The sequence below is a fragment of the Epargyreus clarus genome, unplaced genomic scaffold (genome assembly GCF_041222505.1).
Source record: "Epargyreus clarus isolate Ecla_fem2 unplaced genomic scaffold, WU_Ecla_fem_2.2 ptg000034l, whole genome shotgun sequence".
Classification (NCBI taxonomy): domain Eukaryota; kingdom Metazoa; phylum Arthropoda; class Insecta; order Lepidoptera; family Hesperiidae; genus Epargyreus; species Epargyreus clarus.
In genome coordinates this window covers 10,291,769-10,530,198 of record NW_027332239.1, presented here as the reverse complement: position 1 = coordinate 10,530,198, position 238,430 = coordinate 10,291,769, and the positions used below count along the sequence as shown (strand labels likewise).

General features: G+C 34.1%; 12 protein-coding genes and 1 pseudogene across 13 annotated transcripts; 5 read left to right on the top strand and 8 right to left on the bottom strand.

Moving 5' to 3' along the window:
• The first annotated feature begins 4,723 nt into the window (after positions 1-4,723).
• LOC140756039 (uncharacterized) lies at positions 4,724-9,625 on the top strand. Its single transcript, XM_073091435.1, has 6 exons — positions 4,724-4,903; positions 5,301-5,466; positions 6,013-6,125; positions 6,616-6,708; positions 6,945-7,075; positions 9,102-9,625. The coding sequence occupies exons 1-6, from the start codon at positions 4,799-4,801 to the stop codon at positions 9,301-9,303; spliced, it is 810 nt and encodes a 269-aa protein (XP_072947536.1). The 5' UTR covers positions 4,724-4,798; the 3' UTR covers positions 9,304-9,625.
• A 383-nt stretch (positions 9,626-10,008) lies between these two features.
• Ppt1 (Palmitoyl-protein thioesterase 1) lies at positions 10,009-17,316 on the bottom strand. The gene is made up of 5 exons (XM_073091314.1): positions 17,121-17,316; positions 14,970-15,207; positions 14,313-14,477; positions 11,498-11,774; positions 10,009-10,940 (listed from the first exon to the last, which is right to left on the bottom strand). Exons 1-5 carry the CDS (start codon positions 17,200-17,202, stop codon positions 10,809-10,811), a joined length of 894 nt encoding a protein of 297 aa, XP_072947415.1. The 5' UTR covers positions 17,203-17,316; the 3' UTR covers positions 10,009-10,808.
• A 1,180-nt stretch (positions 17,317-18,496) lies between these two features.
• On the bottom strand, positions 18,497-40,128 carry LOC140755912 (uncharacterized). The gene is made up of 2 exons (XM_073091266.1): positions 39,695-40,128; positions 18,497-20,509 (listed from the first exon to the last, which is right to left on the bottom strand). The coding sequence occupies exons 1-2, from the start codon at positions 39,853-39,855 to the stop codon at positions 20,188-20,190; spliced, it is 483 nt and encodes a 160-aa protein (XP_072947367.1). The 5' UTR covers positions 39,856-40,128; the 3' UTR covers positions 18,497-20,187.
• Positions 40,129-58,463: 18,335 nt separating this feature from the next.
• On the bottom strand, positions 58,464-72,024 carry MsrA (methionine sulfoxide reductase A). The gene is made up of 5 exons (XM_073091440.1): positions 71,796-72,024; positions 68,000-68,160; positions 64,503-64,623; positions 62,374-62,510; positions 58,464-59,955 (listed from the first exon to the last, which is right to left on the bottom strand). Exons 1-5 carry the CDS (start codon positions 71,841-71,843, stop codon positions 59,721-59,723), a joined length of 702 nt encoding a protein of 233 aa, XP_072947541.1. The 5' UTR covers positions 71,844-72,024; the 3' UTR covers positions 58,464-59,720.
• A 7,276-nt stretch (positions 72,025-79,300) lies between these two features.
• On the bottom strand, positions 79,301-122,837 carry MYPT-75D (Myosin phosphatase targeting subunit 75D). 2 transcript variants are annotated; one of them, XM_073091089.1, is made up of 11 exons: positions 122,598-122,837; positions 119,791-119,880; positions 100,944-101,095; positions 97,510-97,726; positions 96,711-96,942; positions 96,089-96,214; positions 94,024-94,099; positions 93,371-93,512; positions 92,759-92,876; positions 82,718-83,222; positions 79,301-81,380 (listed from the first exon to the last, which is right to left on the bottom strand). In XM_073091089.1, exons 2-11 carry the CDS (start codon positions 119,868-119,870, stop codon positions 81,160-81,162), a joined length of 1,869 nt encoding a protein of 622 aa, XP_072947190.1. In that variant the 5' UTR covers positions 119,871-119,880; positions 122,598-122,837; the 3' UTR covers positions 79,301-81,159. The 2 variants fall into 2 exon arrangements, with proteins under 2 accessions (XP_072947190.1, XP_072947191.1); XM_073091090.1 differs by having other exon boundaries at positions 82,757-83,222.
• Positions 122,838-124,478: 1,641 nt separating this feature from the next.
• Positions 124,479-175,894, bottom strand: Nhe2 (Na[+]/H[+] hydrogen exchanger 2). Its single transcript, XM_073091099.1, has 20 exons — positions 175,766-175,894; positions 158,134-158,357; positions 150,429-150,699; positions 138,810-139,073; positions 138,494-138,719; positions 137,903-138,130; positions 137,102-137,319; positions 136,935-137,018; positions 136,644-136,852; positions 136,420-136,545; positions 136,183-136,340; positions 135,958-136,096; positions 135,318-135,458; positions 134,872-134,938; positions 134,002-134,094; positions 132,778-132,978; positions 131,957-132,010; positions 131,424-131,603; positions 130,160-130,511; positions 124,479-129,779 (listed from the first exon to the last, which is right to left on the bottom strand). Exons 2-20 carry the CDS (start codon positions 158,242-158,244, stop codon positions 129,587-129,589), a joined length of 3,315 nt encoding a protein of 1,104 aa, XP_072947200.1. The 5' UTR covers positions 158,245-158,357; positions 175,766-175,894; the 3' UTR covers positions 124,479-129,586.
• On the top strand, positions 139,124-141,840 carry LOC140756022 (uncharacterized). Its single transcript, XM_073091418.1, has one exon. It carries the CDS (start codon positions 139,327-139,329, stop codon positions 141,757-141,759), a length of 2,433 nt encoding a protein of 810 aa, XP_072947519.1. The 5' UTR covers positions 139,124-139,326; the 3' UTR covers positions 141,760-141,840.
• Positions 175,895-182,178: 6,284 nt separating the features above from the next.
• On the top strand, positions 182,179-187,818 carry LOC140756177 (uncharacterized). Its single transcript, XM_073091614.1, has 10 exons — positions 182,179-182,430; positions 183,132-183,304; positions 183,610-183,675; positions 183,905-184,045; positions 184,433-184,696; positions 185,044-185,188; positions 185,545-185,686; positions 186,072-186,270; positions 186,915-187,053; positions 187,441-187,818. The coding sequence occupies exons 1-10, from the start codon at positions 182,179-182,181 to the stop codon at positions 187,816-187,818; spliced, it is 1,899 nt and encodes a 632-aa protein (XP_072947715.1).
• A 1,178-nt stretch (positions 187,819-188,996) lies between these two features.
• LOC140756023 (mpv17-like protein 2 pseudogene) lies at positions 188,997-191,424 on the bottom strand (annotated as a pseudogene).
• On the bottom strand, positions 190,350-191,420 carry LOC140756024 (mpv17-like protein 2). Its single transcript, XM_073091419.1, has 2 exons — positions 191,283-191,420; positions 190,350-191,112 (listed from the first exon to the last, which is right to left on the bottom strand). The coding sequence occupies exon 2, from the start codon at positions 191,086-191,088 to the stop codon at positions 190,483-190,485; it is 606 nt and encodes a 201-aa protein (XP_072947520.1). The 5' UTR covers positions 191,089-191,112; positions 191,283-191,420; the 3' UTR covers positions 190,350-190,482.
• A 699-nt stretch (positions 191,425-192,123) lies between the features above and the next one.
• Neos (nuclear receptor coactivator protein neosin) lies at positions 192,124-197,679 on the top strand. Its single transcript, XM_073091348.1, has 8 exons — positions 192,124-192,281; positions 192,619-192,898; positions 193,360-193,493; positions 194,104-194,232; positions 194,791-194,905; positions 195,389-195,588; positions 196,058-196,230; positions 197,134-197,679. Exons 1-8 carry the CDS (start codon positions 192,275-192,277, stop codon positions 197,377-197,379), a joined length of 1,284 nt encoding a protein of 427 aa, XP_072947449.1. The 5' UTR covers positions 192,124-192,274; the 3' UTR covers positions 197,380-197,679.
• Positions 197,680-198,287: 608 nt separating this feature from the next.
• Positions 198,288-203,693, bottom strand: Cdc27 (cell division cycle protein 27). The gene is made up of 4 exons (XM_073091165.1): positions 203,495-203,693; positions 203,328-203,403; positions 202,689-202,836; positions 198,288-201,082 (listed from the first exon to the last, which is right to left on the bottom strand). Exons 1-4 carry the CDS (start codon positions 203,516-203,518, stop codon positions 199,207-199,209), a joined length of 2,124 nt encoding a protein of 707 aa, XP_072947266.1. The 5' UTR covers positions 203,519-203,693; the 3' UTR covers positions 198,288-199,206.
• An 811-nt stretch (positions 203,694-204,504) lies between these two features.
• Positions 204,505-226,879, top strand: Tmep (Transmembrane endosomal protein). Its single transcript, XM_073091093.1, has 8 exons — positions 204,505-204,826; positions 208,096-208,255; positions 217,024-217,189; positions 217,780-218,006; positions 220,731-220,932; positions 222,558-222,793; positions 224,015-224,099; positions 224,696-226,879. Exons 2-8 carry the CDS (start codon positions 208,097-208,099, stop codon positions 224,728-224,730), a joined length of 1,110 nt encoding a protein of 369 aa, XP_072947194.1. The 5' UTR covers positions 204,505-204,826; position 208,096; the 3' UTR covers positions 224,731-226,879.
• Positions 226,880-238,430: the final 11,551 nt, after the last annotated feature.

The window sequence follows — 238,430 nt, the reverse complement described above, 5'->3', positions numbered from 1 at the left end:
CATAGATGTACTCTAATATAATTCCTTAAGTTATTATTTACATTATGCTGCAGATATACCTACTTATATTTACATAACAGAATGCTAATTTCCATGAATTAATTGTTAAAGCTAATCAACATAAAAAAATAATTTTAGCACATTTATCTCAAAGATTATTTTATCAATCTATTAACGCCTGTTCTCGGGTCATGATAGCTCGTAATTGAGTACTGATAGTAGATCAAAGATAACCACTTCAGTCAAGTTCAGATCGGTAAGTTCGACACTGTTTAAGAAACATTATGAAGAGAGCTCACATTGTCTGTAACAATTAATTTTGAATATTTATTTATTCGCTGCGATAATGTATATTTGCCATATCCCAACATCGACAAGATTACAAATTTGTAGCTTGTAAACTCTTTTTATTTATTTAACAGACTTGGGAAGGTTTCCAGCCCAGTGTGATAGATTATGATAGTCCCTTCACATTCGTACAAAGACCTGCGATCAGTAGTAGCAGAATAATCAATCAATATAATGGTTTTACCGTGGCCGTATCATTAAGAAAGTAAAAATTAGAACATGACTGTTAGTTTCAATAAGAAATATGAAAACCTGCGTCACGGCACCCCTACTTCCAAAAATATGTCTATTTCACGTTCACCTAGACTCTATTGTTCATTAAGCCAAAAAAGTTTCCATTTTTCCATTGTTATGCTCTTTTGTTTTATGGAATGCAAAGCTTTGGACTCGGTTGTTATTTAAATTGGGGAAGAGTTTCATTGACGTTATGTAAAATGTATTCTAAACAATAGTTCCTGTTATGTATTGTATCTATGCTACACTGTTATATAAGTTTGATGTAGGTTGATCGATGTTTAGAAATATTCTGGTTTGAACTTTCAGGTATTTTGGGTTTGTTGTTTTTGCAACTGTAACTGTTATAAAAATGTGTATATTCTAAATTTGCATTGCTATCCTGGGAAAACACCATCATAACTTAGGTTAATAAATCAATATGAATAATTTATATAAAACATATCTAATATTTTTAACGGAAGAGGTAAAAAATAATCCATGTACATTTAACTTTTTTGTACATCCTAAAGGTTTATTGGTAGAAACTTTTATAGAGAATTAAGTACGCATTATTTATTGATTAATAAAAAGTTAATAAGTAAATACATTGGAACATAGTATGTTACATAAAGAACAAAGACTTGTTTTAGTAACTTATATACATTACTATACATTATGAACCTTTCATAAAAACTAACATATTCCACATAACCAAAATAGAAACAAAAGCACACATACAAACACCTCGCGAGTGTAGGTGTCGCACACTGAGTAGTGACGTCATCAACTAATGCACTATCCGACCTCATCAACCTCTGCAGGTGTTCTCGGTTCGCGCCAGAGAAATAATTACCGGCGAAAAGATGAGATGCGCCTCCTCATTATTTAAGATGGTAGACGATGTGTTTCAAATACACGTATTATGTGCACGTGCCTACATGTAACCCGCGGCACAATGAATTATTCTTTTCTTTACCGCACTCTGCGAAGTACACATTGTCTATTTACATGAGCAACGCTGTTTCTTTTATCGAGAACTTTTGCGCTAGTGGCATGTAGTGTGAGGTGTTGAAATTATTCAAGATTACGAAAATAACTTAAATTAAATATTTTTCTTTTCTTGTATGCTGTTGTTTAGATTCTTGAGACATCACCGCCACACTGATACTGCTGAATAACAACAGTGTTAAGCGCTGCTGTGATTCTGTTTGAACGGAGTGGAAAGGTAGAAATACTTTCCGAGGCGTTCTAACTTAGTCCTTAGTTGTAGCAACGCATCTGTGACCGATCTTAGATAGCATTCTAATCTTATTTAGAGTTGATTACAGGTATCCATGGGTGGCAGTGATAGCCTAGTGGTTAAGAAACTCGGCCTCTCGATGAAGGGGTCCGAGGTTCAAATCCCAGGTTCAACGCACCTTTGATTTTTTAAAGTTATGTGCGTATTAGAAATTAATTATCACTTGCTAAACGGTGAAGGAAAACATCGTAAGGAAACCTGCATATATAAGAGACTTATAAAAAAAAATTCAAATGTATGTGAAGTCTACCAATACGCACTTGGCCAGCGCGGTGGACTATGGCCTAATCCTTCTCATTATGAGAGGAGACTCGTGCCCATCAGTAGGCCAGTAATGGGTTGATGATGATGATGATGATGATCCATAGGTGGCATTAGCCACATATCATCAGGTGTTCAATGGTCACCTTTCCTGCTCGTGTTTCCGTTCCATCTGATGTTAAGTGATGATGGTCTTCTGCCAGTCCGAAACAATGTCACCAAAATCCTAACCGACCAGTACCCCTACCATGAGTTTATACGTTTTGACAAATATGATTGTTTTGGTATTTGTTTACGTATTTGTCCATACAATTTCCAATCAGCGCCCCTAGCGGATTGTGTCAAAACTAGGATATCGTATGGGCCAATACGTAAACAAATACCAAAACAGTCATATTTGTCGAAACGTAAAATCTCATGGTAAGGGTACAGTTCTGTCTTACGTGGGCACTTTCAGAAAGTTAAACGCCTTCAAAAAAGGTGTTAATTAAATATTTTCAAATTTACAATCATTTAATACTTAATATTATCATTTGTTGTTAGGTTTAGGTTAGGTTATAGGTAGTATAAGATTTAATTTAATTTTAGGTCCATAAATTTTTAATTATACATATAGATACTACAGTTATTATTATTAAACATTATTTAAGTAAAACTACACGGTTCCTTCTATGTTGTCCCATATTAGTAGAGTTGACATGCATAATATGTATTTCGACCATTTGTCTCACTAAATTAGTCGTATCAACATTTGTGTGTACCATAAATTCGAACATTTTTAACTGCTCTAGAGCCTTCCAATCATCTCTGTGTTTCACTGCAACGTTAAACAGTTCATTTATAACATCCTTAGACTTTTTAACCAGACTTAAAATGAAGCCAACCTTATATGGTGCTTCATCACTATGTCTTTCTTTTAGTTTTTGAACAAATCGTAATTTTCTCTCAGTATCATGAATTGTTTGTTGGACTAATGTTGTAATTTTGTTTTTTAGGTGCGCGTCCTTGTCGTTCTCATCTTTATCTGAGGGTATTTCGTGAGCTGCTGGTACATCGAACTTTGACGTCACTAGCCAGTACCGTCTCTGCGCATTTGGTGATGTACTTATGGTAGTCTGTTCCTCAGTTGTAGTTATTTCTGATTCTTCTGATTTATCTACCTCTTTATACTGATTATGGTCTTCTTTATCTGAATCGTATTGTTTTTCCATTGAATTCATATCGTCGCATTTCAATATGTGTATAATACCTAAAAGATTGTATGACTATAAGGTCTCGGAAGATTTATAGGTACTTGCATATATGTATAAAATACCTGTATGTATAAAATAACTTGAGCGAATCAAATCTAAACTTAATATCAACCGGTTAAATTGTATTCTTCGGTTTAAATTATTACTTTCCACAATTTATAACATCTATTTTTGACACATATAGGTATTACAAGAAATATAGACACTGCAATTAAATTTACATAACCACTGGATATGTTTCTAAAAATGTCAGTATGTCCGTCTTAATGCTCAGGATTACAAACACACCTGCACTTGACCTCAGGTGAACCTTCTACGTGGAGTTAGTTACAAAATCTATGAGATACAATAACCACTTATTATCAGACAGACTGCAAGCTCGTCTGTTACTTAAAAATACTAGAAACCTTTGAAAGTGGTAGAACTCTTTATGGTTCGGCTCCGGTGGCGCCGCCGCCACACCTATTTCTGCCTAATAACAGCAGTGTGAGGTGCTGCTGCGTTCCGTTTCGAGGGGTGTGGTAAGGGAGACATAATTTTCCGAGGCCTTCCAGCTTCGTTCTCCGGTGTAGCGGCGCATCTGTGACCGACCTCAGGTCTATCTAATCCTATCTGGGATTGATTACAGATGTCCATGGGCGGCAGTAACCACTTACCATCAGGTGGACTGCATGCTCGTCTGCTACTCTTATATTATAAAAAAAAACTAGAAAGAACAACTTACCTAAAGAAATAACTAAAAACATCCACATGTTACCAGCGCATTAAAACATGATGAATGAGATTTATGTTGATTGAGTAATTATAATTATCAAGTACCTACATTCGGATTAATGAATGATATTACATAACGTGATATAATAGTGTTTCTAATTAAAATGCAATGCAAGCAAATAATCCCAAAATACCTATAAATTAACACCAAAACATAATGATATATTGGCGTTATTAAATAACATTTTGGTTATGTTCAGTTTTAATCACGAATATGTTACTACAAGGTTATTTTAATAACACTTTTACGTTCAAAATTAATTTAATTTATCGTTGCAGCTCAGATTTAAAGGGTTAAGAAACAGAGCTACGAGATTCCAATTTAGTCTTCAGGGGTAGCAACGCACCAAGGACTTACTCAGGTAGTAATCTAATACTATCTAGGGTTGATTATAGATGCCTAAGGCCATGAGCGGCAATTGCCACTTAGGATCAGGTGGACCACAGTAAATATACTGAATAAAACTTTTCTTTATTTATTTCAAAACCTTTTTTAAGTTTAATTTTAAATATTTTGTAATCCTCAAACTCTTTCGGTGTTCCGTAATTATTTTGATTTGTCTTTTTGCCTACTTTTGACTTTGAATATGACAACTTAATTGACAAAATCAGAAAGTAGTTTTAAATTCGTAGTTTTACTTTCAAAATGGTATTTAATTTAACTAAACTGTTGCGGTTGACTTCCAACAAAGTGGTTTTAAGAGAATGTCATAGTATTTTCGGTTTAAAGGATTTAATTCAACAAGAAAAGGTACCATAATTATGTGTAATGAATGTAGCAAATGATCCCATAGTGTATCCGATGTTTAGTGTCCAGTGTAGTGTGTGTCACCTATATTAAATTCTACTTCACACAGAACAATGACGTGAAGTGATAGTAATAGAGCCCTTTGTGGTTTGACGATGGCAGTACCAACCAACGCCATGCTTATCCACCTTACAACGTCACCGTTAACACCGTTAAGTGCTGCTGTATTCTGAAGGGTGTGGTGGAATAGAGATACTAAATTGTGGTGGTCATAATCAAATCCTTAATCCTCAGGTTAATAACACCCCCATAATCGACATAAGTTAGGACGCTTACTTAGGGCCTTTTTGCGGTTAGTCTCACATCGTCATATTCACATAAAAGCTATATAAATTTGCAGTTAGTCAAAGTATCAGTAGTGCCTGTCCACAAAGACAAGCATGCGCTGGCAATAGACATTATCAAGGAGTACTTCCTAACAGAGCATGCTCTGGTCTGCGACCGCCGGATGAACGTCCACGACGACAGAGCCTTGGACGAATACCTCGGAACTTTGCTCAAACAAGGTTGGTATTTTATTATCATCATCAGCATCAATCCCATTATGCCCCACTGCTGGGTACATGTCCCTTTCTACGGACAAGTGCTATTAGCGTACCGTGGCCCCGACAAAGGGCGTCCAGAGGAACGCCATAGGGTTTCAGCCGGTAGAAATCCGGCATATCCTATCCACGGAGAGGATATGTTATTTCTCGGTAAAATGACAAGAAATAAGTTATAAATTTGTTCCCAAATTTTAATAATAATTGTTATTAACTTTATTCTGGGTTTTACGACAAAAAGTCATAGAACCAAAGTTGTAGACATGTAGATAATTCAATTTGGTACCACAATTGTTCTTACAAATTTTCTGTGCGATAAATAGTTTCCCTGGTAGAGCGTGAAAACTCTTTTTCAAGATGGCGGCCGATTGACAAGAGTTGTGGCCCCACAAACGTGGATTTAGCTTCAGACTAACACCCCGTTGCCATCCAAAAAATAAAAATGTATTATCTGACTTTTGCACACTGACCAAAATTTATAACATATCAATGGATTATATATATTTCCAGGCAATTCGTTATTTGCAAAGACACGTGATGGCACAATCGCTGGCCTATGTGTTAATTTCGCCTCAAGTCCAGTTGACCCAAAAAATCTCCGTAACTATGCCTTTTATAGACAAGTGAGTAATTTTTAAACTATTTTACAACAGTTAATTTTATCTATATATTTTTTGAAAGATTGAAGTAAGAAACAAGCTTGCAGCCCACCTGATGGTAAGTGGCTACTGCCGCCCATGGACATCTGTAATCAACCCCAGATAGGATGCGATATTCCTACCTGAGGTCGGCCACAGATGCGCCGCTACCCCTGAGGACTAAGCTGGAACGCCTCGGAAAAGTCTGTCACCCTTACCATACCCTTCAAACCGGAACACAGCAGCGCCTAACACTGCTGTTATAAGGTAGAAATAGGTGTGGCGGTGGTGCCGCCGGAGTCGAACCACAAAGGGTTCTACCACCTTGACTCCATATAGAGTAGTCTATACTCCGTATAGAATCTGATCACAGATGCGTTGACCAACTCTGAGAACTGAGAAGATCGCCTCATATGTAAGGTAGCTAGCACCCATAAACATACTTAATAATAAATTGAAGCATTTTATTCAACAGGATCCGAACACAAAAGATTTTTTGTATTTCACCGCTAAGTTACAAGAAACCCCGAATCTTTGGAGCATGTTTAAGGAACCCAAAATCTTTCAGGTATTAACACTAAATAACATTTGGATGTAGATAAATAGACACTTAGGTGTAGTCAGTGCAAGGGTATCTGCGTAAGGTCGGACATTGACACGTTGTTATCTAAAATTTGTACCTACTTAATTTAATTCTACCACCTTCACAATCATATTATAATGATTTTCATTAATACTTCATTCGCCTCTATAACGTAGACCTCTTCAATACTTAAAATCTCAAAAATCAATATATTATTTCAGATAAACATGTTGACGGTGTTGCCTGATTACCGTAGGCAAGGCTTGGCCACGATGCTGGTGGAGAAGTCCCAGGCATTAGCGCAGAGCCAAGGCTACAAGGTTATACGTATGGACTGCATCAACCCTTACGAGTATGTTTCTTTTTTAACCATCCATTAGTCCATCAAGCCTTGTAAAGACAACCGCCGATTGTCGGCGCCTTTTCATCAACGACTGTTGCTGTAGTAACTCACTGTCGCTCGTGTGTTTCCACCCTTAGAAATTAATCTGCCTTAGAAAATAAATATAGTTCAAAAAACTAAAAAACACGCTTTTATGATAAAATCAACTAAAAAGTAGAAAATAATTTTCAATCTAGGAATCAATTAAGGAACAGTAAATTCTTCAAAATTTTGAATTAAACTGAACGTTCAAAGTGGATAGAAATCGGGCTCAAAGATTCCGTTACTGTTACGTACATACATAATTACATACATACAAACGTACAACCCAAGCTAATAAAAGCGTGTTAAAAAAAAGATATAACCGGAGTAAACGCACATGGCTATGTATTGCAGAAGATGTTTGATTTAAAAAATACACGCTAATTCCTTATTTACCCTTAACGATACCCATAGGAAAGAGAATTCTTCAAAATTCTTATTCACTTCATTTTGTCCATTGGCTGAGTGCTATTTATTTACATTTTTCAAAAATATTACAAGTTCATTACTACGTTTAATAGTCATTTCTATCAATTGATGCCTATTTAAAAATCGACACGAACATAAAAATAAATAAATCTAAGACATACCTAGCAGGTGTAGATATAGATTATTTAAAAGAAATCAGTATTTGCTTATCGCTTAATTAGATTTACTATCACTTATGTAGGTATATACCATGAGTCTAGGATATATATCCTAGACTCATGGTCGTGACCATGATAACGCAAGATACTCATCTGAAGTACACCTAGACTTGAATACTAAAGAGCTTTGTATGTTAGGTTAGGAAATGTGGGTTAGGTATATTTGCCAATCATGTGGCAAAATCAACACGAGTGAACAAGCAAACACTTGCATTACCGCCGACGAAGATTGTTAAAAATATAGATAGAACACAAAAACTTAGCTGTTGTAATAAAGAAAAAATATGACAAAAAGTGTTCTTGATATAAAATACATACCTACATACATATAATTGTGCATATTGGCCAAAAACATTCAGTTACAGAGATTACACTGTTTATTTTATATTATGTATACGCTCGAAAACAGGTGTAAGCAAATGTTTTCAATATTTGGAAAGTGCTAGAGCTCTTCACATTTCGATGACCGCGTCAACAGTGTCGCAGTCTTCTTCATGTATAGGCACCAAAGTAACAGTAGTGGAAAGTGGTTGTATTATAATTTAAAGAGCTTTGTAAAGCAAATATCCTTATATACTTAAATTTAGTGCCAGTACACGAAACGCATCTATGGCTTACAGGGCACAAAACCAACCATAGGTAGAATTTTGTATTCTATTTCTATTTAAGGCTGAATATTGTGACGTGTACGCTCAATGGATTCTTAAATTAACATAATCATATTTATTACATTACAAACATTGAGCTATATATTAGCTTGTAATTTAAAGGTCAATGAACAGGACAAATAAATTACTATTATCACATCGCAAAGTTGCGTTTCGTTTAGATAACAAACCCAAAGGTCATGACATTGTTTGTTAAAACTTAAATTAAATTTGGTTCATTTATAATGTTACTATTGGATTTTTACCAAATCTAAAAAATAGCAAGTGATGCTATTCCACTATTTGATGACATTAATCATCGTGGACATCATCATTGCTGGGCGCGAATTTCATTCCTAGAACAATTATTTAGGGTATAGTCGATTGAACGTTGACCATATGCAGTTTCGTAAACTTCGCGTCTTTTAACTGTTTTTACGTACGTTTCTTCACGATGTTTTCTTCGCGGTTAGGTAATAGTCGGCGCTAATATTAGACACGCGGTTATCCAACAATATATTGAGCGCCGATTTCAAAAACATGTAGTACTAAACCAACATTTATTTCAATTATTTTTTACTTTGTAGTGACATAGAAGTTGGTTATATTCTTATGTTCATTTTTTTTATCCATATTACACGAGGTATTTTTTTCTTATAGCTACAAACTGGCAGAGCGTTGCATGCTGAAGTGTTTGACGAAATTCCCACTACATAAGCTGCGCGGAGCAAACGCACCGTTCATAAAACGGAGTTCCGAATACAACCGATGCATTCGTGTCTACGTAAACGCAAGACCCCAGATTGACTCTGACAAGGAGATAAAGCAACAACTGAGTGAATTGGAGGACATTTTGGGTTAAAAAGTACCTAAAGATAGATATAATTGTTTATGTACCTACTTGTGGATGTCAATGTATAAATTTGCCTTCCTAAGCAAGGTACAAAGTTAGGTATGTCTGTCATTAAAAATCAATCTATGCAATTTTTACCGACAAAAGATAGAAATTGACAATTTCAAAGTACTAAGACAAAAAAAAAATAAGTCGATCTTTAGGTAAAACATTAAATAGATTGATTATTATAACGGGCGTTAAGGGTTCCACTAATGGTACAACTGCTACACATATTTCAGCAAATAACGGTGATATAAAGTAGCTGTGTTCTAGATTATGATAAGGAAATAAGCAAGAGTTGTCTGGTTTAACACCAGTAAGAAGTCTTCCATCCATCAGACATAGATAGGCTTCCTAATTTGCAACACCATAACCTGTCCTGTGCCTACTAAATTCAATGGTTTCCTGCTGACCTTTCAAGACATCTGTACGCAGTCGCCTCTTGAGAACCAAGGGACGTAAAAAAACAATAAAAAATGTCTATATTTTCATCAGATCTAAAAAATCTATAAAAATCTATCTATAAAATGCTCTGATGTAATTCTATAAACTTACATAAGCCACATGCATTCATTTATAGATAAATTACTGTATTGTAAGATACCCTTGTCGTTTTAGCTTTATTATAATTTATTTTGTTGTATATTGGTTTTGAAGAAATAATAAAAACCGTGGGTATAAAATAGTTTTATTTGTAATAAATGAACATTTATTAGCCTCCACATGATGAGAATTCCATTTTGATTAAAGCATTGATTAAATCATATTATTCTTAAATATCACATAGCAGATCATAAATATTTAATTATACCTATAAAGGTGAGTTTAGACTAGGGCATTAACTTGTAACAAAACATCTAGCTTTAAAGGAGGCGATTGATTTGTAATGTTTGGTTGCAATGTGTCGCGTTACAACTCTACCATCGCTATGGTTAATACAGCATGCAGAATAAAAAAAATATATATACAAAAAAATGAATGTTTGTCTATATGTCCTTTATAGGATCGTAAACTTTGCATTTGGTCATGTGATCTTTAGCAAAAGGTTTCGCAGTCAGCACGACAAATTTTCGACAGATGGCATGTCATTCCATTGAAGGTACAAAAATTCAGTTATATGTATGTCATGTAATTTTTTAAAACGCCGCGTCACTATTAGTATATTAAATAAATAAACGTTTAATTTACATAAAACGCAAACGCCTTAATCCTCAGGAGTGGCAACTTCAGATTAGACCCCTTTTCTATATGAAGTTAGTTACAAATGTCAATAATGATCACTAATCAGACCGAATGAGTGCTCATTTGCAATTTGAATCTTAAAAAAAATCTCAAGAAAATGTCCTAGTCTATACTCAAAATTGTAATCTCATCTTAAATTATTGCATACATACATTCTATTCGTTAATGAGTATGATAACACAAATGAAATCGTTAATAAGTATATCAGTCTGTAATGAAAGCAAAGTTAATTAATGGTTAATTAGATAAGGTTTAATTATGTTCCTCTGAAACCATTCTTCTGAAAAGCTCAGGTGCTGACCAGGAGTTGACAGAAATACTAGCTTGCCGGCTTCGTTCATCCATTTCAGCCCTAATCGATCCTGAAAATAATAATTTGACACTTATATAACATGTCTTCTTTATATTTGAAAGTGTGTACTGTGCACGCACCTCTGATTTTTAAGTTATATAGGAATTTGAAATTAATTATTACGTGCTATACTGGTGAAGTAAAACATTGCGAGAAGCCTTCATACCTGAGAATTCTGTAAAAGAATGTTCTCAAATGTCTGGCAGTTTACACATGGCCAGCGTGGTGGGCTATGGCCTAAATCCCAATTTAAGTGCCCAGAAGTGGGATAGTAAGGAGTTAATGGCATGTAATATTGTTTGATGTTGGCTTGTCTAGATTTTAACGGTGGTAGAATCCTCTGTGGTTCGACACCGGCGGCACCAAAAGGTCACCATACTTCCGAGGAAATCCAGTTTAGTCCCCAAGGACAGCGGCAGCCGACCTCAGGTAGGAATCCGATCTTATTTGGGGTTGATTACAGATGGCCATGGGCAGTAGCCACTTACCATCAGGTGAACAGTATGCTCATCGCCTGCTCTTATATATCTAATAAAAAACTGGCTACTAAGCTATTACAATACATACCTGAACATAAAGATCGGATTCTTGCAACGTGATAATCTTGTTCGCTTGACCGGGAGCGTAGAAACCGAACCATTCGGTCTCTTTCGGCTGCACTATGGTGTCATTATCGAATTTGACCAACACGAAGTGTTCCAAACTATTCAGATTGTCCACATATGTTTTGTTTATACGCATTTCATTGTTGATATCCGCTAGGAACTCGCTGCGTGTTTTATATGTCTCTTCGTCGAGTGGGTCGTGCCAGTACGTAGCTTGGACGAGGGATTTTTGCACCCAACTGCAATAAGGAAGATACTTGATCAGAATGCACGTAATCGTTATATCTTCAATTATATTTGAAGGTGGTGGAATTTTTTGTGGTTCGACTCTAAAGGCGCCCCGACATACCTGTTTCTATTTTATAACAAAAGTGTTTTGCGCTGCTGTGTTTGATTTTAAAAGCTACTTGCAGAGATAATACGATATCTTTAAACAACTGTTTTAAGCTTAGAAAACTTTTTTTAATCACAGAGATTTTATATTATGTACAACTTTTTAACACAATACTTTTTAAATGTAGGCGATATATAAGAGAACGGAAATGTTGGCATATAACACATACCAGTATCTAATTCACATTTACTACAGGTAAACACTTTAAGGCCTTTTATAAATGACGAAGGAAAACATCGTGAGGAAATGTTATTTAAATAATTTCCAATCTACATTCAGATAATGTTACGTCTCTTACTAAGCCTAAAAGAATCTAAGCTAAACAACAAAGCTAGAAACAAGCCTAGAAATATTTGGCCAAGCTACACTTGGCCAGCGACACGGATTAAGGCTTAGTCCTTATTATGGGAAAAATATATGTTCTGCTGTAGACACATGGGACTATCTATTAAAAATCACAATATAGTTCAACGTAGGTATTTCTAGGGTTCTGTACCCAATGGGTAAAAACGGAACCCTGTTAAGCCTCCGCTATCTGTCCGTCTGTCACAGAGCTCTATCTCTGGAATCGTAATAGATAGGCACTTAAAATGATCACAGAATATGTATAATGGTGGACGCTATAACAAATACTTACTAAAGATAAAAAAGTCTTCGAATTAAATGGGGGTCGCAATACAAGAAACCGATATTTTTTGGCGTTTTTCGCTTTATCTATTGAACCTTAGTAGGAATTTGTTATACCTGTTGTTATTTGAATTAACGACCTCAAGGTCATTATGGATTTATAAGCATATCCGTGAATGCCTTGTAAAGTATTACGCATTACTTACATATTACATTTTAATCCAACTTCTTGTTAGTGTAACAGTGACGCAACATGACGGACGCCTCTCTCTACAATTTAAACGATTATCTTAAGCCTGTCAATACGGAAATATGTTTCTACAATAATGTATTGCTTTGTGCAATTTAATCTTCATATCATACAAGCTTACTTTCATATATCTCGACTGCCTTATGCCAGTCATTAATTATTAATTTATGTTATGTTTTGCTATTTTCCCACTCTTGCCGCCCGCCACCCCGGAAGCTCCCTTTTAATCGCCTCTTACGACAGGCAGGGATACCGTAGCCTATTCTAGTCCCGGGACTACAGGACCAATGTAATGTTATGCTATGTAATGTTATGTTATGTTATGTAATGTTATTTAACAAATTCTATCTACTAAAGTTCCATGGCATTAACTTCTATGTCTAAATATTAATGAAATTTTGGTGGCACGGAACCCTCCGTGCGCCAGTTCGAATCGCACTTGGCTAATTATTCGTAATTTTTTACCGATTTACGTGTAAACATTTAAAATATTTGCGCAGAGTAAGGCTTCTTAATTTAGTAACATTAGGTACAAGTTCTCTGAACTAATTAAAAGTAACCTATTATAACATTACACATTTACTTGTGTAGAAATTGATAACCTTTACTCTGATACTGAGATATCGGCGTACTGAATACAATTTTAAACTTGGCTATTTTATTACAAATTAAATAAAAGGTAATTTGCTTTGTTAGTCTGTATGTAAAGGTCAAATCTTGTAACTGAATTTCGAACCAGCAGTTGATGTAGCTGAAATTTTACATAAATGTTTGCTTTGGATGATATTGTATGATTATTGAATTAATTAGATTCAGGTCGACATTCTGGCGAACCAATTATTTTTATGCACCCACAATCCACATGATATAAGTTTAAAAAGTTTGCATCAGAAAGCACGAAATACAAAATAGTTACTGAAAAATGTGTTTTAAAAAACTTTTTTACTAAGTATAGGCATCTCTTGATTTATATTTGTTTCCGTATTCTACTCATATACTCACTTCTTATTTTAGTCAATAGCCAAAGTACTTCTGTATTATGGCGTAATTCGCATAATAGGTAGGTATATAGACCATAGATAAGTAGTAAACTTTGTTGACGTATTGTACCGCAATTTCCATATTCTGGATTTTTACGTTATTATAACTCGAATAATATTTGTATCACCTAGGTATATTTTTCAAGGATACCACGTCGATCAAGTGAGGTACGTAAAAGTGGATAAGAATAATAAATCGGCCAGAATGGACTCCTATTAAATCATCGGTAATATGTAACAAACATTTTGAGGAAAAACGTGTTATAGTTACCAAGAAGTTGTCGTATTAATTTATATTTCATAATACTTGTTTCATAATATTAATGAATAATCATCTATAGTATTTTATTAATTTGATAATTTGCATACGAAAGCTATTGGTAATGCGTTTAAACTGACATTGTGTATCTTTGACATCCTATATCTATGGGTAGGTATATAAAAAAATCTCAAGATATTTTGTTACCTGTAATAAGCCGCGTAGTTGAGGAGTTTGCGGACATAGTCACAAGTCTCATGCTGTAGGGCTCCACAGTTGGGCAGCCCATACACACCCTGATGCTGTCCACCCAAAGATATCAGATTCTTCACTGGTCCCACTCGATTACCACACCGCTGAACTACAGCTCGTCTAAAATAAGAATTTATAATTAATTTATCCACACACAAACTAAAAAATATGTCAAAGCCAAAAGGCACAAACACAAATGTATTTTCAAGAAATGTTGTACCTCAAAAAGTAGTTGAAAACAGCACCCCAAGGGAATGACACCCTATAAAGTGAGCCATTTTTACAGTAAAATTTGAGATTTTAACATTGTATTTATTTTTCTTGTGCCATAAATGTAAATATATAGTAATTATTTGAGGCTGAATTACCTTCCACATAATTACTTACTTTTGTTCCATTTATCATGACATAAATTTAATAAAAAATAATATTTATTTATACATAAGTACTGAAAATAAAATCTCAATTATTATACATAATATAGGACTTAAAATGTCATATTTAAATTTGAATCACCGTCACATCAGCACCATGCAGCACATTTACAAAATAAATATGTACAAAATAAATCTCCTAGTCATATTACATTCAAATAATTAAATAGGAACTCACAAAAACTGACTCCCTTGTGAGAAACCAATAGCATTAAATCCATTATGCAGTTTTGGGTCTAACGCCAGTTTATCACACACATAATCAATCTGTTTGTTTGGGTGCATGAAGTAGCCATTCTCAAAGTCTTCGATAGCCGAGTTACCAATTCTGAGTGATGTCACGTACACACCAGGTATTGATCTCTCCAAGTACTGCTTGAAGTAACCCAGGCTGAATGATACACAACATGTATCACCTAAAATATACAAATTATATAAGATATCTTACATATGCACACATAACATTCTAATCTTAAAGGTAGAACCTTTTGTGGTTCGACTCCGGCTATTTCTGCCTCATAACAGCAGTGTTAAGTGCTGCTGTGTTTGACGGATGTGGTAATTGAGTCATTTCAGAGGCTTTCCAGCTTAGTTCTTAGGGGTAGCAGCACGTTTGTAGCCAACCTCATGTAGGAGTCTAATCCTATCTGGGGTTGATTACAGATGTATGGGCAGCAGTAGCCACTTACAATCAGTTGGACTGCATGCTTGTCTGCTTCTCCTATATTATGAATCAAAAAAAAATCACATCCACCCCAAAGAAATTAAATATTAGGGTTATTGAGTGGGTGTTAACAAGATTTTATCCAAAAGTAATGTAACATATCGACGGGTGAAAGGCTATTTGCTTTAAGCGACATTTTGGCAACTTTACAGGAGAGCCATTTAAAGTTGAAAATTTTCGAAAAAAAATCATAACAAAAAAACTACTAAAGCTATTTGAATGAAATAAACTACATTGAAATTAATTTAAAATTATCAAGTTATTGATGTTAGTACGTAATGAATTGGCCTTTAAATTACAAAGATAATTGTCGCTTAATGTAAATTGTCCTGAAATACCTATTTTCCAGAGTAAGGAAAAATGCCTTAAGTGACTTCTTAGACCACAATCAGTGACTGGTGAAACCATTTAAGCGACTCTGTAATACATTTATAGAGCAAGCCAAAACGCCTTATGTCATGAAGTCCAACATAAATAGGAGGAAGCTATTTATCACAACAGCCAATTGAGATTAAAATGACGTGCAGGCTAAAATACTTATATGACATGTAATAGTGAAAAAGTAATGTATGATGTCACATGTTTTACTGATAATATGATCAGTGGCTGTTGAAAGTGCAAACTAGATCTGTAGTAATCACTGAAAATATTAGGAGCTTATAATGAATAATCTAAGAAACATAAACAACAGAACATCAGTAACAGAATTATTTTTGGTATAATAATAGTCACCAATTTTGTATAATAATAGTTATGTTTTTGATTGAAACATTTTGTTCAAATGAATCACGGCAATATACAGTTTCTGATAAACCCTGCGCTTTAAAAAAAATAGGATAACACTGTTCAAACGACATTGAAAAATATCTAAATCAAAATGACTATTTGGTTAAAGTACCACACTGAGTAAAAAATAGATGCAGCCGAAAGAACTTAACCGACATTCCATGTCATATTTAGGTAAAGGAAAAATAATATAAGCGACATCACACCGTGTAAACGGTGGAAGTCAAAACGCTTTATGTTACATCTCAATAAAAAATAGGAATATGAAAAATGCTTTAAGCGTTATTGAGTTATTTATTTGCAAATGGAAAATTGGTTTATATCTCGGATCTTTATATTATTGTTCAGTTCAAATGTCCTACTTAAAAAAAAATACGTATTTAACGTCGGTTAAATACTACTATATTGCTAAACTTCCCTAAAATAGGGCCCTTTTAAGCGCCAAAAAAATGCTTGGATTTTAACGAAACCGGGCTCATTCGACGCAGAAAAATTTGCTGATTCCGAATATGTATATAACTCAATATCGGCCAAAATGTCGCTTAAAGCAAATAGCCTTTCACCCCTCGATATATTAAAGAACAACATATTACAAAATGACTCAAATTCAGGGACGTTTCCTCCACAACACCATAGTTTTCTAAATCCTTTGACCATGCTCCCCAAGATCGTATCACTCATGTTATAACGCGTTAAATTTGTGGGAAAATAAAAAATTAATGTGCTTAGTGGTTTTTAGAAATAAGACCCATGACGGAGTCGCGGGCGAGAGATAGTATTAATATAGGATGATATTCATAGTAAAAATATAACACTCACCCATCCCATGCCACAAGACTATAGGCGTTGGAGTTGCCGCACAAAATTTGAACAGAAATAAGAGTATCCACAACGACTTCATATTTTCTATGCCACTTACTAAAATCACAATAAATGTCGTTAATTTAAGAAAATATTTAAACTTTATAGTTTACTTAGTAATGATAGTAAAATGTGAAGTCTATCTTTATTTTTTTAAGTATTTTTATATTACAGTGCAAACACTATGTAAGACCTCCTTATTCGTCTGTCCTGTACTGGCGTAAATATACTTCTATTGTATGGAAACTGATACGGCAATGGCGCGCTGTGCCTCGCAATTCAATTACGCTTGGTATATACTTATCGAACAAGCACTATAAGCAATCAAAGTAGTTATAGTTTTGTTTTCCTTCCTGTCTTGTTTGTATATGTTTGTATGCCATTTTGACGGTTTTGACAATTTCATTACGTTATGACAAATGATATTGACATTTATATTGACAGTGACAGTTTAAAATCCGTTTTTTAACAACCTTCCAGCCTAAGATTCTGTATTTCAGAAGATTTCAGACTATTATTCTTTTTTCATACATTTTTATCCTAATAAAAGTGGACTTACCTGTACATGGACAATTCAGTAGCTGCTTTTTAATAAGAAGATTTTACCATTTATTTTTAGTTCTTTAGTTACAATGCGCTATTACATTTAACTTATTTTTTGACACATTAGTATTTTTTTGTTACAATGAACCGCCTTCGTTATTAAAATTTGTACCACAGTAATAACAGTTGTAATATAATTCGTACTTAGCGACATCTAAGATCCTCATCCATTCCTCATCGGTTTCAGTTTTGAAGTTCCTAGAAGCTTCACAAAATGGTCTTTGGGTAAGCGAACATGTGTTGTTAGTTTTGAAATCATTTTGTAGATGTCGCTAAAACCAACGTTAAGTTCGTCCAATTTAATATCCCGTAATTATTCGCATTTTTTTCTTTATTTACTTTATTTTAATACGAATTCGTAGTCATGAATTAACCAAAGATACTACCTATTGATTAACTAGTTGACTAGACGTAGGTAGGCATTAGGTTGGCCGCAAATGTTCCGTTAATATTAAACCCACAAAGGATTACGTTAGATCACTTTGAAACAGTCCGCAAAGCATTTTAATATTGCTGAAATTATGTTGCTACGAAAGGTTTGGCACCTACTGCTACTAAAATAGAATTTAAATCAAAACCACTACAGTATCCAACATTAAGAAAGTTGATGCTGTTGGATCGTGTCAACATCACAGAACACCTATACTCCTAACGGAGGTCAACATTGTGTACGAGTCTTCTATCCTAAATAGGTCAAGGCTAATCACAAGAGAGTAAGTAAAACGAATGGAATTAATAATTTATTTTTTATTTGTGCCAGTTGGTAACATTAACACGCTGTATTATTTATATAAAGGATGATAATTGTATAATGTAATTACATTTTTTGTTTCAACATTTACATTATTTGGGCTCTTCGTTTGCATTTTACATATAAAATATAATTAGATATATTATTTATACGATATCTATATGATACATACAAAATATAGATACATAATTGATAAATTTGAACTTCAGTTTCTTAAATGCAAAGTTGGAAGATTTTTTTTTCCGATAAAATACAAATATTTTTTTATTTAAGATGTTTATTAACGTTTTTCGTTTTGAACACTATTCTGTTTGGGGTTTAGTAATCTTACATAAGTTATCGAAATATGAATTGTATTATTAAAATAAATAATACATTATTATATAATTATATTAAACAAACAGGAACATCTTCGCACAAAATTTGTATTAATTAATCTCCGTTTTGTAATTGTTATGTTTAATTATTGATTCTTGTTTCACAAAGGATTATATTGTAATTGGTGAGTAATAATAAACATATAAATAACGTATACAGATCAACTTATGCGTATATATATTTGGAAACGTTTGCTATTTTAGTAATTTAAAATGTTATAACGATCTCTGATGACAAATAACAGTTTTTGGGGTTGATATAAAATAGGATAAAAATGATTTGTAATCCTTTACTAGCGTGAATGATTTATGCAGAAGTAATAAGCTTGAAAAAGATTCAACATCGCTTACGATAGACATTATAGTAAGTAAAACATTACAGTAAGGTAAGAGTTCAAAATATATTTTTCAATTCTTAAGGACGATTGTTAGCTCTCTCGTATACCGGCATGGCTACTACTCTGCATGATGCAATGATACATTTTTTAAGATATACCTACAACATAGGTACATTATATGTATTCTATACATCCATCCAGATTTCCATAACACACTCTAGTCTTCACGGATTGTTACAAAATAATTTTATCCTAATATTATCACAAATTTTATAATGTGCCTTTGCAAAGAAATATATGCAACTGTAGCTATTGTTTATTGATTCAAGATTTTGTTTTACTAATCTGAGTCAAATTCTATTAATAGTAGAACTTACATACGTATAAAGTCAAGACAAAACAAAAATTTCTTTGTAAATATTATCTGGTCTTAGTAAAATGTTATATTTCCATGCTAATGCTAGCTAGTAACATCCTAAAAGTTAAATTAGTCTTGAAATTCAGCAAAATCTAGCATAGATCAGCAAAATCCCCCATAAATAAGAAGTGTTTATCAACATTTAATCCAAATGTTTTCGTCATACGTCACAAAATCGCAAGTCAACCTAAAATCAGACTAGCTTATAAATATGCCACTTGATCAGAATTCATATTTTCAATATTTTCAGAACTTACAATCTAGATCACGTTTGTTTTATTTCTGTTAGAATAACTTACATTTAGATTAAAATACATACATACTTATTAATATTATTCTAACACGATCACAGTCTCGTAAGGTAAATCACTAGTGGTCCGCACTGACCACATTGTATCACTACTTTTGTAATACAAATATCTATGCTTCACATCGCCGACAAGAACTCGTCCTGTCGCGTTCGTAATTCACGAAATATGTCTAAAAGACAACTAGATTGTTCAGCCTCCTGAAGTAGGTATAACTTAGATGATTACAATTATAGTATCCTCATTGAATCCGAGTGTTTGATGATGTTGCACTCTATACTTCTTAGTTTCCGCGGCGCTTCGAAGAAATCGCTTGAATCCGAAGAGTCGGCGAGTCTATTTCTGCTGTAAGACATTATCCGTCTTGTCCTGGTGTCAGAATCGTAAGTGAGCATGAAGTTGCTTCCTTTTCTTGATCTAAAGGGGACGCGGTAGGGCGTACTGCTTTGCACGTCGGACATGGATCTGATGTGCCTTCTCATCTTGGACTCCTTTGTGAGAGGTGCGAACAGCAACGCTCCTTGTATGTTACGTCCCTTATCTTCTACAGACCTGGAATTAGAAATAACAACACAAATTAGTTTCGCTCATAAAAAATCAATTCTGCGACTGTATTATAGACAGATTGAAATATGTCCCTTGAGACAAAATTTAAATATGACAATTTAGTTATCAGAAGTATAAATAGGTAGTCAAATATAGACATTATGGTAACGTCTCTTCTATATCTTTTATCTGATATGAGATACGTAAATAATCACGCAATTACAAGGCGCCGGCAAGATTAATTACCACACCCGCTAAGTATTGAACAATGTACCTAATATGGAATATTCCATCATTTCGCTAATTAATTCACGAATTTGTAATTGAATTATATAACTTTTATGCAGATATTTTGAAAGTAGAATAGTTAGTTTTTATTATGATCTATATCTAGATACCTAATTGGTATTTTTAGCTGACTTAGATAACTGTCTTATTTTCAATAACAAACGTGAAATCTGGTTCTGTTCTGATAAAATCAGGTTTTTTATCTTTTTCTCTGTGTCTGGACTTATTTTGACGATGAGCTTATAGGTACTTAACAAAACGGTTTTTTTGTATACTATAATTTAACTTTTACTTCGCATTCACACCTAAGGTTCTTTTATAAAAGGTGAAGAACTTAACAGGACAATATCCGGCACTGCGAGTAGAACAAAATTGAAAATAATTTACAATCATAAAAGGAAGTCAATATCTACGGAAGACAAGAAGAATAATTTATTGCTGTACACAATTAACATTAAAGGAACAGGTGTTACAATAAGTAACACGTTTAAAACAAGAAGTGCAATAAATTAAACGTTACTGCGATTAGATTGAAGATGACGGTCATCTTAGCAATTAATTCACGCAAGAACGCGTACTAGAATATTTATCGTTTGTATAAATAGATCTAGACTTCTTTTATCTTCTAGGCACTTCTTGGGTTCTAAAACTAGTATTTAGGTAAATGTTACTTTTTTTTATAATATAGGAGTAGCAGACGAGCATGCAGTCCACCTGATTGTAAGTGGCTACTGCCGCCCATGGACATCTGTAATCAACCCCAGATAGGATTAGATATTCCTACCTGAGGTCGGCCACAGATGCGCCGCTACCCCTGAGGACTAAGCTGGAACGCCTCGGAAAAGTCTGTCTCCCTTACCACACCCTTCAAACCGGAACACAGCAGCGCCTAACACTGCTGTTATTAGGGAGAAATAGATGTGGCGGTGGTTCCGCCGGAGTCGAACCACAAAGGGTTCTACCACTTTAAAAACCTCTGTGCTAAGAGTAGCATGGTCATAAACACATATATAAACGATATTACATACAAAGATAAAGAAATAGATAACTAATTATATTATTAAATCCTGACTGCGGGGAATCAAATGGGTTTGGGAATTTTACATAACATTTCACAATCATTACTTATAAACAATATACATGTAAAGAACGATAAATTATTCTTATCGCTAAAACAGTATAGCAATCGCATGAACTTTGGTATTTTGTATCGAATTGTCCTTCAAAATACATATCCGACTAATGTTGCCAAAACAACTCCACCGTCTACTTTAACTAAGGAAGAGGAAGTTACTTTATAGCAAATTCTTAAGCGCAAAAAGTATAAAGTCGCTACTTTTGGTCCAATTTTATTTACCCATCTGTCATAGGAAGAAGGTACCTAATGTATTGAGGTTATGTATGGTTTGAAAAAATGTGAATTTTGGGTGATTTTGTGTAACCAAATTGACGTATTTTTGAAGTATGAGGTAAGTGGATTTATCCTAATTTCTGGACTGCCATAACCGCAGTGGCGGATTTACTAATAGTTTAGTAACTGTGTTCGGCTGGAGTGTACGAATACATAGATTTTAAGGGCGGCAAGATTATCTTGAATGGTATTGAGCTAATTATAAGGGGCGGCAACAAATAGTGATTTATATTGACCTGTGATCTCATGTGGATGTGTGTCTGGACAGCCCTGAATAGGGATGTAGAATTATAGAGGTTAGTTAGGTGCGGCAAAATTTAAAAAGTGCCCATCGTTTCCCACGATTAATCATATAGACAAACAGGCAAAAGAGCAACAACGTGTTTACATGTTTTGGTACGTTGCAAATGATCTCATAACAGACACGTCATTTTATTTATATAGATAGTTAAAGATATTTACTTGAGTGGGCACTTGGATGCGTTTTTATAAAGGTGCGGCCATTAACGTTGCCGAGTTCCGCTCCGGATATCTGTTTTATGTTACACTACGCATTCTTAACAGGTTTTAAAATCTTTACTACTCAGGCTGATGTATAATATCTTGGTACTCACTTTATCATATCGGTAATGTGTATACCAATTTGCACTTAGCCAGCGTAGTGGATTATGGCCTGAACTCCTATCACTCATACCCAGCGATGGGACAATAATAGGCTGACGACTATGATGAAGCTACCTATTTACTTAGATTTAATTTATTTTTACGAAATGCATTTATGTATAAACATTATACATACTTTGTTTTTAACACAGTTTAAAATAACGCTTTCTACACTCACAGCCCCACACTAGGATTCCCTGTGTCGTGGGTGCCATGGACACACACATAGACAAATACACAAACACCCAGACCCAGAAACAGAAATCTAAATTCATCATTTAGATATCTGTCTGGCCGGGAATCGAACCCTAATAAGAAAATAAAATAGGATGTATGATTATTTTTATTCCATTTTACACATGTTTTTGTTGTTTTTATACATGTGTTTGTTCTTTTGTGTATGTTATGTAGTATTTTTAATCATTATTAGGCGGGTTACATCTCGAGAGGGGAGTATTAGTAATAAAAAATCCACCCTCACGAAAAGTCATGCACAATTCTGCAACCATTTTATCTCATCTTTAAGGTTTATTATTTTTTTATCAGCAGAAAAAATAATTCTATAACAAAAATAAAATAATAATTTATATTAAACTGACTGTCAAAATTATTAAACTGACTGTCAGAATTTAATTGAATATTTTCATAAACATTTCTGTGAATTAGTAAGTGTCTCATTTCAGTCAACATATACCAAGTGTACAGTAATCAAGTACTTGGAAATTACTCTTCGGTTACAAATATGAGTTGTTTCTGTTTATAAATATGCCTAATTTTGATGACAACATGTAAATAGAGCTACCTATATATAAATGGACAAAGACAAAACATTTCATTCATTTATCTTGTTTTGTATTTGAAAAAAAAAATGATATAGGTAATACATGTAATTATGACCCTTTTCCTTTAGTTTGTCATTTATTTATTTTTTAAATTTAATGTGACTGTTTTATTATACTGAATAATGTATATAATAATAATAAAAATATGATACTAATTAAATTAAAAATTAACTAATATTAAAATAGTACATTACGATACGCGTGGCCAAAGTAGCCTATTTTTGCACGGCGTGAAGTTAGCGCCCGAGCGCAGCGAGGGTGCTAAACGCCGTGCAGATAATAGGCTACTTTTGTCACAAGTATCGTATACTATTTTATAGCTCGTGTGACATAAACCCGCTTATACTTGTGAAGAAATATGAAAAAATATGATAATTATTTTGAAACTTATAAATGATTGAAACTAAAAATTATGAACTAAAAAAGCAATAAAAATGTGACACAATCAAAACCATTGAAATTTAGAAAATTTAGTAATTAGTCTGCTCTTGTGATAAAGACAAATCTTACACCATACATTCGACGTATGCGTCGAAATCTGTCAAGCCATTTAGGCTACATACAGGCGTATTAAAGAAACATATGATAAGCAATCACATAATGTACTAATACATAACTAATACTAGTGATACAGTAGAAAATCGATTATCCGGACCTCAGTTATAAATATTCGCGATTGTTTGGATTGTGAAACGTGAACAAGTAACTTTGTAATAACCCTTACAGATCAGCCACATTTTGTGTGACATGTGCATTTAAATTCCGGAAAGTCGCCAAATCGCAACAAAATAGTTACTATAAAAAACAAAAACCCGATTGCTAAAAATATAACCTATGTTATCGCCACAATTTAGACGAATCCAACGACACATCATGTATCAAAATTAATGAAGTCGCTTGAGTTTGCCAAAGAATGAAAAATACATACGTAACAAACATATAGTCGAAAAACATAACCTTCCTAAATCGGTTTAAATAGCTTTTCTTCATAAACTCAATTATCCAAATATTCGATAATCCGAATGCCACAAATACGACAACAAATAGGTCGCTTAGTCGAGATTCTACTGGAGTAGTATTATGGCTAATTTTGATAATGATTCCTAATTTAAATATCTCCTACTATGGTGTGTAGCGAAAATACACAGTCAAAACAAACAATAAAATTCGATAAAGCCCAATAGTTAGTCTTATTAGTGATGCTATTGCTTAGTATGTACACAATGGCAAAAACATTTATAAATACGTCCAAAATAAAATATTAAAATAATTATAGCTTTAAACAAAATACTCATTACTCACTTTTAATTTTTAAATGGCATTTAAAAGTATGAAACGTTCATAGCTATGTTTATTTTTTACAACTGTGAGGGTAGTGTATTAATATTCGTACGGTGTAAAAATCGGCTACTTTGGACACAGAAATGCGTGGCTAAAATGCGGGTTTAGGTCACAGAGTGCTATAAAATAATAGTACATTACAATACGAGGACGAAAAATTTTTTTCTGACAAGTGTGAGTTTGCAGGCCGAGCCGCAGGCGAGGACTGCAATCACACGAGTCAGAAAAACATTTTTCGTCCGCGTGTTGTATAAAATTTTATATTACGGGGTCGGAAATGGGGGTTTTGCGCACGCGAAGCGTGCGTAAAACGTCAATTTACGCACGCCGTGATATAAATTAAATTAAATTATGTAATTATGCTTTTTCTCAAATTTTCAAATATTTTGATGGATTGCCGATAACTGGGTGAACACTAGTATAATATGGTAAAATTCGTCTAGTATTTCAATCGAGCAATAAAATAAAATAAGAAGGTTGTGCTACATCAAGTGAATGATGATAAATGATGAATAATGCAGACGATCTGTCGAATTGAAGCTATTTATTATTAGCCCAGAGCAGAGCAGCCAGCAATTCCTGGTTTAGTGAGACAATCACGGAAATTAACATAGCATTCTGTTTTTTTGCTTTATTTCATTTTGCACTCGTGCATTATTTTTTAAATGTTGATTTCGTCCAAGTCACCTAAGTATATTAAAAATTATTTTTTGTTGGAAACTTTTCACAAGTGTTCCGCATTTTTACATAGGAAGAGGAACCTTATACATTGAAATAAAAATATTCATACATAGCATCCAGTAATGTTTCTTTTTGTACTCCGAAATCGCCGTAGAAATCAGTATCAAAGATAAGGCAAACAAAGCGATCTGAGAAATTTATTTATTTGGATTTTTTTAGTAAAATTGAAGTCGTAAACGAATAAGCAGTCCACCAACCATGTAACTAGCTCCATATAGACAGAGGTTCTACCTGAAGCCAATCACAGACACGTTGACAATTATGAGAACTAAGATAGTCACAATATTATATTATGTAAATGGGGCAGACGGCAGTATACACACGCTTCCAAAAATACAAGAACTACGTCACGATAGAAACAGGTGCGGCGGTCTTTCTATCACTTTAAAAGTCATATATTACTTAAGCCTTTATTCTATGCTATAGACCCATTTCTATCTATTCAGCTTAATAAGCCTAATTTTCATCGATAGATTATATCAATTTATCCTAATGGTTAATAATGTCCCGTATATTCTTTTCAAATTGCTGGTTGCTTTTATGTAGAGTCCATAGAGCCACATTAGCGTCCAATTGATCGCTATCGGGTAGAGTATGGTGAAACGGTCATTCAACTAGTAAATTACGGTCGTGGCGAGCCCTGTACTACTTTCCACAGGGGACTATACTTTATGTGTGCTCGCCTACTAACTTCAATTTAATTAATAAAACTTTTATACATAAAAGTACCGTTCACTAAGTTTAATTTGTAAATGTATGCTTTCAATATTCATTAAATAAATAACGTGACCTTTTAAAGCATGTGTAACCGATTTTTTAAGTTAAATCTTCTTTAGCGGCGTTCTGCACTTTTTATGATGACTAAAAGGTCTTGACGCGAATTTAAGATTAATTCGCGTCAAGACCATGTGTCCTGATCGGAAATTCGTAAGACGGCAAAGCAATTTAACATTAAATTCGCGTCAAGACCACGTGTCCTGATCGAAAATTCGTAAGACGGCAAAGCAAACTGCAAAAGTCCAGATCCGGTATCAGCAAAGAAAAAATATGTCAATGGGTGTCAGTTTCATTTTTTATTTATTATATTTTATTTAGGTTAGGTTTAGAAAGTTTTCACTTGCTGGCATACCCGGTGTGCAACCCCTTGATTTTTTGTTTGGTAGCTGTCTAAGAACTTCATATTCAAATTCAAATTCAATTTTTTATTGCTCATGCATACAGTACATAATTATGGTGTCACAAGTAGGGTATTCGAACATGCATGTACCCTGCTAGGGCATTGCAATGAAATACATTCACATTAGCTCATATTTATCTTAACTTAGAATCGTCATTGTTTACATAAAATGGAAAATACATTATTATTACATTTTAATAAGTTCATATCAATAAAATACTTTACTTAATGTTGTCATTAATGAAACATTTATTACGAATATGATCGACTTCAGACCATTGGGCGTGCGTGACAAATACACAGTACCTATACGTATAGGAAGGTAGGTACCTACTCACTGTAACTGCCTTTATCGTCAGCCAAATATGATTCAATGCGTTACTGTAAATAATTACACAATTACCTATAATTGTAAGACTCAATATCCGTGACGTAAGTAATACGTACAAGTGTGTTTTAAAATTGCAGTAAAGTTTGATCTGTCATTGAAGTTCCGGGACCAGAACAGGGCTACGGTATCCCATGCCTGCCTTTGGAGATCCCGGAGTCCTTTACGCAGTACCGAGGATGGTCACCGGCTAAGAATCCCACATAACTCTGTGTCGCTTTCCACGGTACCTTTTAAAGGTTTCCCATTTATTAACAAAAAAGTTCAACTAGAACTTGCACTACGCCTATTCAATTATTTATAATATGTAGTTTTGATCCGATAAAATGAAATACAATAATGAATGGTATAGTGTCTCCGTTACAACTATAATGATACCCATTTTCCGTAATAGTCAACAATATTTTGTCTACCAAAACTCGTCATTTGTCATTTATTCATTGATAGATCGATTATTAATAACGGCGTATAGGTTTGTGAGATCTACCAATTCACTCTTAGACAATCTAGTTAAAGGTAAGGCCCTAATCTACATTCTAAAAGGAGACCCGCCCACTAGAACAGTAATAGAATGCTGATGATGGAAAAGTAAAATAAATTTTCTACAGCAGTCCAAATCACGGAATAAACCCGAACATAATCCAAACCAAAATGCAATTGGATGCAGTCCAAATAACCGAAGCTTATTATGAAGCTTTTTAAGTATTTGGAGCATCTACATTTATATGTTTACATTTAACTGTAGCTGTAAATACATTTAGTGTTATGATTCCATTCTATTGCTTACTATGTTCGAAATTATGGGTATTCCTTACAGGCGTTAAGTGATTTTTAGGGAAAGTAGAGATCTCTCTTGAAAGCGAAGGTTAAGTAAAGTAGACCCTTAATTGAGTCTTATATTTATTTATTGTATATTTATTATTGCGTCACCTCTAAAAATAAATGTACAAAAGGGCAAACATAATGCCTGATGGCATTCTCTACCAGTCAACCCTGGGTAGATGTAGAGAATTTGCAGCAGGTGTTACAAAGCAACAAAAAACGACAAACAATAATGAAAACAGCGGATATTATAAATATGTATTAGGAGTAAAAAAATACATATTAAAATGATTTAATAAATATATATTATAAAATATATATGGATATATACCTATATATAAATACATATAAATAAAGTCATACATAAAATTTATTATATATATTATTAAATAAATACACACAAATAGTAACAACAGGTGATTAAGAGATCGATGAGGAATTTAGATAATGTTCTCGGACAAGCTTTTATATACCAAATTACCAAATTTATATGCTAAAACTCTACATATATTTTGTGGTACAAACGATTGCTTTGATTATAAACTTAGATTGAAAGCTATACTTCGCAGTATATATTTCTTGATACAAATAAATTTTAAACTAAAAGCACATGAGCATATTAGTATCTACTAATACGATAAAATATCTCAAATGCAACAATTGAAACGCTCTATGTAATACATAATGTAATTAGTGTCAGTGAGTTAATTTAGAGCGGAAGCTAGACTTTCTAATCGGATACGCATCGCAACACACTACCTTACTGCTGTCAACTTCCTTAAGTTTCTTAGCACCATAAGTTAAATCACATCGTTAAATAATTAAAAATGTTAAGCTAAGGTTAAGCAATCGTTGGTTGAGTGATCGATGTTCGTACAAGACTTTTTGGGTTTCAGGAGTAGTTAATATGTCCTGTCAACATTTACTGAATCTGTCTCTGATCGGATTGTTATCGTTAAGTAACAGTCATAAAACTGTGTAAGCTTTTTAGTGGTTAAAAATATGGGGTCGACTTTAAAGGTGACACAACTCCGTGATTCATACGTGGCGGCACCATCATCACATTTATTTCTTATTTCTGATTTGTTACCCAGTATACGCGCTGCTGTAGCTCATTTTGTAGTGTGTGGAAAATCGATACTTTTATTAATTAAAGTTCAATTTCTCCCTTCCTAGATAGACACTTAATTATACCGTTAGTTACATTAATAACTACAAAGGACTTCTTTTAGTTTTACTCGCTTTTTGTATCTATAACATCGAGTAAAATGACCAAGTAACTCATATACTAAAGTCTGAGACACAGGTACAAGTAGATACCAACTTTAGAGTACATTTTTAACCGACTTTATATTTTAATGTAAGTTCGATTACATTTATTCAATGTTCAAGAACTCGGAAGTTGTTTAACACGTGAAAGAGACCTTCGACTTGTTACACATGGACTGAGTCAACCCACGACTGGTTTAAATGGTTTATCTGCGCTGCCGAGCGCTGCTCTGAATCATTCACACGTATAAAGACTAATTGTATCCAAGTAACGGTGTTGATTCGTAATTTATAGTGGTAGCTTAGTGGTTGGGAATATCGCTTCACACTCCTGGGGTCTAAGATTCGAATCCCAAGGAAATTATTTTGATTTTCGAAGGGATGCGCGTATTAAAATTGTTTATCACTTGTTTTAATGATGAGAAAAACATCATGATACATATATACGCGAGACTTTGAAAAAAAGGCGTGTGATGTCTATGCTAGTGTCAATCTGCACTGTGCCAACGCGTTAATGACCTAAACTCATTTGTTTACGGAGACCTGTCCCCAGATGTTGGCCAATAATGAGTTGATAATTATCTACTCGTATCTACAAACACGTGAAATTATATTTGTAAGTTCTAAATACTAAATTATAACAGGGCGCCTTTTTAACCGACTTCCCAGAGAAGAGAGGTTCTTAATGATTCACTTTTAGTCACAGGTTTCTTTCCCAAATATGGAGCTGACCACGCTGGTCCAATGCGTATTTTCGGAAGAAGGTATGGATTATTGACCGACCCCTGTCAGACGTTATCAAGCCGTAGCGACCTTCAACAAGGCTTAGGGAAGGCTACCCAAATAACGGGAACTGATGACTATAAATGCCCTCTGAAGCTCCGAAGCACGGGAGCGCCAATCAAATTTTGTTACTAGTGGACTTCTTTCGAATTTGTAGCCTCGTTTTACTTTTAACATTGTAGATCTACATAACCTGCTCGGCTATTTGGTAGTAGGCGGCTCAATTCACGCCAAAGAGGCCACAGCAATCAGTATTGATTTATTGTATTGTATTGAGGAGTCAAGAGCGTTACAAAAACGAAAATATTATATTATGGTTTCATAAGTAACTTTTCATTTCACCTTTACTGCTACAGTTAACTAATCAGTGTGATTGTTGTAGATTTTAAAGTATGTTTTATAGAAGTGTAGTCCACGTAAAACCGCTCTGAAATTTCAATGAATCACGTCGCCGTAGCAAATTTATTACAATACTACACCTGCTCGCAACAACTTCAGAGCGGACTAGTAGTTTGGCGCGGACTATAAGAATCATTACGATATTATAAGCTTTCCAAAAAGGTTAACAATAAATAGCGTAGAAAAACGTCTCTACACTCAAGATTATAATGTTTGTAAGACAGTTTTATCCTCCTATATCTATACAAGTCCTATAAGTTTAATTTTATTTATTAACCTGTTTATATCCTCAGTTTAACAGATAACGCGAAGTTTCTGTTTAATCCCTTATCAAATGAGAAATACTTGGAAAATGAGTCATCCAAACATTTCAATCAGTGTCAATGTAACAACATTATCGATATATTATAAAGTTATTATGCTGTAAGTTATTTATTTGAAGTCATTTGCTTTCAGCGCGTAAGAATCTCCTTTTAAGGCGCAAAGCGCGCGAAAAGATTTTCCAATGTTTTGGTGTTGCTATTTAATTGCAATAAATGGGGATCAAGGACTTGATAATTGTAATTAATGATTTTGTCGTTTAGAACAATTTGCACTTTAATGCTATTTTAAAGTATATCAAATTAGTATATCCTGTAAAAAAGTTCATAAGATGAACAATATAAATGATGAACAGCATCGTTTTCCCACTAAGTTCTTGACTTTTTTCCGGGGAGATCCATATCCAGCAGTGCACAAAGTATTTAACGAATTGATAGACATAAAAGTAAATATTTTGAGGAAAGTTACACATGTGAGAGTTCTTCACAATGTTCTAAGGTGAACGAAGAAGCAACCCGCATTAAGCGTCATGAAGAAAAGAGTTGTCCAGCAGAGACATTAAAATATTTACGACGATAGCGTGATGTTTGTTCATTTCGTTGAATATAAAATTGAGGGCGATCCGATAGCCGTACATAAATTTTACAGTAACCATTAAACCAGAGCGACATCGATCCAAATGGCCATAAACATTTGAATTAATAATTAGAGGTTTCGTTATATCAACCGGTTCGTCAGCCAACGTCATCAATTATTACGTACAGTCTAAAAATATCGTGAGAGTTCGACCGCGAACGAAGTGATAATGGACTTCGATACTTGCACCACGCCAGCTGATGCATTACTTGGCAGTGTAGAACACATTGTTTTGCTAATAAATACAAATGCAATTGTTGCTATGATTCCTAAATATGTGCCTTGCGGAATAACGTATTATTTTGTCCTAAGATGGAAAGAAAACATTGTGAGAAAACCAATACGCCTCAGAGATTATTAACTAGAGTTTTCGAAAGTGTGTGAAATCATCTGGGAAGGGCTAAAGCCCAAACTTTCTGTCTATTAGAGACCTGTGCCCAGCAAACATAGATTAGTAAAGATACTTCGCCGCCTTAAAATTGAATGAAGCCACAAACGGGTTATTAGTAAGTTATTTTTTTGAATTCTTGACAAATAAAACATTTTTAGAGAAAATTTACGAATAAATACCTAATACTGCGTTACATAATAAATAAATAATCATTTCAAATATTTTAGGGTCATTTTAGCACGGAGACGTGGCAAAACTTTTTTACGCAACTATTTCAATTCTCAAAACTGGTTACATTTTCTTGTTAGGAGTGAGTAATCTTTACTTATCTATGCCAGCAAAGGGATAGTAATAGGTTAACGATGAAAAAGTATTAGTAAAAATTACTGAACAGATTTGGATGTGACTTTTAGCAAGGAGAGCTTTGCATATATACATTTATTACTTACTTTCGATAAATAATACTAACAATAATTAGTAAACTTGATCGAAGCTTATTACTATTATGTTAAAGAAATTTTGGGTACGTGAAAATATAAAGGTGTCCATAGTCCACACGTGGCTCAAAACGTGTGTAGTGTTAGTGTAACACAAAGTGGCCGTGGTTATGGCACTGGTGACCGAACAAACTAATTTGAAACACATCAATCTAATTATCAACAATCATAAAGAAATTGACGTCACGTTTTCGTGCACGATACACAAATTATACGCTTATAAATACGGTTGTAGAATCTTTATTTCGAGTTGTTAATAATACTTATGAGGAGTTCTATTTTATTCAAATTCAATTTAAAATGGTTTCATATAAGAATATTCACTAGCTACCTCTTCGCAAGGTGTTTCGCTGTAAGGAAAGAACTTGCAATCCACTTGATGCTAAGCGTCTACTGTTATCTGTCCCAATAGGATTGAAGTGCTATCTTAGATCATAGTTAATAGATGCGTTGCTACCCCCTGGGGGCCTACCACCATCTTTTTAAAACCACCATAGTTCAGGAAACTTTGTAATGTTATGAAAACAATCTTACTTTAACGAGGTCGTGGTACGAAATTTCAATGTACTTATGATTAAAATAATATTGTTTTAAGAGATGTTAGTAACCCCCCAGATTTTAAATTAGAACACCACGTTTATGTTTCTCTTATAAGTACCAACAGACATTGCCCTTCCCACTTACATAAGTTGTAGATTTATTTAATAGTCCTAAATATAAAATAGTTACGACCATACGACTATCTATAAGTTACAACATTACACAAATCATAAAAATAAGTCGTGTTTTTATTACGAGTTTGTTATTCATTTTAAGTTATTTTTAGTATTCTTAGGAATCTATTTGCATTTTGAAGCACTAAAGAATAATAATGATTGCAAATGGAATTATTAAATATCATAGCCATGGACCTAATATTATACAAGGAATTTAATAATTATTGTAACATAATGCTACACGAATATATTCCCCGTTATTTAATAATACGGTGATAAACACCGAAATTTGCCAAACAATATAATTAACGACTGAATACATTTAACTTCCTAACTAATACTATAAATGTGTATGTGAGTTTGTTTGTTTCTTTCAATACAGTGACACGCCTCAAACTTATAACCGATTGTCATGAAATTTTGTACACAAAGACATAGTACATCTTTTATCCCGGATATAACTCCCGAAAACACAAATCCTCTGACCGCGAGCGAAGCGACGAGTAAAAGCTAGTACCTAATCTTTATATATAGATATTTCTTATGTGCGTGTGTACGTCACTGAACTCCTCCTAAACGACTGGATTGATTTTGATGAAATTTGTTGTGTGTGTGAACACACTTGAGGGGACTTGAGAATGGTTTAGATTCACAATTTAGTCCGTGGGAAAAGGTTTTTTTAATTAATTTTTAATTCGTAAGTAGTTATAGAATCGGAAACTATGCATTTGATCAAGTGATGATCTTTAGCAAAGTTGTTGTCCAAGAGCCCACGAGGGTTTGGGAGTTGGTAAGACCAATTTTCGACAGATGGCACCACTGTCATTCCAATGCAGGTACAAAATTTCCGTTTTATGTATGTGTTTAAAATGCGGGCGAAGCCGCGGGCACCACTAGTAATAATATAAAATTTACTTGTTATTTTCCTTATAATGATGAATCAGGTGAGCGTTACTTTTGATAAGCCATATTTAGACATTTTGCAATATGGTTTCCTAATTATATAATAATTAAATTATTATATAATAATTAACGTAATATGTACCTATGTACGTAAGATGCTGTATCATCCATCACTTTCACAACAAAAGTCAAGGCAGGAAAAAACTTTATTCTTAATACTTGTAATGTGGTGCAAAGGTTATTTCATTGCAATTTGATTGATTGCACAGAGATAGAGACGTATTGTTAAATAAGTACTAATAAATCTCGCAAAGATGGTTCTAGGTAAATTATGAGGGTTCTGTACTCAAAGGGAACAAGCAGGACTCTATTACTAAGCCTCTGGTGTCTGTACATTTGCCACAGGGCTGTTTCTGAACCGTAATAGATTGACATTTTTTTACAGAAGTGTGTTTTAATAATAAATAAAAAAAGTTAAAAATAAAGGGGCATCTATGTACAGACAGCAATATTTTGTGGAGCTTTTTCATTTATCTATTGAACCGTAATAGGTTTACATTTTCACAATGCATCATCTGTTCTAGCTGCATTGCTAATGGTGGTACGGAACACTCTGTGTGCGAGTGCCAAGTACAAGCGATTACTTTACAACAACTCTTGAAGGTGGTCGAACCTTTGTGGTTCGACTCAGCGACATCACCGCCAAACCTATTTCTGTCTAATAACAGCAGTGTTAGCCTCTGCTGTGTTCCGTTGTGAAGGGTGTGGTAAGGGAGACATATTTTTCCTAGGCGTTCCAGCTTAGTCCTCAGGGGTAGCGGCGCATCTGTGGCCGACCTCAGGTAGGAATATCTAATCCTGGGGTTGATTGCAGATGTCCATGGGCGGCAGTGGCCACTTACCATCAGGTAGACTGCATGCTCGTCTGCCATTCCATATTATAAAAAAAAAACAACAAGCTACAAGTTATTACTTTAAGCAACCTTCCTCAATTCACGTGTGATCAGGTAAAAGCAATAATATGACGTCAGTCGTCAGACGTCAAAATAATTAAAAAGTAATCGTTTGTTTAATTAACCGCAATCATTCAACCTCGTTCCTAACCAGCCACGTTTAAAACAATAAGCACGTACTTTTATACCTGTCCTTATATGTCTAACTATCTAGACGTGTATTTCAAACTTAAACAGCAATAATGATTTAATTCAAGCAATAATATAATGGTTTAAAACGTAATAAAGACGTCTTAACAAAATTATCTAAGGTATAATATTGAGGCCATACAAACGGCCGCGCACGATGCTCACCTACTCCAATCAAGCACACACACTCGTTTATACAATGCAATGACACAGAGAGAGAAAGAGAGAAAATTACATGGTGAGATGATAACACTTATTCCTTATGTTACTATTTTTAACAACTCTACTCCTACCTCAAGCCAATAAAGGAACTTCGTCCCAAAATCCTATAAGTTGTTTCTTTTCGTCCTTTCTTTTTCTACCTCGCTAGCAGTAATCTTTCAACCTTGCTTCCAACTAGCTTCTAAAACAGCACGTATTATAATCCTTATATAAATCTAACTATCCTAACGCATTAACCTCGTGTATTCCGGACTTAAGTAACAATAATGAGGCAATAGCCGACGTATGAGGTAGTAGAGAATCCGCACGCGTTGCGTATTGCATACTAAATCGCAGTCCTTCAGAGTATTAACCCTCGTTTATAGTTAGCGATGAAGACAGCGAAGGGACAAGGGCACTGTTTTCATTTAATAACTATTTGCACAGACAAATATGATTACTGATGATCGTTATCCCAGTGAGATACACAGGCATCACGTGTGGATTGCGCAGAAAAATAGAATTTTACGTTTGCTCTTATATGTCCCGGGAAATGCAAGATCACATTTACATAGGATTTTTGATGCAATAGCCTTATCTTTTTTCGGTACTATAGTGCACTAATCCACATGACGTTAAAAAACCCGATGGTTGCTCTAGTATTTTTTATTACAGAAGCAGCAAACAGCCATGCAATTTGTCTGATGCCACTTCCGACCTTATAGACTTAGGCACCTAATATATTGAAATTCGTCAATCAGTTTGGAATCCAGGGCGTACCAAAGAATGAGACGTACACTACACGACTCTACAAAAAAAATTTCGTTCTTTGTCCTAAAGTTAATACTATTATTTTCCAGTTAGTTATGCACAAAAACGAAAAGAAAATACCTTTTTTCGGTATAAAGTTTGCTTTTGTGACATCATGAATTTTGAACAACGCTATCAAGGCCAATACAATGAAAACATGATCGGCGACTATATTTGGGGTTTATTGAGAGAAAGTAGCTATGAACATAAAAGAAAAAGTATTTTCCACTTTTCTGTAAGCTAATTTGATAGTAAAACTTAATAAAAATAATAAACATTTTTATTTCAATAGTTTTATTTTCAATCAAAAATTAAAATCCGAGATTTTTTAAAATTTCGTTCAATCAGTCTTCTAAGCACAAAAGCAAAGTTTTTCATGCCATATATTTTTTTTCCGTCTTATTACGACCTTAACTACCGAAATTTAATGCTTTGCAATCAAAGTCAAATTTCATGTTGACCCGTGCTATACATACGCTAGAAGAACTTTACCTACCCTCCAATCGGGGAAAACCTTTGTACAGAAATTCCGATTACAACAACACAAAGTTTATCGATCCAGTGAAACTTCAAATGAAATAGCCATCATTCTTAGAAATAACATATATCAAAACATGTTATCAGTGTTTTGTAATTGTTTGTAATAAATGTTATTATTTATTAATAAGGGTGATCTCACGAAGATACGTGTGATGATCTCATCTTCCAAAGATCTAAGAAGCTCTTTACTTGACAATATTAGAAAATTACCATTCAGGGTAGTATCATCAGTACATACTTTCCCACTACTGGATCTGAATTCCCTCCCAGAATGGAAAAGTTTATGGTCATAATATCCCAAGACCTTCACCCATAAATCAATATCCGTACGCAGAATGATAGAACTTTAGATAGATAGATAGATAGATAGATTTTTATTTCAAGAACTTAAGCAACAACAACAAATTATAACACACAATAAACAATGAAATCCAAAAATACACATATGGAAACACAAACTTATTGACTAAATTTTCTTAAGAAATAAAATTACACAAAATATATAAAAAAAAACTGAAAATAATAAAGTAAATTAAAAAATAAAAACAAACAAAATACATAATCGAGTGTTGCAGCTAAAGTCTGTGAAAAAGGTTCCGGAGCTCAGAAAAAAACCGAGATTGGATCTCGGCAACTGATTTTCAGCCCGGACCGTATGCGAACGTTGCTCGGAAGGCTGTGCAGTATACATCGTGCCAAGTGTTGTAAACGGGAGAAAAAAAGAAAAAAATCTTCTACCCTTTTTTTATTAATTTTATATTAACCTCCTATAAACATTGTGATGCTCAATAAGTGCCGTTTTGTGTTACAAAAGTGAACTAATATTAAGAAAATTACGATTACGTGTAAGAACGAGTATGTTACTCATTTAAGGACTCATAGCGAACTTTTAAACATGCATTAAATTTCTTCCTACTATAGTCCATCATCAGAACCTCTAATAGTTCAATAAGCAGTCAAGATCTCCAAGAAAAAATGCCTAGAGACATTTGAAGTAACTTCTTACCATCGTCATGGGGAGTCAATACTAATCCCATGTTATTGGACTACCTCTTTGGAGCAAGTATTATGACATAGTTTGTTTAACTAATCCTTCCTTTCATCAGCTCGTAGAATTTACTGTTGATGTGCATAGGATGCAGGTCCGATATAGATAGAGCATATAATAATAGTGTGTTTTGGTAGAATCACCGAGATTAGTAGTACGTGTTAGAGATAGAAGTAAAGTATATCTTCACAGAAAAAATACGATAGTTCCTCTTCAGGATTTCATTCCTTAGTTTCCTCCTACGATATTCACGGGAAGAGGGGAATGATACTATTCGATACATATGTCAAAAATTCAACAATTTTGAGTACTTCCAGATTTCGACTACTATTCGATTATTAGATTTCTGAATGTTTAATGAAATGGTACTCATTTTTACTCACACTTCTTTATAAACCAAATGATCTGCATGTTAAAATCGATATCAGTCATTAAAAAGCAATTTATGAATGTAAATTCAAATTCTTAATGTTATGTTTTAGTACAAATTCGTATACTCACATATCTTTGACTTGTACTACAACACGACATTATGTCGTTAGAGTTGTTATAGATTATATTCTAGGTGTTGAACTAACTTAATTCAGTAGTATTATATGTAATGAAGCTAGTATATATTTGTTGTGAAGAAAATGTGTAGTGAAATATTACTTTCGTCTAAGAATATACCAGACACGTAAATAAAGATTATAGGTACTTAAAGCATCAAATTTATGTCGCGACACAGGCAGCCTAATTTTGTCTTGAACGAGTTGTCATTCAGTCGGAATAACCTTTACGGGGTCAACAAACTGACTAACAACCAATTGATAACAGTGGAAACCCTGAAACTAAGATAAAAGATGAATTTGTTTAACATTCTATATTTCTGATCCTTTAGAGAACTACTGAGATATTTTAAATTCTTTTAAAACTCTATTTGGTTTGAGATAAGACCTGTACCAAGTAGTAAGGTAGTTAAGAGTTGATGATGATGATAACCAATAAGGAGGAAAGGTCATCGACTGACAACCACGTGTAGGCAAAAGGAGCTTACGTCGCCCCCCGACCAGGTGTACCGACGACCTGAAGAACGGCAGGAAACCGCGGGATTCCAAGGGCACGGGACTGGCTGGAGTGGTGCTAATTAGGGGAGGCCTATGTCCAACAGTGAACCTTAAAAGGGTGATGGATGGATAGATAGATGGATGGATGATGAGAAGCCTTTGTATTGTAGCTAGGTGGTAAACCTATTTGAAAGTTATATTAAAAAATATATTTAAATTAGTATAATATAACAACTTAGAATACATATAGGATTAGCATGTACTGTTGAAAGAATAGATATAGTTTACGAAATAGACATATTGAGATATTGGGAAAGAACAACAAAACAATATTATTATTTATCTTTGTTATCGTGCTTATTATCTATCACTAAATGTCAATCGATATTTTATCGAAGATACGAAATTACGTAAAAGCGACATAAACGTACTTGGTACAAAATGGGCAGTATTGAGAGATCGTGGCGAAATACTTACTTACATAAGTATTGAATGACTTCCACGAAATTAATTCCGACACATTTTATTCTAGACAGAAGGAACGTATTCCAAACATTCTCTATTTCAACGCACTTAATTATTAGGTACAACTGTCAACACTAAAAATAACTCAATTAACTTATAATAGAACTCTTATTACAGTTACCAATTTATCAAGGAATTCCCCTCTTACTATCATTGTACCAACAGAAGGTTAAGATGACAAATAGGCGGAGTGGAACATAAAATCGTGCTGACATTTATCTTGGTAGGTAGTTGCATTTATAAACGAGTTGAAAATGTCACCTTATCCAGCGATAAGAAAACGTTACTCACTTTCCCTTAAAGTAGTCCGATATCTGGCTCATTTTCCAGAAGATTTGTAGGAGCAGCATCAGCAGCGTGTGGTTAATCCAGGTGTATAGCTTGTAGCAGCTATCCATCGCGCCTTCTCCCTCGCGGTCGCACACAATCCTCAAAAACGAAACCTCAGTCATCCGTCACTCGTGTATTAGCAAGTGAAATTCGAAAATATCCACGTTTATTTAAATGCGCGTCGGAATTTAAATACGGCAAAAGTTATCAGCGACGGAGTAGAGAAACCGAGTGTCGAGAAACGTGCGACGTGCCGCCAGTGCAAGGGTAGTTTGCCGGCTTATCAATTGACTAGAGTGCCTTGAACGAAAATAGCGATAGTCGAAGCACCCAACGACGAGTTTGACCGCGCTCGATCACCGGTGCACGCGAACTGGCGGCCATGAGAATTCCACCAAGCCGCGGCAACTGATGACGACAGATGACTCAGTAGTCTCAGTACCTATCGAATGTTTGTTTCATATCGCGGCTAGCGCGGCATTCAGCTCCCAATCCATCAATTAAAAGTCAAAACAATAAACAAAGACGAAATTCTTAATGAAAGGCGTTAGTGTGTTTTTAAACATTCATTTGTGACTATCAACACGCAGTATACAATAAAATTTGTGACTCGAACATTCCAAATTTTAATGAATCCTCAACTAACAATATGTAGTTCTAGAACATTTCCATTATTATTCTTTTGTATCCAATAAAGCATGCGAGACACATTGGTTTTAATTGACGTAATTATATTTTTGTACTGACTTATGTAAATTAGTACTAGCTTACTTAATTAACTAAATGTAAAATTCCTTGAACAATACTGAAGACTATTATGAAATTGGTATTCAGCTAATGTTAATTGGAATTCACAAAACTGAGTTCATTACACAATGTACGAAAAAGAAAATAATTTAGTAAAGTTTTGTTAAGTACGAGTAAATGTAAAAATACTTTGCTTTTAGTACAACCAATAATCTTTGTACTGAGTGTAATATCACCTCTTAAAATAATATTATCTTTTTATAAAACTTCTTTGTCACGTTTTTAAATATCTCATCCCAAGTTTTTTGTTTTGGTTCCAGTTCGTGTATTTTTATCGTTTAAAAATTGTTTTTTGGCATACATTCAACTTTTTTGATTAAATTTTATATAAAAGTAAGATTAAATTTGAAATGAATACAATAAAAATTATGCTGAAATTTAATATGAGTGAACAAGAACGTTATTTTTGGTACGAAATTTCTTAATGTGACTTGTAAAACTTGAATGTAGTCGTCACGTAAGGAAGAAATGTTTTGTCCTCTCCATAGCACTTGCTTTAATCATCTTTATCGTCATATATTAATACGCGTGTGTGGGTGAGTGTCAAAATTCGACCAGAGAGCGTCATGCGCGACCGTTTGTATAAACTCAATATTAAACGTGTGGAATTTTTATTAAACATTTTAGCAATTTTAGCAATCTTCGTAGGTACTTTTATTTATAGGATCACACTTTCAGTATTGGTTTAATACTCACAGGTAACCCAGATACTGTATTATCTCTGATTACTCAATAGTTTACACAAACAAAAGCATAATTATGAAACAAACATTTTCTTTTGAAGGATTTGACCCATTTCGATTAAAAGATGTTTTAAGTCAAAATATGTGCAAAATTAGATATATTTTATACTCTTATGCCTGTTTGGTTCTGAATTATCTGAATATTTGTCTGATGGGTACTAGAATATGTTCATCAAATAAAGAAATTTTAATGTAAATAGACATACTTAATGAGATTTTATGGCCAGAAATGAATACGGTTATGAGAGTGTAATTACAACACACGTCATATCATTTCCTAATTTTAATCTCTTAACGACATGGATGGAGTTAATTTACTATTGAAAGATAAACTCATAGATAACTGTAATCACCTCAAATGTAGTTATGTTCATATATTATTCATATTTACCACAAGTTTCTTCAATATGTTTTTTTAAATTGAAATAATTATTTTTGTTATAAAAAATAACGCTGCCAGTGTTCTGGGCACTATGCCACAAGAAAGGGTTTTGGACGACATTTTTATTTTATAAGTCTAATTTTGTTATTATTTATATTTTAATTTAAAATGGTTATGTTTAGGTAATTTAATTATTTGTATACAGTTTAATTTATTTTAATTAGTATTTAATATAGTCATAGTTAGGTACTAATATTTTGGTAGGAACAATATTTTATTCCAGAAGTTAGTCTCCAAGTGTTGTTAAATAATTACTTCTGTCTACAAAACTGCTTGTACTTATTTAACATAAGTGAGGACTCCTACCTTAGGAGTACTTCTAATTTAGAAATTACTTCTAACTTAGGAGTAAGTAATACTTAGAACCATAAACGAACTTTAGTATAAATATTAAAGTGTTAATCTTTATATCAAATCATTTTATTTCCATAAAATTGATTAATTATCTGTAATATGATTAGCCTAAAAAATAAGCGTACATTCAGTAATCGTACAATCATTTGCTAGTAATAAAATTAGGCCAGGGCTTACGAACAAGTACATGATAAAGGAGGCTGTCGTAAAAATATTTAGTGTTTGCATAGCTCAATTACGTATGATTTCCTTGCATGACAGGCAATGATCTCAGCTAGAAGGCTGAAGTGGTCACGGCATGAGATAATGTAGCAACAGACTAGCTTTGCAAGGGCACTACATAAATTGATTTACTTTGAGGCTTCTTATATTAAAGTAATTAAAAATTTTGGTGCATTGGTGAAACATGATTATGAAGGTGGTGGAACCCTTTGTTGTTTGAATCCGGCGGTACCGCCACACCTATTTTTACTTAATAACAGCAGTGTTAAGCGCTGCTGTGTTCTGGTTCTGAAGGGTGTAGTAATGGAAACATACTTTTCTGAGGCGTTTCAGCTTAGTCTGTAATATCAGATGGACTGTATGCTCGTCTGCTCACACAGATACAGATCAAAGTATATTTTCAACATGGGATAGAATGTTTCCATCGGTGTAACACGTAATTTATTCGTAGTAATTACTTTAGAGTATTCATATTTTGCTCAGTTTAAATTTATTTTAGTGTGTTAAACTAATTTTATAATGAACGCCAAATATAATGTATATAATTATCTACTATGCGCGTATACAAATTCTTTAATGTTCAGTCTTCTGTCAGTTAAATGTCGATATCACCAGTGTTAATTATCATCAGCTATTTTTAGCACACAAGTATATTTGGGTGTAAGATCGTAGCTCGAAGCGATAATAGTGTTGCTATTTTTAAAAGGATAAATTCTTAAACCCCGTTAACTTTTGTTTACATTGTTGCAATTTGTTTACGTTCATTGCTCGGCATTGGAGCGTACTCTACCAGGCTACCCAATCGCTATAAATGCTCGAGAAATCATGTTTTCTACTTTATTAACCGACTTCAGGAGGAAGTTCTCATACGGCTGTATGTATTTTTCAAAATTGTAATTTAGTTATGTATTATCTACGAAATTTAGATGTGTCTGGTACTTACATGCAATACTAGGGTTCTGGGGTTCTAGGTGTCTTTATATTCCGTCTTTATCTGTATGTTTAGGTATGTAGTATGTAAAGTCTAGTATTTTTTAAGGAACACTCTCTTCAAACTTTTGCAAGATATTTTATAAGTCGGTATCTTGCTAATTATTCCGAACTAAATGAAAAACACATTTTTGTGAAATATATAACACAAGTACTCGTATATAAGACATGAAATGGAAACCTGGAATCAAGTGAACCAGTGCAATGTGTCAAAGATAAAACTAAAGGATCAAAAAAAATATATACCTAATGGCCAATGCAATATTTATATTGTATATTCTACAATTTTAAAGTAGTAGGTAATGCGTGTCCGATTACTTCAATTCCTTTACACCTATGACAAAGCAATACATCAAAGCCATCCCATAAATATAATAATGTTTATTGTTGTCTTCCTCCATAATTTCAGTGAGGGATTTGTTTCCACGCCACATTTCTTTGCGAAGGTGAGCACTATGTAAATACTGTGTACTCTGTTATTCTTGACACGCTATTGCAAGTGCGCAATGTAAACATCAATCTTCAAATTAACTTTAAATTCTGCTCACGTTCTTGGAGAATCCATAGCTGAGACTTTTTGCGCAATCACTATCATAAATGTATTGGAAATATTTAAGAGTTAGCTCTCTGGTATTCTACACACGGAAATACGTGTCTGAAATTAATTGTAAAATAAATATTTTGAACGTCAAGATAGCATTTAATATTAGAAACCTTAGAAATTCATTAGATTTGCTCTTTTCGGCAGATAGACGTATTTCGGTCTCTCTGTTTGTCCACGTCCATATCTTCAAAGAGAAGACTCAATTTTAAAAAGGTACTTATGGAAAGGTTACCTTTTTATGTAAGAGGTATTTTAACCCGCGACTAGAGTCGCCTTACAGTATTACAGGTAAATACAATGTAAAACTGATTAAAATCGAACTGTTGCCTACAATGATTACTTTACTTGACTTACATGATGGTAAGCGGTCAGTGTCACCCATGAACATGTGTAACCGTATAAAACAGAGGTTGTACTTGAAGCTAATTACTTCAAGTACTTATTTTCAAGTTTTCATTATCGCTGATAGACCTAATTATGTAATGAACTCAAAATAGGAAAGGAGCTTTGTGGCCAACCACAAGCACTGCTGCTTTTGATAACTAAGTTGAAACATCTATATCTTTGTTTTACCACAATCTTAAACATAATGCACTCGTGATACTAAAAAAGCTAAAAACAATTATTACTAATGATAAAGGTACAAACATGTTTGTAGAGCCAACCTTGGTATTATAGAGGGGCATATCAAGGCTACAGATCTATCTTGTTAGTAAAGTTTATAAAATACTGGACTAATAAGAAATCATCTTCATTTGAACTTATTTTAATGGTTTTAATGAGTCCAATTTTAATATATACTTTAGGTGATTAGTGGCTGAATGATGGAGAGTGGAACTCTAAATACCTACTATATTTTGTTGATTTTTAAAACTACAGCAACATATTTTTTTTACTCAGCATTTATTTGAATTAAACAGAGTAGTGTATTATTTGTGTAATATTTTAAGCGTTTAGTCATTAGTGTAATCTATTATATGCCGAGATTAAACACATACTTTTAGAATACAAATGTACTAATCAATTGCCACCGAATTCGTATAAACAGAAATAGATATGGTATAAAATAAATGGAACATAATAAAAAAAATCTCAAAGGTATCTGAAGTCTACCAATACGCCAGCGCGGTGGACTAAGGCCTAATCCTTCTCACTTTGAGAGGAGACCCGTGCCCAGCAGTGGGACAATAATGGGTTGATGATAATGATGATGATGATTACATACCATTTTCGCTCTGATATCTTCAATTGTAAACGATTAATTTAGATAAATCGAGCAACAGTATATCAACTAATTAAAACATTGTTCTAGAATAATACATAAGAATAAAAATATTAATATTATTGTCGGTGGCTTCAAATTTATTAACCGCGTACCCAAACGAGGAAGCAATTTATTGACTCTCGCTGTTGGTGACCTCACAAATTGATGTGATTCAACCGGCGATTCATGTGGCTTATATCAATCTTTATTTATTTTTCACTTGTCCGACTAAAACACAGGCATAATATGTTCAGATCATGTATCTTTACATACATATAAATAAATTTGAATTGTCTGTTTGTAATGTCAAAATAACTTTTCACTAAATGCATACTATATACGGTGCTTATAACAAATTATAATTATTTTTTACTTTCTGTCTGTGTATCTGGTTGTTTGTTCTAGGTATTCTCCCAAACGACTTGACGGATTTTGACGGGCCCTACACTGGCAGTTACTGATGGTTTAAGGCAGCGTCTCCCAGCCTTTTTCAGTCCACGGACCCTTAGGAAATCAAGCACAGTTTTCACGGACCCCCTTAATAAAATAAACAGCAAAAAAAAACGGATTAGGTATTTATTTTAGTTATCACAGATACAAAAAAAAACAAATACAGAAAGTAATTATAACTGTTTATTACGAAAAATATGAAAAAAAAATAATGTGAAGGTTGGTGTTGCTTTTTTGCAACTAAAGCAGGGATTGATGTTGCTACTAAGCTGTAATCTCAAATCAGATTCTACTTGTAATCTGTTTCTGTATTTGTTTTTTGTATAAACAAGAGAATGCCTTTCACATAGGTATGTGGTTAAAAAAGCAGTAAAGCGGCCCTTTTGCATTTAATGAGCGATTTATGTATGGTCCGCTGAGATGACACCGCGGACCCCCATACATATACTCGCGGACGCCAAGGGGTCCGCGGACCACAGGTTGGGGAAAGCGGGTATAAGGGATAATTTTATTTTTAGAAAAATAATTAGGGTTGCGTAACAAAAATATCAAACCCTCGAAATGTCCAGAGTATCTATTTAAAACGCGGGGCACAGCTCGACTTTCTTAAATTCAAATTCCGTTATCATTACGATACAATATAATGTGGCAGTTTGAATAGATATGTGCAGGAAACAGTTGCTGCATAACCTTGTACTTTAATCTTATGAGATTAACGGTGTTATCTAATTTAAATTTAACATTGAATGTTCTAATTTTAATAGTTTAGCTACATATAATTTAAATCCTTTATGTTTTCTTATAATATCAGAGAAACAGACGGGCACGCAGTCCACCCAATGGTAAGTGGCTACTACCGCCCATGCACATCTGTGATCTACTCCAGATAAGTTTAGATTCCTACCTGAGGTCAATCACAGGTGTGCCACTGCCCTTGAGGACTAAGCTGGAACGCTTCGGAAAAATATGTCCCCTTACCACACCTATCAAATCAGGACATAGCAGCGCTTAACACTGATTCTACAATACATTCCTGATATAGAGGATTCTGCCACCTTTAAAATAACAAAATATATACATATCGTTTCAGATTTGAAGCTGTCAAGTAATTTATCACGTTATATCATGTCATGATGATGATAAAATATGATTATTGCAATTATCCGATAATGTGATCGGAACATACGAGTAGTATCAACAAAGCTAGCATTATGCACACGCGAAGAGTAATATTTACTCGATTTATACTTGATAACAATATAATTTATAACTTTCAATTCCTTTACGTGACATCATCATAGAAGTCATTAATGAGTTCTACTTATTATTTTCTACTCGTAAAACTTACAACTACAACTGCGCAGTTGTTTGTTTACATAGACACTACACATAGTAGGTTTTCCATATTGATTTTATTATACCGACATATAAGTACCACATAACCTGTTTACATATTGGGGCCTTTTTTAGGGTTACTTAACTACTAATATTGCTATGCGAATAATTTACGTACAATAGAATAACGTAGGGTATTACAAATTTAATAATTTCCTCTTTTCCCTGTGGTTTAGCTTATGGTCAGAGGTTGATAACAATAGTTATTTTATGTACTCTCCGGAAACAATACTTTTTCCGAATAAAAGGTATCCTATGTCCTTTTCTAGACCCCTGACAAGGTGTTTACAAAATTTTATGACAATCTGTTACACACTGTCACATAGACGATATGATTTTGTTTTGCCACGAACGGTGGCCAACTGTACGATGATAGATATTCTTTTTTTTTTATAATATAGGAGTAGCAGACGAGCATACAGTCCACCTGAGGGTAAGTGGCTACTGCCGCCCATGGACATCTGTAATCAACCCCAGATAGGATTAGATATTACTACCTGAGGTCGGCCACAGATGCGCCGCTACTCCTGAGGACTAAGCTGGAACGCCTCGGAAAAGTCTCTCTCCCTTACCACACCCTTCAAACCGGAACACAGCAGCGTCTAACACTGCTGTTATTAGGTAGAAATAGGTGTGGCAGTGGTGCTGCCGGAGTCGAACCACAAAGGGTTCTACCACCTTCAATAGGGAATATGCACATTCTTATTTTATTATTTTAAACCACTTATTACATCGTTTTAACATAGTAAAAAATATAAACAATTTTATTAGTGTTTGAAATATTTTTTTAAAAATTATTTAAAGTATCAATAAAATTTGACACATTTGAACGCCGCCATTTTACGCGCTCTTTGAATGACGTCACGTAGCGTGATTTGTATTGATAATGATGATAACTGTATGCACATAAAGGTATTATTAAACGTTTTCAGGTTTCATCGCTATTTACATGGGAAAGGCTAAATAACCACTTTATAAATATTTCCTAGAGTTATTGTGCAAAACCACTACTATAAATACATTATATAGTGTTTTTTCCTTTGCAAAAGATGCGAAAATACGAAAAATGTGGTGCAAGATTATAGGAAACAGATAAAGTATCTCCAAAATCGCATTAACATTTGATTTACTGTAACAAACAATAATTTTAGGTAAATAATTTTAAAATATTGCATTGATCATCTACTTCGTTAGGTGTACTTATCGACTTCTACATCAAAGGCTATCATTTGAAACACACAAAATACATTATAATCTATTATAATTTACAATATTATAAAGATAGGTGAAGATAGGTGATAGTCAGTAGCCACTTACCATCAGGTGGACTGTATGCTCGTCTGCTACTCCTATATTATAAATATTAACAAAATAAGTTATGATCAATTAAATATTTCTGAATTAAATAATACCAGTTTATTCATTTTCTTATTCATAAAACCAGTTTGTTCATTTTGCATATTTTAGGTAAATAGTCCGATTGTGCTTTGACAAAACTACTTTCAATCATTGTTCTTGATTATTTCTAATAATACTATGTAGAAAAATCGCACTAGGTAATAAATAACACTGTAGGAATATAGATAAAAATAATTTTTCTCTCAAACAGTTTGAATATTGACGCCGATAAACATCGTAACACGCTACGTGACGTCATTTTTCGATTCGACCAATGGGAATGCGTTTTGCAAATTTGAATTTCGCGCGCACAATTTACGATTTTTGATTAAAGTTTTAAACAATTTAATACGAAATAAAGAAGAAATAATGGTTTAGATGTAATTTCAGGACCGTAATGTACCAAAGAAAAAAATAACAAGCAAATCTAAATCACAGCATATTCCCTATTCATGCACAAAGCGTAGATTTCCAAAATTTGGCCAGCAAAATATAACGATGTTATTTTCGTGCTCAAACGATTAGCGACTATTATCGTAGTTAAAACTTCCGTAGCATACAGTCGAGATATTTCACAGATGGCGTCATACTACGTGGTAGAGGAATCGTACAAACTCAGAATGACCCTAGCCGAGTGCAAGTCTAGTACACCTGTACCAAGTGATTCATCTGGCCGCTTATTATCAACGCAATAACAGAGTTTTTCATTGTTTTATATCGTAATTAAATCTGAATAGAGTTAAGATAACTTAGGTACTTAATTCAGTTTTTACTGTTTGATTAAACCTTGGCATTTATGTTTTATTTTTACACCCGACGCAAAAACAGTGGTGTTATAAATCCGACACTTATGTCTGTTTGTTGGTATAACATGTAAATAGGTATACTAATTAGAATGCGGTCTTTTAAATACTAAAACAGGTTTTTTGTAATGGTTCTTCGTCAGGATTAATGATACATTATTTTGTCATCAGCTCTATTACATGGTGGCATAGAAATTTCATAGGTTTTTCATTGCATACGGAGATTTCATTGAAATATTAGTAAACACATTACGCATGTATAGAATCTTAATAATCAATGTAACAAAAATAATAAGTAATGAACATAGCCTATTTTATATAACTAAGCATTCGTTTTAACTAAGATAGTCCCTTGGGTACTATCTAACTGTTATCAAAGCATTAGCAATTTCTTTACTGGGTATGAGTGTCTTCTAGCAATAAGCAGTCTTCAGCTCATCTGACCCAGTAGGACTAGTACACACCTTTAGATCATTATGGGAAGGCTACAGGCATAGGCATTCGTATTACGTAAGCAGAAAAGAGTGCCACGTAGCTTTGGTGTTTACGTAATTCTTGAACCCATTACCCTACCCAACCGCTCTGTTTTGACACGAATTGGTGCAGAAAGAAACCTTCAGTTTAAAATAAGTATACGGATAAACTAGCTATAACTATAAAATCAAGAACCCAACTGCTTGAACAAGGTAAGTGACATTTAGACGAATCCAACGACTTTATGTTAAATCCCTCAAGCCTTTTGAGCTGCAGGGCGTCCTAAAGAATAAGACTCACATACCTATCGAGCTTATCTCGAAAAACATTCAAGTCGGGTAAAAACTTAGAATACCTAAATAATATTAAAATTCCAAATAACTATACCTCGTTCACCTTTAGAACGTAAAACACGTTCGTATCGTTACGAGCAGCTTAAAAAAGAATTTATTGTTTTTTGTTGTTGCCAAAACATAAAACAGCGTCTGGGAAATGAAATATTAAGAAAAAAACTGTAAAACGGACAACAGACACCGAAACGTGTTCGTTTATGACGTTTATTTTAAACGTAAAGTGATCTGTTAATTGCGGCGTAAATCATTAAAATGGCAACATAATTTTAGTATTTAAGTTCTTTTTATAATATTGAAGTGACGAGTATGCCTACTGTTGGCAAGTGGCTACTGCCAATCTCAGATAAAATTAGAGTCGTACCTGAAGCCGGTTGTAGATGCGTTGCTCACTTGAGAAAAAAGTTGGAATGCCTCGAAAAGTATATTTCCCTTAACATACCTTTCAAATCGGAACATAGCAGCGCTTAACATTGCTGTTGTTAGGCAGAAATAGGTGATGCCTCCGGAGTCAAACCACAAAGGGTTCAACCACTTCAAAAATTCAGCTATATTTACGATAAAAATGTGTTTATTATATTCAACATTATTATTGGTTATAGAAGGTAGATAATAATATACAATAAGTAAACAAGTGCTAGTTCTTTGTAAAGTTAATTATGCTAATGATGCTGTCACGTGTTCTGGAGACTGGTCTACCTTATGTTTGGTTTCTCATTACGAATAACAGAATTTAATGATGATAGAGTAGACGAATAAAATACAATATAGCTCTGGTGTCGCCAGGACTATTGAAGATGGACAATTTGTATTTACAAGGGTTTCAAACAATCCATAGCATTAAAATCTCACTGATACCTAATTGGATTTGGAGAGTAAGAAATTAATTTAAATCCGTTGACAGTTAAAGATTGGTTGTCTTACAACATATTATTTCTAATCAAGAAAAGGTAGTAGAACTCTTTGTGGTTCGACTCCGGCGGCACCACCACCTCATAACAGCAGTGTTAAATGCTGCTGTGTTTTCGTTTGATGGGTGTGGTAAGGGAGACATACTTTTTCGAGGCGTTCCAGCTTAGTCCTCAGGGCTAGCGGCGCATCTGTGACCGACTTCAGGTAGGAATATCTAATCCTATCTGGGGTTGATTACAGATGTCCGTGGGCGGCAGTAGCCACTTACCAGCAGATGGACTGCATGCTCGTCTGCTACTCCTATATTATATAAAAAAAACCTTTTATCCGAAAGATACGAGTATTATACGTTATTACACAATAGTTTAAAATCGGTCTTAAAATGTAGTGGAAAATTATTGAAATGGAACTTTATCGAAACGAGAATTCGCTAATTGAGATAATTGCTGTTGAGTAGTATCTAACTACTTTAATCTGGTTAGAACAATAATAGCATTAGTTTACTATGACTAACTCAGTAGTAGCTACAGATTGCACAGGACGTCATTGTTAGCAAATATAATAATATTTGCATATCACCTAGGCATATGCCTATACGCATATTATATCATTATGTACCTACTTCACTGATGTAATGTGTTTTAGCAAAATAGCTTGAAGTCCATCTGATGATAAGTAGACACTGACGCATAAGGACATTTATAAATAACTCCATGTATAACAGGGGTTCTACCTAAGGTCAATCACAGATGTGTTGCCACTCCTTAGGGCTAAGATGGTTTCATACCTATATAAAACAGACGACATCCATACCTTCCTACCGGAAAGCATCGATTAGTAAAGATACTTCGCCGCCTTGAAATTGAATGAAGTCACAAATGGCTTATTATAGTAAGTTCTTTTTTTGAATTCTTGACAAATAAAAAACATTTTTAGAGTAAATTTACGAATAAATAACTAATACTGCGTAATTTACATGAATTTACATAATAAATAAATAATTACTTCAAATATTTTAGGGACATTTTAGCACGGAGACGTGGCAAAACTTTTTTACGCAAGTATTTCAATTCTCAAAACTGGGCACATTTTCTAGTTAGGAGTGAGTAATCTTTACTAATCTATGCCGGAAAGTAAGCACTACTTAAGGCTACTAAATAGCTGTGGCGGTAGAACCTCCCCGGTCGAACGGTACTGGTTCTACCACCTTTTAAATAAGGTATTTAAGCAATATCTACTCTCACTCTCTCAATGGTACTTCATCAATAAATACAGGAGTTTTAACTTGCATGGAATGCCCGGCTACAACAGCAAATTTCTTTATTTATTCTTTTAGGAATTTTAGGGAGCCTATTTAGGTATTTTTTATATTAATTTTCTAAGGATTGAGAGTCGATATAAATGACACATAATACAAATTATCAAATCAGTAAAGCCGCATGCAATTAGTCAGCAATTCACGAATTACGCAGCGATCGCGATACGCGTGTGAAATATTTGACTCGCGTTTATGATACATGCACACACGTTATTGTGTGCGAACCATGAACTCATTATTATTATAATTTTATTCATTGCCCGTAATTCACACGGCTCGTTTGTGTAAATCGAGCCGTGAGACCAATCAAAACAATCACAAACGTGGTTCGTATTGGAACAAATATGAATTTCCGAGCGCAAATCGGGTTTTTCTTTTGATTTATGATTTATACTCGTATTCACGGTCGGGGAAACTTTCCTTGACACTAATTTTCCGTATTTAATTAACGATACGCTTTATGTCTCTTTTATAGTAAATATTAGAAATCTAACAGAAACTTATCCAGAATGGTTCATAGTGAATTGTGATATGAGAGAGCCATTTGTGTGTAATTGTGCAAATAATAATTAAAATACTTAATTCTGATGAAGTATATAGGTAATAGATTCGATATACCTATTTATAATGATAACGCAATATTATAAAGAGCCTACTTAGAGATAAATTCCAATTAACTAATATAATTAACATATTTTGGATCTTTGAATTCATGCTTCTTCAACTACAATGGTCGCTAACCATTTGTTACAAAGTTTTACTATAGTTACGTTGCAACAACAAATAAATCACTAAACTTAGTCTCCAGAGCTTAAACACATATGTGGTCAAATTTAAATAAGACTCTTGTTCCATATCGGCTTACTTATTAACTTTCAAATGCCGAAGTGACTTCCTAACAAAACAATTCCTTTATAACTTCAATGAGCCATAAATCTACAGTTTAACTTAACAAGTTTTCGTCACCAGATTTCATTGCCTTATAACAGTAGTGACTTGCTCACATTAGATTTCGTAATAGGGCCTCAAATTCTCGCATAAACAACGGCTAGAGATGTGCCGAGTCAGGTCGACTCGAGTCAGTACTCGACATAAACTCGCATACTCGAGTACCAATAGTGATACTCGAGTACCAGTGATACTCGAATACGGACGATACTCGTACACTACAACTACTACTCGTACAACTAAAAACTTGTTTAATTCTGTGTAGTGAGTGGCGTTTTTTTTTTTGCTCTGCCGTGCTATTGGACTGTATGTTGCAAAGTACTCGAGTACTTTGTGAATACTTTGGACTCGAGTACTGACTCGATTCTTTTTTATATGAGTACTAAAGTACTCGAATACCAAAAATGGCCGACTCGGCACATCATTAACAACGGCTGACCCCACCTGTCACCTCAAGTGGACGTATCCAATTATCTCGTTGGTTGAAATGGATCCATCCGGTGCAAGTCCAGTGTATAAGCACTGGTAACAATGCTTTTACTGACCTTATCTTTGATATTTATCATTGAAACCACACATTGTATCTACTATTTAGATATGTGTATTGTGTACTACATGTAAATATCATGTGGACATTGTTTTTCTTTCGATGTATGCGTGATATTGTTGTAAACAGCAAGGCCAATTGAATTCATTTTACTAGCAGAAAATAACATTCATTATAAATTTTCATACTATGAAAAAGGCAAACTTAATTTGAAATAGGTAGAGCCAGTGTGGTTCGACTTCGACTGGTTATACCTAACCTTCACGCCTATTTTGATGGAAGGGTGTGGATTTCAGGGGTACCTAGTTAAGTAGTAACCAGTCCTCAAGACACATCTATATATAGTATATAACATTACATCGCTTGAATGTCGAAAATCAACACAAAATGAGGGCAAGAGCTCGAGGTCAACACTACTCACTAATTTAACATTTTCAATACATGTTTTGTAGGTAAAAAGAATTATGAAAATTACCAAAATAAGGATCTACCATTTCAAACAAATCCAAATTACAACGAATATGTAGAATACCAATATTACCAATATGTACCTTTTTATTATAATAATATCTTAGTCATAATATTGTTATGCTTTGTTCAAATACTTAAATATGGAATATTCATTCATGTTAATGTAATGTTACATGGAAAACGTTGGAAGTAGTAGATGAATCATTATACCAACCAAACCTTATACCAAAAGGAACCGAAAACATACATCATCTTATCGTGAGGTCAAAGTTTGTTCTTCATGTCTTAAATAAGATCTTGCGTAGTTCAGATATTTGAGGTAAAAAATATTATTTGGTACATGCTCCACACGTCTCCATTATGTCTCTTAAATTAATATTTTAACATTTGACTAAGTACCTACCAGCACATTTATTATTCTAAGTATTTGCTTAAAAGTGAACTCTACAAATCGTAATGTTAAATATTATTGTTTAAAACGACTATACAATTTGAATGACGTTGTAGATAACATATTATAACGTCATTGAATAATGTAATATTGAAAATATATTGCGAGAAAAACATTTTCTTTTATTTCTTATCGCTGTGACGTCATCATCTCAGATGTTTATATTATCAGAATTATTGCTGGTTGTTGTTCGGATATATTTCTTATTGTTTTTAATATGGCTTATATAGACATTGTTACTTCTTACTTCTTCCAAAGAATTACGTTAATGATAAGGGAAGAGCATAAAATCAATTTATCTACTTTAAAGATCATTGACTCCTCCTAACTGCCTAATACTGCTTTGGGACCTGTCCCGTAGCTAGGGCTGACCTAAAAAGAGGATTGCTTCCCCCAGTCCCGAATCCCGCGCGTTTTCTGTTGTACAAATAAATAAACGCCTTCTTTTTCGCTTGGTATTTTAGTTTGTTCTTTTGTAAAGTTGGTGTAAACGAGCAGTCCACGGTAAGTGGTCATTACCGCCCATTGAAATCTGTAATCATATAAATAAAAGTTTGTAAGAACAGGCATTCTACCAGAAACCGATGCGTCAACCATCCTAAGGACTAAGAGAGCCGCTACAGATGTAATAATTAATTAATCATTTTCGACTTAATTGTTAACATCTTCTGTTGATAATGTCTTCTATGCTACACGCCCCTCCGTCACTCATAATACTTTAAGGACAAGCAAGAGGGCGCCATAATTGAATCCGTTCTAATTTTAAGTACTTATATATTTTCAATATTCTAAGTGATTCTTTTGCTCAATCTTGATGACTACCCAAATACAAAGGGTATTTGAGTAGTAAGTAGTTTGTAGTTTGATTTGAGTAGTAGTAGTTCCTCAACGATGATCGGTGGTTTTTAAAATGCTCTATTATTCAAAGTGATTCTTTGCATAATTTCTGCTGAAATACCTTTTTCCTCAACGATGATCGGTACTTTTTAAAATGTGGTCAGCTCATCGCCAATTCAGCTCAATAATTCTAAGAACCACGGTTCTTATGTAAGGTCACCGTTAAAAATATATTGTCATAAGTAGACCCTAAATCACAGCCTAAGATTCCACACACAAATAGATATGTATAATAAGAATAATTAGCACATACCACGTACGCGCATACATTAGAACGTACAATATAATTATTACGTAAGTATGATGGAATTTAAAAATTATTATGCTTTTCTTAATACAATTTGCAAGCTGGCTGATTCATAATGTTACTATTGTTTTATACTTCAAACCACTGAATCATCTCAGCTTTATTATTTACTAGTTTTTGCCCGCGGCTTCGCCCGCGTTTATAAATATAACATACTAACGTACATAAAACTGAAAATTCGTACCTTCAACTTTGCTAAAGATTTACGATTAACTTGATCAAATGCATAATTTACGATTCAATCCTTACTAATATCGATTAAAATAATCGATGTTTTGTTTCCAAAAGATAGATTCTCCGATTAATCGATCTTAGATCGCCGTCCCTAGTTCCCGTGGGATTTCCGGGATAAAAACTATCCTATGTCCTTTCTCGGGTCTCAGACTATCTTTGTACAAAATTTCATTAAAATCGGTTCAGTGGTTTAGGCGTGAAGAAGAGACAACCAGACAGACAGACAGACAGACAGAGTTACTTTCGGATTTATAATATTAGTAAGGATTTTATTGTAAATTATAGTACATAGGTATATAGGTACTTATCGACATTAACGCAATGTCCAAGAGTGGTTTGAGGGTGGTTAAAATTTTTGTGTTTCGACCATAGATTAGTAAAGATTACTCACTCCTAACATGAAAATGTACCCAGTTTTGAGAATTGAAATAGTTGCGTGAAAAAGTTTTGCCGTCTCCGTGCTAAAATGTCCCTAAAATATTTGAAATATTTATTTATTTATTATGTAAATTACGCAGTATTAGTTATTTATTCGTAAATTTTCTCTAAAAATTGGTTTATTAGTCAAGAATTCAAAAAAAGAACTTACTATAATAAGCCGTTTGTGGCTTCAATCAATTTCAAGGCGGCGAAGTATCTTTACTAATCTATGGTTTCGACATAGGGGGCACACCTATTTTTGTCTATTAACAATAGTATTAAGCGTTACAATGTTCTGGTTTGAAGGATGTGGTGAGGAATAGACACTGATAAAGAATTAAATCCTCAGGTAGTAGCAACACATCTGTGGCCGACCTCAATACTCTAATCCTAACTGAGGTTCATTACAGATGTCGGAGGACGGCTGTTATAGTCCGCTCCAAACTGCTAGTCCCCTTTGAAGTTGTTGCGAGCAAGTATAGTAATACAATTTGTTATGGCGACGCGATTCATTTTTATATTCAGAGCGGACTAGTAGTTTTACGCGGACTATACCATTTAAAATTAGCTGAACTACATGCTCCTTTTTTTTCTAGTCTTATAAAAGAAATGTGTGTATGTCTGTATGTTTAATCAAATATTGTGTTAATCTAAAACACCGAACTGCACTAAGTCCTCAGTGTACCTACTCAGTATAAATTCGTTCGCTTGAGTGTTCAAGCGCTTTACTTCCGCTTCCCTATTCATTACTCTGGCATTGGCAGCACTAGTTTAAGATTATCTTTACATCTGTTTAAACTCAATAAACCGCAACAATTAATATTAAAAGACGTAAACTATTTCATGTATCCGTGATTGATTAATAACTGTTATTTTATTTATAATAACTATTATTATTTGGTTCGACTCCGGCGGCACCACCGCCACACCTATTTCTACCTAATAACAGCAGTGTTAGGCGCTGCTGTGTTCCGGTTTGAAGGGTGTGGTAAGGGAGACAGACTTTTTCGAGGCATTCCAGCTTAGTCCTCAGGAGTAGCGGCGCATCTGTGGCCGACCTCAGGTAGGAATATCTAATTCTATCTGGGGTAGATTACAGATGTCCATGGGCGGCAGTAGCCACTTACCATCAGGTGGACTGCATGCTCGTCTGCTACTCTTATATTATAAAAATATGCAATATAGGTAGGTATATTGCATAATTGATGGATATACTGGATTGCCTGTTAAACTAGTCTGAAATGTGTAGTTAATGGTATGTTTAAAAAATAGTGTTATCCAATAACCTCGGTGGTTTAAAACAAATCAGAAAATTTTAAAGCAATTAATTTTACGTATTTATCCTATTTATGCACTGAATATTGAACACGTGTACATGAGTATATGCAGGTGTTATTAGGTAGGTAGTATCATCACGTTCAGACATATTTTTAATCATACACGTGATATAGGCATATCAAACTGATAAACATAATAGCATTCATTCGATTCTGACTTATAATATTCATAGTGGAAATATTTACATAGACACAGTTGGTATGCACTTTTTAAAAACTACGTGAGATTTTACTGTGATAAGTTGGTAGAATAAGTATGCATAACATTAATACAGCTAGCGCCACCTGTAGACGAATTGTAGAACTTACGATTTAAAATAACCAACTTATATAATGTAGATATAAAAGTTACAATAATTACAGGAAATAGATTTAGCTTTAAAATAAATAAACAATATTACTTTACTACTAATACTTTAATACTAGCTTTACTATTAAGAATTAAATCAATTTTTATCTTGGAAGGTGAAGACAAACGTACTTTAACAACAATAACGTATTCATTAAAATAATTCATGAATCGCCTTTCGTCATTTAAGAAATATAAATAAAAGTGTGTTTTTGAATCAATAATTTCAAATAAAAACAAATGTTCTTACCTAAAATATTTATTTATCTTTTACATGTTTTACATGAAGGCACAACATTATAATTTTTTCTCATAAAACATTTGCTAACATTTTAATTTGAAATACACGTTTTGCTTTATTTATCTTAAATTTAATACTGGAAATCTAAATTTTATCTACTTTTCTAGTCAAACAGTTAAGTATAATTCTATTCATAGTAAAACATAGATTTTTATTAAATGATATGAGAATATTTTGTTATTTCCATTAATCAATGGAATGAGATGAAATAATAAATGTAAAATAAAAAATTACCTACTTAGTAAATATTCAAATGCATAACTGCTGATATTCTGTTTATTAAATTTTGCAATTATGAAAAAAATATATAACACGCACCCACCCATAAAAATAGAAGTGACGCCTGCTAATATATTCATAACTCCAATATTATGTTTGTATATTTGCAGCTTTGTGTAAAAGCTAATAATTTGATAAGGTTCCTTTAAAATATCTATTATTTTTATGTAATAGAGGAATTAAAGCACTAAAGCATGGAAAACTTGCCATACTTTGAACTAGTCTAGTATCCACAAAATCACCCCAAGTCGGATAACGATAAATTCTACCAATTTCAAATACGCACAATATAACATAAGTACAAAATTTTTCAAATGTATAACGCAAAGTACTTACAAATTATTTGTTTATATTTTATACATAATTTAGGCAAAGTGCTAATTGCATTGTAATAATGAATTGGCTACTAAAAACTGGAAAGTAATGAACTGGAATGACAGTGAGCTATGTTAACAATTTCAAGATGGTATATTGCTTTGTTTTTGGCTGCCGCTGCTGAGCGATGAAAGACACGTTGGCGTGCTGTGGTACCGGACTTCGACTGCCAATTTAACGACCTTAACCCATTAGTACTGTACTTTATTCAACGAACAATTTGGTGAATTAGCAGTAGTTGTACTGATGCATTAACTGATGCCAGTCAAAGATGTTATTCACTTGCTATTCTCACATTATTATCATTATGAAGTCCTGTGTAGTGGCTACATGGGTGCAGGGCTATTTTCCGCCAGAGATAATTAAACGATCAATCTAGATTTCTATTCTAGACCTGGGTATTAATGTATTGGTCTGTGTGTGTATCCATGTCACTCAAAACATAGTATAATCGTGGAAAGGAGCTACAAATTGCGAATTAAACTCAAATGGTCAAATCGTTTAAAACTACAGAATGATCAGCAGTAAAATAGTCCTTATAATAACTAGCACGCAAGACCGCCGCCCTCGTTGCGTTCGAGCTCACGTCTCACGTAGTCCGCCTGTTTCTCACTAAGCCCTAGGCGAGAGACCTCCTGTTCGAACTGTGTTCTTCCCCCCACACCCACGAGGTAACCGTTCAATCTCGCCGCCAGATGGGAGGTCTGCAGCTTCGACGAGTCCAAATTCAAACTCCGGCAAAGGTCCTTGTGGCCTTGCAATCTGTACTTCTGGTGGTAACTGAAATGTTATAAATATACGGTAAATTAGTCATATAATTCAATTCAATTCAATTTATTTATTTATCAGATTACAGAGATCCATATTTGTTAGTAAGAGATCCACTTAATTGTAATATTAATAAAAACATATTATTATAATATTCATAAAAAAGGAATTATAATTATTTTTAAAATTACATTAATTCCGCTTGAGTAGAGTTCCACTTTATGTTCTTATTACTATTAATAATGAAAATATGTATACTAAATAAAAAAAACACTTAACTAACATTAAAAATCTTGTAAAATATGTTAGTAATTAATTAAATTGAGTTATAAAATAAAACATTAAATTATTACTGATTTAAAAAAAAAATTAATTAGGGATTAAAAACCTTGCTTGCATTCGGGTTTCAATGCTGGTCGTATTTATGGCACTAAAATAAAAAAAAATCTGAATGGAAGCTTGGGCGGCTTGGCGCGCAAAAATGGAGGAAAAGATAATATAAAAGTTATAGTTCTTATTCATAGATAAGTATATATATCTCACCTCCTTGTAATAGAAGGAAGCCATTAAATGGCTTAAACGACTGACAATTCTATCAGACATTTATTGACTGTCATGGTGTAATTTACGCGGAACAATGCCGACATGCGCAGTTAAGACAGAATCTATACTAACCTATGTTCTTACTCTTATTATGTGATGTTGATATTTAAGTTTGAAGAACAAAAAAAATGTGTTTAACTATATTAAAGCAATATTAAGGTAATTTGGTAAAATATCTAGACCACCAATTGGTGTACCACAAATAATAAAGCATTGGTCTCAATCAGAATGTCCAGACAATTGATTGAATATCACATCAATCGAAGTACTTTGTAACGAGACGGCGTCGTTTGTAAATTTATTAGCCTTTATTCTGGTCTTCACGTGCCGTGTGACGTAAATCTATTGATGGATATGATCCCGAGATCAAATCTATTGTACTTAATATTGGAGTCTTATTGATGATCATGTCTATTGCAAGGTCACTGACCTTCAAAAACCCTGATTGCTTGTAAAAATTAATTAGATAGACAATTCATTTGTAACTTTAAAGACATTTAATATTGAATGACATAATTATTGTGATTCCATTAATAGCTTTTCAGTTTTTTCTTATTATACAACATGATTCACAGTTTTTTAGGTTCCATCTAAAATCTAAAATAATTTTGAGCTTAAATGTAACGTAACGTTTCGTGACGCTTAAAAAAAGTTTAAAGTGGATTGAACCCGTAAATAAAACAATTAGTAATAAAAACCAAAAATAAAACAATTACTTATATGTTTCATATTGGTTTTGTAAAAAAATACAAAAGCAAAGAAAAGAGCAAGATATGTTATAACCACAGAACTTTAAAGCAATGTAGAGTCGATGGTAAATAAAACTTAATAAACAATATTTTTCTCGAAGAATCTAAATTAGGTATCCAGGTAGTAGATACGTAAACATTCATTATAGGAATATTTAAAACAAAACGGGAAGGTCACATTAATTAGTTACCACGACCTCCAAATGTATTTCGTTTTAGTATGATACCTACACTAGATAAGAAGGAAAATCATGTGTGACATTCAAAGTGGAGGTTATACAGGACAAGTGTCACTATTATTCTTATGGATTAGCCCTTGACATGATTTTTGCAACAGTTAATGGGAAGCTTATATTTATGTATATCACATACACGCTTCCTAAAAGGACCTGGGGGCCATCTCTTAAAACAATATTAGTTTAATCATACATTGAAATTTCGTACCACGACCTCGTTAAAGTAGAATTATTTTAATAATATTACAATACGCAGTTTTGTATGATGTCGGTCGAAATTATTCATTCTTTTTTTGCACGATTTTTTTTTTAAGCAAAATATGACAATTTCAGTTGGTTTTATACAATTAATAAGCGAAAAATGAATAAAGATTTAAGTTTACATCGCTCGGCAGGAATAAAACAAAACTGTTTTAAGGAGGTCGTGGTACGTGGTTTCTGAGTGTTTTTAAAAGATTGCGTTGGCTGTGAACTAATAATGTTAAATTGAAATGATTAATGGCGTATTTTTTGTGGAACATCAATAAACTAAGGGATCCAAATTAAAAATTTGAAGATCATGGAACCCTTTGTAGTTCGTCTTTGGGGTGACCAACGCCTTTTTTCTACCTATAACAGCAGTACAGTACCTACTACGTTTCGGTTTGAAAGGAAGGGATCTTTTTTTTAATTAACTTCAAAAAGGAGGTTCTGAGTCGTTAAGCAGGTCCGCGATTTTCTTAAAAACTACTGATCCAATTTGGATTGGGCTTTGGTTATTATAAAACATATATTTTAACGCTTACTCAATTGATCTCTATTTATTCGTAACTAATTTAACATTAAAATATGAAGCGGCTTACTCTTCAGCTGGGTAGAAGGGTCCCGCGGGAGCGATCTCTGTTCGAAGCTGTCCGTTGCACTGAACCTGCATCTTCTTGTGGGACGCCTCGGCCGCCTCGCGCTGCTCCTCATCGTGGTACAAGATCATAGATTGGTACTAGAAAATAATAAAAAAGTTTCATGTTAGATATCGTTAAAGATTCAACAAAAATAAGTAAATATGATTAATGTATTTTATGAAACTGGTGATTAGCGCTTTACGCCTCTTTGAGGTAATATTTAGACATATGACAGGTAGGTTTAGTCCGCGCCAAACTGCTAGTCCGCTCTGAAGTTGTTGCGAGCAGGTGTAGTCATACAATTTGCTATAGCGACGCGATTCGTTTCTATATTCAGAGCGGACTAGCACCTTTGCGCGGACTACATGATATTCATTAATCAATATTTTATAAATCTAGGAACATTTACTTCTATTAAATCTTAGATATATAGAAAAACGCTCTAGCTACCACAGAGGACGAATATTCTACCTTTCATAAACCAAATTCCATAACACAACTTGTCCCAATAAATACCTAAAATAATTCTCATGGCTCAAATTCTTCACTGTAGGTACTCATAAAACGAAACGCCTTGAGAAGCTAAGTATACATGTTGACGGTCAAAAAAATTGTGTAATAAATCTACTCTGCATAAAGATGTTGATTTTAATTCTCCGAAATTTTAATTTAATCCTAGGCATAATAGAGTCAAGGCAAAAAATGGACAATAGTTAAAGTTTGGTTACTATAATATTAAAAATACCTAAATAATATACCAAAGGCTTTAGTTATTCGTCTCGAATTTTTTAAATTAAAATTTACTTGTTTTTGTTTATAAAATTGTTAATAGTTTGGTATACAATTAATGACATTTATATAGCATAACATTATAACATTAGATATTATTTTATTTATCTTATCGAATTAGATATTTAATGAAACTAGTAGTTTTGTAAAAAACCTATATTTCACGTTTAACAAGTGCGCGTTGGTCAAAGTCAATGTCACTACCTCGTAATAGCTGAACGATAAGAATATATATTTTAGTAAATTCGTTAAAATTATATAAATAGTACATGTTTTTTATAAAAATGGAATAGGTAGGTATAAATCTTTCATGAATTTTTCGTCTGGGGTATTTAAGAACCTTAATAAGTACACACATGTTGATTGTGTGATTAAATAAGCTCCAGCTCCACATGTACCATTACGTTAAGTTAACATTGTAAAAAACATTTTTTTTTAAAGATGTGTGTTATTTAGTTTCTTTCGCCGCTTCTTCTCCATAACGAAACACCTTGTGAAGTGGTGGTAGTTGTATTGACATTCAAAAAGTGTTCTATAAAGAACCTATTTTGAATTTAAAAAAATGATTTGATTTGATATGATTAGATTCTAACGACATACCAGCCATAGTGTTAGAATTTATTTGCTACGCTAATATGTATGATACCAGCTTATCTGCATAGTAGTGCCACATTATGTACCTATCTAGTTTCAATCCGTTATTTTACAAATTACTGTAACGGTATTCTCGTATGTCTATGTTCTATTACACTTTTTGTCGTAAGTAGTTCGTAGTAACTTTTTATACTACCTACTGATTACAAGAAATATGCGATGTGTCATGAAGTAAATTCGCAATACAATGATATAATAATTATATCTATAAATATTAAAAATTTCGCAGGTAAGTATGTAATGCATTTTAAAATATTCACGTTAAGAAATATTTTAGAATATTGGACGTCAAATCTCCACCACTATTTAATTTAGTTAAAAGAACAGTTTATTTAAAGGTCTACCACCCTTCGGAGTTCGACTCCGAAGGCACCACTGCTACATCTATTTTTGCCTAATACCAAAAGTGTTTTAAGCAGTTGTATATTCTTGATTGAAGAGTGTGCGAAAAAGAGTCACTTATACCAATCAGGTATATACTTAGTCCTCATTATGATGATCATGGAGCTCATAAAGATTTCTAATTCATTCTGAGATTGATTACAAGAACGGGCAGGAGTAGCCCCTTACTACGTGGTTTGCATCTTCTATATAACACGTCCAACAAACTATCACTAATTAACTTAGTTAATATTCAACTTTATTACCTGTCTCTTTAACTTAGTAGTGAGTCCATATTCATGGTTCGCCCAAAACATATCGAGCAAATCTTCATACGTAACAGTCTTTGGATCGTAGTCTAGCTCTATCACTTCTGTGTGGTCGCCTCTGTGAATAACGTAGTAAGTAAATGATTATTCACCATTCTTAATTACGCAAACAATTAAAACAAAACAGTTTTACGTCGTTTGATTATTATACTAATTACGAAGAATACAATGTACGTAAACGATAAAAATGTTTTTCTTATACATAATACGCAAATGCCACAACTCTACATTTTAAAAATCGTGTATTTTTAGCACAGACCTATATCTAAATAGATCTGTGATTTTTAGCATCTGCCTTAAGGCCATTAAGTATTTAAATTATCTTATAACTTCTTATTTATATTTTATATTTATAAGTGTTAAGTTAATAGATTTTTACCAAAATGTTTTAAAATTCTTTAATAGAAAAAGTCTGTCTACTCCTCTACCATAGAGCCATGTTCTCAATAATTATAGACACTTGGCGCTTTGTTTTATACTTCGTGTTTATTCCTGATTGATAGCAAATTACATAAATTACAGAAATATACACAATCTATACTTTATTGCGAAATATGAGATTTTGTGAGGAATTTCATAAACCTTCAGCGATGCATGTAAACCCCTCTTAAGTACCACACATATAAAAACGCCTCACAAACAAGACTTAAGGGTAGAGTTACATAACCGCAGCACGTTTCCGTTATAAATAGACAACGTTCGTACGAGTGCGTGCCACAATAGATGTGATCTTGGCCTTCGGGCGTAGACAACCTTGCCTTCCGCAATACGCAATGCCCAAATAGCTGATAGCGATTAGCTATATTTCCCCCTTTTATTTATAGCTGTTATAAGTTAATGCGTGACTTATCTTTGTTTTATTGTTTGATACACGTGCGAGGTAACGCGCGTTCTAATTAACATGTTGTAAACAAACAAAATTAGAAAAATAAAAATCGAACTGCTTAATTATATAGCCTATGTTACTCCCGAATTAAACGAATTCAACACATCATAATGTGTTAGAATCCAGCCAGCCGTTTCGACTGGTTTGTCAAAGAATGAGATATACTTATATACACTCGAAAAACTTTACCCTCCGCTGTTTGGTAATTATAAAAATTCATGTACCTATAGATAAATCTTGTAATCATAGGACATCCATCTAAAGATAAGTTTGACAACCTGATCGATTATTTTTTAATTAAGTAATTTATATCAATTAATGTTACAATTAGATGGTCGATGTCCTTGAATAATAAAATACAAATTGCTTTTTAGTTCCGATCAATTTGCTTAGATAACTAGAAATATTTTATGTTTACCTACGTTTAAAACTAGAAACGACGTCATTAAAATAATAATTACGCAAATTCAACCCGTAAAATTAGTTACACGTGCTACGAATCGTGAACTTAACTACAAATTATATTCTGCAAGTCGTTATACAATCTTTTATAGATTTAATTGAAAACAATGCAGGTAAACGGCTTCATTCGCCAGCGGTTACATAAATTCCAAGTAAACGTGTGATGATGGACGTCATCGAAACGTGTATAACTTGTCTCATTAAAATGTAGTTCAAAATAGTGGCTTTAGTAGTACCTTATTTATACATTATGGAAAATGCGAACAGCGAGCATGATTTCGTCATTTTGGATTACAAAGTTTATTCACACAAGTAATATATTGCGAACAACTCGAGTTATGATCATTTTATTAAAATAATTTATTTTTATTATTTTCATCTATTGATCAAATAATATAACATAGTTGATAAACAAATTGATTAGTCTGATAATTAATAAATAAATTAGAAATTATAATATTTAAGACTTTTGCAAAATTTAATTGTATACAAACAATATAATTATCGTTTTAAAATTTAAAGTAACGACGGTAGAACAATGAAAATATAGGTAGCCCTAGGAGAAATAAGCGAATTGCACAATATTTTGCAACGAAGGCTAGAAAAAAGAGAAACACATACATTAGATATTTTTTGCAAATCATTGCTATTGTTGCAAATTCCGAGCCAGGCACGTGTAGATAAGGAGTATTTCGTACATAAATAAATTTATCATCATTTATATTTGAATAGGAATTCTAATCTAAGTGCAAAGGCGTAGTATTCCTTGACCGACATTGTATCTCGTAATATTCTAATTAAACTACAATTTTGTATTAGGTCAAGTGCTCGTATAATTTTATAATACAGCTTCATCGTTAATGGCCCACTGCTGGGCACCGGTTTCCTAAAAATGTTAAGGCCCCAATGTTTTCGCGCTGGCCAAGCGCCAATTTTTTTTTTTTTTATAATATAAGATGGTAAGTGGCTACTGCCGCCCATGGACATCTGTAATCCACCCCAGATAGGATTAGATATTCCTACCTGAAGTCGGCCACAGATGCGCCGCTACCCCTGAGGACTAAGCTGGAACGCCTCGGAAGTCTGTCTCCCTTACCACACCCTTCAAACCGGAACTCAGCAGCGCCTAACACTGCTGTTATTAGGTAGAAATAGGTGTGGCGGTGGTGCCGCCGGAGTCGAACCACAAAGGATTCTACCACCTTACCACAAAGGGTTCTACCACCTTAACCACAAAGGGTTCTACCACCTTAACCACAAAGGGTTCTACCACCTTAACCACAAAGGATTCTACCACCTTAGAATTAGTAACTTTCCTTCACCGTCATCGCAAATGATAATTAAATTCCAATTCGCATGTAACTAAGAAAATCAGATGCCGGAATTCGAACGTAATACCCCTCGATGCCCAGCTTTCACTGCACTAGGGCAATATCAATAATTAACAATTGCTTATCACTTTATCAGATGATCTCGCGATGAACAATCCTGCCCGCAAGGCATGATGAGCCCATTTTCTTGGTTTCTTAGTAAGTATGACATGCTATCATTCGTTAATCCTTACTAGACGGATTACTAAGGCAAGTAAAGTGATTTTGCTATATTTCAAGTATTAACTACGTCTTTCTGCTGATATATTGCAGTAGGTAGGTACTTGATTTTATTAGACAAATTATGTTTCTTTTGATATGTAATTTTCAAAGAATTTTAAGATAATAGTTTTTTACTGCTGTAAATATACGATAAGTGTACCTCTAAGATAGCAATTTGTGAATAACTGTTCTTGGTTTGTTGAACCTCCTCGATTAGCCAAGAAAAATGTAGAGTCGATTGTGATGCATATCTACTATTTCATTTTAATTTAACGTTACATTTTTTGTCATATTTCTACTACATAATATGTTTTTGATTATTTTACTGTAGCTATAATATATTTAAATGTAAAGTCAATGTTATTTTAATCGTGATAATATGTACAAGGAATATCACTGTATAAAACATTTCATTACTCAACAATTAATCATAATACTCGTACAAATCATAAAAATAAAATACTTTGTAGTGTTAGGAGTATGAAAAAACTTACAAGTTCCTGTAATATGGGTTCTTTGTGGTACCGCCGGCGTATCCCACCCGCGTGCGAATGACACCGAGAGTGGCGCCGAAGAGAGAGTCGTTTGACCAGAAGCATCCCATGCCAAAAGTAGCCTTTTTTGTTGGAATGTCCACATCGTGAAGTAGGATGGTCTGGGAAAATAAAAATAATATTTAAATAAAATATACTATGTTTTATTTTAGAACTGAAATGCACGTGAACTCTGCAAAGAAAAAAATATTGCAGCTTTTATCATAAAATTTTGTAAATAACCTTTACATAATTTATTACAGTTAGACAAATGTGAAATCAAATTGATTTTGAAGGTCGTTAACATAGACTTTTGTTTATATTTTATTTAACGCTATCTTGTTGTACAGACTACAGAGCCCTTATCAAAGTCATAATTATTATTGTTTACCTTTACTTAATATTAAACAATCTTTACGATAAGTACCTTATTATTTAATCGCCTAGGTAATTAATTTAAGAACACGACCTAGCAATTTTTATTTACGTGAATACTCACATATGCTCATGCGCATAAGCGCGCGGCGTGCATTTGCTACGGGTCAATATTTTAAACTAGGTACAATTGAATTTTGACTTTATTTTCAAGAACTTTCAAGGATAGATTGAGGATTTTCGTTGAAGTAAAAATTATGGATTTACGTCCGACATAAATTATTATTATAATATAGAAACAGAAAACTTTTTACAAGCTACATACCTATGTAGAGTTCTTGGGGAAATAAAGAAACTGAAACGGTGGGACGCGGGTAATCAAACACATGAAAGAATCATCTAAAAGAAAATTCTGTCAAAATCTATGAATATAAATTTAATGTTAACGACAAAGACCCAACCAAATAATTACTTTGTTTGTTTAAAAGAGCTTATTTTTATTTCCTAGAGATACCTTATTATCTATATATTTTACAATACATGTAACAAAATTAAAAAAATAGTACTTATGGATGGGGTTGTATATAGGTCGAATGCTTCAGTTATGCGTCGTATTCCAATAAACTATATCACAGTACCTGCGTACCAAAACATCATCCTCACTGGACAGCTAAAATTGACCTTGCATTCCCACCAAAGTCATATCAAACAGGTTCGTAAGCAAAAAAGAAAGTCTTGTACTTTTTGTCCCTTTTTACTGGCCAATTGAAGGGTTCCCGAAATCCTACTGCTTAGAAATTAATTGTTCAACTTTTTTATTGACTATAAGTTCAAAATTTGAACGAAGTCCTGATAGTCTTATAACTACTAAGTTGAAATTAATTGTTCCACTATTTCACTGGCTAATCTTTGTTTAATTCTTAATAAATTTATATGATACCTTTATACTGGTGTAATATATAGGTACAAAATGTACAAATAGATATTCAAATAGAAAAGTTAAATCAATTTTAGATATTCAAAAAAACTCCAAATCAGTATAAATGAAAAATTACAATGTCAACATCCTTACTCTCTAGTTAAGATAATGTGGTCTATGTCCAACATTTATTACTGTTCAATGTAAAACAGCACTAGCAGAGTAATTGCAACAATCAACAATAGCAAATTGTTCATTAGTTCATCTAATCGAATAAACTACAATGAGTCCGTCTTCAACTATCTTAAGGTCAGACCTTTCATTACAGTGATCCTTCAGAAATATAGGTTAATGCGTTTTAGTATTATCAGACCCCTCCTAATACTAATCAAGCATATGAACGCGGACAATTAGCGATCTTTACACTGAAATAATTTAATTTGCGCGTAATGACTGTCTCTTTATGTTAAAAGGCCTGACAGGACCTAAGACTGGGCTTCTTTACACGGGCGAAGCTTTGTTAAGAGGGATCTGAAAAGTTTAGTAGGTAGATGTTAGCGAAAAAAGAAACGTTGTCTAGTGTGATTTTCTCTCATTCGAACTAATGTTCGATTCCGGACTTCCCCTAATGGGGGAGTCCGGAATAAATTATCTCTTAAATTTGTCTGCCAAAAACAAAGTCGTCTTTATTAAATAATTTATTTACTCGCCTAAGCTATGGGATTCTGCAACGCCCTCCTCCTCTCCCATATACGCTAATGCCCAGCCAGCCGCAAATATTCCTCGGATAAGGTATTATTACATTATGTTAGTGTAGAAATTGTAAAAAATTATAAAAATATTTCTTTTCTTTTTTCAAATAATAAAAAATAATTTTATTGAGAGGATAGCTTCAGAATAAATATTAATGACAAACGGGAAACTAGTTACTACATCTAGGCGTCTTTACGTATGGTACTATTTACGGCGTCTTTACGTATGGTGACGTTATAATTTCAAGCATAATAAAATTAAGTCATCAATTATAATATACAGGGGTATTAACGATTGTTCTGAATAAGGATTTTAAAGTTACTTAGACGTTATTCTTCCGTACTTTAAGTTTAAATAACTAGACACACGGCCGTGCGTCCACCAAATTTATGGAATGCACGCAATTCCAGGGGGCCTGCTACCATCTTCTACATTCTGCTACATTCTGCTAAAAACCATCATAGTTCAGGAAAGTTTTATTTCAATATTGCATTAACATTATTTTGTTTCGTATCACGACCTCCTTAAAACAGTAAAATATTCAGTCATACGCAGTTGAACAAACTTAAGCCCTATTCATTTTTCGCTTATCCACTATACTATTTAGTATACAACCAACTGAAATTGTCATATATTGGTTAAATTTCCTGTTAAATTTGTTAGTTAAATTTCCTGCAAAAAAGAATTAATAATTTCGACCGACATAATACAAAACTGCTTATTGTAATGTTATAAAAACATTCTTACTTTAGGGAGGTCGTGGTACGAAATTTCAATGTATGACTAAAATAATATTGTTTTAAAAGATGGCAGTAACCCCCCAGGGCACACGTTGTGTATACTACACTAATGGTGTTAGCGTGTTTTTACCCCTATCATATTTTCGTTATCTTTCCACTTATGAGAGGTACCCGTGAGACTTGAAATTTTATTTAACATTTACATTTTACAACTTAAAATAAAGTTCGCTCTTTTACAATGAGAGTAAAATATGCGAACTACATTGTTCTATTCAAGGTCATCTATTTTCTTCTGGCAACCCTTGTAAAGGTGGATTAACCCAGAAAAAACGGTAGGTACTTAAGAGGAAAAGAAAGTTTAAACAATAATATAAACAACAAAAACACTTGGATTTTTATGCGCAGTTTGCATACAATATTTGCAATAAGTAATAAACATTAAGGTAAATAAACAATACTTTAGCCTACTTTTAATTGTTTCGCAATATTTAAATAGGACTAAAATTTATAGTAGGTATTTACTTTTATATTACTGCAACGCACCAAAATATTGTAGCTATAAATAAAGTTACAAGAAACTGAAACGAAAGCTTATTTAAATAGTAGATAAATTAAAACCGTAACTTTTTTATTTTTTTATACTCATCAATTTCTAAGTTTCTTTTTATTAAAATAAAAATAGTACATTACAATACGAGGACGAAAAATTTTTTTCTGACAAGTGTGAGTTTGCAGGCCGAGCCGCAGGCGAGGACTGCAATCACACGAGTCAGAAAAACATTTTTCGTCCGCGTGTTGTATAAAATTTTATATTACGGGGTCGGAAATGGGGGTTTTGCGCACGCGAAGCGTGCGTAAAACGTCCATTTACGCACGCCGTGATATAAAATATATTTGAGCGTATTTAAACAATACTAGTGCAATAAAAACATTAAATTATGTAAAACGTAGATGGCGAAAAAAAACTTACATTAGTCGGCGGTTTCATTGTACAAAGGGCTCTTATAAATTTCAGCATACACGGAAAGCTGCGCAGATACTTTCCGATGTAAGTTCTAGTGGTGTTACCCGCCGCACGTTAATGGTTGGTTCTGCGGGAAACACCGCGTGATATCGATCGACCGCGTGTGGAGTGAGGCCGCGACACGTTATTCCCCAGTAGCGGTCCGGCGAACACTGCTCGGAAAACCGTAGTCATAGCGCACTCTCTGGCCGTTATCCACTATACATTGCGTAGTAAATACCATGATTTGACGAACTAATGTGTGTATTAGAAGTTAATATGTTATACACTTGTTTTAACGGTAAGGTGAAACGACATCGTAGGGAACTCTACATAAATCTATTTAAAAGTTCCCCATGACATTCTTAAAAATGTGCGAAGATTCAGGAAGGTGGATTACCTATGGCTTAATTGCGGTTTTATTAACTAGGACCCTCATGCCCAGAAATATTGAGATTGATTTAAAGATAACGAAAATTTTAAGAAAATATAAGTTATAATCAATACAATACAAGTATGTTTTAACCTAGATATATTTAACTGTAATTTCTTGAATAGCACCTTCGTAAATGTGTAAAATGTATATTAATTTCAAGACATTATGTTTGGTACCTTCAATTAGCTCAATTTGTAGGCTCCGCAATACAAAAATCTGGTATGGCCTATCTGATATAATATTTATCACTTAAAAAAAAAACATGGTACGGACTCGGTATTTAAGGATCCATAGTGAATCGCCGAATATCATTACACAAAGGTTAACAAAAGTTAAACCTACTTTGTAGTAACATTGATGTGCTACAAATGAACGCATGCGGAATGATGCAATATACTTCTGCCTTGCATGTGTGTTATAGTGAGCTGATGGTATTTATGACTTTCACCTCAACACCATTAAAAGTTAAAAGTTATAAAACATTTTTATTATTACACTTATAACTGTAAATAACTTGTAGCACGATATTTGTGTAACGTTACTCAACCTTACGTCATAACCAATTTTGCTTACTATTAAGTTTGAAATTTATTTTCTCAATGCAATAATAAATTCGGGAAGAAAAATTGGCGATGATTTATTATTACCTACTACTTAGTCTTAAAAATGGATCACGGACATAATCGACATTGGAGCAACATGTGGTAGAATATGCCCAGGACCATTCCCATTGTTGGACGTTAAGAATTGCAGCCAGCTTGAAGTTGGTCTGAACCCTTCCCTTTGTAAATAAAAAATATTAATGTTATTGCTAAATAACCAATAAATATAGTATGATCGTTATAATGGAACCTTTACATATCTAAGCGCAGAAAAGAAGTAAAGTAAAGGTAGAAGGTAAATAATAGTATCAATAGATAATAGTTCGAAGAGAAAAGTAATAAAAATAAACGTCTAACACGTTTGTTTACAATTGCGCCTCGTGCGATGTGTAATATACTAATAATAGATCAAAAATAAAACATTCCTAAAAATAACAGTCTTTTCTCTATCTATTTTCGTTAATGCGAATTGGATTCGTTGACTGACACTCACCGCTAATGACGCGTACGGAGGGTACGTACTTCAGGCCGTGCATTCTTCAAGTGTTTGGCAGTTGGTATTTGTAACCTAGGCCGAGACGGACAGAGTTAATTAAAACTTAAAAATGAAATAATTATGTGTACTTGTTCTTTTATTAATTTCCGTTTACTGCACAAGCTATCTTCAACCAATATTGACAGGTCTTGAATTTAAAATTTTACCTACTTCACGGAGAATAACTAGGCTTTGTTAACAAAAAAGTATTTTGGTTTTTTACCTAAAAAAAGATAGCGTGAAAACGCACGTTTGCTCTCTTTAAATTATTTTTGTATGATATTCTTTCGTATTTTAGGGAAAACAAATAATAGAAGGAACATTTTTATAACAGATTTATTTATAATAATTTTCAAGGAATAGGAATCTCCAAACTACTGTTAACTTTACTGCTTAAACGTCGGAAAATTATAACCAACACAGATTTATAGAGTTTTAGAACGAACACCTACTCAAATTATTTTCAATTGAAACATATCGTATACATAATATTTTATTGCATTGATATTGCATATAAATATTATTAAATTTGTACCTCGCGTGACATTTAAGCAGTGAAGGAAACGTTATATTATTAATAATAATTATACTCATCATGTATATATTATATTAAATAAAGTATTACAATGGTATACAGACAATTCCACAACTTATTTAACAACAATATCCAGTGTAGGAGTATAAATCACAATTAAATTAGTCTCAGTTTAAAGTGATATAATATAATAGTCTAGTTTTGAACATAGTAGCGCATATGTACGAAAACTATAAGATCAAAATATAAGTTTTTCTAATTGTAATAATAAACAAGTGCTTACCATTTAAGAGCCGTTTTATATTTTTTAAGCCGGGTCATAAACACATTTTTTTAATCAAAAAAATCGAAACTACTTTATCATAATATTTTGATATAATTTATAACTCTACTAGGTGTTAAACTTGATTTAAAAAGTTTTTGATACAAACTTATCCGAAAAATAAATTACCCGCGCAAAAAATATATATTTTAAAGATTATGGCAGTTTCCACCAGCTTTCATTTAATACATTTTAACAAAACGCCAGACTATAAAAATAATTGCGTAAAAAATGGCCAAATAGTTTTCGCACTCACGGCCCAAGTCTACATGCACACGTATGTTAGAAATGCTTTCCTGGGGTTTATTATCCAAATCGTACTTATGAAATACTTTAATAATAAAAAATACTATGAGCTGTAAGACAGTAAAACGTATACCAAACGTAGGCAATTTTCATAAGTAAATCACACTATTGTAATTTAAATCAAGACGTATTTTTGTAACAATACTGAACTGAAACACTATCACGTATACATAACATAGACAAATTACATAGATTTTCACATTCTAATAGTTTTGTTCCTTATATGTATAAAAATAAATAAATTGTGCTGAAAATACTGTATCATTTTTGTAAAATACTCTTTATTGTGGTCCAATACGAGGCAAGAGTGGCAAGGTTAGATATGTCCGATAACAAATCAACTAATATTTGTAATAGATACTAAGATAATCAATTTAGGAATCATTTTATTTCGCTATCGAATACGACCTTTAAAGATATTTATAAACATCACATAGTGTGATATAGATTTAAGATTTGAAACGTTTTAAGGAGTGTTCATATATTACTACGTATTTTCTGTTACTGTATTAATATTCCTTATTTAAGTTGAAGTATAACATTTAAAAAGTCGATTATTTCTATTTATTCAAAATAATGTTTTAAAATTTCGCTACAACATATTAATTTTTTCAGTATTTAAATATATTCTACGAAGTTTTTTTACAACACATTTACTGTTCCAAAGGTAAATTATCCGAAAGGCAAGACTCAATAAGGGCACTATGTTTTTTAATAATTATCGTCTTGTTGATCGAATAAATTAATGTGTTACATTTTTATAAGTACATACGGATCAGACCATATTTTAAGATATTTTCTAATCTTATGACATAATGACTTTTATATCTAGACAATATTTAGAATTGATACTTTAAGCACACACAATATATAATTTAATCTTAATAAAATAATAAAAAAACATGCTTTAAAACAAAACTTTTGTAACACAGAATAATATTTAATAATATTTATTATAGTTTTTTGTTATAAATGCTGATTTGAAACTTGTTATATAAAACGATTTGATACGATGCCAAATGATCACCAAATGCTTTCATCTATTTAATACTGTAAAATTAAAGAATAAAATAAACAACCAAAACGACTTGTGCTTCTTAAATGTTTACAAGGCCATTCAATATTGCTGTATGCATCGTGTACATCGTAGACGAAGTAACGAAATCAACTCTTATCTGTCTTTAACTTTCTTGATTAAAATATTGTTTTTTTCGTTCATTTTATTATCATACATATGACGTGTGCGTATTTTTACGTATGTGTGCAATTGTATCCTTCTCTTTCACATAATCATAGTTCTCTGTCTGATGGTTGTTGAGAAGATACAGCTCTTAGGCAAAGTCTGTGTGTTGTTAGCCCTGTTTTTGTTTCTTTTAATCAATGGACTGTGTGTAACATCTCCTATCACAGAAGTGTTACCACTTGTGTAGACTATAATGGTCGCCTCACAAAAACATTGAAGTTATTGGAATTAATGGGATTTATTACATATTTAGATGTCACAAATGTACGAACGAAAGATAAATGAATTTGACAGACTAAATGTTACCAAAATCATATGATTTATATTAGAAGTCTACGTGGTTACTTCGTCTACGATGTACACTAACAATGTACATATTAATTATATTCAAGTGATTATATACATAGTTGAGACATTTATAATTTAAGTTTTTTTTTTTATATAATACACATTGATTAAGTACTTTTTAAGTACTAAGATTATAACCGATCTAATGAAATAACTATCGACTAAACTAGTGACTACGATATGGACGAATGGATTACTACCGGATGGGAACTAATGACATGGCGTTTTCAAATTAGACGATTTGTCGACTGCTCCCGTACGACAGTAGGACGGTTGTCTGTATGCGCTCGGATGGTTATGACATGATTCTTTGTACGAAACGGACTGTACTTTTTGGTCTAGAAGGGTAACATAATTGCCATTCATAGAATTATTTTATACTCGTATGGTGATCAATTTTAATTTAAATGTTTAAAAACAAGGTCTTTTCATATTCTTCTTAGAAAACCCTTTCATTAGATACCCATATCATGTGTATTTAAAATGACGTCAATAAGCGAGTTATAATGACGTCGCTGCTAAACAATCAATGTCGTCCAAACCAACCGTGTATGCAGAACTTCAGCTTAATCTGTTGGGATTAACTGGTTTAAAATTCAGTTACATCTTAGGTAAGTTAAAATCTTAACATTTTTTTTATAATATAGAAGTAGCAGACGAGAATGCAGTCCACCTGATGGTAAGTGGCTACTGCCGCCCATGGACATCAGTAATCAATCCCAGATAGGATTAGATATTCCTATCTGAGGTCGGCCAGAGATGCGCCGCTACCCCTGAGGACTAATCTGGAACGCCTCGGAAGTCTATCTCCCCTACCACACCCTTCAAACCTTAGGTGTGGCGGTGGTGCCGCCGGAATCGGACCACAAAGGGTTCTACCACCTTCAACATAACATAACCACCCTTGTGCAGTACAACAATCAGAACTATCTTACGACAGGAGTCCAACTCAAATCGTTCATTGTGAAAGCGCCCTATATGATAAATACATCTCCAAAAGCTTATTTACATAAAAAATATATAATTTTTGTTAACATGAAGATATACAAAGGAATGTAAACTGGCGAATATCAAGTTAAATTACCACAGACAGTGAACACTGGACTTTTATTGTTATTCAAAATGACCACCTACTATATCTACAAGCGATCTCATTTTTTTCTAAAAACAAATCGATTATACTCCGAATACAATACAAGAACGCAAGTTGAACTTTTGAAGTGAAAACATTATCAGCGTTGTGCACTTTTTATAATTTGTAAAAAATGTCAAGTTCGCGTCAGGACACGTGGCCTGATCGAAAATTCGTAAGACTGTCATGTTTGTGTACGATAGCGCTATAAATGAATATTGTATTTTACCACATAAATTATAGTTCTTTTATCTATACTAATATTATAAAGAGGAAAACTTTGTTTGTTTGTGTGATTGTAATGAATAGGGTCAAAAACTACTGGACCGATTTTAAAAATTCTTTCACCATTCGAAAGCTACATTATCCACGAGTAACATAGGCTATATTTTATATGAAATATATTTGATAAATAGATTTTGAGGCGGTACAAAGTTTGCCAGGTCAGCTAGTACCATATATATTGATTTGAGTAGTGTACTAAGTAGGGAATAATTTTGCGTTACCATTATTCCCTAACCATTCCAAAATATCAAAAATGCACACCGTTAATATTAAAGTTTTCACTTCCGCCGACACTCCACGAATTGCAACCCGTTGATTTTTTTCATTTGACAAGAGTTTAATCGCTGTGTTTTCAAATATATTCTATAAGAAGTCTCGCGTAAGAAAATCGCGTATTTTTTTCGAACTACGCTAGTAATTTTATTCTAAAAGGGGTTTCTATTCAAAAAAATGTTACCATTACAAAAGTGACATCAATTCCGTACATTTCAGTTCGTATGATCCTCGCACAATTATATATAGCAATTGAACGATTTGATAAATATTGGCACGAATAGAGTATTTAGCAGTAATAATATGGGAAAATACGAATGATACGAGCTTACTACAGATAGGAAATAGATAAATGGTAGTGTAATTTGGTATGCTAATGATTAAATATAAATTTAGTCACAATTTTTGAAACGTGCAACACAAAAGCATTGAAAAACATGTTCGCTTAACATATACTTAGCTAAATATTCAACCAAAAATAACCAAATGAATGTATGACGATAATATTTTTAGGTTATTTACAATTGTTTCATAATTAGTATGCCTACGGGACCCCGCATACCTTAAAACGACCCTGAATGTACCAAGATTACCAGATTTTAATTCACTTGTACCTAAAAATATATAATATAAATATAATATGCCAAGATTATCACTGAAAACTATGTAATATAAAGGCCTAGTACAAACTGTAATTAGCTGCCTGCATTACATTGAAATACTTAAATTATTGCGGTTTCAAAATTTTAGTTGCAATCATGCTGTAATGATAATTAATAAACAGTTATATACATACATATATTCAGATAGGAAAAACTACTAGAATCATATCCATCTATCGTATGTATTTTTAATAGGTATGTTTATGTAACATTTATGTAACAAAAAGATAACTGCAAATTTGAACTCTTTTTAACCGACTTCAAAAAGGAGGTGGTTATATAAATACAGCTTAATATGCCATTGAAATCTAAGTACTTTAATTTTACGATAATATATTAATTATTTTGTAAGTTTCCCCAATTTTTATTTTGAATATGGTTTTAGGAACCTTGTTTATAGACTATAGGACCGGAATAATTCAAACGAATTTTTAATGAAAAAATCTGTCGAACGAGTACAGATTTCTCATAAATACCCAAATATTCATTATAAGAAGCATAAAGAAAGGTCACAGACTAATGTAGATGGCGGACGTTTTTTTTCATCTTTTCTAATAAGGCAATTATTGTTATTGTATTGAATAAACACTCTGATCGCTACACAACATACTTCCTTAGGATAAAGTAGTGTTATTAAAGTATAATTTTATGAAAATATGAACGATATTTTTAACATGATCTACATGATCCGATTTTCATAGAGAAAGAACGAAAGATATGTTTTATTTTCGTACATAAATTGATTAATATATTAAATTAGAGAATAAAAATAAAAGCGTATTAATATGATTGAAACTGTAATTATTTTTTTAAACTTTGAAAGTTGCAAGAGATATATTAAGACCATAGAGTTAGGCCAGCCTGGTATACTACAGTAAAATTTTGAACAAGTATAACAATTATAATCCGACAAGACGACTCGCAAGTTAGAAGAAAATATAAAAATATATTTTTTACGTTCCTATTAAGAACATTGCGTGCTGAAACGTAATTACTATGTAATTATTCAGTAGGTTTAATATTGGAATGTTCAAATTATTCAATAACTTAACTTTAATTAAATAATTATATATAGATGCCTTTAAAAAGAAAACACACGATACCGATTTTTTTTTTTTATAAAGAAACGCAAAAAATAACATTCCATTTACTTTATTATTTGTCTTGTCGGATTATATTTCTGCACTTTTTAAAAAATAAGAAAATATATCACATATTGTTTTTTCATCTGAAACACTAAATGCTTTTAATACCTATATTTTATTTTAGAACTTTCCATCACAATAACGCAGGCACTTTCCGATATTGTACGTATTCTTATCAATCAGTTATTTTTTTTAATTCTTTCATGTTTAACAAACAGAATATTATTCACAATACAGCTGATAATAACATAAGCATTAACATCACTAAAACAATCAAATAATGGAATGTTCAACTAGGAAATGGTAAGGCGAAACGATTCCTAACAATATTACAATACTTAAATACACTACGCAAAATTACTCCAACAATAATATTAACTTTCACACTATTTAAAATAATAGCAACCATATATTTTCCTTACCCCTACGAAATAATCATTGAGCTCTTACAAGACTATCACACGTTACCCAGCACATTGGCAAGCCCTTGCTTCTCGAGCAAAAATGGCAATATCCGTTCTAAATCACCAGTAAGGGTGCCCACACGTCAAATGATCGATCGTTGGTCGATGCTCTCAGTCTATGTCGATCGACATATTATTGGGCTATTCGACGAATACTCTTCGATAAAGATTGCCGATTCATCGCCGATCGATGATTCTACCAACGTCGATCGATGAATAACTTGGACAAATATCGTTATCTACAAGAGTGGTCTTTTAAAATATTTACGTTTGATCCATTCTATCATCGATCGATGGGAAAGATAGATTAGAGGCGTAATAACTACGATCGTAGTCGAATAAACGATTATACTACGATCGACGTTTGATGATTGGCGTGTGGGCAGTCGAATAAATATTTACGTGGCGGGTCGCCACACTTGCTAATCATATACAAGGATCGCAACCCGATTTTTAAAAACACTATTACCAAATCAATACCAGTCTATCGGCGAGTTCTAAGGCCGCATTTATATGTACAGACACTGAACGTATTGTGTCAGACAAATTCATATTTTCTATACAATAATTAGACAGGCACAGCCCGTCAGCACATTTGTGTTACGGAAGAAATAAATACGTTTTTACACATTGTATTGAATATTATTTTGTTATTCCACGGCTCATGTCTGACACGTTACACGCCTGTACATATCATTGCAGCTTTAGACCGACCGTACTACGCCCACTATGTTATTTGCTGTAAGATATTTGTTAATCTATCTAGCTTTGTATCCTTTATTAAAAAATAAATAGAATTTTCGAATAGACATTCAGTGCCACAGGAAAAAAATATTAATTAAATCGATTTTTAACAATATATTGAACTGTCTCGATAATCGACTCGTTCCATTTCGATTAGCGATTCGACTTACATTCACATTAATGCTCATCTAGTAGTAAACAACATAGTGAACGGCACACAACAAAAACCATTCTGGAATGACAATCAGACTTGTAAGCTCGCTTTGTTCCATCTACCTTCCGACTTCAAACTCCAATCCCTACATGACAACACAGCACCTGTGCGACTTAGTGTCTCCGACCACATCGCTGGTATGACCAGAGAAGCGGGGAACAGCGGGCGTGCTGACTGGAACGTCTTGTTTCATACCCTCCGGTAGCGAGCTTAAACTGTGGTTGTTCGTGGAGTTCAGGCTGTTCTCCACGGGGCTGCCGTTCGTTCTGATCTGCGCACGTTGCTTCTTCAAGTCTGCGAGGGTGCCTGGAAAATTCGCACAAGCTTTGAAGCGCAAGGTTTGAATGACGTTTTAGTTGTATTTTTAGATGATACATAAATTATGTCACATTTTTCTTTGAGTCCCTTCCCCTCCTGGTGTGATACATTTGCAAATTTACTAGTATATACACATTGACCTAGTAACAATGTTACCCATGTAAGAACAAGTTTGTAAGTCAATGTAGAATATACAATTTTACTTTTACTGAAAATATTTATAATTACTTTATGTAATGTAGATTCTTATGTCCCCTTGTGTTCTTAAAACTTGTGACATAATTCATAGGTGATTATTAGACCAAACGGTGCAACTAACATCAGTGTAAGAAATTATTTTGACAATTGCTTTAAAATTCATTAGGTTTAACTAAGTTTTATAAAAATTAAGAAACAAACAACCAGTTAGACACAGCCCCCATTTGATCTAATAGCACTTGCGTTATTAGCAAAAGAAATTGATAAAGCCAAAAAGTACTCTTGCAACGAGATAGGCATAACAGTTCCAGTTATTTCACAAAACAACTTTCACGTTATACGTTTATTGTTATTTAACGTTATGTTTACCTCTGTTGGAGTTATTTTAAGATATTTTACAAAAACATAACAAGCTAAAATAAAAACATGTGTAACGAAAACATTTAAGATTGCTATATCACATAACTAGAAGAAAACATTAAATAATAATAGAGTGAGTATAAGAAATGGTGTAAAATAAGAAAAAGAAAAATTAATAGATTAAAATACAAATTAAGAAAAGAAAACATAAATATAAAATTGATAATATTTAGTGATGTCGACGCTTTAAATAGGTACATTTCAATGTGTATATATTTCTTAAAAGCTTATCTGAATCAGTACAAATATTTATTTATCAGATCAAAACAAATATTTGCCAATTTTCATAAAATATTAATTTGCCAATATTTTACTTTAAAAGAACAACTCGCTTACGATTACTTATACTAATATAGGAAATTGATTTTCTAAAGAAATGTACCTAAATTATAGTCCTACTATATCACAAGCTAATCTATGTGTATCGAGTGAAGAAAGAAAATAGAGTGAGGAACATCGGACACAACAAACATGCAACTACAACCAGAGACCGCTTGCCTCAATATGCATCCTCGAGAGCTATCCTGGACGTTCCCAGTCCCCACTTGCAACCTCCGTTACATATAAACCATCACTGTGCAGAACTGTTAGAACTTTACTCATGAAATGTTAAGACACTGTGCTATAATATATTATTATTATATAGAAACGTATTATGTGCTTTATTACAAGTGAAATGGAATGTTCGTAAGGATGCATATAATTACCTGCGTTAATCATGACGGTGACATGAACATTGATTTTACCATTATTGTCGGTGGAGTATGTCGCCGTGCCGGCCTCAGTGAGCGCGATCTGATTGGGACTCACTATCACGTCTTTCCTACCGTCTATTGCGTCCTCGGTTTTGAGCGTTTCGTTGTCTTGCCCCTCGGGCGCTTTCCGGACGCCGTTGGGCAGATTCGTTCGCTCGTACAGTTTCTCGTTCTCGGCGTGGATCGCTCCGGGAGCGTAGTGGGAGGCGGCGTTCACACCGAACAGCGGGTTCGTGATCTTCGGTTGGTTGTAGGTTAGGTTCTTGTCGGAGTCTGTGGATTCGTTCGTCCGGTGCGAGGTGCGTTGGTTGAACGCGTGCTTGGGCACCGCGTAGTCGACGTTCCCCGAGTCGTAGCTCTGGTTGGACGTCGTGGAGCTGATGGACAGCCGGTTGTGGGCCAGCTCGCCCGGCAGATTCGCCGTGTTCTGGTCGTTCTCAACGCCATTCGTTAAGCCCTGCAAATTATATAAACACGATGTTTAGGAACTTTAGGTCATTTTCAAGATATTATTATTTTATTTATTCAGTACTATCTGTAGGAGGAAAAAAGAAATTGACACGTATATTTACTATATTCTCCAAAAATATTTCGTTTATAATTTTATAATATTTAAGAGATCAATATTTTACGCGTCTCGCGAATTCCCACGAGCGGAAGTTCGTAGATACAAGAACTAATAAATTTACAATGTTTACATCCTCTGGCATTTTATCTTGAAAACTTTAAAATGATCTCATTACGGTGACATCATCGTAAACAATTACACTAAATTCCAATCACCATGTAAATATATCCACGTTAAGAAAAAAAATTATAAAAGATGAGGATGTTACGATACCACAAACTAAATAAACCTAAAAATGCATAAATAAACAAAAATATGAATATAAGAAGAACCTATTTATTTAGATTAGCCGTATTAAAGAGATATTTTCAATATGGTAGGAAACATTTAAAGGTGAACTTATTAAAATACAGCTAGGTAAAATATAAGGATTTAACAACATGATATTATTGATAGAATGAACAAACAAGCTCACAATCTGTTAGATAAAGAAATAATTTGGAACGCCTCGTGTAATTCTGCTTCATACCAGATCACACCCTTCAAACCGAAACAGAGATAGGGTGGTGATATGTTGTGACGGTGATCACGCCGTAAACAAACTTAAAAAGTTTAATGTTACCATTACAAGGTATGATGCACTGAAAGTAACAATATCACTCACTGGAAGTGATGAAAGAAATCACTTAAAGTTTTATAACTTTTGCAATATATAGCTATAAAAACGTAATAATATAACAGAAATGTTCAATAGTGCTGTTATTTTAATAAAAAATCGTAAATATTTCAATGATAACAAGTCTATATACAAATAAATTGTATAGAAACACAATTATAGAAATACTGAAGTACAAATATGAATACAAATACAGAACTATAGTAATTCAAAATAACTTATTTCATATATTATCTGTACGACGAGAAGACACAAAGGTACTTGTGTGTACGTAGAAATTTACTTATGAAGTGAAGTGAAAAATTACGAGGGGATGTGCTTAACAATTTTAAAAGTGTCTTAAAGCTAAGTAAAAAATATGAATTCGCATTAACCAGAGAATACGATTACCATAAGGGAAACCCGTGCAAATCGCATTTACCCAGCGAATTAGACTATGACCATAAAGGAAAACTGTGCAGACAAACAGCGCCCAATACGTACCCTGTATCGAAGGCCTAGCACCTGCGGCTCCTTGCGCATCCGGTTCAAATTGTCATTAGTCAAAAACATAATATCCAGCGACATCGTGTACCGTTTACGTTGCGAACAAACCATGGAACATCGTCACTGAATCACATAAACAAATTTTTGTCGTACAAAAATCGTCAAGCCGAGTTCGGCGCGTAGGATATTTTGGGTGTATTTTCTTTTTCTAACATCGTAATGCATTATCGGTGTGCGGTTGTTAATTAGCGAGCGGTGCGTGCGCGACGGCCGCGCGCGGACTGAGCGGCCGCGCTGCGTGACAAATGCGATGCGAGGGAAATCGCGGGAAAACTCCGCGGCGGGCCGTCGTCAATCAGACCCACCACCGGAACGACATGCCAGGGATAGGGTTGCAGTCGAAGTAATTATCGATACGAATGACAATGTTATCGAAGGCCTAGAAATATCGATAAACGATATCGAAAATTTCAACGCGAATCATCGATAATCAGATCTTTATAACACAAAATGTACATACTGGCCTCCAATTTTTCGCAGAGTAAATTTAGAGACTACTGACTTATTACATCGATGTGGATTTTGCAATTCGAATGATTGTACATGGATAAAAACATTGATATTTTAGAGTCGATACCAAACTTTCGATACAACGTACGTCGCTAGCCAGTAGTAAGGACGCTCGTTCACGTTTGGATCACAACCAATATCCTCTCTACGAAACAACGCTACTGTTTTTATTTTTCCTCTACCCCCAATTATTTTTAGGGTACTTTCGATACAACGGACATCGCTAGCCAGTAGCCAGGACACTCGTTCTCATTTCGATCTCCACCAATCGCCCCACTACATAAAAACGCTACCGTTATTTTTCCTCTATCCCCAATTATTTTTCACTCGTCACTGTCTCTCACCTAACTTACGATCCGTTTACCACTTTCGTTTCATACTGACTGCTCATTCTAAATTCTTTAAGAGTGAAAAAATATAGGCATATCCGTAGTATCCGTAACAAGATGAGTTACGTGCGAAATGATTATTTATTTATTACTGCCACCGAATTATTGGTATAAAATTGTCACGCGAACTAGTTAGGAAAGCTAAGTGGATATTGAAAACAGCAAAAGAGACGTGATTTCATTTATATCGGATATAAAATATATAACGATTTCAGTTATAATTTAGTATCACATTATGTAGGTAACGTAACATTAATATCGTTGTCGGTGCCGTATTCCGGATAAGCGACATCTTTAAGATAAACGTTGTAAAAGAGGTTGCAGTTCACCTAATGATAAATGATCTCTCCCTATCATGGACCTACCACCACCTCATAGAAAATCGGTTCTACCTAAAATAATTAATAGATGCGTTGTCACTCCTGAAGACTGGCATCCACATCCTACCACCAAAACGCATCAACTTCTTCACGATATAATTAGTTGCTGCGGTGTTACTTCTCGGGAAGAACCATTCTAGTTCTTAATTCCATATATTTATACATTTAGCCAAACTTCTTTCAAAGATATAAGTAATAGAAGTAAGTAGTAAGTAAGAAGAAAAGGTTAAGTAAAAATGGTTGGCATAGCGGTTAAGAAACTCGGCCTTTTGATCGATGGGTCCGAGGACAACCATCGAATTGTTATAATTCCACGCAGCTCTGATTTTTCAGTTATGTGCCTTTAGAAATTTATTATCACTTGCTTAAATGGCGAAGGAAAACATCATGATGAAACCTGCATACCTGATAAATCTTAACAAAAAAAATCAAAGGTATGTAAAGTCTACGTCCTCTTTCTGAGAGGAGACCCATGTCCAGCAGTGGAACAGTAATGGGTTGATGATGACTAAAAATATATTTTACATAAGAAAGAAACTACTACTTTACCTATTACCAACATCAGTGTACCTAATATACTCGTACAATAACGGGCGCATTGAAACTCAAACGGAGCAACGATCTAACTCCACAACGCTAATAGGCATAGACGGTTCCATAACATGGGAGAACACTGTACAATTAATTATCTAAGTCCGGCTAATGACTATCGGTCTCGCGTCGAAAGCAGAGAAAGTACGGCCGCCACGTAAAAACGGCACCCGTTTAAATTATTCACTCTGAAAATACCAATGTTATGCGGGGCGTTCACGTTATACGTAATTAAAGTGAAATGAGATCGAATGCATATGATTATTATTATTTTTAAGGACCATTGTTTACTTCACTAATCGGTTTGTCGTTCGGCACTACGTGTATTGCGATAGAATTATAAAAACAAAAACTTCACTCCTTAAAAATACAAATTTTGTCACTACCATTATTCAGATGAATCTAATGACGCTGCATATACTAAAATCCGTGCGGAAGCTTGGGCTGGGCTTGGCTTGAGCGTTCTAAAAATGTGACACAAAAAATATCAAAAATCAAAAATAGCATGTAAACGGCAGAACATAAATTTATCTTAATACCAAGATACGAGGGTAAAATGGAGTTGACTTTTACGAGTCGAAATAGTTTTTCACGAAGTAATTTAGATACGGTTACGCTCAAAAAATATAGACCTTTAGTACACAGGAACGTACCTACGGATAGATAGACGACGTACACTTTAATCACAATGTTTACCGTGCAATTTCAACAGTATGCGGATTAGAACAAAATTGTGCGTATAAAAAGTAAATCTCTTATTGCAATTGCAATTAGGCGCGGCGCCGGGGCGCGGCACATACTTTCAGCCAATTATTTCTATGCTCGATCTCGATACTTGCTGGCGCATACAACTCATGAGTTATATCCACTAGCTGTACTATGAAAAATGTTACAGACACTACCGGTACTTTAGATTTTCTAGTATGATGGATTTGTTTTTGTTAGCCGATCTATTAATTATAATTGAAGTTATTCTATGTATGTATGTGACAGGAAGTAACGTCAAATTGTAAATTTTGAATTTACCACTTTATTCATATTAGTGTTTCGGCCAATACTGTATGTATATGTATGTGTGAATGTATGTATCTACTATACATGTTTCTGTGGTAATTCACTATTACACGAGCATAACAAAAACTTGACGAGACACAGACATGCCAATGTAAATAACGATCCGATTAGAATAAATCAAGTAATAAGAAACTGAATCACAAATAGGCAATTTAACGTAATGTCTTCTTTTATCAGTTGACCACACGTCAAGTATATTTACACAACACACGTTAAGTATATAGTAACGATTTGTACCTATATTAAATAAAAAATAAAAAAAGTGATTCGAACTACCTTATACAAGTTGAATTAAGTTGAATTAAGTATATACCAGTTAAATATTCAGTAATAATTATTTTACACAGAAAAATCGCCAGTTCCAATAATCCAATACATGAATTTAACCGAAAAAAACTGTCTTATTAAAATAACCGCTACCTTCGAAACAATAAAATATTATCCCAATAGAAAAAAAAAAATAGATTTTTAAATATTTGTTTGTTCGTCTGCATATCTATTACTTAGAGCGTACAAACAGAGCCGCGAAGGAAATTCCGTATATACCAATATTATACCTATAAAAATATTGCTTAACAATTTTATCCTAAACCTGTTTGCTACGTTTAAAAGTTGGTAGCAACGAAAGCAAAATAAATTATACTGCATATACAAAATTATAAGTCACATTTCAAGTTCTACTTTCGTCTAATGTCACACGCAGCAATCGTCATCTTGTAGCAACGATGAAGCACACACAACACACATTTGTCATGCGCATATGAGTGAATTAACGTAAAAATGTATCTCCAACTGTATGAAGTATGAGTAATATCGAGAAAGTACTACTTCGTTCGTAAATAATACGTGTGGTGTCTAAAAATATACAAAGTCATATAGTGAAGTATCTATGGGTGACTTTTAAAAGCAACTATTCTCCAATGTATTCATAAATAAGTATAAAAGTAGTGTGTTTGGTTTCCAATTATTTGTTTAAATTCTTTATTCGAGTAGTCAGTACAATCTATTTAATTTAAATACCAACTGATCTCTAGTAGAAAGTTTATATCGTACGTATGTATTAATTTTTACTAATCACCCATACTTGTAAAAGGCCGTGGATAACATGTTTGTTTGTTACATGTCTATACTAATATTATAAAGAGGAAAACTTTGTTTGTTTGATTGTAATGAATAGGCTCAAAAACTACTGGACCGATTTTAAAAATTCTTTCACTATTCGAAAGCTATTTTATCCACGAGTAACATAGGTTATATTTTATATGAAACATCTACACTAATATTATAAAGAGGAAAACTTTGTTTGTTTGTTTGGTTGTTATGAATAGTCTCAAAAACTACTGGACCGATTTAAAAAATTCTTTCACTATTCGAAAGCTATTTTATCCACGAGTAACATAGGTTATATTTTATATGAAACATCTACACTAATATTATAAAGAGGAAAACTTTGTTTGTTTGTTTGGTTGTTATGAATAGTCTCAAAAACTACTGGACCGATTTAAAAAATTCTTTCACCATTCGAAAGCTACAATATCTACGAGTAACATAGGCTTTATTTTATATGGAATATATTTGATAAATAGATTTTGAGGCGGTACAAAGTTTTCCGGGTCAGCTAGTATTACATAAAACTACTTAAGCTCATACATTATAGTACATGTACCCATATGTACATTAACAATGTTTCTTACACAACTACATCAAGATCATATCGGATGGCCGCAAAATTCATCCGCGTACTACTAACCGGCGCGGTAATTATCATTTCATTGTTATGTGCAATCTTGTAGCTACTGCATCCCTGCTTATAGCGAGAGCAACATTGTGAGAATGTAATGTAAATTATACATGCGTCTACATGTGTAACATTTGTTAGCTTTTTAGATGATGTATTTTTTATAATATAGAAGTAGCAGACGAGCATGCGGGCCATCTGATGGTAAGTGGCTACTGCCGCCCATGGACATCTATAATCAACCCCAGATACGATTACATATTCCTACCTGAGGTCGGACTCAGATGCACCGCAACCCCTGAGGACTAAGCTGGAACGCCTCGGTAAAGTATGTTGTATGTAAAGGCGTTCCAGCTTAGTCCTCAGGGGTAACAGCGCATCTGTGGCCGACCTCAAGTAGGAATATCTAATCCAATCGGGGGTTGATTACAGACGTCCATGGGCGGCAGTAGCCACTTACCATCAGGTGGACTGTATGCTCGTCTGCTACTCCTATATTATAAAAAAAATCTCCATAAACTTGAATAAGCAAAACATCACCTATATAGAAACTAATTTAATACGCATTACTACTACTTTATTTGCATAAAACTTTCAATGCCAATTACGGCACAGCGATGCTATAATAATATGCTTATTACTTTTGCTTAAGTTTTAATGTTAACATTGAACTTTAGTTTTGTAACATGAACCACTCAAATGAATTATATAAAACAGCAAATCATTTACCGCGGATTCGTGACCGAATGATATGGTTCTTTTCTTACTATTATTGGTTAAAAACTTCAGTTTGGTGTTAAGTTAAGACTTTATACTAAGTTATTAAGATATTTTATCAATTTATTTATTTCATTCAATGTTCAATATTTTCTTTAAGAATTATAACGGAAAAACAATAAAAAAGCAGCTTTTTTCTGGCTTATAATTTTTTTTTTGTATGCCAGTGTATTTAAATTACATAGCCTTCCAATCAGTACGTAAATTCGAGATATTTATTTTTGCTGTTGACACAATGGTATTAAATTAGAGGTCCAAATGACATATGCACGTTTTCTAATATTTCGAAGGTTTTCCCCCTTTTATGGTGCGCATAAAGAAAAATAACTTCAATAAGTTATCACCAGTTAGGCTCCGAAGGAAAACCTCATTACCTCTGAAATATACGCTAAGATAGAGAGTACGCTAATTTGCCACATTAATTAGATACAAAAGGATATTTGCAATATAATTAAATTTATTGTATTATGGCCATAATCATGATACAATTCTTTCGCAAGTTTCGTCTAATGAGTTTCCAGTATATCGTTACAAAATAGCAATAATTGTTACTCGAGAAGCATCGACGATGCATACAATTTCCCAATAGTGTTGTTGCAAGGTATCTATGGTAGCTTAAGCATCAAACAAGCATGAAGTGCAATGGATGTTATGATACAGTTTGCTAATCATCTTTGGCTAATTAATAAAAACTGCGTTGAAACCATCTTGATAGATACTACTAATTATCCGCTATGATCCGATATCAAATGTATGCCGCTTCATAAATATAAAGCAGTTATAGCAGCAGTATATACGTTTCAATATATCGATTAGAAAATTTAATTCTGTTCGTTTTAGGGAAATACTTAGGTGGAAGAGTTGTAGATGATATGTGGAAATGTATTTATTAATATTGACACGATAGTTTCCTTTAAATCGGTCGAATCCTAAAGGTCTCAAAACTAAATATATTATGACTTAACAGACTCAAAAAATAAGGTTATATATCTAACCATTATATACGTTTGTATATCCGCGATTTTTTCAAAAACTACTCATCCGATTTGGATGGGGTTTTTGTTGTTTTAACCCAAGTATAGTAAGTACAATTACACTTGTAAATTTTATCCAATCGTATTATTTGGGTAAAAAGTGTATTTTCCGCAAGAAAGCAGAAAGAAAGGAGATTTGCATCAAAATATCATGTGTATAGCGTATTCGTTTTAAGATGCACAAGATTAAACACAATTATGATAATTTTAATTAGGCGTCTTAAGTATGACGGAATGCGAATAAATGATTGTACAACCGATTATTTCCGCATTATCTTTCAATTTATTGAAACATAATATTAATCTGTCAGTTTGTATCTGTTAATAAATGTACATATTTTGTACATTTGCATATGGTTTTGCAAGTGTATAGTTTTGTGTAGTAGTTGTATGTATAATTTTGATGTTTTCCATAAAGAATGATACATTGTATAATTTTAAATTCACTCAAGAATTGCACTCAACAAATAATGCACCTACGCACTATTTGCTCAAAAAATAAAATATTGTTATAATTAATTTCTCAGTGTGTATTTAATATTTTTGAGAAAAAACAGAATCTTAAGATATAATAGATATGATAGATAATAGGCCTAAGCAACGAACATAAACATATAAAACCTATGGCGCTATCTAACGCCGTGTTCATTAGCATAACTAAGTGCCTGTAGAAAGTTTAACTTTATATTGCCTCAATAATTTCACCTCTACACGCAAGAGAAGCCGCTGACAACAAGCCTGTATCACAAATAAGAGATTTTTTTCACCTGGGATTGATTTTTTAAGGGCCAGTCACCGTGTGACATTGACGCAATTTGGGAGGGAAAAAACCCTCCGTCAAGGGTCAAAAATGTATAAAATAAATACAAAAGGACAACGGGCAGTGCGCTGAGAGGACTCAAGTTGCGTTCCTTTAGATACCCCGGAGTCCTCTACGCAGCGCCGAGGACAGCCACCGAGGGGGTTTTAGTGCGGTAAAAATCCCACATAACCCTGTGTCACTCCCACGGCACCTTTTGAAGGATTCTCCCTCAAAAAAAAAATGCCAAGAAAACTGTTGCAACTCAATTTGGGAGCGAAAAATCCTCAGTCGAGGTCCAAAATGTATATTATAAATGCTAGGACAAGTCAGAAAAAGCCGGCCCGAATTTTATGAAAAGTAACAAAAGTAAAGACATTTCGTCTGTACTTCATCCGTTGTACTTAATCTGTTTCTCGAAAATGGTATTTGATTTAAATTTTGTATTCCAGTAAAGTTTTCCTTTTCAAGTTTCACTACACAAACCATTTAAATATTAATTTGACGTTTGTACCGCCATCTATCGCGCGAAAGCTGAAATACTTATGCACTAACATTTTTGCAATAAATTGTGCAAAATTGGTAAAAAACATACATATGTCTGTATCTATTGTCTGTGCGATGGTTGCGTAGATTTCCACCTCGTCGCTTCAGCTGCTGACTGGCTCAAATCGCGACCGCATTAGTTGTTTGAGCGACTCCAAAAATTATCAATAACAGAGTCTACGAGTGTCTACAGATGGGTAAGCGAGTAATAAATCGCCGAGCGACTTTTGACACGCTAGTTTTGTCTTTCACGTTAAATACTAGCTCCCAGTTGCTCAAGCGACAGTTCTCAATGGGCAGCTTTAAGGGTGGCCGTCAGTGTACAAAGGCTATTAAGCTACATTTAAATAAGATATGATCCTGACCTGGTACTCATCATCGACAGCAGAGTCGAAGGTCTCGCGAAGTCGTGCTTCGCCTCTCGCGTCCGCTTTCGCCGCCATTTGCTTCTCACGCAGCGACGTCCGCCGGACTGACCGCACCCTGCGAAGTAAGAATTATTTGTATTCATACTGTTTGAAATAGTAGATTTGAAATATAGGTACTAATAAAAATTAGATTTGTATAAATTTTACACCATAATAGCCCTTTGACAGAAGAAAGTCTTAGACAGAGTTTTTAGCCTTTGGGTATGAAATCCTAAAAGAGAATTAATTAGCAGTTATGCTTAGCGTAACGCTAGAGTACGTGTTCTATTGAAAGATAAGGGGTGTCGACGATGTGGGGCCAGGATAGAGGAGAGGAGGATGGTGCATACCTTTGAAGATGGTAGAATCCTCTGTAGTTCGACTCCGACGGCACTTTCACCACACATTTCTGCCTAATAACAACAATGTTAAGCGGTGCTGTGTGCTGATGTGAAGGGTGTGGTAAAGAAGATATACTTATCCGGGGCATTCCAGCTTAGTCCCCAGGGGTAGTAGCGCATCTGTGGGCGCCGCCGCACGTGCCCTGCGCGGCGGGGCGGGGGGGGGTACCTGCTGGTGCTGGCGGTGGAGGAGGAGCGGCGCGCGGTGCGCAGGCGCTCGCCGGCCGCCAGCGCCGCGCGCCGCCGCACGTCCTCCTGCTCGGCCGCCAGCCGCGCGATGCGAGCGCGCATCTCGCCCTCCTCGCAGATATCTGCGTGGAACACGTACGTTACTCTGTGATATTGTCTGACTTAACTTATGTATACATTAACAGGCACTATATAAACATGCATAAAGTAGGAGGATACGCCCATGGATAAGTCCGAAATAAATGATAATGGACGATTTGACGTCCGGAGGTGCCATCGCCACACCCGATTTTCGCCCAATAACAACAAATACATATTGCTATGTTTTACTTTGCACAGTGTAGCAAGAATGACATATTAATCCGAGGCATTCCAACTTAGTTCTCAGAGGTAGCAACACATCTGAAGCCAATCTAACAAAAGATTACAGATATCCAAGAGCAGCAATTGCCACATAATCCTTACATGCCAGATACTCCTTAAATGCTCGTTTTATGCCCACATTATCAAGTCAGGCTGCTTGCTATAAAAATATACTCATATAAGACAAATATCAAAAAAACTATTAAATGAGAACATGCTCTGTTACAATGATTGTAATGTAGTTAAATTATTATTATGAAAAAATATTACCTGCTGGTGTTTCATCGTGCTTGTTTCTCACGTTGAGATCAGCCCCATATTGTACTAATAGTTCTAATACTTCTAACTGCAACAAACAACATAATTTTTATTATAATATATTTTTTTTACTATACAAGTAATTTTAAATGATTAGTATACCTCAAATTTAAAAACACATTTTTATTTATAAAAAAATGTGTCTGATATAAAAACGAATGGATAGTGTTATTGATGATGATGATGGTGATGATCATGGAACAGAAAAAACAAGTGGAAGTGCAAAGTAGGCGTGGCGCGGCTTCCACTACTAGGCGTTGTTACTCTCACTTGCCTTCAAACGAGTCTACTCATGTTTGAGCGTCGGTCCGAGACAGATGTTTGTCAAATTCTATAAAATAAATTATTAAGACATATTATGCTATTTTGGAATGTAAAAATGATAGCAGAAAGAAGACAATTAAAAATGGAGGTGTTTCGTACCATCACTGAGTACAATTTTATTTTATATTTCCTAAAATCTTAAAAATATCAAATTTAAAAATGATTTCCACATAGTCACGCTAAAATCAACCTTAATGCTTTCAAATAAAGTTAATTTTTTAATTGATTCCACCATACCAAAACGTCTAGAAGAATCCACGCTACTCAATAAGTGATGGGGGCAAGTATAATTTTTCTTATCGATATTTTATAATATACATTATTATAAAGGTAAAATATTATATTTAGAAAATAAAATTATATAAATCTAAAATTAGGTTCTTGCGGCAAAAAGTATCGTAATAGCTACTGAGGTGTACTCACATATCATATCTCTCATGACATATCTCATTATTTTTCGATGGCTTGGATTCATGAGTGCTACTAGTAAGGAGAAATAGACCGATGCTATATAATTGTTAAGGATGCGAACAATTACTAAATGTTTAACATTTATATATTTACTTCATATCATTTACAAAATATATCTATGTACAAAAATACGTTAACTATGTAGTACGTAGTATTTAGAGTCTTGAACATTTTAACCTAACTATTTTTTTATAATATATTTTTAAAACAAATTTAAAATCTGCGGCAGCTTAAATAGCTAAAAACTTCATCTGTTACTCTATATATGTAACAAAATCTTAAGCTTCCCTTTTCAACAGCATCGGTCTGCTTTCGGTAACATTTTCGTTTCGTGCATTCATTTTTAGGACTTTTATTTACGTAACCTACGTTCATGACACATAACCTACCTATGTAATACTTATATTTTTTTTATTTTACTTTTTAATAATTAATCCTCGCTTAATTTTAATTCTACATTTATAGCTCACAGTAAATCGATGAGTATCGATAGTTTTATCGTAAATAAACTCTTTTCTGCTCTATTCCAGTAGGAGAAATATTACGCAAGTTTGGTCCGTAAGTTTAAGGTGCTTAGGGCTATAATCGCATTAAGCCCAATCACTGCCATAGATGGCAGTGATTGGGCTTAATGCGATCATGAGTCAAGTAGCGGAACTACATTTTCAAATACTAAATGACGTAAATTCTTTTATGTGTTGTAGCAAAATAAACCTTAATATTATATGCGCCTAAGTTGTTTTTACATATTCATTCCGTATATTTTAGAATACTTTTGAGTTAACTATAAACGACCAATAAAATGATATTTACTTTAGTAGTGTTATATGTAACAAGAAAAACGCAAGTGTGAGTTTGGGGACAACGGTTCCGATACATTCGCTCGTACTTACCACTTCTACTTGATTTTCTTTTCTATGGTAATGATAATGATAATTAATAATTGTAAAGTAACGTGTCCCCAGCAGGCGGCGGCATGCACCGGCTGCCACATGTGGGAAGAGACCCATGCCTAATAGTGGGACGGTAATGGGTTGTTGTTATTGATGACGATGATGATGATGATGATGATGATGATATATTGTTAACTAACGTGTCCCCAGCAGGCGGCGGCGTGCACCGGCTGTCACATATGGGAAGAGACCCGTGTCTAACAGTGGAATGGTAATGGATTGACGATGATTATGATGATGGTGATGATGATGATGAATAGTTAACTAACGTGTCCCCAGCAGGCGGCGGCGTGCACCGGCTGCCACATGTCGTGGTCCACCACGTCGCTGGACGCGCGGTGCTCCAGCAGGAACTCAACCACCTTCAGGTAGCCGTTCGCAGACGCGATGTGCAACTGGTGAACACATCACATCATTAGTATATTGTAGTGTTAGTAGACTGCATACAACAATAATAGAACATTTAAGGTATCAATAATGCAAATTGAGAAAATAAATAAAAGTTTCTATGTCCGTCATATTAACTGATGTTGTAAGATGTTGGGTTCTAAGGACATACTCCTAGAAGAAAGACATAATAACCATCTAGATTTTTAAATTTGGAACCTTCTACACGGATATCATTTGGTATAGTAACTAGTGTCACCATGTTGCCGCGCGAAACGTCATATAATGCGATAATTGGTCATCCACCCATGCAGCACAAAGGCCATGTACACAAATGTTTAATCTACCCACCCACTAGATCAAAAAAAAAATATCGCTAACGCATATTATAGGTATTAATATAATATTTTTGATACAATTTAGCGAAAATTTTACCCATAGGAAATTAGCGACATCTACACGGACATTTGATCTACCAGCCATTACAACATAAAACACACTCACCAACGTAGCTCCCTGGCTGTCCCGCGGCTCGTCCAGGTCCATCCCGTCCTTGACGAGCTCCGCGACGTCCAGCAGCATCCTCATCTCGGTCGCTGCTCTCGTCTCGTCTATCAGCCGCTGAGTCACCCCCCGCGCGGCCATCTCGCTCTCTATAGCGTCCAACGTCCTCTCCTCCTCGCATATATCGTATGGCATGTTTCCGTCTCCGTTCACTGCTAGTAGGTTGGCGCCTCTGCAAGTAAAAAATATTGTTATGAAACAAATATATGTTGCCTATGATAGAAATGGAAGTCTAAATACAGGTTTGGTAACGCTTCAAAAGGTTAAAAATGGTATTTTTTTAAAGAAATAGCAAACAAGCATGCCGTCCACCTGATGTTAAGTGTCACTGCTGTCATTAAACATATAAATTAAACTCCATATACAACAGCGGTTTTACCTAAAGCCAGTCACAGATGTGTTACCACTCCTGAAGACATGGCTAACAAACGAGCACTCAATACATCTAATGATAAATGACTGAATAAATGATCCATGAATGTCTGCAATCAACCCCAGAACGGATTAGAATCGTAAAAAATCCTCTTACCACGCCTTTTAAACTAGGTACAATACAACGACGATTAACATTGCTGTTATAGTGTAATAGGCGTGGCGGTGATGCCTCCAAATCCAGAGTCGAACCGCAAAGGTTTCTACCATCTTTCCATTCCAATCAGTTCTATTAGCCACGTTAATACCAACATTACGAGCCGATACCAAGATTACTATCTAGACAACCAAGTAAGGTTTAATTCACCTCTGTATAAGTATCCGCACCAGGTTAAGGTTCCCACAGGTGGCCGCCGCGTGCAACGGCGTCCACTTCTCGCTGTCCTCAGCGTTGACGTTCGCGCCGTGGTCGAGCAGCAGGCGCATCATCGCCTCGTTGTTGTCTATACAACACTGGTGTAGCGCTGTTAAACCGTCCTCGTTCGTCGCGTCCGGTGTTACCCCGCGCGCGAGTAAACGGCGCACTGCAATTGAAATAGTATAACAATTTATTAATTATCATTTTTAGAATCAGTAAATCCTTAAAAATTAAATTCCTACGCCTACCGCCTTACGTCTTATTTGAATATGATTTTTCAAATGGGCCTTCAGGACCAAATCCGAATCAATTAGGAGTAGCGAAAAAATCTGAAAGGAGTTACGAGGCCGATTTTGATAAAAACTAAAACTGCATCATTAGATTTTTAAAATACTTTTTGGCCAGCCGGGAATCGAACATGTCATTTGAAAAAAAAAATACACTTGTGTTACTTATAAGGATCAAATTCTGGGAAGTAATGATAAATGACAAACTAAAGGAAAAGGCTCATTTTGAAATTCACCCTATGTACTTTTCCTATAACACAAATATAAATGACACAAACGTACATATTTTTTAATTTTTCTTTTCTGTATGTACGGTGTACATGATTTATTTATACATTATATTCATTCATAACAAGGTAGTGGAATTTCTGAGAGTGGTACAGGTAAATCCCCGAATATATATCATTTTCAAAACGAAGTCACTCAAAGATCAGTGATCGGTCTAGCCATCAGGAAATCGGGGCAAGTGGATCTCAAGCAGGCAAATTTGATAAAGTGATGATTATTATTTATAAGAAGTTCAATAACTTGTATCATCTATGAGTAGACATATTATTTATAATATTATTTATATTGATTCAATATACATTTAAGAGAAGGATTAAAATCTAATTTAAAAACTTGTTTATCCGACACTTAGGCGTTGACAAAAATGACGATCGAGGGGCGTTTGCTTCCTACGCTGTTTAAGAGCCAAGGTCCCTTATCCAGCTACACCAAACTGAGTTACCATTAAGAAATTCTAATATTATGTATCTGATGTCATCTCTATGTGCTCGTGAGTGATTTCATTATGTGATCATTATCCGCCTAAATAAATGAATACTGAATACGTATAGGATTAATTAAATTATCTATGTACATTAAGATTATCGAAGCGATGAAAATTTAGATAAAAATATGTGTTTTCCTTCAACTTCCCTGGCGTATTTAAGTTTTTGCAACATACTTAATGAGTTTTTAAAATCAAGTAATTCTTGAGATTTTGTACATGTAAATCAACTAATTTAGATTTATTTAAATATAGAAAAATAGTAAATAGGAAACAGTCCGCCTGATGGTACTTGAGTTCGGCCACTGATGCATTACTACCCCTGAACCTAAGTTGGAACGCTGGGGATAAGTATATCTTCCTTGCCGCATCCTTCAAACCAGGCCACAGCGGCGGTTAACACTACTGTTATAAGGCGGAAATAAAGAACATAGTACTGAAAGTTATCTATATCGGTGTAAAATCGGTTTGTCCCTACATATACTACTTTCTAGCCATAATCGACGGCGCATGATGTCAAATATTCTACATGTGTTCCAATATACGTATAAAATATTAGTGGAAATGGGATCGAACAGGAAAACAAAGACTCAAAAGCAACACGCACTGTAGAACGTATAAAATATCACTCGATGGCATGGGAATGGTCGCGTCGCCAGATGAGATCATGTTTACATGTACTGTAAACATGTAATCGACGATCTAATCTGCACCGCGAGCATAAGCCGATTCCGTCTAGGACAGGGGTAACCAACTTATGGTTACTTTTACTATTTACTGATTAAACTCTGTCCGTTCTATCGATCGCAAATTGTTTCCTTGCTCCCCTTAGGAAATTTAGTTGGCGAAGAGGGCAACGGCGTTAACCTCAAATTCTGTTTTAAAATTTGATTCTCTGGCAATTATTGACGAAAAAAATCGCCAAATTTTTCTTTATCTTGCCACAATAGACTGAACTTATCATCGCGATTGACCGGTCGATTGCGATCAACGGGTTGATCACCCCTGGTCTAGGAGAACACGCGAGAACGGCGCTTCGGCTCACGCTTCGTGTAATATATAGATCGCGGATAAACATTTGTCGATAAGCGTATTAAATGCTTCTAGTGATTAAAACCATATTGGATTAAAAGATTACGAGCTAAATTTCTCACATAGGAACCTTCAAAAATTTAATTTAATTTCATAATGTCTATCTATGAAACTACTTGTAATGGCCTTACATCCTGTCAATATCAAATATTTTTGGGTTACGCACAGAAAGGAATCCTATCACTTAGCCTATGCCGTCTACACGGGTTATATAGTCTGCACACATCATGGACAAAATACAGATTTGACCCAGAATATACGATACACATCAAATTAAAAAAATCATTAAATTTAGTATCCCACTTCTGAACACGAATCCCCTCTCAGAATCAGAAAGATTAGCCCAAAGTCTACCGCGCTAGCCAAGTGTAAATTGGTAGAAAGTTCAAAAAATAATAAATTATATTTTACTATTACAACCATTAAATCGAATATACCTGAGTGTTACAATAAATTCTTGTACAATATTCTAATGTCACCCACGGAAGTGCTCTTATCAAATGTAATCAAATTACAGGAAGCTTACAAAACGATAAATACGAGCGATACCGATTAACGACAATTACGAAATGGTTATGTAAGGGCTAATACGGCGCTTGACATTAATTATTTATTTACTACCCACAAATAATTCACTTACTTAATTATTTCACAATTATTAACGGAATTACTCGTATATAAAGATTGACATCTGGCCTATAGTTGTTGTATGTTTTTAACCCACTGCTACGCACGGGTCTCCTGTCAGAGTGAGAGGTTAACGCCATATTCCTCAGCGCTGACCAAGTGCAAATTGGTAGACTTCACACACCGTTGTAACTCTTTTGTTGAGATTTTATCCTTCATTGTTTAAACAACTGATAATTGATATCTAATACGCTAACTTTAAAAAATCTAATCTAAGGTATCGCGCATCTGAATTCGAACCTCGGACGTCCCGATCGAATGACCTAGTGTCTAACTACTGGACTATCACTGCAGTTCCATATTTAAATACCCGTGTTTATTTTCATGATACCAAAACATAATGTTGTTTACACTGGAAACAGTCTTCCTGTTGCCAGAAAACATTCGAACCCATTCGACTAAACTTTCACGTAAGGAACACCATAACAGGAAGCGCTATACCGTACTTTTACCTTGAAAACTATAGATATATGTGCAAATAGAACACATGCATGCACTAGAATAAACGTCGCATTTAAAATAAGCATGTTGTTTCAATAAATTACCTTCTTCAACGTCATTGCGGGCCGCGGCTTCTAGTAACATCACGCTGTCGCTGAAATATATGTTTCGCTTGTTGCTCTTCTCGCGTTTCGCCCGCGACCTCGCCCACTCCTTCTCTCTTTGCTGCCATAGTTTCAGCTGCTGCATGCGACGCCTGGAAAATGACGCACATTTTTAAGGGTGAAACTTTGCAGAAATTCACTAACCTACATTTTGTGTAACGGTGGCATAATATGAAAGAGAACGTTGGAAGATACCAATGCGTTACTTATTTGTATCTTATAGGATATATGATCGCAGTATCATTGGAATGATAAGGTAAAGCAAATGAGTAATTAAGGTGTTCCAGCAACCCTAAATTAAATAGAAAATTATCGTAATTAGAAGGTTCAATAAGGAGAAGAAAAACTGTTGATTTACCAGCACTTAAAACACGTCTAAAGTAGAAATATATTTACAAACAATAACAAAACTACTTCTGAACCTTAAAACTTATATTTCACTGTAAATAGGAATCACCCACGCATAGCAACTTAACATTTAAAATCGCACTCGCATCAACAACTCACACACATTTGCAATCACAATAACAAATACTAAACACACATACACACCCCCAGTAATCAGAAATCTTGAGAAGAACGATTCCCGAGGCAGCGATTGGAATTTTACCCATCCGGCAATATGTAAACGGAATTCCTTTCCAGGCAAGATGTGCGCTTCAACTCGAACTAACGACGATTGTCACACCTTATATATTTTCTATGGTAACACGATATTTGCAGGACATTTAACATGCTAGATGTTGACATCGCACTTTAAGTACGACATAATAATATAGCACACTAAGCATTCTAATACTTTATTTTGATAATACCACTAAAGTGCCCGTCCACGTGTATTGCAGTTTTAGGCCTTAACCTTAGAAATATTGAACATTTAAGATTTTTAGGTTCTTCAAGTATTTCAGAACAAATCAAATAGAACATGTTTGTAATGAAGAATTATTTTATTAGGGTTGACATATAAACAAAGGATCTCTTGGTGATCGTAGTATCGTCGGATCAGATCTATTTTTAAAATAAATATACGTAGTGTGTACATTACTATTTACGTCGTATTAGTAGTCTGGTATTACACGTAAAAATAACATTAATAACATTGATTAAAGACGTGCATATCCCATGTTAATTCAACCGATAATAAAGTAGTCTTAGGCGTTCAAAAGTAAGAGTTTTCATACGAGTTTAAATACTAGATTTAAATCAAACTTAAAATAGTTGTGCAACCGTATGAGAAGCTATTTTATGACAATGTTATCAAACTTTCGGTGTAACCTTCCCGCAAGAACGCAAACTGGTCCAATGAGTAATTTTTCCCCACGCTCAATAAAACGAAATTTATTGCATTTATAATTGTGCAGTTTATTTCGTGTACTCGATGTCGGCTGTTCAGAGCAAAGCTTATGTGTAACACCGGCGGAGCGAACCGGTTGTAGAGCCCGCGTGTGCGTTACCTCAGAGTAATGATTCGCATAGAGTACGCCCATGCCACAAACACTTTGTACGAATCCTATAGTCGTCACAATTTAATAGGCCCAATTTGACACATGCCATCCCCAATGTCATTTCTTAAACTCAATGTCAATGTCTTAAACTAACTTTTTAGTAGGGAAATTACGACCACGTGACGGTTAGAGCTTGCAGATTCAAAGAATTCGGAAGAAACCATAATCGATTAACTTTCAAATAATCGAAACTTATAATTAGCAATAACTAATTATTTTTCCCTTTTTCATTATAACAACAATAAAATAATCAAAACTTTGTTTCTTAGTGAATGACAAAACGAAAAAAAAATACAGTTTTATCGATGCTTTATTTAACCTTCTAAAAAGGATTAAATTTTTAAATTACACTAGAATTTATTTTCTTTTCTTCTTTTTATTGAATATTTAAATGATTTAGAAAAATATAGAATAAATATTCTATTTACAAAATATTAAGTAATTTATACAATACGACGTGTGGTTGTAATCGATTTGTCGTAAAAATTGGTTTCTTTGGTTATCGATTTGTATGTCACATGCTTAGAGCCTAGCGATGGCATGTGTCAAAATGGGCCTATTAAATTATGACGACTATAGGTACACATGTTATTGTCCCTGTAGTACCGGGACCAGAATAGGGCTACGGTATCCTATGCCTGTCGTAAGAGGCGATTAAAAGGGGCTTCTGGGGTTGCGGGCGGCAAGAGTGGGAGCTCAAACCGTCCAGCAAGCGACCCCGGGAAGGACAGCGGTTTGTGTGGTCGCATATCGCTGTAATCACCAGGGGATGTGAGAGGAGCGTAAATTGCTCCCCCCAGGGCAGAGCTCGACAGAAGGGCATCGCGTTAGGAGGACTCCAGTTGTGTTCTGTTGGAGATCCCGGAGTTCTCCACCAAACGCTGAGGACGGCCACCGGGGGGTTTTAGTGCGGTAAAAATCCCACATAACCCGGGGTCACTACCATGGCGTCGGGTACCTTTTGAAGGTTTCCTCTCGTCAACAAAAAAAAAGGTACATATGTTATAGAAGCGGTAGAATCCTTCGTGGTTCGACTCCGGCGGCAGCAGTTTTACGTGCTGCTGTGTCATGGTTTGAAGGGTGTGTTGGAAGAGACATACTTTTGCGAGGCGTTCCAGATTAGTTCTCAGGGTTGCAATAGCAACCCATCTATGGCCGACCTCAAGTAGGAACTAAATCTAATCTTGATTGCAGATTTCCGTAAGCGGCATTATCCACTTACCATAAGGTGGATTGCATGCTCGTCTTCTACGTCCATATAATATTATTAAAGATTAAAACAAATAAATTAACAAACTCTCTCCACTTCAATGTAATGACTGTGCGTTCTACACCGAGCATAGTATAGGTGTTCTGACGTGTGCCTACTGTTCCTACCTGAGTAGGCTCGATCTAAACTGAATTACTCTGAGGCCACAACACACCGTCACGAGTGTGTTCGGGACAAATAAGTGTGTCATTAAATCTTATATCGACGTAACTAGGACGCTTACAAAACTCTGATCAAATGCTATATAATAAAATCCACGTGAACGTTACTAAAAATTCGAATAAACTGATTGCAACCTATGATTATTTTAATAAATACATTATGACCGTACTATTAAGAGAACATATCATAGGAATGCAAACATTGATAGCAACTTCTATAGAAAACTTTATCAAGTCTGAGAAGTGTTTAAAGAAAAAAATAATTCAAGTTTGAAAACTAGTTTAAGTAAAATTTGATGGTGACTCATCGTTATATTTGATTGTCCGGTTGGTTAAGTCAGTCTGTAGCACTATATTATACTTTTATGTTTTACCACGCCCTTTCAATCAAAACAGGTGATGCGTGTGGCGACTGGCGACGCACATTCAAATAACAAATTTAACCATCGATATAAATAGGTATAAATAATACATAAGTTACAAATGCGGTCTGAGGTTCCTAGTCAGAAAAGATCCTTAATCGTCATTGCAAAAAGACAGTCTTATGGTGGGGACATGGGCGCTCTTTCTTTACGTGACGATATCTACAATTCAACTCTTCGTTCTAATATGTCAAACTACATCACCAATTTCCGATCTCTAGACATAATCACGAAAGAAACTGTAAAACATTTACAAAAAATATTATTAAATTTATTCGTGTACAATCCATTAGCGCAAAATTGAAGGGTACTTGAATAGATAGCGCACACACATAGATGTGAAGTTGTGATTGTTACTATTCATATATAATTGACACTGTGTTAATGACCAAGACTTACATTAAGTGTACGTATCTGTAATACATACGTTAGTGATAACAGTAAGCGTTTACTTACAAAATATAAAAAGAACTCTGCATATGGATAGAATTTTCACGTTCTATTAATGTACGAGAACGAGTTTACATTTAGCAAACACTTATCACCTGTACTATTTTTATTTATTTTCGTTATTTTCGTATCGATTTTGATGGTCACATAAAGATAGTATACATAACAGGAAATGGCTTATGTATGTGATATATTTACCAAAAATCAAAGATCAATTAACAAATAAAGGTTACAAATAACAAAAATATTTCGTTAAAAAATCTGAAAAAATCGCTTTTATTACTAATCTGTTGGATTCGTCAAAACGAAATATATGAGCCCAAACACGAGGGGCTTACTAGTATCCACTGAAGAGTTCCCACATCCACCTTCCAGCTCCATCATCAGATCAGCTTGGTGATACCAAATTATTTTCAATCAAACCATTTCACAATCAGACCTTTTAAAAATATTTTATTGTAACGAGCCGTATTCCAAGAAAAAATGATAACCCGACTTATTAAACTTATCTCATGTGATTAACTATTTCTTATCGGTCCTTAATTTTGCGGTCCGATGCAAATTGGTCAGGTTGTCAATTAGACGAACTAGGTCCACTTGACGTATTGCAAAGCAACTTGCACGTTCACATTTACATAAATTAAACATACCTACTGCATTTACTAAGTTACTCACATAGGTAAGTATTTCTAAATGTCATTCACTTATTTAAAATATACAAATAGAAAATATTTAATAGATTTAAAACCCCGACAAAGTAACTAGATTAATGATACATAGACACCTACTTATTTTCAGATAAAGGACAGGTCATTATGAGTTAGAGTTATAGTTACTATAAATCAATCTAATGGACCAAAATGAAAAGCTAAATCAAAATCCTTGCGTACTACTTGTATATTAAAATCCTTCGGATTAAGAGACAGTATGTTACTCCCTTAAAACTCCACACATTTGTCGAAAGTTCAATTTAAATGAACTCAGTAGACTCTTATCGTTATTGCAATGATTTCCATAACTTAACAATCAATGGCTATTGGAAAGTCTCAAACAAACACTTCAACTTTATCTATTAGTATACATGTAGATATCATATCCGTGATGCAGTGCTAGGAAGAAACCGAGCGTATTTCCGACTGCAAAAGATTGCATGTCCGTTTTCCCGTCACCAATAAAAGCCATAATAAGACTGGCAGCGTCACCATATCACCTTGATCTATATCTATGTATTATAAAACTATAGCTTGTTTGTTTGTTCAAACATCTCGTACAATTTCTAGATAGGTTTTAAAAACGTTTTGTGTTCGAACACACACTTTTAGTGTTTTCAACACCTAAGAAAAATATACTTATGTTAAGGTCTAAGATCTTATTCTGTACCTATTTTTTCATGCATCCCTCACCATGAAAATTTAAAACATAATAAAGCCTTTAATGTGAATAAATTCCCCATTCTCAATTCTCCCATATTCTAATTTCGTGTTAGCCGTACGATGACAGTATTTATATGCTCCATAAACTTCATACTAGCAACAAAAACAAAATGTGTATATACAAAAATATGTATAACATAAGGCAATACACGAAGAATACAAACATGCGATACAGGTATCACCTTTATCTAATGTTTTCAGATAGTGATGTCGTTCTAGCCGATATTTGTCTAAAAGTTTAGTGGAGTTAAAATAATCTTGTGTAAGCAAAATGATGCATGCCTTCATTGTTTTTAAATGAAATAATAGGGGCTAAGGACCTTTTTCTTATCACGCGAGTTTGTCTCATTGCATGCGTGATTAAGGTGCAGTCTCTTTGTGTCATGCGTGCGTGTGGCCTATTGGACAAGAAAAGTATGATTACTTGTTATGATAGGGTACGTGTGGCATGTATTCGATCCAAATCGTGACAGGAAGAGGGTCAGCGACTGGTGATCAGCGACCTTTAATCTGTGTTACTAATTTACTATAACTTCTGACTTACAGCAACAGTTAGCCAATTAAAGTTTTTCGAACACTTTCCTATTTTCCGTTGATGATTATGCACGCCTAGTCACATTGAATAATTACTTTAATATTATTATACACGGAAAGGTAATAGATCGCATACAATCAAATTATAAGGAATAAATCATTACAGATTATTTTAAAATTAATTAATTGAATAAGAAAAATGTCCAACTTGTCTATTCGTGTAATTTGAATGCAAATGGTATTGTCTTATTATGACTAAAGAAAATGTAAATCCTGAATCCTCACTGTAGAAAACTTGTGGAAGCACTCAAGAATATTAAAATTTTATTTTCTTGACAAGAATAAATGAATTTTTAAGGTTTGTACAATAATATAATTAATACTGTACTTCTAAATTAGCAAGTAAGTACCAATGAAGTTCGAAAGTGCTTACACTTATTGAATTAACATAGAGATATGTTGTTGAATGTCACATAGATTGAGAGATTTGTACATAACTACATACTATATGAAGAAGCTTATCTTTAACTAACCAAAGGGACAAGCACAAACAATTTGGCCGTCATCCACAAGTACCCCAAAACTGAGTTTTATTTTTAACTTCATTGTATGATAGGTGTAATTTACTTTATTTTTAGGTCAATGTGTTAAATTAAATCTACAAACATTTCACATCATGAGTTTGTCTGTCCGTTTATCCTATAAGCATTACTACACCCTTCCGACCACTATGAAACATTAGGGTATGTTAAGTATAATCAAGTGATTTCTATGAATTATTTATTTTTGTGGCAGAGCACATCTGTCCGGGTCCACTAGTACTCACATAAAACATAAAAGACCTCAAACATAATAACTTCACTGTCTCCTTGCGACAAGATTGATAACTCAGGACGTTTCCGCGTCATTGAGTAACGTGTTTACCTTTTTCTACACTTTAAAAGTCATATAGTCTCGCCTATCTGTAACACGATCGACAATTACGCCCATTTCAATTTTCGTAACACCATTTTGTGCGACACGCCTAATCCCACATGGGTTTTTTATTAGAGTTGTCATGCGATCATAAAAAGTGAAACCGTTTTCACTTCGTATCATACGGTTAACTGTTGCAAAAAAATTAAATATAAAGTATGCAAGTATTTAACCTGACCTCGACTGATCAATTAAATTTTATACAGTAGTGTTGTATAACTTTTTTTGGTAACTTCAGTTAGAATCTCGTTACTTACTATAATTAGCTAGATGTAAACACAATGAGGAACTAACTGTTCAATGATTTATTTTTCTCGAGGGTTAAAGCATGCACAATAACAAAAGTCTCAATCAGTATTAGTCTTTTCCCGCGACTTTACTCGCTTGGTCTTTATTTTTATATGTACATTGTTCATTTCAAGTAAAATTTTTCAAGTAATTTCTATGCTGCCTTCGAATACATTGATTTATTTTCTATTATGTCATCGGTGAAGTCATAATTATATTTTCTGATCATCTGATAGTAGCGTACGTGACCTATTAAAAGAGACCCTTAAATATGAAAGTTAAAATGAAATTGAGATAAAATATATTACTTCTGCCCTATAAACAGCAGTTATAAGCTTTAAGTACTGTGTTCCGCTTTGAAGGGTGTTGAAGGGTGTCATGCTCATACTTATCCGAGGTGTTCCAACTTAGTCCTCGATTCAATCGTCTTTGCATGATGCTCGAATTAATAAACATACAAAATACAGTTGTTTTATACTCAGTATCAGCTTACAGGGACAATTAATGATTGACCACTACATTAAGCACATTTATAAATAGGACAGCAAAAATAAACTGCGACCTACTCATTTTAAGTACTCCAAACCACGGAATGAAGGTCATAGGACGTTGGAACACGATAACGTGGGCATTCAGCTGATGTTATATCATATTAATAATAAAATTGGCCAAGTGCGAGTAGAATTCGTATATGGAACATTCTGTACCAGGTACCTATATAAAACGCACCCTCGTATTGTTTATATTTTTAGCATTTTTTGTGTTAGCAGCTATGGTCATGCATTTCGAAAATTTAAAGTGTCTACTTATTACGGTTCAATAGATAAACCGAAATATCCCTCCTTCTTTAAACTTTCTATACAAATTTAAATATTACAATCAGAGCCCCTAGCGGATTGTGTCAGAACTAGGAAATCGTATGGGCCAATACGTAAACAAATACCAAAACAGGCATATTTGTCGAAATGTAAAAACTCCTGGCAACGGTACAGGTCCCGATTTACTCTTCTTTTGGACACGGAACCCTAAAAACGACGTTGCCAGAACAAACATGTGAAATTACACCGATAGTCGGAGAGTAGCCATTATTACGTGGCTTATTGCGCTTATCGCACAGCAAGCAGGCTCATCCGGACAAAGGATTAGCTGGCTATATTTGGAGTAGGTACGAAACATACGATTGTGTACTTCTGATAAATCTCGTGTTGACATTGGCACAACTACTTATCGGACAGCCGCTCCGTAGAGCCTTCGCACACACATCTGTTTACCTATTATGGTAGGTTTTCGTGATAGTGCATAATACCCAATATATAATTGCGATTGTGAATAAAAGTATGAATGCGTTTCGTAATAAACTTTTTATTTATGGCAATTTATTCGGATTACGTCATCACGTGATATTAACGACAAAATATATAGTTAGTTGCGTAAGAAGAGGAAGAAATGGAATTAAAATTTAACGTAAATATATTTTTGCTACACTCTGGTGGACAGTTACTAGATAGAAATCATTCAGCTAAAAAAACAAAGACAAACAGTGAATAAGAACCGACAACAGATATTTCAGATATTTCACAAGCTGATATATCACAAGGAGATAATCTGTATCAAAATAATCTGTACGAAGACACGTTTTAGAGACGACATGTTTAAATCCTTCAATATATCAACTTTATCTTTTGACATCGTTGATAAAGGCGCAGACTTTAGGTAATATCTCATAGGGACATCGTCACTGAAGGGTGAATTTGGAGAAGCAAATATAAACCGTATTAGTATGTATGAAAGGGCTACACGAGTTGGTCGTACAGAGCGATTAGTGGATTACTATTTCTACCTAATAACAACAGTGTTAGGCGCTGCTGTGTTCCGGTTTGAAGGGCGTGGTAAAGGGAGACAGACTTTTCCGAGGCGTTCCAGCTTAGTACTCAGGGGTGGCGGCGTATCTGTGGCCGACCTCAGGTAGGAATATCTAATCCTATCTGGGGTTGATTACAGATGTCCATGGGCGGCAGTAGCCACTTACCATCAGGTGGACTGCATGCTCGTCTGCTACTCTTATATTATAAAAAAAAAAAAGATTAGTGGACCTTCTATCAGTTAAAGACTAAACCGTCCTTTCAATCAAACAAGAGGTTTACAGACACGGAAACATTGTGTAAATGGCCTATTAGCGATTAGCTACTGATGACTGATCGCGTTGATACATATCATTTCCGTTATACTAGTATCACTTGTAAGCTTAATCTTTATCTGTATCGATAAAAAGATTTTTACTTGTCTGACATTGATACACTTTTTCATGCTCTACTATTTAATTATGAAATGTCAAATTCATGATATCAAGATTTGACAGTTTCATATAAAGAAATGTTAAATAGAAATTATATTGGGTTATGGAACAAATAACCGATTATTATAAATATTTATAAACTTAAAGCAACCGTTACGGTATTACGTATTATTATGCAATTAAATATCTTGTGAAAAGTCCGCTTATGACCTAAAAAAAAAAAGCCAATGACACTCACAAGTTGACTACAAATATAAAAACGCTTCATACTTCAAAACCCGAATCCACAAACCTACATTCCACCGAAAATCATTACCCTCCTTCTGGCGCAGTCGGGTAAAAATGGTACCACATTTGTAGATGACAAAGGCATAAAAAGTCTGTAAAATATACGTTCACATTTTCACTCTGTGGTCAACTTGGACCTGTGGTCGAGCAACGAAGACTACAAGCGGGTTGCATAAAAAGCCTGTTTAAGGTTTGCGTTAAAGTTAAATTTTACAAGAACTTTGACGACACCGATGGAATGTAACCAATCTGTGTTGCACCAATTTATTTGTCATAAATGTCGTTTGTATCGCTGTCACCACAGTTTTTAGTCGACGTTGACAGAAACGGAAGTTCACAAATACAATAACTTTAACCGATCGAAATCGAACGGTTAATGTTAAGTGTTAATTTTGACGTAATTTCAACCTCAACTAGAATGGTGACACAAATTATTTTTTAATCGTGGACGTTTGAAGCTCGATTTAGGCTTTTGTAAATGTTAAAGTTACACGGTGCAACCCACCCTAAGTATCCATACTTTTACAAACTGGCAGTCATGATCGCAAATCGATTTCCAAGCTCGAGTAAAAGCGTTACTAACCGAACACGGAATAGCAAGTGACATCTTTAGCACAGACACTGTCACTTTAGAAGAGGGAAGTGATGGTAATACCAACTATGAATTGCAGTAAAATATGTTAGACAGAAATTAACATTTATCACTATAATTATATTTCTTGTTAATCGTGGGAACGAAACGTGGAAAATAATAATCGTAACGCTAAGGATGGACAATTTTTCTCATTAAATATTTCTAGAGTGAGACTAATATTATAATATCTTTAGCTGCAGCCAATTTCATATCCTACTGCCGGGCACGGGTCTCTCACGACGACGGCTTTGGAATTTAGCAACATAGTCAGTTAAAAGAAGAAGGATAAGAAATTATACTGCTTAGGTTTAATAAATAAAATAATATTGTATCATATTAATGTATGCGACTTCGTCCCAAGCTAAAATACAATATATTTTTTTATTTTTTTTATAATGTAAGAGTAGCAGACGAGCATGCAGTCCACCTGAAGGTAAGTGGCTACTGCCGCCCATGGACATCTGTAATCAACCCCAGATAAGATAAGATATTCCTACCTGAGGTCGGCCACAGATGCGCCGCTACCCCTGAGGACTAAGCTGGAACGCCTCAGAAAAGTCTGTCTCCCTTACCACACCCTTTAAACCGGAATACAGCAGCGCCTAACACTGCTGTTATGAGGTAGAAATAGGTGTGGCGGTAGTGCCGCCGGAGTCGAACCACAAAGGGTTCTACCACCTTCATAATCTATTTTTCCTGGTACGTTTGGCGTTGAGTACAGACTTATTGTATCGTCTTTATTTGTCGTTTTGAAAAAAACACTTACCATTTATTCAAACGCCCTAAAAGAAGTATAATTTCAAAAATCCCTTGCTATTTGGCTAAATCGCGTCTTTAATAACTTTACCACATCTAAACGAAACCCATTAGTAATCTGAAGCGTAAATAATCAAGAATATGGCTCATTAAGTAATTTTACTGTAAAGTGTTCTGAATTTGCCATAGCTATAACTCAAAGAGTTCTCTGCATTATTCATAGCCCGCACATGCACAACAATTATAGGAATTGCGTGAATTACAACAAATAAAACGTGGCATACTTATTTATTTAGAAAATTGCAAGGCAATGTAATGTAATATAGTTTTTGAACAGTTTAATCTAATTAGCTACATAAATAAATAGAAATCAGCTTTTAGTTTTAGTAGCTGAAGAGTGTGGATGCCGGCTACTTTTATAGCAGGCAATCATCTTAGTCCTCGGCAATGACAACACAACTAGCTTCAAATAGAAGACTCTACGTGGTATAGATGTCTATGGGCAGCAAAATTGAAAAGTAATGTTACAAAACTTCTAGCGGTAAAATTGAACCTGACTTCGGCACGTGTAATCATTATTTTATTCCAAAAGTAATTTTTATTTATAGTCAAAATCTAAACCCTATCTCTAAGGATAAACATAACTTAAACACACATGAAGTTATCCCTAATATAATTATATTTTTAGAGTAACATGTAAAAATACACGAGCGGGACCGCGCGCGGAGCCTAGTTCTGTACAGAATCGATAGAGCTAATCAGTGCTTTACATAAGTACGCACTCAATAACTGAAAGCGTAGGCGTTTATACCAGCTATAAATTTTTCACTTGTGTATATAAACGAAATCACACTTCAAAGGCGTGGAGTGTGCGCAAGAAGGCTACTGTATCATTATTTACGAGCCAAAGATTTTTCATTTGTTACGCAAGAGGCTTTTTTAGACGAACGGGAATCCTTCAAAAGTGCTATGGAATAGACATGGTTATGTGGGATGTTAAAGACGCCCGATGGCCGTCCTGAGCGCTGTTATATACAAGCTGCTATATAATGTAGTAGTAATAGTAACAGATAAACATACAGTCCACCCAATGATACCTAAGTGGCTACTGCCGCCCACTGAAATCCGTAATCAACCCAGGTAGATTAGATTCCTACCTGAGGTCGGCCACAAATGCGCGGCAACCCCGGAAGACTAAACTGGAACACCTCGGAAAAGTATGCTTCACTTACCACACCCTTCAAGCCAGAACACAGTAGCGCTAAACACTGTTGTTATTAGGCAGTAATCATTGCGGTGGTGTTGCCGTCAGAATCGAACCAATGTGTAAGAAGACTCCGGGATCACTAATGGAACGCAATCGTAAGCGTGGAGCCCTTAACGGGTTTTGCTTAAGAAAAACACGTTTCACTCTTTCCATATCTTCGGGTGTGTAGGACTGTACCCTTACCATGAATTCTTACGTTTTGACAAATATAACTGTTTTGGTATTTGTTTAGGTATTTGCCCATACAATTTCCAATCAGCCCTAGTGAATTGTGTCGGAACTTGGAAATAGTATGGGCCAATACGTAAACAAATACCAAAACAGTCACATTTGTCAAAACGTAAAAACTCATGGTAAGGGTACTGTTTACGACTACGTATGTAGTCGGAACGTTGGAAAACTAATGTAACAATTGTGTTATATAATATGCAGTCAATTGATGAGTATCATAAAAAGATAAATAAATTAACATTTTACAACTTATTGCACGTCGTATTTTAATAACTATTAACTATTAAGTACTTAACTGTATATTAATTGCATGTTAATAAATCTCTTTAGAGATGTTGTAATAATCCAAGTACTATTTATTCATAATTATTATTATTTCTAAAAAATAAACCTATTTAGGTTAATTGATAATCCTTTTTTTTTTTGTTCACGAGGGGGAAACCTTCAAAAGGTACCCGGCGCCGTGGGAGCGACGCAGGGTTATGTGGGATTTTTACCGCACTAGAACCCCCCCGATGGCCGTCCTCAGCGCTGCGTAGAGGGCTCCGGGATCTCCAAAGGAACGCAACCGGAGTCCTCTTAGCGCGTTGCCCCGTCGGGCTTGGCCAGGTGAGCTTGACGCTCGCCACACCATCTGGTGTGTACGACGGCATGCGACCACACATTCCGCCGCCCTTCCCGGGGTCGCTTACCGAGCGGTTCGAGCTCCCACACTTACCGCCCGCAACCCCGGATTGATAATTGATAATCCTACCCATTCGAATCGAGTACTTAAATTCTTTATGTCATTTGAAACGACAAATCCAAAACATACAATTGTAAGATCATTCAGACGTACACAATTACACACATAACACGCAATTTCAGGATTAAATCTAGAAGCTGACAACAATAGAAACTTGATATTGGGCTAATTTATACAAATTGTACACTGTGACATATAAAGTGGTCGTAACATATCACACGTTACAAAACAATTACATCTCCTTGATCTTGTTGCACTCGCCAATTGAAATGTAAATCAGAGAGGGAAATAAGTTATGTAATCAGTAACCATTTGCACTCGTATATCAAGTAGTGATAGGTTTGTGGTTGAAACTCGGACTCTTAATATGGGGGAAGGGGCAAGGTTCATATCCCAATCATTTCCTCAGACCTCCAGACCTTATGATTATTTAAAAATTTGGTACCCCTAAACCTATTACTGTCCCCCTGTTGGTCACTAGTCACCTCTCAAGATCAGTCTAACGCGCTGGCCAAGTGCGAATTGGGAGACTCCTCAAACTTTTGGGAGTTTTATTGTAAGAGCCTCTCAAGCGTATAGGTTCAAAATTTAGTCCGTGTTAGAAATTCATGATCCCTTGGTTAACCAGTGAAGAAAATCATGGTGAGTCCAGATAGGAGACCCGTACCCAGCTGTGGGACAGTAATGGGTTGATGACAAATCATTTGCGGTTATGTCCATGCGCAATATAAATTTATTTCACGAATGTCACCTTGTACGTATACATAATCTGGTGAAAGTTCACAAGCAGGCCTGTTTTATTTGTTTTACACCTATAGAATGTTTATCCCAATGCAAGGAAGGTTTATCTTTTTCGCGGTTACCGTTGTATATTTGTAATATTCTTTACTAAATCATATCTTTCAAACTAGGAGACGGATTTCTATAATTAAGGTATTGATAACCTAAGTGACCTTTGAGATACCATTCTTAAAAGTACCTTTTCTTTTCAAACACTGCAATAAGCAATAAGAGTGTCAAATTATAGGGGTCTTTATAAAGATCCCCCTAATACGAAAGAAATGAGAAGTACACTTTATAATCTAAATATATATAACTCAAAGGGACTGACTAACATAGTGATCTATCAACGCACAGCCCAAACCACTGGACGGATCAGGCTGAAATTTGGCATGCGGGTAGATGTTATGACGTAGGCATCCGCTAAGAAAGGATTTTGATCAATTCTACCCCCAAGGGCATAAAATAGGGGATGAAAATATTACTTCGTAACGCGAGCGCAGCCGCGGGCAAAAGCTCGTACTACATAATATTATTATTTTAGCGACCCAACACCATGTAGATATTATGCAGTTTTTTAGTTTTTAATAAATACTGGTTATTTAACGATAAGTTAAGCGGCAAATGCATAAGATATTCGATTTGTGTGGAAGCGAAGCGGTTAATCTCGCTGAATTACTTTTGCGGACAAATCCTTGAAAAACCAATAACCCTATTCGGTATTCTTAAATGTCAAGTGTCTTGATCACTTTTTAATTTGGTTAGACCTACACATAAAGTTAGTCGTGTTTATCGATAAATAATTGCCCAAGTGCAAGTCAAGCTCGCACCCGGAAGGTTCCGTAACACCAAAATTTTCATTTTTTTAAGTTTTTCAACTTTTTGAAGTGAAAACATCTTTAGCGGCGTTGTGCACTTTTTGTGATGGGTAAAAAATGTCAAACTTGTGTCTGGACACGTGGCCTGATTGAAAATTCGTAAGACAGCAAAGCAAACTGCAAAAGTCATGATGTCATCCGGTGTCAGCATAGAAAAAATATTCAGGCCACCTTAAGATTTTTAATCAGCTACTTATTCCTTTGCGGCTTTAGTTACATAAGAAAATAATGTAAGCGTAGCCGCTAAAGTAAATTACTCAATAAATGCCTTTAAAAATTTTGCTAACCAAAACAAAGTAACGGTAGTATCAAAACCCACGCATCATACCCATAACTTTTGTTTTCATCATAACAGCTTATAAAGATTAGATTATATAGTTTCGACCTTCCTTAAAAATTACTTTCTTTATTGTTGAACGAACATTTATATACATTTGGCCTTTACCCAATATGCCCTCAACCGGGCCCTTAATACATGATACTTTCCGCATGAATGAAATTCGCTGTTATGTTACCTTATGAACCTTTTCACACAGTCATAACTACCACCAAAACATACAGGACGACACGAAAGAGATATATATTTTCGATAAAATGTTGACTATTACAAAAAATACTATTGTGAAACGCACATAAAAATTGGCCGATAAAATACGTAGCCTATAATTATAAACATAGTTTTTTTTATAATGTTAGAGTAGCAGACGAGCATGCAGTCCACCTGAAGGTAAGTGGCTACTGCCGCCCATGGACATCTGTAATCAACCCCAGATAGGATTAGATATTCCTACCTGAGGTCGGCCACAGATGCGCCGCTACCCCTAAGGACTAAGCTGGAACGTCACGGAAAAGTCTGTCTCCCATACCACACCCTTCAAACCGGAACACAGCAGCTCCTAACGCTGCTGTTATTAGTTAGAAATAGGTGTGGCGGTGGTGCCTCCGTAGTCGAACCACAAAGGGTTCTACCACCTACAAATAGTAAAACAACTCAATCATAAGTTTTTGAAAAAGAAACTGCGTAATTAAGTATGTATATTAATAAGAATATTTTTAAATCACTCGGATTGCCAGTTGAATCTAACCACACCCTCTTATGTTTTAACTCATCTTTTCGACTACTTCAATACGACACACGCCTTAAAACCTCAACGATGGTGTTGCAGCGAGTTTGTGGAGATACGGTTTAGTACCGACGACCTCCAACAAGGTTTTATGAGTTTTACAACTTAACTAATCACACCAACTAGTATAAACGACTATTTTTAAACGTTGAAGCAAGGAAGGTATTATATTCTTGGTAATAAACATGTGGCATACACAAATTTCCCGAAGAAAAAGACATGCATTTAGACCTTATACATAAAGGTGTCTATCTCAATTATTGCAAACAGCTGTAACGAAATATGATACGCCTGTAATTTATCAACACATTTAAAGTAATTGAAGTTGATTTTTCTAATCAGCGTTGATTTTCAATGCTACAATTATTTTCTAGAACGTAAAATCAAGCAATTTATACACTAGGTTCCAAACGTTAAAATGGGCTTATAATTTGTAATTCATTGTAACTACGCCTCTTACTGTTGTCAGTACGTAATCGATGACGTTCGTTTTGAGTTTTATACAACTACGGAGGGTAATGTTTTTCGACCTTATGTATAAGTCTCATTCTTTAACACGTTTTACAGCCTAAACGGCTTGATGGATTTTAATTTATAAGCAGTCGTTTACACGTACAATTATCCTCAGAAGAAGAGTAAATTTTAAGAACGTACCCTTAGTAACTGTTATGTATAATACATTTGGACATACGACCTGTCCAAATTGGTATTTAGTTCATAACAGTCAGAAATAATACGCGTAATACGATTAGACTTACTTAAATACGTCTAATCGCCTTACAATACCATAATTAACACAAAAACAATTCTAGTTCATTTGAATACGCTTTCTTACGTATTGGCTTTTGTAAATATCGAAATTCTTCGAACCATATTGAATTAACAGCGGAGCCGAAGCGAAATGTACACTTTTAGGGTTCCGTAACCAAAGGGTAAAAACGGAACCCTATTACTAAGACTTCGCTGTCTGTCCGTCTGTCACAGGGCTCTATTTTTGAACCATAATAAACACTTGAATTTTTTACAGAGAATGCATAACAGTGGCCGCTATAACAACAAATACTAAAAATAAAATAAAGTTGAATATTAAAGGGGGTCTCCTTACAACAAACCGGTATTTTTCGGCATTTTTCGATTTAACTTTTAAAGTGATTTAGGAAGACAGTTGAAATTTTGTACAATCAATTGTACAAAATACAAATAAGAACAATAAAACATATTTTAATGTGTTTATTTTATAAAAATAGGTAAAATACATATATTGCACTTTTGGTGGTACGGAAGCCTCCATGTGCGAGTTCGACTCGTACTTGGCGAATTATTTGGATTAAATGGGCTTCCACGATAAGCTCGTTTTATGCCGATATTTTGACCCAGTTGCACGGTATCGCGGCAAAAGTTAAACACCGGTACAATAAATTTTATTCTTAACGAGCTCCCGCACGCGGCTTCGCTTGCCCCTTCATTCACGGTGCTTAAATTTTATGCATTTACATTTTCGTTACAAAACAAAAAACATAAAGGGATTTTTATGTTTTAGTGTCATAAAAATCTTTACGACTTTTAAAGGTCATTTTAACATTTCACTACATATCGACTTAAATACATTTACTTTTCCATCTCAATTGTAAGACCTATTCAAAGATAACACGCTAAGATACAAGATTTTTCTAATCCTTCGTTAAGATTTAAGAAACAAACATGCAGACCACCTAATGGTAAATAATCACTGCAGCCCGTACACATCTGTAACTAACTCCACACAGAACATATACCTGAACAGATACCTAAAGATATTGAGATTGTCGCCTCATATGTAAGTCAATACATGTATGGATGTACCATACCATACCATGTAATTTAATTGATGTCGATAATATCACGGTTTCGGAACATACATAGTGCCAATATTCGCCAAGTAAAACGATGTAAGATACGAATGTATGTATGTGTAGACGGACGGACGGACAAATATAAGGTTCAATTCAATTTGCTCACGAAACCGTAATAAAAAGTAACACGTCGCCGCAATGACGTGCAATATAGCCGTATTTGTATTTACATCGTCCCTACAAACGGAACCTACGCACACACGATCAATACACAGCAGGGTACTTGTTAAACGATTCATTAATGCCATAATGAGGTATTCAATACTCATAAAATATTCAATTATGTACCTATGTGTGTATCGCTAGAGGAATCATACATCTTCATATATTATGCTATGCATCGTCGTTGTGAGATAAGGCTGACCGCCCATTATCCAGCGCTTAAGCACCTTATTAATCGATGATTTGCCCCCAAAGCATTGACATTATGAAATTTCTGTACACCAGAAGTGTTCAAATTTTGATCTTGTGTGGTTAAATATTGAAACTAATCTACGAGTTGGTCAAGCGATAGTAGCAAATGTGTAGTCAGCCTAAAGCTGTTTACTATTTATAATCAATACTCAAACCTTAACTTACAATTAGTCAAAGATTCAAAGGCATTTTGCAAACAAACATTTTGCAAGAAAAACAGCTGTGCAAATTATGTGTCTATTAATATGTTTGTATTGTATTAAATATTAGCTCCTAAAAATATTGTTATCAGCTACTACTATTGCTAACTGAAACACTATTTATAAAATAAATATTTGTTTCACATATGCATAGAAAATTCAAAATATTCCATTGTTAAAAGTTATTAAACTTCAGTGATTTAAAAAAGTAAAAATAGAGTTTTATAGTAATTAAAAGTAGTACCTGCGAGCCAAGTGGAGCCGTTCTTGTGTTGTGAGGTGCTCCACCTGGGCCATCTCCGACACCAAGTCTGCATGCTCCATATTTCCTTATCTACAATCAGAAACTCAAATCATATTTCTTGCTTAACAATAATCTACATTTTATATGTATATCTAAAGTTAATAGAAGAAGTTCGATCAACCAAGTTCGATCAAGTATTAACTCTACACCTATTTTTATAGTAAAACATTTCTTTCAGTGGAAAAGTGTGGATGCCAGCCGATTTAAATTTGAGGTGACTTAGTACTTAAGAGTGACAAAGCATCTGTGACTTAGGGACGTAGGGATCCCTTGTTCAATATAGACTTGGTTACAGATGTTTATGGGCTGCAGTAATTACTTACGATCAGGTGGACAGCAAGCTACCACAATCTTATACAAAATATACATATATAAATAAACGTTTTTCACACTCACAGCCCCACACTAGGATTCCCTGTGTGGGTGCCATGGACACACACATAGACAGATACACAAACACCCAGACCCAGAAACAGAAATCTAAATTCATCATTTAGATATCTGTCTGGCCGGGGATTAAACCTGGGACCTTTTGCGCGTTCGACCGGTATGGTGGCCACTCTGCCACGCGGGTATTATAAACTGCTCTATAAATGTTGATGAAATATTTATTTATTTATTGTAACACTAACAGAAAGTTAAGCTACAAAAGGGCAAACATAATGCCTGATGGCATTTTCTACCAGTCAACCCTGGGTGAATAGAGAAAGTTTAGTTGGTTCCAACTTAAAAATATGTCCTTAAGCCCCAATATGTGGGGTAACAATATCTAAAATGTTTTTTATGTTTGTAAAATGTATTTCCGAGCCCATTTGTAATCTATAAATTCTGTGATAAGTTTAAAGTGGTCTCTAGCAACATTGTTATTGCACTGTTTCACTTAGAATACAGATATGTAAAGGGTGCATACAAATGAATGGTGATTGCCCATGCCTGTATATTTACCACACAATAGATGAGGTTATGGTAAATGTAAATATTATGCATTAGCATTGAAGAAATATAAGTCTATTTGTTGTGTTTCTAATATAGATACCTCGGACTTAGCGATTGGTGGAACCGAGTGGTAACCGCATAAGTCGAATTCGCGTAAGTCGGGATATGCATGTAAATAATATAGTATGGTATGATTCCGAATGTGTTGACTCGGCGACAAATACGAATGCTTACATGAATAATTGTAGGGATAGTAAGCATATTATTTATAATCGGGAGTTGCGGGACACTCAAACCTAAGGAGAATCGACGAGATATGAAAATCGCGTAACTCCGAATTCGCGTAAGTCGGAGTAGCAAAAGTCGAGGTATTAGTGTATATTGAAATAGGTATTTAAAAAATGCATTTTAGATATTGTTCACAGTAAGGACAAATTTAATGATTTTGTTTTTATTAAATGAAAACACCGACGAGCATACAATTCATCTAATAGTAAATGGTCACTTTGCCTCTGGTAATCTTTAATCAGCAATGTAGAATTCAGTCACTACTTAAAGTTGCTCTCAGACACATCGCCAATTTAAAGGACTACATTTGACACCTATTTTTTTTTTATAGTATAGTAGTAGCATACAAGCGTGCCGTCCACCTGAACCCCAGGTAAGATTTGATATTACTACCTGACTTCGGCCACCATATAGCCGTGCACTAAATTATGTTCTTGTATCTAATATGATCCTTATCCTTTAGTTGTGAAAATGACATAGATAAAATGGGCAGCCAGACAAATAAAACTTCTTAATTGAGAAGTTATTACTTGGCTAATTAGTAAAGGCGCAAGAATCTCGAGCGCTTCTCTTGTTGTCTTCCTTGACCCATGAATTAGTTTACATTTATCTTATATATAAAATTCTCATGTCACAATGTTAGTTACCATACTCCACCGAAATGGCTTTACCAATTTTTACCAAATTTTATATCCATATTCAGTAGGTCTGAGAATCGGCTACAATCTATTTTTCATACCCCTAAGTGATAAGGGTTGTTCACCCTTAACATTTTTTATTTATATGGCAACACATTGTTTGCTGGGTCAGCTAGTATTACAATAAAATAGTGAAAACATTGCACAACTTCTTTGCTATAATTATTACTATATTTCTTAAAAAGGACTTCATACAGTGAAAGTATGTAAAAACAGGCTTTTTCCTAATGACTAAATCTAATCTGGTGTAACTATAGCTTCACTATGTCTTATTTCGCATCTTTTTTCTGTTGTTTGAAATAAATATGGATGTAATCTAATCTTGAAAATACTTTAATACTTTCCATCAATGTAATTTTTCTTTTAATTTAAATCTTGATGCTGTTGTTTTTTATAAAATTGTTGTACTCAAACTTATTTGAGTAATAACTTTACATATATCATATGACATTTACATCAACTTTAAAATACTAGATATATTGGTAGCAACATATTGACGTACAGAAAACTTAGTTTACAATAATTTATAGATAAGTCAAGAACTGATAAGATAAGAATAAAGTAGCATTGAAAGGTGCTTAATCGATGAATGATTCCACACTCAACGTAATTCAAAATAGCAAGCCGTGTGGCACTCGCAAAAACTTTGTAAACAAAATCAACTAAGCTCCCGCTATAAGAAAAAGAATGTACACAAAACGACTTTTAGAAAGGGACCCACACTTCCAAAACTACGTCATAACGGAAACTATAAATATTATAACTTAAACCACAAAATGTATACATTAATCCAATCTATTTTATAAAACATTTCAAACTACTTACCGCTATAATTAATTACTACAAAGAATAAGTATGTTTCATTCTTGTATTAATACGTTTACCACACATAATACACACTGGCAAATTATGTTCGTACGTTACATGATTCAATGAGTTTAGATCTGTTTAACATAGGATTTTACAGTTACACCTCATTTTCCGTTATTTTTCATGAAAATTATAAACAAGAAAAATCACATTCACTCACAAACAGTACAACAAGCTGACAAGCGATTCGAATAAGAGAACTAGTGGTGGGTGATAGTGACAAATAACGTCAAAGTGACAAATCACAGTGAACGCTGTTTAAAAATATCACAGTGAATCACCAAAAAATAATATCGATTAATAGCCACTACTAAAATTGTTATTTCATCGTAGTTAGCTACAGTTATTACCGCATTGTACTTAGCTAATTGGATTTTTACTGACTGGAGTTTTTATTTGCGGTACATAAATCCATACATATATTTTTTTCTTTAAATACAATTTCAATCTTATACTAATAATTATAGAATTAATGATAATTGCTCTCACAGATCCAAATGGAAACATAACTACATAAACAAATCAAATGTAACGTAAGTTTAAAATCGAGTTCATTTGAGCCAAGACTGAACATCTCTTAACTCGATGACGGCTGACTAGAATGCCTAGTATTTATAACCCCTTACTTTGGACAAAAATCTTTTTATGTTTATATTTAGTTACGTGCTTGTATATATGGGATATTTCAGGTTTTTTTAATAAAAAGACACAAACAATTTAATTCGCCTTTCCTACCAACAAATAATCCATAATAATAACTTATTAATTCGATGTGATATAGTTCAGGTGATTTATCACAGTGATTTTTGGAACGGAATCACAATCATAATTGTAACGCTTTCTTCTTATTGAGAAGGACAGATTGTATATTATATGTCTACAGATAATTTATAACCAGGTATAGTGAGATGCCGATACAAGCAAATAGAGACAAAAAAACATTTTTTACTACGTAACAGTGTCCATCACGTGACAATTAAATATGAGTGGTCAAATACCTCATTTTTATGGTAAATATTTTAACTTTTACTCCATAAAATACTACGATGCGCTTAGAATAGCTTTGTCACTATTATTGTAAAATTGAATTAATTATTATACCAGATTGTTATAGATGTTGCCAGGTTTGATTCCTTCACATTGACACGTGATTGTGACATTACCAATTCATTAGGATTACCATCATAATAAAATGTATAAAAATAATCGAATGTGTATTTTTGCCTTTTATGTATTACAAGATTACAAGAACCTGAAAGCAAACTGACTTATAACAAAAAACTTTTGATCTAAACTACTGATACGTGAATCACAAGCTAATAATAAGCGCCCGTGATTTGTGATATAGGAACTTATAAGTTGCTTATTATTTAATAATTTTCTATAATGTTATCGTGTATATATTTCACGCTATTCCACGCCACGCTTTGAGATAAGAAGCTATATCCTTCCATTCATATGAGGTTTTACGACTGATCGAGTCGCAACGCCGCAAATTCGCCCATGCAGTCCAATTACATCTACGAGCAGCGCCCCTAGTGGATCGTATAGGAATTAAAATTTGTCTAACATATCGGAGATTGGAACTGTCGTGTCGATCCGTAGATTCGACTGATCGAGTCCTCAATTGGAAACTTATAATAGAGTACTGTGTGAAATTTAACAGACGTGTCATGATTAAATATTGTGGCCTGTAACTACTAAATTAGAACCCGCTTTATAGCCCGAATCATTGACCAAAGAGCCAACACTAAAGTTATCATGATTAATATTGTTCAAGGTCACTTTGTGAAGGGATTAGTGAAGGGTTATAAATAATAAAGAGAAAGGAAACAATTAAGTTACAATGTTTATTTCAAAGAAGTTTTACATCATCTATTTTCAACTATGTTACATTAGGTTTAACAATTATAGTTATTTTAACAATGAGCTGCGATAATCTAGGCTAGGCACTATTTTTATTCAATTGACACACCATAGTTTTTTTCAAAAGCAAAAGTTTCACGTTAATGAGCTATTTTAATCAAATATATTTTTATATAATTAATTAAAATAAATCATACTATACCCGAATTACTAAATGTCATACTTGGTACCTGCTATAAGTAGTAGGTAATATAATACCTAAGTAGGTAATTAAGTTGAAGGTATGAAAATTTATCTATCGTTTTTTTTTATATAAATTGTTTTAATAAATGTAAAATATTTTGCTTCTTAACATTGCTTGGTAAGTAAATTTGTTGGCATTAGGTACGATGGTCACCATCAGTGCCAGGTTAAGAGGCACCCAACGGCGGCCCTAATGGGGCCCTATCCAAAATACTACAAATAAAAAGCTCTCTTGTTCACACTAGTTACGGACCCCGGGCTGGTTTTATCTGGCACTGATCCGCCACTGCTTGAGCCAAAATCAGCAAATTATTTGAATACCCATTGTCAATATGCCTATTAATCAGATTATTGATTTAACATCAATATTGAATTGATGGTTTACAATCAATATTGAATTAGATACAATTCCAAATAATACCTATATTTAACAGATTTACAATGCAGATTTACATCGATCCGGTGTTAAGCGATAAATTAAAACATTTCCTTGTAAGAAGAAAATAGTTTATATTAAAAAATGTTATTTGAAGATGCGTAATATTCACGAACAAATAAGCGCGAATAGCGATATTTAAGTAAGGTATTTTAGCGAGGTTCTGTTAATTATTAAGACCAAATCTATCTTCATTACTCTACATTGAAACCTACGAAACATTTCGTAGAAATCATTTTTTCATTCGAAACAGACCTATCACTTATTATCAAAATTGTTCATTTAAAACTTCCGTTAAAAAAAGATACGTAATATAAAAAGAAAGTTCTATCACTATTATCAAATCCACTGTTTGTGGTCAAATCCGTATCTATGCTCTACGTTCTTTCTACAAAACACACGTTTTACTTATCAATTAATTATATTTAAAACCTTCTCTACAACATTATTTACAGTATCACAACTCCCGTGATTAACAAAATTAAATCAACAAAACTTAAAAGGTCAAAATAAGTAGGTAAGATATATAATAACAGACAAACTCGTAAACTAAAACAAGGTATCTAGGTACAATATTTTAAATTAAATTTGTAAACTTTTGTCGCATCCATTACATTAAAACCCAATCAGTACCTCACTCAAAATCTCCATAACCATGAAGTTTATGATGTCTGTCCGTTAGTTACATAATTATTGATGGAATTGTATCAAGGATAAATAATAGCGTTATTTATAGGTCTAGGACACCGCTTATACAATAATAATTATAAGGCTTAGGTATTATAATTTTTGTTAACTAATTTAACTGAGTTTCGCCAATTCCAAAAATATCCCCATGATTGTCCGCCTCCGTGTCACAAAAAATAAAGGGGAATTTCAACAAGATAATGCACGGTTAGATTTTTTTAAATTTCCTAATTTGAAAAAGTGCAAGACCAATTCATTTTATTACAATAATTCGCTAACACTTGTACAATTATTTAAAGATGTAGCTATAATTGGAATATCTATAATATTTTGTGTAAATAACAATTTGCATTTGATTAGGTAATTATATCATTTAATAGGGTACTTGGTATATAGGAATAAAAGTCACAGACTCAAAGCACCTGAATTAAAAATTGATTTAAGTAGTTAATTAGGCCATTACATAACCAACTAAGAATAAGACAGTATATTATAGGTATATTTGTGCTATAATGTAAACGATGTAATGAAACTCAATATTTAGTTTAAACTACATTTTTTCAAAAGTCACACGCAATCACATAATATCGCACCTTTAGATAATTATTGTAATCAATGAAGAAAATGCAAAAAAAAGCATAATATTGTACAAAAAGATTTATAAAGGGCAAAACTATTTAATGCAACATTGACTCTCGTGTAATTGCCGTAAATTTCGCTAGATGGAGCTATGTAATATCAATGTCGAATTCAGAGGAAAGAAGACAACATTTCAAATACATCTTTTGAGTACCTAAGTACTAAGTATTTGCACTTATATAATTATAATTCTACAGGTGCGATATTTTTTGTATACAATTAATATAGTACCAGTGTAAGGCGAGTAAAAGTAGGATTAAGTGTGGATCACAAATTATTAAGCAAAATAAGCAATACGTGTAACTACACGGGACTATATTATAATTAATACATTATTTACAGCGATTATCAGAATTAACTAGTTCTATTATTGTACTAATTTTACGAACATTGCTCGTTATTGTTTTATCTAAGTGGTTTAACAAATTAGCTAGTAACAAGTCAACATTTGCGTTTTATCTATCTTATAGGTACAAGCCTTTTACCTTACATATATTCTATACTTATAACTACATCGTATTATTATAAAAAAAATCCAATTGCCAATGACATTCCGAATGTATATAATAACTTTACATAATAGTTGTATAATATTCAGCTATTCGAAAACAATATCACCCTTCATGAAGCAAGAATATACCTGACTTCATCTCATTGCAGTATGTTTTAAAATTCAATTAAACTTCAAACCAAAACGCAGCAGCGCTAAACACTGTGAAATAATTTCCCTATTTTTTATTTATTTAACTAATCAATTATTTCATTGAATTATTATCACCTAAAATGATGATCATGAGGTTTTACAATAAGTGCCTATACCTATATCTATAATATATTATATTGTCATTGGCAATACATAGAAACCATATTAAATTAGTAAAGGAGTAATATTTTGTGTTACATAGTACAGCTGTTATTCTTGCATTATTTCGCAGAACTTTTCATTTAGTAATAATATAAGTAGTTTGTTATTGTTAATTTCTATTAAGATATAGTTACAAAGTTCATAGAAAAATATTGTTTGATAGAACATTAGTATTAGCAGTTAATATATATCTATGGTGGCTACCTATTAGGTATTATTATTCATGTTAGGTTATAAAATATATATCTATTTTCAGCTATTGTAATTTTGCATACGATATTTGTAACACAACAGTAACTATTTTCAAGGATACATAATAATAATAATAATAGGAAACAAAATGAAGACATCCTAGTTACTTAATACCGTCCAGTAAAGAAATGTCTAACTACTAAACTCTACAAGTCATAAAGTCATCAGCGATGAATTATAGTAATGTAATTAAAAACAAAACTGAAGAAAGACCAGTAGTTGAATACTTATATTTGAAAAAATACAATTGGCTATTTTGTAGCATAAAAATCCTATTCTTTACTATTTGATTTTCAGAAACAAAACTGGTTTACGTTTTCATTATTTTGTAACGCATTATTTTGCCAATTTTCCGATTTAAGGTTCAATTCCTTAAATCTGATGCTACTGAAGTTCTACGATTTTTTTATTAATAATGATTCTACTGCGAAGATCTTTCATTCATTCATTCAAAGCGTATTGTTACTTTAAATGTAACGTGATATGGGTAAATCAGAAAACGTGATTAAAACGTGAGGTATACCTCAGCTCAAAGTTCAATCACTTTTACTGGAGATATGAATTGACACAACTCAATTTGTACCTGTAGACATATTTATTATTAGAAAACATCCAGCCTTTATTGGTTGTATGACTGTATTCAAGTTAACGATTGCGCTGCAACACAACTATGCTTTATTAGATACTTGAACCAGGTCGGAGCTGAGGAGCAAATACCTAAAATAGTATTGTGCGCTTAATCAGACTTTCTGATGCTGCATTTTTACAGCTTAAGCCTTAAAACGTGAATGACCTGAGAATGAACAAAGCGCACTAACTTAATAATTAAATTTAATTATTAAGGCCTGGCCTCACAGAGCGCGTATTCTAGCGCCGCGCTAGGGCGTTAACGCTAGAAGTAAATCCTGACGCCGCTGAGTTCTATTGTACTGTATAGACTATACATGTAAATACTATACATGTATAAATGTAAAAATGTAAATAAAGAAATGTCATTGTCAAAATACGATTACAGGTATTGCAAGCCCTAATAAATTAACAAGAAACGAAAACTTTCACAAACTCAACAAAAAACAACAAATTAATAACTGCACATGATAAAAAAAAACGCGCCATGAAAACTAGAAAACATTCGAGTTCGGCCACGATCATAAATAATATCAACTACGAAGCTTAAAAATGGCGGCACAAAAAATGTTTTGGATCCCGATTGTGTTACCATTATCACAATTTAATTTTCTACCATTAATCTTGATTTTTATTTTTATTACTGTGTGAAATGAAATTGAGTTAACATAAATATTGGAAAATGTGAATTGATTTTAATTTATTTAGATTATTATTTTATTATCGTTGTATTAATTTAATATTGTCAAAAATAAGAAACTATCATTTGAAACATATTTCCTTGATAGGTCAACACCTTTGTTTACATTTTGGACACCTAATTATGAATCGGACTATAGTAAGCGGTCACACAGAGCGCGTACGCGTACGCGAGTTCTCGTACGTCAGCAAGCGTCAGAATTTTGTTCTAGCGCTGACGCCTAGCACGGCGCTAAAATACGTGTTCTGTTTGGCCGGCCCTTAAACTTTTAAGTTAGTCGATTTTCCTTACACTGATGACACTAAAAGTTTTTATCATATCAAGTTAACTTAACACATGAAACAAAAACCATTTGATTAAAAAAAACAATTGAATTTAATTTTAATAACCTAAATGCAATATACAATACCTACTATTAACAATATAACACCGTCAGTTTAACACGCGAAACATGCGAACACGTCGAAAACTGAAATCAGCTTAGTATAACAGATGTCTACGCTAAAGCATCTTAAAGTACACCACACTTGAATTCACAGCACAAATTATTAGTGTAGAGCGAATGTAGTTCATTCTAGAGTCCTATACTTAAGTAGTGGCAGCCTGTCAGGGTCACCACGTCGGGATACTCAGGTGTTCTCGTCGGAGGAGTCGTCTGAGGATGAGCTGGTGAGGAGATTGGAGGCCATGGTGAGCTGTCGGATGAAGGGTTCCCGAGGGAGGCTCTGCTGGCCGAGCGCGAGGCGGCGGACACCCATCCGCTCGCTCTCCGGCAACGACTTGCTGCATTTCTCTTCAGTTATTGCGTCACGTGATAATGACCTGTAATGTTCGTAAGAACTATTGTTTACTAAAATTATCGTCCTACAATTATTTAAAAAAACCCATTAAGTTACAACGATTTCGCCTTTAAAAACCAAAATTACGAGTAGATGTCAATTTCACATCCATCTTAGCACGTTTCTTATAGCGATGTAATCCCTTGCATAGCTTTTATTTTACTTAGAAACCCTCAATATTCTCAGGGTAAAAATAGCTCATGTATGTTATTTCTTATCTACTTACTCGTAGTTTATTATTTACGTGACAGTTTCATTTAAATCATTACTATCCAAAAAAGCATACAAATAAGACAGCAGATAAAAATATAAATCTCTTTAAATATGTATTAAAAAGTCGCGTACAAAGTTATTATATCATACCCGGTGAGCTCCAACATAGATCCCCGCCTACATTGCCCTCTGTGTGGACCTTGCATGATGCTGGCAGGTCTTGACGAAGCGCCGAGAGGATCTGAATGCGCCACATCTTCCATTAACAGCACTGTCGGCCCACCAAGACTCGTACTCCTCTTCGACAGCAAATTAGGACCTGGTCTCGCCGGCCCGTATCCTGACTCCCCCTTGACTGACGAACTTTCGCCTTTACTCGAGTCAGCTTTGCTCTCAGAGTCAGACACCACCGGCAATTCTGTAACGCCTTGCGTAGAACTTGAACTCTCTCTTCGGAAGAGACCTATGATAGATTTTGGATGTTTTGGCTTCTCTATACCACCTAATAGCGGGAGATGAAGGGTACAATGGATAGGGGAAAAGAAAAAATATCAAATCAGAATAAGTTGAACAATCAAGTGTAGTAATAACTTATACACATTAAAATGCAGGACGGGATGAAAGCGCTTGTCATCTACCTGAACAAAAACTTCCAAGGGTTGTAATAGAACGTGCTCTATAAAAAAGTGCAAAATACCAAATTAATGTATATAAAAATAATAAAGTACTTTAAAACATCTAATTAAATATAATTTTATGTAGAGTTTGGTAAGTGTTAATATTCATAATGGCAATTGAGATAAAGTCGTTTTTATTTTAAATAATTTTGTTGCGTGCGACAAGTAATTAAAAAAGCCGAAGAAAAAAGAATAAGATGTTTTCTAATATGTCTGAAATATCGTTAAGTAAAATAAATAACTGTTAGGGAAGTAAACTCAGTTCTGATCTAAAGAAAATTGAGCTAATCGATGCAAAAACAGTTCCGAGGAAAAATTGGCATCATTGCGAGAATTACATACTAGTACTAGTACCTATGTTCAGGGTTGGCAAAGACAATACACGTTTCTATAACTTTGAATAAAAGCATGATAAGTCTGGGCAAATTGCAAAGTAAGGCTAGTAAATTTATAACTTTAGTTTAATATCCCATTATTCCATTATTATTTTCCCAAAGATAAAATTTAGCAATTTAAATATTTTCTGAATAAATGAATACTAAGCAAAACCGTTCCAATAAAAAATAAGGCAGCATCTTTAATTCTTGTTTTTTTTTTAATTTGTGTAATTTGTGTTATCGTTCAAAACCTAACCTAAGCCTAATAGAGATGCATTCTCAAAAAAATGTTTGTAAATGACAATACTGTGTCAGAAGTGTTTTTTTTTTTTGTAATATTTGCATTAAAGGCATATTTACCCAAGAAGGTAGCAGATGGCGAGCTATAAGCCAGATACTCCTTGTTGGAGGCCCACGAGGGGAACTCCGATTGTTTAATAGCGGCCGTGCCCTCCGCCTCCTCCCGTTTCCATGGCAACATTGTCTCCGTAGCGGTCGGGGTGGCGACACGCGCCTGCTCCGCCACGGTCATGTACGTGTCTGTAACGTAAGAAGAAACAACGATTTAACTAAATAAACGTTTTCATCTAAATAAAGAGCCTGCCGCCCATTGACATCTGTGGCCAACCCCATATAAATCAAGTTCTACCTAATGCCGCCCATTCTCCGGAGGACTAATGTGTTCGCCTCATAATTAAGTCAACAAGTATCCACATCCTTCCACCAAAACGCAGACCTACTTCACGATAGAAATTGGCTCTACCACCATTTAATGACGCGATGTCACAAGTAATTAGACCAGTTTTTAAAAGACTGGTATTTGAAAATAAATGTGTGTTAATTAAAATATACAAATACTTTTTGGAAATATTGTGTGTGTGTCATTAACGTACCGTTATCATCCGACATTCTTCTTTCATCTTCTTCTAGAATATCCTCATTGGGCACTAAATAATAAAGGAAGAAATAATCATTAATTTTGAAGGAGTAGACATTATTTTAAAATACACTATTTAATATAAGTTAAAAAAAGTCAGTCATGCTTTATTACATAATTAGTATGTTAGTGGATGTTTCTAAAAGTGACAAATTTTATATTCATCCGATGCACATTATCATTTAATCAGAGAAAGATATTTTTAATACTTATCTTAATTACTTACCTCTCTAGTCAAACATTTACTAAATCTAATAAAAACACCCTTTATTGAAATATTAGAAACAATTAGGTAGGGACAGGCAGGCAGTGATTAGGCAAGCTGTGGTAATGATACAATTCATGCTACATGTCTAATTTCTATCTAACTTCCTTACATTGAAAACTTACCAGGTGTAAAATCATTTAAAGACACAAATTTATGAATCAAGGATATCGCCAGTTACAATCTATAACGGCAAATTTTAAAATAAGGAACCAACATCTGAATCATTGAAATATTTCAAAATTAAATGCTTAGATATACCTTTTGTCGATAAATTGGTGTCTTTAAAGTTATCGACATAAAGGGTTTACAGACAACACATAAATTAGTGAAAATCCTACGTGTGGTTTAGGTGCAAGAATTTAAATTTTAAAATTTTGTTCGGACGGCCAATCTATGCTGCGACTTAACAGCTAAGGAAAGTCAAAATAAAAAATAAGCAATTTAAATAAAAATTTCTAAGGAAGATAGATAGATTGTTGCTTAAATCGCAGTTCTTAGTAAACACATACCAAAGTTATACGTGGATCTGTCCCTTCTCCACGGTAAAGATTTCTCAACAGCTGTAGGCAGTATTTCTTCAGGCGTTTTTGCATACTGCTTAACGATTCTCGCTTTCAGTGGATTGAATCCGGGTAGGTTAGCCAACTGGTTTAGAAGTGAACTACTATTCTCTTTATGCGAGGACGTCGGACTGACTTCTTTATATCCAGCTGATAACGTTATCGCCAGTTGTCGAGAGTATCGTAATTGCGGTGCCACATGAAGGTTGCCAGAAGGGAAGAAAATGACAATCAAACACAAACAATTAAACAAGCAGAAATGGAGAGCAATTTAAAAGACATACACAAAACATATAAGGACGTTACCAAATGGAATAGCAGAATTGACATTTGAAAAGGATAGGGTAAAACAAAAACATTTGAAACGTAACACAACATAAGCTAAAGCAAAATATAAATTAGTATTATTTTTAATAAAATGAAATTTTTTTTTTTTTTTTTTTTTTTATAATATGAGAGTAGCAGACGAGCATGCAGTCCACCTGATGGTAAGTGGCTACTGCCGCCCATGGACATCTGTAATCAACCCCAGATAGGATTAGATATTCCTACCTGAGGTCGGCCACAGATGCGCCGCTACCCCTGAGGACTAAGCTGGAACGCCTCGGAAAAGTCTATCTCCCTTACCACACCCTTCAAACCGGAACACAGCAGCGCCTAACACTGCTGTTATTAGGTAGAAATAGGTGTGGCGGTGGTGCCGCCGGAGTCGAACCACAAAGGGTTCTACCACCTTCAAGAATACGAAGAATTTAATAAATTAGTACCAAAAGAAATAGATTTATTAAGTACAGAAGTATTAGAACATGCCATCACAAATGCACATTCGTAAAATAGATAGTTAGTAGCCATATCAATAAATAGAGATTGGTCCGGAAACTTAAAATTTAGAATGTACCTACGTACCATATAAAAATCCAATTAGTATTTAGCCCTCTTATTATAAAATTAAAAACGTGTACAGTAAGTTGCAAATACAATATCTCACAACATCTATACATATTTTGGATTTGAATATCTTGTGATAGCACTTTGACCATTCCTTCAGTTTATAAGAAGTTATTTAAGATTAAATCAAGTAAATAATAAAGTAATTGGTCTTTTTGTTAAAAGCTTGTATTCAAATCCAAAAACATAGGATCTCACACAACGTGGTCCATGCAGAATACCTACGCGGGGATTTGGCAGTAAAAGTAATACCGCCATCGTCGGGCTCACGACGCGGCTCGCTCCCGTCGTCCTCTTGCAGGACCTCGTCTATGTAATCTATAAACAAATGTTTATTTACGGTTTAAACCCCCCGAATTACGTATTCAGAAAACCCGCACCAAACTTCTAGTCCGCTCTGAAGTTGTTGCGCGCAGGTTTACTTAGCATACACTCCGAAACGTAAGGGCACACTAACGAAGCTGAGTACCCGTCGGCGTGAGCGGACAGCGGAGAGGCACCGGCGTGCGGCGCTGTTTTCGTCCCGCTAATATCTGCAATTTGCTATTGCGACGCGACTCGTTTCTATATTCGGAGCGGACTAGCAGTTTGGCACGGACTATACCATAAAATCAATCTTGTAGTTTAACAAATTGGTAAAAAATCCGATATGGATTAAAAGGTATACTGATAAATTTACGAACGTTCATTTTATATTCAAGTTCGATTTGGAAAGTAAAAAGGGTTTAATATTATTATTTAAAAACAGTATTCATATTAATATAAATATTTAAACTATTACAAATAATATACCTATAACTATGTGTGGGTGTGCATGCAACAAAAATAAAACATTATAAATTAATAAATCACACAAAACGCTTACATATAAAATAACTTAAAACCAAAGTATTAATTATTGTCTGTTTATAGAACGAAGCTTGAGTAATAAGCAAAATAATACAATATTTGTGTACAGGCAAATTATAGTTAAAACTGATAAATAAAAAGAAAATAGTAAAAATAAATTACTCGAACCCACACGTGCATGCGACGACACTTGTGATATTAATAAGGAAATAAAGTAAGTACCTAATCTATAATATTTTTTTTTACCGTGCGTGAACTGTTTGGCCGAACCGTTTTGCTGGAATTCAGGGAATGTTACATGATTTTTGCCATCCTGAAATTGAAATAAAAAACATGAATATACGAATCTTTAAAACAATATTTAATTCAACTTAGACATGAAAATCTAATTATTCTTATCATTATTATTATATTATTATTATTAGTATTATTCTGGAGAGATACATACATTTTGTTTTTTGTATGTTGGATTTTTTAAACGTATCTGATTAAATAATCATAGCAATGCTAGCAGATCTTGTTTATATTCTTAAAAACAAAACATTATGTCATTTGAATAATAACTATAAGATTAACTACTTCATCAACTATTACAATTCCTTAGTGAAGGTACGATTGTATCTGAGTTTTGAAAGATTTCAGATTACTTCAAAGTATATCGAAAATGAGTATACGTGCAATTCCATCAGTACCTGTTTCCCACGTTTACTGCGTTTGTGATGATGCTTCCTGTCGCCCACGAGGCGTCGAATGTTCATATGGGTCTTGTAATTCACCTGCGTACCCAAATCTCTGTCATTAACCGCATGACGACTGTAGCTTAAACGACGATGCTACAACAAATCATTCAACTTCAATAAAACCACACACATAAGAAAAACAAAAAATTAATACTTAACATTTAATAAACGAAATTGCTGCAGATGATAGAAAACCAAGTGTTGAACCAAGGTCACTTCATTCCGTTTGTATTCGTCAACTTAAGATGACAAGATTACATTGCAGACAAAACAATAACCCACAAAAATAGTTTTTTATTAGGTAATTTTTTTTTTTTTAGATTGCACTTAAAAATAATATATTCCTCCCATGGTTTGTCAATACAAGACTTCAAAAGTCAAAATATATATTACACTATGGAGGTTTTAGAAAAAAAAATCAAGAACAAACTAGGATAATTTCATCTTTGTAATTATAAAAGTTGGCTCTAGATACCGTCCGTTTATAATCAAAGTTCACTGAACGAATTATAAATAGCGACGATTTAATTAGATATTAATTAAATAGATATTTGTTAGAGATAAGAACATGTAAACCAATATTTACACATACTCGTCGATAAGGCTTGCACAACTCTTCAGCAAGCAAATGATGGATTCTTGCGTCAGTAAGATCCTTTTTGGACGGATTATATTCCAATTCCTGCATGTCAATATTCCAAGTCGAAGAATCTAATTGACTAAAGCTTGGGCTGAAACAATCGACGGTACCGCATTTTATCATAACGTCTTTTGAACAAAACTGTTTGGAATTAAATCTAAAATTTCCAGAACGTACCTTCCGTTGAAATTTGCATTAGTGTAATTCTTAAATATAGCTGACATTGACTCAGCACCGGATATGTTGCCAATTGTAGATGCATTCCTCTGCATGTACTCTATGGCATCTTTCATCGCTAATTTTGAATAAGTCTCCAATATCTTTGGCTCAGCCCCCTTAAAATAATTCATTTATGAATCTCCCCTTCTGTTCTCCAACTTAAGACACGAAATTACACAATTTGATTATCAATACCTGATAGTTCCTAAGCAAAAAGGGTCTAATAAATCTGTTATCAAATCTTTTAAACTTGTCTCTCATATGGTGATTGCCATGTTTGCCTAAGATATCCTCAACACCAGCCATCAAATGATCCATGAACTGAAATAAAATATATCGTTATTTAATTTGTTCTTCCATATTAATACTTTGGTTAGGTATATCAAATTCTAATAAATTTGATTTATATATCATGTTACCCTTTCGTGTATTCTCTCATTCATAGTTGGCTTTCTCTTCTCTGCCGTTTTGACGTTTAGTATCTTCACCAAAGGCTTTATTGTTATCCCTTGAATGAATACTGTGAAATAAATCACAGCGATTGTAGTTGTCACAAACATCGGCTGTAGTTTTACCACTTCAGGATCGATTAATAGCACCAATGCGAACGCAACTGCACCTCGAAGGCCTGAAATCGTACAACGTAAGTCATAAATAAAATAATTCATATTTTTTTATGAGGAGTATTGTCATTGAGATCGTAAACTTACCTCCATACGACATAACAAATTTTTCGACTCTATTCAATTTATGCAAACGGAACTTATTCGCTACTGCACTAAATATACACACGCCTGAAATGGAAAACAAAAGTTAAAAGAGTTCTAAATAATCTAGAAACAAATTTAATAAGCGTACGTATATACTTTCTAAATACCTATTATTCGAAAGATTGAGCAGAAAGTGATGGTCAACAGCACAAACCAAGTGTTCCAGTTATGACTGTTGTTGACCGTGGCAACGCCAAGGAACATGAAAATAATTGTTTCTGATGAAGATGACAGCATTTTCATCGTATACTTTATCGTAGTGTGCGATTTGTGCGAAATATTCGCTTCCACGTAGTTTTTCATTGTAATACCGCAGAAAGTTATTCTGAAAGATAAACAACCTTTGAATTCAATTTTACTACATGAAAATATAGAATCTAAATATGTATATATAACTCAAAGGTGACTGACTGACATAGTGATCTAACAACGCACAGCCCGAACCACTGGACGGATCGGGCTGAAATTTGGCATGCAGGTAGATGTTATGACGTAGGCATCTAAGGCTAAGAAAGGATTTTGATCAATTCTACCCCCAAGGGGATAAAATAGGGGATGAAAATATTACTTCGTAACGCGAGCGAAGCGGCGAGCAAAAGCTCATTGTATAGTAAGACGGTGTACATTTTAAAAATTTAATGTTGACATTTAAAAATAAACCGTTAATGCATGCTGTAAAAGTCCCAAATATATTACAACCAAATGTATACGTTTATCTTACAAAGTTTTATATATGGGTATATTGCGGCAGTAAGAAATTTAATTAGACGTTGAGATTGAGTAATATTATGTACATACTCGTGTGCAATTCATATAACTGTAGGTAACGTGATTACGTCATGAACCTGACCGTGTGGAAATTAATCAGCTTTATACGAGTATAGGGTTATGTTCAAATTGATACTTACGCCAGAATCCCACTCATGTGGAACATTTCTGCATTAAGATACGCTAGATACGCCATAACGAAGATGAAGATGGGCTCAATGACCCTGACTTCATGAGTGAATCTGGTGACAAGGCCAGTGGCGAAGCCCCAAATCACGCCAATACAGGTACCTCCAACTGCGACCACCAGGAACGAAGCCAAACCAGCTAGGAAATCCGTGTACATTAAGCGTGATGGACCCATTTCCCTGTAACATGAAGGTATTTTAAGCATTACAAAACTAACATTAGTATCGTAAATATATGTATTGAAAGAATAAAGCTATTAAGTATATCTTTAAACAATTTAAAACTTTTATGTTTCCCGCTAAAAATACAACTCAAACGTCAAGTCACGTTCTTTTTATTTTTTATGCTAACTTTTACAATACTATTGTAGCCAGTGACTATAGGTATAAATGAAAACTTATTATTATAAAAATAACACATCATGGATTAACACATATTAATTAATTAAAATAACGCTATAATAAAAATAATTTGAATAGATTTCTAACAATATTGTTAGAGAATGAATGAAATATATAATACAATAGTAAAACAATACTCACGTGTAAGCCTCAAACATGTGATATAATACGACAGTAACAGCGTCATTTAATAGGGATTCTCCGAATACCACAATATACAAAATTTCATCAACGTGTATTTCCTCGAAGACAGCTAGCACAGCTACTGGATCTACTGCTGAAATTAAAGCTCCAAACAGCAGCATGTCCAGAAGAGGAGTGGTACAACCAAACATACCGGTTTGACCACATGCCCACAACGATGCCCCTGAAAAAGTGTTTAATTTTATTTATTTTAAAATACATTTATTGTAAATAAAATTGGGCTTTAAACCATGACAACTTGATGGTAACTTACCGATCGTGACTGTATTGAATACAGTGCCGACTACCGCAAATAAAAGTATTGTGCCAAGGTGGTCAAAAAATAGTCGGTTTGGCATGAAGTACCCAGCGTCCAGAATTATTGGTGGTAACATGTATAAGAAGAAGGTATCTGGAGTAAGGGGCTGTACGTGCACACTGTGGGTACTCAAAAGTAAGGCTCCAATCAAAACGCCCACGAATATTAGCAGACACGACTCAGGAAATATCTTCGATAATTTTGGCGTCATATGAAAACCTGCAACAAGACATTGTATTAGAGAAAAAATAATTTGACTTTGTCACGTATGATAGCATTTATGTTAAATTATTATATCATGACATACATTTTTAAATTATAAAAATGTTAAAAAATCTTATTATTCTTGGAAATTCTGCAGTTAGGCTCATATAGTCGAATTCTTTAAAACCATTGTTTTGTGCGTGGAAACAGTGTTTGAAACATATTAGACCATACATGAAAAAGTCACCGCAATTTTTAATAAGAAAACATGCATTCAACAAAGGCTGAGCTACCTCAAGCAAAATCCTATTCCAGTATTTATGACCTTATTGGAGCTTCAGAGTTTAAAAATATTTCTGGAAATAAACGTACTTTGAAACACGTCGGAGATGTATTACTTTTTCAGTCCTTAAACGAAGGCATTGAGAAAAGGAAGTTGGCGTCTAAAGATTCAGAACTACTCAACGAAACATCATACGTAACAAGTGAAAGATATCATGCTTTAAACAAGAAGTCAAGTGATAAGTCAGTAATACGATCAACAAGCACTTTTTTCTACGATCTGGATTCTTTAGCTAAACGTCATTCATATCACTGTGTCAGCGGCCTTTCAGAATCTAAAAAAAATATAAGGACAAACCACAATGCATTAATTAGAAATGGATTCGGTGCTAAATCTGAAGCAATAGTTCAAGAATGTGCCACTCAAATTAAACCGAAATTAGTTACATCTAAATTTACAAAAGAAAATAAAAAGAAAGGTCCTAAAACTTTTCCAAACGTTTCAATTCTATCGTCAGAAATATTCTTACGAGACAATGAAGGTGCATACACTTCTTATAAACCTCAGTCAGAAGATATATCTTTAAGCGAAAGACATCAGAAATTTTGGTCATTTGCGAAATATCGAACTGAATATACTAATCCGGTTTCTGAAGAAAAACATTCTAAAAAGAAAGATCGGGGTAAACGAATGGAAGACCCTTGCCCTTGTCAGTTATTTTCATACGCTTGTCCATGCACGAATAAAAAGTCGTTAACTGAATTAGCTAAAAATAGCAAATCCTTAACAGTAGCTGATCAGGTAACAAGTACACAGCAGGTATTTGTTGAGGAACAAAAGTGTAAAAAACATAATAAGACGAAGAAATCAAAAAATGCAATAACGTATGAAGATAAGCGAACGAGTACAATAGATATAATTGAAAAGAAATCTAAAGAAGTATTTTCAAGCGAATCGTACACGCGCATGTTACATGATAGTATAAATAGAAAACAATCAAATAAAATTTGTGAGAACGCAAGAAGCAATGCAGGTTCTAGAAAACCTCGTCAAATTTTATGTCCTAATTGCAAAGAAATGGTTGACGTAATGAGTACTACGGATATTAATGAGAGCTTAAAATCAAAGAGCTCTCCACTCTATCGCGCCAATGAATTACCGGCTACCGCTACATATACATATCGTGATATAAATGATAACAAAAGCAAAGTTGTCGAGAGTAGAGATACTTGTAATCATGAACCCCAGTGTGAATTGGTGCCTGTATGCCAAATTCTACCAACTGATAATGTATTTGCAAATCCTAATATGTCTAATAAACAATCCCCACTTAAACCAAATGCTCGAGTTATCAGGATAACCAAGGGCTGTAGACATCATCCTCCATGTACTGTGGTTCCATCTTGCCAAAGGATTAATGTATTAAACAATAATTGTGAATACATACCGCCTTGCTTACATAGGCCTCGCTGTGTTAATTTACCTTTATGTGCACCACTTTCTAAGAGCCTTTATTACGACGAACCTTTGAATAAAACTGACGAAGATCTGGCTACTACAGAATGTCTTAATTTACACCAAAACAGGTATATGCCATCTCACCAACAAAATTCATTAGAAAATCAAATTACCAGAGTACAAAATACGTGTGAGTATCTCAGTGAATGTGCACCAAGATTTGTTATTAATTCTACCTTAGGGTGTATATCCCCAATACCAACCCCCTGCCAACCAATTTCTCACACACTTTGCCAACATTGCAAATCGGAAAAATCATGCCAGTATGATTTTATTGACTGGAAACAAAACTTGACGAGCTCAGTCAGAGAAAGCTTAAGCAGTGATGATGTGATATTTATCAGGGATGTTGGATGCCAGTTTAGAAACAAAAACTACTCTCCTAAAGATTCTCTAATACAATCCAAAACCTCAAGCGACTCTTTTAACTGCCTAAATATGAACGTAGACAAATATTGCGCAAATGTTCATACGTTGAGATATGAAGATAAATTTACAATTCCGATATCTGGAGAGGAGATATCAGTGTCTACTGTCACACAAAGCTCTACGGAGATTGATACTCAATGTCCAACCCATGGAAGATGCCACAAGGGAGATAGTGTAAAAAATCGAACTACAGGGTTTGTACCAAAATCTACAAATGCCCCTTTCGTGGCTTTCACACATAATGATCCGCTCACAAATTTTTATTTTTCTGCGAACGACAACTTTAAAAAGAAGGTTGGAAATAATAGTGTTACGTTTAATACATCAACGAATATTTCGAAAACCCGTCAGAATTTAATTTCAGTTAAGTCGCGAGGTAGCTTTTTCAAAGGGAAATATAAAAATATGTTTCCAGTAAAAAGAAGAAGAAAGTCTAGAGGGAACAGCGTTAATAAATGGTCCCAAGTTTGAAAAGCACTATTGTATTATAAATGTCAACATTTTATCTTTTTTACGTTATGTATTCAATAATATACATATTTATTGTATAAATTGTTTTGATTTATCTTAAATTAAGGCTTGTGTTCGCGAACCGTTTATTTTATTGGTGTATAAGTCCCCTGTTTAATTTTCTATCATTTCGGAGTACTTAACTGTATATTTGATATCCGAATACCCCTCCTTACTTCAAGCAGCGCTTTCAATTTCTCTACTTATCCCATGATCGATCCTTTCCCTTTACTGAAAACCTTGCTCTCTGCACTCTTACCCACTCTTCTTCCTTCTACAAGAAATCATTCACGGTAGTAGCCATACGACATCGGAACTCCCTTCCTCTTTCCATACGTAACGCTAAATCCTTATACTCATTTAAAAATCTGGTTAAACCTTATTACTTACAGCTTTTACTCTGGTTTTATTTAATTACTTTTTTCTCCCATGCTATTTTATACTTCAATTATCTCTTCTATTATATTTTTGTCTCCTTCTTCGGTGCTATATTTTATTTATTCCCAGATGTTTATGCTACTCGTATCGTAATCCTAAAATTGTTATTTTGAACCCTACTTATTTTTCTATTCATCCCTACTATAACTCCTCACCTAAAGGTTGTCTGGAAGAAATCGCTAATCATCGATAAGACCGCCTTTTGTATTGTTTGTTAAATTGATTATTCATTAAGAGTATTTTCTTTTGTTGGATACGATAAAGAGTATTATTATTATTATTGTTGTAAGTTAACTTGACTAAAATGTCCTACTTTTCATATCGTTTTCGTAAATATTTCCATACTATCCGTCTACTTGTAGCCCATATACTATGTGGGTTATTTTATCGATTATCGATAAATTGCAAATAAATGCAAATTTTGTTGCCTCATTAAAACTGAAATCCTCAGTTTTATGCCTGTACCCCAAGACTCAATTATAAATAAAGCCTTTAATGTTTATTTCTCATTACCCTAAATATATTCTATAGAAATACGTATCGATAATAAGGACCCGGCGACACACTTGTAAAGTAATGACCCAAATATCTAAAGAGCCTTAACTTTCGAGTCACCGATACCGTTACGAAGCCTTACAGGCCGTTACCCAACTTCCCAATTAACGAACGACGAACTAAATAATGCCACGAGCTGATGAAGTAAACGGATAAGTTTTCACTTCGTTTGGGAATGAAACGAATATAATGTAATTATTTTTGGATTCCAATTAGAATTCCTTCTAACTTATATATATATATATATATATATATATAAGTTATAAGTTATATATATATATATATATATATATATATATATATATATATATATATACGTATATAACTAAGTAAATAATTCATGAAATATTTAGTATACCTAACCTGTATATTAGCTAGTTAAAAAATAAAATACCTAAATAATTTACATAATATATTCTTAATGCTGAAGTAAAATTGTAAGAGTACTTAGGTTTCTTTTATTCAATGGTGTTTGGTATAATATCATAATACAGAAGATGTTATATATGAAACAGTTACTAGCAATTAGTTTTAGATAAATATTTTTGGCAAATATATAAAAAATGGAGTTTCGTACAAAAAAATTCGAACGAATACAATATTAACAACGATAGATGTTTTACACTAAAACGTTTTTAACCCTAGAAAATACTTTTTGGAGACAAAAATTACATAAAAGCCCCCGACACATAAAGTGGTTCAAGGACAAGTGCTGAAATATGTAGATTCTGAAGCACAAGGTTATGTATTTGTCTTGTCAGCGAGGATAGAACTAGTTAGGGATACCTCCCTCGGCACTTGTCCTAAAACGAAACTACCCTAACTTAATATTGACAAACCTTTTATAAAAGGTGAGATGCGAAAAGAAATGAAGTGTAAATAGAAACGCAACTTTGGGTTAGTCGGGTATAGCATATAATAAAGCAATTAATGTTTAGTATAAATAATAGTTTTCTTATTACGCGTCTTTTGAAAAGTAGGTAGATAGAAACAGTATGATTCGACCACCGCTGGTCAGTATGATCGCTTGATCGTATGACTTTCCGACTGCCTGAAAGTTGTCTGGCAGAGAATGCTTATAACATCATGTCCCTCTTCACAGACCTGTACCCTTACCATGAGTTTTTACGTTTTGAAAAATATGACTGTTTTGGTATTTGTTTACGTATTTGCCCATACAATTTCCAATCAGCGCCCCTAGCGGATTGTGTCAGAACTAGGAAATCGTATGGGCCAATACGTAAACAATAACCAAAACAGTCATATTTGCCAAAACATTAAAACTCATGGTAAGGGTACTGTACCTACTTGTTTTCAGATATAGGTATGTGGCTCTCTTGGTATCTGTAATTGTTTTCGTTAAGGAACAAAAGTTTAAATAAGTAAGTAAAGAACCGCCTATCGTAACAGCATTAGTAGGTATTTTCACATTAGCGTAATTAAGGTAAAGTCACCTAATGCCGAGGGGTTCTGAAATTGGCACCATATTCCGTGGTATTTACAAAAACGGCTTTTATAAACTATTTACCAACTCATTTTTAATAAAAGGTATGTTATTCAATAGATAATTTATCACTCTATGTCATATGGCTATCGTAATAGTATTATGTGTATGTTTTTTTAAATAATCGCATAGTTTTGCATTTGAGCCTCCATCAAACGTGTGCTTCATACATTTTGGGCCTTTTGCACGTGAATGTCACGATTTCTCAAATAGTGATTTTTTCAATAAATTTGCATGTGTGTGATAGTGTTTCGATGAAAACATTATATTGATTATATATGGAATCGATAACATTTAAATATTGTGCTTATTTCTTAACAGATAAGAGTAAAAATAAGTTTAAAAATACAGCGGCATTAGGTGCCAAATATTTCGGGCTGTCCCTTAAACCGAGGTATACCACGGAATAGCAATTTCATAGACTTGTTTTTAATTTCAATTTTTGTAGTTGTTTTTATGAATAAGCACGTCTTGCTTCGAATTTGACAAATTTAATACTCAATTAATATCAAAATCATTTTCCGTGGTACTGCATTATACTGCATTACCTAATTATATAATGTCAAAGATGACCTATCTATGTACTTTCCTAATTTCTTCTATGGGACAACTAAGGAGAGAAAATGAAGTTCATCCAGATATGAATGTAATATTGAACAAGTATTGTATATTATTATGTACATATTTTAATAAAGCATCTTTCTGCCTATAAATTGTGTAAAAGTCTGTTATTATTTAATAATCGGAATTTGGAAACGTGATTTTTAGTTATGAAACGCTATTCCGATGTATATAAGTCGGAATTAGGTTATATGGGCACATTAATCCGCGGCATAACCATAAAATACTATACAGGGTGTTTAAAGTTTTCATCGGTTTTTAAGAAAATTTCTATTGTTTGTATCAGTAATTCGTTTAATCGTAATTAATGAAGAATTAACATTGTTATACGATTTTAATGGATATTTAAATAAGAACTAAAACATTTTACGACGTTTTCATTTGATTAAATTATTCAAAATGAAATAATTCTATAAACCTCAGGACGGTATTCCATCCAATTATTATTATTTATGATGTACGATAATAAACCTTAGTCAAGTACACAAAGAAGAATGTCCAAAATTGTATTGCAGATACACGAACTGACTGCAGTTTAAAAAAAAATACATGATATACATTAGTAAAATTAACCAATTAAGGAAAGATACTATAAAAAAGTTTTATTTCGGCAGCTTCCCTTTAATCATAGCTAAGAACACTTTTGATAAAGCTACTCTTTAACTAATAAAAAAAAATTCAATCGAAATTGAAACTAAATTCAATAAATAACATTTATTTTTATACACCATGTAGCAGTCGTTCTATCTCTTTCACTCCCTTATTTTGTATACTCGGAATTAGGAACCAAATACATCGGAATAAGGATTTTTACATCGGAATTAGGGTTTTCTGACTTGGTTAATATTTATTTTAAATACACATTTAAATCAATATTTAATCGTAAAATGTCGAGTCTCTTTCAAGAGTACAGATACTAAAGCTTCTGATAAAATTATCTAATTCATTATTAAGCCGTAGCAAATGCTTAATATCTGACGCTCTTTCTAGTTTTGGTGAAAATACCGCGGAAATAGGTGACTTTACCTTACTACTTGTTTCCAAAACACCTTTTGAAGATTGAACTTGTTTACGCGATGAGAAACCATTTACTCGTACACGTGGAGCAACGTTCGAAATAGCTCTGCTCCGTAATAAATAGTTTATGGAGGAAATGCAGATGCTCGGTCCATTACTTCATATTACTAATGCTAAGCTTACTTATGTTTACGCTCGTAAAAACTGCAATGAAGAAATTATCTGCTAACTTCACTTTTAATAGGTCGTTGTACTGAGTAATAAATAAATAAGAAAGCTTTCTACACTCACAGCCCCACAATAGGATTCCCTGTGTCGTGGGTGCCATGGACACACACATAGACAAATACACAAACACCCAGACCCAGAAACAGAAATCTAAATTCATCATTTAGATATCTGTCTGACCGGGGATGAACCCGGGACCCTTTGCGCGTTAGACCGGTATGGGGGCCGCTCCGCCACGCGGGTCGTCTAAGTCTAATAAGTTGGAACGCTTCGGATAAGTATGTCTCCTTTACAACCTTTAAACCATAACACAGCAGCGCTTAACACTACTATTGTGACAGTGAAGTCCCCGGATTCGAACCACAAAGGGCCATCTTCATTAAAGTTTGTGTATGTTACGTAGCAGCTACAAACGGTTTTTACATGTGACGTATAATCTTGATAACTAAACTAATAAGTACACCACTTACTGTCCACCTAAAAACTTAAAACTAAAAAACTTACTCGTACCTCATGAAGTTTAGTTTAATATACCGTACATACGTTTCGTAATAAAATCTATTATTAGAACTTTCATAAAGCTTTTATTTACTGTCTACGTTTCATATCCCTAATGCATATTCAGTGGCAATTTATGTTTGCCGGGTGATCTCAACTCAAATCATAACCTAGTTTTCTTGATAGTACCTACGTCCATATTATGAAGTGTGAGTCATCTTGACAGTTGAACTGTGGTGGCACCGCCACCACAATGATTATTGCCGCGAAAACATTTTTATAATATACGAGCTTTTGCCCGCTGCTTCGCTCGCGTTACGAAGTAATATTTTCATCCCTTATTTTATCCCTTTTGGGATAGAATTGATCAAAATCCTTTCTTAGCGGATGCCTACGTCATAACATCTACCTGCATGCCAAATTTCAGCCCGATCCGTACAGTGGTTTGGGCTGTGCGTTGATAGATTATTATTTCAGTCAGTCACCTTTGAGTTAAATATATATAGAAGTAGGAAAATAGCAAACACTTTTGCATGAACTTCCACTTAATGATTAGTAGCTACTGCCACCCATGGACTTTTATGACCAACCCCTGATAAGATTGGAGTTTTACCGGCCACAGAAGTGTTGCTCTTACTACCGCTCTTGTAGTTTGTTATAAATACCATATTCATATACTTTTACAAACATTTAGTAAAGAACTTTTAGTTTAACCTTACAAACGTCGTAAACAAGGTGGTAGAACCCTTTGAGATTCGACTCCGGCGGCAGCACCGCCACATCTATTTCTACCTAATAACTGCAGTATTAGGTGCTGCTGTGTTCCGTTTTGAAGGGTGTGGTAAGGCGAGACGTTCCAGCTAAGTCCTCAGGGGTAGCGGCGCATCTGTGGCCGACCTCAGGTAAGAATATCTAATCCTATCTGGGGTTGATTACAGATGTCCATGGGCGGCAGTAGCCACTTACCATCAGGTGGACTGCATGCTCGTCTGCTAGTACTATATTATAAAAAAAAACAAACTGTCAAATATATGTCTATAGATAAACTTAGATAAATAAAATAACGACAAGAATTACTACTTAATTTAAAGTTGTAAGTTATGGAAGTATATGCGTATCTACTATGAGGTATAGTTTCAATGAAATTTGGCCTATCTAGGTTACATTCCGTTGCGGCATACCGCGATGCCTAATCAGCAGACAGTAGCCTGCATTCATCTCAGCACTGGTAACTAAATGTTATGCTTTGGTTCAAATTAATGCTGAAATATCAACGTCTAATTTACTTTAATACCATTTACTAATTTCCAATAAATTACTAATATGATTCGCCGGAATGCACCATAAAATGCGTCTAATATAAGCGCCAACTCAAAACGATGTAATAAACCAACATTTATTAAAATTATTTTTCGGTTTTATTTTTTGTTAAACTGTCTGTTTTTTTTTAATAATACTAAGCATGAGTCTCTATTGTATTAATTGATTTATCTACAAGCAGCTAGGATATTCAGGGTTGCTCAATATACTAACACTTACAAAGCGCAGAATTTAAGTATATATGCTTGTAAGCTACTCTACGTCGTCTATTTTCGTGAGCGTCTCACTTTAACAATGTAGATAAATTGTGAAAATAGAAGGAAAGCCATAGATTAGTAAAGATACTTCGCCGCCTTGAAATTGAATGAAGCCACAAACAGCTTATTAGTAAGTTATTTTTTTGAATTCTTGACAAATAAAACATTTTTAGAGAAAATTTACGAATAAATAACTAATACGGCGTAATTTACATAATAAATAAATAATTATTTCAAATATTTTAGGGACATTTTAGCACGAAGACGTGGCAAATATTTTTTTACGCAACTATTTCAATTCTCAAAACTGGTTACATTTTCTTGTTAAGAGTGAGTAATCTTTACTTATCTATGAGGAAAGCGAAGAAATGTGTATATCTTATCCTCTTAAGACAAAAGTAAGCGTATAATTAGTATGTGTTACGAATGAGCACTGATGTGCTTGAAAGGAGCATTATATGATCATTACTGTTTCACTACTAAATACAGTCTCCTTACCAAATACGTTACCTTTTTTAGGAATTCTACTATGAACATAGCTTCAAAAAACCTGGTGTCTGCAATTCGAACCCTAAATTGAAAGGTTGAATTTTAAGACACTAGACTATCACTTTGGTAAGCGTCTTAAGGCTTCGTGAGGTACCATGAACATAATACCAAGAGACAAAATGTAAAAACGTATAATGATTATTGACTGAATTTACATAATTAGCACGCTGCAGCGCAATAATTGGGTCACATCGTTCGAAAAATGACAACGAAGTTGTGTGCCTTCAAAAGCGAATAAATGGATGGATGGCAGCCAAAATGTAGAGTCGAAACCGTCTGTCATTTAAAATTATGGCGGAATACGTATGCATTCAAAATTGGTAGTAACGTTATAAAATCGTTTATTTAAGAGTAATGTTCAACTAGTGATATACTAACACATTGGACTACATTTACTAACGAATTAGTCATTCCTGTAATGTTAATGAACATGATGTAATAATGAATAAATAAGTATATAAATAACTTATCATAAAATTTCAAAAAAAAAAATTAAAGTTTAATTCAATTTTGTTAGTAGCTACCGAAAAAGAAAAAAAAACAGTTAACAAACAATAGAACAAAGGTATTTGCCTATAGATATATGTTACATTATTGAATATTATTTCTAAGTAAAGTCTTTATATATTTGTGAAAGTATCTAAGCATAAAAGTAAGATGGAACATTATAATTAAGATAATTATCACAAAGCAAACGTGATGATCTTACTCAGAAAGCTTTTAAACATAGCTTGAGTGCATAGCTCCATTTAAAATACACTTTGTTTAAAGGACAACATTTTCTGTAACATAACGTTCATTAAGCTAAAATAGTAAGGTGAGATAGTTCCAGTAACATTTGTCATCAACCCCAGATAAGTTTAGATTCATATCAAAGGTCGGCCATAGACGCGTTGGCCATAGAAGATTATGCTGGAGCGCCATGGATAGATATATCTGATTCGCCTATCATTTCAGTTACTTAACAACAAATAAATGGAAAGAAAATAATTGTTGTCTCTACAACAGTTAATAAAATATTCCACTCTCATAAAGTATCTGAGAAGTTTCATTATGTACTTAAAGTGCATATTCCAAGCATGTGTTCTTTGTGAGTACAAAGCTTCGTAGCTGAGCGAGAATTGCAACTATTGCCTTTATAAACGGATAGACAAGTCCTAACATATACAGTGAATTATTTCGCAACAATATTATAGTTGTAACATTTATGTTGCACTAGTGATGTACGTAGGAAAACGATAACAAAGTATATACCTACTGTTTAATAAATAATTGGTTTCAGTGCGAAAGGAGACAAATATAGGTAGATTAAAATTAAGTAACAAAATCGTATGAACTAGTTTTAATGGCTCGTTATTAATGTCATTAATTTTATTAAAATAATTAAAAATATCATCGAATTCAAAAGTATTATAGTAGTTTACAAAGTTAATAGTTTTAATTCTTGCAATGGCTTGTTGGATTCTTGTAGTCATAAAACATAACGCCTTCGGGGAAGTCGGCTAAAAACGAGACTTCAACAACGCACATAACTCAATTACCATGTACCTAAATATGTACTACTCTCTAAACTACTACATACTACTACACTACTCTATTAAAAGTACGAAGTTTAATAAAAAACGCGTATATTATGCACATACCTATTTTTGCGATGCTGGCGAAAAAAATCCATAAGCCGATCAAAAATGGAGTTTCGACCCGATGGAACTCAACAGCCGCTATCACGAAGGTCCTTTCTTTTTTGGGCTTCTCAGTTACTGGGGAGTCGGTAGTGGTCTCCTGCCGTTGACCCAGCTGGGTGCCAGGCGGCTCGCCGGGCAAGGGGGCCACGGGACCCATGGGCCCGAAACCCAGCCCTGGGTAAGTAGATATCCCATCGACAGCAATGGACGGAGTCGGTTTCGTAGTACTCTGAAAGGGGAAAATAATTTATTTAAATATTTCGTGAGTATAAAAATAATTTGAAATCAAAATTGATTGACTGATACTCGTAAATGAATTTTAGTTTCGATAAGTCTTATTATAATGGATACTACTTACTAACTACTATACTACTTATAATATTGGGGTAAAACTTATTTAGGGATATTACTATATATTTCAAGAATTTTAGTTGATCCTGTGTTGTATTACGTATACAATACAAGATCAACCAAAAAATCTAAGCGTAATCCTTTCAAAGCAACCATAAGTTGCCCTTATTACCATTATTTAATACATGACTTATCACATTTAGGATGGCAGGATCTCATTGATTGATCTAATTATCAAGATTCTAACTTTCGCAAACTGGAGTAATTGATCGATCGATAAATAGGTATGTCGGAGTTCTATGGCATTGATTTTCTCGTTTAACTGCCATCGCAAATCATATTAAAACGTAATGACAATTATAGCAGTACTATAGAAATATGTGTTTTGCAGTATATGAAGGACTTGAGGTGGTTTAAACCGCTTATATGCAGTTTGAGTGAGTTTATGTTATTTTATATTTATTACAATACAAAACTGTGTTTTTTGCAGAAAAAACAAACATTATTTTTAACGATGCATTTAATAGTAGGTAAGTAGGTATTAAAAGAATTAAACTATTTCTTCGACCAATTTACCACTGTTATTATTAAAATAAGTAATTATTTAAAATAATAATATAATTACCTCAATAATTTAAAAATTTTCTCAACAGTATTTATTTCTATGTTAGGATTACAGTTGAATTTATTTGAATTTCAAAATAGCTGCCACATTATAAGATCCACAGACTGTCTGTTTGTCTGACTGTCATAAATTTGGCAACGAATACTTAAATTTTGACGAGTCTGGCGCAAGGACATAAACTACAGAATAGAAATTATGTATCAAAATGATTCTGTTATACGAAAGCTACACTTTTATATCGGGACGCTTAGAGCCTTCATGAGCATATTTAACGAGCTGACCCGGCAAACTTTGTACCGCCTCAAATCTATTTATCAAGTATATGTCATAAAAAAATATAGCCTATGTTACTCGTGGATAATGTAGCTTTCGAATGGTGAAAGAATTTTTAAAATCGGTCCATTAGTTTTTGAGCCTATTCATTACAATCCAACAAACAAACAAAGGTTTCCTCTTTATAATATGAGTATAGATTACTTGTATTTTTCTGCATAGTCTAGAAATAATAATGTAGATATGTAGTGCACTAGGTACATGTATGTAGAAACCTTTTTTAGCGGCGTTGTCCACTTTTTGTAATGGGTGCAAAAAGGTAAACTCGCGCTATAAATGAATATTGTATTTTACCACATACATGATATTACTTTTATACGGATAATTTAATCAATTTGTGCAAAATTATTCCCTAACCATTCCAAAATATCAAAAATGCACAACGTTAATATTCAAGTTTTTACTTCTGCCGCACTCCCGGAGTGCAACCCTTTGATGTTTTTTTTCGAATCTGACTGGTACTTCCAAAGCTAGTACCTACTATTTATATTTTATATAGTTGTATTTTTTTGATATAGAATAATTTGGCTGTAGCCCTTGTTAAACGCAGATCACCGCAAACTCCCTGTCAGCTATGTATGCTGCACTGTAGCTCATACTATAGCACGAATGATGAACGGTTGCCAACACGGATTTTGACTTCTAACCTTGTCCATGGCATTGTATCGATCGCACGTCATCGTGATGCGACACATTACACAATGGTGGATATAATCATAACGTAATGTTGTAAAGTAAAACAATGGCGTAACATATATTATGCCATTTCTACACCAAGATATCTGTGAATTTAAGTATTTGTGTAAAACTTTCATTTAAAATTTATTTATTTATTAAACTTTATTCTAACACATTACCTTGTTACTTATATTTTAATAACATGCTTAAGTATGTATGTTATTCAGTGTCAGTGCTCAATTCACAATCTCATGCTTATTTCCACGCAATGAAAACAAAAAATCGCTTTGAAATTTTATTATTTTCTGCTGTGATTTTAGCTTGTATATTCCTATTACGCTAATTATTGAACAGGGTTTATTGCAGACGAATTAACATGCAACATTTTTTACGTCGAAAATATTTAATCCGGGTTGAAAATAAGCAAAATGCGCGCAGTGGTGCACGCAGACCACTTATAGAAGAAAATCTTTAAAATCTATCGTTCTTAATATAAAGAAATACAGCACTATAAAGCACAACCAGCCTCAACAAGGTACCTAACCTTGTTTACTTTTAAAATTAAATGGAGACAGTGTCGAGACGTGCGCCCCGCGCTTATCAAGGCGCAGTGGCCCTTTGTTGTCTGAGAATTAGATAAATCAGTTTTTGAAGATTTTACTTGAAAATAAAATGCTTGAAAAACAAGTCATGTAGCATTCCGTAGATATTTGACTTTAAGGAATTTTCCCTATACAACTCAAAATAAATTCATTCAACCAAAAAAAATATTCGTAGTACTTAACTTCTTATTAGTTAAAAAAATACACGAAATGGAAAGTTACATGAAAGGATTCATAAGAAAAAGGATTTATCCGCAATCACTTAATAATGTAGGTAACCGGAGTCTTAGTTAATTGTTAAAGTAATAAAGATGATATAACAGCTCCACTACAATATGATTCCTTGTGTGTATGGATGCCGTAGACACACACAAAGGCAAATACACAAATACTTAGACCCAGGTGATCGAACCCAGAATGGATATGGTGACCGCTGCCGCAACGTACACTGAAATTATAATGGTACCATTCTTACAACTGTAAATTCGATTACATGGCATGAAGAAAATGTATATGTAATATGCTCATTTTTTTATAATATAGGAGTAGCAGACGAGCATGCAGTCCACCTGATGGTAAGTGGCTAATGCCGCCCATGTATATCTGTAATCAACCCCAGATAGCATTACATATTCCTATCTGAGGTCGGCCACAGATGCGCCGCTACCCCTGAGGACTAAGCTGGAACGCCTCGGAAAAGTCTGTCTCCCTTACCACACCCTTCAAACCGGAACACAGCAGCGCCTACCACTGCTGTTATTAGGTAGAAATAGGTATGGCGGTGGTGCCGCCGGAGTCGAACCACAAAGGGTTCTACCACCTTCATCTAACATATGCATTCTTTATTAAATTACAGAGCTCTAAAATGTTCGACAAAAACTAAAATTCAACTTAAAAGCTTGATTTATACAATTTCAAGTCAGTCTAACATTATCATAAGTTAATGGAGATTGAGTTGGGGAGTTATGACGTATGCTGAAGTCTTGCCAACGCGGGTCTCTTGACCTTGTGCGCGACCCCTTTGTCTCCGATCACGACCTTGATATTATCTCATAGATTTAACGTCCACTAAATCATGTAGCTTTTATCTTAAAGTACCTATCGAGCTTAGGGATGGCGAGCTGAAATCGATTAATCCAAGAATCGATCTCTTGGACCAAGAAAATATATTACATTAATCGATCGAGTAATGGATCGATTTCAGTGAATCATCTTTTATTCTAGAAAATCGAAAAGATCGTTTTGAAGTTGCTTGAATGTGTTATAGACATTTTTTGCTGACGGGTACGTAGGTATTTCAGTGCTGATTTCACTATTTGGTCCTGATGACCTTTTTTCGCTATCTTCGCCCTTTTGCAGCTGAAAAGATAAAGATCGATTTTTGGAGAATCGATTCCTTGGGCCACGGTTTTTGTGAATTGATTTATTGCACTTCGATTCGAATCGATTCAAGAATCCATCGTCATCGTCATCCCTATTCGAACTTTATGTATTCTGCGGGAATGGTCATTGCCCTTGGTTGCCGCAGGTTAAACTCAATTGTTTATGCGCATATTAAGAAAATAAACCTAATTCTAAGAACTTAGAATTAGGTACTAATTAGCAGAAATTCTATAGAAGTCTACAGAACAATACTATATAATCAGTTACAACCCTAACAAATCATCATAAAATACAACATTAATCAAACCAGATTAATCAGAAAAGAATAAAGCGTGGCATAGCGTTTAATATACCAGTCTGCTATTCAATGGGTTCCAGATTCGATCCCCCGCTAGACAGATATCTAAATAATTAATTTAGATTTTGGATCTAGATTTGGTGCTACCTTTGCGTATGTGTTTGCACAAGGCACCCACGACACAAGAAAAACCAATTGTGGGGGCATGAGTGTAGAAAATATGATTCATTAAAACCTGCCTTTTATACAAGTTGTAGAGCCGTTTCAGGCGTACCAAGAGTATTGCCGCGTTTATTTTTTTTGTATTCAGTCTTAACAAAGTACTTAATACGTTTTCAATTATAAAAGAAACAAATTACATGAGTAAAACAATTCCAAACTTAATCATAAAAATGCTTAACGTAAAGTACTGCCACTCTAAACGTAATGTACGTAATGTAGAGTTCTTCCACGTTTAAATTTTATAATTAGCCATTAATAAATTCATGTTGAATTTTCTTTTTAAACGTTAATTGCTCGTTTTAATATGAACAGAACAACAGAACAGAACAATAAAGATAATAATTTATAATCGATTATGCACTGTATAACGGAGTCGTTTTGTTTACTGATAAGCATTTACGAGTAGTACAACCTCTACTTACATGTACGAAGTTATCAGATTTAATTACAATTTGTACTAAAAGCTTAATGGTCTGACGAAATGAAACACTGCGAGTTGAAAAGCATAAATTTTGTACTGCTAAATAGATTAACTATTTTAATGTAAAATATTTTTTTATACAGTGAATAGTACATTACAATACGAGGACGAAAAATTTTTTTCTGACAAGTGTGAGTTTGCAGGCCGAGCCGCAGGCGAGGGCTGCAATCACACGAGTCAGAAAAACATTTTTCGTCCGCGTGTTGTATAAAATTTTATATTACGGGGTCGGAAATGGGGGTTTTGCGCACGCGAAGCGTGCGTAAAACGTCCATTTACGCACGCCGTGATATAAAAGAATTTATTAAATTTAAAACTCTGCATTTAACTTACAAAACAACTTCATTCAACAGTTGTTTTTCTTTATTATTTATAAAAATATTCTATGATAATGCGATGCATTTTCATTAATTCTTTTAATTTACTCTTTTTTCTTTTAATATATAAATACTAATTTATTCTTTTAATATATAAATACATAACAAAATTTGGTAATGAATGATATTTCAACAAATATTGTATAAATATAAGTAAATCGTTCGAAAACATTATCGTACTCTTAAACGAATCGTATTATACTCATAAAAGATCATCACATTATGTTGCAAAAAAACGGTAAAACAAACAATCAATTATTTGTCAAACAAGCTCAAACAAGCGCGTGTAAGGTACTGAAATAATTGCCCCACGTAGCAACTGTAAACACCAAAGGCAAAGTGACGCTTGTATTCGAGTGGCGAGAAAATGTAAATACATTCCTAACACGTACTTCAGGGCGGACGTAAAAATATTGTTGCTGCAATTTTAAAATGTAGCGTGAGGATTAAATAGTCAATTAATTGGGCGGTGATGCCAAAGCTAAATAAATACTTCTATTTGAAGTGGAAATGCTACAAATTAATGAATTATTTCATTGGCCGAGTGCGAGTTGAACACGGCGGGTTTCTCACGAGCTCATTTTCTTTTATTTTTTTATTTATTTTTTATTTAAATACTTACATTTAAACGTTTCGAGTATCTATTACAGTTCAATAGATAAACCAAACATTCTCGAATATAGGGGTTATATTTTAGTAGGTATTCAAATTTCTAATACACACACACGCACACATTGTAAAATTTCAATTCTATTTAGATACACGACACAAAGCCCTGTGACGGACAGAAAGGGAAGGTCCGGTCCGGTTATTACTCGGATAGAGAACCCTAAAAAGCGATTACTTTAGTTACCTTTAAAATTGATTTTTCTTTTGTTTAATAAAATGCTGGATAATATAGAAAAATGCGCATTAAACGAATACTGATAGAGTGAGTTTTACTTGTAGATTCGAATCAAAAATTTGGACCGGCAGCCCGGCACGTTTCCGCCCCTTGTCTCAATACATTACGTATTCGACAACAGTACAAAATTCAGACAAGACGCAGCTTGGGGCAAGGTCAAGGAGAAACCCTTGATAAAGTTCCGCTTTTAAGCAACGCTATATAATACTATATATGCAAAGATAAGACAACCATTTATACTCATTACTTACACGTTAAAAGCTCCAATATACTTATTGATTCTATAGGATTACTACGAGTATATTTAGATATTTTCTTCATGCAAATAGCTTAGGTAATTATTAAAATGAAGCTTCCATAGCCAATACAAATGGCGTTAACTTACGTAACGATTTTTAAACGGAAATGGTTACTCTGGGGTGTTTAGCAATAAGAATAATATTTATCATTGTAACATAACTATAATATGATATGACATTTATTGATAATATGAACGAATACTAAGACTAAAATAATTACAAAATATTTAATGATAATATTTTGTAATTATTTTAGTCTCGTAATAAGAACTTTTACGTTTTGTGCGTGTATACATGTAAACATAGTGTTTTTACTATTTCTATATTTTTTATGTTGATCATCATTGCAGGTGATTATTACCTAATTTAGGACAACCGAAGGGCGGAGTTAAAAGTAATATGTAGTGCTATTTTCTGTCATTCAAGCCCGGGCTTTTCCTACGTCAAAGTGGACGATTCCTCGCACATTTTCCAAGAAAATCGTCTGTGACAGCCGGTGGGACACTTGAGTGATTGTATAAAGATTCTAAGTACATTACTTTACGCAAATATCAAGGGATGAAACTTAAATGTAACTTCTGTGTACATATGAAAATAATTATATAAGAAGTTATTCTTCTTTAGCATTAACGAATTATCATTTCAAAGCGAAAAAAATCTACATTAAAACAAACTTTAAATGAACAAAAAACAATATACGAAAGTAATTACTACAAGCACTATGTGTTACATGGTCACATGCAACTTCATGCTACAAATAAAAATGTGTGTTACAACGGTACGTGTAAGTTCGTGTGTAGCTCCTATACTATACTACTCTCTTTATTTTTTTTATTTTTTATTTTTTTATATTTAACCTAACGATAAGGCAGACGAGCTACCTGATGGAAAGCAGTCACCGTCGCCTATGGACATTTGCAACACCAGAGGAGTCGCCAATGCATCGCCGGCTTTGAAGAAGAGTTCTTTTTACACTCCTCTTGAATAGCCCCATGTCATAGCCCTAAAGGAATACCTCAGGAGGCAGTTCTTTCATTCCACATATTGCAGTACTTCCTAAACGCACCAAATCTTTTGCACAAAATCTACAAATTATTTTGCAATACTTACTTCGACAGGATTGCAGTGCACAGTCGACAATAGGGCGGCAGCGACCAGCAAGGCCACGCTGTACCTGCACGCGCGCCGGCTCAGGTTGACTCCGTGCTTAAGAGACGTCATGTTCTCCGCATACGGCCGAATCACCTCGCACACATTTACTCACTTCACAAAACTATTTGATACATAATCTTTTAACACTACCTCAATTTACATACGTTACTTTGACGAGCGCACTCCACAGGAAATAAATCGTAAGTAGCCATTGGCATTAAAATTGTTAATGGCGTTTACTGTTTCTAATTGAACATTCGCAATGCTGATAAGTTCTACCTACCTACACATCACGTGTAGGTCGATGCGACATTGAATTGTTTATTTCGACCGATATTAAAAACTAACCGTGAAATAACATAAAAATTTTATGGGCCACTGAGCTAAGTGTATGTCGAGATTATTGTGCCTATACACTCACCATAAAAATACGAAATGTGTTAAAAATTGCATACTTTTTATTTTACTAAACGTCAGAAATGTACTATGAGTGTTTCATTTTATCTTTATATATATATTTCTTATGTGCGTGTGTATGTATTGTATTTTCGACAGTTGGCACCACTTTCATTCCAATGCAGGTACAAATTTTCTGTTTTATGTATGTCATATTATTTCTTTAAAATGCGGGCGAAGCCGCGGGCACCACTAATACCTACATAAAAATGTTAATACTCTTGTGAACAAGACTACTTAATATAATAAAAATCACCGTCAATTATGTACTTTGATAAAGTTTAAATTAGCCTTAATTATTCATACTAAATACCTTTGTGACACGGGTTCGTTACTGCTTCAATTTAATTCAAAAGTTTCGGTAGCGAGTGACACGAGCTTAGTGGATGGCGAGATAAGTTTCAGGGACTTGTTGATAAATGTTGATAAACCCCATTCCCTGGACCATTGTACTACTACAATGGTCCAGGGAATGGGGTGGAACGTTTATGGACATGGGGGGCGACAGGCGACTCGGCGCCTAGATTATTGCTCCTCTAGGATCTTAGGGTTGCTGAAGAGCTATCATAATTATTATTCAAATAGAAAAATGGGGCAGTTTTTGGGGACTGCCGATAGAAGTTACAACTAACAGACGTGTAAATTGTATCGTCGAGCTATAAAATTATTATTTTTGAATAATTTTTAGTTTGTAGAGAACTGTTAATTACCAATTTAAACTTTCATTCTTGATCATAAAGCATGCGGGAACGATGACGCGTGTTCCATGATGTTTGATCCCAAAAAGTGCTCAATGCGCAAATCTTTGAACATCGTTGTCAATTGCTATCACACAGCTTGACACGGGTCTCTTGTCAGAGTATCTAAATGGGGATGGATAGACTACTTTTAAGAACTTAAGCGTATAGGTTTCTTCACAATCTTTTCCTTCACTGGTTAAGCTAGTGATAATAGCTAGTGATAAAGTAATTAATCACAGACTCCTCAATTGTTTCGGGCCAGGTTTCTATTCACTAGGTTATCATTGCTTCGAAACATTGGAATATTATTATCCAGATGCCTTATTAATTCTCAAAAGCTAAGTTGCTAATCTATTTAGGTATCATTATTAGAGGAGACCTAAAGTAGTCCGCTTAGCTTCGGTTTGTTGCAGCAAGTTATGGGTAAGAGGCTGACTTATGTCGGATATTTTGTTGTTTAAGAAACTTGGATGCTTTCAACCTGTCTTTAGTTCTCCGAAGTTTGACTACTAACAACCAGGACAAGCGGATTAACTTCACTTTGAACGGAAGCGAAGGAAATCACTATCTAGTCACCTACATAAACTTTTGTTCAATTATGTACGAGTATGTAATACTTACTTAATTCAGTTTAGAACTATATAGTAGTTTAGTCTAGCATTAAACCTATATTCAATGTACGTGCAAGTAAAATATCTTTTTAATTGTAATAAGATTATTTGTAACATTACTCGTTTATTATGGCGTTCATGTACCAGCCCTACGTTTTTAGGACATATAACAACAAATTCCTCACACGAACTTTATTAGTTCATCGTCTTGTGACATCGTTGGTATTTATATTTACTCTATATTATTAAACTCTAATATATTAAATAAGTAATATTTATTTATTTATTGTATATATTATATTGCTCGTTAATATTCTGTATATAATTTCTAATTTTTACGTAGTGCATTTTACGTTCATTTACTAGCATATTTTTACAGGCTTTTCCTCATCTTCATTTATTCACATTTATGCATGCTACTGTTAAACTTACACATTATGCATTTTAAATGTCACAATTCTGCATTTGTACACATCCAATTATTACGTGCATAAAGTACTCTCACATAAATTTTAGCTTTGTACAACGATCCGTTAAACGTCAAAAAGCTATTACTTTGGTCCAGAAATAAACTAGAAAATGGTGGCGCTCTATAAAGCTACATTAACAATACGTTGAGGTAACTCTTATGGAGTATAAGGGACGTTCATAATGGAAATAGCCAATACAAAGAACGTTCTCGGACAAATTACACTGGAGCTACATATTGTTGTGGATCATAGTAATGTGTTGTGTTTCGTTCGTCTGTTTAATGAAACGAATTATAATCAATCACTGGTAATCATTAATTTTAGGATAAGAAGAATAAAGGCTTTTCAGGTTAGTCAGAATATAAATTATGCTATATTATGTTGTTTATTGAGATGAAGTCTAAAAGTCTAAAGTCTGGTCGCTGAGAGAATGCGTCCTTGAAGGCTGGAAAATTTGCTAATATCAGTTGTAGCTCCTGAATCAAAGTATAGCATTAAGGAAATAAAAATAAGATAAATATATTATACCAAAAACATGACATGCCTAAAATCGTTCAGGATACTAAGATTTTTCTCCGTAATAACCTTTCCATTCAAACAGAACATTCATCGGAACTTCCTCCAGACCGCTTTTCCCTTGACCGAGTTGCCGCACCTAATTCTTCTATTATACTTACGAACATTCGACACGATTTATGGATGGATTGGAGCGTACCATTTCTTAGACGTAGCCTATTTGTACTACTTTCCCTCGAGTACATTAACGATTTGTTTTCGTAAATGCGTACATTTGTGTTGTGCCAAAAATATTTGTTTAGAAATAGAGTGCCCATTCAGATGTAAACTGATACATTATTAGACTAGACAGTTCATAATTTATTGAGGCTCATAGACAAAGTTGTGTAACAGTAGTTATTATTTATTGATAGTACTATGTATTTACTCCGACAGAGTCTAATTACCCTTTAAAATCGGCTGAAAATCAGTTGCCGAGATCCAATCTCGGTTTTTTCTGACCTCCGGAACCCTTTTCATAGACTTTAGCTGCAACACTCGATTATGTATTTTGTTTGTTTTTATTTTTTAATTTACTTTATTATTTTCAGTTTCTTTATATTTTGTATAATTTTATTTCTTAAGAAAATGTAGTCAATAAGTTCATAATTAAGTTTGTGTTTCCATATGTGTATTTTTGGATTTCACTGTTTATTATGTGTATGTGTGTGTGTGTGTATTTGTTGTTGTTGTTCTTGAAATAAAATAATCTATCTATCAATCTATCTAAAACAGTGTAACAACATTGCTCGCTTTTCAATAGGTTAGAGTCCCGCAAAATAAAAATATAAACGATGAACATATATACCACGTATCCGTTCTTCACTTCTATCACCATCTATGAGCACATGTATAAGAACGGTAATTTTAAGATGGTAAAACCACTAAAACCTTCTGTTCGACTCCGGCGGGACCACCGGCACGCTCTGAAAACGAAGTTTGAAATATTCGTACCCGAACCAGAAAAACTTGAAATAGGTGACTCTCCGAAGTCGAACTTTTTTTTATAATATAGGAGTAGCAGACGAGCATACAGTCCACCTGATGGTAAGTGGCTACTGCCGCCCATGGACATCTGTAATCAACCCCAGATAGGATTAGATATTCCCACCTGAGGTCGGCCACAGATGCGCCGCTACCCCTGAGGACTAAGCTAAAACGCCTCGGAATAGTCTGTCTCCCTTACCACACCCTTCAAACCGGAACCCAGCATCGCTTAACACTGCTGTTCTGTGCTGTCCACAAAGGGTTCTACCACCTTCAAACTACAAAGAGTTCTACTACGCCTTATGTGTATTTAAGTTTTTGGATACCAGAAGGCATCGTATGCTTTAATACAAGTATGTGCTAACATTTCTCCCTCTATTAAGTCATAAAAATTCCTTGAAATATGATTAAATGCCACGACCGCGGAGCGCGTATTGTTTCTTCACTTGAATATACACAACAATGCATGCGAGTAAACGCGAATTTCTTTGTCAACAAAATGGCGAAATCAAACAATATAAAGACGGAAAAATACTATTTGTAGTGTCATGACGTCACAGCGCAGTTAAGGTCAATGCAGCGCAAACAAGCCGTGACACTGGAAAATATTTATTCATGACAGAAAAGATTGGACATCGACTTAATGGGATACGTATCATATTTTATTTATCACTTCAAGAAGTAGTTTTCGATTACTCGTTGCTACTATCGAATATAGTTGGCGCGTGTAACCTACATTCGATTCGGAGCGACACGCTTTCGCTACGATTTTCGAGTTTGGCATTAAACATAGTCATTGCGTTACTAGAGTACTTACAAAGTCTTTTTGGTAGTATAATTTTTCATAACATCAATGTTAAATAATGACTATATATTATTATACAATACCGCACTTTTTACCACGCTTTTATTAGCTTGGGTTGTATGTATGTACGTATCTATGTAACGGAATCTTTAAACTCGATTTTTACCCATTTTGAACAGTCCGATTAATTTAAAATTTTGAACAATTATCAAGAACCGATGACAATACACGATTTTAATAATTTTATCCCATTCTCTTCATCAGGATCTTCAGGAATCAGGATTAACGATTTTCCTCGTTCCGATTTTAGCGTATTTTTGTTTTTAAACTATGTATAATTATTTATTTGTTATATATAGAGCATAATTTATGGAATTGTAGTGGAATTATATTTTTTTAAAGTATATAATGATTAAGTCGTATTATTAATTATAATTCCTACAGTGTTAGTAGATATAAGCAGATAAGAAATATCACAACCTGAGATATATGATTAATATTTGAGTGATATACCCTATACCTATGCAGAATACCTTGTATAACCGACCATCGCAACTCTGTCAGTTGATGAGGGCTAAGTTGCCTCTACCTTCGTCAAACGATAAAGATGTTTTTCCAGCGTGCTAATGAACGCAAAAACCAAACTTAATCACATAAATTGCTTCTATATTTAGTTTAATTCCCAATTACAGGGTCGTTTTACATTAAAGTAGTTCTACAACACCTAAAAGGTGGTAGAAAATCCTTTATCGTTCGACTCCTGCGGCACCACCGCCACACCTATTTCTGCCTCATAACAGCAGCGTTAAGCGCAGCTGTGTTCTGGTTTGAAGGGTGTGGTAAGGGAGACATACTTTTCCGATGCGCTTCAGCTTGGTTTTCAGGGGCAGCGGCGCATCTATAGGCGACCTCAGGAAGGAATATCTAATTCTATCTGAGGTTGATTACAGCTGGCCATGGGCGGCCAGTAGTAGTAGTCAGATGGACTGCATGCTCGCCTGCTACTCCTATTAGAGATGTGCGCGAGTCAGGTCAACTCGAGTCAGTACTCGAGTACTTACATAAACTCGCATACTCGAGTACCAATAGTGATACTCGAGTACCAGTAATACTCGAATACTGACGATACTCGTAAACTACAACTACTACTCGTACAAGTAAAAACTTGTTTCATTTTGTGTAGTGAGTGGCGTCTTTTTTTTTTTTGCTCTGCCGTGCTATTGGACTGTATGTTGCAAAGTACTCGAGTACTTTGTGAATACTTTGGACTCGAGTACTGACTCGATTCTTTTTTATATGAGTACTAAAGTACTTGAATACCAAAAATGGCCGACTCGGCACATCATTAACTCCTATATTATAAAAAAAAAACTGGTAAAGTGTAAAAATGTAAACTATTATTTTTAGTAGTTCTTACTACACCTGTCTACTACATTTCACTGCATTCCATTAATTTTAATGTTAATAGTAAATAGTCACACGACAAATGAACTACTTATTTTTAAAGTCACAACGATATATCAAACTCTTAAATTAAAAATTATACGTATTTTGCAAGGAAACTCCTTGAGTTAATAACGAGATTTGGCGGACAAACAAGATAGGATGAAAAAGATATTTCAACATGCTGAGCAGAGATAACATTTTCGTGCTGCAACATAATCTTAAATTCAAGCATACACCAAGTATAAATCAACTTCAATGACCTCTACTCAGCATTTTCTCTTAAATGAAATTTTCCGTAGGTGGTTACGAAACTTTTGGAGACTTTTTGTGTAACGACCTAAGTCATTAAGGCTAACCTTCGCAGCGATTTAGGAGCTAACCCTATGTTTTATATTATGAGCTTTTATAAGCCTTAAATTACTCAAAATGCTACGACACAGCTACGAGATGCGTAGACCTTTTGCGTAGGTCATTCATTACTCCAGCCCCGACGACGTCACTTCTCCCATCTAGATAATTTATGAGGACTCTAACGGAATAATAATAAGATGAATCATTCTGATGTTTTCTTATAAAACAGACTTGTAATGTAAACTGAAAGGAACATTATTTAAGCAAAGTATTACATACTTTCACAAATGGAGTTTATTTACTAATATGTCCCGATTATGGTTAGACACACATGAGCAATAGTGTAACATAAAAAAAAATATGTACGATCGTGTTACCAAGGAATATTCGCAACATTGCAACGATTTGAAACAATGTGTGATTTTAAACAAATATATAAGTTTTAAAGAAAATTCCCCTTGTAAAACGTTACTTTAACGGCTGCGAACGATGCTCCTCTTCTCGATCGTCGATATTTTCACACACACACACACACACACATTTGTATGTAATAGAAAGACACGTAGAAAGAATAAAGTCGTATGGAAAGGGCTTAACGCTATTTTCTTTCTCGACAATTTTTACCATGTATCTCTTACAGCATGCCGCATTAAGGATCTTCGTTCTGCAACCTGTACGCATATATTTATATGTATTTCTGTTTAGTAATTATAAAATTGGCCCCTATATCTTTACTCCAAATATTTAACAACGTGTAAGTGATTAAACTGTGTTCGCCCACTGTGTGGTTCAGACAGTTTTTAATTAACCCGCTTTATGAAATACTCCGTTGTTCTTACTGTGTAGTGGAAAGTTTGTAAAGTCTCATACAATGGAAAATATATTAGTTTACAAATGGAACTTAGGACTCTCGTACAAGTATTAATTAACTGATATTCGAGCGAACCTTGTATTTAAGAAGGCTTGAAATTAATACATATACTTAGTATTCGAAATTGATTTAATTGAAATAAATTAGTACCTACCTATAATTATAATTAATTAATTAATTTATATTAATCTCAATATAAATTATTTTAAACCATACCAATTTTAATTTACGAGTATTCGTCCAATGGTCAAAATTCGATCATAATCATACATTTTTCATTTTTCATGAGCATGCGTCATATTAGATTTGATGACGCCCCTGACCCTATGATGTAATGTCATCTAAACCAAATGTGTATGCAAAGTTTCAGCTCAATCGGTTGGAGTCAACTGATTTAAAATTCTGTTGCAAATTTTTCCCCTTTAACATGCGAACAAACAAGACAAGTTTTGCAATTAATATATCCACTAAGAAAGCTACAGTAAATTAAAGTGATTTATAAGTACTTATATACGATAAAACAGCTACGACAAATCAAAAACATAACATCAAAGCATCTAAAACTTGTATAGTGTTACAAATGTCATCGAACGCCGAGGGCCAAGGTACAACCGGGAATGAATATCAAACGAGAGAGTCGAGCTTCATTTGATTCAACGTTATAAATAAACGCATGTTTATCGTGATCTCAGATAACTTAATAATAATTGGTTTGCCATAATTCTGCGTCGTCGTATTGGATTTGGAATGACGTCACTAATCTTATGAAATTGCGTGTATGAAAAATTTTAGCTCAATCAAAATTTCACCCTTACATACATACAAAAAACAAGACAACTTAAATTAAAGCTTGTACAAAAGTTCTGAACTAATTCGTCTTTGTCCATTCATATTTAGATTAAAAGGTCCACCTACCACAAATCAACCATATATCGCACATAGCATGTAAAACTTGTCTGATGTACAAATGTCATCGAACGCCGAGGGCCAAGGTACAACCGGGAATGAATATCAAACGATAGAGAGTCGAGCTTCATTTGATTCAACGTTATAAATAGACACGTGCTCACACTGCATTCAATTTACCATACCAGTTGATCCGAGACTTCGGTCACAGTAGAAATATGGACAGTACGGAAACTCCCTACAAAGCGCTCGAAACGGCACACTCACACAAACAAGCGCATCTACGAGGCCCCTAAGTGGTTCTCCCGGTGCTTCAGTAGCGAGTGTCGCATCAAAACGAGCGGTCACGTTGTTATTTATTTGCTATTTTTTTCCGCGATCTTTTTAAAAATGCCACGAAAGTATTGCGTGGTATATGGCTGTTTAAACTCGGCTTCATCAAAACCGGAGTTATCATTTTTTACACTTCCTGGTGATTTTGAAAGATAAGAAATAAGATGATTTATTGTTATAATATTATTATTATAATTTGTAGGTGTTTTAAATCATATGTTTCTAATATTATATCATTATAAACAGCATTCTAAACTAAATTATATATATTATTCCAAAGTAATTTAATTATTATACACATAAATAAAAACTTTATAAAAATAGGAACTATAATTAAATTAATTTGTAGGTACTTACTAGAATTAGATAAAATCAGTTTTACAGTACCTTGTCCTTGTTTCCCAATACTTTATTTAAAAAAGCTGTTCATAAGAATGAGAATCTTTTATACTATAAAATTTGACAATAAAGAATTCCGGACTTGTCGTAGCAGAAGAAAATATTTTTCAGTAAATAATTTGTAATTTATAAAGAATAAATCATTTTTTTATGTAATGGTTTTTTTAATTACTAGATATCATACGCATTTTTGACATAAAAATGCGTGACAAACACCTAAAGAGTGATGTTTAATGTTCCCTGCCCGCGCGTCCGCTCCGAAGAGCGGACGAATCGTCTTCGTCCAACCGCGGCTCGTGTATGCTGCCGCCAAAACTCGTAAAAGGTTACGCCGTAATTAATACTAAGTTAAAGATCTACAAAAAATCAAAGTAAGTTGCATCACAAGTTGTATCAATTTTTAAGTGTTTTCCGTAATTAAAAATGTAGATAATAATAATGATTATCGTCTTTTGCTGGGATTAGCTGACGCCGTGAGATTACCTACTTATATTATTTGTAAACTGCGTAGTTATTGAAATTCGATTGATTGATCATTACAGCACAGTAAATGCTAAAATAGAAATAAATAACACAATTATTAAAAAAAATAGTGACAACCCTATGCTTCGATGAAGTTTAGGTAGTTATTTTATAAATTAGGCTTAGTTTCCATACTGTCCATATTTGTACTGTGCTTCGGTAGAATGTGAACAGTTTTCAACGTATTTAATAAACACGATAAAACGTTTGTTTGTGTGTTAATTCGAAATTGGCATTATCTAAGTACAAAGTTCATGTCGTTTATGCAAAACTGTTCGAATGTGGTTTTATAAATCGTTTAACTACAAAATATTTGAAGTTCAGTCCTGAATAGTATCTATTATTGCTTACCTACGTTGTTAAAGAAAAAAATATCATTATCCAGTAAATATTTACAAAAATTATTGCGTACAGAAAGTCCATAATATACCAAAGGATTATTTGGCAGGTAAAACTCAGTGGTCTGAAATAGCTCCAGTACCCTTACCATGAGTTTTTACGTTTTGACAAATATGACTTATTTGTTATTTGTTTACGTACTAGCCCATACAATTTCCAAGTTCTGACACTATCCGTTAGGGGCGCTGATTGGAAATTGTATGGGCAAATACGTAAACAAATACCAAGACAGTCATATTTGTCAAGACGTAAAAACTCATAGTAAGGGTACAGCTCCACATTTTCCTACACTTTAAACATGTATGTAATAGAATGTCTTCCGACGCTTTTACATAACGAATCACCTTGTGAAGTGGTGGTAGATTATTGACGTTAAAAATAATTCTGCAAAGATGTAATTTAAATAAAAAACTGTTAAATTTGATGTTGTTTATCTCATATGCCTAGATAGTCATGACCATTTATGACTACAGCAAGATAGAGTCGTTCTCTCAAAGATTTATGAAGCATGCGCCACGAGGTTTAAACTTCATTTTATTGCAATACTTATCTCAGCTCAGAAGGGCTTAGGTTAAATCTTGTTTAATAAACCACTTGACACGTTGGCTCGCTTTTACAACCTTCGGGGCTACTTTCTCACGCTGACTTACAAACATTAATGTCTTACGGGATTACACTGTAAAAGTCTTGGATGTATTTGCTTCAATTTGGTAAATATATATTATGTTAATTTGCTTCGGTTTATAAAATACACATTATTATGTAGAATTAAGTTATACACAAAGTAATATTCATTGAAGCTGTTAGTTAACTTTTATTTAATTATTTTTTACAAGATAGGTGATAAGGCAAGTTTAACATCTATCCATTACAGTCTTACTATTGAGTCTATAATACATCTCATTAATTCAGGTCAATCAGTATTTATAGCTTAGATTTATAGATAGAACTTTGTAGAGATCTCAAATACGATACGTTTTAACCGATTATACGAATAGTTTCTCAATTCGATCTCATATTTTATCACGATATAAGTATTCCTTCATCGTTAAAGTTAGCTAAGCTCCAATTCTAATAGACAAGTTAAACAGAAGTATCTCAAATTATAGAGGCCTCATTACTAAATTATAAAGCCCAACGGTTCTAAGGTTTTACCTACATACATCGATTAGTAAAGATACTTCGCCGCCTTGAAATTGAATGAAGCTACAAACGGCTTATTGTAGTAAGTTATTTTTTTTAATTCTTGACAAATAAAAACATTTTTAGAGAAAATTTACGAATAAATAACTAATACTGCGTAATTTAACTAATAAATAAATTAACTAATAAATAATTATTTCAAATATATTAGGGACATTTTAGCACGGTGACGTGGCAAAACTTTTTTACGCAACTATTTCAATTCTCAAAACTGGGTACATTTTCTTGTTAGGAGTGAGTAATCTTTACTAATCTATGCCTACATACAACATAATTGTGAGGTCTACAAAGTTGGCGACGTAGGTAATGACAAGGCTTTATAATCGACGCTACATTAGTTATGTATTGTGGGAAATAACAGTTTAATATGTAGGTATAATTTGTTATATGCCTCATTTATAATGTACCGAATGGAGGGCGGGGAAGCAATTAGGGGTGCAGATAGGCTGCCATTAAAAATACATTTTAAACGAAGGCATATTGAGTTTTATTTAATAAATGGGCTTTTGTCCGGCCGGACAGAATGGGGAGCACATCACTCAATTTTTAATTAAAATTTTCGGGGTAATGTTTCCTATTTAGGCATAAACGTTCATAAAATCGATTCAGCTAGTTTAAACAAATATAAAATGCTAATCAACAACAAAAAAACATTTTCTAACACTTCTATTTGCCAAAGATGAAAATTATTTTCTGGAATGCAATTCAAGATTGCTCTAATATTGCAATTAAAGAAACAAATATTTATTTGAAATTTGAAACTTAGTGTACAAGTTGAGTCTCATGTAAGATGAAAATATAACGTGGCATAATATATTTTGTACGCAATGACAGCAATATCTTTTAACTCGTAGACGGTTTTGCATTAGAGAGCCTATCTGCATAATTTACATACTCATTACATGAATTACTTTGTACATATTATTCCTATCTCTAAGGATAGTACCACCAAAGCTAATTAAATAGTAAAAGTAATCCACCAAAATATTTCTATTCTTGTATTCATTTGTTTCAATGAATAATTGCGGGGCAGTGAGGGATAGTGCCGCTTTCCCTTAGAGTGAGAACTTACGGTGAAAATTAAAATAGAATGTGAAAATTAAGGTGAAAGACAGTTATCATTTTCAAAACAAAAGACAACTATTCCGCGTCAGGGCACCAGGGCGGAAGAAAAACGCTTCGTAAGTTCTAATTCTTAGAAGTCGTTGGGTAGTTTAACACTATCTTATATATAAAATTTTCGTGTCACAATGTTAGTTACCGTACTCCTCCGAAGCGGCTTTACCGATTTTCACCAAATTTTATATGCATATCCAGTCGGTCTGAGAATCGGCTACTATCTATTTTTCATACCCCTAAGTGATAAGGGTTGTTCACCCTTAACATTTTTTTATTAATATGGCAACACGTGTGCCGGGTCAGATAGTAATTAATAACAAGAGAAATACCATATGACACTTTAGTATTAGTAGATGATAATATCAGTAGTAATTGTACCTTTCCATTTGTCTTCAGACTTTTTGAGAAATAACAAACGTAACTAAGTAACATTGCCATTTTACTTAGCCGCGAAAAGTAGGTCGAGTAATTTATTCAGTACATTTTTATTATAATTGAACATGACCTTAAATGTCACATAACTAAAATTAGGTCCCTATACAGTCACTTTTTCTGCACTAACTATAAAAATGCTAATAAACTAATTGCTTGCCTTTTATTTGTTTTCCCTAACGACTCCATTACATTTAAGGACTAAACGAAAAGCGATGAATAGACAAAGTTATACTTCTTATAATTGGATCAAAGAGGTTAACTGATATCACTGTCGAAGTTTCTATCTTTATTAGAATGGTTAAAGAAGAAATGTGTTTTAAAGCTTCATTCGAGCTTTAAAACACACTTCTTCAAATAAAGTCTGTCAATGAAATACGTAAAAAGACAAACACATAAACTTTAAGAATGGTTGAAAATCATTTACAACCATTCTTCAAGCTGTATATCCTGTAAGTAGTTATCTAGACATCTATCTAGCTAGAAATTGACTCAGCAATGCGATTTAAATGTCCATGTTTATATGTCCACGGTTATGAAAAAGAAATAGAAATATTTATATTTATTCATTTAAGTAATAAATCATTTACGGAAATTACACTGCATGAAACATCAACTTTAGTTCTTTTAAAGACCATGAAATTTGTCCAACACAAGCCGTGTGTTTAGATATTAAATTTCATTGTTTTCAATTGTTTTATCAATATCTTCATCATTATTTCACATGTCATACCATCTTCAATTTTTAATTAACAAGCATAGCGAATTACCGACAAATTTTATGTGACATACAATTTCAAACAACTCTTATTAACCACAGAATGACAACGAAGCTCTTCGGTCCCAAACACACAACGGTTATATACGTGTATTAGGATCCACATCAACACTGGATTGTAAACAGAGAGTTAATAATTGAAATCCACGTTCCAACACGTCTAATTTGGCTTACCACAGCAATTTCAAGTGATATTAAACCAAGGTAGCATACCACATAACTACGCTACCTTTACGTGAAATTTACGCTCCTCCAAGGTAAATTCTAAGTATTCATATATTTTAAAGAGGTTACTTCAAATGAGTAACTTTACAGAAGAATGTAAGCAAAGCAAAATGTACTAACAATTTATCAATGACCCAAAAAATTTGTCTGTCTATACTGGCACTGGTATACAGGTATGTGAAATCTACCAATACGCACTTGACCAGCGCGGTGGACTATGGCCTAATCCTTCTCATTATGAGAGGAGACCCGTGCCCAGCAGTGGGACAGTAATGGGTTGTTGATGATGATGATGATACTGGCTAATCTTGGAATTGGAAGTGTGGTCCAGTTTGTCATTGCGTCTTGGTAAGATTAAATTAATTTATTTACTTCCTATGTAACACTAATAGCAAAATAATCATATATCCCATCTAATGTTAATATTACATATTTTTTCCCTAACTCCCGAAATTCTTATCGATAGAGCGTATACTGTAGTAGGTACTGGTTTTACGTAAACTAGATTTAGGAAGGTCGTCTAGGTACCGCTCTAGACGTACCTACCCGTTACACATCAATCACCTTGTACCTGTCTCACTAAACGGGTTTCAGTCTAGATATTCTTAGGTTGAAGAATTTACGGGCCAGTAAACTAAAGGAAAATACCATGGATAAACGCAACGCAGATAAGTCAAGTTACAAAGGAAACAGTACTGCTAAAAGGCCAAAAAACATTATTTGAAAAATGTCGGCAAAAAACGAAATACAATTTATGTAAGTGCGCTGAAAAACTTGCTCTACACTAATCAAGGGATAGAGTCAGCGCTGAAGAGATCTACTACCCCCCTGGCCAGTAAACTGAGTATTTAATCCTTTCCTTTCTTACAAAGACAAACTCAGCAGTGAGAATGGATTGAAGATTTAATTCGAGAGTTAATACGTACTTACGAGTACTAACCCTGTCACGGCTGTGTCACTTCAAAATACCCTCATATCGATTTATTATTGAAAAACCCTCTTAATATTTCTAAAAATGCTATTGGAGATGGAATTCCTTTGCTATTGGAGATGAATAAAACACTTTTATTATAAACTCCCCATAACATTTACAAAATTTTCCCGAAGAATCTTTATACAAATTCCCAATTAATATGTACATTAATATCCTTCATGAATACTGTTCATGTCTTATAAATTATAAATATAATAAAAGCGACCGGCCAAATGACCGTGACGCCCGACCTTCATAATAACATGCCGTGAATATTTTCATTACCGAAACGCCATTGGGCAATCCCATTTTTAGGGAACCGAAATACGTAATCCTGTTAAATTGACATAAAAATACAACATAGGATATTTTTGAAATTGAAATAACATATTGTCTGATGGTAACTGCCTCCCTTAGATATCTGTAGCCAACTCCATATTGAACAAGGATTCTACTTGAAGATCGCTGTGATGATGGTATCCTATTCCTATCGGTTTTTAAAACGCTTTTATTAGCTTGGGTTGTATATTTGTATGTAACAGTAACGGAATCTTTGAACCCGATTTCTATCCACTTTGAACGTTCAGTTTAATTCAAAATTTTGAACAATTATCAAAAACCGATGACAATACACGATTTTAATAATTTTGTACCATTGTCCTTATCAATATCTTCAGGATAAACGATTTTCGAGGCGAGAGAAAGCGCCTTATGGAGCGTTCAGGCAAAGTTACTAGATTGATTTTTAGCTTTGGAAAATAATAATGTTATTTCCCTATAACTCAAATGTACTGAAACATATCTATAATGCCATCTTGTAGAATGATTTTTAGGATTCCGTACTCAAAGGATAAAACGAAACCCTCCGCTGTCTGCTCGTGAGCCACAGGGCTTTATCTCTTAAACCGTAATAGATAGACACTTGATTTTTTTTACAGGCGATGCATAATGATGGTCGCTATAACAACAAATACTAAAAACAATAACATAAATATAGTTCAAAAAACTAAAAACACGCTTTTATGATAAAATCAACTAAAAAGTAGAAAATAATTTTCAATCTAGGAATCAATTAAGGAACAGTAAATTGTATAATTGTGGAAAAAGTTGTCGAAAATTGATAAGTGGAGCACTCCACGCTTTTTTACAATTATAAAATTTACTGTTCCTTAATTGATTCCTAGATTGAAAATTTTTTTCTACTTTTTAGTTGATTTTATCATAAAAGCGTGTTTTTTAGTTTTTTGAACTATATTTATTTTTTTATAATATAGGAGTAGCAGACGAGCATGCAGTCCACCTGATGGTAAATGGCTACTGCCGCTCATGGACATCTGTAATCAACCCCAGATAGGATTAGATATTCCTACCTGAGGTCGGCCACAGATGCGCCGCTACCCTGAGGACTAAGCTGGAACGCCTCGGAAAAGTCTTTCTCCCTTACCACACCCTTCAAAACGGAAAACAGCATCGCCTAACACTGCTGTTACTAGGTAGAAATAGGTGCGGCGGCGGTGCCGGAGTCGAATCACAAAGGGTTCTACCACCATCAGAATGATCGGAAGATAACTACCATCTTCCAAATCTCAAACATATTCTATTACTATTATGGTGAACAAAACAATGAAACATGTAATTACGGGCACATATACAACGAACTGATTAGAATACTTAATTTTAATAAGTACTTATTTTTGAAGTTATTATAATTCCCATATACCTACTTATATCTACTACTAACTTCTGAATGTCCTCCATATTCGAAATTTTGTTTTACTGAAAATTCTTGTCTACCCAAAGCAGTAAAGATTGAACTAGGTACTTAAGTCTGTTACGAAAAAATGGAAGGACTATACTACCTCTAAATTGGCAAAAAGTATAGATTCGGCGCCGAAGGTTAAAAGTACCGCAGGACGTCGATTTAGCTGTAACTTATGTATACATAGTTTCGTGTGTATTACGTATGTTTGGAAAGTTTAGATAGCATAATAACAGTAATTTATACCCAAATGACCTTTATTTATACGTCTATTATTATAAGTCAAGTACCATAACTCAATACTGAAATTATAATCTATTCTCACGGAAAATGAAATATTTTATATTTACATTGATATCTTGAATGTGATATGTTATATTTGATATTTACATTATATATTGAAATATTTTGTATTTACATTGAATATCTTGAATGTGATATTCAATGTAAATAATATATGTGAATACGCCTTTCAATAGTCACTAATGGTCATTTTAAATGAGCTCGAATGTTTTAAGTTGCATGTCATATTTCAAACTAACCTTGACCGTGCTACGATTGACATATCGATTCAAAACAATTCATTATTCATAAAATAATTTCCAACGTAACGTCCTTCAGACGTAGGTATATTATTTAGCTTTGAATAAATCTTAGACCAAGTGTCTGAAGATGAGTAGACGCTCTAGGAGAACAAAACCTAACGTTGCTACGTAAGTTACCACGATGTTGAGACCAGGTTATCTTCTTTACATTACGTCACAAGGATAGCGTTATATAATAACAAAAATAACTTAACAGCATCGATACATTTGCGACTAAACAGGGCAATTGATCACAGATGACATTAATTTCAAAATTTGGCTCCAAAGAACATGCTTGGAATTTTATCATTTAACTATTTGTTACTAACTTGAATGACTATGTACAGGTTAAACTTGTTGTTATTGCTCTTATAATCTTTAGGGTTCTACAAAATCGGCAGTAAATCGTTCACTGAGAAAATTAATATTTTATCGATTTTCAAACGCGTGCCGCGTAACATTTACGTAACGCTGGTAAATCATGAATACATACGTAGCAGGAACGCACTCGTACACCAAACGACGTTTACGTTACCAGGAATAGTTCACAACCGCTGTACTGTGCTGGGTCAGATCATGTGTTTGCTATGGTGGCCATATTTATGGTGTTGACTTGAACCGATCAGCATAGCGAATGTTCACACTAAAACAAGCTGTGTTATTTACGTAGACGTTGCAGCGTTGATGGTTGAAGGATTTTATTTACTTGAATGAGTTATTTGGTGTTTAAGGTTTAATCTCGGTATTGATCGCGGCGCGGTGAGGTCGCGTGGTGCGCGCTCGCGGCTGGCTTCGCCGCGACTGGGCGGCCGCCCGCCCGCCTAGGGTTGCAAGTGAGTGAAATTGCCGATACAAACATCGATAGCTATATCGAAGGCAAAATATCGATAATACATAATATTTCATAAAATCAACGTGATATTAACGATGTACCCATAATTCAAAACTTTCATAAAATATTCAAGTACTTTTTCATTTCTGAAAACAAATTTCAATTACTATTATTTTGGGCATTTTTACACCATCTATTCGTATTACTATAACAAATATTATACATTAACCAGAATTACAAGTGTGCAAGTTGAAACCATGGAAATAATTAGAAATGATCAAAAATTAAGACTACCTTACTAATATGATTAATCCTAACATAGTCGTCAGTAGTCATCACCGTAGCACTTCATATGTGATCAAAAAAGATATTCCTATTTTATACCGGCATTATCTCCAGCGATTTAAAATTTTCTACATCAATTTTTTGTAATGACAATGTCATCGGTATCAATATCGATATTTTCGAACTTCGATATATCGTTGCATCTCTACGCTCAAGATACGCCCTGTACGACTGCGCGCCGCTGTTTTGTTTTGACCCTCCGCTGCTGGGACTCGAGCAGACGAAACCGTCCAGCCGAATTAAATTGTCAATAAACTTGAATTGGCTGCGCTTTTATTGCTTCTCGTTTATCTTTATCTGTGCTCTGCACGTTTTAAGCTTACGGTCTGTGTTTCATTAAAATTTACATCACAAAACTGGTTGCTACGAGTTACAGAAGTCGATATCAAATTCAAGTGTTTTTACAATAGCCGCAATATATTAGGAAATCATATTAACATTACGTTCCATTCCTAAGTATTATTATATTTTAATGCTCTCCTAAAATCACAAAAGCGAAATATTAATAAGGATCAAAGGTGGTTTAAACTTCCGAGAACTTTTCTAGTTTCGACTTCGCAAGTATCACCACCGCACTTATTTCTGAATAATAACTGTGTTAAGCGCTATCTCGTACCCTAACAATTCTGGTCTATTGTATAATTTGAAGGTGGTAGAACCCTTTGTGGTTCGACTCCGGCGGCACCACCGCCACACCTATTTCTACCTAGTAACAGCAGTCTTAGGCGCTGCTGCGTTCCGGTTTGAAGGGTGTGGTAAGGGAGGCAGACTTTTCCGAGGCGTTCCAGCTCAGTACTCAGGGGTAGCGGCGCATCTGTGCCCAACCTCAGGTAGGAATATCTAATCCTACCTGGGCTTGATTACAGATGTCCATGGGCGGCAGTAGCCACTTACCATCAGGTGGACTGCATGCTCGTCTGCTACTCCTATATTATAAAAAAAAAATACTTAGTATAGTAAATAATACACAGACGCGTGTCTACTTATTGCTCAGGGTAGCAACGCGTCTGTTGTTGACCTCAGTTAGGACTTCAATCAGTTTCACCGCAGGCACGTTTGCTTTTCTATACTAATATTATAAAAAGGAAAACTTTGTTTGTTTGTTTCATTGCAATGAATAGGCTCAAAAACTACTGGACCAATTTTAAAAATTCTTTCACCATTCGAAAGCTACATTATCCATGAGTAACATAGGCTATATTTTATATGAAATATATTTGATAAATAGATTTTGAGGCGGTACAAAGTTTGCCGGGTCAGCTAGGTCTCTAATAAAAAGACAACATGTTTAAAAATATATAGTAGTGTATATGTATAGTAATCCATCTTTTTATGGGTAGCGTAATAGACTGAGGATTAAGAACATAATTTTATGAAAGGAATCCCGAAATATAATTAATGATGGGCCAATAAAGTGTTATACAATAAAGTATGGCACATTAATATACATACAACAAATACACACATTTTATATACGAATATTATATTGCGATATTTTATTATTACACGCTTTTTATTAGCTTCACCTGTATGTTTGTATGTTTGTTTGTATGTTTGTAACCGACTTCTTTGGGCGCGATTTTGACCCACTTTAAACGGCCAGATTTCGTTCAAACTTTGTAGATTTATTTCACAATTATACTATTTACTGTTCCTTAATTGATTCCTAGATTCATTTAGATTTTCTACTTTTTAGTTAATTTTATCATAAAAGCGTGTTTTTTAGTTTTTTGAACTATATTTATTTTATATTGCGAAACTCTTTGGCTGTGCTACGAATAATTGAATTGGAAACAAAAGAGATTGCGGCAGATTTTTGTACGAGTACCTAAATTGTGGCGGAGTTGGAACAATGGCTCCAAGGCGATATTTGGAAAGAAAATATTCCGCAGTGAATAACAGTGTTGGCGGTCTAAAATCTATAAACATAAATAATACTGACGTGTCTGTTTGTCATGCTAAAAGAACAGCTTTTTATAATGCATATGAAAGTATATACTGATGAATAAAGTAACATTAAATAGAACGACGATTTCTTAATCTACGAAATACTGATTGGTTTTTGATCTCTCTCTGGCAGGTATTGAATATTATAAGGCGTAACTCAAGCTGCTAAAATTTTAGAAAAAAAAATAAGATTCCACTCTAAAAAAAACTGATGAAATCTCCAGAGTACACTTTTAAAGGCGGCTGAAACCGCAGGGCACAGCTTGTGAAACAATAACATTATCAAAGAAACATCAAAAATATTTATGTTGCCATGCCTTGAAACCTCAAAAGTAAACTTTCTTCTTCTTGCTTAACTTCTCAATTAAGCTACTGAATCCATATCACGCTTGAAAACACAATAAACTCTTTAATAAACTTGGAAAATTCTTTAACAACTGATATTTAGGTTTTTTTCCGTAATTCTCAAAGGAAATAAGAACGTTCTTGGATAAAATGCAAAAAAATCTTTCTAACAATAACGAAATGCTATTATAATTACGGTGCAAGTGAAATGAGCTTTTAATCTAGTTAATTTCTCGGGTACCTATGTGTTGTTCTAAAAATCATGCAAGAGAAATATGTTACTATGTGCGGATATTCTTTCCTACAAATAATTGGCCAACAAATTTTCATTTTTTCCTTGTATTCGTTATCATAGCAGCAATAGAAGTAAACGCTTTGTGAAAATTTAAACTTTCTACCTTTTGCCTAAAGTGAAAAACGCACAAAAACACCAGTTTCTTTTAGGCAACCCACATTTATTTTCAGGCTTTTTTAGTTTTTGAGTTTGTCTATTACGGATTTAAGGGATAGAGCCCCGTGATAGACGGACAAACAGCGGAATCTCACTGTTCCAAAACCTGTTGGGTACGGAACTTCAAAGGTCTAAATTGGTAACGAAATGTACTTTCACTCATTAAGTCTAAGCCCGTTCTTATAAGCAATATTTACTAAGCAGACAGCAGTACGTAGTCCAACAACCGTCTTTATTATAATTCATCTCTTTTGTGAGAAAAATTCTTAATAAAATTTTAAGAAAGCTACATAAGAGTGTCGTGCCACAATTAAAAGGCGCATGCCTATCTCGCTTGTTGATTTATGTGTCAATGGGCGGAAGTCACGAGGCACGATATGCTTCAAAGACACGGGATGAACGTAGGAAACACCACGACTACGTATAGGTCAGTATAATCGCGTGATTGTCATGTCTTTGACACACTGTAAGGCTGCCGATATGGATGTAAATAAGAAATAGAATTTAATTGTAACAAGTGGATTCCTGTTTGCCTTTTATTTGTTTTCCCTAACTAGCTAATATATGCACGATTCACACAACTGGGCTCGAGTTTCTTCAAAGTGAGAAGGGTTGAGGTCTTACTCTACCGTACTAGCGAAGTGTGATTTTACATACATTTGAGAACTATTTTTTTTAAGAAATCATGCACGTTTCCTCGCGATGTTTCCTTTGTCGTTATAGCAAGTGAACATTAATTTCGAATAAGATCGTAACTGAAATTTCAGAGGTATCACTTTAATATATAAATCAATCAGTCATCGTAGGTACCTATTACACACTCTTATACATTTTGTTTCTTTAAGTATTATTTATTTTCTACCTTTATTGTAATGTAAAGGCATATAAAATAATTACGTATCAATATCTGCATATAAAATTTCCTTCTTCTTTATTATTTATTTTCTACCTTTATTGTAATGTAAAAGCATATAAAATAATCACGTATCAATATCTGCAACTAAACTAACTTAAAGGTATCCTACTTGAAATAACAGATGCATTCCCTATTATTTTCTATACATAATTTGTTCTACGTAACCAGTTTTCCTTTTCAAAGTTAAACGCCTTCAACGGTATCTACCTACGTAATGCTATTTCCTCCCCTTGGCATTTTCAAGATGACGTCCTAACAATACACGTGTATTGGTTACAGAATTCAATTGTTAAATTTGCGTACTTTGAAAACTCCCTCACGCAAACTCCCGAACTAGACCTATTTATAACTATATTTTCCCCCACTGACGTCATTTTGGTCGGTATGACGTTATTGCCTGTACAAGACAGGATCTTAAATTTCTATTTCTATATTTGCAACTGTCCGCTCCAGCTATGGAAATAAAGCTGAGTGTTTATTTATTTTGGATTGCTCCCAAGGCTACTTACGTATTTAAACAGATAGATTACATAAGGGTTTCAGTATATAGTTTCTATAATATCTACAAATTTCAAGATAGAAATCATCACAAAGATCACATCAAAAAGATCTTGCTGAACGTTTATGACTCAATTATAGTTAAGTGTTGCATGTTTAATAAAACTAAGATAGTCTAAGACTATGTCAGTCGACACGTCGCCACAACGTCGTCGCCACGTCGGTACAACGACGATACGTCGCCGATCGAACCATAGGTACTCATTCTACCACCTTGGAATGTATATAATTTAATATGAGGTTAGCATCATCATCAACCCATGGCCACCCGCCGGGCACGAGTCTCCTCTCAGAATGAGAAGGATTTGGCCAAAGTTCACTGCGCTGGCGAAGTGCGTATAAGTAGACTTCATATAACATTGAGATTTTTTTGAATCTCTAAGACATGCAGGTTTCCTCTAGATGCTTTCCTTCGCCGTTAAATCAAATGATAATTAATTTCTACCAAGCACATAATTAAAAATCAGAGCTGCGTGTCTGGGATTTGAACAAGGGATAGGTACATCGATTGAGAGGCGAAGTTTCAACTAGGCTATCACTGCTTAGCAAAGTCACAGTAGACACTGATATTCGAGCAATGTAAATCTGTTTACAATATATAAGCGCTTTACACAGTACAGCGCACACCTCGTTTATACCTTCAGTTTATTTACGGCGTGTTTCGGCGTACATGATCGTTGGTTATTTATGATCCCTGGAATGAATAATGCCGGCTTTATGTAAGAGTAACATACGTATACAATTTATTCAAGGCTTCTTCTAATCGAACAGATGGTGGGTTGTGTTAAATTTGTTGTCAGTACCCTTACCATAACGTTTTGACAAATATGACTGTTTTGGTATTTGTTTACGTATTTGCCCATACAATTTCCAATCAGCTCCCCTAGCGGATTGTGTCAGAACTAGGAAATCGTATGGGCCAATACGTAAACAATAACCAAAACAGTCATATTTGTACAGTACAGTCATATTTGTACGGTACAATTCTTAGTTCAAACTCCCTGTAAGAATCAGAGTTAGACTTCCAAGATTTCGAATTTAAAGTTATGTGAGTCCTCGTCGTCTTCAACCCATTACTATCTTTACCTGCCCGACGTACCTAGCTCTCCTTTCTACATGGAATTGGTCAAAGAGGTTTTTTAAAAAACTTTCAGGCGTGTGAAAACATCGTAAGAAAACCTACGCACTTGCCAGTTCTTAAACATTATTTCAAAGTGAAGTCTATCAATTCAAACTTAACCAGTACGGTGGCCTATGGCCTAAACCCAATCAAAACGGGTATTGAAGTAGGTACTCGAAATATGTGTAAAAATAGATAAGTGTACATATGTATCAAGAAACTGAACCTCCAGGCTAATGATCTTAATGCTTACTAGACTGTAAGGCTAATTAAATACAAAATGGTTTCTGCAAATATTTAACCATGGAGAAAATGTTCCAAGAATTCGTTTCTACTTAATTATGAAGAACTCCGTAAAATTATCACGTTGGATATGGAACTAACTAGCTTACACGCTAATAAAGGGTGGCATCCTCGCTCTGTCATAATTACTTTTAAATTAAATTAACTCACACCTATTAATTACTTCTCAGAGCACCTCGTCGTTTCACTGTCAATACTGTGACAGCATTCCTTATAACCAGTCTTAGATTTTACGGCTAAAAACTAGAGTTAATCGGTGCTAATGCCTTCTGGGGTGATTTTCGTTATTTATATCCCAACAAGCAATTATGAACATATGTTGAAATTCGGGAAACCAAAGGACTTGGTCCTAATTGACGATACGAGTACTAAACAATGTTACTTGGAAGTTGAGTTACGAAATAAAAAGTCTAAAAGCATACCGATCCATTTAACCCAGCAATACTACAATGATGGGTTTAACCCTACGTTAGACAATATTACTGAAGATGACGAATTCTTTACAATGGAGAGCGTAAGTAGAGTTTTATTTTAACTGGGAATCTCGTTAAGAAATTGAAGCATCTATCACAGATTGAATTGATTAATTATTCTTCTTGAAAGTTCAACGTTATTGAAGATCAATTTGTCTTAATTAGCAGTAGCTCTTTTAGGCACTAATTACTAGTTTTCCTGATCTTTACGAGGGAAATTAGGTATTGAAAAATTTTATGAAACCATAAGCAAGTTTAATAAAACTTATGATGAATATCAAATGTAATTAACATTAAGTAATATTTTGTCGTTAGATTATGTCATTTTTTGTACGTAGGTAGATACCTAATTTTATATTAATGGATAGATGTATTTATTATTGTTCTTTATAATTTAGAAGCCACAAACAAGCATACAGTTTATTTGATGGTAAGTCAGTACTGCCGCTCATAAACATCTGTAATAACCCCAAATAAAAATAAAGTCCTATCTGAGGTGTGCCACAGATACGTTCACACTCCTGAGGATTAAATTATAGAGTTTTGTCATATCTACGGTCAACATGTATAAAATATTATTATATAAATATGTGGGTAACATATAAATTGTGCATACAAAATATTAAAACATCTATAACGCTAACATGATCTTAGAGAGACGCCTACCTACTCTACTGCGTACCTACCTAACAACAAACAATATAATAAAATTATTTTTACACAATGTCTTTCCTACAAATAGATATTGCAAGAGTTACTCAAGAAACTTCACGTAGAACACGTAATTTGGACAAGTGATAGAACAGCGAACTATTACAAAGTGGTCTTCCCTCTGCCCACTGGAGACCAGTGTGAGACGATGCTGCACTGCCTCACGCAGCTCGGCATCGGAGTCTGCTGCAAGTCAATTGTCAGGTAATTATAAAACTTTAAGTAGGGCATAATTATAATCTAATAATTATTAGGTGTGGTGAGGGAGACATACTCTTTCGAGGCGGTCCAGCTTACTCATCAGGGATAGCAAGCCATCTTTAGCAAACCACAGGTTTTAGCAAAGCACTCTTATTTTATTTCTTGCAAGTTAAGTGAACATCTGCTTAATGTTATAGGGATACGTAGATATAAAAAGATTCTTAGTAAACCATTTCACATACACTTGTTCTGTTTTAGCATTATGAACCTATGTGAATTATTTTTCAAGGTTCTTTTACTGTTTTCAGTGTCTTGCCGTGTAATGTGGTGCACTCTGCCCTTGAAAATGAACAGCTGGATGACGAAACTATACTGTAAGTATATTATTGTATTTACTTCTAAAAAAATAAGTAATATGTTTTTTTCTAACCAATCTATCGTCATTGCAAACCATCTTTTGAAATATCGTACTTGAAACTCGGTCAGAGATACTACAATCACATAAAATCAGATGATGTTTCAGGATTTGATATCGATCATAAATAGTAGTAAAGTGAATAAAGAATATTAAAATGTATTTATTCTAGCTATTTTCTGTTTCAGACAAAAAACTGAAGAAGCCAAACGTTGGCGAAATTTCGTAGAGTCAATTCGATCTAAACTGACAGTCAAACAAGTGGTAGATGGTGTCCGTGGTGGCGGAGAGCTATCCTTTGATTACCTTACACTAATTATAACAGCAGAGTAAGTCCTCTCTTACCGTGGCGTCATCGTCACCGAACGGTTTATGATCAAAGATTTAAGTTTAAATTGATCATTAACACTTTACAAAACCAAAAATAATAATCAAATAGCTCAACGATACAATTCACAAATTGTTTAGTTTTCACTTCTATCGACAGTTTTCAAAGACTGCCCCGTGTTTTTTTTTTTCAAAAGATTCCTGAAGGTTACTACAATCTATAAAATAAATTTATCATGTATTTGCCAATCGTGTTTTCTTTCGCTCATTTCTGAATCTTTAACGCGCGCCCGACTCACATTTTATTTCTTAGCCATCTCGTACTGTAATTTCGTTTATTGTAAATTGTATTGCTGTGCTCCTTTCTTTTACTACTATTACTTTTCCAGCTCCCTTGCAGCGCTCGGCCTTGTGGAAAATAATGCTTCAAACATCGTGGCAGCTATGTTGGTCTCGCCACTTATGGGGCCCGTGATGTCCATAACTTTTGGCACTATAATATCAGACAGAAGTTTGGTTAGAAGTGGGTTTGAGAGTTTAATTCTTGGGATGTTGCTGTCTCTACTATTTGGTTTTATTTTCGGGTTAATTCTTGGAACCACGGAAATGCCCTGGGGATTTGGAGACTGGCCTACTGAAGAAATGAAATCTCGGTAACATTTTTATTGTATGCTATATATTAATTTTTATGGGATATAATATTCTGCATATCTGCATAATCATAATAAATTCTTCAACCAATTTCTGAAATCACTAAATTTAAAATATTTAATTCCTATTAGAATAATTATTGCTCATTTATTATTTAAATGTAAAATATGATAAAACTGTAAGTAAATGAGATAAATTACTAAATATTGCGTCTCTGTGCTACCATCATTATTCCAAAGCCTTCTACACTACATTCGTTCACTTATTAATCATAACTCGTTGTGTTCACCAATTATACTATTGTGTAAGTAAAAGTTCGGAACCTCCAGATTCACTTTTGATTTTTCAGTGGCAATGTGAGAGCTCTATGGATGGGTGTCTTATGGGCTTTGACCTCGGGTACTGGCGTGGCTCTGGCATTGCTGCAAGGGAGCGCCGGCCCACTCATTGGCATCGCGATATCAGCTTCCTTACTCCCTCCTGTTGTTAACTGTGTATGTTATTTTTGTTTCTAACAACAATATTTATACCGAACCTATTTTTTGTAAGAGCTATATTTGTAATACATAACAGGTATTGAGATTGAACTTGCTATTTAAATAAAATAGCAAATGAGCATGTTCATTTGTCGATAAAAGACAACTATTCATGGACACCTGTGATCAACCCATATAGAGCCTTACCTGTGGTCGGCTACAGATGTATAGCTACCTCTGAGGACTGTCTGTGTCTTGCAACAGCGGCGCTTAAAACTACTTTAATGGAGCAAAAACAGGTGTGGCTTTGATGCTTTCGAATCACGAAGGTTTTAATCACCTGTAAAATTGAAATATTTAAATTTAAATTTCAGGGTCTGTACTGGTCATTGGCGTGTATTTGGCTACTATATCCAGGTGTGAAAATACCTCACCTCAAAGGAGAAGCGTACTTCGGAAACTCATCCTACACACCACTGTATCACGAATATCTTCCTATAGAATTTGCTATTAATGGTATAGTTAATAGATAATTTAAAACTATAGAAGAAATTTCTAAATAGACTCCTGATATGATATTTCATACTACATAAATGCAATTTAACTCTAACAAACGCTTTGCATTGCAATATGGAGTCAATAATATATTGGCGTGACTCTACATACGTTTACCTACTTGACTGACGTTAATAGGTACTAGGTACAGTACCAGAAAAAGTTTTTATGTGGCTTTGAAATACCCTAAAATAAAACAACATACCTAAATGCTTTAAAGTATCGTAATAAGTGCATAATAATAATAATTACATCTATTATTTTACACCCTTACATTTCAGCTGCAGTTATGCTAATCAAAAGTAATTACGTAAACAATATGAATAAACATCTTAACACGTTACAGGAATTGTAAGCTGTTGTCTTACCATCGTGAACGTGATCTGCATTTTTATTACGGCGATAATATTCCTTAAAATAAAGGAAGTTGCCGCGCCGTACACATCCACCCCAGATCTGAGAAGGTTCTGGGAACAGGACATTAAGGTGGCCCGTGAAGCCAACCGTGCCAATTTACACAGGGATGAGGAGGAGGAGCGAGCAGGGTAGATATTTATAGTTTTATAATACCTACTTCTAAATGTTATAGCCTGCCAAAGATATTATACAGGCGACCCCAATGTTTGTAATTAAAATACATACATAGGCCTTACTTTGATCGCTAAACCTAAAAGTCTCTATCATAAACATATTATTATTTGGCGTAATCACTGCACTTACCTGTGTATGTTGGTCGATTATTTAAATAACTTCGCATTACGACTTGTTTTGTCCTACCTAGACCTATATGCCTTTACGGACATATGGAGCCTCCCATTTGTAACTAAATTCCATAAAGGAATGTATAGACCAAGGAGCAAACTGAATTTAATTTTTTTCAATGTTTTTGTATCGTACCGTCAATGAAATAAATAAGATAAGCCATGGCTATCTAATGTTATTATTATTGAATAAACGAGCCAGACGTTTAACTGCCCACTCAATGAATTTAAATATCTGCTTAGTCTTATCTGAACTTAGAAGTTTAGCGACTCGTATGCAGTTATAATAATAATATAAAAAAATGGGAAAATCCTTAATGTTAATTCTGGCGTCGACCTATTTCATGAGAGCTTCAATCCCTATTTCAATGTAGAGCTTATATTAAATCTATAAACAAAATATAAGATCATGTAAACAACACTTTCAGATTAGTTTTGGATGACCTGAACCAAACTGATGATGAGGATCTTAAGGGAAAGCTGGAAGCGGCTGTGGAGGAAGCTCTGGACGATGAGACGTACAGAAAAGTTAAAAGAATGAGTTACCAGAGCCATAACGCTGATGAGGTAAATGTGAAATGACATAATTCTATCTTTTGAACTTTCGAGTACCTTTTAAAGCAATAGAAATCCTTGTAGTTAGTATTAGCGGGGAAAAATGCGTTAATACGGAATTAAAATTTAATTCTCTACTTTATGTTTACTACCTAGTAGATATCGATCTATTTCGGAATTAAAGCTCTCAGTATCTTTGTTTTTGCGTTTAGCAGCACATGAAGCGGACCTCAAGTAGGGCATATGTCAGAACTGTAATATTTAGGTTTGATTTAAAACGTAAATGAGATTTATAACGTGCAGGAACGCAAAATACAATTAAAGGAAATCTCTTAATCTGTCCAAAGTCCCCTGACAACTTATTTAAATTATAAATCACAATAACTTCGCATTTTATAGGTAATCCGTTCAATCGGACTCCAGTCACGAACGCCCGTCTCTGTGCGATCCAGTATAATTAATTCAGGGACAACAACGCCACACGCAAGCAAACATGCCAATGAAAGTAAATATCCCAATGATATTGCTGCATTAGACAAGCTGCTCACATCTTTACTTGGTCTACGAGAGACCAGAAGAGGAAGATCCTTCCGTTCACATCTAGGCACGCCACGGAACAGTAGAATGCAACCATTGGAAGAAATCAGGCATAACAGGCGGTCGGAGTCATGGCCAGAAAGAATTTTCGAGGATTCAGTCATCCGCAATGTTATACATAATTTAAGATCGAATCGGAAAAGTTCCCTAGTTGAGGAACCGTTCTTAACACCAAAATAAAACCATGGCTGCAACACTCAACATGGCTGCAAGATCTGTGGATTAGATTAGATTTAGATATAGGCACATATTTTAAGACAACAAATTGCCTAAATGTTTATAAAAAAAACTACAAATAACAACGATAACAATATATTTATTAATTGACTCCATTCAGTTTAAAATGTAGCTAATGTGTTCAATAAAAATCACAACTACGTTTACAAAATAAATAATGCTTAAACAAATACAAACATACATATTTTATTTATATTTACTCTGCACCTACGTAATCACAGCATTGCTTTTATGGGTAAGTTGGAGCTAATTAAGGAACTGAACAAGTAAAACATGAAACTTAATGAAACGGCATACATTCTTAGTATAAGAATCAATGCCACTTAGGCTGAGGGGGGGTAGAGCAAGAACGGTCACAAAGTGAACAAAGTAGCAAGGAGCGCTAAAAATTCAAATTAGAAACACAATTTATGGTGATTTTTGAGCGCATTATTAATTTTTTCTTATCGAAATACAATTTACGTGAAGTAAAAGTTTCGTTCCAAAGACATATCGCTCTACCCTGAGAAAGGCTGGGGCTGGTGCCAATAAAAGTAACATTTTTAAGACCATAGTCTCAAAATGCGGGTAATAATGTAATTAATGAGGTACATAGGTAAGTACATATGATATTAGTACAAACTACAAACATAACAGTATGCGATTTATCGCTTGGTCCGACGACATTATAACCGTGTTTATATCTAAATAACATTAAATTTGTATATAGTAATAGGTTATACATGGATAGTTATCAAAATTGATATAGATAATACAATGAGTACATACGCCAATTTTTATACAGAAAAATGAAGTCATACAGTCGTGATTTTTTTATATAATAATTAGGTTCCTTTATTGAGGTCCATTCATATAGGCACAGTAGTCAATAAACCATTTTTTTAAATCGTAGTTTATTCCTTACCCTCCTCTACTTTTAAATTATATTTTTGAATGGACTTTCTTAATTCATATTCAATTTTATTTATAGTTTGTTCTTATACAATTCTCATTTTTCTGTTATATTTAAGTACCTTACTGATCACCTGAATTATATAGGAGAAATAGAAGAAGTTGACCTTAATTAATTATCCTTAGCCGGTCTACCTTACAGTAAGTACTTTTATTACAATTTTATGTAAACATAATCACGTTTCTAGATAGACTCTACAAAAATGTGTATATTTCGTACAATAATAATCGAACAATTCTTGTAAGTAACATACAACTGGTTTCAACGGAAACAACTAATCATACAGATACAGGTTTTTAATAGATAGATAGTCTAATTCATTGTTAGGCTAACATTATCTTATGGAATATGTTATAGAGGTTGTAGTATTTTCTGGCACTGTTAGCGTGGTTACATTTGCTTGATCAAAAGCGTAGCATGCTACGTACTCTCGGGACAATTTTGCAACAACCCTTTTTGTCAACTTAATTCTGGTTTGGGTTTTAATGGTTGTGGGGTTCAACATTTTAAAAATGGTTGGTATCACTAAACTCGATTGATCTACCTATTATTATATTTCTTGGGCCTATTGACCTCCGATTTAGTTCGGATTGTGGAACAGCTATTGAAAAACCAGAGTTGCCCGAAAGGAACTATTTAATAATAACTAAGTTAAAGGTTTTTTTACATTTAAATGATGACTATTTTTCCACATTAGTTACGTTTTTTATTGACTGTTTATGTTTTACTTGTGATGTATAAACATCGTATCCTAAGGAAATTGTATTATCATAGAGAACTCTGTACCTAGTTGGTAGATAATAAAAATTAATAATTTGCGCCGGCGGCCAGACGATCCACTCAGCTCGGTACAACGTGATAAATTTCTCTCTTACCTCTTCTTTAAAATTTTCTAATGGATTTTCTTCTAACAACGCTAAACTCCCGAAAAATGTTACAATCATAATGGGAGAAAATATTAATTGATCTAGCAATAATTTTTTGGTTACCATATCTATAGTTTTGCCTATTATAAATCTGTCTAAAACTTTGTACCAATAGTGACAGAGGACACCCAGGCTCGCCCCAGAGAAAGCCATATGCATTGTCCTCTTGGGATCATATTTTTCTTGGTCTCCAGTGTAAACTTCATATGTTTGTTCTATCACATCACCTAGTGATGACAAACTTATTGATATAGAAATATTTGTGTATAGCAAATATTTGTCACTGAAGGCCACTTTGACAACTCTCCTTAGATGCGACACTGGGCCTGATGCTCGCACATTTGTTGCTAGTTTCCGCCATGTTACTCCAAGCGCTTGCATTTTCTGTGTCTGAAATCAAAAGAGACATCAATGAAAAATATTTGTTACAAGATTTATATGCTCAAAATTTGAAATGCCATTAATATAGGTACCTATTATCCCAAGAAGTAAAACAAACAGCAAGAACCCTAAAATTTTTCTTATTAAAATAAAGTTAATAAACTTTACTTTTTAAATGACTATTATTTCTTTTTAAATAAAAAACAACACTATAAATAATTATATTTATTGACAGTACAAATTAAAAAAAATATTGAGATTAATTAGTTTATGATTAAGATGTATCAATTCTGATAAATAATCAAAAATTTCATTTTCTCATGATATTATAAATTAAATTAATAAAATTTAAGCTTTTTCAATCATAGTGTTATCAGCTTCTTTGGGTGTTTTCTGGTGTTTTACATGTGAAGTATAGATATCATAACCAAGTGATATTGTATTGTCATATACAACTCTGTATTTAGTTGGCAAAAAGTAAAAGTTTATTATTTGCGCTGGCGGCCATACAAGCCATTCTGCTCTATACAAAGTCCAAAATTTTTCTTTTACTTCGTCATTGAAGTTTTCTAACGGATTGTCTTCAAATACAGCTACAGTTGCAAAGAATGATAGAATCACAACGGGAGAACAGATAAACTGATCCAAGAGGAGTTTTTTAATAACCATATCAAATGTTCGGCCAATGATTACTTTATCTAGGAAATTGTACCAATTATGGCATATAATGCCAGCAGTGCACCCAGACACTGCCATTTGACCAGTTCGGTGGGTGTCAAAGCTATCAATGTCTCTAACATGCCACTCATAGCATTGTTCCATAATGTCCCCAGCAGTGGATATCCCTATAGACAGCAAAACATTGGTGTAAAGTAAATATTTGGGACTAAAAGCTTTATGGGCCGTTACTTGATAAATTGAGTACGTTTTGGACAACAGTCTTCGAATTTTCATAACTTAGGATTAAGTTTTTTTTACCTAAAACAAGCATACCATAATTAGACTATTTACAGCAATGTTTTCGTTATTATATTTACTATTATTATGGTTATATTAACACTTATGAGATTCAGATATTAGTGCTTTATAATATTGAATAGAACTACAGTGAAAATGAAAATTTAAAGGAAATATAGAAAAGTACTTACATATTGGGATTACACAATGTTATTTTTAAATTTAATTATAAATAAATAGAGGCAGAATTTTTAAATACTATGAATGGTCGACTGCATAGCCGTGTTATAAAATCAATTACGACGCAAAAGCGTACTTATATTTTGGCAATATAACACGATATTCAGCTAACCTATAAAATAAAACATTGTTATCATTTTGGCGAGGGAGGAGAGGATCTGACAGCCTGAAAATTGACCCTGACAGTGACTTTAGGCAACGACCAGCTGATGCGATCTCTGCAATTTTTTGTTTATGGTTAAGTTAGGTATGCAAAATTATTAAATTTAGATTTTAAATTACCTATGGAGATTCTTATATTCTACTTAATTTGCACTTCATACTTTAAAGACGACATAGCATAAGCAAAAACCTATCAATCATCTTTTAAAATCTACAAATCAATGTAGCCAACTTATTAAAACTCCCTGAAATTGAGGATAAATAAAAGTGATACATAAAAAATACAATAGTATAAGTAGTAATCTTGTAAAATTACTTTTATCTTCTTTTAAAATTGATTAATCTTTATTTTAAATCTTATAAAATTAATTAATTAAAAAAAATATCTTGAAATGTGTATTAAAGCGTTAATTAATAAATTAATTATATTCATACATTACATATCCGTAAATAAAAAATACGTGTAGTAGTAAGGAAACCTCCTAGATTGCACTGCGCGGCACCAGACCATTCGACAATACAAAATCTTGCTAGCGGCAACACTGACCACGGCTAAATGTCTTCAGTTCTTTCATAAATAATATCTTGTCTGTTGCTCAGAGCAAAAGGTCTTGTTGTCTATAGAAGATGCCAATGCCAAATTGCCGTCATCAATACGTCAAATGGGATTAAACTTAAAATAAGTTAATGTTTCATTATTAAACTATACAAAATATTATACATAAAAGTGTCTAAAATACATTAATTTCTGCTAGCATTTTTTATTAAGTAATTCTTAAATATGGCAGGTAAGGTTAGAAACTTTAGAAAACAAGCCAAATTCAAGAAACGCTATATTGCCGCTAGACGCTTCATCATTTTTCTATTAAAATGAGTTTATTTACAAATTCCTTTTTGGAATTCACTTCTTTATTAAAAGAAATTTTCAAAACCACACTTAACGTAAGAGGTTATTTAGTACTTTTTTTAAATATAAAATGTTTATAGACATATTTTATTTTCTCTCAAAGTACATATCCTCCTACTTTAGAAGTGGTATCGTTCAAAAGGTATCATCCTGAGGAATTGCTAAACACAACCAATGCCTATACTTTACTCAGAATAACCTTTTTTTATATTTTTCAGACAAGCTAACTCTTGATAGACATGCTATGAAAAGCCGCGCCACTGCCCACCTTCGGATCTACGTCGGTGGTTTACCGGACTCCGCCACTGTTGAGGAGTTGTACGAACATTTCATCCCTTTCGGCCAAATCAATGGGATAGTGATTAATAGAATATTTGGATTTGTCCAGTTTGACAAAGAGTCGAGTGTCCAAGATGCTATAACTAAAGCTGATGGCAGTGTCTTTCAAGGGAAGCAAATTATGGTCAGGCCGGCGCAAACACACAATGAAAAACCAAGGTATTCTATACATAAAAGAATTATAATAATTGTAGTTATTCTCCATGAAATAATTACAAGATGTAGAAGTATTATTCTGAGATAATAACCAAATTGAGGCAAATTGTATCAATAAAAAGTCCTTGAAACCCTGTTCTCTTATGCTAGTAATTCATTTACACCAGAGAACTTGCAAAAATATGCATGGAAATTCTTACTATTCATCATCTCAAATCTATTATCAAATCAAATCACATTTATTGTGGAACATGGGTACAATCATAACATTTTGATTACAGTATATTCCCGCCACAGGTGGGCATACAATAATTGTGCAATAAAATATAAGTAGCAAATCAATCAAACATTTAAAAATATTAATTATACAATAGAAATAGATAGAACTACTAGAAATAGATTATATATAAGTATAGAATGGCCTTCAACTGATTATGACAATGTTCTTTTACAAATTTTTTTAGACGCGAAGAGGTAACCATACAGTCTGATCTGCCCCCAGCTGTTGTTCTAACTGACAACTTGCCGGTTGTTCCCGATGACAATAATGATGATCTGTATGACAGTTATGGCAACTATGTTGGAGACCAAAGTCAGGGTAATGTGTAACACTTGCTATATAACAGGTTATCACTTACTGAAGGTGGTAGAATCCCTTGGTTTGAACCTGGCATCACCAACGCCACACCAATTTCTGCATAATAACAGCAGTGTTAAATAATGCTGTGTTCTGGTTTGAAGGGTGTAGTGAGCTTAGTCCTCAGGAGTAGCGCCGCATTTGTGAAGTCTTCGGGGGTTGATTACAGACGTCCATGGGCGGCAGTAACCACTTACCATAAGGTGGGCTGCATGCTGATCACACATGCATTACCACTAAGATGGATGATATAACATAAACCCCATTGCTTAATAATAATAATAAACTGAAATGTAAAACAATGTATCCTATGGCATTCTCACAAATTAGACAAATCCTTTTAATAAAATAAGTAAATTTAACTATAAAAAGTGTCCAACAATGTAGGATTCTTAAAGCTATATTCAAAAGAAGAATTGACCCTATATAATGCAAATGACTTAAGAATTTACCTTATTTTATTTTAATGTTGTTCGATGTCAACTATATAATTTTTTCCAGTGGTTTCTATATGTTGTAGAATGGTTTCTTTATAAAAATTACCTGTTCTTATTATGCTTATGTTCATTAGGTTACAGGGATGAAGAGCATGAGGAAGGGTATGCTAAAAGACCAGAATGGCCAGATAGGGGACGTGGGCGGGGAGCACCGAGAGGGAGGGGCGTTCGCGGCCGCGGCGCCCCTTTTCGGGAAGAGAGAGGTTTGCATACATTAATAAAATTTTATTTGATTTGATAGCAATACATTAACAGTGTGGCATTCTAATTTCATTCAAACCCCCATGGTTTGCACGTTTTGTTTGGTTTAAACAGCAGACAAGCACACACGCCAAGGGAATACATTGCACTACAAGAATTTCGACAATTTTTTCCACAGGTTTATTAGCTTTATTTTACTACATAGTCATATGCTATGTGTGTTACGGTTTTATGTCTGCGCTAGGAGGACAATTTGCTTACTATTACTATGATTATACCATAACTATTAAAAGTCTATGTCTTATTTTAATTTCAATAATCTACTTGATCAATATAACGTAGATAAAGGAACAATAAACTTGTAAGTTTCATTCATAAAATAAGGCACCCCTTTTGATTTGGCATTGTTCAGTTTTAAGTGACAAACATTTATCAATTAGTAGCTATTGATTTCTTAAATCAACTTAATAGCCACCAAACAAGCAGTAATGTTTTCTAAAATTAATCTTTATGGTAGGATATACAGTTATTTTTAATATTGAAAGAGAACTGTCTAACAGGTGGTGATAGACCAGAACGGCCTGGCTATGGCTATCCACAGCCGGAGTACCCAAGAGCTCTGCCTGTACCAGAGAGAAATGACTGTGAAATAATTGTTGTTTCGAAAGGTCTTACGTAAGTTACTCAACTACTTGAATTGATTTTTAGTGATAAATTATAAGGTAGTAGAATCAATTTAAAGCAGTAATAGCCAAGTGATTGAAATTCACCACCTCGATCGAGAGGTCCGAGGTTTAAATTAAATTCAGAAATTAATTATCACCTTAATGGTGAGGGAGGAAATCTGCATACTTGAAAATCTTTAAGGTAGGAATCTAATCTTATCTAGGTTTGATATCTAAATGTCCATGGGCGGCAGTAGCCACTTGCTATCAGGTGGATTGTACGCTCGTCTGCTATTCCTATATTATAAAATGATAATAATGAGCGCCGGCTCTGTAGTAGAGCGAGAAGAGCAGACACTATATGCGCCAAGTAGTAAGGGTCGCCAAGTAGTAAGACGTTTAGAATGATGATTATTAGTAAGAAGGTTAAGGTTATGTTTTAAACAGATCGTTTAAATAATTTCAAAAATGACTGTTCTGTTATCATTTTCAGAGAATATGCAGAGTATATCGAAGGTCGTTTGAAACGTTTGGGCATTGTAGTCGATCTACTATTTCCAATGGAAGATGTTCCTATTGGGAAAGTGTTGGGGAACATCGCCTCACGTGGTTGCCTCTACGCTATTCTAGTCATGCCTCAGAATCAGGAGAACAGATCTTTGACGCTAACTATCCTGCATGGGCTGCCTCAAGGTTAGTTGCTTGTTTAGATGTTGTACATACACTTTTTATAATATTTATCATAACTACAATCAAACTACGAGTACTCTCATAACTAACAGTACAACAACTCGTATATGTGAGGACTATACTTGGGCTTTCTATTTTTACATCTATCAAGAAAGCAATACAAACTATTGTTATGTTCAAAGAATTCACCTGAACTGGCCCGTCTTTCCAGCCTCTGCTACGACACTGAACAATTAAAATCTTATTAGATCAGCCTGCGATTTGATTCATACGGTTTTACCTCAGTATTTATTTTACCCCAACTAGCCTTACTAGTCGTTAAACGATAACTACTACTGGGCAATGGCATCTTCTCGGAGGGAGAGTGGTTTACGTCATTGTCGCTGGTGCTGGCTAAATGCGAAGTGGTGGAACTAGCAAACTGGTGGTGGAACATGCAAGTGTTCTACTAAACTTTAAAATATCATTGCAGAGCACCGCAACATGCCTGTGGACGACGCGCTGCAGCTGCTGTCGCGCAACTTCCAGGAGGTGCAGCGCGGCGGCTCGGCGGGCCGCGAGGCGGTGTACGCGCTGCTCGGGCAGCTCGCCGACGGCCGCTCGCTCACCGTCATGCAGTACGACAAGGTCATCGAGTACCTGCAGGTGGGTGCGCTCTCGTAGCCCAACGGCTTGTGTAAGGTCCACGCGTACCACTTGTGAATCACATCATATAGTTTATACGCTGTTAACCCGTTACACCCGCCGTTAACCAGTTAGTTAATACCCGTGTATATTGACACGGGTAACGATAAAACAGCCTGTTAATTCATGTATGCAGATGGGACACGCGGGCGGGATACAAGCCTGCATGAAAGGAAAAAGACCGATTGATAATTCCACTCGAATCGGAGTCTAAAGAAACGGCCCATAAAAACATCCAAAAATAAAAAGTAATTTTGGAAGTGTGAAGGCGGTAGAACGCCTGTTTGACTGCTTAAATGCTTATATGTATAAAAGGAAGAACGCTGCAATATTAACACGATACATTCAAACTCAGATCTGAAAGACCGTGTGGCCGTAGACTCTAATCCTGTCCGATAACTACAGATGTCCATGGGCAGCAGTACAGTCTCTCGACCAAATGGACTGCATGTTCTTTTGCTACTTTCAAAAAAGTAAAGATAAATATATTTCCCTGATATACTACAATTTGACCTGACCACGGTTTTTTTATTTTCATTTATTTATTCTTTTTTGACGTGACAACGTCTTATAATTCGAGGGAACCGGCTGCACGCACCAAAAAACATGACTCATGCGGCGTTACCTCGCTCTGAGGCGTTCCATTTAAGGCTTGAAGTACAAGCGAGAGCGCGGAACGAGCGACAAAGAAGCACAATCGGCCCCCGCGTACTTACCTCCTTCTCTATATCCATACGAAATATCTATCAAACAAATAAAATTGAAATTTTCTTTTGAAAGATGCGACCATTCCATCAGTATTTTCTTATGACAACTATCGTCAGTAAACCGACTTTACAGACAACCGATTTTTTTTGTTAACAGGAGCGCAGAGAACAACAGGTTAAAATAGAATTAGGAGAGCCACTACCAACGCCAGCGACCAACAAAACGCAAGTCGATCTTCAACAAAGAATCCTCAGTATCTTGAACGACAAGAACGTATTAGCGAAGACCGAACCCCCACAGGTTGTAGAACCGCAACCCGCGCCACCGCAGACCCAAAACAAACTATTAAACGACCCAACCGTGAGAAAAGCCTTGGATTCTATATTGCAGAAGTTTACGTAACGTTATTTTTTCTGTCATAACTTTCAAGATATTTTGACCTAGTATAACAATTTAGATAGGTATGCAAAGAGGTATAGTGTTATTATAATAGTTTGTTTGGTACAGAAAATTCAATTGAAATAAAAATATGTCTACGTTTTTATGAATTTCAACAGCGGTCATTATAATTGTGCTTTTATTAAAGCATATTTTTTATACAAATAATAATGTGACCTAGATAATACTTGACCCTAGTACTACTAAGTTATTTATAAGAATTATCATTAAGATAATTAAGTGAAATAAAAAGTTTAGTAATTATATTGCATTCCTTTCTTAATATCCTGTAAAAAAAATATCAAAATGTGACTGGTCATTTTCTAATCGCGCGAGGTTTTGCCTGCATACCAGCACACGCGGGTTAAGTCACGCGTGCAGAAGTGACAAGCATGCCTAAATAAACCCACGTTAATAAAATAAACAAGAAAAAGTGACCGCTAAATGAAGCAGAAGCGCCATGCACGCGCGCCTGTGGGATGGGTTTGTAAACGCGCGGCGGGTGACCGCTCACAGCTTTAGTTTTTCCAAAAGAGTTGAGCGCCGTAGTTATATATCGTGGGTACAAGATGGCAGCTCGTTACAGTTCCTAGGACCACAGCAGACGCACGCTTAACGCACTTGCGCAAAGTTTAGCATACACCCTAAATGTCTAGTGTTACCAGCAAGAGTCATATTTTACTGGTCAAATAGTAACAGTAAAAAATATAGCCCAATACATTTTTTCATCTTTTATAGTCTAACCATGAGTAAATTATTTATTGCGCTCTATATGCACGAATTGGTAAATTTAGAATATATGTAAAATTAAAAAAAAATAGTCTGAAATTAAATTTAAAAAAAATGACTGGAAGGTAAATAAAAAAACGATATAATAGAATGATTTTTATACGTTCACATTTATTTTAGGTGGTCTAAACAAGTCACAGAGCTAGCAGTTCATTGGTGATTTGAAGAGACAAACGGTGCTATAGTTTTTGTACATACATACATAGACACAAACTTAACTTTGTGGACACACTAACAACTAAGGTTCGAGATACTGTTACATAACAACTTTACATTATTTTTAGTCTAGGTGATTCAATTATAAAATTTTGCAACTCAGAACGTGAATTACATTTGTCATTTTTATCAACTCATTGTGTAAAAAATTAAAAAATAAACTGCATGCATTAAATAAACATTGATTTGATTCACATAAGCCTAGTGACTGTCAAACACCGCCAGCGGTTGTATATAATCATCTCAGGTTTTGCAAATTTTAAAATATCTATAAACACAAGGCTCTTATATGCTTGCTATTATTTTTGTAAGTAAATTATGAAAAAATTGGAAATAGTTTGTATCTCATAATTTGTTATTGTATTACAGTAAATTTCAACGTCCAAATTTAAATAATTTTACGTTAATCATATTATTAAATCAAAAACACCACATTGAGATCAAGGCCCTGTGTGTTTTAGGTCTTTAAGAAGCAACATCATCTTTAGTTATATTTCACTATTCTAGGTATTATTAGCTATACAAGATATAATAAACTAGGATATTGTTAGGAATATCCACATCTTACTCTATATAAACAAGTCCACATACGCCCTTATTTCTACAGCAACTAAATGCCATCACACACCTATCAATCTCCATAAAGCTATATTTGGAAGATTTGGTGTCAATCGAGAGCTCGATAGGTGAGCGCGATATTTACAACGAGTCAGTCAAGTATGACTACATCGCCTACACACAGATGGCGAATTCGTAATCTTTAGTCCTGCGTTTGTTCATTTACATTTATGTAGACCTCTCAGGAGGGTCTTCCTGCTTTGAGGGGTCAAATCCTTCCTTTATATGTCCACCCGTACCTTTGGGATCTAAATCCGTTGCCCAACTGAAGTGCATAAGAGCTAAGTGTGAGTTACCCAGTTTATTGTGAACTTTTCCAAGTAAATAGTACACTAGAGACTCTCGTGGCGCTATATCTTTCAAAAGGTGTAAATCTGTCAATGCATCCTGAGGACGACCAGCACGTAATAAGACCGACGCTCTATGGAAACGACACAAGGGGTTTTCTGTGTCCAACGCCACCGCCCTTTCTAGAGTAGCCAGAGCGCGGTCCATCTTACCTAAAGCTGCTTGCGCTAAACCTAGCTGACACCTTAGTACGCCTGAATGTGGGTGAATGGCAAGAGCGCGTCTTATATGAACTTCGGATGCTTTCCAACGTTCCTGTCGCGCGTAAACAGTCGCAATACCGAACCACGCCACATAGTTTCTTGGGTCAATACTAACTGCCGTTCGGAAGCTCGCCAGCGCCTTATCTGTTTCTTCAGCTACCGCGTATTCGTGACCCAGCAGCGCGTGAGCATACGCTGCGTCAGGTTCGATTTGAACGGCGCGTTTGAAGAATTTCAATGCAGTTTCGCGCTCCTTATGCAATGAGAAGCAATTGCCAGCAGCCAACCAAGCTATTGAATTACTTCTATCCAATTCAACTAATTCTTGCGCTAATGCAGACAGCTGCGCTTCACGTTGTAAGTGCCATAAACAGGTACTGTATATATCCATCCCTTCTGTGCGATTCGGGTAGTGTTTCCGAATGTCTGTAAATATTTTAGCGGCCGCTTCAAACTGCGCAAGTTCATAGTGCGCTCGAGCTATCATTGTTTGGACCCAGGGTGAGTTTAACTGTCTGATAGGTATTTCTTGAAAAAGTTTGATCGCATTTTTACAGTCCAAAAATGCGAGAGATTTGTATGCTTCTCCTAACTCCCTTAACAAGTTCAGTAAAGCTAACCCATTAGAATTCTTAGGTGTAATGGTAGGTGTGATAGATTCAATGTTTTTATTCCTTTCGTTTGAGTCAACAGAATTTGTTTTTAAATTTTTCGCAGATCGCTGTTTGTTTTTTCTAGAGGGACTCTTTGGTGCTACAAATTTCCTACTAGGAGACTTATTGTTTTCTTTTACAGAATAACTACTATTATTGTTACTAAACAACCTAGATGATCTTCTTGGTGCTGGCCCCAATGTACATCTTGGTGCAGGGCTGAACACAGCATCTTTCAGTTGCCCCATTTGCACTCTTAAGGAGTTTACAATCTTGGGTATTGCTTTTTGCTCATTTGAGTCTGTGAGTGTTGGTGTGTACATAACGGGAGATTCTTCCATAGGCAACATTCCGAAGGATGGTGAAAATGGTATTGGTGCCATACCACTGAACACACTGTGCATTCTTTTAACCGGCACCTGTGTCTCAGGTGTGATACTTGTAGACATAGTCATTGGAGTCCTGAGGGCTACATTATTTGGTGTGACAGTTGGGTTCATACCAGTATTATTAGGAATGTTGGTATTGATGATTGAAATGTTTTCAGAGTTGCTGACTAGATTGACTAATGTTGAAACACCGAAAGAAAAGTCACTGTTATTGATTTGAAATACTTGATGAGGATCCACCTTCTCTCCCATGTTGCAAAGTTGAGCGAAGGATTTCCACATGAAGGGATTTAATGATAGTGCCTTCCGATGAGCGTCTGCAGCTTTGTTTCTTCTCTCTGTGATATTGTAAATTTTTGCAAGCAGTTGTAATGCATATGGAGCCTGTTCACCAAATTCTGATGCCACTATGTCTAAGTTTGATCCCAATGCAACTTCCGCATCTTTGTAACTGCAACAATAAATTACTTTGCCATCAAAGTTACACCAAAAATTTAAATTTGAAAAATGCAGTTATTGATATAACATTTCGACAATTCTATTTTTATTAAATGCACCTATTAGTTAATAGCCTTTATCTATACATGATATACATGATCCCATGTACTATGATGTTGTGCCGCACATTATGTTAGCTATAAGGTACACGCATCTAACTATATAATCGTTTAATCGTATAAATTTCGGCACGTATTTACCTACTACTTATAATGTTAATCGCGCAAAAGTAGGTAATTGTAGTAAAACACTTGTTAGATGCAGATGCATTTAGTTCGTAAGAATAGCATGCTATTGTAATCGTTGTATGTAAATCGCTAGATATTGTAAACGTAATGTTAAAACGGAGATCATCTTAAAATCGCAATATTGTAATATTTTAAATCGTTAAGAATGCACGAAGGAGAAATTGCGTCATAGAAAGGATCGCAACAGTTGGTGCACATGTTTAAAATATATTAGGGTTTTTGTTGCTTAGGGATCTTTCGTATTTTGTTTCAATTGGTTTCAACAGGAACTCTTACAGTTAAGTGTAGTTTATCGCTCCTCTTGACAGCCTTGCACAATAGTTGGGACCAAAGCTGGCAGTCATAAAATAGAAATCGTTCTTTGAAACAATAGATCCTTAATAGAGAGCCAAACAATAGGTCAACCCTAAGAATCGTTTACTTTAGAAATAGTCATTTGAAACGAAAACACATGTGCAGCCAAAGTACCCTATCCCACGGTACCTGCTTGACCAGAGGACCCATTTGTTATTAGTTTGTAGACTGAACCGTAATCGTATTTGAATAGAGTTTACAATAAAGCCGTTAACAGAGTTTAACGGCTATCGGGAAGAAAGTGAAAGGGGAATTGAGGATTTAGTATATTAGGAGACGCATTTCTCCCGGCATCTCATCCAGTATTTACTTATATGTGATCTGCAATTTGCTAGACGTGCTCTTCAATTATGTTGTTGTTCTTGTCAGCTTATTTTAAAAACAATATTTTTTCAAACTTATAAGTAACTAGTTTCTGTCCGCGGCTTCGCCTGCGTTTAAAAGAAAATAATATAACATACTAATGTACATAAAACTGAAAATTCGAACCTACAACTTTGCTAAAGATCATCACTTGATCAAATGCATAGTTTACGATCCAACCCTTACTAATATCGATTAAAATAATCGATATTTTGGGTCCAAAAGATCGATTCTCTGATTAATTGATCTTAGATCGCCATCCGTAGTTCCCGTGGGATTTCCGGGATAAAAGCTATCCTTTGTCCTTTCTCGGGTCTCAGACTATCTTTGTACAAAATTTCATTAAAATCGGTTCAGTAATTTGGGCGTGAAGAAGAGACAACCAGACAGACAGAGTTACTTTCGGATTTATAATATTAGTAAGGATATCAAATGTACCTATGTTTTTATATTTTTATATTGTACCACTCCCTAATTATTCTTCTTATTTCAAGATTTAAAGAGAATAGGATTGAAGCAGATAATTTTCAGACTAAACCAAGTGAATATTTCAAATGTAAACATTGAAAAAACCTGCATACAAATAATACTTACGATTTCAAGTCAACAGAGCATTTTGCAAGAAGAAACCGCGCCTGTGGTAGAGTTAAAGATATATTTTGTAGTAAATGATGCGCCTCATTTACACGTCCAGCTCTATAATAACATGTTCCTAATAGAAATGCACTTTCTTCTGATGTCACTGGAAAATTAAATAAAACTCACTCAAAAACCATAAGTAAATAGTCATTGAAAAAAATCGAAACTACATTGATTGATTGATTTTGATGACTTAGAGAGTAATGTTAAACCAAGTTTAATTTACTTAAGTTAACAATATACACTTAATGAAAAGTTAAAACTAATTTTACTCTATAATAAACGTTCTTCTACTTCCACCTGAAAAGGCCTAATTCATACAGGACTGTAAGATACCATGTTAAGTAACTGTAAGATACTAAATTGATTTATTATTCAATGTTGTCCCACCAAAGGATCAAATTTCAAAAATGCACAAGCTATATGTAGTACGATCGTTAAATTCGGTAAATTTATTGTTTTTAAAAGTACGGAAGATGCCCAACTGATGTGTCAATAAGCTAGAATGTTCTAAGTTAAAATTAAAAAATAGTTTAAGTTATTGATTGTTAAAAAATAATGGTTGAGGGTAAGCAACAGGATATTTATAATTACCTTCAGCGTGTAATCTCTCAGCCAGAAATATAGCATTGTCGTATTCATAATTATTGAGACAATCCCAAATGATAACCTGCGAAAATTTCAAACGCTGTAGTGGATTATATGAACAGGGTTGGAATACCTTGATTGACAGTTCATAATTTTCTTCAAATTTCACTTACTTGTATAGGCTCTTGAACAATCATTTTTACAAATCATTAACACTTTTATCTATGCAAATATTGTAAAACACTTTACATATCTAGCCACGATCCTTACACAGTCACAATGAAAAATAAAAACGTATCTTTTACGACGGACATTTTCATTTCAGTTTGTTGATTGTCTATGGTCAGATGATTGTTGTTACGAAAGCGATCGCTCCCTCGCTCGATAATGTTTTGCATTTATTACAGGCATAGAGAATTCTTAACAGCTTAAAAACGTTAAAAAATACCTTTTACTAGTGGTTTTATTTAAAGATTTATAATCGAGTATAATATATAAATATAATTTAATGACAATATATGTTGTACATATATTTAAAAATACTCGGAATGTGAATTAAGGCGTTAAGTTTAAATGAGTTAAGGCGAATATACAAGTATTTTTCTAAGTATAATCAACATTTACAGAGTAAATTATCTATTTGAACACGACATAGTAATCAAACAAAACACATTAACATATTTAATTGCATTAACAACGATTTGATATATGTTATATGATTTAATAGTTTTCTCGGTAACTTATAGTTTTGTAAAGCAGTAATCATAAAATACTTTAACCATGAACACTAGGCGAAAATACTTTTATTCACAAATACGTACGAACGTAAGTTATTGTAAATTAAAAAGTATAATAACCTTGTTTGTAAACGTGTTTACTTTTCTAAAATCATAACTATTTAGTGATGGTAAATAATTTAAATCAGTTTCTTAATGAAGTGTCCTAAAGTTATTGACGAAGTCGAAAAGGTACTTAATTTAAAAATAAATAGCTCCTTTGTTACATTTTTAATGCTTCTAGCTTTTTTATTTTAACTGGAGTGGTAATCTCTTTCTTTTAAAAAGAATATCCGCCTCTCAGAGAAAATATTTATTACACTGTGGTCGGCCTATTGTAGTGACATCTATGTTTCTTGTTTTATAATCTGTATCAGCATATGTGTAGACAATAGACATTCATGTTATTTATTATCTGTTCGAATTAGATTAGCAAATAGCGAACGAATCGTCACGACTTCGCGTGAAGTGCAGTGAAAAATATTATGGGAAAAATATATGTACTGAACGATTATTTCCTTTTTTTCGCGTAGTTTTTGCATTGTTGGTTAATACGACTTATTGTTTACATTGTACGCTTAGACAGCCATTGTTTTGACTTAGCGTGGAGAAAATCGATGAGATCTTGTGTACAGTGGTTCAGATAATATGTGCAGTGTTGATTACGAATGACATCTGATTCGAAACAAAAGGAAAACGTAGCTAAGAGGATTTTCCAACCACAACAAGGTAAGGTTCCGTCACATCGTCAGAATCAGAGTCACCGTGTTTCCCAGTACGTTGATTTAGTCACATATGATCGTAGTAACGTGTTCCCTTCACTCTCACTAATAACATTACAATAAGAAAATGTCAAGATTTGTGACCTCCAGTATATAAGTTCCGCCTTAAGCTGTTGCTTACTACGATGTTATAAAACTACTTTACGAGAATCGTAACATACGTGTGAAATTACGCATCTTGCAAGCATTATGTCCTACTTATCATGTAGGCGAATCGAAATGGTGATTGAACATCATAACTACCACAGTTTGCTCCACTAGCAACTTACTTAGTTTTCAATATGCTGCGAACAATTTTCTTTCCTATACTCAACCAAAAAATACTTTATACAAAACCACTTGTTTACACAGCTGTTGTTATTTAAGCTTTTATGTTGATTTCAGTTCATAAATATTTCAATTTTATATCGTCCAGTATTATGAAACATAATTTATTAGTGTGTAACTTATGTATACTGTAGGATTTAATGTTGCCTATACTTTAGGATTTATGTACCCCAATAGTCCTCCATTTTTTGATGACAGTCCAACAAAAATACTTCTGTCGAAAATTGACCCTGAATAATGAATTCTAAACGAAAGACATTTCTAAATCATAGACAATACTTAGACTTTATTTGTGTAGATAACTCAAGTATGCATATAAATATAATAAGTATAAATAAATCAGCTCTTATCATACAAGTAAATAACTAATGTTATCATTTTCATTAACTGATATAGGAATTAACATATGAAATATCTCTAATTGATGTTTATCTTAACAACATATGAACAAGTTCATTTTGTATGGAAAATGGAGATAATGTTCGATAATAATTAAGTTTGCATTAAACAGTAAGAAACTTGGCCTTTGTCTTGAGGTATCGAGGTTCAAATCCCAGGCATGCACATGATTTATGAAGTTGATAATAAAATTAGGTATCACTTGTTTGAACAATAAAAGCTTTCTACACTCTTTATACACTCACAGCCCCACACTAGGATTCCCTGTGTCGTGAGTGCTATGGACACACACATAGACAAATACACAAACACCCAGACCCAGAAACAGATATCTAAATTCATCATTAAGATATCTGTCTAGCCGGGGATCGAACCCGGGTCACTTTGCGCGTCAGACCGGTATGGTGACCGCTCCCCCATGTTGGTCGTTAATAAAACAAAACATAGTGTGGATAACAGCATGCCTAAGAGTGGTTTACACCAATTTACACTTAGTTGAAACGGTGGACAGTAGCCTAACACCCCACTGAACATGAGAGGACACTTGTGCCCAACAGTGGGACAGTAATGGGTGCAGATCAATGACTAAAAATTTAAATAAGTGGAGAGATAAACCTAAGTGATATTAAAGTTTGAATTTATGTTTAATATTAAATGGTTGTAAATTCTAAATCTTAAAGTGTTTAATAAACCATGTTTCATAATGCAAATTCCACCCAAATTGCTGAATCAACAGTAACCAGAGATTAAAAGTAAATAATATCTGTTGCAACATTAGCTAGGAATTTATACTGAGTCATTATAAAATACAGAATGAGTGTATTAAACTTTAATGATCTTGGTACTTGGTAATTAAAACCCATTATTAATGTTATAAAAGCATTATTTCTGGTTTTGCATTAGCTCTCACAGTTCAGTAACCTAATTCAGTCCTCGATTCGGGTCACTTATTAATATCGAATTTAAGACTATAAACGGACCTATGATGTAGGAAGCCCTGTTATTAATTCAGATTTTTTTTCTACGTTCCAACTCTCATTTTGACATTTCATATATTTATATGCATTACACATTTCATTCTATGAAAATAATTACTCATATTTTCGAAATAGTTACATATTTATTTTGTAATAAATGTTGATTAAACAATAATCCATTATAGGAGTTCTCTCTAATACATATATATTCGCTCTAAGGGTATATATTTTGACTAAGTTTAAAAGCCATAGTAGTTATTGATATTGTTATTGATAGTTATTGATATTGACTCATATTTCTGATTTTCACAGCCTTTTATACTTTGCAATTCATTATCATAAGTCTTAATTAAAGTTTAAGGTGAAAAAAAGCATTGATATAACAAATAAATAGGCTTTATTCAGTCCCAATAATTTTGAGAGGAGATCCTTTTCCAATAAAGGTACAGGAGCTCACAAATAAGTAACAATTTAGCAGTAATATTCCCCAAAATCTAAACACAAAATTTTCCGAAATGTTTTAACTTTTAATACAATGCACTAGGTAGGCAAAGTTGGCACAACTAGATTGATATCTCGGATATTGTTATTGCCTTTATTGTACATTGTTATAGTACATGCCTTGATTCACGAGATGTACAGAATTGAAAACAATCACATTGTTTCCATTCAATCAATGATATCATTTTATGATGATGATGTTAATTGATGAATGTGTAATGTAAGTTTAAGGTCTTTAACACTAAAATATATGCATGTTAATGGTACACAAATTTAGCAAAAAAGAAATATATATACACAACAAATAAATAACCACTCTTTAGGGAAATCAGTTAAAAATCTATACATAGGAATAAAATTGGAATGTCTGTTTTTATAATTGAAATAACCACTTTTTACTACATGCATATGAATATACATACGGTACATACACTAAAATAACAATTTTTACAATTTTTGTCTGTCTGTCTGTCTGTTTGTTCTGGCTAATCTCTATAATGACTGGACCGATTTTGACGAGACTTTTATTGGCAGGTAGCTGATGTAATAAGGGGTAACTTAGGCTAATTATTTGTTAGAATTAGCTGTGCCCCTTCTTCTTTTTAACGCGGGTGAAACAGCTAGGCACAGCTACAATTAAATATTTTCATTTGAAATTTGAATAAAATACAAATGCAGTTTAGTTTGAGCGTCTTTCACAGAAATTATAATATGCATTGTTTTTTAAAAATAGTACATATTAAAACAAATTGTTCTATACAATATTTAGTTCTGCTTTAATTCACATTTTCATGTATGACTTCATACATATTGAAGTGTTTGTCTAAGTTTTATTATTATATGTCAGTATGCATTTTCCTAGACGAGTCTGATTTTATAATAACTTTTGTTTCACAAGATGATAGGATTATAATGAAGTATAGTTGTTTTCTGTTTTACAAGAGGAAAGAAATAACAAACAAAATTGTTTAAAAAAATAGTCCACGGCTGAAGAACAAATTCTTTTTTGCAGGATGAGTGCAGAGACTATAAACTTGACTGCGCAGCCGATCTCGGACACAGTCCACGAGATCCTGAAGCCTCTGCAGGAGCCCGTCTTCCTGCAGACGCGGACCGCGCAGGTCATAGCCGGCATATTCGTGTGGACAGCCCTATTTATCACTTGCCAACAGGTATAACTCTTTACAATATTTACAACAACTAAAACTCAAGAGTTGGGCAAATAGGGAAGGGATCATTCTGTTGCTTTTTGCAGACTGTGTGAAAGTGTCTTCTAAATCATTAGGAATGTAAAAGGTTTAGGAAAATTCAATCGAGCATGACTTCTAAACATTCATAGGACTAGATAGATATAAAGATTATTTATTCTTTTAGTACCTATGATTGTGAGTGAAAATATGAGAATGACCTTCCCTTTTTAAATGCAAATAGTATCTGAGAAAAAAGGCTGTAACAAACAAATGAAAATGTAACATTGATACTTGTAATTTGTTGTCTCTAACAATTTCATATTTTCAATAGCTATGATCGATTCTCTAGCGCGAACAGAGTTAATACATCGTTCAGCCGATAATAGCCTAGGCGCGATTACCATTAGGTCAGCTCTATTGGGGGTTGACAGGGGTAATTTTCTTCGCGGGTAACCCTGCATGGACTCCTCTCTGCCGCGAGGATAGCAGAGACAATATGCCGGACTCAGCAATTAAAACTAAAGTTAAGAAGTTCGAAAATAGTGGTTTAATATAACCGAATTTCCCGTGTGAAAAAAATATTATGCTGCAGTCGCACCTGGCACCTGGTTCAAGTTTCACTCAACCAGGTTTTTAAATTACGTGTTTATTTATTGAAAGAAAGTGCAGGCTCATATTATTCTGTCCATTATGGTATATTGTAAACTTGCTGTCATTCCGGTTGCCAGTTGAAATTTCATCCGGAAGAAAGCGTCGGAACCGGCCCTTCCATAAACGTATACCTAAACACTTCCAAAGACGGTATACGTAATATACTTTGCTATGTATAGGGTTAATAAACAGCCATGTAAAAGTAAAACAGCTTTAGCGATGTGTGATATTTTCGGTATGAATTTCCTTAATGTAGCTTGCGTTAGGAATTGAATGGCTGAAATCGTCACGTAAGGCCACGCGCCAAGAGGACTCCTGTTGCGTTCCTTTGGAGATCCCGGAGTCCTCTACGCAGCGCTGAGGACGGTCACCGGGGGGTTTTAGTGCGGTAAAAGTCCCACGTAACCCGTCGTCGCTCCCACGGCGTCGGGTACGTTTTGAAGGTTTCCCCCTCGTCAACAAACAAAAAAAAAACAAAGCTAAAAGCGTTATGCGCCTCCATAGGACTTTCTATCTCTACCTTTTCTGTTTTATATGCGTGTGCGTGCGAGTATCGTGGTACGAACAAACAAGCACCATGCGCGGCCGATTTATTACCTCAATACCGATAAGAACGTAAAAAAGTTCGTACAACTTATTTCTTTTTGTTGCAAGTCAAACGGAAGTTATATTTTCGTTATTCTACGCGTATGTTCCAATGAAGATTAAGTAACTTTATTCCTGACTAGGGTCACCCGACCGCACACATAATTATAATAATTCAACAATTGCCAATTACTGGCATTAAAATTGCAGTATTGTCCAGTAGAAACACTATTATTATCGGTCGATCGTTATGTTAAACAAATTACACGTGTAATAAGTATGCAAAAAATATTGTTGGTTGCAAATTGTTGTTCACATTTCCTGAATCGATACGAGTGTCGTTTTGCTGATTCTAATGCTACGAGTTCAATAGCATGGTAACATTATACGAGTAATACACATATATATATATATATTAGAATTATCTATCAGATATTGAATACAGTTGTCACTACAGTTTATATAAAATTACAAATTAATTCATACGACCTATGAATACATCATCATACATTGAACTTCTGGTTATTTTGGAAATCTAGTCTAATAACGTGTTTGAAACGTGTATTGGTGTGCGTTCGGGACGCCTGCTAGAAAAGTAGTTTAAGTAAGAGATGACTTAAAACAAATATGTTTTAAAGCACGCGTGCGTTCAGTATTGAGTTTATACAACCGGCCGCGCACGATGCTTGTCTGTTACGCACACACTGTTATGTACTATAAATTGACACAGGGAGAAGTGACGTAAGAGGTATAAGCCACATAACGCTTTTGCCTTACATTATGGTTTCTACCAGGGCCGGATTTAGAGGTCTGGAGGCCTTGGGGCAGCAAAGGAGTGGAGGCCCCCTGGCCCCAAATTATTTTCCGAATAAAATGATTTTTTTTTTCAGTTGAGTTCAATAAATATTTTATTGTGAAACGCAGGTAGATTCTTCTAGTATTCATGTTTGTACAAAGTACTGTAGATAAAGGTAAAAAGGCGAAAAAAAAATCAAAGGAAAAGATATTTTTTTATTACTAGTGTTTACTAGTCGGAATTAAAAAAAAATCCGACGTCTCTATTGTGAGGGCCCCTCTTTTGTGGAGGCCCCGGGGCTGCCGCCCCGTTTGTCCTCTCTTAAATCCGGCCCTGGCCTCTACCATTACTCTTACCGCAAACTGCGTTAAGAAACTTCCTTTTAGAAGTAGGTATTACACGTCTACGTATTGAAAGGTTTATTGTACGTTACTTTTAATCATACCTAATATTGGTTACATGACATCACGGCAGGCGTCATACCGCACACAGGAGCGAGAGACCCCTCTAGAGACCGCCTGTATCTTGTTCGCAATACATTATTCCTATTAGGTTACACACTGCTCATATTACTAATGTACTTGATCGTAGATACGAGTAGTATGTAGGTATTTGCCTCGTTTCGGCTTTTGAAGTAGTCTAAAAGATGAGGGATTCCTAGGAAGGTATAATTCTTTTGAAGATGGTTCAACGAAGTTCGAAGGTGGTAGAACCCTTTGTGGTTCGACTCCGGCGTCACACCTATTTCTACCTAATAACAGCAGTGTTAGGAGCTACTGTGTTCCGGTTTGAAGGGTGTGGTAAGGGAGACAGACTTTCCCGAGGCGTTCCAGCTTAGTCCTCAGGGGTAGCGGCGCATCTGTGGCCGACCTCAGGTAGGAATATCTAATCCTATCTGGGGTTGATTACAGATGTCCATGGGCGGCAGTAGCCACTTACCATCAGGTGGACTGCATGCTCGTCTGCTACTCTTATGTTATAAAAAAAAAATCTTATCTGGGGTTGATTACAGATGTCCATGGGCGGCAGTAGCCACTTACCATCAGGTGGACAGCATGCTCGTCTGCTACTCTTACATCATAAAAAAAAACTACGAAGGTTTCGACACCTTAATCTGCCACAACAAAATTTTAGAGGTATAATGAAGGAGAGAGGTTAAACTGCATGCTAAAAGAAAATACTTTGAACTTTTACTATCCAATCTTATGTTTGTCTCATCAAAACCTAAATATTCATAGAGTTTGTTATTTTATGAAAATACAGTTTTTAATTTGTTTGGTAATTGATATTCATTGATTAATCTGTGTTTTCTCTGGTATTTAAATGAAACGACTTTGTAGGACACTTAGATTATCTTTTAAAACGTTATACCAAGTTGAGTAACACCACGGTAGGACGACTTTAGGTACATTGCAGAGTAGTCAGCTCGTAGTCACGAGCACCAACATTTGGATGTACGAAAGCTACATTGAGCAATCCTAACCAAACCTTGTTAAGATTTATCGATTCCAATAGAGAAAGTATTGAATGTTCGGGGTCTTCTTAGGTGTAAAACATTGCGCGACTCCTGCTGGCTATCGAGCAGAGTTGCCCCAAAAGTACTCATACAAACAGGAATTGCGTTAACTAGACGATCTGATAAATGTTTAACGCCGTAATATCACTTAATACCGTCACGCACGGTCAGTTAATTATAGCTTTACAATATATAAATACCTCTAAGCATTTAACATCCGTTTCAAGTGCGGGTTACCCAGATTTTTTGTAATGTAATGCCATGGTTGGTAATGTACATTAGCAGTGTAACGGTATTGCTCGGTCACGTATCTTTTTTGCGCGGAGTTTGTAAAAGAAAATATAATTTATCTTTCTTTTCTTCGATTTCTGCGTGTTGTACGTGTAAAGGTACTAATATAATTTATTTCTAACGAGATTTTGCGTGTGGCTTCGCCTTCGTCCCTTCATGTGAACTGTTTAATCTTTGCACGGGAGTTAAAGTTTTTCAAAGTTTTACATTTACGAGTATACCTATAAGGTTTCGCCAAAATGGGTTAATTATTTTTAAAATACAGTTTCTTTATAGTATTGTATATCATAATTTAGTTTGTCTTCGATCTAGTTAATTTTGTGAGGGCAGATGAATGGACGTTTGTTTCCCTCTCACGCACAAATTGCAAATTAGTTTTGGATGAAATTTGGCGCACAGACCTGACCTGAGTTTATGACCTGAATTAATACATAGGATAATCTTAATCGTAATCAAGGTCCACTCAGTAAAGCAGGGTTCCAAAGTTAGTAATAATATACTTCATCAAAACACGATTACGGTAGGGTAAATGTTGCCATAAATGCACCTTTTCTGACCATCCATAAGAAGTTTGAATAAGGTGTTTTCCTAAAACGGTTATGTTACGTTAATGGAAAATTCGTTGAGAATGTTGCACCGCCCCGTTACGAGCGGGTAACCTCCTTACATGAAGGCTATTTGCAAATTCGTGTTTGCAATAGGTAGGTATTATGTATGAGATGTACTGCTCAGCGCCGATATGACGACGAGCGCGCCCTTGTGGGCGAAATAATTTTAGCCCTGATCGATTACACCCACCTTCTTCCCCTAATTAATTAAGCGAGAGTAAATTACTAGCCAACATTTTGCCAGTAACGATAATGTGATGAGGCCTATCATTAGCGGTCGTTATACCTATTCCGTGTATACGTAAATCCCTATAAATATAAAAGTAAATGACACAATAAATTATTATTGATAATTATGTGTAATGAATTTTGTTTTGAAATCATTAATTACACACAGGTATACATCAAAATTATATGAAACAATACAGTAACCGTTTCTTTGTAATTTTGAAATAACCGTCTTATTTTAGAATACTATAAAATATTGTATTTTATATAGCCTTCCATTTATCAGAACATAAGACTCCATGTTTATTTATATGGATAAGTCACAAAAAAGTGTAAAAAATTAGGACTTTACGTGATCTGACAAAAGCTACATTTTATTTTGAAAATAAATTGTGTTGTATAAAAAATTGTATGCCAATTTGTACACATTTATTATACAGTACATTACTAAATACTAATTGTATAATTAGATATTCATTTGGTCCTAACCTGATTTGTGCTAAATGTTATGTTATAGAAATAAGCAAGCGTTTTTGTGAACGCGACATTTTTAAGCGAAATAATTAATTCGATCCTTGCTGTGGCGGCCTTGGTAACTCGAGACCAGTTTATGTTGCCAAGTTGATATCTAGAACAATCTGTATTGCACATTTATAGATCTTGTCACAGATATTCAATATTTGCGGTTCGATTTGTAAAATTCTGAATAGATTTGAAGTTAGGATTTACTTTGGTTACTGGATTAGAGCGTGTTAAACGGGTGATGTGACAGACTAAAGTATTCTCCTATATGACCGTAACACAGGTACACATACATAACACAGTATGGGAAAATATAATTTAGTCTGTCGGGGCCCTAGTCTGCCACGTCTATAGATATAAAAGGGGCCTCATTTCTAGCTTAACTTTTTGTGATTTTCCGTCAAATGTTTGCCGTAACGCTAAAGTAATTTTATGGATACGGCTGTGAGAATTTTTAACATAGATTTTGTGACTATGTTGATATATTATATTCTCTATCACTTCCGTGTTTTCTGGACTTACGAAGTTTCGACATTGGCCGTTACGTAAACGTCTCAGGGCATGTTTTGCAAATGAGGTACATTAGAAAGTTTCATCATCGAAGAAGACGCGTTTATTACTTTTTACTGGTTATATGTTTTGATTCGATTAATTGTATGTTTCTTTGGTGTTATACGGATGTAAAGTTCATATACAGCAAATGGAATAAAAAATCGGCCAAGTGCGAGTTGGGCTCACACACTGATGGTTCCGATCATTAATTAATATGTATTTGTTAAATAGTATTTCTTGTATTTATTCGTTGTCATAGCGGATATAAAAGTACAGGCACTGTAGAAATTTTAAATGTCCATCTATTACGGTTCTTACCTTAAATGCGATGTTCTTATTCGATTTTTTTTGCATAATGGATCAATAATCACTATAACGATTTGATATGCCCGTTAGTGATTCTTAGTCAGATACAAGTCAAGGAATGTACAGATTTTTGATGACGCATCATCTTCTGGTTGTTTCCTAGATGATACATCATCACGTCCACTAAAGTTGCCTTTCATTTCGTGAACTTTCCGTCGTTTTTAAGGTTAACCGTAGATAAAGAGATATACGAGCATTTGAAACAGGTTTTGGTATCGTAGAAATAATCGTGTCAGCTTATAACCCGGCAGTTTAATATCATAGACATACATTTAGTAAAATTTTGTTAGTTACACGCGTTTGTTAGGCATGTGTACTTGATTTCCCTCAGAAGATATGTCAAACTTTACATTAGAAACGTGAGTCGTCTAGGCCATCGAAATTTGGCCTCCAGGTGTTTTCCTTGTAACTTATGTGCCTACAAATGATCACGGGTTTACGACCCCGACACGGTATTGTCATGGTTCATGTCCATCCACGTGAACCGTGCCCGCGCCACTGTGGGAAAATGTTTGGGAAACATCTGAATATCCATGGCATTTGACTACTGAAACGGCCATATTGCAAAGTTTTCGGAGCTCGAGTTGAAAAACATTGTTGTGTTCGTATCAGTGAGCGCAGGCCCCTATGAGGGGCCCAAGGTGGTACCTTGTCAACGTGTGTTTACGCTCTAAAAGCCGTTTTATCGCAAATTGCCTGTTTCCCATAAGTAACGTGTCGTAACATATTTTTAACCCATTGCTGATCTTGGATCACCTCTGTAGCCTCTAGAGCCGTACTTCACCATGCACGTGGGATAGACCTGATTGCTCATTTAATTATACAACTACCAAAATATTTGTATACGCAAACATAAGACAATAAAACGGTATACTGAGGAGTAACCAACATTATTTGCTAAATCTGAGAAGTGCACACATATACGTGTAAAGAATCATGAGTCAGACTTTACGGATATGTGCGAAATCATGTAGATTGAGGTGGCAATGTAGTGTTAACGAATTCAACTGGTATTTGGCTTTGTGCCACATTCAGGTCTGTTTACAAACTGATAACGCGCCATTATCGTTTGTTGTGAACAAACCTATTGATTGTGTGGGAAATGTGCGGGCTTTCTACGCGGTGGTGTGAATGGTACTTTCGGACGACCCGCGTGGCGGAGCGGCCACCATACCGGTTTGACGCGCAAAGGGTCCCGGGTTCGATCCCCGGCCAGACAGATATCTAAATGTTCTGTTTCTGGGTCTGGGTATTTTTGTATTTGTCTATGTGTGTGTCCATGGCACCCACGACACAGGGAATCCGTGGGGCTGTGAGTGTAGAAAGCGTTTATTTATTTATTTATTAATTTATTACCCATTTCTAGAATAGAATGATTGATAGGTAGCTACTGTAATGTGCTGATAAGTGTAATGTGAAGGTTGCGCCTTGAAAATTTACTGTAGGTATTCTAGTGCAATCTATATTCAATACGTATAAATAATTTTTTATAGCTAAAAAAAATATTAAAAAAATTGTATGTCTGTCTGTTTGGTCCGGCTAGTCTTCGAAATGACTGGGCCGATTTTGTCTTAACTTTCACCCATAGTTAGCTGATATAGTAAGTAGTAACTTAGGCTACGTTTATGTTAGAAAAGTAATTAGGGTACCGTGTCAAAAATTTTAAAACCTATGAATTCTATGGAGAAACAGCGGGGCACAGCTCGTTTTGTACAAGTCTTTTATAGCAACGTTATTAGTATTATTACTGTGGGAGTTAATGTCTGATTGTATTATTTTGAAGTGTAGACATTTTAATTTTATTTATATGTGTGCAATCAAGAATTACCCAATACGGTTTTTTCGCAACACACCTTCTGTGTCGTAATTAGATAACAATACATTTACCTCATTTGAGGAAAACTTGTTTATTTACGTATATTAGATGAATACGACGAGACAAGAATTCTCGAATATATTTCGAGTTTGGGTACAATAAAAATTGCAAATGATTTCGATAATGTCATTAGGTACATTTGATTCGTTCGTCCTTAAAAATAACCCAATTTTAATGCATGTTAGCATGTACCAACTTCGATTGTATAAACATAGAGATAAATGTTATATTAGACTATAATAAAATGTATTTTGTGACAAGTTAATGGAGGAAAAGTTGTTCATGATAATTCCATCGGCCTCTTACTCAAAACCGTATTAAAGTCTGTTTTTATCAACTAAGGTTTATTGCCGCGATTACAGACAATATGAGGAAAGATATCAGCTAAGGGCCCCCACAAACTCTCTATTTTTTATAGGAAGATAGTTTGATCGGATCGGGAACTGGGCCGACTGTTTTCTAGCGCACTATCTAGACAACAGTCTGTCAGTCAGTCGACTGCCTTCGAGAGATGTCTTAGTATGCCGATTTTAGGCAGTGTGGTTACCATTAGTGCGAGTTACTTTATATTGCCCATAAGTTGGTACACTGAAAAATCGGCAAGTGCGCTCGTGATAAGAACACCATTCGAACAAGAATCGTTTTAATATGTACATATAAATAATTTCTCATACTGATTAGAGGCCCGACTAAAGTATCGCCCGATAAAAAGTTCACAGTTTGTGGGAGTCTTAATGACTAATGCGTTATCCATTGCAGATCTACCAACACTTGCGCTGGTACACCAATCCATCGGAGCAGCGATGGATTGTTCGGATCCTGTTCATCGTGCCAATATACGGATGCTACAGTTGGATATCGCTCCTCTTCTTCAATGGCGACTCGTATTATGTCTACTTTTTCACAGTCAGAGACTGTTATGAAGGTAACGAGAACTTTTTAGTGCTTACTTTCCTTTAAAGTAAAAGCCAATTCTGATAAAATCAAAACGAAATGTTCATTCAGGAAGCTTTATTTATGACGCTATGTTTTCAGTATGTTTCTTGAAAACGTGCGTGGGAAATGTTAGCATAATTAAAGTTTAAAGTTAGTAGCAGAATCTTAGGTGTTTAGTTTTTAGCAGTACAACCCAACCGCTACGAATATCCTGACTTATAATTAAGCCATATTGTATACCGTTTTAAAAAGCGTGTCTTTACAGAAACTTAAAACCAGTATTCAGGTTTAGCTTCATATCTGTAGCCGACGTCAATTAGCTCTCCAGTCTCATTTAGTGTTGATTATGGATAGGATGGATGGTAGTATTTATTCACTTACCATCAATATAACAGCACGCCGGTTTGTTGGTACAATTACATAAAAAATGAGAGTAACATATGGCAACACTTGAATATATTCTTAATTACGCTGTTGAAGTTTCGAACTGAAATTATGAAGACATTCGCGACCCACGATCATCCAACATGACTACCTTTGTGAAAACTTTTTCAAAAATATTTACTTGGTGTCTTCCAGCGTTCGTGATCTACAGCTTCCTGTCCCTCTGCTACGAGTACTTAGGTGGAGAGGGTAACATAATGTCGGAGTTGCGCGGGCGGCCGGTGCGAGCCTCGTGCGTTAACGGCACGTGCTGCCTCTCCGGCGCCACGTACACGATCGGCTTCCTCAGGTTCTGCAAGCAGGCGACGCTCCAGTTCTGTCTCGTGAAGCCCGTCTGCGCTTTCATCATTATATTCTTGCAGGTATGTGTGTTGTGATCTTTTTTCGTATTGCTATTAACTGCTCTATACCTACCTATTATTCATGTCACTCTGACTCGCAGAGTTGGAAGGTTTTGGCAGTAGTGCACCATGCTTGCAAAGTGCGGTTTGATGGGCTTTATACTTTTTTGACAGCATTTTTGGCAGGACCCCATGGCATCCGCGTAAAAAGAATATAATTAATTCTTAATACACACATGACTTAGAAAAATAAAATTTGAATCCCAGAAGCACAGGGTGAAAGGACAAATTTTAAACCACTGCTTTGTTGTCATTTTCTATCATATATCAATACATCCTACAGGGGTTCGCACTAAATACTAAGTTCTTACACCAATTTCAGAATGTAGAGAAGTAGAGACTCTACCACGTGGGGGAGCCACGTGGTAGAGTCCCATGTTCAGCTTTAGGAAATAAAAAAGGGTTTGGGCAGGTCAATATAATCGTTGATTCATAGTATGAACGATCGCGTGTTACTACGGCTTTTTTAATTCTTTAGTTTGCGTTTGAGTGAAAGTACATAATTGGTTGTCTATAGAACTTAACGTATTGGTTATTAGTCGATACAATCACTTTTTTCTATTATTGCTATCGTTATCGTGAACATAACAAAATTGGCATAACTAATACTTGTAAGTGTTAGTTATGTACTATCTGTGCATGTAGTTTAAGCTTGACCTTGGCAATACCAACTTTAAGGTGCATTTTTAGAGACGTTCGAATAGTTAAGCTAACATGTGTGTCATAGCACGTGGTAGCCACCAATAGGAATGCTTGATTTTCGTTCAATGAAATTTCACAATGGATTTGACACAGATTTGCTTAGCTACCTTAGACATATCTGGTTATAATTCACTCTAACAATACTTTTATTTGAGTCATCTTATTCTTGGTTTTCTACTCATCTTAAGTCACATAAATAAGTTTTAGCCAAAGATCGAAATTTGATAATTTTAATAGACATTAATTGACAACTATGTTGATCTTTGGTAAGCATACATTGGATAGATTGTTTATGTATAACGGGCGTTAACCTATCTTTATGTATACGAAACAGTGGCTTTATTATATTACGTTGTGTTAAAGGTCAAACACTAATGTCTATCGTGATATTTCAAGTAATTACAAGCTTGTAACGATCAATCTAATAGTTTTACTTGACAATTATCGTGCAAACAATTAAAACTTATCGCTCTAGATAAAAGTGGTTGAGTTTTTACCTTATCTAAATTCATGAGCGTGATTCATGTACAAAATAATGACAGTATTTAGAATTAATGTTAAATCTTTGTCATGTATTACTTAAATCCAATCTTATATATAAAATTCTCGTGTCACAATGTTAGTTACCGTACTCCTCCGAAACGTCTTTACCGATTTTTTCCAAATTTTATATGCATATTCAATAGGTCTATTTTTCATACCCCTAAGTGATAAGGGTTGTTCACCCTTAACATTTTTTTATTTATATGGCAACACAACGTTTGCCGGGTCAGCTAGTATTATGTAAAAATATGATTCAAAGAGATTTGTCCCTTTGGTACCTGAGTGAATGAGTTTCACTTGATCTATAATGTGGGTTGTTTTACTTCCAATAAAACAGGATATATCATACGTAACAAACAAAATTTGTACCTTAATATTACACCAACCATTTTTATAAGTTAAGCTTTTTTGGTGAAAACAATGTTTCTATATTATTTACGGAATAAATCTAGACTATACAATCACCGTTTTTTGTGTGGAAATCTAACCAAAATAACTATAGTATTTTTAAGAATATCCCTTAATAACGAAATTATTGTCAAAAACTAATTTTGGTGCCGTGCAAATAGATACATGATTTCAAAAATGCCAAATATTAGAAGTTGTAGACAGAATTAAATTGTAGTTGTTTGTTAAATGTTTGTTGTATGCGTGTTTGCAATTAATTCAAGTGGAGTTCACTCAAGTGAATCTAATTTTACATGCATAACCAATTGAGTTTCTGTTAGAATAACATTTAGTTAACATTATGAATGTATGTGGTAAGCTATTGAAATGAATCAAATATTATTATGATTTGTTGTTAGGGGCATAACAGGGTATATGTTTTTTAATTAAAAAAAATCTTTAACAGCTCGCTAAATTTCTTAACGAAAATATAATTTATTGTTAAGAGCCTTGTTATGTTTGGTTTAATTAGAAAACTGATATAATATTTTTCACGTGACAACGTCTTATAATTCGATGGAGCCGGCTGCACGCACCAAAAACATGACTCATGCGGCGTTACCTCGCTCTGAGGCGTTCCATTTAAGGCTTAAAGTGCAAGCGAGAGCGCGGAACGAGCGACAAAGAAGCACAATCGGCCTTTCTTATGACGTTGTCACATTCAACTATCGTCAGTAAACCGACTTTACAGACAAGCGACTTTATTTTAATATTGGAAGGTTTGATTTTCATTAGGCAGTAGGCATTGGACATTTGTTACACCTCACTAACAACATTGTACATGAAAGTGGATAAATAGATTTTATTTTCGAAAAATGTCAACTATGTATTTACTTATTATGAAATGCTAGGAAGCTATGATACATTCACTTTGATGTTCTTGTTTAAATAATATTTTTTAATTTTACAATTTCGTCCCAAAAAATACTTCATTCATTCGTTTCATTCATTCTATTCTATTATTATTTTTAATAAGTCCTGTTAATTTTCCAGTCTGCCGGCCACTACCACGACGGCGATTGGAGCCCTGACGGTGGCTACCTGTACATCACGATCGTGTACAACTTCTCCGTGAGTCTCGCGCTCTACGGCCTGTTCCTGTTCCTCGGCGCCACCAGGGAAATGCTGAAGCCCTTCGACCCGGTGCTCAAGTTCTTCACCGTCAAGTCTGTCATCTTTCTGTCGTTCTGGCAAGGTTAGTGTGATTTGAAAACTGTGATTTAAAACTGATGTTATCGTACTCAAAATGTTATGCTCTTTAATTTTGGACGGGGTATTAGAAATAATAAATAGTACATGATATAATAGATATAATAAATCTTAAAATTTTTAACATTTCATTTCGTTTTAAATAAGTGTAGAAAGTTTATAAGTAGAGGAAAACAATGATTTTGGATCGATTTGTTTTTAATTTTTTGTAATGTGATATAGCAGAACAATTAATAGAAATTTTATATAGTACTCCGTTGAAAACATTTAAAATGTTATTATTACTAAGCTATTAATGGATATAAATGCACGATATGTAACGAGGTGATTGCGAAATCAAAGATTGCCATTAACGTGTGTATTTTACCGACTACACCAATAGTACTTTAATTTTATGATTAATTATCCACGACATACTTAACAATTAGAGTGATTGAATGTACACGCAAATCACTAAACAAACGTATCTGTTTGTATGAACGTATTTGTGCAAAATATGTATCAACTTTATTTATACGTGATCCACAACCACTCATCAAACGTATCTGTTTGTATGAACATATTCGTGCCAAATACGTATCAACTTTATTTATACGTGATCCACAACCACTCATCAAACGTATCTGTTTGTATGAACATATTCGTGCCAAATACATATCAACTTTATTTATACGTGATCCACAACCACTCATCAAACGTATCTGTTTGTATGAACATATTCGTGCCAAATACGTATCAACTTTATTTATACGTGATCCACAACCACTCATCAAACGTATCTGTTTGTATGAACATATTCGTGCCAAATACGTATCAACTTTATTTATACGTGATCCACAACCACTTATCAAACGTATCTGTTTGTATGAACATATTCGTGCCAAATACGTATCAACTTTATTTATACGTGATCCACAACCACTCATCAAACGTATCTGTTTGTATGAACATATTCGTGCCAAATACGTATCAACTTTATTTATACGTGATCCACAACCACTCATCAAACGTATCTGTTTGTATGAACATATTCGTGCCAAATACGTATCAACTTTATTTATACGTGATCCACAACTATTCAACAGACGTATCTGTTTGTATGAATGTATTCGTGCCAAATACGTATCAACTTTATTAATACGTGCTCCACAACCACTCAACAAACGTATCTGTTTGTATGAACGTATTCGTGTCAAATACATATTACAGTAATATATATTTCTTATGTGCGTGTGTATGTCACTGAACTCCTTCTAAACGACTGGACTGATTTTGATGAAATTTGTTGTGTGTGTTCAAGGGGACTGGTGAAGAATGGTTTCGATTCACAATTTAGTCCTGGGGAAAAGGTGTTTTTAATTAATTTTTAATTCGTAAGTAGTTATAAAATCGCAAACTATGCATATGATCAACTGATGATCTTTAGCAAAGTTGTTGTCCAAGAGCCCACGAGGGTTTGGGAGTTGGTAAAACCAATTTTTGACAGATGGCACCACTGTCATTCCAATGCAGGTACAAATTTTCCGTTTTATGTATGCCATATTATTTCCTTAAAATGCGGGCGAAGCCGCGGGCACCACTAGTAATATAGTATTATTTATTTGTTCGCAGGTGTGGCGCTGGCCATTCTCGAGAAGGCGGAGGTGATCTCGCCGATAGTGGACGCGCACGGCGTGCCGACCACGGCGGGCACGGTGTCGGCCGGCTACCAGAACTTCCTGATCTGCATCGAGATGCTGGCGGCGGGCGTGGCGCTGCGCTACGCGTTCCCGGCGGCCGTGTACGCGCACGCGCACCGCGACCCGCACCGCTCTGTCACTATGCAGTCCATCTCCAGCAGCCTCAAGGTACGAGTACTTTTTATTTATTTATTTATTTATATCATAGATTTGTAAAGATTACTCACTCCTAAAAAGAAATGTACCCAGTTTTGAGAATTGAAATAGATGCTTAAAAAGGTTTTGCCACGTCTCCGTGCTAAAATGTCCCTAAAATATTTGAAATAATTGTTTATTTATTATGCGGTATTAGTTATTTATTCCTAAATTTTCTTTAAAAATGTTTTTATTTGTCAAGAATTCAAAAAAAGAACTAATAAGCCGTTTGTGGCTTCATTTGATTTCAAGGCGGCGAAGTATCTTTACTAATCTTTGATTTATATATTTATTGTGACACAAACAGAAGGTTAAGGTACAACAGGGCAATCTTAATACCTGATGGCATTCTCTACCAGTCAACCCTTGGTGAATGAAGAAAATTTCAAAGTGATAGATAAACCCTATACGGTTCGAATCCGGCGGCACCACCGCCACGCCTATTTCTACCTCATAACAGCGGTTTGAAGGGTGTGGTAAGGGAGACATACTTTTCCGAGACGTTCCAGCTTAGTCCTCAGGGGTAGCGGCGCATCTGTTTCCGACCTCAGATAGGAATATCTAATCCTATTTGGGGTTGATTACAGACGTCCACGGACGGCAGTAGCCACTTACCATCAGGTGGACTGCATGCTCGTCTGCTACTCCTATATTACAAAAAAAGCATCACGTCGTCAACGCATTACTAGATTACTATCCCTCGGCTGGCCACGACTTTTCTGGCAGAATTATTGCGATTGAGATGATTCAGTTTCATAAGCATAACTCCTATCAGAGTTAATGAGGTTGGAAGCAACTGAATTTGAAATGAGTGAAATGATGCATTAAAATTATACTATGCTGTTCACTATCTACTTTCATCTGTAATACTTTTATAGCTACTAATAGCGTATGAAATTGTATTAAAATGGGTACTCATATCAAAGATAACACTGTGCTATTCTGATTCATATGTTAAACTACAAAACTTTAGTATGGATCTAACAGTTAATTACGCTTGGTAAAATATCAGAGAATTGGCTTCTTATTATATTACATCTTGAGCTAACCATGAGTATAAACTATAAAGTATGAATACGAACTTGGAAAGAAGTGCTAATATAAGCGACAACTTGACGACAACAGCGCGACGACAAGTTAATACTAGTTTTGTATAATGAAAATAGTAGTAAAGTTTACATTGTTGATTTTCAGGAGACAATGAACCCCAAGGACATAATGACGGACGCCTTCCACAACTTCCACCCGCAGTACCAGCAATACACTCAATACAGCTCCGGTAAGACTCCCATACATACATACATACATACATTAACATAAAAGTTATTCGAGTATGTCTGCATGATTTCATCGGCTGCCTGATCATTTTATTTGCGTATAGTAAAGTTTTGAGCTAAGATTTTTTAATAGTAATGTTGTAAGTTCAATGTTTTAGATGTGAATTCAGAGTTTTATAATAATTGGTCGAGTAGGAATCCAGCTCGCGTACTGAGGGTTCCGTGCTACCAATTTTTTTATGCTTAATATGTTAGCTCCCATAGAAACACGTGCATAGTAAAAGTTTTAACTGTTTCGTAGATAAACGGTTCATTGGGACACTCGTTTATTGTTTTTTATTTTTAGCATTTTGTTAAAGCGGCGATATGAATAAACACTGAAAATTTCAAGTGTCTTATCCATTACGATTGGAGAGATTAACACACAAACAGACTGACAGACAGTGGAGGCTTAGGGTTCCATTTTTACCCTTTAGGTAAACTGTAGGGTTCTGATAATTTTAATTTAATTTCATTTTATATTATTACTTATAGTGCAAAATTTTATTATCACTTGTAAGCAAGTGTCTTCTTATTTTTTGGTTTTATTTGTTTTCAGATGTCACTTCTCAACTGCCTTATGAAAAACTTTAAGCTCTGCCATAGCTGCATGAAGTGCATTGATGTTTTGTTCATTATGTACATTAATAATATAAACATATACATATAATGCCCACGCACCGTTTATGCGACTGGCAACCATTGGCAAATTAAAATTAGTAGTATATTAAGGGTTCTGTGTTTTTGCTTTTTTCGTACGGATCCCTAAGAATAAATAGTTTCAAGCTTAGCACATAGATGGTTAAGAAAAAATATGTTATTTGTGTTTTTCTATGTTAATTATAAACATATATGTTATATTATAGATATATAACCCTTAAACTATTTAGTTTTAGATTAAATATTGCTTTAAAATTTAAAAATATATACATTTTTAAAAGGTTGAAGAATAAGCATATAGACTATCTAATGGTATGTGGTCACCGTCGCACATGGACACTTGTACTTCATATAGAGTTGAGGTTCTATCTGAAGTAGATCACAGATGCGTTCCCACTGTTAAGCACCAAGATAGTCGTCTCATTATGTTAATTAGCTAGCTTCCACACCTTTCCACTGTAACATAATTGCCGCATGCTAAAAATAGGTGTGGTGGTGGTACCTCCCTATAATCATTTTTTTTATATAATATAGGAGTGCAGACGAGCATACAGTCCACCTGGTGGTAAGTGGCTACTGCCGCCCATGGACATCCGTAATCAACTCCAGATAGGATTAGATATTCCCATCTGAGGTCGGCCACAGATGCGCCGCTACCCCTGAGGATTAAGCTGGAACGCCTCGGAAAAGTCTGTCTCCCTTACCACACCCTTCAAACTAGCAGAAACACAGCAGCGCCTAAAACTGCTATTATTAGGTAGAAGTAGGTGTGGCGGTGGTGCCGCCGGAGTCGCACCACAAAGGGTTCTACCACGTTCAATAATCATATGACAGTTAAGTAATTGCTGTCAAGTATTTATATATATTGTTAGCACTAGATAATGGTGTACGTTATTAAAAAGAAAATTTATATTTTTTGTATGTTGCCAGTCGCATAAAATACCCGCCGAGCATGGAAACACCACTAACATTAATTGAACGTTTGTTATCATTTCATTGCCTAGTAATTAATAACTATATAACAACTAAGTCTATGAAAAGTCCTTATTAAAATGGATTCGCGCTAGTTTATTTTCGTCCACCGATTTAAGCGTAAATTAATATGCAATACATATTGAAGGATAGGTGTATGTACTGATGGGTATTGGTAAATATTCCGAGGGAAAATAAACAAAATATATATTTTTTAAGTTTTTTCACATTAAAAAACTGTGATTGGAACAAAAACATAGGCTGTTATGGGAATTGTTGACAGAAGTCCACTTTTCACTAGAAAACTATGTTATTTTATTGTATTGTTCATTTAATATTATTTTTTTTGTTTCAAAATTTTACTAACAAACAATACTATATAGAGAATATATTTCCATATATTTGTTTTTCTGAAAAATATACTGGAAAATTTCTCGTTTTCTAAAATTTCGGAATATTATCCATTAGTACGTACGTAAGAAATATTGCTTATATTATTTAAAATATTTTCTTTAATGCATCTCCAAAAACAGTATTTTTATTTTTTTTTACTATTTTGTTATTAAAGTCAGTCAATTTTTAAACTAACTAATATTTTGCGGTTTTTGGACTAAAGTACTACTAGCATATAGGTGCGTTCGACGAGTGATTAATTCAGTGCCTTTATTTTAATAATCTTTATATTTTTTATATTAAGATAGTAATACCCGCAATCTTTCGCGTATGTTTTTACAAAAAAGAGAAAATGTAAAAAAAAAAACACGATAATATAAGTTCTGACGAAACTAAATCATAAAAAGTAATGTTATTTGTTTCTGAAATTATTGGTTTTCGGTGCTCGGTCGCTAAAGAATTATTTTTGTTGTAGAGTAGATTTTGTTTTTTTTTCAACTGATTCGGTATTTGGATAGTCCGAATTTCATACTAGCTGATGACTTCACGAAATAGAAACGTAAATTCGACATTTAAATGTTTCAACGAAATCAAATGTTTTTTGATGAGAAATTCGACTAAGTTTTGAGTTTAGCTGTAGTAACTTCGGACTAATCATTGCCGTTTCATGATTTTAATATTGACCTACCAAAAAAGGGCTGCGGCTTACAGTGAAATGTTTGAATGAAAAACATAGTTTTTTTTTTACCAATTAATAACACGATGGCATTTTGTTCGCTTGAACAAATAAATAATATAAAAAAACGCCTATTGAATACATAAAATCAATTTATTGACGCATTCAAACTAATATTAAGTAAGCAAACGATCAACAGACTAAAGTACACTTCACTACAAATAAAATATAATGTATTACTTCGCCGCGCACACTTCGGGCCAATCACTAAATACCTGTTTTCCAAAAAAATCCTGTTGAATGTTTTCTTAGGATTTTTTTAGGTAGCGCTTCTTCTTTCGTGTCCGTACAAACAGATCAGAGTGTATTTGAAGTTGCGTGCGCTGATGTAACACATAACTTATTTGTTTTTTTTTTACTTTCGTTTATGGATCGTTAGTTCAGTTGAAATTTGAATGCATATTTTTTTTCTACCGACGTCTATTTTTTGGTAGATCAATGTTCAGTACCTTTTTTATTTGTACTTAAAACTACCGTTTCGATTTTAGATAGTGTGTAAATGTTTTATTTTTATTCTGTGATTTCTTTTTCTTTTTTTGTACTTGTATAATTTTTGTTATATGTCGTTTATTTATAGGATGTAATCCGTTAGTTAATGCTAGGCTTGTTTCAACATAAAAAACGAGGTGAATTTGAAATTCGAGTAAGATTTTAGTCTTGGAAACACTGATTTTCCTCATACAAGAATTTATTACGACACATAATTTGTAGACTGTACAGAAATAAAAATTTGCCAAAGACCGGTCTATCCGGTAAAGCTTGTTCGTATGGCAACACCAAGGCAACAATGTTAATAATCGCTTTGTATTTACGCGCCTTGTAAAATGAGATTTTTTTCTTGTCTTTTGTTAATTCTAAAGCTAACATAATATAGTAACGCTTTTTTTATAAATAAGTTGTGTTAAGAAGTTTTCTAAAGTTCTAATTTGATGAGAATACTGTTACTTCTGAATAGGTTTAAGTTTAAATCGTTTTTATCAGAACGTAATATGAAACCGACTTTGTACTTGACATCTCACTAATAAATAAACGATTCTACCTGTACTTTTAGACTTTGATATTAAAACTGAAGTTTGCGGGAAAGAGATAACGCTCGACGAGAGAGGTAAGATTTGAGATATATGCGAATGAATGGCTTTTTTGTATGATTTGCAGCATGCGATCATAACATTATTACACGATTTTCACATACATTGTTTGCTCATGTTTTGAATGCGTGAATCATAAATTAAGTGTTAACAATTTTTGTGCATGTTGTTGTTTATCACTGCAAGTTTTTACGTAACTTGTTGTAGTATTTTTGATTGAAGAATTTATTCTTACATATTTAATTGACAATTACCAAAATTGTGAATTATATCATTGATTTCTTTTTAATTTTTGTTTGGGAACCACTCTTATTTGACTCCGTTTTCCCAACATTATGAACTGTGTTATTAACCAACTTCTTATAATTCTAAAATTTAGTATATGGTATTTAACGGATGAGTAGACTTAATAATTGCTAATAGCAGTTAATAAGCTATTAATAGCATTTGATTCATGTATATTTTACGTTTATCAGGTAACTTAAACACCTTTATCGAAAACACATTCTCACAATCCAATTATGTTGTATAAAGGATTACTACACACATCCAAAAGAAAAGCACATGTCGCCAAGACATATTCCAGTTGCATTAATATCATACCACGTATTATGTACATACATATATGCACGTGCATACACGTGCACTAACACGTGTGTGACGTCACAAAGCTCATTAGTGTGCATATTTAATATAGTTCTCATACACACGTGCACTAAAAATAAGCCAGTGTTTACTATATGGCGCTCACGACCTTAGGTTTTACTCTGAACACTAAGTGGAACATTACAATTTAATTATTCATTGATTACGCACTTAATAAAATGTAAAGCCACAGACAATAATAGTGATAATGGACAATACGTGTGATATAAGAGGTGTGCTATAATAAATACTCTTTATTTTATCCCAACTATGGAGAGTATGTATGTATGTTTCATTTTTTTGAACTTGATATTGTGTATAACGCAATAATATGGTTTTAAAAAAATCTTCATCATTAAAACGAAGCCTGGTACGTTATAAGTTCTACTAAGTTTATTACAAATGTGACACCCTGAGGATTCAATTGCCTCATTATGCAAGTCAACCGGCATCCATACTTTTCAAGTAAACGTAAGCACTGTTAGACGCTAGAAAAAGATGTGGCTACGGTAAGAGACCAATTTTACGGTTAGACGGCTGGAGAGACCAATCGAACTCCATACTTTTTGCACTACAGACAAAATATTAGCCATTAAAAGTTCCATGATCTTATCAGATTTATGATGCCAATGGACATCTGTAATCAGCCCCAGATAGGTTTAGATTCCTACCCGAGGTTGGCCATAGATTCGTCGCTACCCCAGAGGACTAAGCTGGGACGACTCGGAAAAGTATGTCTTACCCTCATAACACAGCAGCGCTTAATACTGCTGTTATTAGGCAGAAATAGGTGTGGCGGGGAAGCCGTCGTCAAACCACAACGGGTTCCACCATCTTCGAATACACGATTCTACATGTCATTTAGTGATATATCCATAGATTAGTAAAGATTACTCACTCCTAACAAGAAAATGTACCCAGTTTTGAGAATTGAAATAGTTGCGTAAAAAAGTTTTGCCACGTCTCCGTGCAAAAATGTCTCTAAAATATTTGAAATAATTATTTATTTATTATGTAAATTACGCAGTATTAGTTATTTATTCGTAATTTTTCTCTAAAAATGTTTTTACTTGTCAATAATAAAAAAAAGAACTTACTAATAAGCCGTTTGTGGCTTGAAAAAGTATCATAAACGCATAGAATAGTAAAGATACTTCGCCGCCTTGAAATTGAATGAAGCCACAAACGGCTTATTTTAGTAAGTTATTTTTTTGAATTCTTGCAAATAAAAATATTTTTAGAGAAAATTTACGAATACATAACTAATACTGCGTAATTTACGTAATAAATAAATAATAATTTCAAATATTTTAGGAACTTTTTAGCACGGAGACGTGGCAAAACTTTTTTACGCAACTATTTCAATTCTCAAAACTGGGTACATTTTCTTGTTAGGAGTGAGTAATGTTTACTAATCTATGCATAAAAGTAGCAAGATAACCATGTGTCACAGTGATGCGCGGCGCGGGCGCGGGCGCGGGCGCGGAGGGCGCGGCGCTGGCCCCGCGCCCGCCGCCGCGCGTGGCCACCATCAGCCACACCAACTACCACGAGAAGACCACGCTGCTCAGCTCCGACGACGAGTTCCAGTGAAACACTTGCCGGCTAACCACTCATCTTACCAGGCGTGAATAGGTTAATAAGTCGGAAATGTACATGAACCTTTAGTTGCTAAATGCAACTCATATATCAACCTCAACTTATACACTTGAAGTGAATCAGATAACAAGTCGAAAATGTATATGAACCTTTAGCTGTTAAATGCTACTCAAATATCAATATCAGACGTGAATCAGATAACAAGTCGAAAATTCACATTTGCTGCTACTTGTGCTCTTTAGCTCATCAAATCTATAAGTCTATAACTCTAGTTATTTCAAAATTTACAAGTTGCATTTGTACGGTAAATAAAACCCGTTAACTTCTTATTTATTCACCCCATAAACTAAACAATCCGTTTGGATTGGTTTATTTTATTATGATTTATAATATATAAATGTATATAAACCTGTTTGAATATCTACGTCAACTTATGAACATATTCACGCCTGGTATCTTAATATGATACGGTCTTAACTTACGATGTCATATGATACTTGTTACCGCTACGACGAGTTCCAAGAGTGGGTTGAGGTTTAAATCAACACCCGTTGTTGATATTTAATCTATCCAAAATATTGCTTACTTAAGTAAGATGTTTGACAATTTCTTTATACCAGACAAGATATGGTCTAATTTCGACTTTTGGTATAGGCACATATTTTCAAATGTCAACAAAACATTGGATAGATTGATTACTAATAACGGGCGTAAATGAACACTACGGGACATTAGCTGGTTTAGTTTGAATTAAGACTACTTAAAGTCATCTAAAGGTCTCAACCATGGAGACTAACTAAACGAAAATTATCAACATTGAATTTTAGACTTCAAGTTAAAACATAAATGTGAGACATTTCTGTAAACCAAAGAGTACTAATGCTACTGCAGTATTATTTACTTTCTTATAATTCAAATAGGCAGGCACTTAGGATATTTTTCCTGTCACGCCAGTCAATGTGAATTAACTATACAGTCTATTCTTAACCCCGGGTGCGTGTGACACGCACGACAGGAAAAATATTTATGAAATGACAGGCCGCTAGTGGTACACATGCGGTCCAGATCCACACCCGGATACCAAACTGTGACAGGAAAAAGGTCTTAACTATTACATTATATTTATATCAAAAACTTTGACTATAATATATCAATATAAGTGTTCCCGTGTCATTTACTTAAAAGGTTATTAGGCCCGTAGCGTAATCAATTATGATCAGTCGAATTTAAATATGAAAAGTAGTCTTTCTATTTAAATAAATCACTTAAAGGCTACTTGAGAAATTGCATGCCGTAGTAAAAATTAACGAGTTGGAATTAAAATATTGCCTGCAAAAGTAGATTTTACCAAATGTAAAATTTATATTTTGTTTGTAAAAGGTAATGTGGCCATCGAATATGAATAGACAAGAATGGCCAATTTATGTAGATCCGTGGCTTCCAATTAAACCTTAGACGAGTAAAACTAATTTAACTGGATAGAAGTAAACTGTTCATAATTGCCGGATATGCCTATCCCACTACGTATAAAATGGATTTCAATACGAGTTAAAAATATTATGTGATTTATTAGTAAATAATAGTATGTATAACGATAACATACATATGATATGACTTGCCATTTGTGAGTAGAGCGGTCATTCAGGAGATATACACGACGACTCTGGCGCGATATTCCTAAGATTTGTATAGTTATGTATAAGAAATGTTAGATAAATTACACACTATATTCTGTGTACAGAAAATTAATAACGTGCATAGAGATTTATATTATATCTATGTATTGCTGTTCAAATGTAACACGGCAATTTATGTATTGATAACTAATTTTAGTTTTATATAATAAGAGTTATTATTTTAAATATAATAATATTTAAACTTCTATCGCTATTACGTATTCAAATTTATGTTTTGATTAATGTCTGTATTTAAAGTTCTATTTCAATATATAAGTATTTAAGTAAGTCCTCTGTAGATCGTACAAAATTATAACAACCATTTATAAATGTTTAATGTGCACATCACGCTTAGCACAGCCTGGTCACTGCCTAAATAATTCCGATTGTACTATAAAATATCTGACTAAGCCTCTTATCTCATCACTATAGAGACTAATCTATATGTAAGGGTATCTCACATCAATTATTGTGTAGATACGTTTAGATCTTACAATCGGAAATGGACCATTTATTTCATCACTTTTGTGTAGTTTATAGTGATTTAATAAACTTTAAAACGTCTCCACGAGGCTTGCTTTAATGAGAAAAATTGCTTCGCCGTCCAATTTGATATTTTTTACGCCTTTCCGTAAATACTGGTCTATTTCTTGAGTGAACTAGCCTACGTAGAATCTGATTGAACAGAAAAAGCTGCAGTTTTATTCTAGAGGTGTTCGTAGTATAACGAATAGCAGAAAGAACATGTTGGAATCGGTTTCCGAAATCGTCTGCACATGAGATTTTTTTAGTACAATGTTAATCGGGAATTAATATAGTTAGAAAATAGTGGCCAAGTTTTCTCCAGGTCGGCTATGCTAATTCATATTTTAATATAAAATTTTACCATAACATTTTAAATTTTGTATTGAAATTTCTTGCACAAAATTGACTTGCAAAACTAACTCTTATATTATTATGTAGTACAAGATTTTAAAATAGGCAAAACATTTCGGCGGTTAAAATAGCATAAGTCTCTACCAAAATTTCAGGTACCTGTTTCAGATATTAAAACCATAAGGCTGTATATTATTTAAATTATATGATTCAATTATTTAAGCATTTAAGTTCATACCATCTGTACCTATTAGATAAGATTTAAAATATAGAAACCAGAAAAGTTGGATTATTATGTCTATTGTACCTATGTATATTCCAAAGATGTGTATGTTTTACTTAATATTCTTACACGTGTAAATGTAAATAACACAACATGGATATTTTGTTATTATATGTATCTAATGTTACTCATTATAGTTAGTATATCTGCTTCGTAGTGTTGTCATTATTTATTTGTTAGATAACTTATGTTGTAGAACTAATTCTTTTATTTAATGTTTTATAGTCATGTAATGGTCAATTAAATTTTCAACTTAAGGCTTGATTCTGACTAAAGTAACAGTATTGAAAACGCAGGTATCAAGAAACTACATCTAGTAAAAGGTACCTAAATAAATTTGACTTAAAATTAAATGTATTCATAATGAATTTGAAAAATACATTAAATTACTTTAAATTTTTATTTTACATTACTTAACGGTTTCTGAATTCTATTTATAAGAATGCCATAGATACCTATATTTATGGCGTCTTCTATCTATAAAGTGTTTCGTAGATATGCATTTATTGTCCGAATCGAGCCTTAATCGACATTAAAACGTCTCTTTTCGGATATAAATAAGTAAAACTGAGCGTTAAATAGGCCGATATTTTGTAGAACTTTTCCGTTTTAACGTCTATATAAATAAAATTATTTTTGTAATGGAAATAGTATGTGGATGGTCATCGATGGATTTTGTCAGAACCATTGTTGAATGAAAATGTAACTAATATAATGTTAGATATACTAATTGAGATGTTCTAGCTCCAAGTTTTTAAGAATATAAATACCTACATCATAACATTGACGTAATGGGACAGTTTGTTTTATTTTATCAAGTTAACACGTTCAATGCCAATACGATTTTGTTTATTTCTTCTGAGGTGTCGCCTATACTACATACTAATTCAAACGGACTCGCCCGGCGAGTCGCCAGCACATGAACGAAATGCATGTCGACTCGCAAACCGAGTCTTTGGTTATGAACGTGTTAACCATCCTATATTAACCTTTTTCATCTACCAATTACAATCCCACTACTAGTGTCCAGGGTTTCCTCTAAGCATTTGGTGAGATTATGTTGACGTTTATCTAAAAGGTTTTTGTCTTGTGAAGAAATAAAAAAATAACACATTCTGGTATTAAACTTTTATATTAAAAATATATACAGTTATAACCACAATATTATATTCACAATTTGATCATACAATAAGTAGGTACTTTTTATTGCTTCCATATTAATTTGTTTGTAACAAAATTTGTATGCCAGTCTAGAAATAAATATTGTTCGTATTAAATCGGAATTAACAATTAATTTAAACAAAAAATCGGTGCTTGTGCTTAGCAGTAATATTGTACAACGTTCTAAATCTGCTATTATTGAATTGTTTTACACATTCAACCACATTTTTATAAAAATGGACAAAAATAGTGCTCTTTAAACCTTTCATAAAATATTGTCATTCTGACTTAGTCGTACGTTACGAGTCAAGCTTCAACACTGTAGGTAGAGAAGGGCTTTGCTAATCGTGTACATTAATAAAATAGATACTCAGTACAATCGAAATTCAACTAAAATATATTAAATAATTATAACATAAAAATATTTCTTCAAAAAACTTCACAACATACAATATATTACTTTTAATCATATTTTAGAATTAATATCGCTTTCGCATTTCGTGTGAACACAAAAATGTGTTACACGTTCTTACAACCTAGTTGTAAGACAGCTGCAGTGGCAGCGTTTCATGGAAATAAAAAATCTAGACATCTACATTTACCACCGCGCTAAAGGCATCTAAATCACAATATCTAAAGGCTAAGCCCTAGCAAGAGAGTGAGAAAAAGAGATATGCAAAATTCACAACTTGTTATTATCCTAGGACATTGAGAGAGAGGTGTGTACACACTACTGTGATGGCATGTGCAAACTACGTGTGGGCGTAGCTTAATGACAACTTTTGCTAGTTGAGACAAATTAGAATGTGGTATAGTTATCGCCAAAACTCTAGTCAGTTCTGTTGTTCTGAGTAGGTGTAGTCATACAATTTGCTATGGAGACGCGATTCATTTCTATATTCAGAGCGGACTAGCAGTTTTACGCGGACTATAACACTAAACGACATTAGCAATCATTTAACGCATAATTTATTTAAGAAATCTGCTAGCATATCCTTAGCGTGAATCTATCGAATTTAGATCAGACAATGGTGACACTTACACTACCATCAGATCATTTTTTAGTTGTCTAGGCAAAATACATTGTAACGATTGTAAGCAGAGTACTGTACCATATGTTTGGTATAAGGTACATTTGTTAACACAAATGTGTGCTATGACAATAATTTGACAATGATATTGTAGATAATATGTGGATAGCTAAAGCAGTCAAATGTAAATGAACATGTGGATTAATTTACATTTAGGTACAAACATAGAGCCTGTCAGACTCGTGTCGTGGCAAACAAAATAGCTCGTACTCGGACCTAATTTTCGGTACTTTACAATAAAAGCAATAACTTTGCAATATTAGTTTGTTGACAGTTTTCAACCACGATCACATGTATATGCCACTCTATAAATAGAGAGTACGAAAATAATTTATCAGCTACGCCCACACTAACAAAGGAACATAATGTGAACGGACTAAATTTACAACTTGAGCAAATATGGACAATTTGTTGCATTCGTGAATTAACTTGATATATAAAAATCGTTGCATTAAATGACATTCGAACTCTTACTTAGCCACTCCATAACACAAGCAATGGATCACTGAGCCATGTACACCATACAATACCCATAATAACGCTTATATACTTAGCTACAGAGAAAGAATTTGTGAAAAAGTTTAGAAATATGCTAGGGATAGAATTATTAAAATGGAAGGCATAATTGAATTACAGAGTTAGTTTTGTAAAGTGATCACTGTTATACTTTTTAAATTTGAGATTAAGAGAGAGAATGAGAGACTCAAGAGTTGCGCACCTTTGAAATGACACTTCTACTTTATAGGTATATCAAAAAAAATTACATTTGAACTTTTTAAATTTAATATGGAAGTAGCAAAGGCGCATGCAGCCCATCTGATTGTAACTAGATGCCGCCGCCCATGAACATGTGGAACCATCTACTTACAGCACATGGGTTCTATTTGATCTCTATCAAAGATGCTTTGCCACAGCGGAGGAATAAGATCATCTCATACCTATGTAAGCCAGGAGCTAACACAATCAACCAAACTCGGTAATTCAATAATGCCTTCATACAATTCAGGTTTAATAAATACGGGTAGAGATTGTACGACTCCGTGCATTCGTGGCTTGTCGCCAACATCTTACCAAATAAATTGATAGTCAACTACTTTTGCAGAATAGTAAAGAGTAAATTACGTCAAGGACCAATTGATTTATTTGATACAATTACAAAAAACTGTTTTGTTTGCGGTGCTTAACAACACAAAATCTACCATTTTAGCAACCAACTGATTATGTTGCATTTATATATTGTATTTACTCTAAAGATACAGGAAACCTGTGCCGAAGGCCTCTGACATAAAAGGGGTACCGGATAGCCAATATATTAATATTTGTGCGAATCCAAAATGCATAAGGTACAAATAAATCATTTAGTCCAAGACGATGTCAATAACAATGCTTATAATTATTACTTATATTACACAGGCTTAGTTTATCAGGACGAGAAAAACCTTGCATAATAGTAGGTACGCCAGAACATCACATTACGAATTTCACTTATTGATCTTTCATCACATTAATACATTGACGAAGACGAGATTGAGCAACTCGGGGCGGAAAATTAGTTTGCTGGTCGGCAAAAGAGGTTTTTCTATTTGTGAAATTTTGCCGTCCCCAAAACGCGGCGGGGCGCGTAAATTCAGTTTTTAAGGCCTTCCAGTAGCAATAGAATAGCTATAGAAAAAATCTTGCTTTTTTTTAATTTTGCCTTCCCTGAACAGTGCCGCCCCATATCCCTTGACACGCTAAACCGTTTTTTTTTCAAATGTTTTCAATAACGCCAACATCAAGCGAGGGTTTTCTTTTCCTGATTCATTCATTCATTTCACGTAAAAAATTCAGCTACCTATGTGAAATCTGAACCAGCCAGATCTTTTCTTATGCGTTTAATAGTATTCCTTATCAATATATAATTATCTCAGATTTCTCAATGCACTTAATTTGCCATTTCCTTAATTAATACTTACAAATTACAATAAATTTCTCTTCTTTTGGTATAGTAGCTTGTACTTTCGCTTGCATTATTATTCGTTCAATTTGTATCTTTTCAACAATAACATTTTAAACAACTATATCGTAGGTATTCATTTGAAATACACCTACAGGTACTAATTGTAGGGTGCAAAGATATAGGGTAGTAGCGAGTCCTTTAATTATTTGATAGTGTTTTTATCTTAAGAGGAGCAAGAGAATGACTTTATTTATGAGTAGGGTACCTACAGATTTAATCAATATAGGTACCCATTATCTTTCATTGTTCTATTTCGTGATCTAATTTTTCAAGCGCCTACATATTTTTATATTCATAAAATATCAGCCCGAATCATGAAGTATGTATAAAAATATGATTTTTATAAACATAAATAGCCCAACATATTTCCTATTTATATAATTGAAACAATAACGTACCCATTTTGTCATTCGTCAGTTTGGTTACTAATTAATATAAGAACATCAAAGCTAGCATACATTTTCGTTGTTTCAAAAGGTACATAAACTTTTTTGGTACATAACAACCTCGGGAATGTTTGAGTACAAATTTACGGCACTACAGATTTACGCTCAACTGATCCCATATAGTACATTAACTGAATATAACGAGTTACAGCAATAAATGAAAGTTTTTGTCTTTAATTTTAAATTACCGTCGTTTAAAGTCATACAAAAAACACAAAAAATATCTTTAAACGTTTTTGATTTTTAGTTTGTAACTGGACCCATTTGGACGGGACTTACATTAAAAGATAGATAACTTCACTGCGCATGACACAGAGTACCTAATATTTTGAAAATAATATCGCGTAAAAATCAAAATCTACAGCTACGAAACCGTAGCGTAAGTACTACGAGCTACGGCTACCTTAATACAAATCAACTTGAATGAATTAAATTAAAATATATTTTTATTCATCTTAAATATATGGGGGATCCGAAGAGCAGAAATCTTGCATCAGTAATGAAATCAACGTCATAATTATCAGTTCACACACTTACGTATCACATCACATGGTATCGACAGCAATATAAAGCGTATGCATAGGAATCAGCTGAACACGAAATTTAAGAAAGATGCGTGCTAGATCGGTTACTATGATAATTTATTTTAAACTAGATGGCGATGACTGG

Coding starts and splice junctions, on each gene's coding strand:
- Cdc27 (XM_073091165.1), bottom strand. CDS start 203,518: ATGATTGTTCAAGAGCCTATACAA. Junction 203,404..203,494: donor TTGTTCAAGAGCCTATACAA/GTAAGTGAAATT, acceptor AAATTTTCGCAG/GTTATCATTTGGGATTGTCT. Junction 201,083..202,688: donor TGCTCTGTTGACTTGAAATC/GTAAGTATTATT, acceptor TTATTGTTGCAG/TTACAAAGATGCGGAAGTTG.
- LOC140756022 (XM_073091418.1), top strand. CDS start 139,327: ATGCATTCAACAAAGGCTGAGCTACCTCAAGCAAAATCCTATTCCAGT.
- LOC140756177 (XM_073091614.1), top strand. CDS start 182,179: ATGCCTTCTGGGGTGATTTTCGTTATTTATATCCCAACAAGCAATTAT. Junction 184,697..185,043: donor ACTGAAGAAATGAAATCTCG/GTAACATTTTTA, acceptor TTGATTTTTCAG/TGGCAATGTGAGAGCTCTAT. Junction 186,271..186,914: donor GAGGAGGAGGAGCGAGCAGG/GTAGATATTTAT, acceptor CAACACTTTCAG/ATTAGTTTTGGATGACCTGA.
- LOC140755912 (XM_073091266.1), bottom strand. CDS start 39,855: ATGACTGAGGTTTCGTTTTTGAGGATTGTGTGCGACCGCGAGGGAGAA. Junction 20,510..39,694: donor TCGGACTACTTTAAGGGAAA/GTGAGTAACGTT, acceptor TTCTAATTCCAG/GTCTGTAGAAGATAAGGGAC.
- MsrA (XM_073091440.1), bottom strand. CDS start 71,843: ATGCTGAAATTTATAAGAGCCCTTTGTACAATGAAACCGCCGACTAAT. Junction 62,511..64,502: donor CTACTAAGTTAAAGAGACAG/GTAATAAAGTTG, acceptor ATTATTTTCTAG/TACCAATCTATGATCTTGTA. Junction 59,956..62,373: donor CCCTTCTACCCAGCTGAAGA/GTAAGCCGCTTC, acceptor ATAACATTTCAG/TTACCACCAGAAGTACAGAT.
- Nhe2 (XM_073091099.1), bottom strand. CDS start 158,244: ATGACGTCTCTTAAGCACGGAGTCAACCTGAGCCGGCGCGCGTGCAGG. Junction 136,853..136,934: donor ATTTGTTATGTCGTATGGAG/GTAAGTTTACGA, acceptor GTACGATTTCAG/GCCTTCGAGGTGCAGTTGCG. Junction 132,011..132,777: donor CAGATCCACGTATAACTTTG/GTATGTGTTTAC, acceptor TTTATTATTTAG/TGCCCAATGAGGATATTCTA.
- Neos (XM_073091348.1), top strand. Junction 192,899..193,359: donor ACACACAATGAAAAACCAAG/GTATTCTATACA, acceptor AAATTTTTTTAG/ACGCGAAGAGGTAACCATAC. Junction 193,494..194,103: donor TGTTGGAGACCAAAGTCAGG/GTAATGTGTAAC, acceptor TATGTTCATTAG/GTTACAGGGATGAAGAGCAT.
- MYPT-75D (XM_073091089.1), bottom strand. CDS start 119,870: ATGGAGCATGCAGACTTGGTGTCGGAGATGGCCCAGGTGGAGCACCTC. Junction 96,943..97,509: donor GTGCGGATACTTATACAGAG/GTGAATTAAACC, acceptor TTTTACTTGCAG/AGGCGCCAACCTACTAGCAG. Junction 83,223..92,758: donor CTGTCGATGATGAGTACCAG/GTCAGGATCATA, acceptor TATAATTTGCAG/GGCTTAACGAATGGCGTTGA.
- LOC140756024 (XM_073091419.1), bottom strand. CDS start 191,088: ATGAAAATTCGAAGACTGTTGTCCAAAACGTACTCAATTTATCAAGTA.
- LOC140756039 (XM_073091435.1), top strand. CDS start 4,799: ATGGTATTTAATTTAACTAAACTGTTGCGGTTGACTTCCAACAAAGTG. Junction 5,467..6,012: donor CGGAACTTTGCTCAAACAAG/GTTGGTATTTTA, acceptor ATATATTTCCAG/GCAATTCGTTATTTGCAAAG. Junction 7,076..9,101: donor GACTGCATCAACCCTTACGA/GTATGTTTCTTT, acceptor TTTTTCTTATAG/CTACAAACTGGCAGAGCGTT.
- Tmep (XM_073091093.1), top strand. CDS start 208,097: ATGAGTGCAGAGACTATAAACTTGACTGCGCAGCCGATCTCGGACACA. Junction 208,256..217,023: donor TATTTATCACTTGCCAACAG/GTATAACTCTTT, acceptor TATCCATTGCAG/ATCTACCAACACTTGCGCTG. Junction 220,933..222,557: donor CTTTCTGTCGTTCTGGCAAG/GTTAGTGTGATT, acceptor ATTTGTTCGCAG/GTGTGGCGCTGGCCATTCTC.
- Ppt1 (XM_073091314.1), bottom strand. CDS start 17,202: ATGAAGTCGTTGTGGATACTCTTATTTCTGTTCAAATTTTGTGCGGCA. Junction 14,478..14,969: donor TCACAAGGGAGTCAGTTTTT/GTGAGTTCCTAT, acceptor TTCTTATTTTAG/ACGAGCTGTAGTTCAGCGGT. Junction 10,941..11,497: donor AATCCGATCTTTATGTTCAG/GTATGTATTGTA, acceptor TATTATTTTCAG/GATCGATTAGGGCTGAAATG.